At 43.1% G+C, this 286,423-nt stretch overlaps 2 protein-coding genes across 3 annotated transcripts; one reads left to right on the forward strand and one right to left on the reverse strand.

Annotated features, from left to right (window-relative positions):
- Positions 1 to 44,380: 44,380 nt before the first annotated feature.
- LOC124721263 (sialomucin core protein 24) lies at positions 44,381 to 74,498 on the reverse strand. 2 transcript variants are annotated; one of them, XM_047246141.1, is made up of 3 exons: positions 74,321 to 74,498; positions 73,545 to 74,021; positions 44,381 to 48,360 (listed from the first exon to the last, which is right to left on the reverse strand). In XM_047246141.1, the coding sequence occupies exons 1-3, from the start codon at positions 74,457 to 74,459 to the stop codon at positions 48,266 to 48,268; spliced, it is 711 nt and encodes a 236-aa protein (XP_047102097.1). In that variant the 5' UTR covers positions 74,460 to 74,498; the 3' UTR covers positions 44,381 to 48,265. The 2 variants fall into 2 exon arrangements, with proteins under 2 accessions (XP_047102097.1, XP_047102096.1); XM_047246140.1 differs by having other exon boundaries at positions 73,545 to 74,024; positions 74,321 to 74,491.
- Positions 74,499 to 74,844: 346 nt separating this feature from the next.
- LOC124721786 (zinc finger C4H2 domain-containing protein) lies at positions 74,845 to 242,575 on the forward strand. The gene is made up of 5 exons (XM_047246902.1): positions 74,845 to 75,025; positions 106,462 to 106,633; positions 150,660 to 150,838; positions 160,353 to 160,553; positions 241,736 to 242,575. The coding sequence occupies exons 1-5, from the start codon at positions 74,970 to 74,972 to the stop codon at positions 241,863 to 241,865; spliced, it is 738 nt and encodes a 245-aa protein (XP_047102858.1). The 5' UTR covers positions 74,845 to 74,969; the 3' UTR covers positions 241,866 to 242,575.
- Positions 242,576 to 286,423: the final 43,848 nt, after the last annotated feature.

A 286,423-nucleotide genomic window follows, 5' to 3' on the forward strand; every position in this document is an offset into this window, starting at 1 on the left:
TGCAAACTATTCTACAACAAAGGAATTCAAGAATCAAAGCTTCCAAAACAGAACGCAACTTCAAAAACGTTATAAACACTTGTTTTGACAGGGCACAGATAACTGTGTTTGTAAAACTGTTGTGTTCATTTGTTGCACCTTATGTGACAAAGTATTATGTTTTCATAATAGTGATCACCCCCCCCCCCCCCCCCCCCTATGAACCATGGACCTTGCTGTTGGTGGCGAGGCTTGCGTGCCTCAACGATACAGATAGCCATACCGTAGGTGCAACCACAACGGCGGGGTATCTGTTGAGAGGCCAGACAAACGCGTGGTTCCTGAAGAGGGGCAGCAGCCTTTTCAGTAGTTGCAGGCGCAACAGTCTGGATGATTGACTGATCTGGCCTTGTAATATTAACCAAAACGGCCTTGCTGTTGTGGTACTGCGAACGGCTGAAAGCAAGGGGAAACTACAGCCGTTATTTTTCCCGAGGGCATGCAGCTTTACTGTATGGTTAAATGATGATGGCGTCCTCTTGGGTAAAATATTCCAGAGGTAAGATAGTTCCCCATTCGGATCTCCGGGCGGGGACTACTCAGGAGGATGTCGTTATCAGGAGAAAGAAAACTGGTATTCTACGGATCGAAGCGTGGAATGTCAGATCCCTTAATCGGGCAGGTAGGTTAGAAAATTTAAAAAGGGAAATGGATAGGTTAAAGTTAGATATAGTGGGAATTAGTGAAGTTCGGTGGCAGGAGGAACAAGACTTCTGGTCAGGTGAATACAGGGTTATAAATACAAAATCAAATAGGGATAATGCAGGAGTAGGTTTAATAATGAATAAAAAAAATAGGTGTACGGGTAAGCTACTACAAACAGCATAGTGAATGTATTATAGTGGCCAAGATAGATACGAAGCCCATGCCTACTACAGTAGTACAAGTTTATATGCCAACTAGCTCTGCAGATGACGATGAAATTGAAGAAATGTATGATGAGATAAAAGAAATTATTCAGGTAGTGAAGGGAGACGAAAATTTAATAGTCATAGGTGACTGGAATTCAGTAGTAGGAAAAGGGAGAGAAGGAAACATAGCAGGTGAATATGGATTGGGGCTAAGAAATGAAAGAGGAAGCCGTCTGTTAGAATTTTGCAAAGAGCATAACTTAATCATAGCTAACACTTGGTTCAAGAATCATAAAAGAAGGTTGTATACATGGAAGAATCCTGGAGATACTAAAAGGTATCAAATAGATTATATAATGGTAAGACAGAGATTTAGGAACCAGGTTTTAAATTGTAGGACATTTCCAGGGGCAGATGTGGACTCTGACCACAATCTATTGGTTATGAACTGTAGATTAAAACTGAAGAAATTGCAAAAAAGTGGGAATTTAAGGAGATGGGACCTGGATAAACTGACTAAACCAGAGGTTGTACAGAGTTTCAGGGAGAGCATAAGTGAACAATTGACAGGAATGGTGGAAAGAAATACAGTAGAAGAAGAATGGGTAGCTCTGAGGGCTGAAGTAGTGAAGGCAGCAGAGGATCAAGTAGGTAAAAAGACGAGGGCTAGTAGAAATCCTTGGGTAACAAAAGAAATATTGAATATAATTGATGAAAGGAGAAAATATAAAAATACAGTAAATGAAGCAGGCAAAAAGGAATACAAACATCTCAAAAATGAGATGGACAGGAAGTGCAAAATGGCTAAGCAGGCATGGCTAGAGGACAAATGTAAGGATGTAGAGGCTTATCTCACTAGGGGTAAGATAGATACAGCCTACAGGAAAATTAAAAAGACCTTTGGAGGAAAGAGAGCCACTTGCATGAATATCAAGAGCTCAGATGGAAACCCAGTTCTAAGCAAAGAGGGGGAAAGCAGAAAGGTGGATGGAGTATATAGAGGGTCTATACAAGGGCGATGTACTTGAGGACACAATATTATGGAAATGGAAGAGGATGTAGATGAAGATGAAATGGGAGATACGATACTGCGTGAAGAGTTTGACAGAGCACTGAAAGACCTGAGTCGAAACAAGGCCCCGGGAGTAGACAACATTCCATTAGAACTACTGAAGGCCTTGGGAGAGCCAGTCCTGACAAAACTCTACCATCTGGTGAGCAAGATGTACGAGACAGGCGAAATACCCTCAGACTTCAAGAAGAATATAATAATTCCAATCCCAAAGAAAGCAGGTGTTGACAGATGTGAAAATTACCGAACTATCAGTTTAATAAGTCACAGCTGCAAAATACTAATGCGAATTCTTTACAGAAGAATGGAAAAACTAGTAGAAGCTGACCTCAGGGCAGATCAATTTGGATTCCGTAGAAATGTTGGAACACATGAGGCAATACTGACCTTACGACTTATCTTAGACGAAAGATTAAGGAAAGCAAACCTACGTTTCTTGCATTTGTAGACTTAGAGAAAGCTTTTGACAATGTTGACTGGAATACTCTCTTTCAAACTCTAAAGGTGGCAGGGGTAAAATACAGGGAGCGAAAGGCTATTTACTATTTGTACAGAAACCAGATGGCAGTTATAAGAGTCGAGGGGCATGAAAGGGAAGCAGTGGTTGGGAAGGGAGTGATACAGGGTTGTAGCCTCTCCCCGATGTTATTCAATCTGTATATTGAGCAAGCAGTAAAGGAAACAAAAGAAAAATTTGGAGTAGGTATTAAAATCCAGGGAGAAGAAATAAAAACTTTGAGGTTCGCCGATGACATTGTAATTCTGTCAGAGACAGCAAAGGACTTGGAAGAGCAGTTGAGTGGAATGGACAGTGTCTTGAAAGGAGGATATAAGATGAACATCAACAAAAGCAAAACAAGGATAATGGAATGTAGTCGAATTAAGTCGGGTGATGCTGAGGGAATTAGATTAGGAAATGAGACACTTAAAGTAGTAAAGGAGTTTTGCTATTTGGGGAGCAAAATAACTGATGATGGTCGATTTGTTAACATTGAGTATAGATTTAAGTGTCAGGAAGTTGTTGCTGAAAGTATTTGTATGGAGTGTAGCCATGTATGGAAGTGAAACATGGACAGTAAATAGTTTGGACAAGAAGAGAATAGAAGTTTTCGAAATGTGGTGCTACAGAAGAATGCTGAAGATCAGGTGGGTAGATCACGTAACTAATGAGGAGGTATTGAATAGGATTGGGGAGAAGAGAAGTTTGTGGCACAACTTGACTAGAAGAAGGGATCGGTTGGTAGGACATGTCCTGAGGCATCAAGGGATCACAAATTTAGCATTAGAGGGCAGCGTGGAGGGTAAAAATCGTAGAGGGAGACCAAGAGATGAATACACTAAGCAGATTCAGAAGGATGTAGGTTGCAGTAGGTACTGGGAGACGAAGGAGCTTGCACAGGATAGATTAGCATGGAGAGCTGCATCAAACCAGTCTCAGGACTGAAGACAACAACAACAACAATAGTGATCACATTTGCATTCATACAAACAACTAAATTGGGCAAGGAGGCATATTTGACTTACTCACCAGGCATACAAACTATGTGTGTCAATAAGAGATTCCAATCTCTGGCACACATACTGTCACTAATGTTGTGTATGACATGCCAGATGTGTTTTCTAGTGTAGTATTCAGTTGACTTGCCACCTTGTCATCAAATGTTTGCGGTTCCCATTTGAAAGCCACTTCCTTTTGGCTGCTAATAGAGAAGTTGTGATGAATCAACTGCCATTATAGGTCCATGCCTTACACCTCATTGTTGCAAATGGACAATACACCACAACACAAACACAAATTTGAATACAGTGGCAGAAAAAGATGATTGGCACGAGGAAGGTTTGAACATGGTTCCTCCCCTTGGCAGTCCAACACCATGACCACTTAACCATGACACCATGGGAAAGTATCAGATGAATTACATAATGGTAAGAAAGAGATTCCAAAACCTGTTACTGAATTGTAAGGTGCACTAAGAATGACACTGGAGTAGTTAGGAATGATTATGTGTGTTTGAAGTTCTCGGAGTTGCTAGATATTGTGACAATGTATTTTACAGAAGGCAGTTCAGTTGAAGCAGTGATGGAAGTTGGACTGACACATATAAGATCAAGGAAGTACAAATAAACAGAGGATTCCAGAAGAAATACTTCGGTTGATCAGTGAAAGAAGGAAGTACAAAATTGTTCAGAAAAAGACATAATATAGAAATATACGTCACTTAGAAATGAAATCATTCAGAAGGGCATGGAACATAAATTGAAATGGTTGCAGAAAAATGTGAAGCATTCAAAAGATAAATGGTCATCAGGACAGCTTCAGCATATAGAATAGTCAAAACAGCCTTCAGTGAAATTATTAGAAAAGACATAAACATTAAAGGTGTGAAAGAAATCTCATTGCAGAGGAGAGGGCAGGAAGGTGGAAGACTATGCTGAAGGCCTCTGCAAGAGGGAGGAACTGTCTGTTGACATGATAGAAAAGGAAATGGGAGTAGATTTATAAGACATAGGGAATTCAAAATTAGAGCCAGAGTTTCAGAGAGCTTTGAGAAACTTCCAATCAAGTAAGGCAGAAATAACAGATAATACTTCTTTGGAATTTTAAAATCATAGGGAGAAGTAGCAACCAAATGAATATACAAGTTTGTGAATGGAGACAGGGATGCTGTTTCCTCCCCTTCTGCTTAACCTGCACAATGAAGAAGCAATGACAGAAATAAATGAAAATTTCAAGCCAGGGATTAAAATTCAGGATGAAAGGATACCAATGATAATATTCACTGATAATGTTGTTAACCTCAGAGAAAATGAAGTAGAATTACAGAACCTGTTGAATGGAATGGCATTCTAATGAGCACAGATTATCGTTTGAGAGTAAACCAAAGAAGAATGAAAGTAATGAGGATAGCAGAAATGAGATTAGTGATAAATTTCATACCAAAATTGGGAGCCATGAGGGAGATGAAGAGAAGATTTCCTGATTCCTCAGAAGTAAAATAAAGCATTAAAGATTAAGTAAGGATGATATAAGAAGCATAGCTCAGGCAAACAGGTCATTCTTCATGAAAAGGAATCTACTAGTATCAAACATAGACCTTAATTTGAGAATCAAATTTCTGAGAATGTACGTTTGGATGGGAGTGAATCATGAACCACAGGAGAACTCAAAAGAAGAGAATCAAAGGATTTGGGGTGTAGTGTTATAGGAGGATGTAGAAAATTGGGTGGACTCATAAGAAATGAGGAAGTTTTCAGAAAAATATATGAGGAAAGAAATACGTGGAAAACACTGACAAGAAAATAGAATCTCAGAATGACAGGACATGCATTAAGACATAACTTCCATGACAGTGTAGTGAGCTGTGTAATGTGTTGCAACACACAACATAACTTCAGCACCTATTTTTGGAGTTCCATCACAGTTGACCTGATCAAAGCATTGACTGTCATCCATATCATGATGGCCTTGCAATAATACAACATGCAGGACACCAAATCATCACTGGTCACCCTCACTTCGTGTCACCACCACCAGCAACAGCCAAACAGTCACTGGGTTGCTATTTACATGTGCTCATCCAGTTACCCATGTGTGGATCCAGAGGTCATTGTAACCAGACAGTTGCCATGCAGCCCAGGGATCATTCATATTAACTGTCCTGTTAAGCTATTCAGCCATTGTGCAGCTAGATCATCCAACCGTTTAGCACCTTCTAAGCAGACATCATCCATCTGTCAACTATTACTTATTCATCAAGGTCCATAGCTCAGAGCCGCCCACAAATCCCCACTGCTTACCAGCCCTACAGTCTCAGTTTGCAATGCAAATGCCTCTGAGCAGTAAGGCCATGACTGCCAGCAGCTGCCATCACTGAGTCTTTTGTATCCTTCATCGTAAACTGCACACATATGATTGATGAGTGATGATCCCATGTTGAATTTAAGTACACTTTTATTACAGCACCATTACAAAGCCAGGCAATGGCCTTGCTGCAGTGGATACACCGGTTCCCATCAGATCACTGAAATTAAGTGCTGTCGGGTGTGGCCGGCACTTGGATGGGTCACCATCCAGGCTGCCATGTGCTGTTGCCATTTTTCGGGGTGCACTCAGCCTCTTGATGCCAATTGAAGAGCTACGCAACCAAATAGTAGCGACTCCAGTCAAAGAAAACCATCATCACAATAGGGAGAGCGTTGTGCTGACCACATGCCCCTCCTATCCACATCCTCAGCTAAGGATGACACGGCAGTCGTATGGTCCCGACGGGCCACTTGTGGCCAGAAGACGGAGTGCTACTACAAAGCCAAATTCAACATAAAATAGAATAACAACATAAACGAAACTGGCAGATTAAAACTGTGTACTGGACTGAAGTTCAAACTTGGGGCCTTTGCCTTTCACAGGCAAGTGGTTTACCAGTGTGTCGTGCTTGTATAGCTCAGACAGTAGAGCACTTGCCCGCAAAATCAAGTCTTGTTCCAACAACCAGTTTTAATCTGCCAGGAAGTTTCATATCAGCACACACTCCACTGTAGAATGAAAATTTCATTCTGGAAACATCCCCAGGCCGTGACTAAGCCATATCTCCACAATACCCTTTCTTCCAAGAGTGCTAGTTCTGCAAGGTCCGCAGAAGAGTTTCTGTGAAGTTTGGAAGGTAGGAGACAAGGTACTGGCAGAATAAAAGCTGTGAGGATGGGTTGTGATTTGTGCTTGGGTAGCTCAGATGGTAGAGCACTAGCCCCTGAAAGACAAAGGTCCCGAGTTCGAGTCTAGGTCTGGCACACAGTTTTAATCTGCCAGGAAGTTTCATATCAGCACACACTCCACTGCAGATTGAAAATTTCATTCCAACAACTTAAATGATTGTCCTTGATCACATATGAGTAACAAAATCAAAGTCCATAGTGATGTTGGTCAAACAGTCACATGAGATTAAGTACACATTCAACACTTTACAACAGCACTACTGGTAGAGCGGCATGGATCTTAGGAAGGCCAGGGTAGCAGCAAGCAGGAGGCAACAATGAAGACTGGTGGCCATTTGAAGTAGAGTGTCATCCCTGGTAGTTGCTGGAGCAGCACTGTGGTACAGTACAGTGTAGACTTAACTGGATTCTCCAACAGGAGAGTCATGGCACCTGGCTGATGCTTGACTTGGAGCTCAATGAAGAGCTGCCTGCTGAAAAGAAGGAAGGAGGGAAGATTAGGGTTTAATATCACATCAAAATTGCAGTCATTAGAGATGGGGCACAAGTATGGAATGATTCCAGGATGGAGAAGTAAATTTGCCATGTCCTTTCAAACAAACTACCCTAGTACTTGCCTGGAACAATTGAGGGAAATCAGAGAAAACTTAAATTTGGATTGGTGGACACAGATTTGAACCACCATCCTCCTAAATGGAAGTCCAGTATGCTAACCATTGTACCATCACTTAGTCTGTCTGCTGGAGGTTGCACCAGAGCAGGAGGTGGAATATCTGCAGGCAATTGACAGACATGTGACCCACAGATACAAGCTAGTTTCCTCAATTGCAGTGCTGCCATTGCTATTGTAGGCACTGCCTATGAGCAATGATAGTTCCCCTGGTGGTGGCTGCTAGCATTTAGAGTGTCAACAGACTGTATAGTACAGTGCCCACAACACATGATGTACTAGCATTGTGCATAAACAGCCTCTGAAGGAGGAGCGCCTGTGGCCCTGGAGCAGACAACCCTTTGGTCATGGGTGTTGTGCTGGAAACAAGAGTAGTTGATGAATATCCAGAGAGTAGACCACCATTCCCCTTAAGGAAAAGATGGCAATTATGTCTGGACACTAGGCAGAGATCCTGCAAGCCATCCCTCAACTGGAGATGGCAGTGCCAACCAAAGAAGAAGACTGTAGTGCCATTGGGTGTCCACTGGAAGGGGTGCCTCTCCACATCAATGCAGAGGACATCCAAGTGTGACAGGAGCTTTTGATGGCTGTGACCCTGTCCTCCAGAACCCTGGACCCAAGGTTGTAAAGTGATGTTTGCATAGGTGGTTGGCAGCAGGGGCATGACTGCAAAGAAAGAGGTGTCAAGCAATCCTGAAGTGGAAAACACAGCAGAACTGTGATACTGCTGGTGCTGACTGATGTGGGCTGATGGAGTGGTCCCAGAGAGTGACAGCAGAGCCACAGATGACTAGCTGGTAGCCCGCAAAAGCAGACCTGGTGACTGACTGGAGCCAATCAGTGAGGTGCACATACTCTGCCAGAAACAGACAAGGAAAACCACAGGGGGAGTATGTGGAGCAAAGAAACCAAGGAACTGGAATGGCATCAGCAGGTACCAACAGCACCGGGAGACAGGGCATGACAAATGTGGCCACTGGTGTTATGGTGCAACTGAAATGGGATGCCAGCAGCACTGGGAGACTAGGCTCAACCAATGTGGCTGCAGGCATGATGTCTGACAAAATTGCATGGTACTGACAGTACTGGAAGACAAAGTTCAACCAACACGGCTGCTTTGAACACAATGGTGACAACGGGCAGCATGGCACTGATGAATCCAGACAGCACTGGGGACAGAACTTGACCAATGTAGCCACTGGATATGTGGTAGTGTGACAGCTGTGAAGCTTGTGGGGCAGTGGTCACCAGACAAGAAATGCATGAAGACAGTGGACAAACAGGAAAGATTGTGCACAGATGGAATACTGTGAGTTCTGATAACAAGAATAGCCATAAGACCCGAAAATGTCAAAAATGGTACAGAACAACAAGGGTGACAGAGCATGAATGATGCCTAAAGAGCAGACAATATAGCATGCAATAGAGCATCTGAATGGAAAAAAAAACAATAGAGAAAAAAAATTCTGAAGGAAAGTGAAAAAAATCCCACAAAAAAGAAACTCACACAGGGGCACAAGATAAGAAAGAAACCACTACCGTTGACCTGTAGAAATGGAAAAGATGCCATGCACAGGAGAACAAGAATGATTTACACCACAGGAAAAACGCAAAAAATGAGGCCTGTTCAAGAGCACAATAAAGGGCTACATTGCAGAAACAATAAGAAGAAATGGTGAAGCATCAAGGAAGTTGAGAAAACAACACATTGTTGCAAGTTACCCAGAAGAACAGGTGCAAAAGTGTTGTGCCTTGCAAGCAAGGATGATCAACTAGGGGTGCATCTTCTTGAGGGGTTGGGGCAGCACTGGGCTCGACCACACAGCAGTGACTAGGCAGGACATGGGATATGGCTGGCACTTGGCCCAAAACTGAGCAAAGAGCTGCCTACTGTAGGTTGAGCTGCCACTTAAATACACAGCTGGCAGAGTAATATCCATGGGCACTTGATGGACACATCATGCCCCACAGATGCAAGCTAGTGCCCTCAATTGCAGCACTTCCGTTGATGCTGCCCATGCTGGCTATGAGCAGTTATGGTACCCCTGGTGGTGCTTGCTAGCATTTCACCTGGCCACATTGTTTGTAATCAGTATAATGTCCACAGATATGATGTACTAGTGGGGTATGTAAACAGTTTCCAAAGGAAGAGTGCTTGCGGGCCTGGAGCAGACTACCTGCTGGTTGCGGATCTTGTGCTGAAAATGAGAGTGGTCAACAAATGACCAGAAACTAGAAAGTCAGCAGCAGCCAATCAGCATTTGATTGAGCCACTGCCTAGTACTGTTGCTAGGACCAGGTGCTATATTGCAAAATCTGTGATGTGCTGCACTGCTCCACTCCAAATGGTCCAGAGGTAAATGCCAGACTATGCTTGCAGGAGTAGGCCCATACTCATTTCAGACAATGTGCTGTATGCCCCATGTTGGTGTCTTGGTGACTGGTTCCAGAATTCTGAAAAAGGCAGTGAACCATAATGCCCGGGTAGGGGCAGTTTCACCATCTTGAGCAACTGAAGAATGACTCCCCACTCTTCCAGTAGCAGTTGTACAAAACCTGACCTACCACATTTGGTGTCAGAAGTTAAATGGTACAAGTAGATGAAGAGCTTCTAACCTTCTGACTGCTGGTGTTGGTATTGCCAATGTCAGTGCCACCAGGAATGCCATCAAAATGACTGGCAGTGAATGTGTACTGTAACTGCTCGAAGGTTCCTTATATCCTATGTTCCTGGTTTTGTGAAGCTCAGCTGAGTGTAGGCAATTATTATTTCTTTATCTCTCCTTCTTGGTTTCTCTGACAATGTGGGTTAATGATGATTACTTCTGAATGTTTCCTATCATTATCGAATCATTCCCTACATTAAAAGTACATCATTAGCCAAAAAATCTAAATATTAAAGTATACAAACAATGTTCTAGCACCATTAAAAGTACATCTTCAGTCAAAATATTAAATAAAAATATTAAATTAGATGAACAGACATGATTTTTGTAGTTTTCCCAGAGTAATCACTATTCCATCATGTTTCAAGCTTGCAGTTGAATGGCCTTGACATCTTACCATAATATTTTGGCTGACAACCATTCAGCCATCTCGGAGTCAATTTTACACTGGAGATTCCTGGCACATGTCACTGGATTTATACCAAAAATTGGCCATATCAGTGTGGCAAAGCCTACATTGGTCAGACCATATACAAAGTTCATAAAAGGTGCATGGAACATGTTTAACAAACTCACCATTTGTAGTCTAGTAGGCCAGCCATAGCCAACATTGAATCTGCATAGGATCTTCTATGGATAATTCTGCCACAAACATTTTGGCCACGAAGATATTCTTCTGGGATCCAGCTCTTAAGGAATCTGTGGAAATACATTTGGCAAATGAGCTTATTAACTATGATGACAGCTTTCAGTTTGATGAGTCTTGAGACCCAGTGAGTTCTCTGATACCACTAGAAAGAAAAATTTTACACTGAATGACTCACCCAGTGACAATTACTGAATTAATGTCATTATTTTGAGAGAGAGAGAGAGAGAGTGTGTCTCTATATAAAATATTTTCCACATCTCCTCCTAAACCACTGGATTAATTTCAACCAGAATTGATACACAAATCACTCACTGTCTGGAAAGAAACATTGTATGCGTAAGAAGCACGTACCTTTCAAAGGGGTTGGGGCAATAAAAAAGTGTAGCTCATGATGCACAAATAGCCAGACTATATTCATTCAGTGTTTGAGAATAGGAGCACTTAGTGACATGTAGCAAACTTTAAACATAATTCCAAAACTTTACAAGACCTTTCCTTCAGACCTGGGTACATGTTTATTACCATCTTCTATTAGCCCATTTCCTCCTTCCTCCTCTCTGTCCATCTCCTCCTCCCTCTCTCTCCGTATTATGCATTTTAGACAATCCAATCCAAGATAGCTGCTTGTCATCTTCAGGTGTTACTGTGGCTAGCTGTTGTGGCTTGCCACATAATAATAGTTCTTAGTACAAATGAATATAAGCCAAAATAGAAGTTAAATTCCAATACTTTCCAGTTGAATTTGTTGTAAGTCTAAACACTACTGATTCATTATGCACACATACAGTAAGTATAATACTAAGCAAAGTTTGATTAATCCTGATGGTGGCGGAGACCACTCATTTATCAGTCAAAGCACTATGCAACACAAATCTAAACCAGTCCACGCAAACAGCAGCAGCAGTTGCAGTCCACCTGTAAAGGTGAAATTGGATAATAGCAACTGAGAGGGAGTCACACACACTGCAAGTATGTACACTAGCTCATCAAACATGGATGATGTTTCACATATCAATATATTCATATCTTCCATTTGCACATCTGGTGGGGTTACTAAAATGTTCTTAGCACAGAATGATAATCTGTTAAAAGAAGTGGAATAATGAAACAAAGACAGTAGCTATATGCAGAGGAGTGTCTTGGTACTGAGGTAAGTGTTTTTATTTTTTTTCCTTTATTTTTATTTTTTTATTTTTATGGAAAAAGAGTATATAAAGGGTGGCATGTGGAGAGTAATGATGTGATTAAATATTTTGACTTAAAATTGATTAACATATTAGAGGAAGCTTTAGAAGGACTAGCAGCAACAAACCGTGCCACATTAAATGTTATAACTACAGGAGTTGATCGTTACAGCTGGAGACACACTGATTAATATTTACTTGGTGTATAGGGTAGTGTAAATATGTATAATACAGTAAGTAACCCAGTAACAAAATTAATGGTACCAGAGATTTCTGCATGTTGCCTTTGTGCCAGTGGAAGCAATGCTAGTGATTTGTCACTGAAATTTTTTTGAATTCCAAAATCTAATAACCATCCATGATAACAATTCATTAGTGACAAATCCATTAAATGGATAGCAAGAGATAGGCACCCCTGACAAGCTGTCACAATCAATAAAAGCGGAGGCTTTGTTGTCAATAGCTATAGGAAATAAGATTATTGATGATGAAGTCTTAATTATTTCTGGTTTAAATTTGGATATGTCAACTGGAACTGATTTTTATTGAAATTTTATGGTAAAATTGAAACTGCAGCTATAAAAATTACTCAGTTCAACCTGGTTATCACTACAGTTTACCGATTACCACCCAGGAATTTTTAACTTTTCTGAAACAAAATGAATCATTGCTAAATAAAGTAAATAAAATGGATTGTGACTTGATCATCTGTGGTGACTTCCATATTGATTTCCTCATGAATAGTGGAAATAGGGAGACCATTTTGAACCTTGCAACATCCTACAATTTAAAGGCTGAAGTAAAAGCAGCTACTCAAGTAACAGAAACTTGCCAAACAGCTCTTGATCAGTTTCTAGTCAAGAAGAGTTTACACAGCACCTCACTAAAGATTTTCAATGCAGGTTTTAGTGACCATCTTGCTCAAATATTAAGCATAAAAGTACAAGGCAGTATTATTAACAACATGTCTTTCAGAACAGCATATCGAAGTTATAATCAGCATAATGTAAACTACTTCAACAACTTATTACAGAAAGAAAAATGGTCAGGAGTATACAAAATGAACAATATAAATGAAAAATTCAACACTTTCATTGATACAGTAACCCATTTCTTTGAACTTGCATTCCCACTTAAAACATTAACCATACGGGGGAACTCTAGAACAAACAGCTGGATCACAAAGGGAATAAGGGTTTCATGCCAAAAGAAAAGACTACTTCATGAAATACGTAACTCCAAAAATTCCTTACCTGTAGTACGCGCATACTATAAAAAATACTCCAAAATATTAAGAAAAGTAATAAAAGCAGCAAAAATAATGCATAATGAAGAAATCATTTATAATTCAGCTAATAAATCAAAGGCTATGTGGAGTGTTATAAAAAAAGAATGTGAAGAATACAGACAATCTTGCAAAAATATAACACTATCACATAAAAATAAAAAGTAACAAACTCCTTAGAAGTAGCCAACACATTTAACAACTTTTTCACAGGTGTTGCTGATAATATGTTACAATCAAAGTTTAAGAGCACCCAGGCAAATGAATATAAAATAAGTGCATGTAGAGGATCAATGTACATCAGTTCTGCTTCACAAGATAAAGTATCTAAAGCAATAAAAGGACTAAAAAATTCCAAATCGGCAGGTATTGATGGTATACCTGCAACAATGTTAAAGAAGAGCGCATCAAACCTAATTGAAGAATTCACACACTTATTTGACTGCTCACTTCAGGCAGGCACTTTCCCCGATGTGAAACATCAAAAGTTATTCCTGTATATAAAAAAGGGGATAAAGACAATGTAAATAACTACAGACCCATCACAATTTCCTCCTGCATCTCTAAAGTACTGGAAAAAGTTATGTATGAGAAACTTATGAAATTTATAAATAAAAACAGCATCCTATGTAATGAACAACATGGATTCAGAAATAAGAGGTCAATGACAACTGCTGTCTATGAGTGCATCAATTCCATCCTAAACCTGATGGACAAAACACAGGAAACAATAGTCCCTGACTAATCATAAGCAGGCAGTGTGCATCAAGCACACAAATATTGAACTAAAAACTGTATCTAATCACTTATTTGACTATAAAGAAATTAAATGTGGTGTACCCCAAGGATCACTAATGGGACCCCTTCTCTTTCTTCTGTACATAAATGATCTAAGCTTAAATGTTGATGCACACAAAACAATCATATTTGCAGATGACACCACGATTCTACTAAAAGGAGATGACGATGAACAGTTATAGCAGACAGTAAACACGGTCTTGAAACAACTTAGCAGCTGGGCACAAGTAATCAGCTTGTAATAAACAGTAAGAAAACTATTGCTCTAAAATTCCACAATGTTCCTAACAAGGACATGTTTATCCCATCAGTCTCTATCAATGACAAACCAGTTGGTAACAATACTGAAACCAAATTCTTAGGACTTTGGCTGCAGAGTAACATCAGATGGAATAAGCATATTGAATATCTCAATGCAGAACTGAGCAAAACATGTTACCTTCTTTGTTCTTTAAAATCATGCTGTAGTGAGAAAACAGTATTGAATGCATATCGTGCATACTTTCATTCTTGTCTTAGATATGGGGTCACCTTCTGGGGAGACTCTAAAACAGCTAATAGCAATTTTAAACTACAAAAGAGGGCAATTAGAATCATGTTTGGGTGCAAGCCTAGAGACTCTTGTAAACCCCTGTTTAAGAAATTTGGTATTCCTCCATTACCATGTGTATACATTATGGAAACCCTTTTGTTCTTTAAATTAAATGTAATAGGCAAGGACTGGAGACTGCAAAAAAACTGTGATATACATGATCACTTTACCAGACAAAACAGAAACTTACATATGACTCAAATCAGCATAGCACTGTGCCAAAAAGGTACTTTTCACATGGGAGTTAAGCTTTATAACAAACTTCCTGAAAACATAAAAGCTATCACTGAGGTCAATACATTTGGAAAATCTCTAAAGTCATATTTACAGAATCATTGCTTTTACTCCATTGAAGAATATTTAAATTTATGAAATGTGTTATATAAATACTTACGTGTAAAGTGTATTATTGTAACCTTAAATATGTATGCCTTGAAATGACTTTCAGCCTGTATATTTATAACTTGACTTGTCCAATGTCTTATTCATAAGCTGCTATGTAGACAACAGGACCAATAAAAAATACAATACAATACAATACAATACCAGGGTAACTTACTACTGATGCTAAAGGATCGGTAAGCAGTTATGGTACCTTTTATGGCTACACAAGTAACTAATGGAAAAGAGGCATTGGAACTCTCTACATTTGATAAAAAGGAGCAACAATTTGAAATTGAGGAGAGTGGCATTTCAAAACAAACAGAAATAAAAGTGCAAGTGGTAGATCAAATTTCAGAATACCAAAGAGAGGAGGTAAGAACAGCATTAGTTAAACATCAGCAAGTATTTTCAAATAAGCTGGGAGTGGTAAGAAATTATGAATGTCATTTAACAGTGAAAACTGACCAGTATTTATTCAAAAACCCTTATCTGATCCCTGTTACTCATCAAGAGCCCATGAAGGAAGACGTACAATGTATGTTAGATTTAAGGTGAAATAACAAGCACAAAGGGTGTGATGGTAGCAAAATGTGATGGAACCATAACAGTGGTACTGAATGTGCATAGCTGGAATCAAATCGTAGTTGCAGAATGTTACAACCCACAAAATATAGGTTAGTTACTACAGAAATTCCAAGGAACCATTTATCTCACATTTATGGATATAACTTTTGATTACTGGAACTTGCCATTAGGAAAGGAATCATAGAAATACATTGCCTTTTTATATGAAGAAATATGTTATCAGTATTGAATGGTTCCCTTTGCGTTAAATATACCTGTTTGTGCTTTTGTGAGAGCTATGGGCCAGGTATTAGGTAAAGAACCATTTGAACAAGTAACAGTTTATGTATGAGATATTCTATTGGCAAGTCCCACATGGGGAGAACACATTACTTTATTAGATAAATTGTTAAATTTTGTGCAGGAAAGTGATATGAAACTAAAACTGGCCAAAACTGAATGTGTTACAAGCCAATTCAATTTTTTTGGGTCATGTAATCAGTAGAGGTGGTATAATACAAGAACCTTCAAAGCTTTCTGAGATTGGACAATTTTGAGTACTGAGGAATAAAAAAACAGCTTAAATCTATGTTCAGTCTTTCTTGAACTCTACAGACAGCTAATAGGTGACCAATTTGTCATTTAATGCTCCTTGCTTGCATGCCTTATCGAAGCAAGGTACACCATGGTCATGGACAAGAGATTGTCAATTGGCTTTTGAAAGCTGGAAGCAAACTTTCTGAATAGCCAACCATTACATCACCCAGATTTTACTAACCTTTTTTATATGTTTACTGACTCGTGTTTGTGTATGGCCTCAATGCGAAGGAATCTCAGATGGCAAAATAAGGTAATACAGAAATGCATGAATGCAGATCATTACAATCAGCAGAGATAAACCATAGCTTTTCTGAACAAGATACTTCAGCTTTTGTATTTGGATATCAACATTACTTGTTGGAAAAAGTATTTCAGGAAGCCCTCAACATCCTAAAGCAGTAAAGTATTGTTACCTCAATAACAGAATCCTGTACGGAAAAAGGAAATTAAATTCAGCTGAATAAAAAGTATGTTTCCCTTCTCAGCACTTGGATTTGGTAACAGGTTGTAAAACATTTAAGATATGGACATTATGGTGCTAATAAATGTATTGTTAAATTGAGCGAAAGAGTGGTATTAAAAAAGATGTACTATTGAGTGGCAAAATGGTTAACATCTTATGTGTTACATAAGAAGGTGAGATCAGTAAACAGTATCACACTAGGATATATGCATTCTGTTCAACCAAATGAGCCTTTAGAATTCATAGCAAAAGTTCTTTTTGGACCTTTGCCAGTATCCAGAAGAGAATGCACTCATGTGTTTGTCTTAATTGATGCATTCAGTAAATATGTCAGATTATATGCAACAAAAAGAACTAATGTGCAACCTTTGCTGGAGAAACTGGTGAAAGATTCTCACATCCCTACAGAGACATTTAAAAACCTTCTGCCAGATAATGCTCCATGATTTACTTCCAATAAGTTCAAAGAGTGTTTGGATAATGCATGTTTCTGTATATTTCCTCCAAGAAAATATGAGTGAAAGGGTTGTGAGGGAATTAACCAGATTGTATTTAACTTATAGTGCTAGTATACATTCAACCTGGGCAGATAACATTAAATACCTGCTTTGAAGAAATTATTAATAACCTAAAATATGATCCTACAGGACTGTCATCATGCAAATTGTTCTGTCGACAGAATTCACATAACTTAGTTTCTGATCTGAATGATTTGCCTATATTGTTCAGTTTAGCTTTAGATGAAAATAAATCACTAGAATGAAAGAATATAAGAGCTTTAGACATAAAAAATGCATGATGTAAAAGTTCCACCTAGTAATCTTACAATACATGAAATAAACCTAGTAAATCCAAGGACCAGTCCAAAAAAATAACAGCTGAGACTAAGACATTTATGCACATCATCATGGCCCATCTAGATCATAAGAGAGCCTCATGCTAATGCAAATCACCTTGAATATCCTAAAAGTAAAAAAGACTTGGGACTTGGAAATGTAATTCTGACTTGAAGAAATTTGTATATAGGAGTGGATAAAATTTGTAGGAAGCTTGCCACTCCATGGCAGATATAAGGTCTGTCAAACTGTGTGGTGCAAACTAGATAAAACATTATTTTCCTTTTAAAGTTTCATTCTTTCTTCATACTTCTTATCTGTAGTACATAAGTATAATATGTCTTCATGTTCATCTATCTTTTCAGTGTTAAGAACTATTGGACCTGAAAACTATTTTCTGTATTTGATGAGCCTGATTATGACTAACATAATAAAGAGCATTTATATTTGAAATGTTAAAGAGAAAGATACCATCTCAAAAGTAGCAGTAAAATAATGTTGTTTGTGAATGCATAAATAGGATGGACAGATACATGTGTTTATTGCAAGAAGGAAAAATTTAATAATTTTAGTACTGATGAAGGAAAAATATACATAATGTTTGAGTGTGCAAGGAATAATTAGGTGCCATTTGCCCAATTCAGCTACATTAATGCAGCTGCCAGATAAGCAACTAGTGTCATTATATATGTTGGAGAAATGACAAAACTGTGTGACGTACTTGTCAGAATGAATTACAGGGTCATTATATGACCATGTATAAGAGTAATACGCATTAAGGGGTTTAAGGGAGAAAACTGTAAGTGAAAGTAACATGATACTGCAATAGGAATTACAAAAACGGTATAAAAAAACTACGTATACAAAATTTTAGACTGTTTATAGGAGATAAAAAGACACTTTTTTTATCTGATAAAAATGTCACAGGTACACTTTTGTCCTCAAGGGTCCTTGAAGGTTTTGGTGTTAGTGATGTTCAAAGATGGTACTCAAACAGCAGTGTGATGAATGCTGTTTTAGAGATGCTGCTGAAAGTGTTGCCCATTTAAATAATGCACAACTGGCATCTAACTACTAATGATTGACTAGCACACTCAAAACAATCAGGTTTACATTACTGCTACAAGTGTCTACAGCCTAAAGGAAGGACAGCATCAAATCCTTTAGGGATTCCCAGCAGGGAAATGGGACACCTGTGACATTTTTGTCAAATAAAAAATGGGTTTCATTTTTCTTCAATGAAAATTCTAAATTTTTGTTTCTGTGGTTTCCTTTCCTCCCCCCCCCCCCCCCCCCCCCTCACCCCTATATGGGGAGAAAAGAACTTGTAGTCATTTATTTTCTCACCTCTCCTAAAGAATGAGATAAATGCATACTACTGCTGTAGTGCACAAAAGTCAGACAACATATGATAATGATTGGTGACGACAAAAATATGAATTTTTTTAGTAGTAAATACAGAGAAAGTAGACTGAAAATATTTTCCAAAAGTTGACTGACCTTAAAAAATTTGCCAATGACAATTAATAACTGATTAAGAATTCTAATTTTTCAGCAACTAATGCTAGGAAATGAGTACATTTAACTAAATAATAACAATGGGAAAGGATACACTTACAGAAGCTACTCATAAATTGTAAGTTTAAAAAAAAACATATAGATTAAAATTAAAATGCAAACAAGGCATTATTATTATGAATGTGAATTATTTAAAACTTAACATGCTATAAAAAACACTAAGACAGAAGAGCATTATTGTTTGAAGTATGACTATCAACAAAAAATTAGTGATCCACTAATGCAACTTGTATAATGTGTACAATCATTGGTAAATAATGTGATTTTAGTATGAATCAGTGTAAAATATGTAAAGGATAAAGTTTAGAATGAATGGTAGGTTTTCTAGAGAATAATTCACATATTTTTGTTCATTAATTAATGAAAAATAATTTTTCTAAGAAACCTTGAATTGAATAGATAACTTGTGCAAAATCATTGGCTTATTTTGAACATTTGTGGTAGAAAGCAGAGTGTTTAAAAATGATTCATTCTGTTAACTTTTTTAAGTTTGCTTTAGTATTAAGTAGTGAAAGATTGACACTGTAGAAGATGTTAGTTAACAAGCCTGCTACCACATGATACAAATAAAAACTCTAATGGCATTATTTGTTGGCAGGAAGTTGGAGACTATGTACAGGCTGACCAGAACTGTATGTTGAAAAGGTGACACAGAGGAGGACACTCATCACAGTGACTCCTCCCATACCCCATTTTCATACTAAACTTTACAAGTGTGTATGTATCAGTGCCTACCATAGTGACAACCACAAAGCTATGCAAATAAGCGATTGAGTGTTGTGTAAAGGGGTGTTTTGCTTTTCAGCTGTGACTGATTTAAAATGCTTAAAGATGTAACTAATTATAAAACTGTGTCATTGACTGTCCAATACAATGACCATTTAATTTGCTTGAACAGATTTTTTGGGAAAATCCCTGAATATTTGTGGAATGGTTTATTGGTGTATACATTCAATGATTGTATCTTCATGTTATTTGCTAACTAATTACAAATTGAAATAAATATGTAAATTTGATTTTAATTTAAAAGCAAGCCCTTAATTAAATTCGGAAACTTTTTTGAACCTTTTGTGGAAAAGCTCTTGAAAACAGTAAAGTAAGTTCAGTTTACACTTGCTTCTACCGGGTGGTTATAATTAAAGTGCAGTTACTCACAGAGGTCCAGTGTAGGCTGTAATTATCATACAGCAGCAAAACCTGGCAGATATGCTAATGTGTTAATGCAGAGCTGATACATGCTGGAAAACTAATTAGTTCCTTTTGCGACCACCAGGTGCACATCTGGCACTGTACACCGTATGATGGTATGACATCCGTATTGTTATCTGAGAAGCCATAATGTGAGTGAACAGTATGACTATCAAAACCAAAGATTGTGTGCCTTTAGTGGAACTGATGAATGGTAGTAATTACAATGTTGCATTGAGAGAGTATCACTGACTGAAAGGTCTGAGGAGAGGTCCAATGTAATTAAACGTTTTAAAGAAGAAGAAGCAGAAGAAAATAGTGGTGATGATGATGATGATGATGATGATGATGATGACATTTGAAAACATGGGTTACCTTGGAGTGGCATCTGGAAGACAACGGCATCCTATCCCAGTGGAAGTTATTGATGAGTTTGCTGTTGCTGCAACTATCCAAGCTGCATGTACCCAGGTAGTGCTAATGCTCATGCAGTGTTACAAGAATTATCCATCCTGTGGTCAACAGTACGGAAAGTTTTGTGGCCTATTTTGCTCTGGTAGCCATATAGGATCTGGATGCAGCAACTCACTCTGGTAGCCATGTAAAATCCAGATGCAGCAACTGAAACCTCACAATCTGCTGCAACATTCCAAAGTTGCTCTTCATGGATCGAAGTTGATGACATGTGGCTGCACAATACTCTATGGAGTGATGAGGTACATTTTACACAACAGTGTGTAGTGAATACACAGAACTGCCAAAGTTTGGGTACTGTTAAACTGCCTGTTGTGAACGAAGAGCCATTCCACTCATCATATGTGACTATTTGGTGTAGATCCACAAGCACCTTTATTCTCGGTCCATTCTTCTTTGAATAGAGTACACCCATAGGACCTGTCAGATGTTAGTGTACCATCTACATGTTATTGAGACCACCTTGAACAACATGTGATTCCTGCTTTGCAAGAGCACAACTGTGTGGAAACCACTGTTTTCGTGTAAGACAGGGCATCATCTCATGTCTCCTGCCTAGTGAAAGATCTGCTTAGTGCAACCTTCCATGAAAGTGTCATCTCCAGAGATTTTTCCAGATGCATGTCCTGCAAGATCACCTGATCTGGATCCATGTGAATTTGGGCTCTGGGCATATTTAAAAGAGTGCATTTACCAGGAACACATTCGGTCTCTTCCTGATCTGAAAGCCAATATGCAGGAACATGCTGCTCAGATTTCACTGGAACTGCTGCGAACAATTGTCAGTCATTCAGCATTTCGATATCTTCAGTGCTCATATTGAACAAATTATGTAAGCTGCAATTAATTATTATCAACATTATGCTTTTCTCACTTGTTTAATCTTTTCTGAAAAAAAAAAATGGTTCAAATGGCTCTGAGCAATATGGAACTTAACATCTTAGGTCATCAGTCCCCTATAACTTAGAACTACTTAAACCTAACTAACCTAAGGACATCACACACATCCATGCCCGAGGCAGGATTCGAACCTGCAACCGTAGCAGTCCTGCGGTTCCGGACTGCAGCGCCTAGAACCGCACGGCCACTGTGGCCAGCCTAATCTGTAACATATGGAAATATTTCTATACGTCTTTCATACATTAACAGTGACAGACTTGCACCTGGTGGACAAAACTCGAACGAATTTTCTTTTCCCCTCCATTGTAATTCAGTTCCGCATTATAATAGCTACCAAGTGTCACTGCCATGTGATAATTGCAGCCCACACTGGACCTCTGAGAGCAGCTGCAGTTTAACCATAACTACCAGTTACAATTTGGTATTTAATTTTGTTTGAAAATTAAAAAAAATAAAATAAAAATACAGGGTGATGTGGCAAAGCAGTATGATTAATCACCTTGTGTGCTGACAGTAGAGATTCAGTCCTCCCGCTTTATGGAACCTGTATGTGAACATAACTCAAGCTTGCTTGTCAAATATTGCACAATATCACATCATTAAAATTATTGCTCTACACTTGTATAAAAAGTAATGAAGCTGTTTAGAAATGTATTATTTACAAAACTCAAAGCTAGTACAATTAATAATTTACCTGGAAATTAAGGTTTTTGTGTCATTTGAGCTCCACCAAAATATGAAAGCTACAAGGCTGAAATTTTAATAGTATGTGTATTCGAGTAAGGAAACATGCTCCTGAGGACTTTGTTTAATTATTTTCAAAATTTTTCAAGTTATTATAGTTAAGCATGCATCTGTAATAGAAAATCAATAAAATGTTACAGATTACATCAATCTCTTCACTTAACATGTACATCATAAATTTCAGCATCATTTTGATTAAATGATATAACAAAGTTCTACCAGTTTTCATGTTAGTAATTTCAAGGTAAAAAGAGTATTAAATTGGCACTTTCTGACCTGAAAGTTTGCAGCAGTTATTGTTTACATGTTTATAGGATTAGAGGATGCTAATTAACTTTGTCATAACAAGGAAACTGCACTCTACTATGGAAAAATTTGACACTGACTTAAATTGCCAACTGGGAGAGGTGTTTAGATTTTTGTATGACATGATGGTCCATTTATAGCCTCTAGTAGAGTTCTCACTGCAAGAAACTTGGGCATTCCCTCATACACCCGCACCCACTAATGACATTCAAATTGTTCTGGAGTCATTGATCAGTAGATTAGATTAGATTAATACTAGTTCCATGGATCATGAATACGATATTTCGTAATGATGTGGAACGAGTCAAATTTTCCAATACATGACATAATTAAGTTAATTTAACAACATAATTTAGTTAATATAACAACTTTTTTATTTTTCTGTTTTTTTTATTTTTTAATAATTTTTTGTTTGGGTTTTTTTCTTTTTTTTCTTAATTTATATCTAAAAATTCCTCTATAGAGTAGAAGGAGTTGTCATTCAGAAATTCTTTTAATTTCTTCTTAAATACTTGTTGGTTATTTGTCAGACTTTTGATACTATTTGGTAAGTGACCAAAGACTTTAGTGGCAGTATAATTCACCCCTTTCTGTGCAAAAGTTAGATTTAATCTTGAATAGTGAAGATCATCCTTTCTCCTAGTGTTGTAGTTATGCACACTGCTATTACTTTTGAATTGGGTTTGGTTGTTAATAACAAATTTCATAAGAGAGTATACATACTGAGAAGCTACTGTGAATGTCCCTAGATCCTTAAATAAATGTCTGCAGGATGATCTTGGGTGGACTCCAGCTGTTATTCTGATTACACACTTTTGTGCAATAAATACTTTATTCCTCAGTGATGAATTACCCCAAAATATGATGCCATATGCAAGCACTGAGTGAAAATAGGCATAGTAAGCTAATTTACTAAGATGTTTATCACCAAAATTTGCAATGACCCTTATTATCAGACGTTTCAGCAGATCATCAATGTGTTTCTTCCAATTTAATCTAAAAATTTGGAATATTCTACCTTAGCTATATGCTTCTGATTCAGGTCTATATTTATTAATGGCGTCATACCATTTACTGTACGGAACTGTATGTGCTGGGTCTTATCAAAATTCAGTGAGAGTCCGTTTACAAGGAACCACTTAGTAATTTTCTGAAAGACATTATTGACAATTTCATCAGTTAATTCTTGTTTGTCAGGTGTGATTACTATACTTGTTTCATCAGCAAAGAGAACTAACTTTGCCTCTTCATGAATATAAAATGGCAAGTCATTAATATATATTAAGAACAACAAAGGACCCAAGACCGGCCCTTGATATGAGTTCCCCAGTTTGAGGAATGTGCTGATCTTAGCATATTATGAGAACTGCTTATTTCAACTTTCTGCACTCTTCCAGTTAGGTACGAATTAAACCATTTGTGCACTGTCCCACTCATGCCACAATACTTGATCTTGTCTAGCAAAATTTCATGATTTACACAATCAAAAGCCTTTGAGAGATCACAAAAAATCCCAATGGGAGGTATTCGGTTATTCAGATCATTCAAAATTTGATTGGTGAAAGCATATATGGCAGTTTCTGTTGAAAAACCTTTCTGGAAACCAAACTGACATTTTGTTAGTACTTCATTTTTACAGATATGTGAAGCTACTCTTGAATACATTACTTTCTCAAAAAGTTTGGATAAAGCTGTTAGAAGGGACATTGGACGGTAATTGTTGACATCAGATCTGTCCCCTTTTTTATGCAAAGGTATAACAATAGCATATTTCAGTCTATCAGGGAAAATGCCCTGTTCCAGAGAGCTATTACACAGGTGGCTGAGAATCTTACTTATCTGTTGAGAACAAGCTTTTAGTATTTTGCTGGAAATGCCATCAATTCCATGTGAGTTTTTGCTTTTAAGCAAGTTTATTATTTTCCTAATTTCAGAGGGAGAAGTGGGTGAGATTTCAATTGTATCAAATTGCATGGGTATGGCCTCTTCCATTAACAGCCTAGCATCTTCTAATGAACACCTGGATTCTACTATATCCACAACATTTAGAAAATGATTATTCAAAATATTTTTAACTTCTGGCTTTTTGTTTGTAAAGTTTTCATTCAATTTGATGGTAATACTGTCTTCCTGTGCTCTTGGTTGGCCTATTTCTCTTTTAATAACATTCCAAATTGTTTTAATTTTATTATCAGAGTTGCTGATTTCAGACATGATACACATACTTCTGGATTTTTTAATAACTTTTCTTAATATAGCACAGTAGTTTTTATAATGTTTGATAGTTTCTGGGTCACTACTCTTTCTTGCTGTCAGATACATTTCCCTTTTCTGGTTACAAGATATTTTTATACCCTTAGTAAGCCGTGGTTTGTTACATGGTTTCTTACGAGTATATTTAACTATTTTCTTGGGGAAGCAGTTTTCAAATGCATTTACAAAAGTGTCATGAAATAAATTATACTTTAAATTGGCCTCAGGTTCATGGTACACCTCATCCCAGTCTAACTGCTGTAGGCTTTCCCTGAAATTTGCAATTGTTAAATCGTTGACTGAACGTACTACTTTGGAGGACTGTTTAGTACTGCTGAATGGAGCTATGTCATATATCGTAACTAGCTGTGCACCATGATCAGAAAGACCATTCTCAACAGGCTGAGCATTTATCTGGTTGAACTTATCTTGGTCTATAAAGAAGTTATCTATCAGTGAGCTGCTATCCTTTACCACCCGAGTAGGAAAATCAATAACGGGTGTCAAATTGAAAGAACCGAGTAACATTTCAAGGTCGTTTTTCCTATTACCCTCTTTCAGAGAATCTACATTGAAGTCCCCACAAACAATAATTTGCTTCCCCCTGTCTGACAGATAGCACAACAAGGAGTCCAAATTTTTCAGAAATAAATGAAAATTTCTCGATGGTGACCTATATACAGTTACAACTATAAATGTGCCTTTATTTAATTTAAGCTCACAGGCAGATGCTTCTATATGTTTCTCTACACAAAACTTTTTTGTTTCTATACTTTTTGCACAATGATAACTTTTGACATATATGGCAACTCCTCCTTTCTCCATATTTTCTCTAATTACATGTGCAGAGAGCTTATATCCACTTACATTTACCTTATCCATATCAGTAACAATGTGATGCTCAGATAGGCATAGTATATCTATTTCATTCTCAGTTTCTAAATCTTCTAAACAAACCAGAAGCTCATCTACTTTATTCTTTAAACTCCCAATATTTTGATGAAATATACTTACATTATTTTTAATTATACATTTATGAGAACCTTTCCTTATTCTAACATTTGCAGTAATCTCCTGTCTGAGCTTCTCATTGTGCTTAGGCCTAGTTCCTATACCAGTGGTCACATGGTGTTCAGAGAGGCAGATTATGTCAACTGGGTTGGGTGACTAATTCATCAATGCAATTACCTAGGACTGAGATACAACTTGGTGGAGATAAACTTTCTGGTGATTGGTGAAAATTTATAATTGACAGCTGTGATTGGTGATCCAATGTGCTAGAATTGTGCTGTTTAATTTCTTTCCTAAACTGAAGATTTGTTTCAATCCTGACCTCTCGTAGAACTTGACATCTTTCCGTCTTACCTATCCTAAAAAAGGTGCTGCTCCAACACCTGTAACCACTGGTATTTTACCATTCATGGCAGTGCCTCCCCCCCTTAAATTTCCTGCTATTACCCCAGCCAGTTTACCCTTCCTTTTCCTGTTGAGATGTAGGCTGTGCCTGGTATAGTCCAACCTACTGCGAGAATCAACAGGAACCACACCAATATGAACCCCCGCACCCGACCCAAGCAGCCGTTCCAACTCCAAATTAACTCTCCCAACAGAAGAGTTCAAATGAGGCCGGTCATGGCGTCTCAGGACAGATACAAATTCAACATTGGTGTGTCTCGATGCCAACGCAATCTTTACCAGGTCACACTCTATACTGTACCCAGGATCTCTGTCGATACTGTTCCCTGGCCCTCCCACAATAACCACGGTGTCTTCCCTGGTAAATCCTTTACACAGTGAACCTAAATCCTCTGTCACCTGATCCAGATTAGTACTTGGTTTGAAAACATTTGTGACCTGGTATTCTGGACCTAATTCCTCCTGCAGAAGTTGGCCTACACCTCTGGCATGAGAACTGCCTAACAACAAAACTTTCTTCCTTTTCGATGACTTTCCTACATTCTTTTTCAATTTCCTATTGAAAGTTTGTTGTGTCTTGTCTACACCTACCTCTGCTTGAGGCTCATCAGTTTCTAACTGAAGCAACAGGTCAAACTTATTTTTGACATTCATGTCTATCACAAGCAGTCAGTGTAAGAAATGTGTCCTAGTCTGCATGAAGCTGTCATCATAGCAATCATAATTGCATGCCATGGATGCTGTTTTGATTCATGTTGGATTGTGAAAAGGTCAATGCAAACATTTAATCAAAATTAGAAAAATTATGTTTTATAGTGGTATTTTTATAATTAGACAAAGTGACTTGCAAACTGAAGTATCTCAGATCTACAGGTTTTTGTTCACTGCCTGCATAGGTATCCGAGTCGACAACTCCAGTAAAAGAACTTTCCACTCTTCTTCACCTTCTTCTCCCAAATGACCAAACTTTGTCTCTGCAGCCACAGTTTCCTATCTTCAGTAGTTTTCTTCTTCATGTATATAAAACATCCCATCTTACATGTAATGTTTTTTTAAAATAGAATGCTCTCAGTTGTACCCCCATCCCCTCCATATTTTATTCCCTATTATCTTGCCTTTGAAAATATTTTATAGAAAAATATCCTGTCAAATTAGTGTCAAACAAGTTTTGCTTTGTGTTAGCTTACAACTTTCATTAGTTCTTCCTTCTCTCTTATTTCCTTTAGAGCTCTCACTTTTTCTCTCTCTCTCTCTCTCTAGTTGTAGAATGTAATTTATTCATCTCATAATGCACAGTTACGAACAAATTACTTAAAAAATAAGGTTATAATAATTAACATATTTAAGCAGGCATTTCTGAATTTTTAGACATGAACAATTTAACAATAACATATATCGCACTTATGATCATTTTGCAGCTTTCAGTACAATTTATACAATATATTAACAATGTATTTTACAATACATAACATTTATTGTTTGTTTTCTTTTCAAATTGCCAAACGGTCATGCACGGATTCTTCAACTGAATAATAATATTTTTCCACCAGTGTATTAAATAACAATCTTTTTAGTGGGTCAAACTCCATATGTAACAGATTTGTGTTATTTAATTTATTGTAAATTTTTAATCCTGTGTACAGTGGTGTTTGAAGGTAAAATTTTAAATTACGAGAGGGAAGTTTGAAACTATGTCTGTGATAAGCACTGTAATTGTGGTGGAAATGAAAATTGTCAAGTGGGTTTTGATTTTCATATATGAAAATCAAAATTTCATAGATGGGCAGAGAAGCCATGGTTAGCATTTTTAATTTTCTAAATAATGGTCAACATGATGTTCTTTTTGGACTAAACCCATGTTTCTTATGATTCTCTTTTGAAGTGTAAGTGATCTCGAGCTGTTTGTAGAGTTTTCCCAGAAAATTATATCGTATCGAATTATAGTTTCAAAGTAGTAATCAGGAGATCCCGGGATCAAATTCCGATCCGGCACACATATTCACTCATCGCCACTAATGTTGCACACAGTCCTGATGCAGCTGATAACAACATTTCTGTAGCTTCGAGGCAAGTGTTCAGCTTTGATATTGCCCAGGTTTCAAACCCGTATGTCAGGACACTCCACACGAAGTATTCACTTGAAAGTTCTGATTCTCGAAAGCACTCTTGGCCAGTGTTTTTCTTGTTTCGATTTCCTCACGACATCTATTGTTTTCCTCTACCATGTTACTGGGATAATTAAATATGGTTACTTCCTCAAGTTGCTTACTACTTATTTTTATGTCAGACTTACCTCCTCCACCTTTATTGTTTATAATCATGACTTTTGTCTCCTTGGTACTTATTTTTAGTTTTATTATCTCTTGATATAAGCCTTAAACTGTTTATTTAGTTCTTTCTCTGTGTCTGCCACTACTACAATGTCGTCAGCAAGTCTGATACAGTGAATATCAATACCATTATCACACGGGGAAGGGGGAAGGGGCTGTTGATATCAGCTGTATCAGAACTGTGTGCAGCATCAGTGATTGAAAATGTGTGCCAGACCAGGATTTTAACCCAGGATATCTGGCTTACAAGGTAGTTGTGTTAGCCACTGAGCCACCCAGACACAGTGTTTGTTGCAATTGCACAGACTATCTTGGCACATCTGTCAGCCGTCTGACATTCCCACCCAGTCCCAGGTCCCCAGGCCCCCGGGTCCCGGTCCCGGTCCAGGTCCAGGTCCAGGTCCAGGTCCAGGTCCATGTCCATGTCCAGGTCCATGTCCATGTCCATGTCCTTCGTGCACACAACTGTGAAATTCCTGCAGGAGACTGGACATAATTGTGCATCTGCACTGAATGTGGTGGATTCATTGTCCATCAAGGCAAATCAGTTATACGAATGCATGGTGTCTGTTCTTTCAGACATTTGCAGATGCATGTGTACGTCTGGCCTTGTGGGAATCTCAAAGTAGCAAGTATGGAGAACACCGACAGGAACTGCAAATTGGCAGCACTAGGTGGGAATTTGGGTTGGCCAAGAGGTGTGCTGAGATAGTCCACGCAATTGCCATAAACACTGTGTCTGAGTAGCATTGTGGTTAACGTAACTGCCTAGTAATCAGAAGATCCCAGGATCAAATCCTGGTCCGGCACACATTTTCACTCATCGCAGCTGATGTTGCACCCAATCCTGATGCAGCTGATAACAACAGTACAGTACAGTACAGTACAGTACAGTCCACAGTCCAGTGTCCTTTCCTTTCCACTTAATGTATATCACAGCTGTGAATTCGGTGTGGTATCTGTTCTTTCAGACATGGTCTCCAAATGCTGCCAGCCTACCATGGGCCTGCTAAGTGTCAGCGTTGATCAAGAACAACAGAGAGAGAGGCTTGTTTGCCTCACTGGGTCATGATACATCATATATTGGAGTGATAAAATGTCGTGCTTTGTTGCCAACAATGTTTCCACAGGGTCCTCAAGCCCACCACTGACTATTCACAAGAAAGACCTCTTCTTCGTTATCGGTGATTCCTTATTGTTTTCAGTAACCAGTTTTTCCTACTCCAGTATTCTCATCTAAACTTCCATTTTCAGCATAACTGTGCAGGTCTTCAAATCCTCACATCTGTCACTTACATACTCTATGTCAAATAGTAGTTAGCCATTTTTATCTCTTTGTTACTGTCCATGTTAGAATAGTTTAATCTTGTAGTACACGTCATCCTGTTTTTCTGTATTTAAAATCATTTGTTTCTTTACTAATTTTTCCCCATCCACTTTTAAAGGAGTACCTTTTAACCTACATAGTATGTGTTCATTACATTGGGCACCCGTTTCTCTGTTAATACAACAGCTATTCCATTCTTCCTCGAAATCTTGTGAACTAATGTCACCATTTTCAGTCCATCTTGTCCCTCTTAGTCCTACAATATCCACTTGACACTTTATCATAGTCTTTTTGACTGCCTACAGTTTAACAAGATTTCGCAGTGTTCACACATGCCAAGAGCCAATGTTAAATTTATCTTTTCTTCCTTTTTCTGGTCTTCCTGTACCTTTCTGTAAGAATCTTGCAGAATGATGACTTGAAAAGCCTCACCACTTCTCCTGCCAGACCTTGGGCTCAAAAATCCATTATCGGTGAGGATACACACATTAGTAGATTCTGCCATGGTTGCTACACTTGTGATATCCAAATGGATATTTACTGTGCTAAATGTCCATTGACTTCCATATCTACATGCTGTTGGCCTTGGTAGCTCATCCGTCCAATTAAATTGTGGCAGGGAAATGGAATTTTTTTTTTTATCAGGAAAATTAAGACTATGGACTGGGGAAAGGAATGGAAGGGAAGGGAAACCCACCTGGTGGAATTTAGCATGGAGAAAAATTTGATACTTGCAAACACTTGATATAAGAATCATGAAAGATGGTTGTACATGTGAAAGGGACCTGGAGACACCAAAACGTTTCAGATAGAGTATATAATGGTAACAGTGTTTAAAATCAAATTTTAATTGTAAAAAAATTCAAGTCTTAGAATGGAAAGGAGCAATGTGAAATAGCTCCATGTACTATAATACCAGTAATGACAAACCCTTTCTTTCTACCACATGTGCCATGAACAACACACACATACTATGTAGGTATGAAATGCCCAGATTCTCACCCAAGGCATATTTTCAGTGCATAGTTTCCATGCTGTTGAAAATAACAGTGTACCGTATCTTACAGCTAGAAGACGCTGCTGACTATAAGATGTACCTTAATTTTTAAGCAGTTCTTTTAAATAATTTTTTTACCTCTTCTGTTATTAGACTGCAAAGCCAGACTAAAAGAGCAACTTAGTTTATAAAACAAACTGACCTTTAAACTCCCTGAAAATTGTCATCTAGTTTTGGGTCGTTTTGCATTCAGTCGTCTATTTGTACATTTAGTCTTCATTTTTTCCAGTTCTTTACTAGCCCACCAATCACGAACGGTTTCTCTCTGTTGGTGGAGGGCTGAACTGCCACTCAGCTGCTCTGTTTCCAGGTTCTTCTGCATATGCAATTACTTTCAATTTACAACCCATTTCATATGAATACCATTTATTGTTTTACCGTTATGAAACTAGCTACAAACAAAAATATTGTACTTTTACCCATAACACAGCTAACTTTCAGTTCTAGTTCACTGGAACCGTAGACTGCAATGACACATCAAAGGCTAGATGGTGTTCTGGTTTTGTGATGGTGGGATGGGAGGGAGACAGTGTTAGCAAGCTTGTGAATCCCGACAACTCATGTTCATAGCACTGATGCACTGCTCCTGCCAGTTGAATCTGGTGTTGCCAGAGAGATAGGTTTCCCGTGGCATCAAATATATGGCCATTGTTAAGACTGGTGGGAATTTTAAATAAAACACTATATTTTTATGTTAATTTTGAGAAAAAGACACTTGAATTTAGGAGGCAATTTTTCAACAAAATAAGTGTGTCTTATAGTCCATAAAATATGGTAAATCGTTCATGCAGAAGCATTTTCTTTAATGAAATATTCCAAGTTTATAATTAAGTGAAACTAAGTGCATTTCAGAATTTGACCACACTAATAATTGTGTTTTAGGATTGACATGCCTTATTAGAAAATCCTCTTTCTAAAGATCTTTCCTTAAACTGTATTAAAAAGTTATAGTTCTTCAAAATTGGAAGCTTTCAGTGTGTTCAAATCTTAGAATGTTATCCTTTAGAAAATTCAATGTTATTGTCTTGTAACCTAGATTTTTTTCCATTGCAAATATGCATTATTTTCCTGTTATCTTCAGGTGAAAATACCCTCGCAGTGGTGAAAATGACAAATATGCAACAACCCTCAGATGCTAAAGTTCTGTGACGTGGTTGCCATTGTGCAGATCATCACTGAATTCTTACATGAGATGCATACCAGTCAACTCTTCAGTAAACTTATGCACACTGCTGTAAAAACACAAGAGACGGAACTAAGCAGTACTGGCAAGTTTAAGGGTGGAGACTAGTATGGGCATCACTCATCTACAGCAAGTACAGTGAGTGAGTGAGTGAGCAAGTGGAACAACATAGAACACATACCATCAATATTTTCACTGCTATAGAGTTACTGAGACAAATGACATAAGAAATCCAACAAAATGCAATTACTCTATAACATGCCACCAAAGATCTTGTGTTCCAAACACCAGAAGATCCAAAATAACTTTGAACAACTTCCTGAACACTGTTGGAGTTTGGGCTCATACTGAATGTTCCCTTTTGCGGGGCATAAACTTTAAATGTTTGCGCAGGTTAACACTTTGCACAAAAATGAAGCCAAAAGCTTAAAAGCTGCAGAACGAACTTCCCCATCCAGGGCAAAGTGCATGACCACATTATGGGTAAGAAAGACTGCATATTACTAGTCAGTTTGGGCACGTAAACTCAGTGACCATGAAGCCCATATAACCTCTTCACTTCCCACACAGAACTGGTGACTTATTAGCATACAGAACCCATATAACGTCAAAGATACTCTGCTTGTGTTCTGTAATGTGTCATTACCTACTGCAATAAGTTTCAACACGCTTGTCAATTAGATATAATATAAATATTAGATGAACATATTTCTCCATTAGAACTGAAGAAAGATGAAGTGGCAATCCAAACATTTTATGGTTGCGATAACAATGTGTGTCACTGATTTAATCCTATCTTAGCAGCTAGTATGTGTGTTTAGTAGTACAGTGACCAATCTGTTGCAAATTTCTGAAAAGAGTATCGTACCAATGCCTGCTGCAGTAAACCATTTAGGCAAAGATGCAAAATTTTTGGGAAGGACCAGAGATATATATATATATATATATATATATATATATATATATATATATATATATATATATATATATATATATATATATATATATATATATATATATATATATACACAATGTGTGTCACTGATTTAATCCTGTCTTAGCAGCTAGTATGTGTGTTTAGTAGTACAGGTACTAGAATACTGTGGGCAACTGACTTAATGAATGTAACATGTGCATTTTGTGAACTGTCAAAGCAGTCTTTCTTTCATAGCAATATTAATCTGACAGTCACATAACTGTCTATGTGAATGGTAAGGCTAGTGAGGATCATCACTTCTTGGGGCCCATACTGTGTGGAAGAGCAAGGGAAGATGTAGAAGGATGAGGTGGTTTGGTTGGGTGTGGAAGGAAATTAACAGGCAACAAGAGGGAAAGTGGATATAGGCACAAGCACTAGCAAAATAATGGAGGTGATAAAGTCTCACAGGTCCATTAACATTACCTTAAAGTTGGTTCCAGCCATGAGGTTAATGTGTCAACATAATTCATTCCTCCTTTCTGTATACAACCACAGCTATGCATGGAGAAAAAAAGGGTATAACAAATGGGAACTGTCTGTTGATTATGCAGATCAGATTAATTGCTACACTGCTTGCCCGAGACAATAAGCAAATGATGCCAAGAAAAGCCACATATCTATTCATTGCCATGATCATAATGAATATAGTAGATATTTAAAATGAACTTTGAAGTAAAAACCCACCAGTTACACAGTTTAAAGAAAACTTATGTTCTCTGTCACTTCTTTTCATTTCATACGGTGCATGTTTTAAGTATCTAGATCTTTTCACATACAATATTGTTTCAGTATTTTAGATCTGAAGACAATAGCTTGAGCAGTTGAATCCAGTCATTTTATAAATGTGCAATCAAGAAATTTTACATTGCAAATTAAAATCATTTACTCCAAAAACTTGACTATGTAAAATCAAAGTCAGAGTCTAATCAGCAAGAGATCTAACTAGGTCATTAAAGATTAGGCAGGTAATTGCCAAAAGAAAATACTAAAATAATTTTTAGTAAAAAGTGCACTGCATTAGATATCACACCAAGACACTAAAGTTATGATTGCAAACCCACACCCTTCCCCCTCCCTCAAGCACAATCTGAAAGCTACAAGTGATCTAGTATAGTTTAAAATGCAAGTAAAAATAATCATATAATATGAAAGCTTTGCTTAAGAGAAAAGTTTCACAGTTGCAGTGCAAACTATGTAATGAGTTATCACCACTGGAGTAAGTTCATATGCCACAAGTTATTCACAATTTTTTTTAAAAAAAAAAAAAAAAATAAATAAAAAAAAAAAAAAAAAAAAATCGCAAAATATTTTGAAATAATTCACAAAAATACTTTCCAACCAACATAAAAATCATAACTAAGGGAAGTTCTAGAATGTACATCAGGTCAATGACACAGTTAACTTCATGAATATTAAATTAACTAACAATGAACAGGCACTGTTAGTCAAATGACTCCAATGCAATATCAGTTCATAACTAATTAAAAACAAAGGGAGAACAGCAGAAACAAAAGTCGCCACTGACACAGCTATGATGAATAAATTTAATACAACCAACAGCGAAGTAAAAGCTAAAGACATGCTAGTACAACATTTTGAGAAACAAAGTATATTTTAAATAATCTAAATCAAAAACTAGAAAGTGAGAAAGCTGTCATCACTAATGTTGATAAGGTCAACCTGGCTGTATTACTGTGGATATTGACAAACCAGGAAAATTTTTACTGAGAATGGCACAGGTGTTAAAGCCTCAACAAAAATTTCAGTAATGTATGGACGCAAATTAATAGCACAAACTTTGTACTACCAGAATCTGGAAAGTGTATTCTAAAATAATGAACTCTCAGATTCCAGAATTGAGATCACAAAATATATCAAAAGAAATCTATTCACCCTATGGTGAAGAAAATTACACATTTTAACTTCAAAAGCTTTCAAAGAACCAGCTAAGAAGTTTACATACATTTCAGCAATCTTTCAGCATAAAACAGCTACAAATTTGCTCAAGCAGTCTAAAACGTAAGATCCAAACAATGCAATGTTAGTGTCATCAGATCTCAACAACTTATACAGTATTGTGACTTTGAAAGAAACTATTCAAATCATAAAAAGAAATTCATTAACACACAAAAAGATGGGTACCATATAAGTATTTGGGCTAGTAGAGCTTTTAGAACTAGTTTTATCTTTCAATCAATTCACTTTTAACAGTGAAATCCATAACCTCAAGGGTGGTCCTAATAGAGGCAACTTCTTAGCTGGCACATTGGCAAAAACAGTCCTCAACAATCTGGAGAATGAGTTTGAGAATGTGGTAACTTGAAGACACAATACACCTCTTATTATGGGCAATACACGGATGATATGATTCTCACAAAGCAGTAAGACAGATGACTACGCAAAAACTGAGTTCCATGCACCCAAGAATCAGTTGGTCAGTTGGTTGATTTAAAAAAGGGGGGCAGTGGGCGGGGGGAGAGGGACTGAACTGCTAGAACATTGGTCCCTCATTCCAATTAAAATAATTCTATAGGAGTGGAACTAAAATAATCCAGACATACAAAAAACAGCTGGAAGAAAGGAGAAAACCACAAGAATAACAGAAGGGCAACTAACACTAAAATGGACAAAATCAGACAAGGAAGACCACAGATAGATGTAAGACACATGAAGAGATCAAAACAAGAGAAAAGATTGCCAGGGCTGGCTGACCATGAGAATAAATAGGAGAAGCCAGCCACTCTGCAACACATTAAAAACTTCACCCTAAAAGCACTAGGGTGAAGGACACAGAGGGACAAAGGGCATGCAATAAAACTTAGATCAAATGATAAAACCCACCCTCACGAACAAAACTTAAAACTAAAGTTGCTGCTGAGGCATTGTCGCCCAACACCGAAGATAGGGTGCTGGGAAAGTTAAAAGTCCCCCGCAGAGTGGCGGAAAGTGGGCAGTCCAGCACGAGGTGGACGACTGTCATTTGTGTGCCACAGCGACACCGAGGTGGATCCTCGCGACAGAGGTAACCATGCGTTAGCCACGTATGGCCAATGCGGAGCCGGCAGAGAACAACTGATTCCCTGTGAGAAGACCCCATGGAGGACTTCCACACATTCGTGGTCTCCTTAATGACGCACAGTTTGCTGTGTGTACTGTTATGCCATTCCGTCTCCAAAAGCCGAAAAATCCTACGGCATCAGTCAGAATGCAGCTCAGTTTCAGAGATGCCCATCTCCAGAAGCGGTTTCCGCGTAGCCTGTCAGCAAGTTCATTGCCTGGGATTAGGACGTGTCCAGGAGTACACACAAACACCACAGAACGGCGGGACTGTTCCAGGGCATAGATGGACTCCTGAATGGATGCTATCACAGGATAGCCAGAGTAGCACTGGTCGACAGCTTGTAGGCTGCTCAAGGAGTCAGTACACACAGGAAATGACTGGCCAGCGCATGAGCGGATGTGCTAAAGAGCACTAGATATGATTGCCAGCTCTGCAGTGAAAACACAGCAACCATCTGGCAAAGAGTGCTGTTCAATACATCCTCCATGAATATACACAAAGAGTACGTGACCATCAGCCATCAAGCTGTCAGCGTAAATCACTTCATGGCTGCGGTACATGTTGAGAATCGAGAGGAAGTGATAGCGGAGAGCCACAGGGTAAACAGAGTCCTTTGGGCCACGCGAAAGGCGCAGAAGAATCCACGGCCTAGGTGTACACCATGGAGGATTACGTGAATGGACCTCAAGGTGGGGTGGTAAACGGAAGGACTCCAGTTCTCACAGAAGGGATCGGACGTGAACTGCAATCTTAAACCCTGACCTTGGCTGCCAATACGTAAGGTGAACTTCCATAGTTGGAAAACGGAGACGTTAATTCGGATGCGCAGAACTATGAATGTGTGCAATGTAACTGGCGAACAGTTGTGCATGCCCAACCTTCAATGGCAAGACTCCGGCCTCCTAAAGGACACTGGTCACCGGACTCATTCTAAAAGCTCCCGTTGCTAGGCCAACACAACAGTGGTGCACTGGGTGGAGTAAACAGAATGCTGAGAGTGCCGCTGAACCATAATCCAGACTCCCATAGTCAAGGCGGGATTGAACAAGGGATCTGAAGAGCTGCAGCAGCTTAGAACAATCTGCACCTCAGTTGGTGTTGCTCAGGCAGTGAAGGGCACTGAGGTGCTGCCAGCACTTCTGCTTAAGCTGACAAAGGTGACGTAACCAAGTCAATCGGGCATCAAAAACTAGTCCTAAGAATCAATGTCTCCACTACAGTGGGTGGATTGACATTAAGGTAGAGTTTTGTTTCCGGATGAATGGTGTGCCGCCGGCCGAAGTGCACGACACATGACTTCATGGCTGAAAACTGGAACCCATGGGCTAAAGCCTATGACTGCACCTTGTGAATGGCTCTCTGTATGTGCCTCTCAGCAACACCAGTACTGGAGGAGCAGTACAAAATGCAGAAGTAATTTGCATACAGAGAAGGTGAGACTGAAGGCCCTACAGCTGCTGCTAGACTGTTAATAGCCACTAACAATAAAGAGACACTCAATACGGAGCCCTGCAGACAACGATTCTCCTGAATACAGGGCGAGGGGAGAAGTAAGGGGGGGGGGGGGGGGGGGGGGGGGACTATGGGAGGCACCGACTTGGACATAGAGTAAGGAGCCACAGGGGGCTTTGGATAAAAAATTGGGAGAGGGCCCTGGAGACCCCACTCATACAATTTGGCAAAGGATATGATATCACCAGGTCGTCTTCTATGTTTTAGAAAGTCAAAAAAGACGGCAACCAGATGTTGGTGTCTGGTAAAGGCCGTTCAGATGGCAGACTTGAGGGAAACATTATTATCAGAGGCAGAGCGACCCTGGCAGAAGCCAACCCAACTGCCGACACACCATATGTTCCAGCAGCTAACTATGGACCAATAGCTATCCACCACATCAAGGGTTTTTTTACAGAGTTTGAGTACCAGAACGATGGTACTCTCCTGCCACTGCAATGGAAAGTCACCATTCCACCAGATCCAGTGAAGATGACGAGGAGATGGTGCTTGTAGTCAGATGACAGTTGTTTAATCATGTGGCTGTGGATCCGATCTGGCCCAGGAGCTGTGTTGGGGCAATGTGCAACGGCACTGAGGAGCTCCCACACTGTAAATGCTGTGTTATAGGGTTCACTGTGGTGTGTAGTGAATGAGAGGACTTTCCTTTCCATATGCTGTTCGAGGGTGCAAAAGGCTGGGGGGTAGTTCTTCGATGCAGAGGCTCGGCAACAGCGCTCAGCAACAGCGGATAACACGCCATTGATGTTAATGCCAGGGACATCTGTTGGGGTCTGGTACCCAAAAAACTGATCTTTATCCATACTTGGGAAGGTGACATTGTACCCAATGGGCGACACGTACCTCTCCCAACACTCCTGTTTCCATGATTTTATAAGCTGGCATACAAGGGCACGGGGCCACTTAAAGGCTATCAGACACTCTAGAGAAGGGTGCTGCTTATGTAGCTGTAGAGCCTGCCGACGCTCTGTAATTGCCTCAGCGACTTCCGGCAACTACCAAGGGACTGTCTTTCGCCAGGGGCACCCTAAAGAGTAAAGGATCATGTTTTCCACCACAGAAACAATCGTCGCAGTGACCTGCTAAACAACAACATCAATGGCACTCTGTGAGGGAGATTCAGCAGTAACGGAAGAGGTGAAGGCTTCCCAGTCTGCCTTGTTTGAAGCTCATCTGGGTAGGCGTCCATGGGCATGGCACCGGGGGAGTGATAGGGAGATGGGGAAGTGGTTGCTACCACACAGGTAGTCACGTGACCTCCAGTGAATAGATGTGAGGTCAGGACTGCAAACCGAGAGCATTGGCCGAATATGTGCCATACTGAAATGCGTAGGGGACCCCTGTATGTAAGAGGCAGAGGTCGAATTTTGACAAATTTTCTACCTCCCTACCTTGGCCGGTAAGCATGGCACCACCCCATAAAGGGTTATGCCTGTTAATATCTCCCAAAAGTACGGAATATTAAGGGAGTTGATCAATCAGTGCAGCCAATATGTTCAGGGGTACTGCACCATCTGGAGGAAGATAGACATTGCACTCAGTCATTTCCTGTGTTGTCCTTATCCTGACAGCCACAGCTTCAAGAGGGGTTTTAAGGATCACAGGTTCACTACATACTGAGTTCAGCACATAGATGCAAACTCCACCTGACACTGTTATAGTCACTATGATTCCTGTAATGTCCCTTACAGCCATGGAGGGCAGGGGGTCCGGAATGCTGGGAACCAGGTTTACTGGAGGGCAATGCAGAAAGCAGGTGTAAAGCTCACAAGTTGCCGTAGCTCAGCCAGGCAGTAGAAAAAACCACCGCAATACCACTGGACGATTACATGATCATGAGACTGGGAAGGCATGAAACACTCCATGAGGCAGTCCACACCTCAGAGTCACCTGCTGCCACCACATGAGTACCTGGCGATTGACATCCATTGTGTCTGAGGGCCCAATGAGACCTAGGTCCTCAGCGGACGCTGGAATCTCCACCTCATCCTTAGATCTTTTAAGTAGTCATGTGCGTGCCACTGCAGTGCCTTGGTTCTTAGAGGTCTTTTTCCTTTTAGGATTGTCTCGCTGCTCCTTAGGTTTGTCCAGCTGGGACAGCTTCAATGATTCATTCTCTGGGACTGAGGACCGTGAAGCCCTATAACCAGCTACCTGTGTTTTTGCTGCAACCACTGGTGGGTGTCAGCTTTCCCAGTGGTAGGAACGCGGGAAGGGAGTGATCCAAGGGATCCCTTCCTGGCGAGAGGAGCCGAAGAAGACACGCGCTTCTTGGGCTGAGAATTGGGGACTGACATCCCAGATGTTTGGGGTGGGTGTGTTGCTCCTGAAGTAGGTTGTGCAATAGCAACAGGGAGGGAAGTGCGCCCACAATCAATGGGGCAGGTGATATCTGATGGCTCAGAGCCAACTGTAAGCGGCAGAACAGAAGATGGTAGAACCGTTGTCGTAGTGGTGACATCATATGCACAGAATGTAGCCTCTCATTCTCTCTTAACCTCAGTGTATGACAGTCAGTTCAGGGTCTTGTATTCCATTATTCTTCTTTCTTTCTGCAGAATCCTGCAGTCAGGCAAGCAAGGCGAATGGTGCTCTACACAGTTAACACAGATGGGAGGCGGGACACAGGGAGGATGGGGATGTGAAGGACTTCCATGATCCCGACAGGTGACCCTGGAAGTACGATGGGAAGACATATAGTCAAACTTCCAGCACTTAAAGCACCACTTCGGGGGAGGGATGTATGGCTTTTCGTCACAGCGGTAGACCGTCACCTTGACCTTATCGGGTAATGTTTCACCCTCTAAGGCCAAGATGAAGGCACAGGTGGCAACCCGATTATCCCTCTGAGCCTGGTGGACATGCTTGATGAAATGGACACGTCGCTGCTCTAAATTAGTGCACATCTCATCATCAGATTGCAAAAGAAGGTCCATGTAAAATGTGATACCCTGGACCATATTTAAGTTCTTACTGGGCGTGATGGAAACAAACATCCCCCAGCTTGTCACAGACGAGGAGTGCCCGTGACTGGATAGACGATGCTGTTTCGATGAAGACCAACCTTGACCAAATTTTGAAAAAGCCTTCCACCTCCCCAAACTTGTCTTCTAAATGCTCTACAAAAAAAAAACTGAGGTTTCTTTGACACAGAAGATACCCCATGAACTCTTGTACATACGAGGTACCGGGGTGAATAAGCTTCGCTGCCATCCTTAGCCTGGCGTTCCTCCCACGGTGTGGGCGGGGGTGGGGGGTGGGGGTGGACTACGATTTGGGGTCGTATCTCTCAGCATTGAAGTTAGTTAGACCTTGACCACTTAGAGACTGCTGGTGTTTGGCCACTCTTCATGGCGTGTCATCTGCCCTGATGCCACCCACTCCAATCAGGGGCCCTCCCCACGGGCGCCACCCAGCCATAGCAAAGGCCACCTGGCAGGATGGCCATGCCGGGAGTTCGGTGCCCCAGGGTGACAGGCATCTACTCCTTGGCATACGTGTGGAGTTAACAGTGCAGGCATCAGCAAAGCGATCCCTGTGCGGTCAGGGGGCTACAATCAACAGGTACATGGTGGCATCACCGCATCACCACAACTGGCTGGCTACTGTGCTGGATATCAGGCTCAAACGAGCTAAGAAGTCCACTATCATCGAAAGAGCAGAAAGCGATACTGCACAGAGGGTGGAGGAAAACACACCCAGGAGGGTGACCTCGCCCAACAGCTGAGAATGAGCGGAAGCGCAGATCCACGTCAACGTAGGATGCGAGAGGTCTCAGCACGTGATGGACACTATGCACCATGTAGTGCGCCCTTCCTCAATTGGCTCGCTCTTCGGGAGAATTTTGAGAAAGGGAGGTCAAACCCTATAAGGGACCATCATATAAAGGCCTAAATGTGTGAGACTTTTTGGTCACCTCTTACAACAGGCAGGAATACCTCAGGCCTATTCTAACCCCTGGACCCACAGGGGGACCTAAAATCAGCTTAACTCTAATTACAGCACAGTAACTGCATCCACTACTTAGATCTAATTGTAACATGAAAGAAGACAAATGTTTTTCAAAATGTATCGAAAACCAACATTCATGAACATGATAAATACCCATTTATGTCAACCTCAATTTTGTAAGAGACCATTTTCAGCTCCACGGTTCACTGTCTAATACCCATGTCATTACAACCAAGCCAACTAAAGAGCACTATGTACTGAAACTGCCTGTTAACCAACCAATGTAGTTAATACCTGTAGAAAAGTTAAGAAATAAATCAGAATGAGGTAAACCTGTAACAAATAGGGACTTTTAAAAACAAAAAGTATGAAATTGCTATGTAATAATAAATGAATATCACAGAAAATATGCAATGTTTCAAAATCACATGTCACAATAGGTTTTCAAACAATTGTGGTCTCTCATAAAATTGGATCTAAATGTAAGTTCACCTCCAGCATGTATAATATGAACACTGATTGCGATAATTCTTTTGTAAATCAAACAGGATGTTTGCTTGACACACACTTTAAAGGAGTATACATAAAACAGAACACCAAAGTGCTACATACAGCTATCCAGAAAAGACTGCTCAATGTACAAGAAATTTAAATCTTAATGAATGGAAAGTGCTCTCCAAAACAGATTTTGAACAACACGGTCCACATTTAGTCAGAATGAGTTTCCTGACACTTATGCTCCTTTAGTGGTTTGATATTTTTAATGTCATGTGTTAAAATGTGATGCATTAATACATGGCAGTCAGACCAATTGTGACAAAGCCTCATGTGAAACCAAGGCGACAGCAAGATTTCTTCTGCATGATCCATCTGCCCTCTTCCACAGCAGCAACTGAAGAAAACAATTCATGCACATTTTGAAGTATGCCACCACTGCTGACTGCAATAAACTCATCAGTGGTGCAACGTCTCCTCTCTGCCCTTTTATAGCTTTCATTTTGTCAAATTATGAGGGGAATCCCAAAAGTAAGGTCTCCTATATTTTTATAAGTACATTGACCTGTTTATTTCTACAATGGTTTACATCAGTTTACAGCTTGAACATTTAGCTATTTTTCGACAGTCACCATTTTTGTCGATGCATTTTTGTAGACGCTGTGGCAGTTTTTGTGTGCCCATGTCATACCAACTCGCTGCCATGCTGTTCAGAAGGTTATGAACCTCTTCTTTCACCTCGTCGTCAGAGCTGAATCGCTGGGACCACAAATAACACTGACAGGTACTGTGAGACTGAGTAAACTCAAACGGGCAACTCAGAACTGGAGGAGAGAAATGTTGAGCAAGGGCGTACACATTCTCCATGACAACACTCGCCCACACATCACTCGGCAAACCGTTGCTCTCCTGCAACAGTTTCTGTGGAACATAATCACCCACCCTTTAGTCCTGATTTGGCACCAGTGACTTTCACCTGTTCCCTAGGTTAAAAGAACATCTGGCTGGAAAGTGATTCAGCTCCGACGACGAGGTGAAAGAAGAGGTTCATAACTTTCTGAACAGCATGGCGGCGAGCGGATATGACATGGGCATTCAAAAACTGCCAAGGTGTCTACAAAAATGCATCGACAGAAATAGTGACTATGTCGAAAAATAGCTAAATGTTCAAGCTGTAAACTGATGTAAACCATTGTAGAAATAAACAGGTCTATGTACTTAAAAGGAGACCTTACTTTTGGTATTACTCTCATAATTTGAATTTTCTGTTGAATTACTTTACTACCACGAAACTCCTAAAATTCTTTATGTTTATTTTTTTATACATTAAACATAACTACATACTGTTTGTGCATTTTCACAGATTAGTGTGTTTTCTATATTATTATCATATTGGACAATTTCAGTAAGTGCATGAGTGTACTACATGCGACATTACTCACAGCAATGAAATTTTAATGGCTTGTTCTGTCACTGTTTTATTGCAGTAAATATAATAAGGTAGAACTTTCTTCAAACTATTTTTGTCTATTTTAGATTTGAAGGTAATTGCTTGAGCAATCGACCTGTTCCATAAATCTATGATCAAATCAATTTTTACCTCCACATTTAAAGGAAATACTTATAAACCAGTAACAGTTTTCAGTGTCAATGATCTTGACACTAAAGGATTACAGCAGGAAGTAACCCACTGACCTGAACATTTAGGCAGACAGGGAAGACATGTTTTACATAATATGAAGGGATTATCTATTAATCACAAAGCCTATATACCATGAGCGAAACAATGTTCAAATGCCTATCTTGTGATGAATTCTATTGGACTGCTTCTTATTAAGTGCATACACCTGTGAAGTGATTAGAACAATTAAATGTCAAACCAAAGTCTAAAAAAACATTTACATTTAGTGTTTGAAATTTTTGGGTAGAATCTAATGTGTGTTAAAGTTTCTTAAAAAAATGAACTCCAACTGATGAAGTTCAAAAAATTTCAGTTAACTACATTACTTTGTGCCACACACTACTCACAATTTAGCTCCACAACATATTAGCTGCCTAATCTAACTAACTTAGAAATCAAAAATATGACTGTGACAACATTGGAATCTAGTGTGTGTAGTGTACTTGTGAAACCACTGTGGACACTCAGCCCGAGTGGTATGAGCCCCCAGAGATGCTTGCTGACTTGACACTGAAGTTACTACACACAGAAAGCCTTAAAGCAACACTTAATCTTAAATAAACAGAACATCTTGTCAAATTTTTGTAAATATATTTATTTAAAACTTATGAATTTAATATACAAACTGTAGAAAAGCAAAATACATCTATGAAAATGGGAATGATGATTCTATTTATATTTAAAACTCAAGCAGTTTCCAGTAAAGCAAATTTTAACAGCAGATAAGACTGAAGGGATGCCGACTGCTTTCCCTATTACCTCTGTTTTTGATTGACAGGATGCACATACCAAGGTACAAGGTTTAACTACATTCACATACCACATGCAGTGCACTGAACCCAAAAGTACAGAGTTCTTTTGAAACAGTGGAAACAAAATTTTAGCCAGACTTCCACAGTTAAGTGTTATTGCTTAGTTAAGGACCAGTGAAGCTACAGAAAATTATAATCTAAATTTTATCAATTTTTTCAGTAAGCAAATAATAGCTACTACTCAACAACAAATTAGAAACTTTGCTCATACAATGATTCATATCAAAATAGAAATATCAGCATTAGTTTTAAATGATTTATAGAAACTGGTTGCCTTTCTCAAATTCATACAGAATCTAAATAAGATAACACTGAGTAAAATTAACTGTGTTGAATGCTCCTCCAACTCTGATGTGCTCAGTTTGTTTTAGAAGCAATGCACCACTATTTCATCCTGGCCACTTTTTCAACTTATACACCAACACAGAATATCTTAACTACTATTAAGACATTAAAATTCAAGGAAAATTTGAAACAAATGTGATACTTCTCAAGGCACACACAGAACAATGTTTATCAAGAACATGACGTGCTTTATACTACATGACAAATTTTCTGAATAACACACACACACACACACACACACACACACACACACACACACACACACACACACACACAACTATCAATTTGCATATTTAAGAAACTTTAGGAATACACTCAACACACTAACCAAATGTGTGTGCAAGATCATAAACCACTGAAATGACAATTCTGTTTGAAGCCCCTATTAATTTAAAAATACACAGGAAGGCAACAATAGCTTTCAACACTTCTTTAAATGACCATTTCTGTTCCAGAAGTATTCACATTAACACTTAATATGTAAGTGAACTACATTAAGAGCACTTTATTTTTCCAAGCTAATTCCATTGATACCAATTGAATAATCACCAAGTTACTTTAACATTTTATGCTTCTATTGCTAATTTCATATCCCCGAGATGACAGTTTTCCTAATTGACTTTGCATTACAAATGATATACATCTGGACAGATTGGAAACCAGCAAACAATATTTGTGAAATTTTAACTTTTCACATTTTGCTAATGCAACCTAAAACAGTAGACTGCATTTGCCCCATTTTATTAAGTGTCACAAAATAAAACTGTCTGCTAGTGCAAATGAAACATCTTCACTTTACCTATGATACTGAGTATCTTTTCATTGAAGCTTTGATAAATGGTGCTTTTTCCTTCACATTATTTTTTACTGTTCAATTGAAATTATGCATTGAAACTTAAGGCACTGTTATGAAGAACTTCCCACCCAAGTAATTTCATTTTAACAATGCATGTAGTCTCTAGATGTTTAACTCTAGCATTTGTGTGTAATTGCATATGACAGAAAGTAAATGCAAAGATCACTTCATAACCAAGGAAAATTAACCCCAATGCACAAACAATGAGCAAGTAGTACAAGGAAGTCCTTGCCAATGAACTATGAACTGAAATAAGCTTACCTGAAAATGCACCATTTATCCATGTGTCAGAGGGCTTCACAATTCATTATGACAAAATGTTATCAAATATCTTTGCATATGATTTAGATAACAAATTCTGCAGCAAAAATACCAGTTTCTTTTTTGCCCTTCAGTAGAATATGTATAAGAATACTTTAAAACTATGAGAAGACAGAAAAGCCATGAAACAAGCCAAACACTGAAGTTCTGAATCTGTTTGCAGTGCCTAAATGTCTTCAAATGAAGTACCACATAATAGATTACATGTAACAAAGGAACAAAGAATTTCGACCAGAATATATATAATAATCATTAATGACTGGACCTTTCAGAAAGGTAATCATCGAGAAAAGTCTAACCACACTAACTGCAAAGATCTTTCCAGAACAATTTATTATACAATGCTGTCACAACTGACCACTGCACTGCCAAATGAGAATCAAATTTAAGTACTCCAACTGGCCTAAAGGAACTTCTAAGACAAAACAAATCATGATAAGATAATGATGGCTAAACAAAAACAAAAAATCTTTTCAGATCAAATATCCAGCTTTCAAATTTTAACACTCCAAATGGTACATGTGCACTTACGAAAGAGCTTCCACTATATAAAACTGTGCAGAAAAAAGTTATTGAGAGTAACTGCAAATGGTACTCCTGATGATACAGAAGGATTTTCTTCAATTACGGATTTATAGCACACCAAAGCTTTCATTAACATTATTATAATACACTGAATTTGCAAAATAACTACATGTGAGGAACCAACTAATAAAATTTATTTTCTACAAGCCTGCCAAATTGTGCACAGCAATCTTAAGCAACACACATGCCTTCTCTCAGGCCCATTTCATGACAAACACACACACACACTCACACACACTTAACTTCAATATCACAGATTTCAGTCTTCAGAACTTGCTGAACATGGCTGAAAGGAGTTTGAAAGAAATACTTTTGTTCAGGGTTAGGTCTCCAGACATTGCCTCAAGCAAGGCTGCCTCTTGCTGGCTACACAAAAATAAAGTGTGAGTAGTAGTACTCATTAATTCAAAAAATAAGAAACAGTTCAGCTTCGAATTTCAGGACAACTGCCTGACACTGTGATATCTGTAGTTTGAATTCCTTTTAGCTAGCTCAACTGAGCACTGAACCTACCACTAAGGACATAACCAACCTAAACTGTTTACAGAAGAACAACTCGTGCCATGGCTTACATTTCACTGAAATGTCTGGCAGAAAAAAATTTAACAAAAACAAAAAATACCTTACTATTATGGACGCCAGTAACATATGACAATCATTCACACACTCCACTCTTATTATTTATCCCATAACAATCTTAATTAAATATTTTAATGTGATCACAGACTGTATCCTAACTGTACATAAATGTTAAGGAGTTGAGATTGTGATGTAAGCAGATTTTCATGTCTGTAAGCCAGGATATTGCTGAAGTATATGAAATTGGAAGTTGAAAAATATGGACCAAAAATAGTCATTTTTCATGCAGTACATTGTTAATATCCAGGTGGTAGCTTTACTATGCAGACAGTTTTCATCATCACATCACTATAATCTGCATTTACAACTGACCTGTCAAACATTCTCAACAAGCTAAAATGTTGAAAGGGGAAAGAAAAAATATTATGAAAACAAAACTGTGTTACATCTTTTTACAGCAACAATTACAATTTGTGGTTGCACATAGAATATAAAAAATGTGCAGTGAATGCAACTTGTGACTTATTACATACTTTATATGCTCTCAATTTGCCTGGAAAAACATCTATCCACAAATCAGTGTCAACTCTGTACAGTAACCACAAAGCAGACTTGAGCAAAGCATTTTGCAAATACACTGATCAAAAAATATACATTCGTAACTGTACAGGCAGGCATGATGTAAATACATGAGAATTTAATCTCATCACAACCACCACTGACATCTCAAAATGTATGCCAATTAAGCATTTTAACATCTATACCCTAAGTTCCCATAATAACAGACAGTGGTCAGTAATCAAGACAATTTTAACTATTATTTTACGTGTAAGTGAGATTCTATAAATGTACTGGAAATAGGACCTATAAACATTTGTTCCAGAGATTTCTGTATAAAGTAACTTTTACACAAGCAAAATATGACCTCTTGATATTCCAATTCCAAAATAACGACACAGTCAATTAAAGAGTATGATAGTTCCTTTCTGTACGAGCTTTGTAGAACTTGAAAGCCACAAATCCAATTGCCATTGTGCCCAAAGAAAGCACAATTCCACCTGAAATTTAAAACAAAAATATTAGTCTGAAGACTTATTAAAATTACTATCAAATTTCATATTCACATTAAGTTATAATTTACAACAGGCACGCAATATTTGATATTTAATGAAGTTGTTCGTAACTAAAGGAGTACTAATAGAAGTTTTCCACAACCTTACTGCACTGTACAGTGAATTTACATTCCCATAGAAAGTCTATACTGAACCAAAAAATTCAGTCAACTTGCTTACAATGAACGAACTTTCAATGTTCCTACTAATGAGAAAAGTCAACTCACTAAGCACAAATTTCCCTCGCCGTAATAAATCCTGCACAACATATTTCTGATGTAATTTTAATAACTTCACACAACATTACTGTTCTGTACCTCAGTAAAATTAGGTAGGGTTAGAAAGCAAACCATATGTTCTCTTATTCTGACGCCATATCATGTTAGTTTTAGATGGGGACAGGCTGTTTTGAGCTCTAGTTGCTCTAGATGTTGACTGATACACACTTAGTGATAGATGTTTCACCACCAGGTCAAGCTCAGCACCTGGCATTACTGTCTGCTGTGGTCACCAGCAGCCACATAGTATCAGGCTACTTTTATGGCAATGCTAACCATTACTGAATGCCTCAAACATTTTTTATTCAATTTTTTTTGCTTTGCTTTTTGAGTAGCCTGCTGCTCATTCTCTTATTTTAAAATAAGTCTCAGGTCTGTCACACAGTTTGATTACATTGTGACCCGTGAAAAAAAAGGGGTCACTGGTGCTCGTAAAATGATGCACAATGTGCTGCAATGCCCCACGGTGAAAAAAATGAACAGAAAAAATATCTACACACTATCACACAGGCCCATAAAAGAGCAGCCACTTCCACTGGCTAAAGTCTGTGGCACCTACACATTATTAGGAATTTTGCCAGCTCTCATCCTCATGAACTGTCAGACTGCTGGGAAGAACAAGCCAGTTTCAGTTACATCTGTAATCTGTACTGTAAAAGTGTATAGTTGTTTATATTCAACACTGCAGCAATTAGGTTCGAATTACTTTATTTTTATTTGGAGATGGGGTAGTATTTCTAGAAATGACAAGTCTAAGGGATTTGTATGAAGATCCATCTGTTCCCAGAAGATGGCGGCACTGCTCTGGCAGTCACGTTTCCTTGTGCACATTAAGAGTATTAGGGGTGCTTCCAAAGACTTATCTTGACAAGTCATGGGTCAATAGCACCTTAACATGAAGCTGCTGTTAGCAGAAACCTAAAGACTTCACGGACATCACAGTGTGGTGAACTGCCTCCAGAAGAATGATAGTGGGAACGGTTGGATCAAGAAACAGATCTGATGCAAGCAGAGCTAAATCTGAACAAGGAGAATATCTTGAGCAAATGAATTCTGCGAAGTTCAAGGAATGGTTTTCAGAGATGGTGCTTCCAAATCTCCTGCCCAATCCTGTCACTGTTATGAACAATGTTTTCTATTGTAGGCAAACGGACAAAATACCACCAGCGAATTACTCAAGGCTGCCGACTGAATGGTTACGAAAGAGGGGGGTAGAATGCAATGACAACATGGCAAAGGCTGAGATGTATGCCCTAGTGCAAGTACAGAAATCTCATGAAAAGACAACTTTGACAAATTAGCTAAAAGCCTCAGAAGCAGCGTGCTTCACCTTCTGTCAGACAATTGCGACCTGAGTGCAATTTAACGGGCATAAACAAAGATTAACTATAACAGGCAGCGTAATGTGTCTGACTAACATGACCGCACAAAACCTTCAGGAACTCTTATGCTGTCTCTCATTCTGTTACTGCAAATGACTGGTAAAGGCATTGCAGGAAAGTGCAATAGGTGGAGCTTGACTGCAAGAGGCACAATGGTGTTATGGACCTAATGAGGACATGCCAAAGTAATTACTCTGGTAGTGACTCATATTATACAGACATCAGAACATAAGTGGTCATCTTGTAGAGAGTGTGTGTGTGTGTGTGTGTGTGTGTGTGTGTGTGTGTGTGTGTGTGTGTGTGGGGGGGGGGGGGGGGGGGGATAAAACAACAGAAGCACCATGAAAGTGATTAACCTAAGTTGTCAAATATTTTACACAACATCTACGCACATTATAAGTCTTATTTAGTTAATTACATTGGCTGTCAAATATCCGTAATTTGTTTTCTATCAAACGTAATTTGCCTATAATTTTGTATTGTTTCTGATAACTGATACAGATTTTTTCTCAATAGATGATTTAGTATTCTCTTCAGAACACATTTCAGAAGATCATTTAACCAAGTGAGGAAATGGGACCTACAGTTTGACAAATAATCTGAACCACATGTCATTTCATATAAGTTTTCACTCTAGTGACAGGTGAAGTCTTGATTGCAGAAGCAGGGAACAAGGGTGCAGGCTATTTGTCCTTCAAGAGGGAGGCACAGATTGACCCACACACTGATCTGTCCTCGACTGGTCAAGGTCCTCATTTGTTGCTTTCTGAGGTAGCTGCCATGATAGTGTCTTAACTAATCAATGGTACTACACCATCAAACAAAAATATTCTTACACGTCATCCAAAATCAGATCCTAGAATAAAAGCAGTAAAGCTAAGAACATGTTATGGCCATTTATGAACTACAAAATAAGGAACCTATTCACTTACCCGTATCTGAGAAGTGGGTAGAGAAAGGGGAATTTTATTATTGACATTTAAAGAGAGTTTTGTAACTGTGACCAATGAAACTTCACGCCACATTCAATGATTAGAAAAAATAATCCACAGCCCACCAGACTAGCAAAAAGGACAAATTCCTTTCTTTCTAAATGGAAATGTATGTCACAAATACACTGAAGCCATCCAGGGTCAACAATTTTATGAAGTTGAAGGGACGAGTGTGTGTGTTTGTGTGTTTGAGGTTTACGGGCACTAAACAGCGAGGTCATCAGCGCCCAAACGCATAAAAACAGGAACACATGCAGTGAAGGGACTAAGACGAACAGCGAACAAGGGGAACAGCTAAAAGACACAGACCTGATGCAGTTCCAAATCCTCACATACAGAGGCACTAAAAAAGGAAAGGAAACACAAGGAAGGGAGGACAGAAACCAAAGGGAAACAAAAAGGTATTCGTGACTGGCGGACCTCTTACCTAAATCTGTGTGAGCCAGTCATCCAGCAGCACATTAAAACCCCCTCCCTAAAATCCGTGGCAACAAATTGGACAGGACACAAAACCGTAAAACCTTAACCACAGATGATGCGTTGTCGTTCAAAAGAGAGGGCAAATCCGGTGGCAAAGAAACCACCGCCCTCTGGTCAGAGAATAAAAGACAGTCAAGTAAAATGTGGTGGACAGTAATCTGGACGCCACAAGCACTGCAGATTGGGGGATCCTCCCGCCAGAGTAAAAAACCATGTGTGAAGGGACTGTGCCCGATGCGGAGGCGAGTGAGGAGAACCTCATCCCGCCTGCATGACTGGTAGGATGTACGCCATGGCCGCGTGGTGGCCTTGACCAGACGCAGCTTATTTTCACCGACTGCCAGCCACTCCTCTTCCCACTGACGCATAACGCGAAAACGCAGGAGGGAGGTAACAGCATGGAAGGGGACGGTACATTCAACAACGTCATGGAGGGAACATGCATCTTTGGCAGCCACATCCGCCAGCTCGTTTCCCCTAATACCCACGTGCCCCGGCACCCAGCAGAAGGAAACCTCCTTCCCCTGCCGCTGCAGGTGGAGTAGGGCATCATGGATGTTCTGGACGACTGTATCCGCTGGGTACAAGTGTTGCACGGTCTGAAGGGCACTCAGGGAGTCAGAACAGATGAGGAACTGACGACTGGGGACACATCTCATCTGCTCCAATGCCCGCAAGATCGCAAACAATTCGGCATCAAAGATGGTAAACGCCGCAGGAAGCCTTAACTTTACGAGTCGATCAGGGAAAACAACAGCACAACCAACAGAGTCCCCCTGTTTAGAGCCATCCGTAAATACTGGTACATGGTCGGGATGCTGGTTTAAAATATCAGAAAATAAGGAGGTAAAAAATAAACGCAGGAGTGCAGCTCCTCCGGTACTCCGACAAATCTAAAAGGACGCTGGGCCTCTGGAGCAACCAGGGAGGCAGGCGAGTAAAACCTTGTCGTTGGGGGCCCACACGCTCCACACCAAGGGACTCGAGCAAATGCTTGGCACGAATCCCAAATGGTCTCATTGCCCTGAGACGACTGGAAAAAGAGACGTTCCATAGGCGGTCGGGCAACAATAGGGTACGCAGGGGATTTTTTTTTTTTTTGGTTGGGTTTAAGGGCGCTCAACTGCTGAGGTCATTAGCGCCCAGTCACTGTTGTTAGAGCACATGGAATCTGTTACAACTCAAGGGGATGGGGGGACACCAGAAGGACCTGACAAAGATGCAGATAAAATAAGTAAAAAGGTTAAATGTCTTTGGACAAGCCAGTTAAAGTTATAAAACGCAGAATACGAGCAGCTGCTCGAGCGTCATCAGCTAAAACATCCGGTAAAGTAGATGGCAGGGACAGGACAACACGAAATTGACTAAAACGGGGACACGACAATAAAACATGGCGCACTGTTAATGCCTGACCACAAGGGCACTGCGGGGCTGGGTCACCGGAGAGCAGGTAGCGGTGGCTAAACCGGCAATGCCCAATCCGCAACCTGGTCAGAAGGACCTCCTCGCGCCGAGATGGTCGGGAGGATGTTGTCCATACAGTTGGAAGTGGTTTTACTGCCCGGAGCTTGTTTCCTTGGAGGGATGACCAAGCATCCCACCACAACGACACAAGCCTCTTACATACATCCCCACGAACGTCAGATGACGGGACACAATGGGAGGCTGGCCGAGGCAGGAGGACTGCAGCCTTGGCTGCAGCATCCACAGCCTCATTCCCAGGCACTCCTACATGTCCGGGAACCCACAGAAAGCTGACAGGAGAACCATTATCAGCGAAAGAATGGAGGGACTGCTGTATCCGTTGAATCAAGGGATGGACCAGATAGGGAGCTCCAAGGCTCTGATGAGCACTGAGTGAGTCAGAGCAGAGTACGTACGATGAATGGCGGTGGCGGCGGGCATACTGAACGGCCTGATGGAGAGCAAAAAGCTCGGCCGTAAAGCTGGAACATTGGTCGAGGAGCCGGTATTTAAAGGTGGCGGCCCCGACGACAAAGGCACAGCCGACACCATCGTCAGTTTTGGAGCCATCGGTGTAAATAAAGGTGTGACCGGCAAGTCGAGCACGAAGTTCGACAAACCGTGAGCAATACACTGCAGCCGGAGTACCCTCCTTCGGGAGTGAGCTGAGGTCGAGATAAATATGAACCGGAGCCTGGAGCCAAGGTGGTGTCGGGCTCTCACCCTCTCTGAAGGTGGTAGGGAGGGCAAAATCCAATTGTCGAAGCAGGCGACGGAAGCGGACTCCGGGGGGGCAGCAGGGCAGACACATACAACACGTACTGACGGTCGAGAGAATCGGCGAAGAAGGACTGGTAAGAGGGGTGGTCTGGCATAGACAACAGCCGGCAGGCATACCGACACAGCAGTACGTCGCGCCGGTAGGTCAATGGTAACTCTGCAGCTTCAGCATAAAGACTCTCAACAGGACTAGTGTAGAAGGCTCCAGTCGCAAGACGTATCCCCCGATGGTGGATGGAGTTGAGCCGGCGTAAGAGGGATGGCCGAGCGGACGAGTAGACGAAGCTCCCATAATCCAGCTTCGATCGGACTATGGACCGATACAAGCGAAGCAGGACAGTGCGATCCGCTCCCCAAGATGAACCGCTAATAACTCTGAGGACATTAAGGGAACGTGTACAACAGGCCGCCAAATAAGAGACATGGGGAGACCAACACAGTTTCCTGTCCAACGTGAGCCCTAGAAACTTAGTTGTTTCCACGAATGGGAGAACAATGGGACCGAGATGTAAGGATGGCGGAAGGCACGCTTTATATCGCCAAAAGTTGATACAAACCGTCTTCTCTTCAGAGAACCGGAAGCCATTTGCCACGCTCCATGAGTAGAGGCTGTCTAGACAACGCTGAAGGCAGCGCTCCAGGAGGCATGTTCGCTGGGCACTGCAGTAGATCGCGAAGTCATCGACAAAGAGAGTCCGAGACATTAGGTGGAATGCAATCCATAATTGTATTGATCACGATGGCAAAAAGGGCTACGCTCAAGATGGAGCCCTGAGGCACTCCGTTCTCCTGGAGGAAGACGTCGGACAATACGGAACCCACACGTACCCTAAACTTTCGATCCGTTAAAAAGGAATCAATAAAAAGGGGCAGGCGACTGCGTAGGCCCCACCTGTGCATAGTGCGGAGGATACCTCCTCTCCAACAGGTATCATAAGCCTTCTCCAAGTCGAAGAACACGGCCACCGTTTGGCGCCTTCGCAAAAAGTTGTTCATGATGAATGTCGACAAGGTCACAAGGTGGTCAACAGCGGAGCGGCGGCGACGAAAGCCGCATTGGACATTAGTAAGTAGTCGTTGAGATTCAAGAATCCAGACTAACAGAGCATTAACCATGCGCTCCATCACCTTACAGACACAGCTTGTAAGAGAAATGGGGCGGTAACTAGAAGGAAGGTGTCTATCCTTCCCGGGTTTGGGTATAGGAACAACAACGGCGTCACGCCAACGCCTGGGGACTTGACCTTCGGTCCAGACGCGATTGTAGGTACAAAGAAGGAAGCTTTCGCCCGCCGGAGAAAGGTGTGCCAGCATCTGAACGTGAATGGCGTCTGGCCCCGGAGCAGAGGATCTGGACAGCGCAAGCGCGCGTTCGAGTTCCCGCATAGTAAAGGGGGCATTATAAGTTTCCAGATTCAGCGAGTGGAAGGAAGGTCGCCGAGCCTCTTCTGCCTCTTTCCTGGGAAGGAAGGCAGGGTGGTAATGGGCGGAGCTTGAAACCTCCGCGAAAAAACGGCCAAAGGCGTTGGAGACAGCCACAGGATCAACGAGGACCTCATTACCTGAGGTCAGGCCAGGTACCGAGGAGTGGGCCTTAATGCCCGACAGCCGGCGCAGGCTACCCCAAATGACGGAAGAGGGAGTAAAACTGTTAAAGGAGCTGGTGAAAGAGGCCCAACAAGCTTTTTTGCTGTCTTTGATGATTCTACGGCATTGCGCTCGGAGTCGTTTGTATTCAATACAATTCGCCAATGTAGGATGCCGGCGAAAGGTGCGTAAAGCACGTCGTCGAGCACGGATAGCGTCCCTACAAGCCTCGTTCCACCAGGGGACGGAAACGCGACGTGAAGAAGAAGTAGTACGAGGAATGGAACGTTCGGCAGCATTGATAACAGCCGTGAGGTATTCGACCTGACTGTCACAACTGGGAAAATCGTGGTCCGGAAAGGTCGCCAGGGAGGAGTAAAGTCCCCAGTCAGCTTTCAGTATGTTCCAGCTCGAAGGACGTGGGGATGGGGTGTGGTGCAGGAGATGAACGACACAGGGGAAGTGGTCGCTTGAATAGGTGTCAGAAAGGACATACCACTCGAACCGACGGGCAAGAGTGGTAGAACAGATCGAGAGGTACAAGTGGGAGTAGGTATGAGTAGAGTCCGAGAGGAAAGTCGGGGCGCCGGTATTGAGGCAGACAAGATTGAGATGGTTGAAGACATCCGCCAAGAGTGAGCCTCTTTGACAGGATGCAGGAGAGCCCCAAAGGGGATGATGGGCATTGAAGTCGCCAAACAATAAGAACGGCGGGGGAAGCTGAACGATCAGGTGCATCATGTCAGCCCGACTAACAGCAGATGACGGTGGAGTGTAGATGGTACAAACTGAAAAAGTAAAAGCAGAAAGAGTAATGCGGACAGCTATTGCTTGGAGTGGGTTGGTCAATGGGATGGGACGGTAATAGACATCGTCCCGAACGAGCAACATGACCCCACCATGAGCTGGGATACGGTTCACAGGGGTGAGGTCATACCGCTCCGAGGTATAGTGGGTAAAGGCAATACGGTCAGTCGGGCGCAACTTGGTTTCCTGGAGACCAAGGACGAGCGGACAGTGCAGGCGGAGGAGCAGTTGTAATTCCTCCCGATTAGATCGAATACCTCTTATGTTCCAATGAAACAATGCCATCGCTAGTCAAAAAGTTGGGGGAACGAGACGGGGGAAAGCTGGTCACCTCGACGGCCGCGGAGGGCCAGGTTGCGAGGGAACAACGCTACAACCGGTGGGAGGCGGATCTGGTTCCATCGAGTCGTTGCCAGCTGCGGCCGCTGTCCCTGGTTGTGTAGAAGGGGCCGCATCATTTGCCGACGAAAGGCCGGCGGAGCGCCTGGCAGCAGAGCGTCCCGGCGAAACTGAGGACGGCCGGGAGCAGCGACTCACGGATGAAGCGTCAGACGAAACGCACCGGGGTGGAGAGGGGGATAGAGACTTCTTCTTGGAGGCCTTCTTGGAAGGCCGAGGAGGCACAGGGATGGTGGGCTGGACCCGAAGAAGGTCCTCACGCGCAGGGTCCGTTTTGGAACGCCGGACCTCGGAAGCTGGGGTCCGGAACGTTTCCCCGATGGACACCTGAGAAGAGGATCGCTTCTCAGGTGGCGTGGGGGGAGGTGGAGGAGGAAGGGTGGCCCCTGGGGCAGAGGGGGTGGGGGCCACGGGGGAGGAGGATTTGGAAGGGAGGGATTTGGGAGGCGGGGGCAGAGCCCCCTGATGGGCGGAGGAGGCGGAGGAGGCGGAGGGGGGACAGGATAGGGGTGAGGATACCGCGGAAGGAGTGGACACAACTGAGGCAAACGAAGTGGCCAATGGCACGGGATGAAGGCGGTCATACTTCTTCCTGGCCTCAGAATAAGAGAGCCGATCCAAAGTTCTGATTTCTTGTATCTTCTTCTCCTTCTGATAGGCGGGGCAGTCTGAGGATCTAGGCGAGTGGACGCCAGGACAATTAATGCACCGAGGTGGTGGGGTGCATGTATGTTCCTCACGAAGAGGACGTCCACAATCGCCACAAAGGGGCTCAGCCTCACACCGTGACAACACGTGCCCAAAGCGCAAACACCTAAAACAGCGCATAGGAGGCGGGACGTACGGTCGCACGTCACACCGGTAGCACATCACCTTTACCTTCTCCGGGAGAACGTCCCCCTCGAAGGCGAGGATGAAGGCCCCGGTGTCGATGCGACGGTCTTTGGGGCCGCGCTGGACTCGCCGGACGAAATGCACGCCTCGGCGCTCCAGGTTGGCCCTGAGCTCCTCATCAGATTGTAGCAGGAGGTCACGATGAAAAATAACCCCCTGCGTCCTATTTAGTGCCAGATGTGGGACAACGGATACTGGGATGTCCCCTAGGCGGTCGCACGCCTGGAGCACCGCCGACTGTGTGGCGGAGGTGGTCTTGATAAGTACGGACCCTGAACGCATTTTGCTGAGAGCCTCGATTTCCCCGAAGATGTCCTCAATGTGCTGAACAAAGAACATGGGCTTGGAGGTGGCGAATGCTCCCCCATCGGTTCGAGAACAGACCAAATAGCGGGGGAAGTACTTCGCCCCAAGCCGGCGGGCCTGTCCCTCCTCCCATGGAGTGGCCAAGGGGGAAAGGGCAGGAGAACCAGGACCAGAAACGGTACGTTTTCTTTTGAAAGACTCGGCCGCAGAGCAACCTGATACGTGTTGACGTTTCATCTGCGAAACGTCCACCCCGATACCACCCACTCCGACTAGGGGCTCTCCCCACGGGCGCCACCCAGCCGCAGCAAGGGCCACCTGGCAGGATGACCATTGCCGGGAGTCCTGATGCCCCAAGGAGACGGGCATCTACTCCTTGGCCGACGTGGGGAGGGTGCAGCTCAGGTATCGGCAGTACGATCCCTGTGTTGTCAGGGGGCTACAACCTAGAGGGTACATGACGACCCCACCACAACGGGCTGGCTACCGTGCTGGATTTCTGGTGCCATGGAAAGTCCATCATGATCGCTGGGGCAGATGGAGATGCACTATGGGCGTAACTTGGACAACCCATCAGGCGTTTAGGCCCAATTTGAGGAATAGTGGGTATGGTTACAACGCCGGTACAATACTGAGTGCCAAGGTCTTAGTGCACTTAGGACCAGTGGTACACCACGTAAGGTGTCCTTCCCCAAAAGGCTTGTACTTCTGTAGAATTTTGAAAAATGGAGGTCAAACCCCAAGGGGGTTAGTCGCCTCGTACGACAGGCAGGAATACCTCGGGCCTATTCTTACCCCGGACCCGCAGGGGGGGTACGCAGGGGAGGTAGGACAGGCAAGGAATTGACACACCCGTCGCACCATGAGGAGTTTCCGCCGGATGGCGAGCGGCGGTTCCCCTGCCTCAGCACACAGGCTGGGGATGGGACTGGTACGGAAGGCACCAGTGGCCAGCCTGATACCCTCATGGTGTACTGCGTCAAGAATCTTCAGATACGAAGGCCTTGCTGACCCATACACGGTGCAACCATAGTCAAGACGCGATCGGACGAAAGCCCTATAAAACTGCAGCAGACGCGCCCGATCTGCTCCCCAGGACCGATGGCTCAGACACTTCAAAATATTCAGTGCCTTCAGGGCCCGCACCTTGAAGTCTTTAAGGTGAGGCAACCACGACAACTTTGAATCGAAAGTGAGGCCCAGGAATCGCACAGTGTCGCTAAAAGGAAGAATGGTGTCCCTCAGACGCAATTCAGGGGAGGGAAAAAGATGTCGAGAACGATTAAAATGAACACACACACACATTTGTCTGCAGAAAAGGTAAAACTCGTCTTTGCAGTCCATGCCTCTAATCGCTGTATCGTAAACTGCAACTGCCGACTAGCAGTGACAAGACTGGAGGAAGAACAGAAAACAGCAAAATTGTCCACAAACAAGGAGCATTGGGCAGGACTCCAGATAGTGGACGTGATACTGTTAATGGTGACAGCAAAGAGGGTGACACTTAAAATGCTTCCCTGAGGAACACCATTCTCCTGCACATACAAATCAGATAGCACATTACCAACCCTATAGCGAAAGAGGCAGTGGGAAAGAAAGGACCGAATGAAGATGGGGAGACGGCCACGAAAGCCCCACTCATGGAGTTGATTGAGGATATGGCGGCGCCAAATAGTGGTGTCATACGCCTTATGAATGTCAAAGAATACACCTAGACAATGCTGGTTACGCAGGAAGGCCTGCTGGAGGGCCGCCTCAAGCAGGGTCAAGTTGTCTATAGTGGAACGACATCTCCGAAAGCCACACTGAGAGGGGCTAAGGAGCTGCCTGGTCTCAAGCAGCCAAACCAGGCGACGATTGACCATGCGTTCCAACGTCTTCCCGACACAGCTCGTCAAGGCGATACTTCGATAACTACTGGGATGCGTTCGGTCCTTCCCTGGTTTGAGGAGGGGTATCAAAACCGCCTCCCTCCACGAGTCACGGTACATGCCGGATAACCGTATCAGATTAAAACAATTCAGGAGAACTTCCTTGGAAGGCAGTAACAAGTGCTGCAGCATGCTATACCGGATTTGATCATGACCAGGCGCAGTATCATGAGCCACAGACAGCGCCGAATCCAGTTCCCACATTGTGAAGGGGCAGTTGTAGGGTTCAGAATTAAGAGACCGGAAGTCCAAGTGGCCCCTCTCGATGGCAGTGCGGTAGCGGCAGAAATCTGGATCACAGTTAATAGTGGCGGTAGACTGTGAGCCTCCGACCCACAAGAAGGTCAACTGCAACTGCTTGCAAGTCTGTAACGAGAGGGAGCTCAGATGAGGGGTGCATGTCACGGACAAAAACCGCAACACCACCCTTTGCCCTTTCCCCCGTCAGATCATCTTTCCGATAGACGGTATAGCCCCGTAAAGAAGGAGCATCAGTGGCCTGAAAATGTGTCTCTTGGAGACATAAGCACAAAGGGAACTCACGTACAAGGAGTTTTAGTTCGGCCACATGCGTCCTGAACCCATTCAGGTTCCACTGTAAGATGGGAGCCAGTGATCAGGGTGGCTGAACTTTCACCCTGCCTCTGTGTTTTGGAGGAGAGCCCGTACTGGCCGGAGATTTATTCCTGTGGCGAGAAGAGCGCCCCCGGTCGACATCAATGTCCATCAGCTCCGATGACGACCCACGGGAGATGTCAGACAGTACGATGGCCTTGTCATCGGACCGACCCTGATCAGTCTCCGCAGGTGGCAAAATCTTCACCTTCAGCGTCTTTGTCTTAGGGGGCTTAGAATGCAGAGCCTTGTCAGCAGTTGGAGCTTTACTCGCCTGGGCAGAAGGCGCCATAGGGGAAGAGGCAGGAAGTACCCCAATGTCAGCAACCACGGCCTTGTCCGACATTGCGGGGAGAGTTGCAGGTTGCAAAACAACCGCAGCAGCACAAGTACACTGGCAAACGCAGGTATTAGTGCTAACACTAGCAACCTCCGTTTGCGTAGCAACAGTGGCCATTTGTACTGGTTTTTTCAGGGCGGAAGCGAAAGATGTAGTAAACACAGGAGGTTGCATGGCCTTAAAGAGCTTCTTGGCCTCACCATAGGGGATGCGCTTAGATGTTTGATCTCCTGTATCTTCCGTTCCTCGAGATAGATGGGGCAGACCCGGCTCCAGACAGGGTGACTCCCAAAGCAATTCACGCACTTCACAGGCGATGAACAATCAGCTCCTTCATGGGCAGGCTGACCACATTTACCGCAAGTGGCTATCCCATTGCACCCCAATGTAGTATGCCCAAAGCGCTGACATTTAAAGCAGCGCATTGGGTTGGGGAAATATGGCCGTACTGGCAAACGTAAGAACCCCGCTTTAACATGCTCTGGAAGTCTCGGGCAACTGAACGTGAGAATAAACGAGTCTGATTTTACTAGGTCCCCATCGACTCACTTCATAATATTCTGCACGTCAACAATACCTTCGTCAGCCCACTCAGATTTCAACTCGTCTGTAGAGATATCCACCAAGTCCCTACATGTCACAACACCCTTACTATAGTTGAGTGTGGAGTGGAGCTCGGTCTCGATAGCGTACTCTCCGAGACTGGGTGCTTTCCGAAGAGAAGCGACTTGACGGGAACTAGAAGTCTCCACTAAGAGAGTACCATTGCGCAGTCGCTTAACAGATTTCAGTGTACCTGCAATTCCCTCAAGACCCTTGTGGATGTAAAAGGGAGAAACCCTCTCAAAGCTACCCTCCTTCCGTTTAATAATCAAAAACACATTCTGATTTTCAGCATGTGCTCTGTTACGACAGTCTGATAAATCTCTAGCAACACCAGGAGCTGGAGGACTCGCAGCACGAAGTCGCTTGTTCGAAGGGGTGTGTTTGCCTACCAGTGGCCCACCCAATCCACTGGTAGGGGGAAATGTAGAGGTCGAAGGGTCCATTGCGGTCCCATGAGCAGCTAGGGAACTAAAGGTCCGCTCAGACAGAGCCCCGCGTGCCTGAGTAAGCCGTATACAACTGGGGTGCGGCAGGTGCCCCAGAGGTTGCCCGCTAGCGACTGTTCCACCCCAACAGCCATGCATCTTATAGGCGCGCAGCACACCGTAAGATTGAGGGGTTTTTATAGAGGTTTACCTTCCTCGCAATCCAGGCGGCCAAGCCAAGATTACCATTCCCCGCAGCACACAACATTCCACCGCCGCACCATACGGTGGTCGCTGAAGCATGTCGGGGGGTTACGGTGACAGGAGACCGGCGGCGCTGACCAGTCCCCAGCTCAGGACCCCGGGGTCGCCAAGCCCGTACTCAGCAAATGAACGCTCAGCCCCTGGGGGCTTGAAGGGACGAATTCAATTGTGCAGAGCCAATGGAATTAGTTTAGGAACTAGACACTAAAAGCAGTAGACGAGTTCTGCTATCTAGGCAGCAAAATAACTGATGAAGGCCTAAGTAGAGTATATAAAATGTAGAGTTTAAATGGCAATGAAAGTGTTTCTGAATAAGAGAAATTTGTTTATATGCAATACAGATATAAATGTTAGCAACTCTTTTCCAAAGGTGTTTGTATAGAATATAGCCCCACATGGAAGTGAAACGTGATGAAACAGTCTGGACAAGAACAGACTAGTGGGTTTTGAAATGTGTTGCTACAGAAGACTGTAGAAGATTAATGGATAGATTGTGTAACTGATGAGGGGCTACTGAATAGAATTTGTGGGACACGAAATTTGTAGTACAACTTGCATAAAAGAAAGGGGCAGTTATTGGAAACATTCTGAGACATCAAGTCATCACCTATTTAGTACTGGAGGGGAGTGTGGGGGGTAAAAATGGTAGAGGGATATCAAGACATGAATACCGTAAACAGATTCAGAAGGCTGTAGGTTGCAGTAGTTATTCAGAGATTAAGAAGCTTGCTCAAGATGGGGTAGCATGGGGGGCTGTATCAAACCAGCCTTCAGAATGAAGACAACAATGACAAACTGACGACCTGGAGATCTGTGGTACAACAAAATTTACACAACAAACGACAAATAAATTGACATACGAATTCTGCAGTCCTAAATTACTTCTGAACTACATGTGGCTTTGAACACCTATGATAAAACAAGAACAGATCATTTGAGAGGAAGTAAAAATTTTCAGTTACAGATTTATATCGAGGCACACCTGATTAAATTGAGCAACAAGTGCAGTATCTTAGATAAGTATGATTAAATGGACAGATGGAAGGGGCTACCTAACAATGGAACTTACATAAACATTTAAATAATGTTGCTGGTATGAGGAAAGCAAAAGAAAATCTCAAATGAGACAAGGTACCAATTAAAAGATAGGGTGGCAATAGGAACAAAAGAGTATGCTGAATTAAGCTTCATTATTCTTTTAAGTTGTCAACAGTACACGAGAAGATAGTGAATTTTGATTTAAGAAGAACAATCAGAAACAATGAATGTATAAAGGAAATTGAAAATGGTTGGCTTATTTTTCGTGGCACAATGGCCAGGTGCAATTCTTTGAACTTGACAGCACTACAGCAACTTGCATCTGCGTCCCCAATCTGCACTATTTAACCAATTGAGGAAAGGGGACCTACAGTTTGACAAAGAATCTGAACCATGTGTTATTCCAGATAACTTTTCACACTAGTTACAGGTGATGTCTTTATTAAATACAGACTGATAATTTATGTAGTTCTACCAGGATTTTACCCCAAAACCTCCATTTTCAGGCAACCACTTTGCCACTAAACCACTTGGCCTGACACTGATAAACTATACATTTTATGCAGCACAGTAAGCAAGAAGATGAAATCTTAGAAGCATGCCAAAATCTCTTTAAATATTCAAGAAACAAAAAGACTTTAAAATTAAATTACACTTTCTCAATTGAAGTAATGTCAGAAGTACTACAGTACATGTACAGTGTAGTTATTTTTATTTTTCTGAGACGTCATTACAATAGAACATCCTCATTTGTTGGTATCCACAACACAAAAAAATATATTTACAGTCTGATGTTTACTCAAGTACATCATTTATTCTAACTCTGTTAAACTGAATTGGCTGTTTCTCAGCCTCTTTAAATTCAGTTAAAGAAGGTTCTGCAGTAGTTGGTTTGAAAGGGAAAATTTCCTTTGCGCAGAGTCTGCTTACATGGTTGCTTATGGATGGTTGCTTTTGTAATTCTTGGGAGTACAAAGTCATCTTTGGAGAAATACTGGTCTAAAAATGAACAAAAGATTAAGCGAATTTTGGAGAGGGGAAATGTACGATTCTCAGGGGTAAAACTGAAGTGTTTTATGATTACTGGTGCAAAATTAAATAAGTGCATAAGATTTGTATTGCAAATCTATAATGCTGTTACTGGAAAACTAGTTCACCTCCAAGAGTAAAAACAGTTATTACATACACCAAAGAACAATCCAAGTGAATCTTTAAGAAGTGTTAGCATAGTGGAGAGGGTTAATATTACAAGAGAGGACTATGGAAGGAACTAGAATGCAGCATATCTACCCCTGCGAGACTTTTGGTGAATATAATACATAGGACACGATCAGGAATGAGTTTAGCAACTGCAATTTTGGTTGGCTGGATTAAAAGAGGGGGAAAGGGACCTTGTTCTGAATAAAACAAACCAGACTGACAACTCAAAACTGAATGAAAGGAAAAATCACAAGAACGATGAAGGGCAACAAACATGTAAATGGACAAAAAGGGGACAAGGACACCACAGAAACACAAGAAACCGCACGAAGAGATTAAAACGATAACGTAGATTACCATGTCTGGCTGACCATGAGAATAAAAGGGAGAGGCCAGCCACTCCACAACACATTAAAACCTCCACCCTAGAAGCACTAGGCTGTAGGACACAGAGCGACAAAGGACATGCGTTAAAACTTTAATCAGATGATAAAACCCACCCTCACGAATAAAACATAAAACTAAATCAGCCAATGATACACTGTTCGATAAAATTAGCAGCAACGAGTACAGTAACCCAAGATTTCGTCGCTGAGCAGTCAAAGTGGGACAGTGTACCACAATATGGACCACTGTCAACCGGGTGCCGCACCGACACTCAGGAGGGTCTTCACGGTGCAGAAGGCAACTGTGGGTCGTCCAAGCGTGGCCAATGCAGAGCCGGTAGAGGACAACTGATTCCCTGCAAGAGCCCTGCATGGAAGACTTCCACACATTGGTGGTCTCCTTAATGACACACAGTTTGTTGTGTGTACTGTTATGCCATTCCATCTCCCAAAGCCGAAAAATCCTACGGCGTCAGTCAGAATGCAGGTCAGGTTCAGAGATGCCCATTTCCAGAAGCAGTTTCCACTTAGCCTGTTTGGCCAGCCTGTCTGCAAGTTCGTTACCTGGGATGCCAACATGTCCTGGGTCCACACAAACACCACTGAACAATGGGCCCAGTCCAGGACATAGATGGACTCTTGGATGGACGCTACCAAAGGATGGTGAGCGTAGCACTGGTCGATAGCTTGTAGGCTGATCAAGGAGCCAGTACACAGAAGAAACAATTTCCTGGGGAAAAGTGCACAAGAGATGGCCACCAGCTCTGAAGTAACACACTGCAGCCATCGGGCATGGAATGCTGTTCAAAACAGCCTCCGTGGATCTTTGGGTCATGCAAAAGGTCCAGACAAATCTGAGGCCTACGTGTACACCATGGAGGTGTATGTGGATGGACCTGGATGGGAGGTGGTAAAGGAAAGGACTCCAGTTCAGACAGAAGGAATCACAAGCAAATCACAATCGTTAGCCCTGATCTGGGCTGCCGATGAACTGCTACAAGTGGAAAAAGGAGATGAAATTTGGATGCTCAGGAAAACTATGAATGTGTGCAATCTAACTGGTGAGCAGTTGTGCAAGTCGGCTCTGCAATGGAGGGACTCTGGCCTCTGCCAAGACACTGGTCACCGGACTCTTTCTAAAAGCTCCCGTTGCTAGGTCAACGCCACAGTGGTGCACTGGGTCGAGTACACACAAGGCTGAAGGTGCCGCTGAACCATAAACCAGATTCCCATAGTCAAGGCGGGATTGAACAAGGGCTTTGTAGAGCTGCAGCAGTGTAGAGCAATCTGCACCCCAGCCCCAGTTGGTGTTGCTCAGGCAGTGGAGGGCACTGAGGAGCTGCCAGCACTTCCGCATAAGCTGACAAAGGTGAGGTAGCGAAGTCAATCAGGTGTTTAAAACCAGTCCTAAGAATCGATATGTCTCCACTACAGTGAGTGGATTGTCATGAAGGTAAAGTTCTGGTTTCGGATGAATGATATGATGTGGACAGAAGAGCATGCCACAAACTGCATGTCATGGGCGAGCCCCCATGACTGCACCTTGTCAATCGCTACCTGTAGGGGCCACTCGGCAACACCAGTACTGGAGGAGCAGTACAAAATGCCAAAGCAATCCACAAACAGAAAAGGTGAGACTGACAGCCCTACAGCTGCTGCTAGACCGTTAATAGCCACTAAAAATAGAGAGACACTCAAGACAGAGCCCTGCAGACCACCATTCTCCTGAATACAGGAGGAAACTATGGGAAGCACCAACTTTGACAAGGAAAATATGGAGTGACAGGGAGCTTTCGATAAAAACTGGGATAGACACTACTCATACTATGTGGCAGGGATATTCTGTCGCCAGGTTGTGTTGTATGCTTTACGTAAGTCAAAAAAGACGGCATCCAGATGTTTATGTCTGGAAAAGGCTGTTCGGATGGCAGACTCGAGGGACACAAGATTATCAGTGGTAGAGCGACCCTGGCAGAAGCCGCCCTGCCATTGAGCCAGTAGGCCATGTGACTCCAGGACCCAACCCACCTGCCAACACACTATACGTTCCAGCAGCTTACAAAGGAAGTTTGTGAAGCTGATGGGCTGGTAGCTATCCACGTCAAGGGGGTTTTGATCAGGTTTGAGCACCGGAATGATGCTGCTCTCCCGCCATTGCAATGGAAAGATGTCATTGCACCAGATCCGGTTGAAGATGACAAGGATAAGTTGCTTGTAGTCAGACGAGGTATGTTTAATCATCTTAACTGTGGATCCAATCCAGCCCAGGAGCTGTGTCGGGGCAATGAGCAAGAGCACTGAGGAGCTCCCACTCCACAAGTGGTGTGTTATACAGTGCACTGGGGTGTGGGGTGAACAAGAGGACTTTCCTTTCCACCCGCTGTACAAGCGAAGTGCTCAACAGCAGATAACACGCCATTATGTTAATGCCAGGGACACCTGTTGGGGTGTGGTACCCAAAAAGACGTCTGATCTTCGTCCAGACTTGGAAAGGTGATTTATGGCTCCCAATGGTTGACACGTACCTCTCCCAACACTCATGTTTGTCATTTTATAAGCTGGCATGCACAGGCACGGAGCTGCTTAAAGGCTATCAGATGCTCTAGGGAAGGGTGCTGCTCATTCTGCTGTAGAGCTCGATGATGCTCCTTAATTGCTTCAGCAACTTCCGGCAACCACCAAGGGACACTTTCGCCAGGGCATCCTGAAGAACAAGTGATCGCATTTTCTGCTCAGAAACGATTGTGGTACCCACCTGCTCAACCATCACATCGATGTTACCATGTGGGGGAGAGCCAATGGTGACATCAGGTGAAAGTTTCCCAGCCCACCTTGTTTAAAGCCCATCTGAGCAGGCTTCCATGGGCCTGATGCCGGGACAGTGACAGGAAGATGGAGAAGTGGTCACTACCACACAGGTTGTCATGTGCACTCCAGTGGATAGATGGGGAAGTCCTGAGCTGCAAACTAATAAATCAATGGCCAAGTAACTACCTCAAGCCACACTGAAATGTGACGGCCCCAGTTTTTAAGAGGCAGAGGTTGAACTGGGACAGTAAAGTTTCAACATCTCTGCCTCTACCAGTAAGCATGCTGCCACCTCATGGGTGTTAAAATCTCCCTAAAGTGGGAAAGGTTTAGGGAGTTGATCAATTAGTGCAGTTAATACATTCAGGGATACTGCACCATCTGGAGGAAGATATGCATTGCAGACAGTTATTTCCCGTATCATTCTTATCCTGAAACCCACAGCTTCAAGAGGGGTTTGAAGGGGCACAATTTCCACTACAGACTGAGTTTAGGACAAACACTAACTCCACCTGACATGTAGTCACTATTGTTCCTGTAATATCCCTTATAGCCGCTGAGGACATGGGTCCACATTGCCGGGAACCAGGTTTCCTGGAGGGCAATGCAGAAAGCGGGTGTAAAGCTTAACAGTTGCTGTAGCTCAGCCAGGCAGTGGAAAAAACTGCTGCAATTCCACTGGAGGATGACATCATCTTGAGACTGGGAAGGCATGGAACATTCACTGAGGCAGTTTACACCTCAGGATCAACTGCTGCCACCAAGCGTTTTGCTTGAGCTGTCTATATCCATTGTGTCTGAGGGTCCAGAAAGATCCAGGCCCTCAACAGACACAAGAATCTCCACCCCATTTTCAGACACAAAGCTTGTAGGTAGCGGTGGTGTGGGTGCCACCCCAAGTCCCTTGTTCTTTGAGGTCTTATTTTTCTATTTCTCATGTTGTTCCTTGGGTTTCCCTGGCTGGGAGGACTTCACTGAATCAGTCTCCGGGACTGAGTATGAGTGTGAAGCCACACGACCAGCTGCTTTTTGGCTCTTCAGCCACTGGCGGGTGTCATCCTTCCCACTAGCAGGAACATGGGAAGGGAGTGACCTAAGGGGCACCTTCCTAGCAAGAGGGGCCGAAGAAGCCTTATGCTTCTCTGGCTCGAAGTGGGGACTGAAATCCCCAATGGTTACGGGGAGGGTTGCTCCCAAAGTAGGTGGTGCGGGAGCAACAGGGAGGGAAGTGCCCCACTATCAAGGGGGCAGGTGTAGTCTCCCAGTTCTGAGAGGCGACAGGAATTCGAAGAACTGATGGGGCAACAACTGTTCTTGTAGCGGCGGTGTATGAGGTGGTCATAGCCACATGATGTAGGCGCTCAAATTTCCTCTTAGCCTTAGTGTACGTCAGTCAGTCCAAGGTCGTATATTCCACGATTTCCTCTCTTTCTATAAAATCCTGCAGTCTGGCGAGCAAGGTCAATGATGCTCTCCACAGTTGACACAGATGTGAGGTGGGGCACAGAGAGTATTGGGATGTGAAGCACATCCATAATCCCAACAGGTGATGCTGGAAGTACATCGGGAAGACATATGGCCAAACTTCCAGCACTTAAAGCACCACTTTGGGGGAGGGATATATGGCTTTACGTCACAGCGGTAGACCGTCACCTTGACCTTATTGGGTAATGTGTCACCCTCTAAGGCCAAGATGAAGGCACCGGTCACAATCTGATTATCCATGTGGGTGTGCCAGACGAAATAGACACCTCGTCACTCTAAACTGGAATGCAGTTCATCGTCAGACTGAAAAAGAAGGTCCCTGTGAAATGTGATACCCTGGATCATATTTGAGCTATTATGGGGCATGATAGAAACAAACATCTACCAGCTTGTCACAGGCGAGTAGTGCCTGTGACTGGACAGAGGATGCTGTTTTGGTGAAGACTGACCCTGACCGAATTTTGGACAAGCCCTCCAGCTCCCCAAACTTGTCCTCTAAATACTCCACAAAAAACTGAGGTTTCATTTACAAGAAAGATGCCCCATCAACTCTCGTATATTTGAGGTACCGGGTCATCCTTAGCCTTGTGTTCCTCCCATGGTGTGGCCAGGGGGGGGACGACGATTTGGGGTCGTATCTCTTAGCATTGAAGTTAGACCTTGAGATCTTGACCGCTTAGAGACTGCTGGTGTCTGACCACCAGCAAGAGATGATGTACTATATTTTCATGGCGTGTAATCCATCCTGATGCCACCTCCTCCAAGCAGGGGCCCTCCCCACAGGCACCACCCAACCGCAGCAGAGGCCACCTGGCAGGATGGCCATTGCCACGAGTCTCTATGCCGCGGGGCGACAGGCTTCTACTCCTCGGCATACGTGGGGAGTTAATGATGCAGTCACCAGCTGGGCGATCCGTGTGTTGTCAGGGGGCTACAACCAACAGGGTACATGGTGGCCCCCACCACAACAGACTGGCTACCGTGCTGGATATGAGATGCAAGTCCATGGTCATCGTCAGCACAGAATGCGACACTGCATAGTGCATGATGGAAAACACACACAGGAAGGCGCCCTCGTCCAAGAGATGGAGAACGGGTGGGACTGCAATGCAACGACGTGAAAGTGGGCTAAAGATCTCAATGCATGATGGACACGATGCACCATGTAAGTCACCCTTCCCAATTGGCTCACTCTTTGCGGAAAATTTTGAAGAATGGAGGTCAAACTCTACAGGGGACCATCACATGAAGGCCACAACATGTCTCACTCCTTTTGGTCTCCTCTTACAACAGGCAGGAATACCTTGGGCCTATTCTAACCCCTGGACCTGCAGGGGGAATCTGCAAGTTTAATGAATTTTATTAATGGTCACATAATCCAAGATGCTACCAATGTGGTGAACAATTATAAAAGTAATCGTGAAACTAAATATTTCATCAGTTGGAGCCTGCAATAGGGCAAAGCCAAAGGGTCGCCAATAATTAATACTCAAATGGCTAAAAGCAGAACCAAGAGATCAATCTTAAATTAACAATGTCACCCTAAGAGAAACAGATGAAGCACAGTAATAATATAGTGACTGCACTAGAAAAATGTTGGAGGTGCCTTGTTTCATGGTATGATTAACAGTGGAATATGAATTATGAGTATGTATTTTTGAAATTTCCTGGTAGATTACAACCATGTGGCAAACTGACTCCATTACAGGACCTTCACCTTTCACAGCCAAGTGCTCTACCAACTGAGTTACCTTAGCACAACTCACAACCTGTTGTCATTGCTTTACTTTTAGCAGTACCCTAATTCCTACCTTCCAAACTTAATTCTAGAAACCTCCAGACCATGGCTAAGCCATGGATCCACAGTATCCTTCCTTCCAAGCCTACTAGACTTTCACAGAATAGGTCCACAGCATTTAGAATGTAGGAGATGAGGTACTGGTGGAAATAAAGCTTTGAGGATGGATCATGGGTTGTACTTAGGTAGCTCAGTTGGGACCACTTGCCCGCAAAAGTGGAAGGTCACAGGGTATTGTCCTAGTCTGGCTCTCAGTTTTTAATCGGACAGGAAACTTCGCATCAGAGCAAATTACACTGCAGAGTGAAAAATTCATTTTAGTTTTGTCTGTCTTTGCACTAAAATTAATCAAAAAAATGATTTTAGAGACCTAATTTTTTTATGTGAGAGTAGAGAGGACTTTGACAATGCTTAGGAGGAAATCTTTTGAATTTGTCTGATTGTAATCACAGAAGAGTCTATACTGGAGAAATTATGGAACAGCTCAGTTTCCAAACAAAGAAACAAGAAACTAAACTTCTTGAGTGTCAACTATAAAAGGAAACAAGTTTGTTAATTCAGATAATTTTTCCAAGAGAAGAAACTAATGAAGTTTGTTATAAGAAGAAAGAAGAAGAGTTTCATTCAGTTTTATAGGTACATAGAATATTTTGCAATGTTTTGGCTATGTATCTAGGACAGTGCTGCTTTTTCAGACACTTCAGCTCATAATCTTACAGCCAGCTTCAATATTTAAACCAGTTGACAACACTGCGACTGATGCTCTTGTGGCCAACAGTTCTCATGCACACACATTTAGTCCACACTACAGTGTAGCAGCCTTTGAATATCTTCTCTAAAGTGAAGATTTCTTGTACACTGTGCCAACTATTTTACTTTGATGGGCAGATTCTCTCAAGAGTTTTATACAGGTGTATTTCATTCTTTTCTGTGCTGGAGGTAGATTCACTACAGGCTTTTTAATTTGATTGCTTTATCTTTAAATCTGTTACTTTATTATTGGAATAATCACTATGTGGACGATGTAGCCTATTCTACACCATATTTTAAATCTGTGAGACGATTCTATGCTGATTACATTTATATGTTTTGACGATGCCATTATGGCTGTATCACTTTAGGACATGGTGCAAAAAAGATCTGAGGATGGTCGGTCGGTCTCTCTCTCTCTCTCTCTCTCTCTCTCTCTCTCTCTCTCTCTCTCTCTCTCTCTCTCTCTCCCCCCCCCCCCCCCTTCGTGGACATTTCTTACTATTGCTAATCTGTATTTTTATCCTCTACTTCTGCTCTCATATGTTACTTTGCTACCCTAATATCATCATCCTTGTTCGATACTAAATATTCCATCTTAAAATTTCTTGATGAAGATGGTCAATTTAAATGCTCTTCCGAAGTACTTTGCTGTCTCAGAATTACAATGTCATCAGCAATGCTGAAAGGTTTTATTTCTGCACACTAAACTAATTCCTTCCCATATTTCTTCTGCACCATCATATGAACCACAAAGACTGCACATGCACAGACACCTACACATCCTCTCCCCCACCTCTCTAACTGAAATGTTTATGGGGTGTCACACGGCACCCTCAAAGTAATTAATAATATAGGCCCAAAGTTTATTAACATCCCCAAATGCTTTAAGAAGTGCCTACAAAACTCTGAAAATTTATGATAATTATGCATTTGCTGTGTAAGTGTGTAAATTGCAAATTGCCTTGGTACAGTACGTCTTACGTCTAGTCAAAAGTTAAGATTGTAAGATAACATTAAGAATTAATTTGATAACTAGGTTGATTTACCTTAATAATTTGATGTAGTATATTTCTTCAAACATAGATTCTGTTTACTCTGAAAGTTATTATTGAACTTTCAATTTTATGTCGTCAACCCAGAATTTTAGATAGCTACCGAGCAACAAATTGTGTTCCACCAAATGAAGGAAGTAGAGTACCTGAATTCTGTAGCAACATTTGCTACAAATTACAAATTAACTCAGTAACTTTACATCTACTTGTCTTAATGTATGGCACATAAGGTTTATAATTGAAACAGCAACCAGCCCCATGTATGGTTTAACAATTTATTTGGATCAAATCATGACCAGTTTTGGATTTTTTCCACATCCATCTCCAAATTATTTATACACACTCTTGTTTTCTTGCTGGGGCCTTGCTTTGTATCCATTACTGGTTTGCTGCACTGCTGTGTACTTCTAGGTAACTAAATCACTCGATGTTTTTGTTATGAATTTTAAAATAAATGTATTTTTTATGTGCATATCAGAGCTGTTCAGTTATATGAACAATACATCACACCAATCTGATTAATGGCAGCACACAAACATTTACAAAGCATGGCCCAGCTTCAAATAACTAATGTAGTTAACAAAATGAAGACATGTAACAACCACCTGAAGAAGAATCCAAAACAGGTCATGATCTGATCCAAATAAACCATACTTGTGGCCGCTTATTGTTTCAATTATAAACCTTACAGTATTACAGCCACAGTTCTCAGCAAGTCAAAATGGCTCTATATAATGCATATTTTCAATACCACCAAGCAACCTCTTATTGTATCAAGGTTTCATAAGACATTTTACAAGAACTGGACAAAGAACAAAGTGCTGGAAACAAACATTGTTGAAATACATAGCTCTTTCTGAACATACAGAAGACAGGCCACACAAAATATCACCAAAAGGGTTTTAAGTAAATTAGAGCCAGTCTGACAATTCAACTTTGTGCACCACACCCAGGCCTTATAAGAATACATTCTGCAGGTTAGTGTCACACAAATTAAAAGGCATTTAATCTCTAAGTGAGAAAGCATGTAATAATAACTACTGGCGAAAATAAAGCTTACCAATGAAGCTTGGGCCATCAAATCTGCGATCTTTTACTGGAATTGACTGAGTTGACGTTTCTACAAATGGGATTGGCGAAGTAACAATTGGTTTTGATGGTGTTGACGTGGGTAATGAAGTTGGTTCGGTATTCGATGAACTGTTGGTTGTAGTTGTACTAGCAATAGTAGTTGTAATTGGTGATGAGTCAGAACTTGAGCTCTGAGTTGTAGCAGCATTAGTTGCAGTTGTTGTTGAAACATTATGGGTTTGTGCAGAACCATTCACGCTGGTAGGAGCTACAGTAGTTATGTTAATGCTGGATAAAGTGGTACTTGGTGTCGCGCCAGGTGCAAGAGGTGGCACTTCCCCATTTGTAATTACGGTGCCTCCAACAGGTACTAAGGTGGTTGGCACGTCATCACTTCCAGGTTTCCCATTATTCGGCGGTACAGCAGTTTTACTGTCTGAACTTTTATTCTTTGTCGACGCGTCGGCTGCTGTAAAAAAACAATATTGAAATGAGTCTAGCGTTAAAAATTCTGCGCGAATCTCTCTTTGACAGCATGAAACAAACGCATAGACAAGAAATTCAGAAATTAAACCAAAGTGCGCGGTAAATATAAAGTCATTGTATCAACAACATTCCCTTTAGTTCGCATGCGCGAAAACCAGATAATTTTTTAAAGGACAAAGAAAAACTGGATAAAGGGGGCTTCTCACACGTAACTTACGTCATTCTGACACAGAGACCTCTGGAACAATTACAAAACAATCACGACTGCAAGATACTCACAAGCTCCAGCAGGTTTAGCTTCAACATAATGAGAAATGGCTAGAATGGAAAGAAAAACCACTATACGAAAACCCTTCATCTTTACTGACACGATGCTTACGACGCACAACTTCTGACACGCAAGAGCAACTTCACTCATTCACCACTACAGCGAATCCTAAGATTCTAATAACTCTATCACAGATGTTTATTGAGATCATTCAATAATTTGGAACAAAGGGCGAACTGCAATTGAGAGAAATTTAATTACTGTGTCGCCCGCACGTTACCAAACTTTCTGTAAGTCTTTCTAATATTACAACAAAAATAAAATTAATTCAAGGAATGTGTGTGTGTGTGTGTGTGTGTGTGTGTGTGTGTGTGTGTGTGTGTGTGTGTGTGAAATTAGGGTTTTTATTTCAGAAAAGTGCGAATGAGAACAGATATTCTGAAAAGTGTTATTCCTTTTACAGGTATTTCCAAACTACCCGAGTGGTTGTTTTATTATCGTTGACTATCGTTTTTACCAAAGTACACATCTTTGACTTTCTTCTCTTTCGGAAAGATTGTATTACTAACAACAAAGATTTGACGTTTTAGATTGAGAACTCGGTGTTAGGAATCTTTCTTTATGTTGGAGACATTAATATTCTAACACAACTTTATAACTATGGCAACAGATGAAAGGACTACTTTTGTGAAGTTGGAGGCGTTGAAAGAAATCAGGTATTGTTATAAACTGTAGTAATGGTAGGATAATATAAACATTATGTGTGTATTGCAAGTTCAGTGGTACACAATTGCGATCTAGTGTAATACTGTAGCTGTTAATAGTATTTATACTTATTGCATATAAGTATTAACATCTCTTTCATTCATATATTTATGACTGATTATGCGGAAATATGATGTATAGTTATGTCCGGAATTGTTTCTGTTTGTAAGAGGCAGTAGACAGAAGTGGAAAAACGTTATTTAGTAAGGTGTAGTAAAGAATATGAGCAATAATTTCATTTGTGTGTGAGAGGTAGGCAGTGAGACAGTGTGGTGGTTAACGTATTACAAATGTGTCAGAAACTATTTGATTATTAATTCAGTTTGTGTTACGGAATTGTAGTAAGCAAAAGCCTGGATTATAATAAGAGTTGGTAGCCTACCATAGTATGTTAAGAATTTATTATCTATACTTCATGTAATTTACCAGCATGAACTCCGTTCGTAATTGAATTAGTTTTATATGTTCTTTGGATCATATTCCCCATCTGTCGCCATGTTGTTGAACGTCTCAGTAGATTCATAAGTAACATACCTGTTCTCTGCGAAGAAATATTTACATGTTGACCATCGAAGTAAATGGATTTTTTATTTTAATCCTGTTCTACAACAAACTTTGATAATTGTAAACCATACATAGCATCTACTCACGAATTCATCTATGGTGTAGGAATAGCAAAGTACAAAGGATTTGGGATTGTCTTCAACGGAAGCGCCCGATACCACCCGTCTGCTTGACCCCTGACCTAATGGTGTGTGTAACGTCATTATGGCAAGCAATTTTTGAGTTACTTGCGTTTGGAGATGTTGTGTTGTTGTTGATGGTGCCCTCTGGTGGTAGATGTAGACATGCTGAGTTTAACGTGTGGTATCAGGTTCATTTGAGTTTTTGGTTGTCATCATGCTAATGTGGTTTTGAGTTTAGGTAGTTAGTGCGGTTACATGGGTTGTGGAAATGTTTTAAGTGAGTGGTTAAGGTTATATTTTGTTCACGGGGTTGGCGTTTTTGTAAGTTCTGATTAGTTTGATGTTTGTTGTGAGGAAAGAAGACGTACTTATTTATTGCTTTTTCATTAGGTATGGATATGACAGTGAAGTTCATAATTGTCTCATTACTTCTGAGATGGGTGATATGATGTCTGTCATTCAGTTTCTGCAGATGTTCGGTTGTATTGCTGAATATGTTTCACTTTAGTTTGGTGGTGGTTTTTGTGTGTGTGTGTGTGTGTGTGTGTGTGTGTGTGTGTGTGTGTGTAGTGACGTCATTGTCATTTTGTATATGCTGTCAGTAGCCATTCCCGCCATAGACCTATTGATAATGTCATGGGTCAAAGCAGATGGTGGACTTCTGTAATGACAGTTCTTTTATCTTCCAGCTACTTTAATTCACAATAGAAGTGATTACATTCTTTTATGGCTTCATGCTTTGCCCCCCTTTCTGTTCAAGAGTAATGTTGTGTATCATGGAGGGTATATCTCTTCCTGGTGATAATATTTATGAATGGTCTGTCTGCAAGAAGGGTAGCAGAATGATCCATAAAACTACTGTCCAATATCCTTGATATCCATTTGTTGTAGAATCGTGTAGTATACTCTGAGCTTAAACATAATGGGGTATCTCAAACAGGATGACCTCCTCCGTGCCAAACCATTATGGATTTCGAAAACGTAGGCCATGTAAAACCCATCTTGCACTTTTTTCACATGATATCCTGAAAGCCATTTATCAGGGCAGTCTGGTAGATGCAGTATTTGTCAATTTCCGAAAAGCATTTTACCTAGTACCACACCTGCATGAAAAGTGTGATCACATCAATTATCAGATGAAATGTGCAACAGGAGTGAGGCTTACGGGTCAACCGAAGCATCCGATTCCACAGGTCGGCTTTGGGCCGTGACATAAGGCTGTTGTGGTGTGTGATGTCACGACGGCGCGTAGTTTATTTTGTGAGAGTGGCGTGTTCGTATGTATCGTTTTTATGTGATTGTTGGTGCTCTCTGGTGGTGTGTTTATGTGTTGGGTGTTACGTGATGTTTTTGGTCTAGTTTGAGTGTGTGGCATGTTTATAGGTGGCGTATTGTTGCGGTTAGTGGTTCTCTCTGGTGGTGTGTTTATAGATAGCGTGTTACGTGGCGTATGGGATTCATTTGCGTGGTAACATTTCACGTTTGTGGTATCAGTGGTGAATGTGCTTTCAGCAGAATATTTTTCAGTGAGTTAACAATTTTGGTTTTGTTATGTTGACGTTATTGTAGTTTTTTTTCTGTTTGTCATGTGTAAATTTTGGTAAATCGCTTTGTTTATGTCTTTGGTAGACTGTATGGATATGACTGACAGTCAACAGTTTTCGGTTGTCTGCGATGATGGGGGACAGTGCATTGTCTTTTATAAAATTTCTTCAGCTATTCAGCCTGTTGGCTGAAGTCGTGAAGTGTTCAGTGTGTCGTGAAGAAATGATGCTTACTAAAGTTCTGACGTCTCGGATCAGGGACGGCTATATGTGGAGATGACGTAAGGATAACAGGTCAAGGGAGGTGTTAGATTCCAATTTTGATTTTATAGGTGTGTTTTTTGGTTGTAGGATTAAGTGTGGTGGTGGTGGTGAAACTTTTGAGACTTGTAGTGTGGTATCGGTAGTAAAAAGTAGTATACACCGAATATAAAAGTAATGATTCACAGTGGGAATCTGTAAACTCATACATATACTTCGATGTAACACTTTGTAAGGACATTAAATGGAACGATCAAATAAGCTGTCAAGGATAAAGCAGGTAGCAGACTTTCTTTAATTGGCAGAATACTTCAGAAATGGATTCAATCTACAAAGGATAATGCTTACAAATAACTTGTGACATATCCTAGAATACTGCTCATGTGTGAGGTACCTGTACCAAGTAGGACTAGCAGGGGATATTGAATGTCTACAGAGGGGCAGCGTGAATGGTCACTGGTTTGTTTGACCCATGGGTGTCACTGAGATGTTAAAAGAACTGAACTGGCAGACTGTTGAAGATAGATGGAAACCATCCTGAGATAATCTACTTAAAGTTTCAAGAACTGCCTTTAAGTGAGAACTCTAGGAGTATGGTACAACCCCCTACATATCACTCCCATAGGGATTGTGAGGCTAAGATTAGATTAATTACAACACTCACAGAGGCATTTAAACAATCATTTTCCCCCCACTCCATACATGAATGGAATGGGGGAAGCCCTAATAACCAGCCCAGTAGGATGTACCCTCTGCATACATTTAACAGTGGTTTGCAGAGTATAGATGTAGAGGTTTTTATTTTCAAGTAGTTCCCGATTCTTCACAACAAACATTATACAAGAGAAATGTATCTTGAGGCTGTTGTTAGTAAGCATAATTTTTTACAAAGTTGCCTAGATGTCTTTGCAGCACCTTTATGTGCAATGAATACTTGATCTCTATGTATAGAATTGCCTCGGAAAATTATTCCCTTTTGCATCAAAGAATGAATGCTAATTTTATGTTGCTGAACTCATGTTTGAGAAGATCCATAATACATGATTTCCAATTAAACTTCTAATTTCTATACACACCTAGAAATTTTGAACACTCAGCCTAACATGTTTCATTCTGCTGGTTGTGTGGTGTTGATCACATATCTTGCCTTATATAGGACTGAATGAACTGAACTTCCTCTAAGTAAATTATGTGATAAACTATTTACTAAGGACTAGTCAATAATATTTGTGAATATTTAATTTTTTTGTCATTCCTTTTGACTGGATTATGATAGGAATGATCTAGCAAAGCTAAGATGTCTAGTAAACATTGGTTCTAAAATTCATACCTTAAAAGCTATGTGCACTTCTTTAATAGAAGACATGTGTTTCATATTAGCGAAGATTAGCAAGTGCTTACAGCTTTCAAGGTAGGCATTATAGAGCCTTTCTATAGTTTTGAGTCCATACAACCCCCCCACCCCCACCCCCCATGCAATATGGAAAACAAAGAACTTTCAATAGAAGAAGAGATTTGTTTCAGAGTATCGAAGATGAACTGGTGCTCATAGTTCTTAAGGTATGCATTTTAGAGCCCATGTTTTTGCTTTGAATAATTATTTCTGTCATGTTCTTGAATACTGACCATTCCTTGTGGGACATTTTGTATATACCAAAAACAGTAATTGTCCAGGAATCAAACCCTGTGGAACACCTGTAGTAATTTGCCCCCATTGAGAAGATTCATGGGGAGAGCTATCTAAAATGAACCTTTGCTCTCTGTTGGTTAAATATGAAGTGAACCACTTAATCAATATACTTTGATAGCCATTAACTTAGTTTTAAGAATGTTGTGATTTGCACAGTCTAATGCCTACACAGCACAAAACATCTCAGTACTTGAAATCTTGTCATTTGGATCTATTGTAAATGGCATGTCCAGTGGAAAGGTTTTTTCTGATCCATATTCTCATTTACCCATTACCTTGTCCAAACCTTTTGAGAAGGAAGTTAGCAGTGGAATGAGTTGATTCTTACTGTATCCTACCACCGAGATTCTGGGGTTACCAGAAGTTGTGATTCTGTCCGTCTGCTTTGACTCGTGGCATCATCAAGGTAGCACACATCCTTCTCTCAAGCACATACAATCAGCCATGTCAGTCATTACAGCTGCAGACAAATGTAATTAACAAGTGAAATATTTAATACCAGCATAAAATGCAGCTAAAGGGCCAACTGCAGGACATATGGGGGGTTTGGGTCAACACAAACTAAATATATGGCAATAAGAATAGCAACACCATTCCAAAACAAATACTAGCCTAACCCGGCAATAAAATGTGTGAAATTCTCAACATTAAACACAACCAAAAAAATGCAAAAATGAAAACTGTTGGTATTGTAAATTTCTCTTGATGTGTGTAGCTTAAAAAAGCCAAAGGTAACAAGAAACTCGCACACTTACCAGAAACTCAGTATCACAAATTTTGCTTGGCCTATATAGCTCAAACAAAGCCCATGATTCCAACAACTCACTACTGGCAGAACTAGCTGTAATCAAAACCTAACCAGACAAAAATAACAACAAACTCAGTGATACCCACCTCTGTAAACTTTTCAATATGAACTTTAGCTACCAACACAAACTGCAAAATCAGAAACTACTATAACATAAATTTCTATACCCACATCTCAAAGAAAATTACATACATAAACACACTAAACTTAATAAAAACTGTACTTGCCACTAAAAGTTAGTTAAAAATAAATCTAGGTGGCTAAAACATACACACTAAAGCATCAAGATAACCATTACTGAAACCCACTGGAAACACCACCACATTTGCTCACTTCTGATTTGGGAAGTGAAGAGTTTGCTCAATTTCATAAATTCTGTACACTGCTGACCCTTCACACATTCCATCACAAGGCCATGTAACTAGAGAAATGTAATTGTAGAAGCCGTATCACCACTCACAGCTACAACCAATGAACAACTAGTAAATTTCATCATGAGCCATATCTAGCAGTAAACAAAAACAAAAAATTAACGTTCAAACTATTAACAACACGACAAACTAGTGATTTCAAAACTGAAAACAAATTAGTAGGCAGTAACTAATGAAATTAAAGTAGGTCACTGTTGTAATGCACAGCACTAACTCCTATATCACACAAACGTCTTTCCCAAATAGGTAAAAAATACAAACATAATCTCTTAATGTGCTGCCACTTACTCCAACACATCCGCTACAAACACAGTTTAAAGTATTCCACACCACAAAGGCATCACATAACAGAGTTACATCACTGGACAAAGCAGACAGGTGGAATCACAGCTTTTGGTTGACCCGGAATTCTCCGCTTTGTTGTCATATACCTTTGAATTCCAAGAAATGGTCTGTAACTACTCGTTCTTTTTAATATGTTCACTGTAATGTCTTCAGTGAACTTCAATTTTGTGCAGCAGTAGTCAGATATCACTACTTGTTAGTACCCAGTACAATCTTCTACTACCTGAAGATTTCTCTCTGCTGTAATGAAGTTCTGTAGTCATTTGTAACCCACTTGATGTGCTGGATGACACTTCTTAACATTTCAGACCATTTTATTTAGATGATGAACTGTGTTACTGTTCATGAAGCTATCCCAGAATTTGGTATGACTGAATGAGTGAAAGAAACCACAGAAAATCTAAATTAGGAAAGCTTTATGGAGATTCACGTGCTGTTACAGCACTTCATTTTGAGGTAAATGAATGGCATAGGCCTACTGTTAATTTTCCCAGTTATGTTCATCATAAATACATAGTGCTAATCATTTTGTAAGTCCCACACACTATTTTTATTTTGGTAAGTGGAATAATGGTTTGATAGGATATTTGACAGTGACATTTACTGTTTGTGGCATGAGTGCTTTATCATGTACTTATGTTCCCCATTTGTGTGGTGCAGAGTCGAAGTATCAAGGGAACTGCCATAATTCTTCATAGTTTTCAACAGTGATGTACAATATTCATTATTTTCAAAGACATTTCCCGTCTGATGTATAACTTCATCTCTTGTCTGATGAACCCATTTTGATCACAGTAATAACTTTTTTTATACTGCTCAGGATCTTATAAGTATTCAACGTGATTCCAATGATTGTGACTTCCTTGCCACTGCCCGATGGACCTCATACCACTCAGAGTTCAGAAAGCCAACTGGCAGTTGTATTGGATGGTTATAATTAAAGTTTCACTACTTCAGATGGCTCCCATGAAAAATGATCGTATGATAATGAAACCTTGTGGAAACATTTGTAAGGATGTGCAAAGAAATGTAATGACTCAACTATTAAAAGAAACCCATTTTAATTTCCACATGAGGGGATAACATTTGTTAATTGTGAATCATGTTTATATTCCAGGTTACAAATGTTGCTCATTGTGACGACCATCTGCATCCGGGACAGCTTGGAACCACACTAAAGATATCATTTCATAACTGTTCACAGCACTTTTTAAATAGTACACCATTTCATGTTCAGCTGTAGTGACAGCTCACACACTGCGCATTGCCCCCAGCAGTCTCGGCTGTGACGACGATTTGTGGGACCGCTCATCGGTCTTTCCCAGGAGCTATTCCCAAGTTGCCAGTTAAATCAAACTTCAGAATCATGTTCTCCAACCCTGGTGAGGGAGGAGGACCTCTCCATATTCCTTTTAATGTGTTGTTGCAAAGAGCAGCAACACTACTGCTTTATGAGTAAAGCACTGCTCACTTTGTTCAGACCCATGGTGAACTGTTTGCAGCTGCAATGCACACTGATAGTTGGTTTAAACTCTATGTCATGGAGCCAATGCCAGTGCCTAATGGAAAGTCCTGACCCTAACATTTCTAGTAACACAAATCCTATTGAGTCAACAAGATTGTGGGAGATGCCTCAGACGTGATCACCTGTGCTGCTGGAACTGCTGTCACCCTTTTTATGGTCCCATTCCACTACTGCCCAGTGCCATGGTGGGCCAAAGATATAGTATCTGCTATTCAGGATCATTGAAGGGCCTTGCAACACCTGGAACGACATCCTTCGCAGACTACATTCAGTGCTTTTAAATGGCTCTGTGCTAAGCCTCACTATCTAATTAAACACAGCAAGAAGGAATGATGGGAGTGCTATGTTTCCTGCTTATGTCTCTTCATCCCATGTGTTGACCAAGCCCCATAGTCTGCTGGGATGCCAAAGATAAACTACTCTGCTGGGTCTCTTCCTTTAGGGTAGTCTCTGTACCGAAGCAGCAGTTCTTGCTGAATATATTGCAACCCACTTTGCAGCAAGGTGTGTGTTATCCCTGCCTTTGAAATACATAAACAAGAAGATGGGGACATCTGTGATCCTCCTCCTCCCTCCCCCTCCCCCTCCCCCTCCCCCCCTCCCTGTACCTTCTCCAGCATGCTGAATTATATAATGAACCTTTCACTGACTGGGAACTGCTTCAGGCTGGTGCCTCAACATAGGATACAGCTTCAGGCCCTAATTTGATTCATAATCGGGTAAGCCATCATCTGAAGGCCTTACCTACTCAGGGTATTCAACTGTATTTGTCTTGAAGGTGCCTTCCCTCCACAGTAGTGACACATTATCCTTATTCTAATTGTGAAGCTGGGTAGAAACCTGACCTCGACCAACCCATTAGCATTATCAGTGCATTTCATGAACTGCTTGAAGGGGTGGTTGCTCGCTGATTATACTGGGTTCTTGAATCCCGGGACCTTTTGTTCCCCTATCAGTGTGGTTTCTGGGAGTGACTGTCAGCACAGACCACCTGGTTAGGTTGGAAACGGTAATTGGACAGGCTTTTCCTAAATGTCAACACCTCATTCTAGTCTTCTTTAATCTAGGTAAGGCATACAACACTGCTTGGCACCATCACATTTTACTTACCCTCCATGACTGAGGCTTTTAAGTCTCCCTACTGGTTTTTATTAATAATTTTTTACTCCACCAGTTGTTCCATGTTAGAGTTAGTGCATCACCCAGTTTCCCACAAGTCCAAGAGAATGCATCATACATGCTGTATGTGTGTGTACTTCATCACCACCAGTGGGCTATTGAGCTTCATCGCGCCACTGATCATTCTGCAGTGTGTTGACAACTTTTGCATTTCATATAGCTCACACTCAGTCGTCTTTGCTGAACACTAGCTCCAAGGCACTATCCAAAGAACATCCACTTGGATCCTCTCCCACTGTCCCCAGCTCTCTCCTGCAGAAACATGAGCCATTCATTTCTGCAGCATCATCTAAAGACTAGCGCATGCTGAAGCTTAACGCTCTCTGCTTCCTTGCCTGTTTGCCCGTACTTCTTGGGGTGTGGATTACACTACACTCCTTCATGTTCACCAGACCTTCGACTCATCCTGATTGGACTATGGCTTCTAGGTTTATAGGTCAGTGCCACCTTCAGCTTTGAAATTGTTAGAATCAGTTCATCATTGTGGAATAAGACTGCCCACTGGCAACTTCCAGACTAGTCCTGTAGCAAAGTCCCCTTGCCAAAGTGGTGATCTTCCCTCTTCAATTCTGACAGTACCAACTGTTACTCACTTACATGATCGCTATCCAACAATTTCTTACTCATCAAATTTACTATGTTATTTTTGCATATGAAGGGCACTGACACCCATCCTCGAGTGGGATTACCAGTTGGAATGTGTATCGAGGCCTTCTGCTAGAACCTCCACCTGACCTTTGAATGTACGTCCTAAGATTTCTTTCACACTCACCCTGGGTTAGTACCCAGGTACACAGACTGAATTATGACTGATCTGTTCCAAGGTTCTAAAGTTTCAGTTGTCTCCATGACCTTTTGGTGTAATTTTTCTTTCAGTTCTTCAGGAGAGTTAAGGTGCTGCTGTCAATTACATGGACAGCTCTAAAACCATGGATAGGATGGGATATGATTTTATGTCTCCCCTTTGTCATGAATAAAATTTGTTGACGGGAATGTTTAGTGTTTTTGCAGCAAATCAGCAGCCTCCAGGCTACTGATTGGGGTTACTTCTGTCACCCTGTGATATCCATTATTCATGAACTCCTTTTGGACCATAGTCGTACTCCATGCTCAGTTGTCTTTCTCTGGGTCCCAAGTAGACAGTAGTTCATACTCTGATGGAATGCTCCCTCCAGGCTCTCCATGCTAAGCGTGGTCTTCAGAATTCTTTCTCTAATATTGGTAGATAACTCAGTCTGTCTTCTCTGAAAGTGGTTTTTATTCTCGGAGACATTACTTTAAACTGCGTTCAAAATGGGGGCAGGTGATTAGGATTGGGGCATATCCCTCTAGATGCTGTATCAGGGGTGCCTCAGCCCTACATCTTTTGCCAGCTGCCTCTGTCATTCCTCCTTCACTCTGTTTTAATTGCTAGATGCGGTTTACCTGTTTTCTTTTGCCACACCCAGTTTTCTGTTTTAGGTACTGAGGCACTATATTTAATAATGGATGATGGTCCCCTCATTAACCTTTTAGTATAATGGATCAGGTGTGAGGTGGCTGTGGGACCAAGCAAGGTAGAGCAGTGATTAGCACACTGAACTCACATTCAGGATGATGACTGTTAAAACCCACGTCTGGCCATCCTGATTCAGGTTTTCCACGATTTCCCTAAATTGCTTAAGGCAATGCCTTTGAAAGGATACAGATGATTTTCTTCTCCATCCTTTCCTAATTCGGAGCTTGTTCCATCCCTAATAACCTTGATGTCGATGGGACATTAAACCTTAATCTCCTCCTCCTAATCGCGTGCAGTGCACCACAGGACACCCACATGCTGCCTTACTTATTTCTGTCAGCTTGTTTTATTCTTGACGGTTCAGTTGATTTCTGTTACACTTCTAGTGATCTCACTTGTGCTGTTATGAATCTCCTGCCAAAAATGTGTTTTTTATCTGTAGCTGTCTTTGCCTTTATTCAGATTGGCAGGGAATCCGATGTGGGTAGGGTTACTCTCAACACAGTTGATTCCTGGAAGACCCCTCGTCTGCTCTGATCTATGCACTGGGCCTATCCATATCCTTTTGCTTCTAAATAAAATATTTCTCCCCCGCCCCAGCGGGTCCAGGGGTTAGAATAGGCCCGAGGTATTCCTCCCTGTCATAAGAGGCAACTAAAAGGAGCCTCACATGTCGAGTCCTTTATGTGATGGTCCCCTATAGGGTTTGACCTCCATTTTTCAAAATTCTCCCAAAGAGCGAGCCAATAGGGGAAGAGCGCCTTACATGGTGCATAGTGTCCATCATGCACTGAGACCTCTCGCATCATTTGTCGACGTGGATCTGCGCTTCCGCTCATTCTCCAACTGTTGGGCGAGGTCACCAGACCTGGGTGCATTTTCCTCAATCCTCTGTGCAGTATCGCTTTTTGCGCTGTCGACGATAATGGACTCTTAGCTCGTTTGAGCCCAATATCCAGCACGGTAGCCAGTCCGTTGTGGTGGGGGTGCCATGTACCCTGTTGGTTGTAGCCCCCTGACCACACAGGGATCGCTTTGCTGATGCCTGCATCGTTAACTCCCCACATATGCCAAGGAGTAGATGCCCGTCACCCTGGGGCATCGGGACTCCAGGCAATGGCCATTGTGCCAGGTGGCCTTTGCTGCGGCTGGATAGTGCCCGTGGGGAGGCACCCTGGTTGGAGTGGGTGGCATCAGGGTGGATGACACACCCTGAAGCGTAGTACGTCATCTCTTGCTGGTGGTCAAAAAAACACCAGCAGTCTCTAAGTGGTCAAGGTCTAACTTCAATGCTAAGAGATATGACCTCAAATCGTCGTCTCCCCCTGGCCACACCATGGGAGGAATGCCAGGCTGAGGATGGCAGCAAAGCTTACTTAACGCGGTACCTTGAATGTACAAGAGTTGATGGGGCATCTTTTTTGTCAATGAAACCTCAGTTTTTTGTGGAGTATTTAGAGAACAAGTTTGGGGAGGTGGAGGGCATGTGCAAAATTCGGTGAGGGTCGGTCTTGATCAAAACGGCATCCTTTACCCAGTCACAGGCACTACTCGCCAATGACAATGTGGGGGATGTTTGTTTCCATGACGCCCCATAAGAGCTCAAAAATGGTCCAGGGTATTATGTTTCACAGGGATCTTCTTTTTCAGTCTGACTATGAACTGCGTGCCAGTTCATAGCGACGAGGTGTCCATTTCGTCCAGCACGTCCACCAGGGTCAGAGGGATAATCGGGTTGCCGCTAGTGCCTTCAACTTGGCGTTAGAGGGTGACACATTACCCAGTAAGGTCAAGGTGATGGTCTACTACTGTGACATAAAGCCATATATCCCTCCCCCAAAGTGGTGCTTTAATTGCTGGAAGTTCAGCCATATGTCTTCCTGCTGTACTTCCAGCGTCACCTGTTGGGATTATGGACATCCTTCACGTCCCAATACTCTCTGTGTCCCACCTCCCATCTGTGTCAACTGCGTAGAGCACCATTCGCCTTGCTCACCAGACTGCAGGATTCTCCAGAAAGAAAGAAAAATAATGGATACAAGACCCTGAACTGACCAACCTACACTGAGGTTAAGAGAGAATATGAGAGGCTACGTCCTGTGTATATGATGTCAACCTATGCTGCCACTATGACAACGGTTCTACCGTCCTCCATTCTGCTGTGTACAGTTGGCTCTCAGCTGTCAGACTCCACCTGCCCACTTGATAGTGGGGGGCACTTCTCTCCCTGTTGCTCCTGCACAACCTACTTCAGGACCAACACCCCCCCCACTATCGGGGACGTCAGTCCCCACTTCTCAGCCAGAGAAGTGTAAGTCTTCTTCGGTTCCTCTCGCCAAGGAGTGATCCCTTGCATCACTCCCTTGCCATTGGCTGAAGCAACCGCAGGTAGCTGGTCGTAGGGCTTCACGGTCCTCCTCAGTCCCTGAGAATGAATCATTGAAGCCCTTCCAGCTGGACAAGCCTAAGGAGCAGCGAGAGAACCTAAAAAGAAAAACACCCCCAAGAACCAAGGCACTGCGGTGGCATGCACACTACCACTACCTACAAGATCTGTGTCTGAAGATGAGGTGAAGATTCCGGCGTCCATTGAGGACTTAGATCTTGCTGGTCCCTCAGACACAATGGATGTCGATCGCACAGGTACTCATCTTGTGGCAGCAGGTGACCCCGAGGCACCTGCTTTCTGCATTGCCCTCCAGGAAACCTGGTTCCTGGCAATGTGGAACCCTGCCCTCCTTGGCTGTAAGGGATATTACAGGAACCGTAGGAACTATAATAGAGGGTCAGGTGGAGTTTGCGTCTATGTCCTGAACTCAGTATGTAGTGAATCTGTTCCCCTTCAAACCCCTCTTGAAGCTGTGACTGTCAGGATAAGGACGGCACAGGAAATGACTGTCTGCAGTGTTTATCTCCCTCCAGATCTTTCAGTACCCCTGTACATATTGGCTGCACTGATTGATCAACTCTCAAAACCTTTCCTACCTTTAGGTCATTTTAACAAACATAACCCCTTTATGGAGTGGTGCCATGCTTACTGGCCAAGGTAGGGAGGTTGAAAAATTTAGTGTCACAGCTTGACGTCGGCCTCATAAATACACGTGCCCTCACATATTTCAGTGCGGCACATGGCACATATTCGGTTCTCAGTTTGCAGTCCTGGCCTTTTCCCATCTATCCACTGGAGAGCACATGACGACCTGTGTGGTAGTGACCACTTCCCCATCTTCCTGTCTCTGCCCCGGTGTAATGCCCATGGATGCCTACCCAGATGGGCTTTAAACAAGCCAGATTGGGAAGCCTTTACCTCTTCTGTCACCACTGACTGTCCCCCACATGGTGCCATCGATGTTGTCGTCGACCAGGTCACTACAACGATTGTTTCTGCAGTGGAAATGAGATCCCTTGTTCTTCTTTAGGGTGCCCCTGGTGAAAGACAGTCCCTTGGTGGTCGCCGGAAGTCGCTGAGGCAATTACAGAGTGCCGAGCACTTTGCCGAGCACTTTGCCGAGCACTTTGCCGAGCACTTTGCCGAGCACTTTGCCGAGCACTTTGCCGAGCACTTTGCCGAGCACTTTGCCGAGCACTTTGCCGAGCACTTTGCCGAGCACTTTGCCGAGCACTCCGAAGGAGTCTCTGTGTCTGAGAACTACCCCCCCCCCCCCCCCCCCCCCGAGCCTTTCACACCCTCAAACGGCAGATGGAAAGGAAAGTCCTCTTGTTCACTGTATGCCACAGAGAACCTTATAATGCTCCATTTACTGAGTGGGAGCTCCTCAGCGCCCTTGCACATTGCCCTGACACAGCTCATGGGCCAGATCGGATCCACAATCAGGTGATTAAACATATCTCGTCTGGCTACAAGCAACATATCCACGTCATCTTCAACCCGGTTTGGTGCCGTGGCATTTTTCTGTCGCAATGGCGGGAGAGCAGCATCATTCTGGAGCTCAAATATGGTCAAAATCAGCTTGATGTGGATAGTTACTGCCCCATCAGCCTCACCAACTTTCTTTGTAAGCTGCTGCAACATATGGTGTGTCGGTGGTTGGGTTGGGTCCTGTAGTCACATGGCCTACTGGCTCCATGTCAGGGCGGCTTCCGCCATGGTCGCTCTACCACTGATAATCTTGTGTCCCTGGAGTCTGCCATCCAAACATCCTTTTCCAGACACCAACATCTGGTTTCCGTCTTTTTTGACATACGTAAAGCATACAACACGACCTGGCGACGTCATATCCTTGCCACATTGTATGTGTTGGGTCTCCAGGGCCCTATCCCAATTTTTATCCAAAGCTCCCTGTCGTTCCCTACTTTCCGTGTCCAAGTCAGTGCCTCCCATTGTTCCCCCCTTTATTCAGGAGAATGGTGATCTGCAGGGCTCTGTATTGAGTGTCTCTCTATTTTTAGTGGCTATTAATGGTCTAGCAGCAGCTGTAGGGCCGTCAGTCCCACCTTCTCTGTATGCAGATTACTTCTGCATTTCGTACAGCTGTTGCTGAGCAGTGCCTACAGGGAGCCATTCACAAGGTGCAATCATGGGCTCTAGCCCACGGCTTCCAGTTTTCAGCTGGGAAGTCGTATGTCGTGCATTTCTGTCGGCAGCGCACCGTTAATCCAGAACCAGAACTTTACCTTACTTATGAACCACTCTCTGTAGTGGAGACATATCGATTCTTAGAACTGTTTTTCGACACCCAATTGACTTAGCTACCTCACCTTCGTCAGCTTAAGCTGAAGTGCTAGCAGCACCTCAATGCCCTCCGCTGTCTGAGCAACACCAACTGGGGTGCAGATCGCTCTATGCTGCTGCAGCTCTTCAGAGCCCTTGTTCAATCCCATGGGAGTCTGGTTTACAGTTCAGCAGTGCCCTCAGTGTTGCGTTTACTCAACCTAATGCACCACTGTGGTGTTCGACTGGCAACAGGAGCTTTTACCCCTCAGGGGCTCAGCATTCGTTTGCTGAGTACGGGCTTGGCGACCAGTCCTCTGTCACTGTAAGCTCTGGTCATACTTCAACGACCACTGTGCGGTGCAGCGGTGGAATGTTGTGTGTTTCGGAGAATGGAGGTCTTGGCTTCACCGCCTGGTCTGTGAGGAAGGTACCCACCTCTATAAAAAAAATCTTAACCTCAAGGTGTGCTCCGTGCTGAGGAGGTGAATGGCTGTTGAGATGAAACAGTCTTTAGCTGGGAACATCCGGGGCACCTGCCGCACTCCAATTCAATCAGGCTTGCTCACGCGTGTGCAGGGCTCTGCCTGGTTCGACGGTTGTTTCACTAGTGTCTCATGGGATCCTTATGGAACTGTCTCATGAAACTACTACTACTCCTGACGGAATGGGTGTACCACCAGGCAACACCTACACCTACTACTCAAAGAGAGCTCGGTTGGTCAGTCTTCCTGAAAAGAAGTCTCCGAGTAGTAGTAACAGGGCATTAGTGTGCCATAACACTTTCATTGTAATCAAACGAAACAGGGGAAGCTTTGAGACAATATCCCCTTTCTATAGTAACAAGGCATTGGAAGGCATTGCTGGGTCTCTGAAAAGTGTCGAACGAATATGTAATGGAACACTTTTGGTGGAAACTGCTAATTCCACCCAAATATCTAATCTTCTGGGATTTAAGGCCTTAGGTGACTACCCAATCAAGGCTGAATTGCGTAACACCCTTAACTATAGTAAGGGCATGGTTACCTGCTCCAGTATAATGGAGATGGACCTCGCGGAGTTGCGTGAAGAGTGGAAGAATGTGGGCATCAAGGAGGTGCAGAATTATGTGAGGAGAGTCAATGGCAAATTGGAAAAATCGGCAATGTTTATTCTAACGTTTAGTACTCCCGAATTACCGGAATATATCCTTGCCAGCTATATCCGACTTAAGGTTCATCCGTTTGTTCCTAACCCCGTGCGATGCTATAAATGTCAAAGATACGGCCATACCACTATGGGATGTAACGGGAAGGCTACGTGTTGCAATTGTGGAGGCTCCGCTCATGAGTCGGGGACTTCTTGTACACTTCCTCTGAAATGTGTTAACTGTTCTTGAGATCACCCAGTGTGGAGCAGAAAGTGTGGGGTTAACAACGAGGGAAGGAAAATTGAAGAGTTGAAAATACAGACACGCGTACCCTATGGTGAAGCTAAAAAGGCTTACAAAGCCATGCAACCACCGGTTTTTAGCAACTTCTTTTGCATCATCCCTTAAAACACCAATAGCTAAGTGTGATGCCTTCACACAAACTCAGATCACAGATTCAAGTAAGAGCACATGCACTTGTCGCTATACCTGTGGGGGAAATGCTCTACTTGCAAATGATGTCGCTCAGAGGCCATCAGCAGTAGACTTACCACCTAAGCCACATACCACTCCCCAACTTCGGAAGCCACCTAAGCCATCTCAGCAACCCAGGCAGTCTCCTCCTCGTGTCAGTAAAGAAAAACGTCCTTCTAAAAGTAGTTCTAAGTCCAAGAAAGCGGTAGGTAAACCTTCGGATCGACGAGCGCTCTCCCTTTCTGATGGCGACTGTACTCTTGAAGATATGGACTTCCAATTGGAGGAACTAGAGAACCTGGAAGCGGCTAATGTTCCCCCTGGCCTCCCTGGTACATCGCCGCCTCCGAGGGAGAAAGGAAAGAACCACCTGCGCTAACCAATGGCTTCCATAGGGACTTCTGTGTTGCAGTGGAATTTGAATGGATATCGCTCACATTTTGAAGAATTGCAGCTGCTGGTCCAGGATAAACCTTTCTGCATCTGTTTACAAGAAACGCATTTTTAAGTCACACACACACACACACACACACACACACACACACACACACACACACATTACGGGGCTATCATATACACAGGAATGACGATACTACTGTAGGCAGCACTAAAGGTGGAGTGGCTATTTTTCTTGATGACAGATACCACGACCACCCATGCAATTGCTGTGAAAGTTCTCTCACCATTTACTATCACAGTGTGTTCTTTGTACCTGCCCCCCCCCCCCCCCCCCATGACGCTTTGGATGCGAACGCACTGGCAGACCTTTCCCAGGCGCTCCCACGCCCATTCCTTCTTGTGGGGGACTTCAATGCCCACCATGTGATGTGGGGCTCAGCTACTACTTGCTCCAGGGATCGGCTGATCAAGCAACTCATCCATTCTGAGGATATCTGCCTTCTGAACTCGGGTCAGATGACTCACTTTTCCACAGCTACAGGGTCTTTTGTAGCTATTGATCTTTGCTTTTGTTCCTCAGCTATTGCAGATTCAGTTGAGTGGAAAGTGGCTCCAGATTTATATTTTAGTGACCACTTCACAGTGTGGATTCATCTGCCGCCTAGGACAGTGACCAGCAGGAGACCACGCAGATGGATGATACAAAGGGCAAATTGGTTACAGTACATTCGACAGGCTCTTTTTGAACGAAAGGATTGTGCACCAGAGGCGGTGGCCCATATCCCTCATGAGATCCAAAGGGCTGCCGCAGAGTCCACCCCCAGGTCTAGTAACCACCTCGGACAACGGACTGTACCTAGGAGGAATGATGACTGTTGATTGGCAATCAGGGCCAGACGGACAGCTCTTCGGAACTTCAAACAGTGTCCGACTACAGACAATCTTCATGTCTTCAGGTCTGTGAGAGCACATGCAAGGCGAGTGATCAAAGAATGGAAGAGGGCTTCCTGGAGAGAATTCATGACTTCCATTAATCGGTCCACTTCCGGTGCGCACATTTGGGAATCAATAAGATGGATTTCAGGCAAGGGTAGTCCACGCCTCCTTACGGCCTTGTCAAATAATGGGGTCTTGGTGGACACTCCAGAAGAGATGTCTCACATTTTAGCTGAACACTTTTTTGCTGTTACTAAGTCATCCAGACACAGTCCTGCTGTTCAGGTATTCCGTCGGACTGCAGAGATGAGGAAGCTCAATTTTTTCTCGCATAATGAAGTAGCCTACAACCATCCATTCTCCATGTGGGAAATGGAATCAGCTTTATCTGCAGCCAGATACACTGCTCCAGGACCTGATGAGATCCATTATACCATGCTTCGTCATCTGTGCCCTGAAACGAAAGGTCAGCTCCTCTCTTGTTTCAATCAGATTTGGTTTGATGCACAGTACCCTATGACTTGGAGGGAGGCAATCTTAATTCCATTCTGGAAACCAGGTAAGAACCGTACCGCCCCTAACAGTTATCGGAGTGTCGCCCTTACTAGTTGTATGGGCAGGACTCTTGAACGCGTGGTCAACCGCTGCCTCGTCTGGCTGCTAGAGTCCCGAGGTTACCTGAGACGCTCCCAGTGTGGTTTCAGGCGCTACCATTCCACCCTTGACAACTTAATTCTACTGGAGACAGCGATACAGGAGTCCTTCCTACACTGGAACCATTTAGTTTGTGTGGTTTTTAGACCTCGAAAACGCGTATGACACTACTTGGAGGTACAACATCCTTCGCCAACTTCATGAGTGGGAACTACGTGGACGCCTGCAGCTTCTGATTCTATCCTTCCTTTACGACAGGTGTTTTCATTATCGCATTGGCGATGCCATGTCTGATTGCTATGTTCAGGAGAATTGTGTGCCCCAGGGCAGTGTCCTCAGTGTCACATTGTTTGCCATCGCTATCAGTGGCATTTCCTCTGCAGTCAGGAGTCCTGTCAAATAGTCTTTGTTTGTGGATGACTTTGCAATCATCTACTCTTCCTCTGATCTTACGACAACGACGAGGCAGCTACAATTAACCACTAGGAGGCTGAAACCTGGGCCCAAACAACTGGCTTTCGGTTCTCACCTGAGAAGACTGTGTGTGTGTCAATTTTAATTGTGCTCGTCGGAGTTTTAACCAACCAGAGCTTACAATGGGGAATTGTATTTTACTTTTTCAAGACATGGTGTGCTTTGTGGTTTTATTATTTGACTCAAAATTAACATGGCTCCCACACCTGAAAGACCTTTGAACAAAGGGCTTCCGGTTGTTGAACATTTTGAAATACCTTGGCGGAAAAATGTGGGGAGCTGACAGGTCCCGCCTCCTACAGTTTTATAGGGCATTTGTTCGATCACACTTAGACTATGACAGCGTGGTCTATAGATCGGCCCATCCTTCCAACCTCCGGATGTTAGATGCTGTCCACCATGTGGGTATTCAGATATCGACTGGAGCCTTTCAGACCAGCACAGTTCAGAGTCTGTGTGCAGAGGCTGGTGAACCACCTCTCTGGATTCAGCGACATATCCTTTTGTCTTGAGAGGCACTTGCGACCGAACCGCCGAATCTTTCCATCAGTAAAGGGGGTATGTTCTCAACTGACTCAGTTGTTTTAACCCCCTCCACTAACGGAATGACCCGCTTCCTAATTCCGTATGTATAAAACCAATACGGACTTGTAGCTGTCACGCCTTTGCGCTTACTGCTACGTATTTAACCGTAAATAGCTCAGTCCTAATGGTAAGAGGTAGTAGTGAATTCACGTTGTTAATATTTGAATACAGCACAGCTGCCACAAGCTCAGTTCACTTTTACTCCACTCCTACCCTCGCCATTGCACCACATTAACTATGTGCTACATGGACTTTGCTAAATTCACTTGCGTGTACATTTTGACCGTTACTCGCCAGTATTTACCTAATGATTAGCACCCTCCTAACTGGACTATTTCCCAAAGAGCTGTGATGATTGAACGGGTTCGATCCACGGCCTACAGTGCCCTACAGTTCACACGGTAACACTGCCTACCTGACCCACTTAACTTGGTAGTGAGCTTATGTATCCAATCACCACTGCTAGCAGCTGTGGATAATCCTATCAGCACGACGAGAGCAGCAGACTTACCGTCGAATCCTCCTGAAAATACTTATAACTACGGTCGCCAGCTCTGAAGGAGCAAAAGAATAAATCAATTTTTGGCTCGTTTCAAAGTGAAACGGCTTGAGTTGAATTTAAACTTAATTCTGAATATTACTATTTCTGATTATTCGAGGTGATTCTACAAAGCAAATACTCTTTCAATTTCTGTGAGTTGGCTTGGTAATTACTACCAAGACTATTTATGCAACTTGAGTTAACAAAATTCTATCCTTCAACTTTATGTAATGATTTTGGATATTACTCTTTGGACAATTGATATAGAATTACTTAAGTGACTTGACTTGAAGGGTTACTCAGAAAAATTTAAGTAACTATAAATAGGCGTCTCATTCTGGTGTGACCATTGCTCTTTTCAACATTCTTATACGCTAAAGTATTCTACAACAAAAAGAATTGTAATTGAAAGAGGCGATGGTGGCCTCTGTCTGATTTCACTATACTATGTTTGAGGTTACTACACTTTACAATGAACAACATGCATCGTAATTTTACTCATTACTATATTCTGTTCTCTGTACTTGCATAAAAGAAAACTGGTATTCTCCTTTTACATTTATACAAAGTTCGAATTAACAATTGCAAGCAGTCTTGCCTTGGGTAGACGTGTCGGTGCGGATGGTGAGATGCATGTGGCTAACGCAGCTCTTCACGCCTCATGCCCTTAATGGCGGCTGGAACTACGAGCCGTAGCACTGGTATAAGCTACTGCACGTCTGCCATAAAATCTGGGAGCAGGAACTCTTACGATCAGCCCCAGTGGCATAGAGGCGGCTTCGATAACCATTCGTCGCGTTTTACTCCACGAACGGCGACGATATTCGCCTCTTCGCTGTTGCACAATCACTTTTGCGTGAGCACAGTTACACACATCCGATCACGTCAACACTCCCCAGGCCATTCCATTGTTCAGTCCCTGTGTCTCCAGCTACCCCTAGCTACGCTCGTAACACCTTTTCACTGAAATCATTTAGTATTTAAGAAAATTTATATTTATTACCCTGGAGTTCATACCAGTCATAATAATTTACTACTAGCGCTTTACAATATTAAATTATACAGTAATAACTTATAATTACCAAGAAAAAGAATACATTTGACTCCGAGAGCTTAGTGCATTGTCTTACAGGTAGCGCTAATTCCCGGTTTCGCCAATAGATGGCATCAGGGTGCACTCCCTGGCAGTCTCTCACCAGTGCGCCCATTTCCGACGCACGGGCTCCAAATTACTGGCAGCCTACCCTCATTTCAGTTCCGTTACACACCGAAAATCTCAGCATCACCCCAGTCATTGGCTTTTAGCTCAGTGATCCAACCCGCCTTTGAACGACTGTTCAGGAATCGGCCCCAAGCGACCCAGCCATTTGGTATACGTGCTACGGATTGCCTCAAGTATCTGGATCTCTTGGGCATGAAAATACAGACCCAAGGATGGAATGCACTGCTGCCTTGGTGTCTTCGAAGGCCCAAAGTGGTTTTAAGCTTGATGCAGTACCCGAAAAATTGTACTCCAGATATGGTTTTTACAACGTTGTTTTCGTCTATTTTAAGTATGTACCATAGTTTTATCGTTATTTATACAGATGGATCCCAGCAGGGGAAAGCTTTCAGTTGTTCTGTGGTTTTCCCTGAAAGGGTTTTTAAAATGTGTCTTCCAGAACAATTTACAAATTATGATGCAGAGTTATATGGCATCCTAATGGCACTGGAGAAGGTCCGCAGACATCACCGTAAGAGTTTTCTTGTCTGTTCCGACTCTTAGTGCCCTGCAAGTGCTTCACCAAATGTATCCAGCAGACCTGCTGATTCAGCTCATCCATACTGCTTACAGCAGCTCCAATGCTGTGGCAAGGAGGTGATCTTTTGCTGGGTACCTGGCCACACTGGGATACAGGGTAACAACATGGCTGATAAAGCTGCCAAGGAAGCATGTTGGGATGATGTTGTCCATCAATGTCCAATCCCATTGCACACCATTATCTCATTTTCTGACAGATGCATCATGCGTCAGTGGGAGACTGAGTGGTTGCAGGTGTTGGACAACAAACTGAGGTCGCTCAAACCGACCACGAAAGCTTGGCGGGCTTCGTGTCAGCCTCGCCGCTGGAAGGAGATTTTGCTTACCAGACTGCACATCGGGCATAGCCCTTTCACACATGGCTTCCTCTTGCAGGGGGGAGGATCCACCTTTCTGTGAAGTTTGTGGTGTGCTGCTTTCAGTCCAGCATATTGTGGCTGCGTGTGTCTTGTATACTGATTTGAGAGCAGCCCTTGGTCTCACTGGAGATCTGCCCACTGTCCTCGCAGATACTGATACCAGTGTTAAGAGTGGTGAAATTTTGTGAACTATCAGGCCTCATCCCTAAACTGGTGGGGAAGGGCAGCAGACTCTAGTACGTTTTAAACTGCTCTGCATGTGGGCACAGCCTTTGTCCCCAGCCATGAGATTTCATGTTGACTTTTCGTCAGGGCGCTGATGACCGTGATGCCGAGTGTCCACTCAACCCAACTTGTCATTGTCATCATCATCATCATCATCATCATCATCATCATCGGGAGCTCTTAGGATGAGTCTTGTGACCAGTGTCCTAGTGGAGGCCAGAGTCCTTCCATTGGAGGTTAAGCACAGACAACTGCTGGCCAGTTATCTTGCACACATTCGTAGTTCTCCTACTCATCCGAATTACTATCTCCTTTTCCCGACCACGGTGGTTCATCACTCGCATCAGCGGCCCAGGTCAGGGCTTACGATTGCAGTTCACGTCCAGTCCCTTCTGTCAGAAGTGGAGTCCTCACTGTTTCCACCCCTCCTCGAGGTGCATTCATGTACTCATCCATGGTGTACACCTAGACCGCAGATTCTTCTGCATCTTTCGCATGGCCGTAAGGACTCCATTAACCTTGCGGCTCTCCGCTATCACTTCGTCTAGATTCTAGACATGAACCAGGACCATGAAGTGGTTTACACCGGCAGCTTGAGGGCTGATGGTCACGTACTCTTTGTGTATGTTCATGGAGGACATACTGAACAGCACTCCATGCCAGATTGCTGCAGTGTTTTCATGGCAGAGGTGGTGGCCATATCTCATGCTCTTGAGCACATCCGCTCGTGCCATGGTGAGTCATTTCTCCTGTGTACTGACTCCTTGAGCAGCCTACAAGCTATCGACCAGTGCCCACCCTCGCCATCCTTGGGTAGTGTCCATTCAGGAGTTCGTCTATGCCCTGGAATGGTCCTGTCGTTCAGTGGTGTTCGTGTGGACCCCAGGACACGTCGGAATCCCAGGCAATGAACTCGCTGGCAGGCTGGCCACACAGTCAATGCCACAACAGTTTCTGGAGATGGGCATCTCCAAAACTGACCTGCATTCTGTCTTACACCACAGGGTTTTTCAGCTTTGGGAGATGGAATGGCATAACAGTACTCACAACAAACTGTGTGTCATTAAGGAGACTATGAGTGTGTGGATGTTCATTGTGATGTAAGCCGAAGCAGAATACTGTTCACCATTTTAATAACATTTTCGTGAATACAATTCACCAACGTTGCAACTGCGACCAAAATGATGAGGTTCGAGTGGCATAAATATTTTAAATCATTTGACCTGTTCAGTGGACTGATACTGAAAATAATATTGCTCAAATTCTCTATTTCTGTATTAGCAGCTGCTGTATAAATAGTTTATTAATATTGGCACTGTGTGTGTGCGTGTAGTAACTGATACACCGTTTTTCATCAAGATACATATTTTGTTCTGTTCAGTTAAATAATGCCAATGGTAAGGCTGTCGCATCTGGTTTTTTTTTACTGGGGATGTCATTACTGTATGCACATTTTACTAGAAATTTCCTCTATGACACTGCTGCTGCGCATAAAAATGTGCAAGAAAGTGGGAGACCAGGAACTGTGAACAATTTAGTCTATTGGTAACATTCTTATTGGACACACTTAAAAAAATCTCGTTGAAACTCGACATTAAAATATAAAGCAATCAAAACTTCCTCACATGTAGGTTGTCAGTGAAGCTGTCAAGATCACACAATATAAGGTGAAGAAAAGTCTAGATAAGGGCCAGTGGTGTACCCACGTGTTTCATGCAGCTATATTTTCTGTGCATTCCATGAAGTGTGAAAGTGTGGGAAGAGTGTGTGTTGCTAGGTCTATGCAGTCAATGAGATAGTAATGGACAGTCAATGTGTTTCGTAGGAATATTGTCACATTCTCATGTCAGTATATCGCAACTTTTAAAATCATAACACATATGGAAGAAATGTGCAAATAATTTGAAAATGAAAATACTTCATTTTATTAAAGTTGTTGTGAAAGATTCCAACCTAACCACAACCTCATAATTTGTGGAACATTCGGAAGAAAACAAATATGTGGCAATAATAATTGAATTTAATTTTTACAAGTATAATATTCTAAACTAATCTAGGCCATGGGCTAAGCTACAGATCAGTGTGTCACAACCACCAGGTATTTTGGTTTTAACATTAATTTGTATTCACCAACTCTCAACAAAACTGTCACATCCCAGCCTGGCCACAACCACAAAATTTTAATGTAGTTAAACAAATATTTATGACAACAGCAAATACAGAATGGTTTCCATTATAGTGCTTGACATTCATTTTCTCGCCTTCTGTTGGTAACATGAAAGTATCATCTCGGTGGCTTTGCAAAAATTACACATGATCAATCTGTGAATGGTAGAGACTGTCTCTGGCCCTGATCTAGAATTTGGCCCAGGAATTTCTTTCTGATCTGTCACCAGTTAACGATGCACCTAACAAAATAACTAGGTACAAATTATTATAAGAAAGCAATACGTAGTTTTTCCTAATTTACAAGGAAAGTGAAGTGAATATTTAAAAAAAAGAATTGAGATTACATCAAAGGAAAAGATTGGGAATTTGAGCACTTATTTTTTCCATTTTGACTAAATGTGAAATCTAGCATAATTACGATAAATCATAGAGGATTTTCTTGCAATTCATTGTAGTTTTACATACTGAAGAAAGTCAGTACTTTGCCATGATTAGCCCGTTTATTATTCAGAAAGGTGTTGTTGCAATTGCGGCCCTGAGAAATCCTGGTCTTGTTTATACAATGGCACTGCTTTTTGAGACTACTTGCGATTCTCAAGCACAACTTCTAGAGTTTCGCTCCTCCATGGCTATCCCATACATGTCAAGGCCCATGAAACACCGAATACTTAGTGTGGTGGTGTTTACACTAGGCTGCTCAGTGGTCTGACTTGGGCAGAAATCCACTTACCTCTCTGATCAGGTGAAGAAAAAGGTAGATGCATCCATAGAGCCCACATGCACTCTTTTTCTCATGTTTGGTAGAGTAGTGCTTCCATTAAAGATCAAAGCAGGCAGTGAAATCATTACAATGACACTTAAATGTTCTGTCAATACCCGCCCAAATGTGTAACCCGAGGGCGATTGCCTGCCTTCTCCCTGCTGTATCAATTGCAATGGCAATCGTGCAGCCCGCTCCCCAGAATGTACCATGTATCTCAATGAGCGGGCCATCCAGGAGATCCAGATGAAGGAAAAAGTGCCTTACCCTGTTGCTCGCAAGTTGTTGGTTAGTTGGAAACCCAGCATTTTACCATCTGGCACTTACAATACCTTTCTTGCTAAATCTTGCTCCATGAAGGATATGGCGCACAGACTTCTGACCTCAAATTCAGCACTGCGGTTGTAGAATTGCCCAGTGTCACAGTAGCATCTCTGTCTCCTCCTCCTCCTCCTCCTCCTCCTCCTCCAGCTCCGCAACAAGCCACTAAATTTTCACCTCATACAGCAAAATCACCTGCTACACAACCAGCAGGTCAGACAGGACAGAAAGAATACTCCTGCAAAGACACTTTACGTTCCTCCAGGTGGCCAACACCTGAATCTTCATCTGCCGACTGCAAAGGCTCCAAGAAATCAAACAAAGGCAAACAGTCTTCTTCTTTGCCAACTCGCAGATCCTCTTGAACAGAGTCACCATGTGATACCCTCTCCCAGCCGACCTCAGTGTCGTCGGTGCACACACCACCAACCAATTTTCTGCCCTGGACTCTGCAGACACCTCTGTAGAGCTCATTGAGCAGGATCCTCCAGTTGACAGTTGGAGTGCTGGCACATTATCTGAATATCCAGTATATCATATCAACCCGTACCACATCAACAACAGCCTGAAGATGACGCACTGAAGCATTGAAACTGGTTGTAACAAAATAAAATAAAAAATCATAAGGACGGCTGTACGTGTTTTATTTTGTCACTTGAGCCCTGTAGTAGAGTGTCTTCGAAGGCTGGCACTTGGCAGCTGCCAAGGTGATGCCTGTTCATTTTTTTCCCTCCTCCCCTTTCCCCATCATGACACTCCTCCAACGAAATGTTTGCAGTCTTAGATCCAACAAGGAGGAATTACAGCTACCCTTGGAATCACAGAGTACAATTTTTATCTGACTCAAGGAAACAAAATTGCATCCTGACGATGACTTTGACCTCTAGCACTTCTTTCCAGTCTGCTTATCCTCCCTCCTGACAACAGAATTCATTCTTGTGGGGGAGCCGTGCTGCTCATCTGAGATGATGATCATAGTCAAACCATCTCCCTGAACACCTGGCTGCAAGCTGTTGCAGTCCGCATTTTCCTTCCTCGCTTCATCTTTTCTCTTTGTTCCATTTACATCCCTTCGTCACTCAGTGTCACCAGGGCAGACTTTCTCCAGCTTATTGGGCAATTCCCTCGCCCCTTTTTGCTGCTCAGTGACTTAAATGCATACCATCTCCTTTGAGGTTCTCCCAGGACCTGTCGGAGAGCTGCCCTCTTGGCTGAACTTCTCAATGACTCAACCTCACCTGCCTTAACACTGGAGCACCCACATGCCTTTCAGACTCCATGCACACCTATTCCCATTTGGACCTCTTGTTCTGCACTGACCAGCTTGTCTATCATCTCGAGTGGCCCATTCTCTCTGGCTCTAGCCACCATTTCCTATGTGCTATTAATTTGCTGACTCAACCCCACCTATGTGCAAACCCAAATGGCAGCTTCCTAAGGCTGACTGGAGGCTTTACTCCTCCCTGGCGACATTCGACAAACAACTTTTCCTCAGTTGTGATGACCAGGTAGAATACCTTACAAACATTATCCTTACCATTAAAGAACATTCCATTCCTCGCACTTCATGTAAACCATGTCATGTCCCGGTTTCTCCATGGACTGCGGTATCCTGTGACACAGTTCTTACACAAAGTTGTGCTGTTCGTGTTTTGAACAGTCATCCTATAATGGCGAACTGTATCCGTTACAAACAGTTGCATGCACAGTATCTTCGCGTTCTTCGGGATAGCAAAAAAGCTAGTTGGATTTCATTTACTAGTTGTTTTAACAATTACTCTCTGTCTTCCGTCATGTGGCCAACCTTCGATGGCTTTCTGGGACCAAGGTCCATTCCCCAATTTTTGGCCTGACAGTTGCAAATGATGTCGTAGTGGATCCTATTGCTATCTCCAACACCTTGGGCTGCTATTTTGTAGAGATTTCGAGCTCCACCCACCATAACCCTGCCTTTCTCCATCAGAAACAAGTGGAGGAGGCTCGTTCAATACTCTTCTCTTCTTGTGAGTGCTACAATGCTGCGTTTCCTAGGAGTCAGCTTGATCATGCTCTTACTTCATCCCAATCCTCTGCCCCTGGGCCGGATGATATTCACATTCAGATGTTGCAGCACCTTTCTCTTGTGGGCAAGCACTTTCTTCTTCATACACACAGTTGCATCTTGGGAAAGGGCGTGTTTCCCAGATGCTGGTGTGAAGCCACTGTCATACCCACACCTTCCTTCTGGCTACCACCCCACTTCTCTCGCCAGTTGTTTTTGCAAGGTGATGGAATGTGTGATTCATGCTCGGATTATATGGTGGTTAGAGTCTCGCAATTTACTAACCATTGCACAATGTGGATTTCTTGTGTGCCATTCTGCAGTTGACAATCTCGTCACTTTGCCAGCCTGTGTCATGAATGGTTTTTTTGTGAAAATACCAGACTGTGGCCCTATTTTTTGAATTGGAGAACGCCTATGACACCTCTGGAGGACTAGTATCCTCTGTACTCTCTACACGTGGGGCTTCCGAAGCTGCCTGCCCCATTTCCTTCAATGATTTTTAAAAGACAAGAGTTTTCAAAGTACATGTGGGTTCTGCCTTGTCGGACTCCTATATCCAGGAAAACGTTGTGCCTCTGTTTGCTATCGCCATTAACCTAGTTATGGCTTCTCTCCTGCCTGGCGTTTCCGGCTCCTTTTTCGTTGACGATTTTGCGATCTGTTGCACTTCTCCATGGACTTGTCTCCTTGAGTTGCATAGTCAGTGTTGTTTCGATCATCTTTACTCATGGAGCATTGACAATTGCTTTTGCTTTTCCACTGACGAAACCATGTGTATAAATTTCTGGTGGCACAGTTGGTCTTTACATCCTGGGCTTGTCAGTATTCCATTCACTGAAACTAAGAATTTTGTGGGGCTCATGCTCAACAGGAAACTTTCTTTGCCTGCTGTACTTGTCCCTCAATGTCCTACATGTCCTCAGCCATACTTCCTGGGGAGCGGATTGGACCACCCTCTCCGTTTGTACCGATCCCTTTCTGATCAAAACTAGGCTATGGGTTTTTTTTATGTATCTGCACGTCCGTCCATCTTACACTGTCTCAATACAGTCCACCACCGTGGCATCCGTTCAGCCACTGGCACCTTTCACACTAGCCCAGTGGAGTCTGTATGCAGAAGCTGCTGAACTACTGCTGTCATACAGATGTGATGTTCTCCTCAGCGGGTACGCATGCCATTTCTCTGCCATGCCTGACCACCCATCCTATGCCTCCTTGTTTGGTGACTCCTTTCACAGCCAGTATGTAGTGCATCCCTCTTCTGTTACCTCATGGAGTTCGGTTTCGGCTATTGCTCTGGCAACTTAACTTCATGCTATCTGCCACTTTCCTGATGGGCATGAACCCTCCGCTACCTTGGCTTCGTGCGGCGGCACATGTTCACCTTGGATTTAATTCACTTCCTAAGGACACTACTCCAGACTCACTCTATCACTGCAAGTTTCTTTATCTTCGCGATAGTACCATTGAGTACACAGATGGCTCTCAGGCTGACCATGGTGTCAGGTGCATCTTCATCATTGGCACCATCAATTTTCGATATTGAATTCCAAAACAATGCGTGGTATTAACAGCAGAGCTCTTCATCCTGCATCAGGCCGCACAGTACATCTTTTAAATTGTGTCATTTGCTTCAACTCTGTGCCCTTCAGAGCCTCTGTGTGCTGTACACCAGCCAACACTTCGTGCAGCGGGTCCAGGAACTCTTCCACTTGCGCGGCTGCTAGTTCTTCCATTCCCTCTGATCATCTCTGGGTTGCCGTCTGTCAGCAGGTGGTGTCCCTTTGGCATCACCACTGGTCTCCCCTTCATGGGAACAAGCTCCGGGGAATTAAACTTCTCCCAGTGGCTTTGCCAACTTCCTCTTGGCCCTCTAGTCACAAGGAGATTATTTTAGCTAGGTTGCATATTGGCCAGTCATTTTAGCCATCGCCATTGTTAAGTGTTGATACCACTTCGTGCTCATTGTCATCAACCTTGTAAGTTTCACCATATCCTGGCGGAATGCCCTTTCTTTAACCACTTACATTCTAATATATGTTTGCCGTCTGAGTTATCAGCAGTTGTAGCGAACGATGCACAGCCTGTTGACCGAATTTTACTTTTTATCCATTGTGGCAATATGGTCAAGGACAGTTAATCTTTAGTGCAGGACCTTCATTGTGCGTGGCATATTTTATGGACCTTTGTCCAATAGAAAGTTCCTGTTTCAGCTGTCTTTCCTTTTGCCGATTGGGCTTAACATGTAGTCGCTTTTCACTCCCATTTTCATCTTCATGCTGCTTGGTTCTGACATGGACACGTATGGACTTAGTTGTTTTTGCTCCCTAAATCACAACAAAACCAAACATTCTGCCTTCCATATTCAAATAACAGGAAGAAACCATAGTACGTGGTACAATGGGAAGTACCATCTGCCATCCACTTAAGTGGACTGCAGACTGTAGATGTAGATATTCTTCACTAGATTATTTATAGAGCCACAAGTTTATCAGAGTTATCGGCTGGACGTAACTTGAAAAACTCGACAGGAAATAACATTTTGCCAGCTACAGGCAGGCAACTCTAAGTATCAAAATGTTTCCTAGAGAAAAACTATTATTATTACTATTATATTGAAAACTTCCAGTTTTAATAGTTCACAGTATTTACAAAAAGGTCATATTTATGAAAAGATGGCCATTTCAGAAAATATTACTCCTTGTGAATTTTGAAAGTATGGATACTATGCATATTTTAACAGGGAAGGTGGTGTGTGTGTCGGGGGGGGGGGGGGGGGGGGAGAGACACAGAGAGAGAGAGAGAGAGAGAGGAGGGGACTAGCCTCCACTCAAATTGTGCTCATAAGCAGTGTGTAAAATGAATTTGAATAGTTACTTTCTAATATTTGTGTTGAGGGTGCTTCATTAATAACATCCAGAACATCTAATATCTTAACATAAGCTACAATGGTTGGAATTTTAATAGTGGCAACTATTTATTTACAGCTTTTACAAAATAGTTAAGTGTTTCAAAGTTTTACTGACCTTCAAAGTAGTCACCAGCATTGTGTATAACCCGTTGCCAGTGATGTGGAAGTCATAGGATACTCTTAGCAGTGCCAGTTGTGTTGACAGTTCTAGTGGCGCAGTCTATTGCTCGACGAATTTGTAGCAGTTCTGAAGCAAATGCCGTGAAATTTTTCCTTCAGTTTAGAACTCGAGTAGAACTTACAAGGACTTAAGTCAGGGGAGCGCAGTAAATGATGGTCAGGTCCTGCAGAAAGTGTCATCAATTCTGCCTCTAAGCTGGTCGTTGGTTGGGTTCCAAAAATGAACAGCATAAAGAAAGAAGTGATGACACTTTCTGCAGGACCTGACCATCATTTTGCAGAACAATGCTGAAGCACATAAAGTGCAAGCTGTTACTGATTTGTTTGACTGATGGGGCTGCTAAGTGCTCTACCACCTGCTGCACTCCCCTGACTTAAGCCCTCGTAAGTTCTACTCGAGTTCTAAACTGAAGGAAACATTTCACGGCATTCGCTTGAGAACTGCTACAAATTCATCGAGCAATGGACTGCGCCACTCGAACTGTCAACACAACTGGCACTGCTAAGAGTATCCTATGACTTCCACATCACTGGTAAGGGGTTATACACAATGCTGGTGACTACTTTGAAGGTCAGTAAAACTTTGAAAGATGGAACTATTTTGTATGAGCTGTAAATTAATAGTTGCCATTATTAAAGTTCCAACCCTCAGATAATAATAGAACTGTAAATTACAGTGTTGCATGGTGTGGCTGATATAAACTTGCGTATTGCTTGTTATGTGAAAAATCCATTAATAGGGTTCTATTAGCATTGCATTTTCCAATAGTCTTGCGATTATTTCAGAGCAAAAACACTGCAGTTGGAGAAAATGAAAATGAGAATAATTCAAGAGGTTGAAACAACAGAACAAGAAGAAAAATGTTTGTCGGAGTACAAACAAGAAATGGATCTCCTTATGCAAGAGAAAATGGCACACGTTGAAGAGCTGAGACAGATCCATGCTGACATAAATGCGGTGAGAAGAAAACTTGGTTGCTAGTATACAAACAGTACTAATGAATCGTATTTTTAACATAATGCTAAGCTAGATATAACATGATCAGCCTCTTCATCATAACTAATGAACAAAAAATATCCCATTCTGTTGGAAATGTTTAACAGTGTAATGGATGTTGGCTGTTTGTAATGCCACTTTCTCAATCTTTTTTATCTGTAGTTTTGAAACTATCCTATTGGCACCTTTCTAGGCAGTTATGTCGAACACACCAGATATTTGCTTTTGAGAATGTTGTTGAAGTTTTCTCCTCCTCCTCCTCCTCCTCCTCCTCTATTCAAGCATTGCTGCTCCACAGCAACACATTAGTCAGTCATCTAATGCTTTTTGCTCCAGACTGATACTTGAAAGCTACTTTTTGGAGGAAAAAAAGGCAGTGTCTTTTATGTGAAAATTGTCTTATCATAAATGAAGTACCTATAGAACAAATCGTGTTTTAACTTGCAGGTGTCTTATATCATTTGTGACATTGGCTTAGTGAACTTCTGAAGTGAATGCCATTCACTGCATTCAGCTGAAAATTTTCTGTTTGTACTGTTTATTGTTATGTGCACATTTCCTTGAAAGTCTGATTTAAACTGGGGGATAATGCTTGCCGTGTCCATGGTATTTTCATAAAACCACACATGCCCTAGGTCATTCTAAATGGCAAGCATCTGAGAGAGCTCAGCCTTCATTTGGTTTATTTATTTATTTATTTATTTATTTATTTATTGTTCCGTGGGACCACATTTAGGAGAAGTCTCCATGGTCATGGAACGAGTCAATACATGAAATTATAACACGATTGTAGAAACACATAAAATGAAACAAGTCGTTAGTTTAAATAAAGAAAATCAAGAATGTAACACTGGAATTTGCTTAATTTTTTATCTCTTCCAGGAGCTCCTCGACAGAATAGAAGGAGTGAGCCATGAGGAAACTCTTCAGTTTAGACTTAAAAGTGTTTGGGCTACTGCTAAGATTTTTGAGTTCTTGTGGTAGCTTATTGAAAATGGATGCAGCAGAATACTGCACTCCTTTCTGCACAAGAGTCAAGGAAGTGCATTCCACATGCAGATTTGATTTCTGCCTAGTATTAACTGAGTGAAAGCTGCTAACTCTTGGGAATAAGCTAATATTGCTAACAACAAACGACATTAAAGAAAATACATACTGTGAGGGCAATGTCAAAATTCCCAGACTATTGAATAGGGGTCGACAAGAGGTTTTCGAACTTACACCATACATAGCTCGAACAGCCCGTTTTTGAGCCAAAAATACCCTTTTTGAATCAGAAGAATTACCCCAAAAAATAATACCATATGACATAAGCGTATGAAAATATGCGAAGTATACTACTTTTCGTGTTGAAATGTCACTTATTCCAGATACTGTTCTAATGGTAAATAAAGCGGCATTTAGTTTCTGAACAAGATCCTGAACATGGGCTTTCCACAACAGCTTACTATCTATCCGTACGCCTAGGAACTTGAACTGTTCCGTCTCGCTTATAACATGCCCATTCTGTCTGATTAAAATGTCAGTTCTTGTTGAATTGTGGGTTAGAAACTGTAAAAACTGAGTCTTACTGTGATTTAGCATCAAATTATTTTCCACAAGCCACGAACTTACTTCATGAACTACATTATTTGATAATGTTTCAATATTACACACAAGATCCTTCACTACCAAGGTGGTGTCATCAGCAAACAGAAATATTTTTGAATCACCTGTAATACTAGAAGGCATATCATTTACATAAATAAGGAACAGCAGTGGCCCCAGCACCGACCCTTGGGGAACGCCCCATTTAACAGTGCCCCATTGGGACTGAACATCATTACCACTCTCAATATTGCGGAGGATTACCTTCTGCTTTCTGTTCTTAAAGTAGGAGGCGAACCAATTGTAAGCTACTCCCCTTACTCCATAATGTTCCAACTTCTGCAGTAATATTTTGTGGTCAACACAGTCAAAAGCCTTCGTTAAATCAAAGAAAACACCTAACGTTGTCAACCTTTTATTTAATCCGTCCAAAACCTCACAGAGAAAAGAGAATATAGCATTTTCAGTTGTTAAGCCATTTCTAAAACCAAACTGTACATTTGACAGCAAATTATGTGAATTTAAATGCTGCAGTAACCTTGTATATACAAGCCTCTCGATAACTTTAGCAAACACCGATGGCATAGAAATAGGTCTATAATTGTCAACATTATCCCTGTCTCCCTTTTTATAAAGTGGCTTCACTACCGAGTACTTTAATCGGTCAGGAAACCGACCACTGCTAAAGGAAAAGTTACAGATATGGCTAAGTACTGAGCTAATATACGTGGAACAATACTTCAGTATTCTGCTAGATACCCCGTCATATCCATGAGAGTTCTTGGTCTTTAGTGATTTAATTATTAACTCAATCTCCCTCTTGTCAGTATCATGGAGGAGCATTTCAGGTAACAGTCTCGGAACACTTTTTTCTAAGAGCGCTATATGATTCCCTGTTGGGACTAGGTTTCTATTTAGTTCACCTGCTATATTCAGAAAGTGATTATTAAGTACTGTACATATATGCGACTTATCAGCAACACGGACATCCCCACTACGCACTGATTCTATATCCTCGACCTGTCTCTGCAGACCAGCCACTTCCTTTACGACTGACCATATGGTTTTAATTTTATCCTGAGACTTAGCTATTCTATCTGCATACCACATACTTTTTGCCTTCCTAATAACTTTTTTAAGCACCTTACAATACTGTTTGTAATGGGCTGCTGCATTTAGATTTTGACTGTTTCTAACGTTTTGATATAATTGCCACTTTGTTCTACAAGATATTCTTATCCCTTTAGTCAGCCACCCAGGCTGCCTGTTTGTGCTAGTACCCTGTTTTAAACGTTCTAACGGAAAGCAACTTTCAAAGAGCACGAGAAAAGTCTTGAGGAAAGCATTATATTTATCGTCTACTGTATCAGCACTATAAACATCTTGCCAATCTTGTTCCTTGATAAGGTTTACAAAAGTCTGTACAGCAACTGGATCAGCTTTCCTAAAAAGTTGGTAACTATATTTAACATGTGTTGAAGCACAAAAATCTTTTAGACTTAAAATTTGTGCATCATGATCTGAAAGGCCATTCACCTTTTTGCTAACAGAATGCCCTTCTAATAATGACGAATGAACAAAAATATTGTCTATGGTTGTTCTACTGTTCCCTTGCACTCTCGTTGGAAAGAATACGGTTTGCATAAGATTATATGAATTAAGGAGGTCTACCAGCATCCTTTTCCTTGCACAATCACTTATACAATTAATATTGAAGTCACCACATATAACTAACTTTTTGTATTTCCTATAAAGTGAACCAAGAACCTCCTCTAGCTTTAGCAAAAATGTTGTGAAATCGGAGTCTGGGGATCTATAAATAACAACAGTAAGAAGTTTAGCTCCACTAAATTTAACCACACCTGCACAACATTCAAACACCTTTTCAGTGCAGTACTTTGAAACATCAATTGACTCAAATGGGATACCGTTTCTCACATACATGGCTACTCCCCCACACCGCAAAGAGCTCCTAGAAAAGCTGCCAGCCAACCTGTATCCTGGTAAAGGAAGCCTCTGAATTATCTCCTTATTTAAGAAGTGTTCAGATATACCAATAATTTCAGAGTCAACATCTATAAGCAGTTCACTAACTTTATCTCGAATACCTTGTATATTTTGATGAAATATACTAATTCCCTCATTAATCGGATACCCAAGCTTTGTAGAAAGTGGTTTCTTTGTTAGAGAGACTTCCCTTAAGCAGGAATACCTATCAGCTGACTTCAATCTAAAAAAGGTACAGCTCTAACACCCACAACTACCGGAATTTTCCCATGAGTGATCCCACCACCCCCACCTATGCTGTCACCTATAAGTTTTGCCAACCTCCCCTTCCCATACCTGTTGAGGTGCAGGCCATGTCTAGTGAAACCCGTCCTACTGATAGACTCCACCGACACCACTGAAATGTGACTCATGCCTTCTGTCATCAGCGCACCCCCAAGTCTCATGTTATTACGCCTGACGGCTATATTAAGATGAGGCCGATCGTGACGCTGAAACAGTTCCACGAAATGCACATTCGTGTTGCCAGTCTGAGTGGCTATCTTTTCCAGGTCACCATCTATGTCATACTTCCCATCCCTATCAATACTATTACCAGCCCCACCCACAATCACTACCTGATCCTCTTTAGTAAAATCCCTACATAACCCCCCTATGTTAAAAGTCACCTGAGCCAATCCTGCATTAGGCTTCACAATGCTGGTGACCTGGTACTCACTCCCCAAAACTTCCTGCAACTGCTGGCCTACACCTCTACCATGAGAACTACCTAACAGCAGAACCTTCTTCTTTCTCTTAGACTTTGCAACTGTCCTAGCCACCGTAACTGCTGAGGTCTGCTGCATACTTCCTACATCTACAGCTACTAGAGATTCCTCTCCACTAGACTCTGACAGTTGGTCATATCTATTACAAACACCAATAGTAAAACTATCTGAAAATCTCCTTCTCCTAGCAGATCTCTTGCCAACAGCCAGCTCCCATTCCCCAACCCCCTTCTCCCTCCTCATCCTATCTAGCTCCTCCTGTGCGTTTTTCAACTGCACCTGAAGGGCACAGATCTTACGCTCCTGCTCCTCTATCAACTTACTCTTGCTACATAACCTGCAGTTCCAGGAGAGGATCTCACCAGAATGCCCACTGGCTTCCCCACTGCATTCCCCCCAGTGAAAATACTTCGAACAAGTCTCACACCGCAATCCACTACTCACAAACCTACGGCAAAGCCCACACTTCTCACTCATGGTAAAATTTTACAATTATTGAAACAAGAAAACAACTTTATCTAAGTTCCGCTACTACAATAAGAAGATGTTAAAAACTGACTACAATTATCACAAACTTGCTCTACAAGGGAAGTAACTACTATTATTGAAAGTATTAATCAACAACAAATGAGAATATAACAAAATACTAACACAGAAAGAAAATCAAACGTCTAATGACAGTAACGAAACTGAAAGCAGTTCGCAAAAATTTCTTCTGAAGTTATTTCACCGGAAAACACCAAGAACACCGGTTGAAGACCACTAAAGTTCCTAAATAAAATACTATACACAAACAATTAATTAGTACTTAGCTTTCGATGCGCCGCTACAGCTGCAGCTGGTCAGCGCGGAATGTAAACACGGGTAAGAGGTTAAGTTGCTCGATACGAAACACTCACAAATATCAGGCCACAACACACGAAATGCAGAGGTGAATGAAGAAACCACTAATAAGTCACTTATATAGTAAATATTATCACAAAAACAGTTAAAATATATATCTGAAAACTAAAAATAGATGAAAACTTAGAGAGCGATCTCACACGCAGTCACGCGCTTATGACAAGCTAGGTTTCCTGAGCTAGGGATGGGTAAATGCCACTGGTCCTCTGTAACCTTGAGCTCCATCCGTGCTTCAGCAATCGTGATGCAGTGCAGTGGTGAAAATTGTGTCACAGGGATCTTATCTTAACTGCATGGATCATAGGGACAGTATAAACCCATATTAAAGGAACATCAGTCTCAAGATGTACTGTGCACTGATGGAACATATGGCTGTTGAAGTGGAACAGTCATTAGTGGGCAGCCTCTAGTGCATCTGTCACACCTCAGTTGTGTAAGGCATAACCAGGCAAGTGGGGCTCCATTGGGATGGACCCTTATTTACCTAACGGCTTGTGGGACCGAGATGGAACTCTTCAAATTCAGCCAACCATCTCCCTGTGGAATGGGTGAACTGCTGGTGAGTATCAACACTCACTTGCACTAAAGGACTCTTGTAGCCAGTCCTGATTTGGGATTTTTTCCAAATAAATCAGTTTATAATAACTGAATGCTTGTGTTACTAGACAGAATGTGTTTTTAATACTTAAAAGTGTGCCCAATTCAGTTCTAGTAAAACTGATGTCCGGACAACAGAAACCATTTTGTGTTCTATGTATTGCATAGTTAGGGTCAGTAATTGTTCACTGTGACTGTCGTAATGGGTATGGTATGGATCCTCCTACAGCACAGAGCATTAGACGATGGCGTGGAAAATTTCGAGAAACAGGTTGTTTGTGTAAAGGCAATTTGCTGGGTCGCCCTCAAGTGTCTGACACACATTTCGAATGCATCTGCCATAGATTCAAAAAGTGTCTGTAGAAATCCATTTGCTGTGCAGCTCTACAGGTAAACATGCCCCCCATGTCCGTCTGGCGTGTGTTGTGCCAACGTTTTCACATGAAACCATACGAAATTCAGCTACTGCAAGCTCCTCGTGAAGGTGACCAACAGCAATGTGTGGAGTTCTGTAATTTCGTTCTTCGCAAGATGGAGGATAAGTTTTCTTCCACACTTGGTGTTTAGTGACAAGGCAACATTCCATTAAAATGGAAAGATGAACTGTCACAATGTGAGAATATAGGGTACACAACCACCACATGAAATTCTACAAAACAAGAGGGACTCTACAAAATTGAATGTGTGTTGTGCAGTTTCACGGGAAAAGGTGTATGGTCCATTTTTATTTGCCGAGAACAGGATATCCTTGACAACTTTCTTTTCCCATAGTTGGAGACTGATTGTAATGACGTCGTTTACCAACAGGATGGGACACTGCCTCGCTGGTATCTGGAAGTGCAGGAACTTCTAAAACAAAGGATTACTGAATGATGGGTCAGTCACACTGGACCAAATGATTCAGCCTTACATTACTATCCTCAAAGTTCACTGGACCTGACTATTTGTGATTATTTCTTGTGGGGTTTATAAAAGACTGTTGATATGCCTCCATTGCCAACGACAATGGATGAACTGAGACATCACATAACAGCAGCTGTGGAAGCCGTACCTCAAGACATGCTTGCTGCAGTGTGGGAGAAATTTAAATACTGCATTGACATATGCTGTGCATCTCAATGGGGTGCATATTGAACACTTATGAAAAGGCATGAAAAACAAGTTTTTGAGTTTCCCGTTGATCAAAAACACAAGATTCATTGTATATGTTTTACTTTCAGAAATACAGACTTGCCAGATTGGATGATTCTTTTTCGTATAACCTGTATAATGAAAAGTAAGATGACCATATTTTCTAGACTCAAATTGGGGACATTAACATATTTCCTAGGCCCAAATCCGGGACACATTAAAAATTTTGCAAAATAGGCTATATTTATTTATTATATGAGAAGAAGGTTTCAATAAAATGTAATAAATACAAAATATCAATTAAATTTGTTACAAAGAAAAGCACATTTACATTTTATTAATACCTTCCAAGATGAATGAGTGTGATCAGGGCAACTGTATTTATCAGTGTTGTGAATTTTCTTTATCAAGTCTGTATTTTTCAACAACACATGAAAAAACTCGACACAAGTTTCATCATAATTTATTCTACTTACTAACATTGCTTTCATGATTTCTACAGCCAACTGTGTTTTGTCACTTGTCCATATATTGTCCATGTGGAAAAATACCCTTTCAGTAGCAGCATTAGTGCCAGGAAGGCAGAAAAGAAACTCCACTAGCTTGAGTACATTCGAGATTGGCACATGATTCTGGCTGAAATGAGAAATCATCTGAACCCATCTTTGACCTGGAACAGTGTTGTTAGCAGTCCATTCAATGATTTTCTCAGTGGTTACAAACTGTTTGACACTGATATACTCATCACACATTACATTTTCTGTAAACTGAACATATGGCACAGTTTCGCTAACTAGGGAAGAAGTTCTTTCAATGTCATCCCATACAGATATTTGATTCAAGATAACTCAATTGTAGCAGTCCATTCTGGAAACTTTTTTCAGTCCACTTTTTTCAGTCCACTTTTTTAAGTGGGATAGAGCAGTTTCATAGAAAAATAATACAGCATCATGAAAACTCTTTACCTCTGCTGGAAGCAGACCTACCTCTGTTTCAAGAGTTTCAAGAATTGTTTTAACTCTTGAGGGAAGGAAATGGTCTTAAATTTTGGACTGCAATGTAGTTTTCAACTTACTAATACAATCAGCCAGTTCAAATATAGTGACTGTCTGTCCTTCAACTTTAACTGCTTCATGAAATGATGAAGCCTGACTGTGAACAAAATATAGCCATACTTCAGACAAAGGGTTTTGAAAGAAGTTTTGAAGTAACAATGGACACTTTTTTTCAGATTCGAAGTATGATTTTAGTGGTCTAAACATTTTAATGACTTGCTAACCATCTTGTTTGAGCATAACCCAAAATCATTGTAAAATCTGTTTCAACAAAGCTGCAAAAGTCCTTCAGAGTTTCAACTCTCACAGTGTATGATTTGAAATACAGAAATATTTTGGAAACTAGCATTTCTATATCTATAGGCAAAATATCAGTAGCTGCTCGAACAGTATTATGCAGTATATGAGCATCACAACCAATCCCTATCAGTCTATTACCGAGTTCCACTTGTAGTTTAGTAAAAACATTATTCTGACCATTTCTTTCAGCACCTCCAAAATTGTAATTAGTGTTATCAGCACACAATCCAACAACTTTTTCTTCTAGGCTGTTTTTTCTGAGGCAGTCTGTTAAATAGCCACTCAAAATAGTAGATGTTTCCCCAGGCAACGATTTTAATTGTAATAACCTTACTTTACACCAGTTTTGTAATCAAAATATCTGACAAGGATAGGAAAGACCTTAATCTCTTTGTGGTTAGATGCATCAGTCAGAAGTGAAATAAATGTCACTTTTTCTAAATCATGTCACAACATCTAATGCATGAGGAGCTAACACATTCACAATTATTGCCTCTGTTTTTGTACGTGCACAAGCAAATTTAGGCTCTAATGTTGCTTGAAGAAGCTTCGATGTACAGTTCATAGATCTGAAACTATGATTTTGCTGAATTGTATGATACGCAAAAATGCCCTCAGTTGCAACTAACCTCTCCTCCTGACCAAAAAGTTTCTCTGATGTAAAAAATGACTTTAATGTTGCACTAGACGCTGCTGCAGAGACTGCTCTTTTATGTTTGTCACTTTTTAAATGTAGTTGTATATCACCACATCCACTGTGACTTAGTGAGAAACTAGAAGCACATGTTTTGCACCTCACTTTTTCTTTTGAGTCCGAAGAACTAATGTAACTGATGAATGGAAATTCTTTCTACAATTGTTCATTAAAGGAGCATTTGCGCTTCTTTGAACTCATTCTTACGAAGAAGTATTTTTATTGTTATTGACGAGGAAAAACAAATAAACTTATCAAACGTAATATACCATAACACGACGTAACACAAAATTCAATCTGATATAATATGGCACACACAGATGACAAATGGTAGTATTCTAGAGACCTGCATACACTGCGTTGGTGACGACAAAGTCAACGAGAGCGTATATTACTGTTTGTCTGTTCGAGTTACTTTGTATTTCGTCTGCATGTTTGCCTTAAAACCACCTCTGCCCCTTCCATGGCTATCAGAAAGTATGCAGATTTCTTCCTTCTTCTGTTCGAGCTATGGTTAGGACCGTTTCGACCGCACGAATGTGTTCGAGTGCGACTTCTCCCAGTTGCCGTGGTCTGTGACTGCCTATTAGCTGTTCAAGCTGCGGCCAACGTGTGTTTGCACAGTAGAAACAGTTTGATAAGGGTTTCAACAATTTGTCGTACCTTCTTGTCAAACAATTTCCCACCATAACTAAAACTAATAATAAAATATACCAATACAGGTGAAATGAATGTCTAATTCGGGACAAATAGGGTCACAATTGTTAATTTCGGGGCAAACAGGTGTCCTGAATTACCTTTGAAAAAATTCGGGACAGACACACAAAAATCGAAGAAAAAAAAACGGGACAGATGGTCACCTTATGAAAAGGATAGAGCAGGGGCGGGCAAACATTGCACGCGGCTCATGAGCACACAGCGCTGCACGTGTACTGCTCGCGTGCAATCGTCGACAGGGGCAGTGGCGACAGCCGGCAGGTTGCGGCAGTGTAGTAGTACCAGGCTAAGATGCGGACGTTGAAGCGAAGTGACCACTACGTAGTGAACGTTGTATTTCAATAACCGGAAAATGCAGAGTGAATCAAGGAAACGGAGAATTGGAGATTTGCTATCTTTTAAAAAGGAATGGGAGAATCATTTTTTTTCTCTGTGCAAAAACGTGAAAATTGGACATGTATAATATGTGACAGTATTTTGGCTGGTCAGCAGAAGTTTAATATTGAACGCCATTATAATAAATTTCAGTATGTTGCCGTTCTTGGTGCAATAAAAGAGGAATTTCTCAAGCGATTTGGGGATATATCTTACTTATCCCAAGGTTTTGAATAGTTCTCGAGACAATCTGCTGTTTCTGTAGATGATATTCATCCCAGTTTGCAAATGGAATTAATAGATCTACAGCGTAATTCTCGCCTGAGAGACAAGTTCCTTTTGGCAAGACGTGTAATAGATTTTTATCACGACTTTCCACAGCAAGAGTTTCCTCGTCTCCATCGTGAAGCCATGAAGATAATGTCAATGTTTGGCTCGACATACGTTTGTGAGAGATTTTTTTCTGTTATGAAAGTCTCGGTTAAGAGCAAACATCAGTAATAAAAATTTACGTAACTGTTTGCATTTGTCTGTATGTGGAAATTTTGTTGCAGACATTAAACGTATTGTAAATTCTACCTGTGATAATTAAATGAAACGTATCACAGGTAATAGGTACTCTTTCAAACCACGATTACTTTCAAGCACTCCTACTAACCTTATTTCTTCATTCACCGAGCGAGGTGGCGCAGTGGTTAGCACACTGGACTCGCATTCGGGAGGACGACGGTTCAATCCCGTCTCCGGCCATCCTGATTTAGGTTTTCCGTGATTTCCCTAAATCGTTTCAGGCAAATGCTGGGATGGTTCCTTTGAAAGGGCACGGCCGATTTCCTTCCCAATCCTTCCCTAACCCGAGCTTGCGCTCCGTCTCTAATGACCTCGTTGTCGACGGGACGTTAAAACACTAACCACCACCACCTTATTCCTTCATTCAATAAAGCAGGCCAGGAAACAAGACGCATTACAAAGGAAGAAGCGGTGAGACGGTATGGCGGGGAGGGGAGAGAATCGGGTGGCCAGCTTGCCCCTGTGTGCGCGCAGAACACCTGTTAACTGCACACTTGCATGTGCACTGCACACGTGCAGAATTCCTGCCCGCCCCTGGGATAGAGTGTGAACTGGTGATACCAGTTTCTTTCTTCTTACATTCAGTAGCAGTGTCCCATGGTGTATCAAGGTAGATTGTATTCACTTAGGTGTGAGGCCTTATATACTCAGTCCAATATACTGTTTTAAGTGCCAGCACTTTGGGCACACCACTTGAGCATGTAAGGGAGAAGCCACTGGCAGCAAATGTGGTAAGGCCTCATGCAGAGGAATCATTTGATCATCTTCATTGAAGTCTATTAACTGCTCGGGGATCAGAGTATCTACTCTGGAGACTACATTGTCTGTCTTGAAGAAAGGGAGTTACCGTCCCCCCCCCAGGGGGCTCACGTTTCTTTCATGAGTTCGTGCATGACGCACACGGAGCCCTGAGCTATTGTGGTCCATTCTTCATTCCCTGGCTGCATTTCCTTCATCCTGCCCCCTCCTTCCGTATCCTCGCTCCTTCACCGTTTCACCTCCTTCCCCCCTCTCGGTGTTCTGATTTATGTCGCCCTGCTATCCATCTGGTTTCCTCTATTAGTTGCAATTTTGTTCCTTTTACCTGTCCTTTCATTCTCTTTGGCACTTAGGTCCCCACTTGAGGTTTGACCTCCACTACAAAATTTCCTGTTCTTAGTGAGAGCCATACAGGGAATAACTCCATCCCTAGCATCTACGGTGTGGATTACTCTCCCCCTTCCTTCCCCTTTCCCTTCCCCACTGTAGTCCCTTTTCCACCCTGCTAGGTCACCAGCACGTGTAGTCAGTCCGTGTGGTGGGACTGTTATGTACCCATATGGCTGAGCCCCCTGACAGCACAGGGATCACAGTACTGATACCAGAGCTGTTCCCTCCCCATGTATGCAAAGGTGTAGTTGCTTATCTTCTTGGAGCATCAGAATTCCTGGCAATAGCTGCCATGACAGACAGTCGTTGCTGTGGCTGGGTGACGCCCATGGAGAGAGCCCCTGGTTGGAATAGGTGGTATCAGGGCAGGTGCTTGGTGCATGAAGCGTATCGAGCTGCAAAAATCTGACCATTCTCAAACATCTGTATCTTTGAACAGTGAAGGATCTTTGAATGCTGCTTCGTATGACCCGGCAACCTTCCTTTCCCTGGCAGCGCCATGGGAGGAGGGCTTGGCTCGCCGTCTTGGGATGAAACCCTGTCCCCGTCACCTTGTCTGTATTAGGATGGATGGGGACACATTCACCGCCAAAAAGCCATTGTTTTTCATGGAAAATATCGAGGACAAGTTTGGTGAACTGGAGTCCCTCAGTAAGGTGTGGTCTGGCTCCCTGTTGATCAAAACTTCTTCTGCCACCCAATCCGCAACTCTTTGTGCCTGTGATTGTCTTGGCAGTGTCCTGGTGTCTATCACTTCTCAACAATCTCTGAGTATGGTCCAAGGAGTAATTTTTTATAGGGACCTCATCCTGCAAATTGATGAGGAACTCTGAGCTAATCTTGAGTGGACATTCTGTTTTTGAATCTGTTTGACACATGCAGAAGGGTCACAAAGACAACCGCACCGATACTGGCACCTTCATTCAGGCTTCTGAGGGGGATATCCTTCCAGAGAAGGTCAAGGTTATGTGCTACAACTGTGACTTGAAACCGTACACCCCTCCACCTATGTGGTGCTTTCGGTGCTTGGGTTTGGGGCATGTCTTCCCGCTGTACAGCATACCCTTTGTGTGGTGACTGTGGTCACCCACTCCATGAGGGAAGCCCCTGTGTTCTGGCGTCTGTGTCAATTGTGCTGACCGCCACTCCCCTTGCTCACTGGAGCTCGGCTTACAAGAGTGAAAAGAAGATCAAAGAATGAGTCCCTGGATCACCTGTCTTATGCTGAGGTTTGCCAAAAGTATGAGACGCTCCACCCAGTGTCACTATCTTCAACTTTTGCCTCTGTTACTTCCTTTCCTCCTCATCCTCATCCTGATCCTCGCCGCAGCCCCCCCCCCCCTCCCTCCCCTGCATGACCTCCTGTCAGGGAGCTGCTCCCCCACGCTGGCCGAAGACGTGCCCCTCTTCTTCGGCATCTGCCTGTGATCGAGCTCCCTCCCGGGACCCCTCTCCCCGGTTTCTCTCAGGACAGAAGACTGTTATCACCACTCGGCCACGAGTCACACTATCTGTGCGCCCCAAGGCGGCCTGCTCTCTTTCAGTTCCAGATCTTGCAGAAGCCAGTACTTCCCCCTGTGCCCTGCCCTGATGACCTCTGTGACAGTGACCACTTTCCGGTGATTCTATCATTACCTTGCTGCCGCCAGGCACACAGACTCCTTGTCCCACTGTATGGCAGGAAAGCCACTGGCTTGGCCACTTGTGCCGATTCACAGCATTATCAGCACCTCACAGAGTTTGAAAGGGGTCTCAGTGTGGATCTGCATCGTGCAAGAGGCAGATTTGTGGGGCATTTGGATGTCTGAGGCCTGATGATGAAGTGCATGGGAACGTGAAGGCAGGCATACTCTTAGTCAGGTTCCGGTCGACCACGTCTGACCACCACGATGGAGGATCTCTCTACTGTGCACAAAGCATACCGTAACACAGTCGCATGTCTATCTGCCATCCGAGAAGAAGTAATAAACTCCAGCAACGACGTCACGCAAAATGCTGTGTTTGGGAGTGGTGGCGTGAACCAGGAAGCACTGACTGCTGATGATTGGCGTCGCATTGTGTTCAGCGATGAATCGCGGTTCTGCACTATGCCGGATGACCATCGTCGGCGAGTATAGCAGTGATCTGGGCCGCAAGTGATAGTCAACTTTCCAGGGTTTGAACCTCCAAGGCGCTCTGTGGACTGATCCATGTTGAGCCCTATAATGTACCCTTCGCTGAATGGGAATTGGTGCAGGCTCTTAGCTCTTCACAAAATACAGCCCCAGGCTCAGATTCCATCCACAACCAGATGAGCCAACACTTGGACGTACCCCAGAGGCAACAGCTCCTCAATGTCTTCAACCACATTTGGCTCACAGGTGCTTTTTTGTCACAATGGTTAGACAGTATAGTTATCCCTGTCCTTAAGCCCAGGAAAAACCCAACATCTCTCGACAGATACTGCTCAATTAGCCTGACGCATGTACTTTGTAAACTGCTCAAAAGGATGGTCAACTTCACACTATGTTGGGTACTTGAATCTCGGGGCTTTTTGTCCCCGTATCAGTGTGGCTTCCGGGCGGGGCGATCTCCTACTGACCATTCAGTCAGATTGGAATCGGCCATCCGACAGGCTTTTACTCACCGCCGGCACCTTGTCGCGGTCTTCTTTGATCTACATAAGGCATATGACATGGCTTGGTGGCATCACATTTTAGTTGCCCTCCATGACTGGGGCTTCCATGGTCCCCTTCTGTTTATTATCCGCGAGTTTTTATCTTACCGGCTCTTCCGGGTTCAAATTGGCACTTCACTCAGAACCCCTCAGATTCAGGAGAAAGGTATCCCATAGAGTTCTGTTTTAAGTGTCACTCTCTTCCTCATTGCCATCAATGGGCTTGAGACCTCTTTGGGCCTCTGGTTACCATGGCATTTTTGTCATTGACCCACAGTACGTCCCGATCCAGAACTTTATTAAGGCAACTAGCTCCTCAATGTTGTAGCAGTCCCATCCTTGATGTTGTAGCAATCCTGTCTCTTGGGCTATAGTTTTGATAACAAGCTGACATGGCTGCCCCACATTCACCACCTAAAGACTACATGTATGCGGAAGCTTAATGCTCTCCGCCTCCTGGCCCACACATCTTGGGGTGCAGACCATTCCACTCTTCTCCATCTATACCATGCTCTGGTCTTGTCCACTCTGGTAGTCAGGTTTACTGCTCAGCAGCTCCTTGGTCCTGTCCATCATTGTGGGGTGTGTCTGGCTATTGGTGCCTTTTGCACTAGTCTTGTTGATGGTCTCCTCATAGAAGTTGGGATTCCCCCTGTACACATCCGATGGATCCAACTCCTCGTTTCTTACGCAATTGCCTTTCGCCAACTCCCTGACCATCCTCTCTACCCTGTGCTCTTCGCCAATGAGGGATGTCTCCCTCCTAACACCCGCCCATGGGTGGGATTGCCGATTGGCATGCATCTCACGTCCCCCTGTCGGGATCTCCATCTCCACTCACTGGACTGCAGCTGTGTCTTTCCTCCCATACTCCCCCCTTGGATGGTATGTAGACCACAAATTGGGACTGATCTATTCCAGGGTCCTAAGGTCTTTGTCTTTCCTATGGTTTTCCGGCACCTTGTCTGTGCCATCCTTGCAGAGTTGCAGGAGACCACCATCTTTTACACTGATGGTTCTAAGTCTATTGATAAGGTGGGATACACTTTCACATCTCCTACTGGCTTCGAGCATCATTTATTGCTGGGATCATGTAGTGTGTTCACAGCAGAGCATCTAGCCATTCACAGGGCCCTCCTTTTTGTTTCTGAGGCCTCGCTTCACAGTGTTTTAATTTGTTCAAACTCCATGAGCAGCCTGCAGGCCATCAACTGTCACCCTTTGGTCTCTGCTGTCCACGACCTTCTCTGTGCCCTTGAGTGTTGCCTGTTCACTCGTCTTTCTCTGGGCCCTAAGTCATGTGGGCATCTCAGGGAATGAACTGACAGACCATTTGGCTAGAGAAGCAGATATGTATCTCTCTCCCCCCCCCGCCCCCCCACCCCATTTTCTTTCGTGATTCCAGCTGCAGATATGTGGATCTATGTCTGATCTGTCTTTGCCCGAAAGTGGAATGCCATCTAGAGCGTTACTGCTCATAGTAAAAAACTCCCCACAATCAAGGAGTCTACTGCGCTCTTCTTTCTCCTCCTCTTTGAAGGAGTCCACTATTTTATGCTGTTTACGCATTGGTCATACCTGGCTCACCCATTGTTTCCTCCTACATAATGACCCACCCCCACAATGTGGTTGGGGAGCCAGACTGATGGTATCTCATATTGGTGGAATGTCCCCTTCTTTTGGTCCTTCGTATTAAGTATAGCCTTCCCAATTCCTTAAATTTAATATTAGCAGATGATCCACGTATGGTTGAACTGATCCTCTGTTTCCTCCATGAAAGTGGTTTTTGTTTCCAGATAAATAAAGTTCTCATTTAGTCTTGGAGCAGGGGCAGGTTGGTTGTGGTTGGGACTTCTTTTACAGTCTTCTCAGTCTCTGACTCCATGACAGCATCCACCTTTCTTCCAGTTTTTAGATTTGGCCTCACCTTTTATGCCTTTACTGTGTGTGTTTAATGTTTATTATTTTATAATTTGACTCCCTTGACTGGATCCGTACGCTTTTAGCAGACCGACCCTCTTTGTTCAGCAACTCACTTCGGAATCGCAGGACTGTTGACCTTGACATTTGGTCCCATAACCCCTCTCAATTAATTAATCAGTCAATCAAAGGAAGATATTTTGGTTAAAAACAAAAGGCCAAAAATATTTATAAAGCAGTGCAACCTCCCACTTTCACTACTTCATTAGCTTCAGTTATCAAAAAACCTATTCAGAAATGTGATGCCGCTACCCAAATAGTTCATAGTGCTAGCCAGCTATAATACATACATTTGTAAGTACAGTTGCAATGGTGCTGTCAGTACGAAGCCTATAGATCCCCGAGAACATCAGAAGGTTTGCGCTTGCTGACATTGTATATCATCTGGCTCGTCAACAGGCAGACTCTGGTAAACAGGCCAGAGCAGTTACTACCACTGCCACAAACATTCCTCCAAAGTCTCCTCTAGCAAACAAATCGACAGGAAGCATTAGCCACAGAAGAAGACCAGTCAAATTCTCAGACCATGTATATCTCATTTTCAGTCTGGTGTTCTAAGGATTTTAATGTGGAGACAATTGAATATGAAATCTGTTTAAGTCAACCATCTAGCTCCCTGACTAAGCTCGCCACTGACAGGCTTGCCACTCTGCCAGAGACAAGGCGAAAGAAAAAGCTCGTAGATAAAAAGGCTCTCTTACTACAGTGGAACATCAGTGGGTTCAGGACACATGTGAAGAAAGTGAAACTCCTAGTGCAGGACTGTCCCTTGTGCAAATTTTAAACATACTCTCTTATTCTACAAAGCCATACCCTTCACCCCAAGGATGACCTGAATCGGGGGAGACCAAAGGATGGGTGGCTTTGTTTGTAAATAAAATACACCACTCCTCTGCTCTGCTCCTCATTACTGATGTTCAAGCAGATACAATTGAAATTCATTTGGGTCAAAGGAACACCATCTACAATCTGCATTTACCACCACAGTAGATTCTGAGCACCACAAGGAGCTGTAGATTATGAGGATCTTACAGATCTTGAAGAAAACCCTCCCCCCCCCCCTCCCCCGCCCCCTCCCCCTCCCCCAATCTTGACCATTTCTCCTACTGAGAAACTTCAATGCCATAAGGTATTGTGGGCACCAAATCCTACTTGCCCCAGAGGTAGAGCTCTGGAGAGTATTATGGTGTGTCACGAGCTGTGTGGCTTCAACACAGGCAACACTGCTCATTTCAGCATTACTACTGGGTCATTCTTAGCCATAAACCTCTCTTTCCACTCTCCAGTCCTTGTAGTTCTGCTTAGTGGAAAGTTACCAGTGACCCAGTGACTTTCATTCCAGTGACAATTTTTCACCCCAAATCCACCTACCAGATGGAGCAATATTTAAAAGGAAGCTGTCAGGATGGATGCTGCTGTTCAGCCACCTGGCTTTGCTTTGAACACTGAGGCAGCATACAGGAATGTGTGCACCACATTAAACATGTGATCCACCTTGCTGCTCACTTACCCAGAGTCCTCAGGTAGTATTAGAAGGCAGCCTGCACCTTGGTCGACTGATTGCTGCTCGGCAATCTGAGGTGAACATGCAGTTCTGTGATGGTTTAAGTGCCACCCAACACCTTATTGAGCAGCAAAAGCCAAAGCTTGGCACGTAACCCAGGAGAGCAAGAAAAGTTCATGGCAAGCATTCCTGAACTCTGTCAATTGCTCCAATTGTTCCACAAAATCATGGGAAACCATCAGGAGGATTTCTGGTAAATTCTGTCAGTTATCAGTGGTGCTAAGGCAGGGGTGACTCCAAACAATGCCTGAAGACATAGTCCATACAGTAGCAGAGGATTTTGCATTGACTACTGCTGCTGCCAGCCAGAATTCAGCATTCTGCTGCTAATGTGTGACCATGGAGAGGGGTGAGTTGGACTTCAGATCCAACAATTCTTAGTCATACAACTGCCCTTTCCCATGTCGAGCTGGATTCGGCACTGTCTGAATCTCGTGATATTATGCCTAGTCGCAACAAATCAAATACTGCATTCGGTGAAATTTGCAACAATGTCAAAGGAAACCCTCCAAGAATGTGTTAATTAAATATGACAGACAGGACAGTTCCCCATCTCATGAAAGAAGCCAACTTTTGTAGCTCTTCTCAAACCAGGAAAGGACCAAACATGTCCCAGTAGTTACTGGAGCATCACTTTGAGTTGTGTAGGAAAGACAATGGAATGGAGAATGGTCAACCATGATCTTGTCTAATTGTGAGGCCGTGCAGCTCCTTAGCCAGTCTTTAGCCTCAGTTTAGGAGACATTCATTCACTGTTGACAATCTGACTCTGCTAGAGGCGGCTCTCTAGCAAGCTTACCTACTTAAACAACATTGTATAGTGATGTTCTCTGAGATCAGGAAGACATACAGTACAGCTTAGAGGCACAGTACTGTAGGACAGCTTCACCACTGGGGCTTTTATGGCCACCTCCCATCCAATCGTTCTTATCACAACGCCATTTTTGTTATTGAGTTGGTGACATGCTGTCAGATGGTTTTGAGCAGGAGAATGGTGTTCCCCAAGAAAGTGTTTGAAGTGTAGCCCTCTTTGCCATAGCAAAATTCAGTATAACATCTGCAGTAAGGAGTCTTGTGCAATGCTCCTTATTTGTGGACAATTTTGCATTTTTATGTTCCTTCTCCTATACTGTAACTTGAGTAGTCAGTCACATCTTAAAATGAAGACGTTGGAGGAGAGGGCTGCAAAGACAGGTTTCACATTTTCTGCAGATAAGTGTTCGTGATTTTAATTTACCTGTCTTGCATACAAGGGGCACCAGTCTTAATTTTAGAGAATCTGATGTATATGGACCACATTTTTAATCCAAAACAACTTGGGCACTGATTTGCTGGGTACAGGCTTGACAACCCCGGGGTTCTTGAGCTGGGGACTGGTAACGCTGCCAGTCCCCTGTCACCATAAGCTCTGGGCAGGCTTCAGTGACCACTGTGTGGCGGTGGATTGTTGTGTGTCTAAGAGAATGGGAATCTTGGCTTGACTGCCCTGATCGCGAGAATGGGGTAAACCTCTATTAAAAAAACCTCAATCTCAAGGTGTGCTGTGCACTTAGGGGATGCATGGCTGTTAAGGTGTAACAGTTGTTAGCAGGCAACCTCTGGGGAACCTGCCCCACCCCAGTTGTATAAGGCTTATTCAGGCACGCGGGGCTCTGTCTGAGTGGACCCTTATTTCCCTAGCTGCTCTTGGGATGGAGATTGAATCCTGGAATTCTTCTTCTCCTCCCAGCAGGAAGGTTGTACTGCCTGGGAGTATTCACACCCATTCATCGAAAAGAATGAGAGGGGCTAGTCCTCCTGATAGTAAGAATACTTTGGACTGCAGTAACAGGGCTCATGGAGTCATGAATAATAATGTGTTTCTGGTGATAAAGAGGAAGGAGAGAACATTTGAAAGTGTCCCCCTTTTATATCCAGAAGGGTTTGGAAGGCCTTGATGGAACATTAACATCTATGAAACGATTGCGTAATTGCTAATTGTTGGTCGAAACTAACAGGTCAAAGCAGGTAGACCTTCTTAAGAAATCACAGAAACTGGGTGACTGTGATATTGTTGAGATGCACACCTTTCTCAGCTCCAGTAAGAGCATTGTCACATGTCGAAATATCATGAACATGGACATAGGAAAACTGAAGCAAGAATGGATATCCCAGGGAATAGTCGATTGGAGCAACAAACACACAGGAATAACTGAGTAACTGAAAAGACTGCCACTTTCATCATCACATTCAATTCTCCGACACTGCCTGAACATCTTATGGCGGGGATCCTTCAACCTAATGTTCGGCCTTACATTCCAAACCATATGCAGTGCTATAAATGCCAGCATTTCGGCCATACAACCATGAGTTGTGGAGGTGAAGCGATCTGAGGGAACTGCGGAAAAGTAGCTCATGATGCTGGGACTCGCTGCCCATCCCTGGCGATCTGCATCTACTGCTCTGGAAACCACTCAGTATGGAGCTGAGGCTGCCCTTTTTTTTTGGTGAAGAATGCAAAATACAGGAGATAAAAGTGACAAAGTGGATCCCCTATGCTGAAGCCAAAAAAGAATATAATGCAACAAAACCCCATCTTTGCCACCTCATATTCTTCCATGGTGCAGAAACCTATTCCCAAGGCAGACGCTTTGACACAGATGACGCCTAGTGTGCCTGTATCCACCACAAGCACCTGTACTTGTACATGTACATGTCAAGGAAAAAAAGAGTATGGACAAAGCAATCCAGGCAGCTGCACCAGTAAAGACCAACAGTTCCACAGAGAGCATCCAGAAGGTACAAGAACAGCAGAGTGCCTCTCAACGCCACTTTCCCCCCTCATCCTTGAAGGGACAGGGTGCAGGGAAAGGCTCACGATGTTCAGGTCAAAAGCTGTCCTGAGTGCTGTCAGACATTATTCTTTCCCATCTGACTGATGAGGAGGATGTCATGAAGTTAGATGACTTGGATTCAGGCAGCCACTCCACTCCCCATTGCTCTTAAAGTGCTTCGCCTCCTCAGTTCAAAAACTGGGGGGGGGGGGGGGGGGGGGCAGCCTTATGACGTCTCATGAGCTGTGCATCCTCAACATGGGTACTCACTCACATTTCTCTGCTACTGGGTCATTCTCAGCCATCAACCTCTCTTTCTGTTCTCCTGCCCTCACCTACTCTGTTCAGTGGGAGGTCATTGATGACCTTCATTCCAGTGACCACTTCCCAATCCACCTTCACCTACTAAATGGCTCACCATCTGAAGTTAAGCCTCCAAAATGGATAGTCAGCAGGGCTAACTGGACGTGTTTCAGCCAGCTTGCTGTGTTCAAACACTGTGACAGTGTCCAAGGATGAGTGGACCACATAATACTAGTGATCCATCGTGCTGCTAACTTCTCCATCCCATTCCTCAGATCATCTTAGGAGGCGACCAGTACCTTGGTGGACACTTTAGTGCCACTCTGCGATCCAGTAAAGGTGTCCTGCTCTTCAACATTTAAATACCAACTGACAGCAGACAACCTTATGGCCTTTCGAATTGCGAGGGTCAAGGCTCGACGTGTCATTGGGGAGAGTAAGAAAAGGTCATGGCTAGCATTCCTGGACTCCATCAATCGTTCCACTTCTTCTGTAGAAGCATGGGAAGCCATCCAGAGGATTTCTGGTAAACACAGCTGTTTACCGATATCGGCAATGCTGGAATGGGAGTGCCTCCAAACAACACCCAGAGACATTGCTCAGATGCTGGCCGAACATTTTGCACAAACTACTGCCAATACAATCCAGGATCTGGCATTTTGTCACTATCATGCGACTTCAGGTACAACAGTTCTGACACCTACAACTCCCCTTTCTCCATGTGGGGGCTCGAATGGGCACTGACTGAGATTCGTCACACTGCACTTGGTCACAACCAAATCCAGTACTACATGCTTCGATATTTGCCAGTGGTATCAAAGAAAATCCTCCTCGAATATTTTAATCTAATATGGCAGACAGGCAACTTCCCCAACTCGTGGAGGGAGGCAATTCTGATCCTTCTCCTCAAACCAGGAAAGTACTGCCTATGTCCCAGTAGTTACCGGAGTATTGCCTTAACAAGCTGCGTAGGAAAGACCCTGGAGTGAGTGGTTGTCCGTCGTCTGGTCTGGTTGTTAGAGACCAGGCAACTCTTTAGCCGCTCTCAGTGTGGATTCCAAAGAGTTTGATCCACAGTTGACGATCTGACGCTCCTAGAGGTGGCTATTCAGCAGGCTTTCCTCCGTAAGCATCACTGTATTGGCATATTCTTACATATAAGTAAGGCATGCAACACTACTTGGAGACCCTGTATTCTCACACAACTGCATCAATGGGGTTATGGTGGCCACCTCCACAACTTTATATGGTCTTTTCTGCCTCAGCAGTTTTTTAGGACCCAAGTTGGTGACACACTGTCTGATCGATTTGAGCAGGAGAGTGGTGTTCCTCAGGGCAGTGTTCTAAGTGTTACCCTCTTTGCCATGGCCATCAACAGTATCACAGCTATGGTAAGAAGTCCTGTACAGTGCTCCTTATTTGTAGACAATTTTGCTGTTTTCTGTACCACCCCCACTGTTGCAATGGCGAGCAGTCAGTTGCAGTTTACAGTGCGGCGGTTAGAGGAACAGGCTGCAAAGATGGGTTTTCAGCTTTCTGCAGATAGAAGTGTGTGTGTGTGTGTGTGTGTGTGTGTGTGTGTGTGTGTGTGTGTGTGTGTGTGTGTGTGTGGGCGAGCGCACGTGCAGGTGTGAATGCGCATATAAACGTTCTTGTCATCTTTTTAATTTGCCTTCCTTGAGTATTAGTGACACCATCCTACATTTTAGAGACGCAGTGCGGTTTCTGGGCCTCATTTTTGACTCCAGATGGTCGTGGTTACCACACCTGTGAGACCTGAAAGCCAGAACCCTGAAGGCAGTGAACACCATAAAGTGCCTTAGTCATAGGTCTTGGGGAGCGGACAGGGCACGTCTCCTTCAGTTTTATCCAGCTTTTGTGTGTTCGCAGCTGGACTATGGTTGCATGGTGTAAGGGTCAGTGAGGCCCTCTTACATGTGTATCATTGACGCTGGCCATCATGAGGGGGTTTAGCTGGCTACGGGTGTTTATCAGACCAGTCGCATACCTATCAACTGTGTTGAGGCAGGGGAACCGCCACTTACCATGCAGTGCCAGCTCCTCATGGTGCGTCAGGTGTGCAAGTCCACCTCTGGAACGCCTTTTTTCCAACCTTCCACAAGCCACAATGCCATTTGGTATCTGTGTGCAACGTTTGCTGGAGTCACTGTGCGTGGAGCCAGTATGACCCCAAATCCAGGTTTTTAACCACCTGCTACCCTGGTTACTGGAGAGGCCCAGAGTGATTTTAGGTTTTGTACGGTACAGGAGAGAGAGCACTCCTGCTTCCGTTTTTAATGCGATGTTCTCTGATATTTTATCTGAGGACCATGACCATGTAGCTGTTTTTACAGATGGGTCTAAGCAGGGGAACTGTGTTGGTTGCGCTGTCGTTTTCCTGGATCGTGCCCTCAAGGTCAGACTGCCTACAGAATTTACCGTTTTTGATGCAGAATTATATGCGGTCTTGTGATCACTGGAGCAGATGAGACGTTCTCCCGGTGTTAGATTTCTGATCTGCTCAGATATCTCTCTGTGCCATAGCCACAGGTCTTGGTGAGTGGACTGGTTACATCTGCCTCATTTTTATAGGGCTTTCGTAAGATCATGGCTTGACTGAATGCATTTTTTATGGATCAGTGAGACTTTATATAAAGATCATTGACACTATCCACCATGAGGGGATCATGCTGACCACAGAAGCTTATATGACCCAGTCCCATATCCAGTCTGTGTACTAAGGTTGGGGAGCTGCCATTCACCATCTGGCGGCAACTCCTTGTGGAGCATTAAACATGTAGGATATCTGCTGTTCCCATTCCATCAGCGTACCGTACTGGTGCTTGTCCACCTATGGAACACCTTTTCTCAAACAATCCCTGAGCAACATGGTTATTTGGGATCCACATCAGGCATGAGCTTAAGTCACGTGATGCTGGGCCAATGCACACCCAAATCCAGGGTTGGAACTGTCTTCCACCCTGGTTAGTACAGAGACCAAGAGTAATTTTAGAATTATTGTAATAAAAGAGAGGCTGCAGTGCTGTCTCTGGTTTTAACACTGTCTTTGACATTTTAAATGAGAACCACAACTGTTAGCTCTATTCACAGATATGGTTAAACAGGGAGTACCCTTGGCTGTGAGGTGCTGCAGCTGTGAAAATTGCAGTACCTTTGACTCTCTGCAACACTTTTACTCAGCAGATAATGTATTCCAGCATTTCCAGGACTCCCTTCTCCACTTACAAAGGCTGATTGAGGTGGTATCGTACTGCAGGGTATCAGGGCACATTGGTATTAAGGGAAACAAGACGGCAGATGCAGCAGCCAAAGAGGCATGTTCAGATATTCAGATAATTTAGTATTTAGTCCCCTACATGCTATCTCTATCACCTCACTGTTGAGTTAAAGTCGTGTGTGGATGGGAAGAAAGGTGGCTAGTAGTGACAGACAATAAGCTGTGTCTAGTAAAGTCAACAATTTGGCCATTTTACACCTTCTTCCAGCCACACAGACAGGATCTATATCGATGTCTATATCTACATGGCTACTCTGCAAATCACACTTAACTGCCTGGCAGAGGAGTCAGCAAACCACCTTGACAATAATTATAATGTCATTCCACTCTTGAAGAGCGTGCAGAGAAAAACGAACACACACATCTTTCCGTGTGAGTGCCAATTTCCTGTAATTTTTTTATAATCATTTCTCCCAGTGTAGGTCAACATCAACAAAACATTTTTACATTTGAGGAAGAAAGTTGGTGATGGAAATTTCCTGAGAAGATTTTGCCACAGCAAGAAACGCCTTTGTTTTAATTATGTCCACCCCAAATCCTGTATCATGTCTGTGACACGCTCTTCACTATTTCTCAATAATACAAAATGTGCTGCCCTTGTTTGAATTTTCTTGATGTACTCAGTTCTTCGTATCTGGTAATAACCCTGTGCCGTGCAGTAGTTCTCCAGAAGAGGGCAGACAAGTGTAGCATAGGCAGTCTCTTAAGTACATCTGTTGCCTCTTCTAAGTGTTCTGCCAATAAAAGGCAATCTTTGGTTCACCTTCCCCACAACATTTTCTCTGTGTGCTTTCCAATTTAAGTTGCTCGTAATTCTTATTCCTAGGTATGTAGTTGAATTTACGGCCTTTAGGCTTGATTTATTCATCGTGTAACATTTACTTGATTCCTTTTAGCACTCGTCTGGATGATCTCACACTTTTCATTATTTAGGATTAATTGCCAATTTTCGTACCATATGGATATCTTATCTGAATTGTTTTGCAATTGGTTTTGATCTTCTGATGACTACTAGACAGACAACAGCATCATCTGAAAACAGTCTAAGATGGCTGCTCAGATTGTCTCCTAAATCATTTTTACAGATAAGGAACTAATCGCTGACAAGTCACTTTTTAAAGAAGTTTACACCACATTTGCTAATGAGTTATTCCCTCTACAATGACAGCAACCCCAGTAGGGTGAGAGCCTGGAAATGGATTATCATATAATCAAGACTGTATACTACTACTCATTTATCCCACCCCTTGCAAGCAGTCGCTGCATCAGTATATGTGCATCGTAGGGTAACTATGTGTTCAAATGCCCCCTCACAAAACTATAGCCAGAGTAACTCTTGCAGATCTCATCATGCAATTCCACCAAAAATGCTCCTGTGTGATAATTTTGATGCAAATAATCTACTTTGGAGATCATTTCATCACCATATGCATCTCCTGAAATGGGGCAGAACATGTACTTAAGAACTTCTAGAACATTGTTTTTTGCTAATGATCTCACAATGTGCTCTCTAGCCCTTGCACATTCTTCTCAGTGAGAAGTAATCAGCAACTTGCACTTTAGTGACCATGTGTCTATGTCAGACATAGAAATGCCTGAAAACAAGCCACTCAAATGGGTGTTCAGCATGGCTATGGGGATACTATAGGGTCGGCTTCCTCTTTTAGAGCATCATGGTAGCATACAGAGTAGGTGGATCATATGGTGAACATGATCTACCCAGCTTCTGAGGCACTTATCTCTCAGTATTCAGATGAACTACGAAGACAGTCTTCTAGGGGAGTGATGAATCATGCTCTGCAATCAGAAGCAAGCATGTGGCTCAGCTTTAGGATCAAATGCAGATAAACTACAGAGAATCTTGAAGAGTTTTGGGTGGTGAGGGCAAAATGTCACAATGATGAAATATAATGGCTACATTCTCCGCTCAATAAGTTGTTCCACTAAGAGTATAGGTATTTGGTAGACCATTGGTACATTTCAGGAAGAAGCAGAGGTGCACAGATGTTGCTGTAATATAAGACGGAAGTCTCCTATCCAGAGACATAACCCAAACAATAGCAGAACATTTTCAGTGTAATTTTCACTGCCAGTTATCTAGTATCATTGTGTTTGTCAGTGGTGGAAGTGAGAGTTAGCGATGTCTGTCAAATGTCACATGTCAAATTAACCTGGTCGTGAAAGGGTCCATTACAGAATGATGTAGCGCATCGCACAGTGAAGTGAAGAAATTGTCCTCACTCTTTTTTTTGTTAATGTTACAAAGAGAGTTACCTGACTACTGAAGAAATGCTCTTTTAATCTTTCTTCTGAAACCTATACATGACCAAGTAGTTATTGGAGTGTCGCCCTCATCCTAAAAAGTATTTTCTTTGTTGATGGTATTCTTTTGATACTACTTGGAAGATCAATATCTTGGAAATTTCTGTGAATGGTGCATTTGAGCATATTTTACCAGGTTTCTACAGTCCTCCCTATCCCCACATTATTTTAAATATGTAGTTGACTTTGTCCTGTGTGACTTCTTTGAAAGAAAGAACAATATTTCTCAGGATGGAGTTTTAAGTGGTATTGTCTTTACAACAGTTATTAATAGTGTAGTGTAAGAAATCATCTCGAGTGTTTCTTGATAATGTTTCCATGTTTTATTCCACCACTGCCACAATGGTCAGTCAGTTGAAACTGTCAATTAGAAATCTGTGAAATGCATCGTAAAAATAGTTTAATACTCAGCTGAGTATCCTGTTCGTCCATTTTAACTGTTCACATTCATTTTTTAATTTTTGTTCATTGTGAAGGGATACTTGTAGTATTACTGACATGACTTAACTGATACGACAGAAGACATCTTCTCTTGGCATCCAGTTACTAGTTTTTATGAGTAAATTTAAATAACTTTTCACTATACAATTGAACTAGATTCTGAGTATGTACAGTTTGTTTTCATTATCCTTTTTGGGAGTGATCAGGTTTTGGATTCTGAACTTCAAATTTGTAACATACTGATCAGTACTATATTTTTTCATAGTTCCCATTTTAGTCTAGTAGGTGGAGTGCTAGACTCCAGTTCTGGAGGTCCTGCATAAAAGCAGGCATTGTTTCCTCATTGTAGTCACTCCAGGATGGCCCCAAATCCCCTCAGTATACTATCAAATTCAGTCTTGGTCATCTTGCCTGGGGGTAAAAGGCAGCCAGAGCAATGGGCTCGCCACCCTCTCCTCCTCAGTGTCACATTGTACCGAAGGGCACGTCATACTTGCAGTCAGCAAGAGGCAGGAATCATAGTTACATATGTAAAGTATGGGGCTATGTTGTTTATTAATAAATAGGATATTCTTCAAATGGCAAAACTGATAGGTTCTGTTTTATGTAGCAGAATTTTGGGTGCACAGTGCTATCCCTGGGATTCATAGAAGTCTGCCAAGAATTTTCCAGAAACTTAAATCTGCTAATTGTAATATTTTGTTAACTAACATGTTATTCTAGTAAAATTATTCATTTTTTGAAATGGAGAAATCAGGCTGCGATACTGTGGCTTGTGGTTACCGAAAAGATTATATAATAAGAATTGAACATTTGAAAAAGAAAAAAATTAATAAAGAAATCTCTACAGTTTTAAGAAAAGCAAATACTCTTCTTAATTCTTGATTCAGAAAACCCGGGTCTGGGGGTAGAATAGGCAAGAGATATTCCTGCCTGTCGTATGAGGCAGCTAAAAGGAGTTTCACACGTTTCGACCTTTATGTGATGGTCCTCTGTAGGGTTTGACCTCCATTCTTCAAAATTTTCCCAAAGAGAGAGCCAATTGGGGAAGGGCGCCTTATAAGGTGTATCATGTCCATCGTGCATTGAGATCTTTAGCCAACTTTCTCGTTGTCGCATTGCAGTCCTGCTAATTCTCCATCTCTTGGGCGAGGACACCTTCCTGGCTGCATCTTCCACCATGCACTATGCAGTGTCAATTTCTACGTCGATGATTACCATGAACCTCTTCGCACCTGATATCCAGCACGGTAGCCAGTCCGTTGTGGTGGGGCCGTCATGTACCCTGTTGGTTGTAGCCCCCTGACCACATAGGGATCGCTCTGCTGATGCCTGCGCCGTTACCTCCCTATGTATGCCAAGGGGTAGATGCCCATCCCCCTGGGGCATTGGAACTCCCGGCAATGGCCATCCTGCCAGGTGGCCTTTGCTGCGGCTGGGTGTCGCCCGTGGGGAGGGCCCCTGGTCGGAGTGGGTGACATCAGGGCGGATGACATGCGATGAAGCGTAGTCCATCATCTCTTGCTGGTGGTGAAACACCAGCAGTCTCTAAGTGATCATGAGCTCAATTCAATGCACAGAAGTACGACCCCAAATCACTCCCCTCCCTGGCCACACCATGGGAGGAACGTCAGGCTAAGGATGGCAGAGGATCTTATTCGCCCGAGTACTTTGTATGTTCAAAAGCTGATGGGGACTCTTTCATGACGATGAAACCTCAGTTTTTTTTTTTTTTGAGGATAAGTTTGGGGAGGTGAAGGGCTTGTCCAAAATGAGATCTGGGCCAGTCACGGGCACTCCTCACGTGTGAAAAGCTGGGGGATGTTTCTGTTTCCATCACGCCCAATAAGAGCTTAAATATGGTCCAGGGTATCACATTTCGCAGGGGCCTTCTTTTGCAGTCTAACGATGAACTGCGCGCCAATTTAGAGCAATGAGGCATACATTTCGTCCGGCATGTCCACCGGGGTCCGAAGGATAATCAGGTTGCCACCGGTGCCTTCATCTTGGCCTTTGAGGATGATACATTGCCCAAGAAGGTCAAGGTGATGGTCTACCGGTGTGACATAAAGCCCTCTATCCCTCCCCCGATGCGGCGCTTTAAGTGCTTGAAGTTTGGCCATATGTCTTCCCGCAGTACTTCCAGTGTCACATACTGAGATTGCAGAGGCCCCTCACATCCCAATACTCCATGTGCCCCACCTCCCATCTGTGTCAACTGCAGAGAGCACCATTTGCCCTGCTCGCCTGACTGCAGGATTCTCCAGAATGAAAGGAAAATCATAGAATATAAGACCCTGGACAGACTGACCTACACTGAGGCTAAGAGAAAATTTGAATGCCTGCATCCTGTGCATATGACATTGTCGTACGCCGCCGCTACAACAGTTCTGGCACCATCAGCTCCGCCAACCCAGGTCACTTCTCAGAGCAGGAAGACTACACTTGACCCCTTGATGGTGGGGGGGCATTTCCTTCCCTGTTGCTCCTGCACCACCTACTTCAGGAGCAACACCCCCCCAACCATCGGGGACATCCGTCCCCACTTGTAAGCCAGAGAAGCATAAGTCGTCTTCGGCGTCTCTCGCCACAAAGGGGTCTCTTGGGTCACTCCCTTCCCAGGTTTCTTCGAGTGGGAAAGACGACACCCGCCAGTGGCTGAAGAGCCCAAAAGCAGCTGGTCGTAGGGCTTCATACTCATTCTCAGTCCAGGAGACTGAGCCAGTGAAGTCCTCCCAGCCAGGGAAACTCAAGCAGCAGCGAGTGAAGTCCAAAAAGAAAACTGCTAAGATAAAGGAAATTGCAGTGGCACCCACACCACTGCTACCTACAAGCTCTGCTGCTGAGGATGGGGTGGAGATTTTGGCATCTGCTGAGGACCTAGAACTCGCCAGACCCTCAGACACAATAGATATAGACTGCTCGGGCAATAAATCGGTCACAGCAGGTGACTCTGAGGTGTAAACTGCCTCATTGAATGTTCCATGCCTTCCCAGTCTCACAAAGTCATCCTCAAAGTGGAATTGCGGAGGCTTTTTCCACCACCTGGCTGAGTTACAGCAAACTGTTCAGCTTTACACCTGCTATCTGCATTGCCCTCCAGGAAACTTGGTTCCCAGCAATGCAGACCCCTGCTCTCGGTGGCTATAAGGGATATTACAGGAACTGTAGCAACTAATAGAGTGTCAAGTGGGGTTTGCGTTTATGTCCTAAACTCGGTCTGTAGTGAACATGTGCCCCATCAAACCCATCTTGAAGCTGTGGCTGTCAGAATAAGGACGACACACGAAATAACTGTCTGCAATGTATATCTTCCTCTAGATGGTGCAGTACCCCCTGAATGTATTAGCTGCACTGATTGATCAACTCCCTAAACCTTTCCTACTTCTGGGAGATTTTAATGCACATAACTCTTGTGAGATTGTATCATGCTTACTGGCTGAGGCAGAGATGTTGAAACTTAACTGTCGCAATTCGACCTCTGTCTCTTAAATACTGGGGCCACCACATGTCAGTGTGGCTCTTGGTAGTTACTCGGCCATTGATTTATCAATTTGCAGCCCAGGACTTCTCCTAACTATCCACTGCAGAGCACATGATGACCTGTGTGGTAGTGACCACTTCCCCATCTTTCTGTCACTGCCCCAATGTCAGGCGTACGGTCGCCTGCCCAAATGGGCTTTGAACAAGGCAGACTGGGGAACGTTCACCTCTGCTGTCACCGCTGAATCTCCCCCACACAGTGACATCAATTTGATGGTTGAGTGGGTGATTAGCACAATTGTTTCTGCCCCAGAAAACGTGATCCCTCACTCTTTAGGGTGCCCGAGGTGTAAGGCAGTCCCTTGGTGGTCGCCTGAAGTTGCTGAAGCAATTAAGGAGCGTCGGTGAGCTCTACAGCGGCATAAGTGACACACTTCGCTGGAGCATCTCATAGCCTTTAAACGGCTCCGTGCCCCTGTTTTCTACCTTATCAAACAACAGAAGAAGGAATGTTGTGAGAGATAAGTTTTCACCATTGTGTGCCACATGCCACCTTCCCAAGTCTGGGCAAAGATTAAATGTCTTTTCAGGTACCAGGCCCCAACAGCTGTCCCCGATGTTAACATAAATGGCGAGTTATGTACCGACACAAACGCGATTGCCAAGTACTTTGCCGAGCACTTTGCTCGAGCCTCTGCTTCAGAGAATTATCCCCCAGCCTTTTGCACACTCAAACACTGCAGTGAATCCTATAACGCCCCATTTACAGAGTGGGAGCTCCTCAGTGCCCTTTCACATTGCCCCGACACAGCTCCTGGGTCTGATCGCATCCACAGCCAGATGATTAAACATCTATCATCTGACTACAAGCAACATCTCCTTGTCATCCTCTCAACTGGATCTGGTGTGTGGCGTATTTCCATTGCAATGGCGGGAGAGCATCATCATTCCGGTGCTCAAACCCGGTAAAAACCCGCTTGATGTGGATAGCTATCGGCCCATCAGCCTCACCAATGTCCTTTGTAAGCTGCTGGAACGTATGGTATGTCAGCAGTTGGGTTGGGTCCTGGAGTCACGCGGCTTGCTGGCTCCATGTCAGGGCAGCTTCCGCCAGGTTTGCTCTACCACTGATAATCTTGTGCCCATCGAGTCTACCATCCGAACAGCCTTTGCCAGACGGCAACACCTGATTTCCATCTTTTTTGATTTACGTATAGCACACAACATGACTTGGCGACATCATATCTTTGCCACATTGTATGAGTGAGGCCTCCAGAAACCACTCCTGATTTTTATCCAAAACTTTCTGTCGCTCAGTACTTTCCGTGTCCAAGTTGGTGACTCTCATAGTTCCATCCATATGCAGGAGAATGGAGTCCCACAGGGCTCTGTATTGAGTGTGTCTCTATTTTTAGTTGCCATTAACGGTCTAGCAGAAGCAGGCGGGCCCTCCGCCTCACCTTCTCTGTATGCAGACAACTTCTGCATTTCGTAATGCTGCTGCAGTACTGTTGTTGCTGAGCGGTGCCTCCAGGGAGCCATCCACAAGGCGCAGTCATGGGCTCTAGCCCACGGCTTCCAGTTTTCAGCCACAAAGTCATGTGTCTTGCACTTCTGTTGGCGTCGTACGATTCATCCGGAACCCACACTTTACGTTAATGACGGTCCACTCACTGTAGTGGAGACATATAAATTACTAGGACTGGTTTTCGACACTCGATTGATTTGGCTCTCTCATATTTGTCAGCTTAAGCAGAAGTGCTGGCAGCACCTCAATGCTGTCCATTGCCTGAGCAACACCAATTGGGGTGCAGATCGCTGCACGCTGCTGCAGCTCTATATAGCCCTTGCCCAATCTCGAATTGACCATGGGAGTGTGGTTTATGGTTCGGCAGCACTTTCAGCACTGTATTTACTCAACCCTGTGCACCACTGTGGGATTCAGTTGGGGACAGGAGCTTTTAGGACGAGTCCGGTAACCAGCGTAATGGTGGAGGCTGGTGTCCCTCCACTACAGATCAGATGTGCGCAACCGCTCAACAGTTACGCAGCACACATTCATAGTTCCCCTGCGCATCCGAATAACCATCTGCTTTTCCCACCCGCAGCAGTCCGTCTCCCACATCAGTGGCCCAGATTGGGGCTAACGATTGCGGTTCGCATGCAGTCCCTTCTCTCCGAACTGGAGTCCTTCCCTTTACCACCTCTACTTGTGGTCCGTTCACTTATGCCTCCGTGGTGTACGCCTCGGCCGCAGCTTCGTCTGGACCTTTTGCATGGCCCTAAGGACTGTGTTAATCCCGCTGCTCTCCGCTGTCACTTCCTCTCGATTCTTGACATGTTCTGGGCCTCTGAAGTGGTTTACACTGACGGCTCAATGGCTGATGGTCATGTAGGTTTTGCATATGTTCATGGAGGACATATTGAGCGGCAGTCCTTGCCAGTTAGCTGCAGTGTTTTCACTGCAGAGCTGACGGCCATGTCTCGTGCTCTTGAGTATATTCGCTCATGCCCTGGCGAGTCATTTCTCCTGTGTACTGACTCATTGAGCAGCCTACAAGCTATCGACAAGTGCTACCCTCGCCACCCTCTGGTAGCATCCATTCAGGAATCCATCTATGCCGTGGAACAGTCGCACCTCTCCGTGGTGTTTGTGTGGACCCCAGGTCACGTTGGAATCCCCGACAACAAACTTGCCGACAGGCTGGCCAAACAGGTGACGTGGAAACCATTTCTGGAGATAGGCATCTCCGAAGCTGACCTGCATTCTGTCTTACACAGCAGGGTTCTCCAGCTTTGGGAGATGGACTGGCATAACAGCACTCATAACCAACTGCGTGTCATTAAGGAGACTATGAATGTGTGGAAGTCTTCCATGGGGGCCTCTCACAGGGAGTCAGTTGTCCTCTGCCGGCTCCGCATTGGCCATACGTGGCTAACGCATGGATACCTACTCCGTCGCCAGGACCCACCTCAGTGTCACTGTGACTTCCAAATGACAGTCATCCATCTCTTTCTGGACTGCCCACTTTCTGGACTGCTCTGCGGCAGACTTTTAACTTTCCCAGCACCCTGCCTTCGGTGTTGAGCGACAGTGCCTCCACAGCAGCTTTAGTTTTACGTTTTATCTGTGAGAGTGGGTTTTATACTTCTGCGTAGGTTTTAGTGCATGTCCTTTCTCCATCTGTCTCTTCCACCCTAGTGCTTTTAGGGTGGAGGTTTTAATGTGTTACAGAGTGGCTGGCTTTCCCATTTTATTCTCGTGGTTGTACAGCCACTGTAATCTGCTTTCATGTTTTACTCTCTTCTGTTTCTAGCGTCTGTGTTTTCTTGTCCTCTCTTGTTCCTTTTAGTGTTCATTGCCTTCCCTTCATTCGTGTGGCTTTTCCTTTCTTTCCGTTTTGTGTTATATGTTTGGTTCGTCTTATTCTCAAACTTGTGGCACTGTTTTATTAGGAACAAGGTACCAATGACCTTGTAGTTTGGTACCTTCTCCCACCTTTAAACCAACCAACCACTACGTGGGTGCTAGCCAACTTTACAAATGAACAGAGGTTTGCCAAATGGCAAAGTATGCTTAACTTGAAGTTCAAATGAAAGAAAATTTATAACACTGACATACCATGTTTAATCTCGCAGACTAAATTTTTGAGGGTGCAACATTTTTGGTGCTCAAGAAAGATGTGAAATTTGCACGTACATTTGGGACAGCCCCAATTAAATATTTGATAGCTGTGGTAGAAGAAGCAGTTTTGAAACTTCAGAGTCATCTTGCAGAAGAGACCGGGAGGGACACATGCCAAATTTGAACAACGTGAGTGCTGCTGAAAAGTTCAGTAGTAGGAATGCTCTGCAAGACTCAAGAGCAGACAAGCACCTCACCATTTTATCTGCTGACTAGGGGAACCCCAGTGACCTTCTCTCACAAACTGAGTACAACAGCAAAATAGATGATTTGGCCGATGACCCTGTACCTCGAAATAAGAGGGGATCTGACTTGCAGGACTCAGAGGAAAATCTGTAGACCACCTCAAGAAGAGCTTTTTCCAGATAATTTAATCAAGGTCCTGCACCAACAGGCTGCATAACACCAAGACTGCACAGTCTACCAAAGATCAATGAGAGTGGGCCCCTCCTTGCCCCATAGTAAAGTGCACTGGAGTGCCTTCTAAATTGTTAGCCAAACATCTGAAGTTGCAATCAGGACTCCTTGAGAGCAGAAGCAGCCATCTTATTTGAAATTCAGAGAATTTCATAGGATACCTGAAGACATTTAGACTAAAACTGTTGGTTCTTTCAATGAGCTCTGATGATGTTTACTTATTCATGGAAGTATCTCTTAAAGATTTATTGGAAACTATTAGCAGCAAGTTCCAGAAAGACACTGTAACGTTGTTTAAACGTATACTTTCCTCAACCTATTCCTTATTTAGTAACAAGTGTTTCGAACAAGTGGGTGGTTTCACGTGGAGTTTCCCCCCTCCCCAATGGCCAACTATTTTATGGAAGACTTCAAGCCAAAAGCACTGTGATCGGCAACTTGCCAGCCTTCCTGCTTCTGGTGGTATGTTGATAATATAGGAGGGTAAGTCAATTATTATCCACAAAGTAATTATAAAATTTTATTGTAATCAAATAGGAAACTTACAAGAACATCATTTTTCAACATAGTCTCCTTTCATTTCAATGCCCTTGGTCCATCATTGTACAAGCTTCGTGGTGCCCTCATAAAAGAAGGTTCTCAGTTGAGCTGCAAACCAGGAATGCACCACTTCTTTCACTGCTTCGTCCGAGACAAATCAATATCAACAGCCCCTTAATGCCTGTTTGAGTGAGCCAAACAAGTGATGGTCAGAAGCGGCAAGATTGGGAATATGTGGAGAATGATCTGGTACTTCAAATTTGAGTTTCTGAAGTGTTTCAGTAGTGTGGGCTACAGTATGCAGATGGACATTGTCGTGCAACAACATAACACATTTTGACAGCAATCCTCGGCATTTGCTTTGAATTGCAGGCTTTAGCCTGGCAGTAAGTATCTTACTGTAACATACACTGTTAATTGTTGTGCCCCTTTTCCCATAGTGTTCCAGTACTGGACCTTGTGCATCCCAAAAAGCTTAAGCATCAGTTTTCCTGCAGATGGTTGGGTCTTGAACTTTTTCTTGCACATTGAATTTGGATGTTTCCATTCCATACTCTGCTGTTTACTCTCCGGCTTGTAATGATGCATCCATGTTTCGTCACCAGTAATGATCCTGTCTAAGAAGTTGTCCCCTTCATTTCCATTGTGATCCAAATGTTTTTTTTTTTTTGCAGATGTCCAAGTGCGTTTGTTTATGCAACTGTGTGAGTTGTTTAGGGACCCATTTTGCTCAAACTTTATGAAACCCAAGTCTGTTGTGGATGATTTTGTAGGCAGAACTGTGACTAATTTGCAGATGGTGCCACTTCGTCAATAGTTAATTGTGGTGTCACCGCCAGACACCACACTTGCTAGGTGGTAGTTTAAATCGGCCGCGGTCCATTTAGTACATGTCGGACCCGCGTGTCGCCACTGTGTGATCGTAGACCTAGCGCCACCACAAGGCAGGTCTCGTGATACGAACAAGCACTCACCCCAGTTGTACGGACGACCTAGTTAGCGACTAGATGTACGAAGCCTTTCTCTCTCATTAGCCGAGAGACAGAATAGCCTTCAGCTAAGTTAATGGCTACGAACTAGCAAGGCGCCATTAGCCTTACAGTGATTGTAATTAAAGTCTCCTGTGTATCGTCAAGAGCGATGTACCACAATGATTGATTAAAGATAAGTATTAATCCAGCTACGTACTTTTCTTCATAGCATTAATTACGTAGCCTGTTCCAGTACTTCACGCCCGTCTGCGTTAGTCTAGCGTGCATTTTCAGCCATCTCGATCTACAAGGTGTTGGCCCAGCTGCCGACACATCATTAATCATCTAAGAGAATCATTTCACATCAACACTCAATGGTTTCTTCATTTGTGGAGGTAAATGGTAGTCCGGCTCCTTCATCGTGCGTAATACTTGTGTGACCATTTCGGAATTTTTCAATCCATTCATAGACACTCCGTTATGGCAAGACACTTTTCCCATACTGTATCGAAAATCTTTGATGAATTTCGGCCCCTGATATGCCTTTTGACCACAAAAAATGGATCACTTTGGTGCAAATAGACAGTGGAGCAGCACGGCAGTGGTAACGAAACTAACCTAGCAGCTTGAAAATTTCAAAGATATAACAACAAATAAACAAAGCATGTGTCATCAACAGAAAATGACAGTACTACCGAAATAAACAAAAATATAACTACATTGCGGACAATAGACTTACCCTTGCATTTGGCGTGTGGCCCCACAGAATAGAAACATTACGTGTATTTCTCATGCATCTGAACTCTCTCCATTAAAATGTTCAGTTAGTTCACATGGAAATGGAAAAAGATGGCGTCTACCATTTCTTGGTTATTTTTAGAAGGAAAGCCGACAAAACAGTGGAACACAGTGTGTACTATGAGCAGACTCATACAGAGTTATATTCGCAGACCAAAATCTATCATCACATTGTACAGTGTGGGTAGTGTCTTAGTCATGGTACATAGAGCAAGCATGTCAGTCTCAAATACCGACAGCCTGCCAGGTGATTGCAATGCCTAAGAGCAATGTCCCAACAAAACGATTACTCTGAAGGAAAAAAAAAGGTACTTAATGCAGTCTGATCAAAGTGGGTTCATTGTAAGGGTGCAATTGAAGATGCATAGGAAACTACTGCAGTATTTTGGTGGCATGTCTTCAAGATTTGAGAGGATCTGTGAGAAATGAATGTCCGTTGACAAGCTTGGAGAACCTGTTGTGTTTAGTTGTAGATGATATTGGCCTGAGAAAACATGGCATATACAACATCTCATGCCAGTATAAAATGTTTCATATTGAGCAGTCATGTCACACCACGCAAGAATGTTGGGCCTGACGCCATCGACGTACAAGCTTGAGCCAGTTTGACAAATCAGCTGTACCAGAACCCTGGTTGGACCTGAGGCATCGCATGTTCTGTGAAGTTTGAAGTTTCATCCTCAGCACCATCTTTCTGTGATTGTCTTTTTTAAAAAAAGGGGCCATGTAAACCCATGTGGTAGGTAACCTTAGCGATAGGGATGCAGGATTTCAGCTTGACAGTGCCTGGAATCCAGAACTGGCTGTCACTGAATTTAAACAGGAGAAATAAGAACTTCCAATTTCTGACTGGAGCCATCACAATGCAGAGAATCAATTCAGATTTTAACCACAGCAGTGTCTGATAGGACAGTCATTGCACATATAGCACCCGCAGAAAACCTCTTTACATTTTGGCAGAGGCACTAGGAAAGCTATTCTCATCTAACTATGAGTACCTATCCGTGTATGTGTAATTCCTACTCCTGATCCCCAATAAATTTTGGCATCACTACTCTGGTGTCACCAGTTATCTTGCAGCACTGAACACAGCAACCACCACCATCTAAAGGTGTAAAGCAGTTGTTCCCATGAAATGTTGTGGGACTTACACAATGTTCTCCCATCCCAGAAGTGCATTTGCAACAGATCTCTTCAGGAAAGCCTGAAAAGTCACAGTTCAGATGGTCTTTAAAAAGAAGAAAATGTGGGCTTTTAGATAAGGTATGTCAGTCAGAAAACAAATAACTATTAGCTTGGTTGAATTTTCAAGTGAACATGGTTTCATGAATTTTAATTATTGGATATTTTTTAAATGAAGTGTTTATACATTAACTATTTACACTGTTATCAGCAGCCTATGAACTGTACAGCGAGTAACTAGGTTTTGAAGAATATGGCTTGGATAAGAATTTGGATACTTCAAATATATGTGGTACATGTACAGGCATTTAGACATTACCAGGTACATAAGAGAGACTGAAAATTTGAGGTTGCAGATGAATCTTTCCCCGTTACTGTTACAAATGGGACAGATGGCAGAAAAAAAAGTATTTACCACAATATGATGAAAAGGGTAATTGCTACTTGCTGTATAGAGATGTTGAATCATAGACAGGTACAACAAAAAGACTGCTGTACCTTTGAGCTTTCGGCCAAAAGGACCCTAGTCCGGCCTTAGTTACCAGAGACAATGATCATGTGTGTGCGAGTGGTTGTGTGTGTGTGTTGTACTTACGTGAATGTATGTTTTTCTACATTAGAAGGAGACCTTTTGGCGGAAAGCTCACATGTATAGTATTCTGTCTGTTGTGATTGTCTGTGACTCCTCTCTGCTATATGGTGAGTAGCAGTCCACCATTTTAATAATATTGTTATTCCATCCTGGATTTTTCATTGTTTAAAAAAAAGATTTTGTTCTAGGAGTGCCTTTATTGCAAGTGGTGCTATTACACCCAGCTGTGTTACACATTGTTCTAGATTTTAAAGAATGTGAGTTTCCAGTCTGCACATTATCTATTTGCCACAGTTTGTAGACCTAAAGTCACATTCTATAAAAGAAATGAATATTTTAAAATTTTTTTGTCATAATTCATTACGATGAGCAGTCTAAGCCTGCCGGCTAGTTTTGAACTGGGCCCTACTCAGTTATGGGTGCATGGTTTATGGGTCAACTAGACCATCTTATTTTAAATGATGAATGTGTTGTACAAGGAATTATGCTGGCCACCAGGCCCCTCAGTACCAGCACTATTCCCAGCCTCTATACTATAGCTGGTGGGTCTCCAATTAACCAGGCATCGGCTTCTCATGCTGCTTCAGGCTTACTAAATACCATCCACACTACAGTTAGTTACATACCATACAGTCATTAAACCAATTGACTGAACAACTTTTCACTAGTCATCTGGGAGCTTATTCAATTGTTTCATACTTAGTTTTGTGCAGGTGCTTAAGAGGTCATGAATTACCGTAGATTTGAAAATTTTTAAGAAGGAATGTGCTGTAAATTTAACTTTGTCTCTGTTTTATAACTTTTGGATGAGCAACATTTTAATGTAGTATAAACATACTTTTCCAAGTAAGGGAAATCCTTAGCTATTCAGTTGTTTTCCCCAATCATGTCTCAGTTTCTCCTTATAAATGGGTGCACCATATACAGTAAAAAAATCCTTTTTACACTTTTCAGCAGACTAACCCAAAAAGTGTAAAATGCAGGAAAGTTTAATATACAGGAAAGCATTAGGAGACACAAGTGAAAAGAAATAAATTACTCTTATTGTCATGCTCTTTATATTGTTCAAAATATGAAATTAAAACAATTTAAATTTTCCCAATTTAAAAAAATCTAAAATAATTACTTGCTTTTGTTTCTTTCTAACAGCAATTAGATCTGCTTCTCTCTCTGTACTATACAAAGCATCAATCACAAAGGCAGTGGCTGAGCACTGACACACACAAACGTGAGGGGGATCCTCCCTCTTCATTACAATTGTGGCCAATGGTATAAATAAAACACGGAAGCAAAAGTCTTTCATGAAACCACATTAAAAAATTATTGCTGTTCTATTGTGAGACACATTAGTAATCATTATAAAATTATGGTAAATAAAACTTGTAACACAATATTGGTTAAAACACTTAAGTTTGCACGAAATCTATAGCTTGTTGCATATCAGGAGGTTACTCAGTTCAGGGACATTCTGGATGAGAAAGTGGGTGGAAATTGTTGCCATGTTATGTAGAATCCTAAGGAGGAAAGTTTACATTTGCATTAAGTTAAACCAATGTAAGTCTGCGCACCAAATATGGATTAGCAATATGTCACTCAGAAGTAACATTGATTTGTGAAAGCCCATTGTAGAGACAGCTGTCTTCAAAAGTGGTGTTTATTTCTATAAATGACTCTGGAATTAATTAAAGCTGTTGTAATACAACACAGTGGGCGGGAGGGGGTTGCTACTAAAGTCACTATTGTCAGATTGTGATTATCATTAATGCAGTGACTCGGCATACCTTCCCACCCTTCCAAATTCTGCAAACCTATAACACAGGTGGCCATGACCCAACATGCCGACAATGAAATTCTTGCTTACTGTGCTAATACTACATTGCGGGATCAATAACTTATAATCTGTTTTTTTCTGCTTTGTTTCAAGGTTGACTTTGAGCAGGAATATGATGTACTTTTTGCAGAAACCCATCTGAGAATCCATGTTAAAGGTCGTGATAACATCAGAGAAAATGTAAAATGCAGGAAATGTTGTTACACGGAATTGTTAACAATGAGAAGTCACTGTATTGAGAGAATAGGACTTCTGTTGGGACAGCAAAAATGAATGTGAAAAGCAGGAAAATGTAAAATGTTTTTACTGTACATTGCATAATTGCATCTGATTCTGAAATCACTGGGGCAAGTGAAGTATCAATATAGAGAAATGTGAACTAATGCAAAATATACTTGACAGCCTCACCCAGTAGGGAAAACATCTATCATCCAGCTGTGTACTAAGTCACGGGGATATCTGAGGAAACTAACAAACCAACTTGGCAGCCAAGAATTGGTGGAGGTAACATAATGCAAAGTAACATGCAATTCGTTGCAGACTGTCATCTCACAGCTAAGTATGTGCAAAAATGGTGGTGAGGGACAGTAATCTGTTGACAATAAAACCAACGTTTTGTCTGTACCTTTCCTCCTACTGGTCTCTCTGACAGGATGTCATCAGGGAATATTATGTTTTAATCCATGTTGCTTATTGAAATTGGTATTGTACGAGGGCCGTTCAGAAAGTAACCTCCGGTTGATTTAAAAAAATACACCAAGTTAAATAAAAATATTTTAATATATACATCTTACAACTACATCTTTGCAATATTTTTCTACATAGTCTCCATAGCGATTGAGGCACTTATCGTATCTCTTCACACGCTTTGAAATTCCTTCTGCATAAAAATCACCCGCTTGTGCCTGGAGCCAGCCTGTGACCGCATCTTTGAGCTCTTCGTCGTCATCAAACCGCTGTGACCCGAGCCATTTCTTCAAATGCATGAAGAGGTGATAATCACTTGGCGCCAGGTCTGGGCTGTAAGGTGGATGGTTGATAACGTCCCACTTGAAGGACTCAAGAAGGGCCGTTGTTCTGCGAGCAGAGTGAGGACGGGCGTTATCGTGCAAAAAAACTATACCGGAAGTCAGCATACCACGGCGTTTGTTCTGTATAGCCCGTCGTAACTTTTTTATTGTTTCACAGTACACGTCTTGATTAATGGTCGTACCACGTTCCATGAATTCAACCAACAACACCCCTTTGGCATCCCAAAACACCGTTGCCATCAGTTTTCTGGCAGAAAAATCTTGCGAGGCTTTTCTTGGTTTGGTAGGCGAATTTGAATGTGCCCACATCTTTGATTGTTCTTTTGTCTCAGGGTTCACGTACTTAATCCAGGTTTCGTCACCGGTCACGATTCTGTTTAACAATGGTTCTCCTTCGTCCTCATAACGTGACAGAAAGTCTAATGCAGAGGCCATTCTTTGAGTTTTGTGGTGGTCGGTAAGAATTTTGGGCACCCATCGTGCACAGAACTTACGGTAACCCAATCTTGCTGTCACTATCTCGTACAAGAGAGTCTTAGATATCTGTGGAAAACCAGTAGACAACTCCGACATTGAGAAACGTCGATTTTCACGAACTTTTGCATCAACTGTCTGAACGAGTTCGTCAGTCGCCAATGATGGTCTACCACTCCTCTCTTCATCATGAACGTTTTCTCGTCCACTTTTAAATAAACGTACCCATTCACGGACAACTCCTTCACTCATAACTCTTGGTCCGTACACGGCACAAAGCTCACGATGAATAGCTGCTTCAGAATATCCTTTGGCTGTAAAAAACCTTATGACAGCACGCACTTCACATTTGGCGGGGTTTTCTATTGCAGCACACATTTCAAACTGCCACAAAAACTAAACTAGCGCAGGTACGATGTTCACTCGACCACGGCTTGATGCCGACTGACCTGTTGAGTGCGTGAACGCACAGATGGCGTCGCTACTCCCCCCACAACCCGCACTGTGACCAATCGGAGGTTACTTTCTGAACCGCCCTCGTATTATCACTTTTAACTACACTAGCTTCTCGTGACTAATATATCAGCATTGTCATGTGCCCAAATTACATGATTTTTTTTTATTGGAAAGTAACTTCAGAAACTTTTTCCAGATTACTAGACTGTGCATTGAAGTTATTGTCTGTATTGAGGATTATATGATTTTTGGTTAGCCCTAATTTGCAGTGTTTGTACTGGCCTTTGCATGGAATCTGTGACTAAAATTAATTTTCATCAAATCACTTTACTGAAGTGTAGATTGTGAGGTATTGCATTATTGTTGTTAATAGTAATTAATGTCAATAAACATGCAAAGGAAGCCAGTCAATAGTTGGTTCAACTTTTTGATTTTGTTTTATGTTTGTTGAGTTCTTGCACTTGAGGATTTAGTGTCCATATACACACTTGGAGCAATGCTTTGGTTCTCACTGTACACCTGTTCCATGTATTTGAAGTAAACCAAAACACCTTAAATTTGTGCATGTATTAGTATAGTTTAAGTTTATTTGTTTGTTACAAATAATATTTTTCATGCAAAACTGACTCCACTCTGTTAGTCATCACACTTCACTTAGAACTGTGGAATGATGATGATGATGATGATGATGATGATCAGGTATGTCTTCTGACTTAGATTCAGTGATTATCCAGTTTGACAGCACAAGTCATCTTTAGTTTACTGATACTAATGGTATTGCTTCCACTGCCAGGAAGACGATTCTTCTGACTTCTCTGCAGTTGAGCTCTGTATTGTCATCTGCCTTTGTGGAGTTGATAGAAAAGTACAGCCTTTAAACATTGATACAGCTGGCTTTTGCTGTTACTACAGATTGTGACTGCAGGTGAAGATCAACAGCTTCAGTTTAGCATGGGTTTTAACCTGCAGAATCTGCCCTATCATACTGGATGAAGGTTGGTAGGGTCAGTTCTATAGATGTTGGAATTGTTGTACACTATTGGGCAGTTAAAAAGTATATTTGTTGAAGCAGTTTCCATACTGAATGCTGTGGTCATTGAAAGAATGAAGAAAAGACCGAAGACATAGTACTAAAGGTACCTTTATTTTCACGAGATATGTTTACAATAAAAGAGGATGACCACATCTGCTTTCTGAAAATAGCAACCCATTAAAAAATGTCAGCCATATGAGTCACATAAATAAGTTCCAGGATCACATTCATTTAAAATTATCATGACACTAATACTCTGTTTCAGATGGAAAATGTCATAAAACAATCTGAAGAGTGCCGCAATCGTGCTCTTGACACTGCAAAGCGAATTCACGAAGAATATAGACCTCTAAAACTAGAAATTGACCGTATGAGGCGTGAATATTTGGGCCTAGAAAGGCTACCAGAACTGCATGAAGAGGAAGGGGATTTAATTACTCCTGAGTAAGTTACACTTGCCTAATTCTGTTAAGTAATTATGTTTCTCTTAAGTGATAGTATCTGTTCTTGATGGTGGCAAGAATCCTGAGCATTGTGTGTGTGTGTGTGTGTGTGTGTGTGTGTGTGTGTGTGTGTGTGTGTGTGTGTGTGTTTTCCATCATTCTATAAATGAGAGGTTGTATAGGGTGAAACGTTGGCTTTATGATTGCTAGGAAGTGGCCTCAGACTGCACTGCGACTATCTACCTTTGGGTTTTATGATTTTTTTGTGTGCTTGTGCATGTCACCAAATAATACAACATTCACATTTAGAGTCTGTCACTACTACAACCACCTCACAATGGCTGTATCTCACTGTGTACCAAATTACAGGAGATATATTTCTGAGGGTTTAACCTAAATTGTTTCTTTTATCCTTTGGCTTCTGGCAGACAGTTACAATCCCACAAGCTTTCAGCTGAATACTCCTCAGCCATTATTGAGTTGCTGCCATGCCGTTGATGACTTTGTCCTTATACATCCATGCTGCCCGGTCTGATGTTGTTGGTGCTTAGTTCAGTGGAAGATATATCAAAATGCAACATTTAATTTCTGGATTCACTGTGCCTGCTTCAGCTTTGCAGTGCTTGGATACTGTGCTGTATAAAGTTTCAGGTCATTGTCTTTATTGGGGGTGTTCAGTTCCTTCTTTTTATTGTGCTGTCCCAAAGGTTGTCATGATTGTGACAAAAGATTTGTTGAATGCAGTTCAGTGTTCCATGTTCTAAAACATTTTCTGCCTTACTTGATTTCATAGGATAGCATAGGTATAAGCACCTCTTGGGTCCTGTCCATAGGGACGTGAAAATGTAGCATCTATTTTCGGCAAAATTAGCATGTATTTTTGCTGAAATTCCCACATTTTTTTTGTAAATCAGTAGGCATACAAATTTAAAAAATTGCCACACTATATGCCTGATGATCAAAATACCCATAAGAAATGATTGGAGATAAAGTAATAATAAAAGAGAATAAATCGTTCTTTTTCTCTCTAATAAGTGGAATGTTTGCTTCTGCAAAAACTTCAACCATTTTTTTCCCAAAATGGTCTTCGCTATTCTTATTCTTTTGTCTACTCATCTTTTATTGGTCTTCTTGAAAAGCAGCATTTATTTCCTTGGCCTGGTTGAAACACATTGGCTAGGTTTATTTTCCAGGTGGTGCAAGAGTGGACACTGTAGTGTAGTAGTCGACCACAAATGTAAACAAACAATTTTGACTGTGCGTGTGGTTCAGGGGATCAAACCCTGCCACCTTCTCACAGGCCAGCCAGCCTACACCACTCCTCTGTTTCTCTGCAGAAACAGAACTAACATGTGGTCATAGAGATAGCTGATCCATACAGTGTTGAGAGACCTGTAATTGAAGATAAGAGTAATAATGAGCAATGCACAACCCAAGACAAAATGGAGTGCACAAAGCATTTGTGCTATTGCTTGTCAGAATGAGTATCCTCACACATAAGCTCCTTTAGAGGTTTGATATTTTTAATGTCATGTGTTAAAATGTGATGCATTAATACATGGCAGTCAGACCAATTGTGACAAAGCCTCATGTGAAACCAAGGATACAGCAAGATCGCTTCTGCATGATCCATCTGCCCTCTTCCACATTAGCAGCAACTGAAGAAAACAATTAGTTCATGCACATTTTGAAGTATGCCACCACTGCTGACTGCAATAAACTCATCAGTGGTGCAACGTCTCCTCTCTGCCCTTTTATAGCTTTCATTTTGTCAAATTATGAGGGGAATCCCAAAAGTAAGGTCTCCTATATTTTTATAAGTACATTGACCTGTTTATTTCTACAATGGTTTACATCAGTTTACAGCTTGAACATTTAGCTATTTTTCGACAGTCACCATTTTTGTCGATGCATTTTTGTAGACGCTGTGGCAGTTTTTGTGTGCCCATGTCATACCAGCTCTCTGCCATGCTGTTCTGAAGGTTATGAACCTCTTCTTTCATCTCGTCATCAGAGCTGAATCGCTGGGGCCACAAATAACGCTGACAGGTACTGTGAGACTGAGTAAACTCAAACGGGCAATAAACATTCTCCATGACAACACTCGCCCACACATCGCTCGGCAAACCGTTGCTCTCCTGCAACAGTTTCTGTGGAACATAATCACCCACCCACCGTATAGTCGTGACTTGGCACCAGTGAGTTTCACCTGTTCCGTAGGTTAAAGGAACATTTGGCCGGAAAGCAATTCAGCTCCGACAATGAGGTGAAAAAAGAGGTTCATAACTTTCTGAACAGCATGGTGGCGAGCTGACATGACATGGGCATTCAAAAACTGCCAAGGCATCTACAAAAATGCATCGACAGAAATGGTGACTATGTCGAAAAATAGCTAAATGTTCAAGCTGTAAACTGATGTAAACCATTGTAGAAATAAACAGGTCTATGTACTTAAAAGGAGACCTTACTTTTGGGATTACCCTCGTAGAACCGTGCCCAAGGTGACATCCTCAAATTTCTTCATAAAACATTTTAGTATGGATGAAGCCAACGAACTTTTCATTGAAACACTTTCCATTTGCTCAAAGTACTGTCAGTCATAAAAAAAAATCCAGATCTTTGTAACCAATCAGACAGTTGTGGTATCAAAGAAATCTCAGAGAATATCCTTATTGCTTTTAATAGGAACACTCAATAATAATGAGACCTCATCATAGCTGACGTATCACTTCCAATTCAGCTGCTGAAGTCATCCATATTCTTGATATGACGTGATATGGTATGCACAATTAGCTCTCTGCAGAATAGGAACAATGAACAGATTTTTTGCCAATGTAATGTTGTTGACCCAGTGATATTCAATGGGCTGAAAGCTAATTCCTTCTATGATATTTTGGGCAGATGATGTGTACGTTGACTAGGCCCCGAGGGTGGAGATTAACATCATTATCTTCCAGTAATAGCTGCATTAGAAGCTGTGACATCTTCATTATTATCCTTGGCATTGGGTCCTGCAGAGATTGCTGATAGGTATTCTCTTCAAGCATCAGTCAGGTTTGTGCTTCACAGTCAGCTTGTTCCAAAATTACAGTGCACTGCCAATGTCAAATGGCAGAACCACAATGAGGGAGTCATTTTGTAATCTGCAAAGTACATTGTGTTCAACCCTATGCACATTAGGTGCCAGTAGTACGATTTCAAATGATTGTGCTCCTTCGCAACAAACATAGTCCACATTCTCACTGGGCAAGTCACGCACTGTATGTTCAACATCAATTTTCATTTTATTGGGAAACTCTGCGTTACTGGGGCAAAGTTAATTTCATTCCTAAGTGCTGAGATGACGTCAGTGTTGAGATCTGTCATGTTTATAATTGTTTTATTAATTTACACACCACACCACTTTAAACCCAACTGAATTACACTCCGTATTTTTTATGGTACTCCTCTGTGATGACATATCTTTGCACAGTGGTGATGGGCTAGATTCAGTACAATCCAATTATTAGAGTGACTCCATCAATTGCTGGTGGTCTGCAGCTCATGGCTGTTTAATCCAACTGCGTGCTAGTGAAATGTATTGTCTCAAAGACCTCAGTGGTGTCTTGATGTGATGCCATGCTACAGCAAGTTGTAGAATAATCTCATCATGGCAGTTTAGCAGGAAGGCTTTAGAGCTTAACAGATTAGCCTACTTCACACAAAACTTGCCGAAGAATTTGATGATATGCCGTGTTTCCTCCTTGTAGGGGTACGTAAGGTATAGGTGGTTGATCTTGTGATTGAATTAAAATCTTGGAAGATGCGCTCAATAAATAAGGCAGCATGTCTTAGTAGAGCATGGGATTATGCCATTGTGAGAAAGTATGCTGTAGTCGAATTAAGTCGGGTGATGCTGAGGGAATTAGATTAGGAAATGAAACACTTAAAATAGTAAAGGAGTTTTGCTATTTGGGGAGCAAAATAATTGATGATGGTCGAAGTAGAGAGGATATAACATGTAGGCTGGCAATGGCAAGGAAAGCGTTTCTGAGGAAGAAAAATTTGTTAACATGGAGTATAGATTTAAATGTCAGGAAGTCGTTTCTGAAAATATTTGTATGGAGTGTAGCCATGTATGGAAGTGAAACGTGGACGATAAATAGTTTAGATAAGAAGAGAATAGAAGCTTTCAAAATGTGGTGCTACAGAAGAATGCTGAAGATTAGATGGGTAGATCACATAACTAATTAGGAGGTACTGAATAGAATTGGGGAGAAGAGGAGCTTGTGGCACAACTTGACTAGAAGAAGGGATCGGTTGGTAGGACATGGTCTGAGACATCGAGGGATCACCAATGTAGTATTGGAGGGCAGCATGGAGGGTAAAAATCGTAGAGGGAGACCAAGAGATGAATACACTAAGCAGATTCAGAAGGATGTAGGTTGCAGTAGGTACTGGGAGATGAAGAAGCTTGCACAGGATAGAGTAGCATGGAGAGCTGCATCAAGACAGTCTCAGGACTGAAGACCACAACAACAACAACAACAACAACAACAACAAAAACAACATGCTGATCATAAATATTGCCATCATTGGTGATGGAATGAGCATGAGCTATATCTTGGTCGGCAGCATGAGGTTGAAGACATAAATGTGATGTAGTCAGTTACCACTTAAGTGATTGAGGAGTAATTGCCCAAAAGCTCATGGAATTTTAACCAGCTGATGCAGCGCAAAGCCTGGGAAGATCTTATTAACCCTTCTATTGCTACAGACAAGCTCTTTGTATTCTATGTTTAGGCTGCCTTTCTTATGTATGTACTACCGACCAGATACGGTTACCTGTTCTGAAAGACGGCGTTCCAGCTGATATGAAATACTTATCTGACTTCTGAAAACTATTAGGTGAAAAAAATTTTATTTTTGCACATCTTAGTCTTCACTTGATAAAGTATTTAATTTCTTTTCATTATATGCCATATTTACTGTACTGTATCAGATTAATTAAAATATTATACAAAAGTTTAAAGTTTCTGCAGTGGTATAAAATCAATGTGTAAATTTTGCATACAGTTGATTTTAGCTCATATATTGCAGCGAACAAAATGTAGGTAAGGTAAGAAAACTTTATTTAAAATTTAGAGCAGAAAGATATTTCATTTCGTTCTAGAGTTATTGGGTTTTAATATCTGAAGGACAGCCTCACACATCGCGCCCATTTATGTCTTTGCGCATTGCAAATCATGTGGTTGTAAAGGATTCAAAATATTGAAACACAGTTTTCTGCAAATGTTTGCATGCAATGAGCCATGTGTATTGTGTGATAAATACTCTAAATGTTTTTATTCGCCGAGGTATGCATGTAACTCGCCTGCAGCAGGGAGAGTTCGATGCCTCTGGACGCATTCAGACATCTATAACACCGTAAGAAAATCCAAGCAACACATATATAAACATACACAACACGTGGGGAATGGCATAGCAGTACATGCATACATTCCCACAATAGTGAATGGGTTAATTGTGATACTTGTAGTCCAATTGGTTAGACTGGCTGGCAGCATTGGAGAAAGGATTTAGTTGGCTCTATTGCTATTTATGTAATCACACTATCTAAGGTCATGATATATTTTAAATATTTAACAGCACATTGTCAGTCTATATGAAGAATAAACCTAGTTTCTGTAAATCTGTATTGTGTTCAGTGCTTTCTGGCTTTCTGACATGGCTCACAAATTTTCTTTAGAGCCAGATGATGAATATAAAGTAGAAAACAAAATCATTTGAATGATATATCAGCATATTAGAAAGTTGACTGAAGTCTAAAAATTTTTTAAAAAAGCCAATTCTTTATAGAAAAGGATGTTATATCTTCCTTGATTATCTGTATACACAGAGGTATAGTTTCAGAAATGCGAAGCTACAGTATGCAAAATACTTCTCTTCTACACAGCTCGTAATAAGTTAAGAAACTGTTCCACACATCATAATTTAAGGGGAAACGGTGGCAGAAATAATGAAAAAATTACAAATTATTTTTATTTGCTTATTTGATAGTAAATATAACTGAGATTATTATCCCAAATTTTTTCCTTGAAATTCGAACTACAAATGGCATAAAAATATTAAAACCCTAAGCAGTGTAATGCGTCAATCCCGCTTTTCAGTGTACCAAATGGAGGAAAAATTTTATTGCAGAATTTGGCCTGTGAACCTAGAAAATATAGCTTTATAAGGCTGTGATTTTTTTGTATACGTAACATCAGTGCTGTAAAGAAGGCTGTGGAGCCAATTTCTGGTTCAATCAGTGTGGTATAGAAGGCTGTGGAGTTTTGTGCTGTTCAGTGGGATTTGAGTGACGCTTGATTTATTGTGCCATTCTTTGTGCAAGGTTGAATCTGTTGATCCCTTTTTACAATGCCTAGGCCTGGTAAAGTATTTAAAAAATATAGTAAGTCCCATATTTCCAATATAAATAGAAAAACTGACATAGAGGTTAGGGTTGGGCCTGCAGATGCAAACATTAGCTTGTCTCTAAGTGCATCTAAAATAAAACTTGGGACAGAGATTGTGTCAGAAGAAACAAATCATGACAGGAAACAGGTTTCAGAATTGTGGATCTGGAAATGGTGGCAGAAGCACTTAGAAAAACCTGCAAGTGCTCTGTTTGTGGAGGAAATGTGGATTTGGTTGATGATGGAAAGAGAGAAGGTTTGGTTTGCACATTGCACATTTTGTGTCAAAACTGTGACGCTGACAGACCATTCAAGACATCAAAGGTTGGTAATAGAATCTATGAAGCCAATATGAGATTTGCTTATGGACTAAGATGTATAGGAATTGGAAGAGATGGTGGAAACCTTTTATGTGGTATTATGAACATACCTGGTCCTCCCCTAAAATTTTCTGCAGTGAATACTGATCTCAATGCAGTTGCAGAAGTAAGTGAAGAGAGCATGAAAATGGCAGTCCTGGGGGCAATTCAAGAAAATTGTGAAGCAACTAATAGCAACGATATAGCAGTTTCCTGTGACAGTTCCTGGATGAAGACACTTGATGTCTAAATATTGTTCTGCATGTCCCTTGCACAAGAAATATATTGATGCAGGTAAAGAAACAGAATGGCAAGAAGCCCATAAAGCTGTTTGTAGCAGAAATTATGCAGGCTCCAGTGGTGGGATGGAAGCTGCAGGTAGGAAATTCATTTTCCATAGATCTTTGCAAAAGTATGGGATAAGATACGTACAGTATTTAGGAGATGGAGACTCTAGTGCTTTCAAGAATGAGGTTGAAAGTCAGCCCCATGGAAAAGATTGCACTATTGGGAAACTGGAGTGCTTAGGCCATATTCAGAAGAGGATGGGTGGACAACTCCGAAGACTTGTTGTAGACAATAAAGGCAAGCTACTAGAGGATGGGAAGCCACTGGGAGGTAAAAACAGTCTAACAAGGAAGAGAATTGACAGCCTACAAGTCTATTATGGTGCTGCAATTAGAAGTAACCTCACAAGCTTGGACAGTATGAGGAAAGCAGTATGTGCCATTTGGTTTCATTACTTGTCGACAGACACTACACCTCAGCATGGCCTCTGTTCTAATGAATGGTGCAAATTTTTGAAAAGTAAGGAAAGTGGGGAAGCTTATACCCATAAAAATAACCTTCCTTATGAGGTTTCAATGGCCACTAAACCAACTTTTAGAGCACTGGCTTCACCAGAACTGCTAGAAAAATGTCTGCATGGGAAAACGCAGAACCCAAATGAAAGTTTCAATGCTCTTATTTGGAAAAGATGTCCAAAGACTGTGTTTGTTTCCAATTTGGTGGTGAAGATTTCTGCTTTGGAAGCTGCAGCAGTGTTTAATGATGGGAATGTGGCAAGACTTCACATCCTCAGCAAGTTGGGCTTTACACCCGGAGTCTTCACTGAGCAGATACTGCAGATCATCGATAAGCGAAGAATCGCAAAGGCGGAGACTTCAGTCCACAACATACAAGCAATTGCTGGGCAAAGGAGCAGAGAAGCTAAAAGAGCTGTAGAGGATGATGAGGAAGAAATGGAATATGGATATGGGCAGTTTTAGCTAAGGTATGATAGATTTTTTTTTTTTTTTTTTTTACATTTCATCCAAACTTTAAAATGATTTTTCTGCAACTTAAGGTTTTCTGCTTTCAGGAACACACAAATCTGAAACTGCTGGAAAGATTGCAATGAAATTTGAAATTTGGCACACCTATTCTTTTACTTTGAGGCAATATTTAAGTGGAACAAAATTTTAATCGAGATATTATACTCAGTTTTGTGGTTGATAATATATTGAAAAGTTTGCTTGTAAAAAATCTTCAAATCCAAAATATCACAGAAAATAATAGCATTAATAGTAATAGTTACTGCGCTTAATTGTACACCTATTAGTGTAGATAACTTTACCATTGCATTTCAATATATTGGTCAATTTTATGAAGTTTTTATGGCCAGTAATGTCACCTGGGAAAATAATTTCTTGTGTAAGAGTAAGAAGGTGATTGAGATTTCTTCCTGACATTTTTCAAATGTGCACAGATCCTTAATAAGAGCCCTGAGTGTCTTCCAGTAGGCATGCTAATTCAAAATGATTGAAGAACTATTCAAAATGATTAAAGAACTTCAGTATTGGCCCCAATAGTGGTATTAGTTGGCTCTGTTTGTATGAATGACAATTATTACCGAGAAATTGGAAACTGTGTAAAGGCTGCTACTCTAGCACATGGTAAGGCCTCTCCTGTGGCTCAGGTCCACTAACTTTGTTGCATAATTGATGAGTGCATGGTAGATACAGATCAGTAGCAACTGAGGCTACGTTGTGATGCATTTATGTTCTGTACAATGGAAGAACTTCTGAAATAAGTTAAGACTACTTTCAAGACATATGAGGTTGGACAAAACCTCAAATGTGTGTGAAGGAAATTACGGTGTAGGAATTTGGTTTATTCTGTAAGCGTATAATAATGGTGATTCACAGGAAGATAAATCTTTTAGACTAGAAGTCACTACATTCCTTAAAGTCGTGAAGAATCTAAGCAGGTGTAAAGCATTAGAACTTTGTTTCAATTTCAGCATAATTTGGGCTTTTTGTCAGTTTAGTTTTTCCCTCATGATATGACAAGCATACAAAATACCATATGCCCAGTTGTTACATATTTTGCGTATCACCAAATGAATATTGTGGAATTTTGATTAAAGTAGCCGTTCTGGGCAAGGACCACAGGCTGCCTGCTAACAAGTTGCAAGTGAACTTCACTAGATCATATAAAAAGCTGTAATATCAACTGTGTTGTTTGTGATTGAACCCTAGCTGAGCACAGCAGTTTCTTGTAACCTAAGAGCCATTGTCATACTACATCAAAATTAGTGCTTCTGGAAGTATGTTTTTGTTAACCTACAAATTATTTTATGTAATGTGTAAAAAATTGGTCATTGTTCTGGTGAATATTGTGCTAGTTTAAAGATACTGCATGAATTCTCTGTGACACTCATTTTGTGCTTACATTACAGTTATTTTGAGAAACATTTCAAAACTGACTGGCGACCAGAAATGAGGGAAGAGCCTACTTTGTCTGGTTTAGCACTGGCTCACCAGAGTGCTGCTTCTGCTTTTCTTGCACCATCACAGCCACCTATGCAACTGGTACAGAGTAGTAATAAACCAGAGCAACGCCCCATGCCACCTGCTCCAGGTCCAGCACCAACTTTTAGGTAAATTCATTTGGCTGTTTGCTCCGTTTTTGATGCTAAAGTTTCTGTAAAAAAATCGAATATGTTGTGTGTTTATTTATTGCATAGGTAATGATTAGTGTTATGTTATGATGAAATTATTTGTAAACTTCTAAGGGAGTGTGTTGTTATGCTGAGAAATTTGTGGCCACAACCTACCTATTCCATCCACATAGTTATGTTAACAGTATGTATTCCCTAGTCACTTGTACCATGTACTATGCTTTGTTCTTGATCCAGCATCACCCGGTTATTTCAAGGTCCCCACCCACCCACACACACACACACACACACACACACACACACACACACACACACACACACAGTAATGCTGTCAGTTAAACAGCGTTTGCTTGCTAGAGAAAGGTAGGTTAGATTAATCATTGTTGCAAGTGTTTCCTCCAAAGTACTCGTCAAATTAGGGAAGAAAATTCAGTGCAGAATGTGCCACTTGTATAACAACAGTGCGGGAACATAAAAATTCTTTTGCATACATTTACGTCAAAAATGTTATAAGCAGGGTGAGCCATATTTTTTTGTGTAAATGTTTTTCATTGACTTGATAATAAATGTACCTGATGTTAATGTATCACTTGTTGGGTAGTAAGCATGGTACACAACTAATTGGTTACAGAACTGCATAGCTGAAGAAACCTAGTTAACTCACTTCTTCTCACCCTCTAATTAAATTAAATATTTACATTTTTAATGTTGATAGAGTATCATCTAAAACATACCCATAAAAATAATTTTGGTTGGACTGTATGAGAGGCAGTTGTCATTCTCATGATATGCTCAGTTAGTCATAGAATGACAGCTCCATTAAGTCCATACAAAAAGCTTTGTACTGAAAACAAATCATAGACAGTAGTATATAGCAGACTCTTAAAATGTACACAAAAATTCTTGTGTCAGCATTAATGGGATAGTGTAATTTCTGTAGCACGTACATACTGATATCTGCCAAGTACATCAGTGTTCCATATGGAAATATTGTATATTGCAAATTAGAGGATTAGCTAGAGGATCATGTTTCAACTTGATGTTGTTGTGATAGGCAGCCTTCTGCAGTTGCGATGTTTAGTGAAGTATGTATGATCAGAAATCATTTAAAGTGCTTTGTGAACACTATTATGGGTCCAGCACTAAAAGCCCTGTTATTAGGTCATAAAGCATACAGTTTCTTATCTTGGTGATTCACACACATTTTGGTTTCCTCAATTAACAAATTGAGAAATATTAGTGTTTTTATATCTCCAAAAAGAGAAAAATGTAATTTGAGTGAGGAAATCTAAGGACATAACAATGCTACAAAGCTTGTATTGCAGTTATAAGAAGCATTCTTCTAAATTTTGCAATGTATCCTCTTTTGAAGATTTCTCCAAAGTCAATATGTTGCACTCAAGACTTAGCTGCATTTCCAAATTTCTATAGGGAAGTGGCCATTCTGGATAATTAAATGTTGTAATACTCATCTTGCACAGTCACATTAAAAGAGAACCTCATCACAAGTTGGTACTTTTTAGTTGTCTACAGCACTGTTGGCACTAGTAATTTTATTTTGCTTATCCATATAAGATTTTGTATTTTTAAACTTCCTTTGCAGCTTTAACCACTTTACAAGAACATAAAGTTTCCAGAATTTTATATTGACACCAACCACATGGGAATAATACTTTGGTTAATCGCTACAATTTACTGGATGTAGTACTTGTACTACTTAATTTTTTTTGTGTGAACACACGTCAGTAAACAACCACTTACCTGTTTTGTGATAATTCCTCATTCCAAACCTCAGTATAGGCACTTTTTAAAATTGTGCGTTTGCAACAGAACCTACATCAGTAGGACAAGCTGGTGTCTTAGGGTTTCAGTGTTAGTATTGGTGGACAATTATTCAGTTAAATAGTTCTTTGGTGCTGTTACAGTGACCTACAAGCAAATTGTTGCAGATGACAGTAGGCCTGCCTAATTCGACAGCATGCATAAATAAATGTAAAATATGACCAGGCATCAGGAGAATTTATCAGACAGTAAGAAAAATGTAAGATATCCGAACATCTTCAGTTGGTCCTCGGAAACCTTCCATCACCATTCTCTCTGTCCTGATCAGGGCTTAGGAGTAACTTCCCTTTTCCATCTACCATGTGCTCAACATCTTTCTGTATATAATAATGTTCTCTGATGTCGCAAGTGCATTAAGTTTCGTAAATTAAATTCCAGAAATTGGTAAGTAGGTAATCCTTTTGTTTGATATACTGTTAAGTTTAATTTCTGTATTTCATAGTAATAAGTTTGCAGACAATGTTTCATTACTGTTTCCATTTAGGTTACATGTACTTTCTTAAAATTGCTGTTCAGTTTCTGAGTGTTAGTGTTAAGTATGTAGTATTAGCTCAGCATCTTCATGTGCATCACTGGTAGAGTCGTGACGCTGTTGGCAATTGGAAACTTAACAGCAAAAATATAATCCAGTAGCAATAAATTGTGCATATTGCTGGTTCAGATGAAGAGTTAGCTCCGTACATAATCCCTGTTTCAGACACCCAGCAGAGGAAATATTACGTAAATTTAAAATGGAAATTGCCCTGCTCTCTCTCTCTCTCTCTCTCTCTCTCTCTCTCTCTCTCTCTCTCTCTCTCTCTCAACAAATGAACTGAACTTTGAATATACATATTTGAGGATACTAACAAAGTTTACAAAACCTAGAAACCGAAAAAAAGGTGCTGTTCTTAACTTCAAAATTGTTTGTGGATAAAGTTTCTTAATAAGCATGCAATTCATTTCCCCTTATGGCATAAAACTTGCTTTATGATGACTAGAGAAAATACACATTTTCAGAATTTTGCAGGGTAATGTGACACCTAATATGTCAAGTTTGCTCCATGGTGTAATATCAACATGTTCCATGTGAAAAACTAAAAAGCAATGTGTTCCCCATGCTTCCACCTTACATGTAATTATGCACATTATCTTCCCAAGTTGGGTTTCACCACAGTATGTGCAATACTAGTAACCAAAAACTTGTTCCATTTTTGCTACTTGTATGCAGATAATAATCAAAGTCAGTTTGATAAAGTTCACCTAGATAACATTTTCTATGAAATAGCATGTATTAGGTAAGTCAGAGTTTTTGCATTTTGAGGCAGAATTTGCAACTTTATTCACATTCATCATAAAATGCAAATTTTCAGGTCCCTATTCATGGAATATCTTGCATGAGGTGTTGTCATATCGCTAATTGTAACTATACCAAGATTTTCGAAGGTCTTAGCAACCTGTTCTCTCTTATTCGTCTACTATAGGCAACTTCAAGAACAGGCAGTTCTGAATAGACAGACATAAATACCTCTTATATTACCTTCAGTTCCTTAAATTCTTTGTAAAACCTGTTCATGAATTATTGAAGTCACTGGTAAATTTGTTACCACCAAACAGGCATTGTGTGGCAGTCGCGTGGTTTGTAAGATGCATCTTTGCTGGAAAGTTATGCTATAATAACTAAGTACTTTATGTGAAAATAATGGTCAGCACATGACTATTGCCTTCTCCTTGGAGGGAATTCCTCAAGAGGCCTGGACAAAGCGTATTCGAAGGCAGGCAGGCAGCTAAGAATTTGGACTGTGAAAATATGCTTGGATGTACCTTTGGTATAACCCCATTTTATTGACTCTCTGGGCACCAAAATATTTTTTCTTAAATAGGAGTTTAGCTATAGTGTGTTACCAAGATCCCTCCACAAATGGGTAGAATGTCCCTCATAAATGGGAGGCATTCTAGCTAGTATTCTTCTCACCCCTCCTAAAGTGGTGCTCCATTGCCCGCGCAATCTACACAATGTCCTAATCCATCCCTCTACCACTACCACTCCACTCCCAACGACTTGCCACAGTGCTACAAGGATGGCAGACTAAGGTGCAAGACCTACCCAATCCACACACCCAGCACCTCGTACTCCAGTCCAGTCACAGGCTTATCCTACCCCATCAGAGGCTGGGCCTCTTGTGAAAGCAGCCATGTCATATCCCAGTTCTGCTCCAAACACTGCACAGCCTTTTATGTTGGTATGTCTACCAAACAGCTGTCCACCTGGATGAATGGCCTCACGAAATTATTGTAAAGAACAAAGTTGACCACATGGTGGAACAACATGCAGCCGAGCATGACATGTGCAATTTCAATGGCTGCTTCACAATCCAAGTCTTTTGGATACTTCTCTCCACCACCACCTTCTCTAACCTATGCAGATGGGAATTACCCTTACAACACATCCTTCTCTCCCATAATCATCCTGGCCTTAATCTCAGGTAACCCACTGACCCCGCATCCTCCACCCAACAGTTTTCCCCTTCGTCCATCATGTCACCCGCTCTCAATTCACATTTCCATGTCACCTTCAGCACGTTGCTGCTTCCCACTGGCCACTAGAATTGTGCCAGCCCATATATCTGAGAAATTGTTTATATTCAAAAGTTGTTTAATTCAGCTAATGGTATACCAGGGTGGCGACTCTTGTGGAAAATCTGAAATTTTTAGTAAATTAAAATTTACCTGAAAAAATCAGGGAAATCTCAGGGGATTTCAGGAATTTCATATAGGCTTGGGAAATTGTTTTTAACCTAGCATTGAAATGGAATTTTATTGAGTTTTATAAATAACAAATTTTAAAATACTTAATATCTCAGAGTGCATTCATCACATGGATATTATTTTATATAAATTATCAGTGTTTAAAAGTGTAATTAAACTACTGCCTGTGGCTGGTATATAGCTCAGCTGAGAGGAAAGAAGAGTCATTGTTGTGGTATGTTGCCCCCCTCCCCCTCCACACCTCCCCCACCATTAACTTATCGGGAACTTCTTGACACTATCTTACTCCTCACATTTGAAATTCTGAGTGATTACCCCCCCCCCCCCCCCCCCCCCCCCAAGTTTGAGTATACACCCTCTAGAAATAATATAACAGGGAAAGGAAAAATTTTCAAGTGTTGTCCTTTTTCTTGAAACAAAACAATGGTTTAGAAGCATAGTTTGGCTTTCCTGCCAGCATATCGTACTGACAACTACTTCTTCAGTAATGGAAACTAATCCACAGTCAGCAGGGTTCAACATAGTCAGTTGTGACATTCCAAGCAGCAAAAACATGGACATACCTTGTAAATTTTTTGTTCTCATTACTTCCTTCTGAGGAATCAAATTTACCACTACAACAAAACCATTCTCTATTCAGTTTTCCCAGGGTGAATTATTTAAAAAGTCAGGAAGTTGCGGGTAGCTTACACTTCAGCAGGAAATTATAATAGTGGCGGCAGCTTTTCAGTGCCATTACTGTTAACACACAGCAGGCCCATCATTCTTTCACTCCTTTTTTTTGCCCTTGTGACATTTTACCTTGAATTGAATAGGACTATATTTTTGATTTAAATAAATTGTAGGAAAAACCCTCCAGTCCACCTGAACATGGAAAATGTTTCTGGGCTCATATCCACTATAAGTTGTGGTAAAATATCCATCTTCTGAAGTTCAGTGCTTCAAAGTCACTTTATCCAGTTGAATTTTGGCAAGAGATTATGGGAGTCGTTTGACTCTATTGATAAGAGGATGGTTTCTATGTCCTTAAGGGGCCAACACACCTCGAGTTTAATTGTGCATCTTATTACATGTAATGTCATGTCTGAGCGTTTACTGTACAGTTACCTGATCTATGCATATTTCAGACAGGTCATCCATCTGTGCAAGATACTGGTCCATAAGTGATCATAAACTTCACCCTCCCTTCAAGTAATTAAAGTTCGCACAGTCTTACCATTACCTGTTACCAGAACCTCATCTCGTTTCTGTCATTACCTCCATGGGAAGAAAAGGTACATTTGGATTTGATTGATGGCTTCTCAAAACTTCATAAACATTGAATGTAGAATGTGTTTCATATTCTAATTTTAATGTACCAACTGACACAACTTGCAGTGCAGTGAAGGTAATAAACAATTTTTCAAACTGCTTTTTGGAAAGAATGAAAGAAGCAACACAGCTGAGACCAGACAACAAACTTCAGTTCTCCTTTTTCTGTTCCCCGTGTACATGATATCATCACAAACATTGAATGTAATGCCAGAATTGAGAGAACTGAGGGCAAAAGCTGAGTTTATACACACCTGTAGTTCAGATAACCACACAGTTTTGACTTGAATGGATAACTGCACAGTTATCTTGAAGTTATGTAGTCCCTTGTAAGTGATAAAGTACAAATGTTCTCCTTTTTTAATGCAGAAGGCCATGAGTTCAAGCCTTCAAGAATACCTGCTTGTTTTTCAATATATACTGTTTAGAGATGATTCTGTCAAATCACATTTGTTTGACACATCTAAGACTTTAATATTCTGATTGTTCCAGACGTTCTGAATAGTCGTCAGTTACTGCTCCTACACAAAAATTCCACAGTTTAAAATTCTTCACTCTGTAAACAGCACAAAACTAGGAATTGATGGCAATATTTTATGTGAAATCAGATCGTGTGACCTACATGTAGACATCTGCAGTTGTTCAAAATTATTGACCAAAATCTATGACATATCTATTGGCAGTAAGAATTGATTTAATTATAGACTTTTTTCCTAACAATAATTTCACACAACTCATTCCAAAATGTTAGGAATTTTGTGATATCTGTATTTTAGTTAACAAACTGTTTCAATATTTATTTGTTAAAAGTGGACTTCCTGAAATTAGGTTCCTTAAAATTGAATATCTGTAACATTCTTCTTACGGCAATTTCACTGGGACCATAAAAAAAATTGTTAAAAGAGGGAAATCCTTAAAAGTATCCTTGTTAGTAATGGGCTTTATGGTACTATTTCTAGTAACAGAAAGTAAAATAATTTGATTGCAGTTTGACTCCACATAAATTTTTAGAATACAAATGAAACATGGGATTCAAACACTTTAGTCCATGCCCTTTACATTAAACCATTGGAACTTACAAAAGCAGATAACTTCTTCTAAAAACTATCAGATCAAGTGCTTTTTGTTTGTGCAAATTGCTGGACAGATAGAAAGCTGGTATGTCATGTTTATTGTTGTATTAGTGATTGATTTGAACTTCGTAGCTGCAGTTTCTGGTAGGGGAGTATCCATAACTATGTTTTGCTGTTGTAGAGGAAATAAGTTTGGTGGCTTGAGAAGTTAGGGACAGTCTGGAATTCCTGAGCATAATGTAGTCTAATAAATTCATATTTTTCACAGTGTCTGGTACTCGTATGCCTGGCACAAGCTGCCTGTTTCGACCCTAAATATATTAATCTTCTAACTATGACTATTGATGTGCTTGGATATATTCCTGTGTATTTTCAATGCTTCACAAAATAACTGTTTGGATTCATACTACTCATTGATTTCTAGCAAGAGGCATTCCTGAAATGTGTGTATTAACAATGAATAAAAGGTGGTTTACAGATCAGAAAGAAGTGGGTGGTGATAAGTGACCTCTTCCCACTTGAGGCTTCGTGTGGGCCAGATAAAACAAATGCAGCAATAAAACTAGCCTATCCCGTGCCTAGCAACTGAGGTGTCTTTTTGAATAGCACTCCTATTTTCCTGGGAGAAGATAGTGTAACATGGCCAGTTTGTTGTCAGTCCCAATGACATACTCTCAAACAGGCTGCAGTTGCTCATTGAGGTCATCAGACCTTCTGACAAGAAATTAAGTGATGTAGTAACCAGTTGCCTTGCCCTTTAGAGAACCCAATATATTTTATTAATAATTGTGATACCTTTGCTGATCTAAAATTTCATATTTTCTAAAGATAAAACTCATTAATTCAGTAACACACACATCCCTTAAAGTGGGACCCAACCAAGCTCATGTCACAACACATTATCAGTCCAGTCTGCCAACTAAACCACCTAGATAGCAAGAGATTATATTGCTTATACAACCATTCAGATATTCCTTGACATTGTCCTATTATTATCAGCTCATCAGAAGGTAAAGTGCCTTTTCAGATCTGTAATACTAGAAATTAAACATTTTTTTGTATATTTAGTGGGTATGTTCTTTGTACTGATTGTCAAAATGATTATACTGTTTTTGTCCCACAATTATTAAGATTGTCTCTTTTTGTGACAAATACTGTTCAGCTAATCTATAATTTGCTCATGCCTAAAATGATGGACAGCTTAAATTTAGCTCTTGCCATTTCTTGTGCCATCTCTTCCAGTTTGGAGGTATAAGCCACAAATAAATGTAAACACATTGCTTGGATTCCAGAGCAGAGTCAGTTTTTACCAGGAGGAAAATATACTAATTGGGCAAGGAAAAGGGAAGTTTCCATGTCGAGGGACCAGTGTGTTAGGGCATCTCTTACCTCTAGGTAAAAATACAACATTGGAACAAGGAGTGAGGCAGACATCTTAAAATGATATGATAGCTCACACTCATAGTGACACTGATTTATAGGAAACCATCATATATACTTCCTCATTGTCAGTAGTATCCAGTGTAACACTAAAGAATTATTTCGCTCTGTGGAATTCAAACGTGTATATTTTTGCCAGGGATTGTCAAAGGACTATTGATATTGATACTGATACTTCTCTGCTGCTATCAATGTGCAGTGATATTATTTTTTTTTCCCCTCCCCTCTCTCTGCTTTGAAAGTCTTGCAGTGTGATTTTATGAATTTCTAATCAATTTTCACGTGGCTGCATTGTTTCGTGCTTGTTTGTGGCCTATTATCTCACACGATGCCTAGGATTCGTTGCTTCAACCATTAACGAAGTTACCAGGCAACAGATACACCTTAAAGCAGATACACCTCAAGCAGAAGACTGCAACCTCTGTGCAGGTAAATGAACCACTACTGAGTGCTTCAAGAAGGAAACTTGTTTTTACACTAATCAACTTGGAGACAGTGGATGTGAGGGTTTGTGCAATATTATTGTTGACATTAATTTACTGTCGCAGTTAATATTGGACAATGTTATGTGCAAGCATTGCTTGTTGTGCAGTGTGTTTCTGTGGTGGAAGATGACAGTGCCAGGAAAGGCCTTGCTACAAACTTATCAGGACTCTGCAGCAAATGCAACCTTGGCGCATCTTGCACATCATCTACAATCATAAACAAAGGATATGATGTGAATGTGAGGGTTCCATATGGCATGTGCTGTATTAGTTTGGGACAGAAGGCAGCAAGAACATTTTGTGCTGTGATAAAACTTTCATCTCCTCCAGCAAAATTAGAGATACACTATGTGATCAAAAGTATCCAGACACCCCCAAAAACATATATTTTTCATATTAGGTGCATTGTACTGCCACCTACTGCCAGGTACTCCATATCAGCGACCTCAGTAGTTGTTAGACACCGTGAGAGAACAGAATGGGGCACTCCGCAGAACTCACGGACCTCGAACGTGGTCAGGGGATTGGGTGTCATTTGTCGTATGTCTGTATGCGAGATTTCCACTCTTCTAAACATTCCTAGGTCCACTGTTTCCGAAGTGATAGTGAAACGGAAATGTGAAGGGACACATACAGTAAAAAGTGTACAGGCCGATCTCCTCTGTTGACTGACAGAGACCGCCGGCAGTTGAAAATAGTCATAACGTGTAATAGGCAGACATCTATCCAGACCATCACACAGGAATTCCAAACTGCGTCAAGATCCACTGCAAGTATTATGACATTTAGGCGGGAGGTGAGAAAACTTTGATTTCATGGCAGAGCAGTTGCTCATAAGCCACATATTATTCTGGTAAATGCTAAATGACGCCTTGCTTGGTGTAATGAGCATAAACATTGGACAATTGAACAGTGGAAAAACGTTGTGTGGAGTGACAAATCACGTTACACAATGTGGCAATCCAATGGCAGGGTGTGGGTATGGCGAATGCCCTACGAACGTCATCTGCCAGCGTGTGTAGAGCCAACAGTAAAATTCCGAGGTGGTGTTATGGTGTGATCATGTTTCACGTGGCACTATCACAGCACAGGCCGATATTGATGTTTTAAGCATCTTCTTGTTTCCCACTGTTGAAGAGCAATTTGTGAATGGCAATTGCATCTTTCAACACAATGGAGCACCTGTTCATAATTCACGGCCTGTGGCGGAGTGGTTACATGACAGTAACATCCCTGTAATGGACTGGCCTGCACAGAGTCCTGACCTGAATCCTATAGAACACCTTTGAGATGCCAGGCCTCACCAACCGACATCGATACCTCTCCTCAGCGCAGCAGTGTGTGAAGAACGGGCTGCCATTCCCCAAGAAACCTTCCAGCACCTGATAGAACATATGCCTGTGAGAGTGGAAGTTGTCATCAAGGCTAAGGGTGGGCCAACACCATATTGAATTCCAGCTTTACTGATGGAGGGAGCCATGAACTTATAAGTCTATTTCAGCCAAATGTCTGGATACTTTTGTATGGCTTACTGCTTAGTGGAGTAAAAAAAGTTACAGAATCATCAATGAAAAGTGCTGCTGAGGGATCCGTTGCTGAAAATAATGGTGACAGGGACATAATGACCACTTTTTGATGGTATCTTGTAAAAAGAAAGAGCACAGTTCATTGAACGGAGTTGTTAAGCAACATTTGTCCACATTGGCAAAGTACTAGATGTTAAAGTTTTGAGCAAATTTTGTTATAGGTGTCTGAAAGGGATCCTAAGTCTTGAATGTAATGTGAACTATATAGGCTGAAGTGGAGGTATGGAAGTGCAGGGAGTTGTCAGCTTGTTTACCAGATCAGTTGCTCCCACAAGCTGCGATACGTGAAGTATCTTGGCAGTGGTAGCTGTAAAGCTTTCCTTCATGTTCAAAAATGTGTTCCATCTGGAACTGGTGCTATTTTGCAGAAGTTAGTGTGTGGGGCATGTACATAGAAGACTTGGCATTATAATTAAAAAGCTAAGGCAAGATTTGTTGGGATAAAAATTATTTGATGGAAAGGGAATAAAAGGGAGAGGGCAGCTGACTGATGCAGAACTGCAGACACATTATGACTTGGCAGTAAGAAGGAATACAAGAGACTTGAAAAACTCAAAGCAAGAAGTTTGGGCCTTATACTTCCACAAAATATCCAGAGACAACAACCCTATCCACAACTAGTGACCAAAGAGAAGTGAATCATGGTGTGGTTACCAAAGGTCAATTGCTGGTGGTGAAGATCATCACAGGAATTTTCTACCAATTGCTGTAATGGAATCCATCAAACCTATATTCAGAGACCTTCCAAATGAAAACTTATTGAAGAAATGTCTTCTTGACAGTATCCAAAACCCAAATGAGTGTTTTAACCAATGTGTATGGGAAATATTGTCAAAAACCACTTCTGTGTGAAGAAATACATTTGCTGTTGGTGTTTATGATGCAGTTTCACATTTTAATGATGGTGTGCAAAGCAGGAAATATTTTAGAGGAAATAGGAACTAAGCCCAGAGTGGACTGTATGAAAGCATTTTATATGATAGACAGAGCATGTAGTGACATCAGATAAATAATTTTTGGAGGTGACAGAATCAAGAAGAGTGCATAATAGGAATGTGAAAAAGAAGTAAACTGATATAGAAAGTGAAAAAGAACATACTTATGGTGCTGTACAGTTCTAAAAGAATGCCAAATAGAAACAAGCAATAATGGGCATTTTCTGCAGAACACAAATTTGTGTATGTAGGTACATATAACACACACAGTAAAAGTGCTATTACTTTGAACCTTTGGTATGATTAGAAAACACCAACTCCTTAATGCAAAATTCTAGAATTTCTGAAATCTGTTAAAAATTTGGTAGGAATTGAAAAAATCAACTACAAATTTTGAGTTTTTCCTAAACATGAAGCTTAAAATGTAAGTGCTAATTCATTTTTCCGTCAGTTAAATAAATTCTTGGGTTTCAAACAGCTGCAAGTATGCTATGCAAAAATCTTCAAAGAATATATCTTCCTTATGAGGAAAAGTGTCCCTACATAAACAGGTGCATCCAATAGTTAGTGAAAAAAAATAGATATTTGACGCGCATAAAAAATTTCTGTTGGGTTTTTTAACTTTCACTATTATGAGTGTGAAACCTGAATCTTTCCTGCTCATGCTGAAAAAGTTTTATTAATTTATTTGGGAAAGTACTGGCAGAGGAAATTAAGTGATCTGTGGTGCCTCTCCTGCTCCCAATTGGCCAGTTTGACATCCTACCCCTCATAACTGGACAATCCCGTGTAGTTTTTCTGATTAGATTATGTGCGGGAAGAAGATTAGGCACAGGACCTCTAATAGGACCTAATCTGGTAAAATGCTGTTGTTAAAACTAAAATCGTGGTTGATGACCTCTTCAAGATTTGCAAAAATGTCATGAAGACCAGGTCACATTTTAGCAGCCCTATGTGGATGTGCATTGTCCTGCTGAAAAAGCACGCACTGTTCCTGTTGAAGAAATAGGAAGTAGCAGAGGGATAACAGCATGTGCGATATAGTAGGCACTGGTTATTTCATCGTGCAGAAACATCAAATGTGGCTGTGAGTTGTAAGTCGTGTCTCTCTCTCTCTCTCTCTCTCTCTCTCTCTCTCTCTCTCTCTCTCTCTCTCAAACCTGGAGGACGGGACCTGTGTCTCTTGGGTGAATGCATTCCGGAATGATGAGCCCACTGCCTGCATTACAGTCACAAAATGTGGTGAGTGTTGACCAATTTTTCTTTTTGAGTGTTGGACATTTTCTTTATTTGCTTTGTCGGGGTAAGTGTTAGTGTGTTTGGAGCAGTAAGATTTTTATATTTTTTTTGTGCCATTTACTTACTTTTGTATTGGGTTGAGAATGATGTTTTATTTATCTCCTCCTATTATGTCATCACATAAAACGTAAGATGAGATACTGAACTGCAGGAAGTCAGTTCCTTTTTTTAGTAAAATGTTTTGTTTCTGTGGGGTTTTATAGGTTGAAATATGACTAACTGGGAACGAAAGCAACACAGTGGCAGAGTCAGGGACGCAAGGTGTGTAGGAACCAGAAGCGGTATTGATTTTATTGGAAAAGGTAGCACAATTGACAGCGGACATTACGCAGTTGAGAAGTGAATTAACATCTAGGAGTGATCGGGGAAACTGCATCTGATCAGTCGTTATTGCCCAGGGTGCCACGGCAGGAGATTGATCCAGCTACAGTGAGTTTGATTATTCTGTTTTCTGGTAAGGCATCTGAGGATGTGCCTCCGTTTGTGGAGGTCGTGGAAACTTCAGCTATGATAAATGGTTGGTCTGATGAACAGTTGTTACATGTAGCCAAAATTAGATTAACAGGTGAAGTGAAGACATATGTAAGGTGTTCTCAGGCCTTAAGGAAGGCAGGACAGTTTAAGCAGTTGAAGGAGGGGCTTGGTACTTTAGGGAGAGGTTGAGTACACTGACAAAGAGACAGGGAGAGATGGTAGAGAAATTTGCGGACAGAATAAGAGAAATTAACGAGTATACTTAAGAGCTGGATCATAGCAATGAAGCGAATGGAATTCTGTTGCAAGAGGCCGAACAAAGGGCACTTGATGTATTTTTGAAGGGGTTACCGGCACACATGTCGCGGAAAGTGCATGAAGGGGCTCCGAAAGATTTGTGTTCGGCCATTCAGCTGGCAATCCAATGTGAGGAAATAGACGTGGCAACAGGGTTATGTGATAGACAAACAGTGTTTACAGCGGGTATAAAATGTTATGAGTGTGGTCGTACAGGACATGTGCGGAGGCAATGTACCCAGTCACCGAGGAATAGAGGAAGGGGTGGAAATCAGCAGCATGGAGGATGGAGAAGTGGAGTTACTAGAGGTGGACAGTTATTAAACGGCAGAGGGGCTCAAGACCCACATAAGGGGGCTCCCGTTTATTTTCAGTGCTACAAATATGTATGCAGAGGTGGAATGTTCAGTGGTAGGATCCATAGGAACTAAAAAGTTAAAGATTTTGTTGGACAAAGGGGTAAAAGTGTCTGCGGCTACTAAGAGTTTAATGGGATGAAGGCAGTTTGACCCACCCCGTTATAGGTTGCATGGAGTGGGGGATAAGGTCACACCTTTGGGGTCAGTGACCGTTAACTTTCGCATAGGGAAAGTCCAGTTTGATACATGCATGGAGGTAGTACCATCGGTAACCGAGGGCTACGACATGATCCCAGGAGTAGATTTCCTGCATCAACATCATGCCTAAATTGACCTTGGACAACGAACTGTGGAACTTGGTGGAATGTTTTTTCAGCTAGGGGAAACTGTTGTCAATGCAGAGCTGTCGCGAGGGACATTCAACATAATGAACAAACCAATTGGGCCGTGTACATTAGCATTAAGGCTTAATTCGCATGAATGTGTGTCTAGTGGCACCGGGAAGTCGCTTTGGGTAAGTGTAGAGTCAAATCTACCTGTGGGTATGGTATGTCTTGTTGAACCATTGGAGGATAATGAAGTTTAGGATCCATTAGGTTGTTTTGTGAAACGTAGTATGGTATGTGTACAAGAGGGAAAAGGCGGGCAAGTAGTCCTTGTGAACGTGGATAATTTTAGCACTGTAAACGCGAATTTGGGAAAAAGAGTTTTAGTAGCGAATTTCAATGTACTGGATAACTGGTGTTAGAGAGGTAGGCATAGCGATCAACCACTAACTGCCGATAGAACTGCAGAATGTAACAAAGTTAAGCATTTGAAAGGAGGATAAGAAGATCATATGGAAGAATTGTTGTGGGAATTTATGGCTTTGTTTTTTCCGCGAGGACCACTACCAGCAACTCCATTAGTTCAACAAAGGATACCAACAGGGAACGAAGCACCTGTTTACCATAAACCATACAGAATACTAAGGTATTAGCAACCAATTGTGGAGGATTTCATAGATCAGCAGCTTTCAAACGGTATTATAGAGCATAGTAATAGTTGCTGGGGAGCGGACATTGTCATTGTGCCTAAAAAATCTGTGGAGGGAACTAAGAAATACAGGTTATGTTGCGCCTACCGATACTTCAATAATAAGACAGTAACAGATGCATACCCCATTCCAGACATATCAGAGACTTCGGATCACTTAAGACAGTGCCAGTACTTTTCTGCAATGGATTTGATAAGTGGTTATCATCAGTTAGAGGTGGCTCCAGAGGATCGTCCAAAACCTGCTTTCTCTACTCCTGGAGACCATTACCAGTACATTAGAAGTCCATTCAGTTTGCTGTGACAACGTTTCAGAGGTAGCTAGACAGTGTGTTAAGGGGTTTGAAGCCATGGCAGTGTCTTGTCTATTTGGATGACATTATAGTGTTTTCAAGTAGTATGGAGCAGCATAGACAACAGTTAAGGGAAGTCTTTATGAGGTTAAGATCAGCTCATTTGATGTTGAGTCTGGAGAAGTGTCATTTTGCATTGGAAGAAGTGAAATATTTAGGTCATCTCATCAGTAAGGACGGAGTGTGAACAGATCAGAGCTTGGTACAGCACTCTCCATCTTCAGGCCACGAGTGGCCTACCGGGACCATCCGACCGCCATGTCATCCTCAGAGGAGGATGCAGATAGGAGGGGCGTGGGGTCAGCACACCGCTCTCCCGGTCATTATGATTGTATTCTTGACCGAAGCCGCTACTGTTCGTTTGAGTAGCTCCTCAATTGGCATCACGAGGCTGAGTGCACCCCGAAAAATGGCAACAGCGCATGGTGGCTGGATGGTAACCCATCCAAGTGCCGGCCATGCCCAACAGCACTTAGCTTCGGTGATCTCACGGGAACCAGCGTATCCACTGCGGCAAGGCCGTTTCCTGAGCTTGGTACAGGCTGTAAGGGATTTTCGGGAGCCGAAAACAGTTAAGGAAGGACAATCGTTTGTTGGAATTTGCAATTTCTATCGAAAGTTTGTGAAGGGTTTTGCAGATTTAGCACAGCCATTTATGCGATTGTTATGGAAGGGTGTGAAATTTGAGTGGACAGAAGAGTGTCGGAAAGCATTTGACAAACCGAATGAAGTGTTAACATCAAGTCTGGTTCTTGTGTTTCCAGATTTTGAAAAGGAATTTATTCTAGCATGTGATGCATCAAATCAAGCATTAGGGTGTGTTCTTAGTCAGGAAATTGATGGGAAAGAACATCCTGTAGCCTATGCATCTAGGCAGTTGAACGCAGCAGAGAGGGATTACTCAACAACAGAGGGGGAGATGCTTAGCATAATCTATGGGACCACATATTTTAAATGTTATTTATATGGGAGAAGATTTCGGGTAGTGACAGATCATGCTGCGTTGAAGTGGTTGTTGGGGTTGAAGGATCCGTCCACTAGCCTCGCTAGGTGGGCTGTGAGTCTTAGTGAATTCGACTACAAGGTGGTGCATAAGCCTGGGAAGAAGCACGGTTATGTGGATGCGCTGAGTAGAAAGGTGGCAAAAGTAGAAGTCATAGGTTATGACCTAACAGTATGGCAGGACACTGACAACGATTGTAAATTGTGTCTGACACAGCCACAATCTAATATGTACGATGGTCTTCAGTGCAGGGAAACGAAGTTAGGGCCGAGGGTAGTAGTGCCAGCGAAACTGAGAGGTGAGGTTGTAAAGTAAGCACGTGATCACACGTTATCTGGTCATTGCGGGTGTAGAGCAACGAATATGAGAGTGTCGGAGAGGTATTGGTGGAGGTGTAGGAAAGGAGATGTGGATCAGTATGTCAAGAATTGTATACCATGTACGCAGAGAGCAGATTTGACTCAGAAACGGATACAGCTACAACGATTGCCGGAAGCGACATGTCCATTTTCTATGTTGGGAATTGATGTCTTAGGACCTTTCAGTCAAACACCATTGGGGAACAGATTCGTTCAGACAATAATTGACCATTTTTCAAGGTATGTGGAGATGGTGGCTATGCCAAATCAGCAGGCAGCAATGGTCATGCAAGTGTTAGTATACAACTGGATTTTGAAGTTTGGTGTACCAGAGACAATAATTACTGACCAAGGGACCATTTTCATGTCAGATTTAATGAAGGAGCTGCATAAATTGTTGAACGTAAAGAAGTTGAGGATGAGTGCATTGCATCCATAGGCAAACGGAAGGACAGAAGGGGTACACAGAACAATCGGGAAGATGGTGAGTTTTTATGTGGATTCTCATCACCGTCACTGGGACGAGTATTTGAAGCATATTGAATGCGCATGCAATGCAAAAGACCATACCAATACTGGTTTGCCTCCATTTGAGGTCGTGTAAGAGTGAAAAATGGCATCACCGTTTGATTTTGTAAGCTACAGAAAGGAAGGACTGCTGAATCTATATGTCAATTCCCGGGGACAATTCGGGATGTTTGGAAATGGGTGCAAAAGGCGAATACGAAGGCTTTGGAAAGACAAGAAGATGCAGTGAAGCGGAAAGGAAGTTTACTGCAGTATAGAGCAGGGCAATGGATAATGCTATCCAGCCCCTATATGTCAAAAGGGAAAATGAAGAAGTTCGGTCACAAGGTATCAAGGGCCATACCAAGTTGTTGAAACCACATCCCCCGTTAATGTTAAGCTTCAGCTGCCAACTAGAACCATGATAGTACACATTGGGCAATTGCGGCCATTTGAGTGTTGTCCAGATGTGATTCCAGGTGTGTCACAGGAAGGTAAGAGGGGGGGGGGGGGGGGGGGGAGAGTGGAGAGAGAGAGAGAGAGAGAGAGAGAGAGAGAGAGAGAGAGAGGTGTTAAATACAGGGAAAACCAGGAAGATAAGAGTACAGCATGATGTACCATATGCTTTGCGATCCAGAAAGAAGTAGAGTATTTGTAGTTTTTTGTTTTCTTGTTATGTATCATTGGGTTTGCATAGATTAATTAGGTATTGCATTTCCATATGTTTTATGTGTTTTCGAGTAGTGTGAGCCTGCTGGGGACAGCAGTCTTTTTGAAGAGGGAGGAAGGGTGATGGTGATCACTGTTTGCAGGTCACTGAAAAGGGGAGCATTGAGCAAGTTGGTAGAATCAAAAAACTGAGGAGGTATTGGAGTTTTTGCCAAGGCAGAATCTGACCTTGTTAAATCAAACTCTGGAATCAGGTCTGTTGAGGTCTGTAAACCAGTTCATTTCAGAGCAAGAGGGGTGCATATCAGCCAAACAGCTTGTGCAACATGTCGCTCGGTATAAGGACACCTCTGTGCCAAGTGCCATTGCAGCCTTAACTTTGTTGTGTGTTGTTTCCATTCTGATCAGGCAGAGAGTCAGTTGCAAGAGGGAACCGATGGTAGTCCAAATCCCAGTAGATTGGCTCCCGAGGATGGGGAACAGGTAGGTAAGGGGTTGATCGAGCATTAAGTGGAGTGGTCATCCGGTATGGAATTTTTACATTTTGTCTCATGTCGTGTTTTAAGAGGACTAGACCGCATCTAAGTTTTCTAATAGTAGTAGTAAATATGTCATAAGTACATGTCGACCCAAACAAGTTTAAGAGTAGTTAGAGGTCTTTCTGAAGGGGGGAATAATGAAGTGGCACCACCATTTGAGATAGGAAAGTTAGATTAGGTGCAATATTGCGGAGCCCACAAGTTACAGTCAGGTGTGGCCCTGTTGTCAGTGAGTTACACTGACCAGCGGTTGTGAAGTAGAATGGAGGCCACAGGGCCATCGAACTGCTGAAAAGAGTAAACGCAGCAGTTTGCGTGGCGCAAGTTACATGCAGAAGGGGCCCACTGGCACAACATAGGTGTTATGGGTACGTGACTTGGAGCAGTGCGTAAACAAAACAGAAGTGCACAGCTGTGTATAAATAGGTGCCAGTTTTCTAACAAGGGACATTAAAGTGTGGCAGCTCTCCTGGATGGCGGGGCACGTCATACCACTGGCTACACACAGCAGCAGATGGGGTGCCAGTGTTCCAGTACACGGCGGGTCGCTGGTTCGACCCTCTGAGGCCAACACAGGGTCTGTAGCCAGCCAGTGGCGGGCCACTCGATGGCTTGCTACTGCGGGCAGTCTTGTTGGCTCCCAACACATGCCAGAGGCATCCCAAGGCGAGGGCCGCAGATTTGCCTGCCGTATCACAGATGCTTGTTGTCGCCGACGATCTTAACCACAACGGCAAAGAAGCATGCAGCGGGCCGCCCTGTGGCTCCCCGCAAGCGGCGGTGGGGCAACGGGGACGGAGGCTGCTAAATGGGCTGCCGGCGCATCCTGACACCGCAGTACATTACACGGGTCACTGAGGGAGCCCTTCCACGCCAAGCTTTCGCAGACAGCGAAGTGGCGTCCTTGGCATTGCGGGACCTTGTGACGTAGACAGAGAGGCACTGTAGAATAATAAAACACTTGAGGACCACGGCCGAGTTTTAATACGGCACTGTTGACAGTTTCCATCCACATCCTACATTCCTCAACCACACGCCAGCATCTACATTTGGCAGTGACTGCTACAAAACAAAAACTTCAAGGGTTTCTTGCCTGCCGGTGTATCATATTCCATCTCCTTATTACTGAAACAATGTTTTGAACCTTGCATGTTAAACTTGTTCCATCACTGCTTAACAACAGCATACTTCCTGCATGACGGAAACTACTATGAACAAGTTGATGAGGTTCAGATTGTCTCATCTCTTGTCTCCAGTCATGATGAACTTTTATGGGAAGAATGTGGAGAGATTGCACTAAAGACAGCACCACTGCCATCTAGCAACTTCTATGGCTATTTTGAAGACCCATTTGTGGTATGGCAATATGGGAGGGATGCTCTAAATGACTCCCTCAACCACTTCAACAAGATGCACGAAAACATTAAATTTGTTATGGAGGTAGAGAAGAACAGCTGCCTCCAATTTCTGGATGTCCACATGCAGAAGAAATCTGATGGAACTCTTTAAGATATGAAACATACAGCAAACCCACACACATGAACCTGTATCTTCCAATAACTAGCTACCACCAGTGGCACTGGTGCACAAAGTGAAAATCATATGTAATGATAGCAACTTACCGATGAAGCTGGATGCCTGAAAGAGACGTTTGCTTCCAATAATTACAGAAGTAATGAAATTAAAAATGTGCTGGGGGTACAGAGGTGCAACAAGACCAGAGGAGGAGAAAATAATGAGGAGGAACAAAAGAATGTTCCTGACATAATGTTGGTGCAGCTTCCACAAGAATTTGCAGAGATGTCTAAGAGAAGTCTCGAGCCATTGTTTTAACAGCTGCAAAAATAAGAAAACTTCTGAGCAGCATGGAAGATAACCTCGAACTTCATGCACTTGAAGTCCATCACATTCCCTGCGAATGTGGAAAGTGTTACGCATTTGGCACTGTCTGCCTGTGTTGTACTGTACATATATGCAACATATGACTCGACCAGGCTTTTATATGCCCTGACCAACACTGTGTTTTGTAAAAGTACATGTTAGCTTTCAAAGAGATACCTTCATCTGCTCACCTAACGATTTCTGGGACAGCATTATTATGGAGTAATCGAGATAAGTATGTCGATGAATCTTGTTAATTGAGATACGGGTTTTCTCCTCAGTGCAGCTCGGCTACCGGCCTTAAAAGCAGTAAGACAGCAGTGGAAAGTGGACAGTGGACATAAGTTGCCAGCTGCCTAAACAATCAACTGGTGTGATGTTAAGTTGTTATGGAGCAGCTGAGGTGAGGTTTAAATACCCACTGCTGATACTTATATCAGGAGACTGAATGTGATACACCAGCTCTTTGTCAGAAGATAGTGAGTACCCTTTCTGAAACGTCTTGATCACTGTATGATCTTCTGTGACAAAAAAAACATGAAGCTTTTGTTGGCATAAATAATGTTTTGTATAAAATTGGTGAAAAAGACTCTGTAAAGTGTATTTAAAAAGTACTCAGTGCAAGGCTTGTGATAATGAGAATAGTAGTGTGTTCACAGGATTTAACTTTATGCTTAGTGAATGTGAAAAAATTAAACAAATTATGTGGCGAACTTTTAAGTTTGCAATGTGTGTCTACCTGTACAACAACTTCATTGGACTTTACAAGCTTCTGTAAATTTTCTGCGGAAAATTTTACAAAATCTCTCTTAGTAATTCCAACAGAATGTTGTGATTTGTGGAACATAATAAGAATGTTATAGGCTATGTTACTTTAAAATGTGACTATTGTCACTGTGTATGTTCTTAAACTACGCCCACCTGTGGGTCCGGGGACTAGAACAGGCCCGAGGTATTATTGCGTGTCGTACGAGGGGACAAAGGAGTTTCACACGTTTTGGCCTTTATGTAATGATCCCCTGTAGGGTTTGACCTCCAGTCCTCAAAATTTTCCCAAAGAGCGAGCCAATTGCGGAAGGGCGCCTTACAAGGTGCATCATGTCCATCGTGCATGGACATCTTTAGCCCACTTTCTCATCATCACATTGCAGTCCTGCCCATTCTCCATCTCTTGGACGAGGACACCTTCCTGAGTGCATTTTCCACCGTGCACTATGCAGTGTCACTCTCTGCGTCTTTGATGACCATGGACCTCTTCGCACCTAATATCCAGCCCGGTAGCCAGTCCGTTGTGGTGGGGCTGCCATTTACCCTGTTGGTTGTAGCCCCCTGACCACATAGGGATCACTCTGATGATGCCTGTGCCGTTAACTCCCCATGTATGCCAAGGGGTAGATGCCCATCCCCCTGGGGCATCGGGACTCCCGGCAATGGCCATCCTGCCAGGTGGCCTTTGCTGCGGCTGGGTAGCATCAGGGCGGAGACATCTAAGCCGGAGAAGCGTAAGTGTTCTTCGGCTTCTCTCGCTAGGAAGTGGTCCCTTGGATCACCCCCTGCCCGGGTTTCTTCTAGTGGGAAAGACGACACCCGCCAGTGGCTGAAGAGCCCAAAAGCAGCTGGTCATAGGGTTTCACACTCATTCTCAGTCCCGTAGACTGAGCCAGTGAAGTCCTCTCAGCCAGGGAAACTCAATGAGCAGTGTGAAATCCAAAAAGAAAACCCCCTAAGACCAAGGAAATTGCGGTGGCACCCACACCACTCCTACCTGCAAGCTCTGCAGCTAAGAATGGGGTGGAGATTTTGACGTCTGCTGAGGACGTAGAACTTGCCAGATCCGCGGACACAATGGATATAGACTGCTCGGGCAATAAATCGGTCGCAGCAGGTGACTCTGAGGTGTAAACTGCCTCATTGAATGTTCCATGCCTTCCCAGTCTCACAATGTCATCCTCCAGTGGAATTGCGGAGGCTTTTTCCACCGCCTGGCTGAGCTACGGCAACTCTTAAGCTTTACACCTGCTATATGCATTGCCCTCCAGAAAACCTGGTTCCCAGCAACCTTTCCTACTTCTGGGAGATTTTAATGCCCATAACACCTTGTGAGGTTGTACCATGCTTACTGGCTGAGGCAGAGATGTTGAAACTTAACTGTCACAATTCAACCTCTGTCTCTTAAATACTGGGGCTGCCACACATTTCAGTGTGGCTCATGGTAGTTTCTTGGCCATTGATTTATCAATTTGCAGCCCAGGACTTCTCCTAACCATCCACTGCAGAACACATGTCGACCTTTGTGGTAGTGACCACTTCCCCAACTTTCTGTCACTCCCCCAGCATCAGGCACATGGACACCTGCCCAGATGGGCTTTGAACAAGGCAGACTGGGGAACTTTAACCTTTGCTATCACAACTGAATCTCTCCCACATGGTAACATCAATGTGGTGGTTGAGCAGGTGACCAGCACAATTGTGTCTGTGGCAGAAAACACGATCCCTCCCTCACTCTCTAGGGTGCCCGAGGCGTAAGGCAGTCCCTTGGTGGTCGCTGGAAGTTGCTGAAGCAATTAAGGAGCACTAGCGAGCTCTACAGCGACACAAGCGGCACTCTTCTCTGGAGTACCTCATAGCCTTTAAATAGCTCCATTCCCGTGTTCGCTACCTTATCAAACAACGGAAGAAGGAGTGTTGAGAGAGATACGTGTTCACCAATGGGTGTCACATGCCACCTTCCCAACTCTGGGCAAAGATCAAACGTCTTTCGGGTACTAGGCCCCAACAGCTGTCCCTGGTGTTAACATAAATGGCGAGTTATGTACCAACGCAAACGTGATTGCCGGGCACTTTGCTGGATACTTTGCTCGAGCCTCTGCATCTTAGAAATATCCCTCAGCCATTCACATACTCAAACGGTGACTGGAAGGGAACGTCCTCTCATTCCCTACACGCTGCATTGAATCCTATAACGCCCCATTTACAGAGTGGGAGCTCCTCAGTGGCCACGCACATTGTCCCGACACAGCTCCTGGGCCTGATCGCATCCACAGCCAGATGATTATCGCATCCACAGCCAGATGATTAAACATCTGTCATCTGACTACAAGCAACATCTCCTTGTCATCTTCAACTGGATCTGGTGTGTGGCGTATTTCCATTGCAATGGCGGGAGAGCGTCGTCATTCCGGTGCTCAAACCCGGCAAAAACCCGCTTGATGTGGATAGCTATCGGCCCATTAGCCTCACCAATGTCCTTTGTAAGCTGCTGGAATGTATGGTATGTCAGCGGTTGGGTTGGGTCCTGGAGTCACGTGGCTTGCTGGCTCCATATCAGGGCGGCTTCTGCCAGGTTCGCTCTAACACTGATAATCTTGTGTCCATCGAGTCTGCTATCTGAACAGCATTTTCCAGACAGCAACACCAGATTGCCATCTTTTTTGACTTACGTAAAGCATACGATATGACTTTGCAACTTCATATCCTTCCCACAGTGTATGAGTGGGGTCTCAGGGGACGACTCCCAATTTTTATCCAAAACTTTCTGTCGCTCAGTACTTTCCATGTCCAAGTTGGTGACTCCCATAGTTCCATCCATATCCAGGAGAGTGGAGTCCTGCAAGGCTCTGTATTGAGTGTCTTTCTATTTTTAGTGGCCATTAATGGTTTAGCAGCAACTTTCAGGCCCTCCATGTCACCTTCTCTGTATGCAGACGACTTCTGCGTTTTGTACTGCTGCTCCAGTACTTTTGTTGCTGAGCAGCGCCTCCAGGGACCCATCCACAAGGTACATTCATGGGCTCTAGCCCACTGCTTCCAGTTTTCGTCCGCAAAGTCGTGAGTCATGCACTTCTGTCGGCGTCGTACCGTTCATCTGCAACCTGCAGTTTACCTTAATGATGATCCACTCGCTGTAGTGGAGACATATAAATTCCTAGGACTGGTTTTCGACACTCAGTGGACTTGGCTCCCTCATCTTCATCAGCTTAAGCAGAAGTGCTGGCAGCACCTCAATGCCCTCCATTGCCGGAGCAACACCAATTGGGGTGCAGTTCGCTGCACGCTGCTGCAGCTCTATAGAGCCCTTGCCCAATGCCGAATTGACCATGGGAGTGTGGTTTATGGGTCAGCAGCGCCTTCAGCATTGCATTTACTCGCCCTGTGCACCACTGTGGGGTTCAATTACCGACAGGAGCTTTTAGGATGAGTCCGGTGACCAGCATACTGTTGGAGGCTGATGTCCCTCCACTGCTGATCAGACGTGTGCAACTGCTCACCAGTTATGCAGCACACATTCATAGTTCTCCTGAGCATTCGAATTACCATCTCCTTTTCCCGCCCACGGCAGTCCATCTCCCACATTGGCGGCCCAGGTCAGGGCTAAAGATTGGGGTTCGCGTGTGGTCCCTTCTCTCCGAACTGGAGTCCTTCCCGTTACCACCTCTACTTGTGGGCCATTCACGTACGCCTCAGCCGCAACTTCGTCTGGACCTTTTGCATGGCCCTAATTACTTCATTAACTCCGCTGCTCTCCGCTGTGACTTCCTCTCGATTTGTGATGTGTTACAGGGCTCTAAAATGGTTTACACTGACGGCCCAGTGGCTGATGGTCACATAGGCTTCGCATATGTTCATGGAGGACAGCAGTCCTTGCCAGTTGGCTGCAATGTTTTCACTGCAGAGCTGGCGGCCGTATCTCGTGCTCTTGAGTACATCTGCTCGTGCCCTGGCTAGTCATTTCTCCTGTCTACTGACTCATTGAGCAGCCCACAAGCTATTTATGAGTGCTACCCTCGCCACCCTCTGGTAGCGTCCATTCAGGAGTCCATCTATGCCCTGGAACACTCCCACCATTCTGTGGTTTTTGTGTGGACCACAGAACACGTCAGAATCCCAGGCAATGAATTTGCCGACAGGCTGGCCAAACAGGCGACACGGAAACCGCTTCTGGAGACAGGCATCTCCGAAGCTGACCTGCATTCTGTCTTAAACCGCAGGGTTTTCCAGCTTTGGGAGACAGAATGGCATAACAGCAAAAACCATAAACTGCGTATCGTTAAGGAGACTATGAATGTGTTGAAGTCTTCCACGCAGGCATCTCAGAGGGAATCAGTTGCCCTCTGCCGGTTCCGCATTGGCCATACGTGGCTAACGCATGGATACCTACTCCATCGCAAAGACCCACCTCAGTGTTGCTGTGGCTCCCAAATGACAGTCGTCCACCTCTTGGTGGACTGCCCACTTTTAGCCACTCTGCGGCAGACTTTTAACTTTCCCAGCGCCCTGCCTTCGGTGTTGGGTGACAATGCCTCCACAGCAGCTTTAGTCTTATGTTTTATCCGTGAGAGTGGGTTTTATACTTCTGCGTAGGTTTTAGTGCATGTCCTTTCTCCATCTGTGTCTTCCACCCTAGTGCTTTTAGGGTGGAGGTTTTAATGTGTTGCAGAGTGGCTTGCTTTCCCTTTTTATTCTCGTGGGTGGCCTGCCACTGTAATCTGCTTTCATGTTTTACTCTCTTCTGTTTCTAGTGTCTCTCTGTTGTTTTCTTGTCCTCTTTTGTTCCTTTCAGTGTTCATTGCCTTCCTTCATTCGTGTGGCTTTTCCTTTCTTTCTGTTTTGTGTTATATGTTTCGTCCATTTTATTCTCACACTTGTGGCACTGTTTTATTAGGAACAAGGGACCGATGACCTCGTAGTTTGGTCCTTTCTTCCGCCTTTAAACCAACCAACCAACCAACCTTACACTACAAAATTTAAATTATGAAGCCAGTCCATAAAATGTTCAAAAGCAGCGACAAAATTTGTTCACAGCAAAAGGCATTAAACATAAAGAAGTTATAAAAATGTTTTGTGTTGCTCTTAGATTCAGAATGGAATGAAATTAAGTTTGGTATTCCTGACACAGAAATATAGTGAACTGTTAACTCACAGCAATGCTTCAAAACTGAGTGCATGCTTAAGCAGACTAAGATTCATGGGTGGCACAAGCCTGTTTTGAGAGATGTGATGTACTAAATGGATTTAACAGCTTTAGAAAACTTTTATATCTGTGAATGTGGATAAGAGAGTTTTGGGTGTGAAAAACACTTTCATATATGTGGCTAACATTTCTCTGATCCATGCAAAACTCTGGCTAGTGTGTGATTAAAATAACTTGAGTTGAAATTTACCTTGAAGGTGAGTGGGTGACACTGTTGATGCAGTGGCACCAGTGGTGAGCCAATTTCACTCAGGTAAGAGTTATGTTTCTATAGTACACCCTGTTGCAACACTCAGTAAATAGTAGAATGTCGGGTCTAGCATCAAGGGCTTGATTGTTTAATGCTCAGCCCTAACAACAACAACAACAACAGAATCTTCCATTCAATCTTCGATGAACTGTCTGTAGTTATAATTTATTTTAATCACTTTCAGAAGCGTCTTTTAGATATCATCAATTCATCCACCTTTCAACACAGTAAATCTGAGTCCATTGCATTGTGTAAACTACATTCTGATACATTTAGAGAAGACTGACAGCAATGGCATGTTTAAAGCCACTCTTATAGTCATACCTGATTATTTGGATCTGTGTGCATTGCCTTGCTTCACAAGACAGCAGCTAGAATGTTATTTGATCTGGTGTCATACATCTATGAAACTTGAGGTTAACCACAAGATTTCAGTAAAAGTGTTGGTAGCACTACAAAAGAAGGTGTGAACAGTTAAATGAGAGAGTCATCAGACAAGTTCTTTGACAACTTATGCTTACAGGCTGCTGACTAGAATAATATAGAGAAGAAACATTGAAGATGTACTGGGACAATTAATTTTGGATTCAGAAAAAATTGTGCCTACCTTATAAGAAATTCTGGTGTTAAACATATTAACGACTGGAAAAATAAAGTTTAGTGAGGAATCTATATTATTAAAAGGCAGTCTTGAAATTTGTTACCAGTTGCAGTATAAGCATAACAAAACTTCAATTTTTAATATTTCACATAATTATTAACTGAATTTGATAATTTAAAATGCTGTGCTAATCTACTCATTGATGTATAATCTTATGTTAATGGTTTAACACAACAAGCCAAGTATTACACTCAGAACTGTGTGTTTGTCATGAGGCAGTGTAACTAACAGTGTACGAATACGTGGACTTTGTTCATTCATTCATTCGTTGTTTGAGAATGAAAGCGTTTAGCAACTTCCAACAAAGATTAACACAATTTCAAACCTTTACACAACTTTCTCTCACTGACACACCCCAAAATAGTGAAAGGAAAAAAAGTTTATCGCTTACTACATTTTCGCTGTCCATGTGGTCAAACTTCAGTATTGAGCATGACGTTTTAATTACTACTTTACTAGTAAAAGTATTCACAACACACTTTTCAGGCAATATCTACATAGGCCATATAATGTAGCTGCAAAATCATATCAATGCACATCACACAGTTCAGGAAATATAATGCCAGAAATGTTGAGAAGGGTGAAAAACTAACTTCTGCTTAAAATGGATTGCAAATTACCCAGTTCGTATTCACCCAGTGTTTCATGAGTGCACTTAGTGACTTTCAACAAACTTAAAGCATAATTTCAATCCTTTCGTACACTTTTTCTCACTTATGTGCTCCAAGGCAAATATGTAAAACACACACACACACACACACACACACACACACACACACATCCGTAATCAAACATTTGAAGTGGATTTATACATGGGAGGTCGATTCTTTAAAGAATGTGGGTTTATTGGTAATAGTAGAACGAACATTAAAATTGGGGGAGATAGGGTGATAGGTGTGAAAAAATTCTCCTGTCTAGGATATAAGACTATAAATGATGATAAAGATAAGGTAGGTAGTAATTTGCAAGAAGCAAAGGTGGTTTGCTTTAAAAGGGGTCCTCCTCTGGTGTCAACTATTAACACATAACTGAGGAAGAATTTTGAGTGTGTGCATCAAAAGCATAGTACTCTATCAAAGTGAAGCATTAATTGTTGGAAAGTAACAACATGAAAGGCTTTCTGGTATGATGAAACTTTGGTATGTGGCAAAGTGCTACATGTAGAAGTGCATGAAAAAAAAGACACCATGAAGTAAGGTGAGCCACTTTTTGAAATTTTGACTCCCTTTATTTTATTTCCTGTCATCCTCGCAAAACTATTACTTTAAAGTTATCCTTAGCCCTGATAAATTTTAATGATCGCCTTATGTCACTCCAGTTCATATGAATTATTTCATACTTTAATCAGTATGTCGAAATTATTGTGGATCTTCCAGAATGAGATTTTCACTCTGCAGCGGAGTGTGCACTGATATGAAACTTCCTGGCAGATTAAAACTGTGTGCCCGACCGAGACTCGAACTCGGGACCTTTGCCTTTCGCGGGCAAGTGCTCTACCATCTGAGCTACCAAAGCACGACTCATGTCCGGTACTCACAGCTTTACTTCTGCCAGTATCCGTCTCCTACCTTCCAAACTTTACAGAACCTCTCCTGCGAACCTTGCAGAACTAGCACTCCTGAAAGAGAGGATACTGTGGAGACATGGCTTAGCCACAGCCTGGAGGATGTTTCCAGAATGAGATTTTCACTCTGCAGCGGAGTGTGCGCTGATATGAAACTTCCTGGCAGATTAAAACTGTGTGCCGGACCGAGATTCGAACTCGGGACCTTTGCCTTTCGCATTCACAACTGGGGAGCTGGATTGTTGTCAGATGTCATCAAAATAATGAGTCTGTTGTCAGACAGTCTTTCTGTAAGTGTGTGGAGCTAAATACCTCAGGGAGTATGCCATCAAATAAGAGCTACACATCACCTTGAACTGTGGAAAAGGTGTAGTGTTGTGTGCAGAGATAATGTAGGTATTGCCAAAAAAGAACAGAAAGATGAGTGGACACAAGATGTGACTGATGTGCAAAATATTTTGAAAGTAGATGATGAAATTGCAATCCTTATTACTAAGTAGCCCAGATCCTTTCAGGCGTGTTTCGTAAGTGTGGCATTTCATCTGAGAATCACTTTGTAGAAACTGCAGTGTCTACCTTGAAATCTAAAAACAATTAATTGTATCCCATATGAAGAGGACAAAAAGGTCTATAAAGCCATCAGCCTCCCATTTTCAATACCTCATTTGTTTCTACTCTCAAAACCTGTGTTCAGAAAACCAGTGCCTCTACGTAAAGAAAGGTTCATAGTGCTAACAGTAATACACGTGTTCGTAAGTGCAATTGCAGTGGTGCTGTTATTATGAAGCCTATGGCTGCCCCCCCCCCCCCATCCCCCGAAACACAGAAAAAGCTACAGTTGCTGACATTGTATAACTTTTGGCACCTCAGTGAGCAAACTCCAGAAAACAGGCCAGCACTGCTGTGCAGAACAAACTAAATGAGAAGTGCTGAACACAGAAGAAGACAGGTTGTAAACCATCAGTTCATGTAGATCTCATGTTATCCGACAGTTCCAGTGATCGAGCAAGGTGGTGTAGGAGTTAGCACGCTGGACTCACATTCGGGAGGACAACTGTTCAAACCCATGTCCGACCATCCTGATTTAAGTTTTCTGTGATTCCCCTAAATTGCTTCAGGGAAATGCTGAGATTATTGTTTTGAAAGGGCATTGCCGACTTCCTTCCCCACCCTTCCCTAGTACAATAGGACCGATGACCTCACTGTTTGGTCCCTTCCCCCAAATCAACCAACCAACCATTCCAATGACTCAGCTCTGGAGACAGTGGAATATGTAGTTTCCCTGGGGGATCCATCTAGCCTCAAGACTAAACCTCCATCTGTTATAGGATCCCCAACCTGGTAGAGAGAGAGGCTGGAAGACAAGCCTCACTGATAAAAAGCTTCTGTACTACAGTGGAACATCAGTGCTGAAGCATGGATTTCTCCAAAAAATAGACACATTGCCCAAACAATGGCAGAACATTTGGGACCAGTACTACTAGTGCACAACTATTGAGAGGGGTGAGATAGACTTAAATCTAACTATTCTGAGGTACACAACTGCCCTTTCTCCACAAGTTAGCTGGGTTTCTCCATTTCGGACCCCTCAGGGACTCTGTATTTGTTCGCCGAGTACAGGCTTAGCGACCCTGGTGTTCCTCAGCTGGGGACTGGTAAGAGCCACCAGCCCTCTGTTACCGTAAGCTGTGGGCATGCGTCAGCGAACACCGTGCGGTGCAGCGGTGGACTGTTGTGTGTTTCGGAGAATGGGGTCTTGACTTCACCACCTGGACCACGAGGCAGATACACAGCTCGATAAAAAATCCCTCAACCTCAAGGTGTGCTATGTGCTGATGAGGTGAATGGCTAAACAGTCTCTAGTGGGCAACCTCTGGGGCACCTGCCATCCCACAGTTGTAAAAGGCTTGCTCAGGCATGCAGGGCTTTGTCTGGGTAGACATCTGTTTGACCTAGCGTCTCGTGGGATCCTTACGGAACGGTCTCATCTAACTACTACTCCCGATAGGGATGGTGTACTGTCAGGTAGTACCTACACCCTCTCAACGACGAGAGCTCAGTTGATCAGTCCTCCCAAAAAGAAGTCTTCGAATTATAGTGACAGGGCATTAGTGTGCCACAATGCTTTCATTGTAATCAAGTGAACAGGGGGAACCTTTTGAGGTCTCCCCTTTCCATATTCACGAGCCAGTGGAAGGTATTCTGGTTTCTAAAAAGTGTCAAACAACTTTGTAATGGAACACTTCTAGTTGAAACTGCTGATTCAAACCTGTGGGAGAAATGCTCCACTTGAAACTGAAGCCATTTAGAAGCTGCCAGCAGTGGGCTTACCTCCTAAGCCACATCCCACTACCCACCATCGGAAACCAACTAAGCCTGCCATGCAACTCAAGCAACCACCTCCTAGTTATACCTTCGGATCAACAAGCTCTCTCCCTCTGATGAGGACTATGCTCTTGAGGGTGTGGACTTCCAATTGGAGGAACCAGAGAGCTGGGAACTGGCTAACGTTCCCCATGACATCCCCAGTAAATCACCACCTCCAAGGGAGAAAGAAAAGACCAACCATCGCTAAACAATGGCTTCCACAGGGACTTCTGTGTTGCAGTGGAATTGAAATGGATATCACTCACGTTTGGAAGAACTGCAACTCTTGGTCCAGGAGAAAACACATCTTAGTCACTGACACACCTGCATTACAGGGTTATCACCTGTACAGGAAGGATGAAACTACTGGAGACAGGGCTAAAGGAGTAGTAGCTGTTTTTATTGATGCCAGATGCCACTACTCTCCTCTCTCTCTAACCATGACCATACAAGCAATTGCTGTAAAAGTTCTACCACCCTTAAATCTCACAGTGTGTTCTTTGTACCTCCCACCTAATGATGCTTTTGATGTAGACACACTGGCAGAACTCATCCGGGCCTTCCCACACCCATTCCTCCTTGTGGGGGACTTAAGTGCACACAATGTGGGGCTCTGCTACTACTTGCTCCAGGGGTCGGATGATAGTGACTTGTCCATTCTGAGAATATTTGCCTTCTGAATGCAGGTCAAGTGAGACACGTTTCAACAGCTACAGGGTATTCTTCAGTCATTGACCTTTTTTTTTTCTTTACTGGACTCCATTCAGTAAGAAGTAGCTACAGATTTACATTCTAGTGACTATTTCCCAGTGTGAATCCGTCTGCCAACGAGGAACATGGCTGACAGGAGACCACGCAGTTGGTTGATACAAAGGGCAAATTGGTTCTAGTACAATCAACAGGCTATTTTTGAACAAAAGGATTGTGCACAGGAGATGGTGGCCCATATCACTTGTGAGATCCAACGCACTGCCGCAGAGTCCAACCCCCAGTCTAGTAACCACCTCAGACGATGGACTGTACCTAGGTGAAATGACGACTGTCAATTGACAATCAGGGTCTGACAAACAGCTCTGTGGAACTTCTGTCCAGCTACAGAAAACCTTCATGCATTCGGATCTGCTAAAGCACATGTGAGGCGAGTGATAAAAGAATGGAAGAGGCCTTCCTGGAGGGAATTCCCCTTCCACTGAGCAAGTTTCGGAATCAATAAGGCAGATTTCCGGCAAGGCTAGTTCACATCCCATACAGCTTTGTCGAGTAATGGGGTCGTGGTGGACACGCCAGAAGACATGGCTCAGGTTTTGGCTTGAACACTTCTTTACTGTCACTGCATCATCCAGACAAGCTCCTACTTTTCCATAGGACTGCGGAGATGAGGAAGGCCAAGCTGTTCTTGCATAATAAGGAAGTCTACAACCTTCTGTTCTCCATGTGGGAACTGGAATCAGCTTTGTCTGCAGCCAGACACAGTGCTCCAGGACCTGATAAGATCAATTATGCCATGCTTCGTCATGTGTACCCTGAAGCGAAAGGACAGCACCTATCTTGTTTGTCAGATGTGGTTTGATGGACGGCACCCCACGACTTGGAAGGAGGCTGTATTAATGCCATTCTGGGAACCAGGCAAGGACCTTAGTGCCCCTATCAGTTATCGGAGTATAGCCCTTACCAGTTGTATGGGTAAGACCCTTGAACATCTGGTCAACTGCCACCTCGTCTGGGTTCTCCAATCCTGAGGTCACCTGAGCTGCTCCCAGTGCGGATTCAGGCACTACCGTTCCACCCTTGACAACTTAATTCTACTGGAGACAGTGATACAGAATTCCTCCATATGCTGAAACCATTTTTTTTTCTCCTCAAAAATAGCATACACACCACTTGGAGGTACATCACCCTTCACCAACTTCATGAATGAGATCTACGTGGATGCCTGCCACTTCTTATCCAATCCTTTCTCAAGGACCAGTGTTTTAGATATCACATCGGCGGTGCCTTGTCTGACTGCTATGCCCGCAATTTGTGGTCTCACAGTTGCGTTCTCGCTTCCTGAGCACCGGCTCCCTGGTTCGATTCCCAGCGGGGTCAGGGATTTTCACCTGGCTCGAGGTGACTGGGTGTTTGTGTTGTCCTCATCATTTCATCATCATTCCTGAAAGTGGTGAGATTGGACTGAGCAAAGGTTGGGAATTTGTATGGGCACTGATAACCGTGCAGTAGAGTGACCCACAAACCAATCATCATCATCATCATCTGACTGCTATGTTCAAGAGAATGGGGTCCCTCAAGGCAGTGTCCTTAGTGCCACATTGTTAGCAATAGCTATCAATGGCATTTCCTCTGCAGTCAGGAGCCCTGTCAGATGCTATTTGTTTGTGGACGACTTTGGAATCTTCTACTCTTCCTCTGATCTTAAGATGACGACGAAGACGAAGACTACAACGACAACGATGACAGGGCAGCTACAGCTGACCATTAGGAGGCTGGAAACCTGGGCCAGGACACAGGACAACTGGTTTTCAGTTCTCACCACAGAAGATTATATGTGTCAATTTTAACCTTGCTTGTTGAATTTTTAACTAATCAGTTCTCACAAGGGCGACAATATTTTAAGTTTTCAAGAAACTGTGTGCTTCTTGGGTTTATTATTTGACTCAAAATTAACTTGGCACCAACACCTGAAAGACCTACAAACAAAGGACTTGGAATATTTTGAAAGGCCTTAGTGGAAAAACATGGAAAAACAGGTCCCACCTCATGCAGTTTTATAGGGCATTTGTTTGATCATGTTTAGATTAGGGCAGTGAGGTCTACGCATCAGCCCGTCCTTCCTACCTCAAGATGTTAGATGCTGTCCACCATGAGGGCATTCAGAAATCAACTGCAGCCTTTCGGACCAGGCCAGTTCGAAGTCTGTGTACAAAGAAAGGCTGGTGAACCACCACTCTCGATTCAGCGACATATCCTTTTGGCTCAACAGGTGCTGAATATCTCAGTGTCACCTCAGTTAATAATATTTAGTTCAGTGGCCCAACCCACCTTTGAATGGCTCTTCAGGAATTGGCCCCATGAAACCAAGCCATTTGGGATATGTGCTACAGACTGTCTCAAGGATCTGGACCTATTAGGCATCAAAATTCAAAGCCAGGGACTTAACACATTGCCACCTTGGTGTCTTCAGAGGCCAAAAGTGATTTTAAGCTTGACACAGTACAAGAAAACTTGTACTCCAGATTATGTTTTTACTACTTTGTTTTCATCCATTTTAAGTACATGCCACATTTTTATCGTTGTTTTTACAGATGGATCCCAGCAAGAGAATGTCCTCAGCTGTTATGCTGTTTTCCCTGATAGGGTTTTTAAAGTGTGTTTTCTGGAACAATTTACAAATTATGATGCGGAATTATATGGCATTCTGATGGCACTGGAGAGGGTTGACAGATATCACTGTACAAGGTTTCTTATCTGTTCAGACTTGCTTAGTGCCCTGCAAGCACTTCACCAAATGTATCCAGTAGACCAGCTGATTCAAACCTCTTTACAGTGGCTCCAACACCTTGGCAAGGTGGTGGTCTTTTGCTGGTTACCTGGCCACATCGGGATACAGGGAAACATGGCTGACTAAGCCGCCAAGGAAGCATGTCGGGATGGTGCTGTACATAAATGTCCCATACTGTTGCATGCAGTCATCTCATTGGAAGACAGAATGGTTGAAGGTGACAGAAACCATACTGCAGTCACTCAAATCGACCACAAGGGCATGGCAGACTTCATGTCAGCCTCACTGCAGGAAGGAGGTTTTGCTTACCAGACTGCACATCGGACACAGCCCTTTAACACATGGCTTCCTGCTCCGGCGGATCATTTTTTCTGCATATTTTGGCAATGTGTTTCCTATGTACTTATATTAGGGCAGCTCTGTCTTGGTGGAGATCTGCCCACCATCCTTGCAGATACTGATTCTAGTGTTAAGAGTCATGAAATTTTGTGAACTGCCCTGAATTGGTGGGGAAGGGAGGCAGACTTAAATGTATTATAAACTGCTCAGCATGTGGGGACAGACTTCATCCCCACCCTTGAGATTTGCATGCTGACTTTTCGTCAGGGCACTGATGGCCGTGATGCCGAGTGCCCCTCAGCTCAAAACATCATCATCATCATCCATTTGGGAGGTGGATTTAGCTCAGTTTAAGGCTTGTGGTACTGTGTGTGGTCACAACAAATCTGATGCAATGTGCTGAAAAACTTGAAAATAATGTCAAATCGTCTTAGAATGTTTTTCATGTAATATAGGAGACAGATTATTATCCCAATTCACCAAGGGAGGCAACTTTGATACCTCTCCTCAAACCAGGAAATGGCCAAAAAGTCCTGATAGTAATCGGAGCATCGCCTTAACGAGCTATGTAGGAAAGACCATGGAGCGAATGGTCATTTCCTCTGAATGTTGGAAATCAGGAAGCTCTCCATCACTCTCGGTATGGACTCAGGAGGTACTGATTACCTGTTGACGTTCTGACTTTACAGGAGGCAGTTTTCCAGCTGGGTCCCCTATGTAAACAGCATTTTGTAGGTATAAATTTTACATCAGTAAGACATACAAAACACTGATGCACAGTACTCTCGTACAACTCTACCAATGAGGCTTTCATGGACTCCTCCCCATATTCATTTGGTGGTTCTTGCTACAATACTGTTTTTGTTGCTGAGGTGGTGACATGTTGTCAGATAGTTTTGAGCAGGAGAATAGTGTTCCCCAGAGAAATGTTTTGTCACCCCTCTTCACTATAGCCATTAACAGCATTCATATCTAGGGTTAGGGGTCCTGTACAGTTCTCTATATTTGTGGATTTTAAAGTTTTCTGTTCTTCCTCCAACATTGCAATAGCAATTCATCAGTTAAAACTTACAGTAAAGAGATTTGAGAAGTGGACTGCTATATTTTTTAATTTACCTGACTTGCAGATGAGGGACATGTTTTAAAGACTCCATGAAGTTATTGGCCCACATTTTTTATTCAAATCTTTTGTGGTTACCACACCTGACTGCCCTGAAAGCAAGGACCTAGAAAACACTTAAACCTGATCATGCCATAGCCACAGGTCTTGGCGATCGTACTGTCAAGTGTGCCCCATTCTTTGTAGGGCTTTCATGAGATTGCATCTGAACTATATGCACAGTGTACAGATGAGCAAGACCATCCTACTGGAAGATTATTGACGCTCTCCATCACAGTAGTTTACCCAGTCTCTGCGCTGAGGCCATGGAATTGCATCTCACCATCCGGAGGTAACTCCTCATGGTGCATCAAGCATATTAGTTCATTGCTGCTCCCAAATCACCAGCATGTAGTCCGCATTGCTCATCCAGCTATGGAAACCTTTCTCTCTAGTTGTCCACAAGCAAAAGGCCCATTTGAGATTTGCAATTCGTATGGCACACATAGAAACAAAATACATGGTTTTTACCAGCTACCACCCTGGTAACTGCAGAGACCTAGAGCACTTTGTATTTAATGCAATACAGGAGAGATTGTACACCTACATTTGTTTTTAATACAACGTTTTGTGATATTTTAAATGAGTGGCACATACGGGTAGCTGTGAGTCTAAAAATGGTGATTCCATTTCTTGGTCAATTGTTTCCCATAATAATATCAGCAAGATCAGATTGCCTCGAGATCTCACTGTGTTAGATACAGAAATAAACCCATTTTGCATGGACTGGAGAAATATATTTCGACAGCTCCCACCCTACACCATCCACTTTGACCCCTCCTCCCACCCCACCCCAAACCACCTGCTGTGCACCCTCCTCCCACCCCATCCCAAACCACCTGCTGTGCACCCTCCCCCCACCCCACCCCAAACCACCTGCTGTGCACCCCCCTCCCACCCCACCCCACCCCACCCCACCCCAAACCACCTGCTGTGAACCCTCCTCCCACCCCACCCCGAACCACCTGCTGTGCAACCTCCTCCCACCACACCCCGAACCACCTGCTGTGCCCCCCTCCTCCCACCACACCCCGAACCACCTGCTGTGCCCCCCTCCTCCCACCACACCCCGAACCACCTGCTGTGCCCCCCTCCTCCCACCACACCCCGAACCACCTGCTGTGCCCCCCTCCTCCCACCACACCCCGAACCACCTGCTGTGCCCCCCTCCTCCCACCACACCCCGAACCACCTGCTGTGCCCCCCTCCTCCCACCACACCCCGAACCACCTGCTGTGCCCCCCTCCTCCCACCACACCCCGAACCACCTGCTGTGCCCCCCTCCTCCCACCACACCCCGAACCACCTGCTGTGCCCCCTCCTCCCACCACACCCCGAACCACACCTGTGCCCCCCCACCCCGAACCACACCTGTGCCCCCCCACCCCGAACCACACCTGTGCCCCCCCACCCCGAACCACACCTGTGCCCCCCCACCCCGAACCACACCTGTGCCCCCCCACCCCGAACCACACCTGTGCCCCCCCACCCCGAACCACACCTGTGCCCCCCCCCAGCCCGAACCACACCTGTGCCCCCCCCCAGCCCGAACCACACCTGTGCCCCCCCCAGCCCGAACCACACCTGTGCCCCCCCCAGCCCGAACCACACCTGTGCCCCCCCCCAGCCCGAACCACACCTGTGCCCCCCCCCAGCCCGAACCACACCTGTGCCCCCCCCCAGCCCGAACCACACCTGTGCCCCCCCCCCAGCCCGAACCACACCTGTGCCCCCCCCCAGCCCGAACCACACCTGTGCCCCCCCCCCAGCCCAAACCACACCTGTGCCCCCCCCCAGCCCGAACCACACCTGTGCCCCCCCCCCAGCCCGAACCACACCTGTGCCCCCCCCCAGCCCGAACCACACCTGTGCCCCCCCCCAGCCCGAACCACACCTGTGCCCCCCCCCCAGCCCGAACCACACCTGTGCCGCCCCCCCAGCCCGAACCACACCTGTGCCGCCCCCCCAGCCCGAACCACGCCTGTGGCCCCCCCAGCCCGAACCACGCCTGTGGCCCCCCCAGCCCGAACCACGCCTGTGGCCCCCCCAGCCCGAACCACGCCTGTGGCCCCCCCAGCCCGAACCACGCCTGTGGCCCCCCCAGCCCGAACCACGCCTGTGGCCCCCCCAGCCCGAACCACGCCTGTGGCCCCCCCAGCCCGAACCACGCCTGTGGCCCCCCCAGCCCGAACCACGCCTGTGGCCCCCCCAGCCCGAACCACGCCTGTGGCCCCCCCAGCCCGAACCACGCCTGTGGCCCCCCCAGCCCGAACCACGCCTGTGGCCCCCCCAGCCCGAACCACGCCTGTGGCCCCCCCAGCCCGAACCACGCCTGTGGCCCCCCCAGCCCGAACCACGCCTGTGGCCCCCCCAGCCCGAACCACGCCTGTGGCCCCCCCAGCCCGAACCACGCCTGTGGCCCCCCCAGCCCGAACCACGCCTGTGGCCCCCCCAGCCCGAACCACGCCTGTGGCCCCCCCAGCCCGAACCACGCCTGTGGCCCCCCCAGCCCGAACCACGCCTGTGGCCCCCCCAGCCCGAACCACGCCTGTGGCCCCCCCAGCCCGAACCACGCCTGTGGCCCCCCCAGCCCGAACCACGCCTGTGGCCCCCCCAGCCCGAACCACGCCTGTGGCCCCCCCAGCCCGAACCACGCCTGTGGCCCCCCCAGCCCGAACCACGCCTGTGGCCCCCCCAGCCCGAACCACGCCTGTGGCCCCCCCAGCCCGAACCACGCCTGTGGCCCCCCCAGCCCGAACCACGCCTGTGGCCCCCCCAGCCCGAACCACGCCTGTGGCCCCCCCAGCCCGAACCACGCCTGTGGCCCCCCCAGCCCGAACCACGCCTGTGGCCCCCCCAGCCCGAACCACGCCTGTGGCCCCCCCAGCCCGAACCACGCCTGTGGCCCCCCCAGCCCGAACCACGCCTGTGGCCCCCCCAGCCCGAACCACGCCTGTGCCCCCCCAGCCCGAACCACGCCTGTGCCCCCCCAGCCCGAACCACGCCTGTGCCCCCCCAGCCCGAACCACGCCTGTGCCCCCCCAGCCCGAACCACGCCTGTGCCCCCCCAGCCCGAACCACGCCTGTGCCCCCCCCCCAGCCCGAACCACGCCTGTGCCCCCCCCCCAGCCCGAACCACGCCTGTGCCCCCCCCCCCCAGCCCGAACCACGCCTGTGCCCCCCCCCAGCCCGAACCACGCCTGTGCCCCCCCCCCCCCAGCCCGAACCACGCCTGTGCCCCCCCCCCCAGCCCGAACCACGCCTGTGGGCCCCCCCCCAGCCCGAACCACGCCTGTGCCCCCCCCCAGCCCGAACCACGCCTGTGGCCCCCCCCAGCCCGAACCACGCCTGTGCCCCCCCCCCCAGCCCGAACCACGCCTGTGCCCCCCCCCCCCAGCCCGAACCACGCCTGTGCCCCCTCCCCCCCCAGCCCGAACCACGCCTGTGCCCCCCCCCTCACCGCCCCTGATTACTGATATTCATTCTGCCTTTCAGTTGTAACACATCTGTCAGTGGTTCAAATGCATGTGCCTGACACATCAACATGCTGTCCAAATGATCCAATTTATGGTTAACCTTTACATGGGAATAGTCTGTGTGAAAAATCACAGATTTTTATTAACTGTGAGTTAGAGTGTGCTCACCACTCACAGACTTACCATGTCTTCAAAAATAGAAAATTTTGATCAGCTTACATACTTTCTGACTCTGAGAGAGAATATAGTTTGAGGAATGTTGTTAACTACCAAAGTAAAGCTGGGAAGGTACCAGCTAGACTAAAGTAACCATCATGTCTGGTGGGTAGAGGGGTTTCAGGATTGGTGAAGGTAGATGGAATTACTTTCGAACCAACAAGCCTTTTAGAACATTTAGAACAGGATAGCTTGGATACAGCGATCCTTGAGTGGATAGCCACTGGACAATAGATTTACAAAACATTTATTAACATAACTTAAGGAGCAGAGATTGCTACTTCCAGCACTCGACAGCCTTACTCACATCATGCTTCAAAATGTCTTGTTTTAATCAAATAAAAAAGTTAACATTACTGAGTGACAGCACTGAGCCACTTAGGTTTTTGACAAAACTAGCAAGGTTTCTTTAATTACTTTGAAGCACTAGCCATACACATTTTAAAAGAAACGAGGTAATTAAACATTTAATGACACCTAGACCATTTAACCACTTAAGTTTGAGCGATATCTGCTTGTCATCCAAGAGAATAATCCACAACTTTACTCTTGGAAATGAGGAAACAAGAATGCATGGTCACGTACAGTACCTTGAGCTGACAGCCACCTTTTCAGCACTCAGAATCAAAATCATACTACCCATTCCACTGCATGCGGTTTACCAGTGCATTTTACTGTCAGCATAGAAACAGGCTGTTGGTAAGCACACACCATCAGCTGATGATGATACGAAGCATCACACTCGGGACATTTTCTTGCTTACATATAAACTGTCCTGCTTGTACAACAGAGAACAGAAAAAAAACGTTAATCCACATTGGAGCACGAGAGACAGCAAACGCCACACTTCTCAAAACACAAGCAAAAAAAAAAAAAATTCGATGTGCAGTTAATTTGGTGAATTGAAGTAGAACACAGTAATGACTCAAACTATCGTAGTGACCTCCCAGTCAATGGCATCTCACTGGCCCACTTTCGCTGCTCCCTGGTACATCAAAACAACTGTCAAATATGGACTGCTAAGGTGCAATTGCATCTACCGCAGGTGATTCTGTCAAACTACCTTAGAGAGAACCTCTCCCATTGATGGTTCACAGCTCACTATTCAAGCGCATGGACAGAGGGCCTTTTTTCTGTTCGGAACAAGTACGATCTCTGACTTTGGCCGCATCAATACTACTATGTTGCTGATTGATCGGTTCAATCGATACACACGTATCAACCTCCACTACCCCACCCAAAAAAAAAAGACAATATTGGTGGGGGGGGGGAGGACTTCGGACTTATATGAGCTCTAATCTGCCAGTGTCTGCAGGACCTCAACCAAGAAATTGACCTGAGAGAGAACTCTGACAGTGGTACATGGACCTACACACCGTGGCAGTAATTTTTCCATCACCCCCTGTTCCTTTCTGCTCTTTCCCCATACATTCCTCCCCATGCGGGTCCGGGGTAAGAATAGGCCCGAGGTATTCCTGCCTGTCGTAAGAGGCGACTAAAAGGAGTTTCAACCGTTTCAGCCTTCCATGTGATGGTCCCCCTTGGGGTTTGACCTCCATTTTTCAAAATTCTACAGAAGTACGAGCCTTTTGGGGAAGGACACCTTACGTGGTGTACCACTGGTCCTAAGTGCACTAAGACCTTGGCACTCAGCATTGTACCGGCGTTGTAACCATACCCACTATTCCTCAAATTGGGCCTAAACGCCTGATGGGTTGTCCAAGTTACGCCCATAGTGCATCTCCATCTGCCCCAGCGATCATGATGGACTTTCCATGGCACCAGAAATCCAGCACGGTAGCCAGCCCGTTGTGGTGGGGTCGTCATGTACCCTCTAGGTTGTAGCCCCCTGACAACACAGGGATCGTACTGCCGATACCTGAGCTGCACCCTCCCCATGTCGGCCAAGGAGTAGATGCCCGTCTCCTTGGGGCATCAGGACTCCCGGCAACGGTCATCCTGCCAGGTGGCCCTTGCTGAGGCTGGGTGGCGCCCGTGGGGAGAGCCCCTGGCCGGAGTGGGTGGTATTGGGGCGGACGTTTCGCAGATGAAACGTCAACACGTATCAGGTCGCTCTGCGGCAGAGTCTTTCAAAAGAAAACGTACCGTTTCTAGTTCTGGTTCTCCTGCCCTTTCCCCCTTGGCCACTCCCTGGGAGGAGGGACAGGCCCGCCGGCTTGGGGCGAAGTACTTCCCCCACTATTTGGTCTGTTCTCGAACCGATGGGGGGACGTTCGCCACCTCCAAGCCCATGTTCTTTGTTCAGCACATTGAGGACATCTTCGGGGAAATCGAGGCTCTCAGCAAGATGCGTTCAGTGTCCGTTCTTATCAAGACCACCTCCGCCACACAGTCGGCGGCGCTCCAGGCGTGCAACCGCCTCGGGGACATCCCAGTGTCCATTGTCCAGCATCTGGCACTAAATAGGACGCAGGGGGTTATTTTTCATCGTGACCTCCTGCTACAATCTGATGAGGAGCTCAGTGCCAACCTGGAGCGCCGAGGCGTGCATTTCGTCCGGCGAGTCCAGCGCGGCCCCAAAGACCGTCGCATCGACACCGGGGCCTTTATCCTCGCCTTCGAGGGGGACGTTCTCCCGGAGAAGGTAAAGGTGATGTGCTACCGGTGCGACGTGCGACCTTACGTCCCGCCTCCTATGCACTGTTTTCGGTGTTTGCGCTTTGGGCACATGTCGTCACGGTGTGAGGCTGAGCCCCTTTGTGGCGATTGTGGATGTCCTCTTCGTGAGGAACATACATGCACCCCACCACCTCGGTGCATTAATTGTCCTGACATCCACTCGCCTAGATCCTCAGACTGCCCCGCATATCAGAAGGAGAAGAAGATACAAGAACTCAAAACTTTGGATCGGCTCTCTTATACTGAGGCCAGGAAGAAGTATGACCGCCTCCATCCTGTGCCGTTGACCACTTCGTTTGCCTCAGTTGTGTCCACTCCTTCCGCGGTATCCTCACCCCTCTCCTGTCCCCCCTCCGCCTCCTCCGCCCATCAGGGGGCTCTGCCTCCGCCTCCCAAATCCCTCCCTTCCAAATCCTCCTCCCCCGTGGCCCCCGCTCCTTCTGCCCCAGGGGCCACCCTTCCTCCTCCTCCTCCTCTCCCCCCGCCACCTGAGAAGCGATCCTCTTCTCAGGTGTCCATCGGGGAAACGTTCCGGACCCCAGCTTCCGAGGTCCGGCGTTCCAAAACGGACCCCGCGCGTGAGGACCTTCTTCGGGTCCAGCCTACCATCCCTGTGCCTCCTCAGCCTTCCAAGAAGGCCTCCAAGAAGTAGTCTCTATCCCCCTCTCCACCCCGGCGCGTTCCGTCTGACGCTCCATCCGTGAGTCGCTGCTCCCGGCCGTCCTCAGTTTCCCTGGGACGCTCTGCTGCCAGGTGCTCAGCTGGCCTCTCGTCGGCAAATGATGCTGCCCCTCCTACACAACCAGGGACAGCGGCCGCAGCTGGCAACGACTCGATGGAACCGGATCCACCTCCCGCCGGTTGTAGCGTTGTTCCCTCGCAACCTGGCCCTCCGCGGCCGTCGAGGTGACCAGCTCTTCCCCCGTCTCATTCCCCCAACTTTTTGACTAGCGATGGCCTTGTTACATTGGAACATAAGAGGTATTCGATCTAATCGGGAGGAATTACAACTGCTCCTCCGCCTGCACTGTCCGTTCCTCCTTGGTGTCCAGGAAACCAAGTTGCGCCCGACTGACCGTATTGCCTTTACCCACTATACCTCGGAGCGGTATGACCTCACCCCTGTGGACGGTATCCCAGCTCATGGTGGGGTCATGTTGCTCGTTCGGGACGATGTCTATTACCGTCCCATCCCATTGACCAACCCACTCCAAGCAATAGCTGTCCGCATTACTCTTTCTGCTTTTACTTTTTCAGTTTGTACCATCTACACTCCACCGTCATCTGCTGTTAGTCGGGCTGACATGATGCACCTGATCGTTCAGCTACCCCGCCGTTCTTATTGTTTGGCGACTTCAATGCCCATCATCCCCTTTGGGGCTCTCCTGCATCCTGTCAAAGAGGCTCACTCTTGGCGGATGTCTTCAACCATCTCAATCTTGTCTGCCTCAATACCGGCGCCCCGACTTTCCTCTCGGACTCTACTCATACCTACTCCCACTTGTACCTCTCGATCTGTTCTACCACTCTTGCCCGTCGGTTCGAGTGGTATGTCCTTTCTGACACCTATTCGAGCGACCACTTCCCCTGTGTCGTTCATCTCCTGCACCACACCCCATCCCCACGTCCTTCGAGCTGGAACATACTGAAAGCTGACTGGGGACTTTACTCCTCCCTGGCGACCTTACCGGACCACGATTTTCTCAGTTGTGACAGTCAGGTCGAATACCTCACGGCTGTTATCATCAATGCTGCCGAATGCTCCATTCCTCGTACTACCTCTTCTTCAAGTCGCGTTTCCGTCCCCTGGTGGAACGAGGCTTGCAGGGACGCTATCCGTGCTCGACGACGTGCTTTACGCACCTTTCGCCGCCATCCTACGTTGGCGAATTGTATTGAATACGAACGACTCTAAGCGCAATGCCGTAGAGTCGTCAAAGACAGCAAAAAAGCTTGTTGGGCCTCTTTCACCAGCTCCTTTAACAGTTTTACTCCCTCTTCCGTCGTTTGGGGTGGCTTGCGCCGGCTGTCGGGCATTAAGGCCCACTCCTCGGTACCTGGCCTGACCTCAGGTAATGAGGTCCTTGTTGATCCTGTGGCTGTCTCCAACGCCTTTGGCCGCTTTTTGCCTTTGGCCGCTTTTTTGCGGAGGTTTCAAGCTCCGCCCATTACCACCCTGCCGTCCTTCCCAGGAAAGAGGCAGAAGAAGCTCGGCGACCTTCTTTCCACTCGCTGAATCTGGAAACTTATAATGCCCCCTTTACTATGCGGGAACTCGAACGTGCGCTTGCACTGTCCCGGTCCTCTGCTCCGGGGCCAGATGCCATTCATGTTCAGATGCTGGCACACCTTTCTCCGGCGGGCAAAAGCTTCCTTCTTCGTACCTACAATCGCGTCTGGACCGAAGGTCAGGTCCCCATGCGTTGGCGTGACGCCGTCGTTGTTCCTATACCCAAACCCGGGAAGGATAGACACCTTCCTTCTAGTTACCGCCCCATTTCTCTTACAAGCTGTGTCTGTAAGGTGATGGAGCGCATGGTTAATGCTCGGTTAGTCTGGATTCTAGAATCTCGACGGCTACTTACTAATGTCCAATGCGGCTTTCGTTGCCGCCACTCCGCTGTTGACCACCTTGTGACCTTGTCGACATTCATCATGAACAACTTTTTGCGAAGGTGCCAAACGGTAGCCATGTTCTTCGACTTGGAGAAGAGGTATCCTCCGCACTATGCACAGGTGGGGCCTACGCGGTCGCCTGCCCCTTTTTATTGATTCCTTTTTAACGGATCGAAAGTTTAGGGTACGTGTGGGTTCCGTATTGTCCGACGTCTTCCTCCAGGAGAACGGAGTGCCTCAGGGCTCCGTCTTGAGCGTAGCCCTTTTTGCCATTGCGATCAATCCAATTATGGATTGCATTACACCTAATGTCTCAGGCTCTCTCTTTGTCGATGACTTCGCGATCTACTGCAGTGCCCAGAGAACATGCCTCCTGGAGCGCTGCCTTCAGCGTTGTCTAGACAGCCTCTACTCATGGAGCGTGGCAAATGGCTTCCGGTTCTCTGAAGAGAAGATGGTTTGTATCAACTTTTGGCGATATAAAGCGTTCCTTCCGCCATCCTTACATCTCGGTCCCATTGTTCTCCCATTCGTGGAAACAACTAAGTTTCTAGGGCTCACGTTGGACAGGAAACTGTGTTGGTCTCGACATGTCTCTTATTTGGTGGCCCGTTGTACACGTTCCCTTAATGTCCTCAGAGTTCTTAGTGGTTCATCTTGGGGAGCGGATAGCACTGTCCTGCTTCGCTTGTATCGGTCCATAGTCCGATCGAAGCTGGATTATGGGAGCTTCATCGACTCGTCCGCTCGGCCATCCCTCTTACGCCGGCTCAACTCCATCCACCATCGGGGGATACCCTTTGGGGCTCTCCAGCTTCCTGCCCGAGGGGCTCCTTGTTAGCAGACCTTTTCAACCAGCTCAATCTTGTCTGCCTCAATACTGGCGCCCCTACTTTTCTTTCGGACTCATCTCACACCTATTCCCATTTAGACCTCTCTATATGTACTCCCCAACTTGCACGCCGGTTTGAGTGGTATGCACTTTCTGATACATATTCGAGCGACCACTTCCCGTGTGTTATCCATCTCCTGCAGCATACCCCCTCTCCGTGCTTCTCTAATTGGACCATCTCCAAGGCAGACTGGGGGCTCTTCTCTTCCAGGGTGACCTTTCAGGATCAAACCTTCACAAGCTGCGATCGTCAGGTCGCACACCTCACGGAAGTCATTCTCGCTGCTGCTGAATATTCCATCCCTCACCCTCCTTCTTCTCCACGTCGCGTACCGGTCCCCTGGTGGACCACAGCATGTAGAGACGCTTTACGTGCTCGTCGACGTGCTTTACGCACATTTAAACGCCACCCTACAGTGGCGAATTGTATCAATTATAAACGATTACGTGCTCAGTGTCGTCGTATTATCAAAGACAGCAAGAAAGCCAGCTGGGCTGCTTTCACAAGCACCTTCAACAGTTTTACTCCTTCTTCTGTTGTCTGGGGTAGCCTGCGCCGGCTATCTGGCACTAAGGTCCACTCACCAGTTTCTGGCTTGAAGGTCGCGAATGACGTCCTTGTGGCCCCTGAGGCTGTCTCCAATGCCTTCGGCCGCTTTTTCGCAGAGGTTTCGAGCTCCGCTCATTACCACCCTGCCTTCCTCCCCCGCAAACAGGCAGAGGAGGCTAGGCCACCTAACTTCCGCTCCTCGAATTGTGAAAGTTATAATGCCCCATTCACCATGCGGGAACTCGAAAACGCACTTGGCCGATCACGGTCCTCCACTCCAGGGCCTGATTCTATTCATATTCAGATGCTGAAGAACCTTTCTCCTGCGGGTAAAGGTTTTCTTCTTCGTACATACAATCGCATCTGGATTGAGGGACATGTTCCCGCATGCTGGCGCGAGTCTATTGTTGTCCCGATTCCTAAGCCGGGGAAGGACAAGCACTTGCCTTCCAGTTATCGACCTATCTCGCTTACCAGCTGTGTCTGTAAAGTGATGGAGCGAATGGTTAACTCTCGATTGGTTTGGCTGCTAGAGTCTCGACGCCTACTTACCAATGTACAATGTGGATTTCGTAGGCGCCGCTCTGCTGTTGACCATCTGGTTACCTTGTCGACCTTCATTATGAATAACTTCTTGCGGAAGCGCCCGACCGCGGCTGTGTTCTTTGATTTGGAGAAGGCTTACGACACCTGTTGGAGGGCGGGCATTCTCCGCACCATGACTACATGGGGCCTTCGCGGTCGCCTCCCTCTTTTTATTCGTTTCTTTTTAATGGATCGACAGTTCAGGGTACGTGTGGGTTCTGTCCTGTCCGACACCTTTCGCCAGGAGAATGGGGTGCCACAGGGCTCAGTTTTGAGCGTCGCTCTCTTCGCCATCGCGATCAATCCAATAATGGATTGCCTCCCAGCTGATGTATCAGGCTCCCTTTTCGTGGACGATTTTACCATCTATTGCAGCGCGCAGTGTACACGTGTCCTGGAGCGCTGTCTTCAGCATTCTCTTGACCGTCTTTCCTCCTGGAGTGTCGCCAATGGCTTCCGTTTTTCTGCCGAGAAGACGGTCTGTATTAACTTCTGGCGCTACAAAGAGTTTCTCCCACCGTCCTTACGACTCGGTCCCGTTGCTCTCCCAATCGTGGAGACAACCAAATTTTTAGGCCTTACCTTTGACAGGAAACTTAGCTGGTCTCCACATGTGTCATATTTGGCCGCCCGTTGTACCCGTTCTTTAAATGTCCTCCGTGTTCTCAGTGGTATGTCGTGGGGAGCGGATCGAACTGTCCTACTTCGTCTATATCGGTCGATCGTCCGCTCCAAGCTGGATTATGGGAGCTTCGTATACTCCTCTGCACGGCCATCCATCTTATGCCGCCTCAACTCCATACAACATCGGGGTTTACGACTTGCGATCGGAGCATTTTATACCAGTCCCGTAGAGAGTCTTCATGCTGACGCTGGCGAATTGCCACTCACCTACCGGCGCGATATACTGCTTTGTCGGTATGCCTGTCGGCTACTGTCAATGCCCGACCATCCGTCTTATCGTTCCTTTTTTGACGACTCTCTTGACCATCAATACGGGTTGTATGTCTCTGCCCTGCTACCCCCTGGAGTTCACTTTCGTCGCCTCCTTCAACACCTTAATTTTTCACTCCCTGCAACCTTTCGAGTGGGCGAGAGCCGCACGCCACCTTGGCTCCAGGCTCAGGTCTGCGTTCACCTTGACCTCAGCTCGCTCCCAAAAGGGGTCACCCCCGGTTCGGTCTACCACTCCCGTTTTTTGGAACTTCGTTCGAAGTTCATCAACATGACTTTCATTTATACAGATGGCTCTAAGACCAATGACGGGGTCGGGTGTTCCTTTATTGTCGGGGCACAAAGTTTCAAATACCGGCTCCATGGCCATTGTTCGGTCTTCACAGCTGAGCTCTTTGCCCTCTACCAGGCTGTTCTTTACATCTGCCGCCACCGACATTCTGCTTATGTCATCTGCTCAGATTCCCTGAGCGCCATCCAGAGCCTCAGTGATCCGTACCCGGTTCACCCTTTCGTACACCGGATCCAACGCTCTCTTCAGCAGCTGGTGGACGTCGGTTCTCCGTTTAGCTTTATGTGGGTTCCTGGCCATGTCGGTATCCCTGGGAACGAAGCTGCAGATGCCGCAGCCAAGGCTGCGGTCCTCCAGCCTCGGACAGCTTCTTGTTGTGTCCCTTCGTCCGATTTTAGCAGGGTCATTTGTCGGCGCATTTTATCGCTGTGGCATGCCGATTGGGCTGCACTTACCGACAACAAGCTTCAGGCCTTAAAACCTCTTCCCGTGGCTTGGACGTCCTCCTCACGCCCTTCTCGGCGGGAGGAGGTCGTTTTAGCCCGGTTAAGAATTGGACACTGCCGGTTCAGCCATCGCCATCTGCTGACGGCTGCGCCGGCGCCGTTCTGCCCATGTGGGCACTTGCTGACGGTTAGACACATTTTAATGTCCTGTCCAGATCTTAACACACTGCGCCTCGATCTTAACCTGCCAAATACTTTCGATGCCATTTTAGCGGATGACCCATGAGCAGCTGCTCGTGTTCTTCGTTTTATCAATTTGACAAACCTCGCTAAGGACATTTGATGATGCTGTTTTTTTAATCCTATGCCTGTCAGTCTGTCTTTTATCGTGTTTTCCCTTTTAGTTGTTGTTGTCAACTTGTGCCTCGCGGTGCATTCTTAGAGTAGTCAGGGCGCTAATGACCATTGAAGTTGTGCGCCCTAAAAAAAAAAATCGGGGGATACGTCTTGCGACCGGAGCCTTCTACACTAGTCCTGTCGAGAGTCTTTATGCTGAAGCTGCCGAATTACCATTGACCTACCGGCGCGACGTACTGCTGTGTCGGTATGCCTGCCGGCTGTTGTCTGTGCCAGACCACCCCTCTTACCAGTCCTTCTTCGCCGATTCTCTCGACCGTCAGTACGGGTTGTATGTGTCTGCCCTTCTGCCCCCCGGAGTCCGCTTCCGTCGCCTGCTTCGACAATTGGATTTTGCCCTCCCTACCACCTTCAGAGAGGGTGAGAGCCCGACACCACCTTGGCTCCAGGCTCCGGTTCATATTTATCTCGACCTCAGCTCACTCCCAAATGGAGGGTACTCCGGCTGCAGTGTATTGCTCACGGTTTGTCGAACTTCGTGCTCGACTTGCCGGTCACACCTTTATTTACACCGATGGCTCCAAAACTGACGATGGTGTCAGCTGTGCCTTTGTCGTCGGGGCCGCCACCTTTAAATACCGGCTCCTCGACCAATGTTCCAGCTTTATGGCCGAGCTTTTTGCTCTCCATCAGCCCGTTCAGTATGCCCGCCGCCACCGCCATTCATCGTATGTACTCTGCTCTGACTCACTCAGTGCTCTTCAGAGCCTTGGAGCTCCCTATCCGGTCCATCCCTTGATTCAACGGATACAGCAGTCCCTCCATTCTTTCGCTGATAATGGTTCTCCTGTCAGCTTTCTGTGGGTTCCCGGACATGTAGGAGTGCCTGGGAATGAGGCTGTGGATGCTGCAGCCAAGGCTGCAGTCCTCCTGCCTCGGCCAGCCTCCCATTGTGTCCCGTCATCTGACGTTCGTGGGGATATATGTAAGAGGCTTGTGTTGTTGTGGTGGGATGCTTGGTCATCCCTCCAAGGAAACAAGCTCCGGGCAGTAAAACCGCTCCCAACAGCTTGGACAACCTCCTCGCGACCATCTCGGCGAGAAGAGGTCCTTCTGACCAGATTGCGGATTGGGCATTGCCGGTTTAGCCACCGCCACCTGCTCTCCGGTGACCCAGCCCCGCAGTGCCCTTGTGGTCAGGCATTAACAGTGCGCCATGTTTTATTGTCGTGTCCCCATTTTAGTCAATTTCGTGTTGTCCTGTCCCTGCCATCTACTTTACCAGATGTTTTAGCTGATGACGCTCGAGCAGCTGCGCGTATTCTGCGTTTTATAACTTTGACTGGCTTGTCCAAAGACATCTAACTTTTTTACTTATTTTATCTGCATCTTTGTCAGGTCCTTCTGGTGTCCCCCCATCCCCTTGAGTTTTACTAGATTCCATGTGCTCTAACAACAGTGACTGGGCGCTAATGACCTCTGTAGTTGAGCGCCCTTAAACCCCACCAAAAAAAAAAAAAAAAAAAAAAAAAAAAAAAAAACCCAACAACATACATTCCGGACATACACTGTCTCAGGTGGAATGCTATGCTGCCTATGGAAGCATGCAGGGATGTGTTGGAGACAGAATAGGGCTGCTAGGGGAAGTATTGGGAGGTTGTGTTGTGGCGGGGGGGGGGGGGGGGGGGGGCTGCTAGGGGAATTATTGGGAGGTGATGAGGGGGAGGGGGGGAATAGACAGTGGGAGAAGCCTTGTAGAAATTTTGGTGGAATAGAAGGAAATGTTCCCACCTGTGCAGCTCAGAAAAGCTGGTGTTGGTGGGAAGAATTCAGATGGTGCCATATCCTTCATTCCCGTAATCGCTCTGTCCTCAATCTCCACCAGTTACTGATGTGGGCTACCAACGCAAGTACAAGGATAGCATACCAATAGGGACAAGAAAGGAGGCATGAAGGGCGCCAAAAACAGAAATAAGAATCATTCATTTATAGCACCATTACACACGCACATCATGATATATGAGACATTATAATTGCCATACTCAAATACAGGGTGTTACAAAAAGGTACGGCCAAACTTTCAGGAAACATTCCTCACACACAAAGAAAGAAAATATGTTATGTGGACATGTGCCCGGAAACGCTTACTTTCCATGTTAGAGCTCATTTTATTACTTCTCTTCAAATCACATTAATCATGGAATGGAAACAACACAGCAACAGAACGTACCAGCGTGACTTCAAACACTTTGTTACAGGAAATGTTCAAAATGTCCTCCGTTAGCGAGGATACATGCATCCACCCTCCGTCGCATGGAATCCCTGATGTGCTGATGCAGCCCTGGAGAATGGCGTATTGTATCACAGCCGTCCACAACACGAGCACGAAGAGTATCTACATGTGGTACCGGGGTTGCGTAGACAAGAGCTTTCAAATACCCCCATAAATGAAAGTCAAGAGGGATGAGGTCAGGAGAGCATGGAGGCCATGGAATTGGTCCGCCTCTACCAATCCATCAGTCACCGAATCTGTTGTTGAGAAGCGTACGAACACTTCGACTGAAATGTGCAGGAGCTCCATCGTGCATGAACCACATGTTGTGTCGTACTTGTAAAGGCACATGTTCTAGCAGCACAGGTAGAGTATCCCGTATGAAATCATGATAACATGCTCCATCGAGCGTAGGTGGAAGAAACTAAAATGAGCTCTAACATGGAAATTAAGCGTTTCCGGACACATGTCCACATAACATATTTTCTTTATTTGTGTGTGAGGAATGTTTCCTGAAAGTTTGGCCGTACCTTTTTGTAACACCCTGTATATTATGATAAACAATATGTATCACGAAGGACACACAATGGAGTTTAAGAAATTACAATGGCACATCAATTCTGCTATGACAAACAGTGTGCATAATGAAGGCCGCACAATTTTACCAATGTAAGAAATTAAAAAATTACTAGCATAAAATTAAAAAATTACTAGCATAAAATTAACTAAAATTCCTTGAAGGAAACGTTTATGAGAACAACACGACGGGGCCGCAAGGGAGGAGGCAACACAATACTTAACTCAGGTGCACCACAACAAACAATGGACACCAGGCCGCACCAACAACGGTTCGTACTTGAAACAGTACACCAGTGATCAGCAAATAAAAAAAAGACATAAAAATATAATAATTTAAGAAAATCACATCATATGACTATGAGCTTAAGGTCTTTCGGTAATTAACAGATTATAAAACAGGTAAAGGGGCATGTGCCACTATTAAATCTTCCGTAATTACACTGTTAAATTTCTCAGTAACCAAGTTGCAATTAACGCAACAAGAATTAAATCATTTAATTGATAACACACAGCCCCATACAAAATGCAACACAACCACAATGACCTGGCGTACTACCAGAACCACCAGGCAGTAAACCAAAATCTTACTAAGCCAAAACAAGGACCGACTTTTAAAATAACGAGACCTAGCCCGGGCCGGACAACAGACCAAATGCCGGGAAATCCATAAGAAACCTCAGCCAACTTAATACCAAAACAACAATTTATGAACAATATGCAAAACACAAGACCTCTCAGCCCATAGGCTTCTGTTCAGTCACAAAGGTGGCTCCAACCTGCCTGCTGAGGTGCCAAGCGTCGTATGGAGTGCCGAATCAAGCTTAACCTTCGTTAATGGAAAGCGGAAGCACCACAAGACAAAATAAACTCCAATCTAACTGCGCAAGGCAATCTCTAAGGAGTGCCACTCGAAGACTACGCACTTGAAGATCAAACAGAAAGCACCCAGACTAACGTGCTGCTGAACGATGCACTTCCATCACCAGCATCTAGTAGAGTACGGAGAGCAGCGTACCTAATCGATAAACATCCATGGGACGGTAAACGAGGATAGCAACCCCAGTGACGGAGAGACAGGAGGACGAAATGACATCCCGCCACACATAGAAGGTATTTGAAACTCAGGCTCGACAAACTACAACAGGCAAGATTTTGCTCCCCTTGCAAATCAAGTTAAACGGCACACCACGCCGCTGTCCAAACTATTAACCGTAAAATCACAGTCCGGTCTTCCCATCGGGCCCCACTCGGCGTCCAGACGCAAACAACCCCAGCCGAGCCGAACTGTCTTCACGCCCAGGCAGCCACCTCTTACCTCCTCACACGCCTCCAGCTAAGCTCCAGCCAGCGATCTCACAGAAACAACTGCCTAACGCCAAAGTGCCGTCTGAGTGAAAATTCAGCACTAAGATCGATACGGACTTGGAAATAAGCGAGCACCGTAAGAGTTACCAGCCACCTATCCCTCTCCCTACTCTTGTTCCAGTGTTACAAGCATCTTTTGTCACACCAATGCCCCTACTTGTATTTCCCCCTTCCTGTCCCCCCCCCCCCCTCTATCACCGCCTTTCCCTCACTTCCTCTCCCCCCCCCCCCCCCCCCTCAAAAACAGTACAGCCTCCTGACACTGAACCTAGCAGGTCTGTCTTGACCCCACCATACCCCTGCGCACTTAGAGGTAGCACATCATCTTCACCCATCAGTACCATGATACCCCTCCCCACCCCATTTCGCCCCCTCGCCCCAACACCCATCCCAGAAGATTGCTGCATGCATCAGATTCAGCTGCAGGTGGGCTCCAGTGACTGTGTGCGTTCGTGTGCATGCGCGCAAGTGTGTGTGTTTTTTATTTCAGAAGAACTTTGTCCAAAACTTCAATATTTTATCATTCTTTCTCATTTCGCCTGTCTGAGACTCGGTGCCTGCTTGCCTTTCTGTGTGGTGATTACCGTGTTATCCTTTCCATATTATTTTCAGATACCTTTGTGCAATCTTTGTGAATGTGGGTGCTTAACATACACTGCTTGCCAGTTGCTACAGAATAGCTGAACAATGGTAGTAAACGGAAATGTAGAAGACGGGACATGTTAACTACAGCAAAGCTTGTGCACAAACACATTGTATTCATTCGACAATTTGTTGAGTACGTTGTTTGATGGAGGTTGTTGTGGAACTGATTAGTGCGACATTCCATGCGGTATGGTAACATGTTTGCGAAACATCATTTGAATGCTTGAGATTGTGGACAAGCAGTTGGGCAGCTAGAAGCTGGTCAGTGTCACTACTGTGGCCACAATAACATCAGTTAACAAATTTAAACTTTTTTCTGCATCTGGTTTGTAAATGAGTGGATTTACCTAATTTTGGGGTGCTGAATAAACTGGTAAAATCAGTTTTTCTCTATGATGTCACATTTCCTAGATATATACCAGAATAAAAAATGGCAATAGCGAAAATTGACACAATTAAGTAAAACAAAAATACACATTCAGAATGTTTGAAATCAATACTATTTTGTATGTATATATGGCCATGATGCCAATAAAAGGTCCAAATTAGTTCAGAAAATATTTTCACCTTCAATCTTCTTTGGTTTTTGGAAAATGCGATGGAGCTCTTCTTTTGTTTGCTATTCCATCACTATCCGTAACAAGGCCCCAGCAGTAGTAGTTCCCCATCATATAAGGGCTCCATTGGCCTTGGTAACAGGGTTTTTAACATTTTTTAAATGTTAAGGATAATAAGTTGCCGTCTCATCATCTATGAATAGCTGATGAATGCAGCTAGCCGCTAACTTTGTGTAATGTCTTGTCTGTATAGATGTGTATCTGTTGCCTTTAAGATCCCTTCACCTTCACACATAAATCTATACAGTAAAGTAAGGGCCTCCCATTTCTTGGCTGATCCGTGATAAGACAGGCAAAAAGTTAGACTAATGGAGGATTATTAGTATTATCTCTATTTTCATTCGCTCTCTCTCTCTCTCTCTCTCTCTCTCTCTCTCCTTTATCTATGTACAGTTTTTAATATAATATTTCATTACTTGAAATCAGCCAAATAGAATCTTTGGTGGAGTCCTTCGTCTTGGTAATCAGCGGCTGGCTTGCTGTAAGAGATCTTTACATTTATTATTACTGTTAAACATTGCATTCAGTTGGGAGAATCAATCGTGTGGACAATTTGTTCCTTTTACGAAAGATTGCGAATTCCAGATGTGTACGAAGCCTTTTTGGACGATTTAACACAGACTCAGTGATTGCCGGCTCTCTTCGACACAGCTGAAACTTCCCCACTAATTACAGGGCCAACATGATCATCAAATGATTCAGAAAAAACCCATTCGTTCATTCACTCCAGAATAAAAAAGTCACAGGCCTTATTTATGAAGGAAATTGTGTATTCAATCCATCTCCATTACATGTCCAGATCTCCGGTGATTCCACGTGTTAATTATTTTCCGTTTACAGTCTCTTTCTCTTCAAACAAACCGCTAGCGGCACAAATGTTAATTGGCTCGCTTTAGCGAGAAGAAAAGCAAAATATGTATCTCTCAGAAACACGTCAATCCCTCAACAGATACTCCAGAAGCTGTCCTAGTTACCACTCCAACAACCATGGAGAATGCATATATGCATCTCTGTTATTTCAAAGAACAAACACGCTAGAAAATACTTTGGCGTCGTTGAGCTGTCGCCGCATATGTTACGAGAAAATCAGATCAGATACTTTTCCAAAGTGAATGAATGTGGATGGTTTGATTGACAATGATTAATTGGTGCGTGGTAGAGGGTATTTTCTGTGGGGACATTACAGGTTCCATGGTAAGAATGTCTTGGCGAAAGCGTTCACCATACTCATCGCTTACATCTCCCAAATTTTATGGGAAGAAATCAAGGTTAGAATGTAAAAAGTTAATTTTAAGTGACATTCTACACCCCATGTTCTTATAGTTATCCAACAGATCATTCACAATGGTAACATAGTTTTTGTCTTTTCTGTTACCCAAAAAGCCCTTCACAGTTGCTTTAAAAGAAGAACAAGCAGCTAATTGGATATCTGTGAGTTTGGTATCAAAGGTTGGATCTTTCAGCACTTTCCTTATTTGTGGTGCAAGAAATATACCCTCTTTCAGCTTTGCCTCACTTAATTTGAGAAACTTTACTTTCAAGTGATTGAAGGCCTCACCTTCTTTATCCAGAGCTTTTACAAAGTTCTTTATAAGGCCCAACTTGTTATGAAGAGGAGGCAAAATGATTTTATTGGGCTCAACCAGTGGGGTATTTTTCACATTCACATTTACATTTCCAGGAACGTGTGACTTCCTTACAGGCCATTCCTTGACTGTATAGTGGTTCTTGGTGTCACGGCTGTCCCAAAGGCACAAAAAGCAGCAGTATTTCGTGAATCCAGCCTGTAAACCTGTAAGGAGTGCAACAACTTTTAAAGCACAGCAAAGCTGCCATTCATGATCTTTACATTTGATTGCTTCTAGCAGCAAAGCCATGGTTTCATAAGTTTCTTTCATGTCTACTGTGTAAGCCAAAGGTACCAATGGAAAAGCATTGCCATTATGCAGTAGTACTGCTCTCAAGCTAGTTGTACTGGAGTCAATAAATAGTAGCCACTCCTGTAGCTTATATTGTACACCTAGCTGCATCATCAGACCATTGACATCTCTACATACACACATTGAATTCAGCATATTGAAATATTGAGCAAAGGGAGCACCTCTTGATCTGAAACAGAAAATTTTTGTCCCTGGCGCTAGAAGGTTCTGTTGTTGCACTCTCTACCGCAAGAGTTCAGCTTGCTGTTTCGAAAGTTTTAGATCGCAAACCAAATCGTTCAATTCCTTTTGATTAAAGAGCTAAGGTGAAATGTCATGATATTGACAGCAGTATTCTTCTATATGTTCAATACTTTCTGATTCACTTGACATGGCATCTGGTTTTGCGTCTTTCAGGTTGCTGGCAGCAACAGGCAACCCCTCATCATGGTGCACAGGCAGATGCACTGAAGATACATTGGGATACTTTGTTTTATGTTTAATTTTGCTTGAATGTCCCGAAATATTTGTAAGACAGAGGTAACAGTCTGAATAATAGCCATTAGGCTCACACCACACCATCGGAACAGCAAATGGCATGGCTCAGTGTTTTCCTTTCAACCAATCAGTTGAGGTTGTAGCACAGGTTATGCAGGCAATATGAGATGCAAAATTTTTATCTTGGTCACCAACAGGACAATCAAAATACAACTTATAAGCTTTCTTAACTAAATCAGTGATTGGTTTTCTTTGGGCTTTTGGAGTGAATTTCCCACAAACATAACAAAAGTTGTTGGGGTGGCAACAGCTACCAGATTTACTAGTTGCCATTTTTCTTAGTGTAAGTTTTAAACACAAAAAGTTTGCACTATCTTTCACGGGAAACAACTCACTGAGGTTCTCTTTCACACCACTGGATTACCACACTAACAATTTAATGATGATTTGTAGATCTTCCAGCTCTCCTCTGCAAATCAAAAACAAACAATTAAACATCAAAACAGAAGAACAGCAGAAAGCAAAATACTGAATACGAAAGATAAAAAAACCTTTAAAAACTCAAAAATGGTACATGCTAGAACATTTTGAAGGATATAGTCAGATCATACATACCTAAATACATACTAGTTGATGTATCACATCCCAGATGCAAGATGGTTGTTGACTAGTGTAATGAGTGTGCCCAAAGTGTCATCTCACAATTGAAAAAGACTGCTGAAGGTGGAAACGCTAAGCAAAAGCATTCCAGCAGTCGTAGAGAGACCACCGCAAGGAAAGGGGATCAATATGTAGCCCTAGCGACGAAAGGAATACACACTTCACTCCTAGGCAGATCGCTGCAGACATTGCATCTGCTACCACTATATGTGTGTCTGTGGTAATTAAATCAGGCTGGTTTGTTTGCTCAGAAGTGTGTTTAATGCATCCCATTTCAACTATGCCATCATCAAGTTAGTTTGCTGGTGTAGGGAGCATGTTGGCTGGTTTCAGCAACTGTGGTCCAAAGTGATGCTCTCCGATGAATCCTGCCTCATTGATTCTGGCCACCAGTTAGTGTGGAGAGAGAGGGGAACACTTCACACAGCACAGAATGTTCATGAACATCATCAATATGGCCTAGATGCTACAGTGTAGGTAGACATTATGCACAATAGCTGAACACCGCTGCATATCTTTGCGCGAAGTACCGTTACAGCACAGCGATATTGCAGGGAGATGATTCCGGATCATGTCCGTCTGTTTAAGGGTAAGGTAGGTCCCAACTTTCTGTTTATGGATGACAGTTCCTGACCACATAGGACTACTGAGTTGTCAGACAGGACAGTGATGATATTGAGTGTATGGAATGGCCTACATGCTCCCCAGACCTAACCCCTCTCCGATGAATCCTGCCTCATTGATTCTGGCCACCAGTTAGTGTGGCATGCCTGGGTTGCTCTTAGCTGTCGTGTTTCGCAGCTAACATCCCTTCCCTAAACCGTGCAAGAACTGAAAACTGCCTTGAGGAATGTGACAGTATCCCCAAGGACTACTCAACAGTTTGCTAGCCAGCACGAATAACAGGTGCAAAGTGTGTATTGGTGACAGAGGAGGGCATTTCCTTACTATGTGTCTGATATTGACCTTCATGTTGGGAGTCGGACCTGTTTGAAACATGATTATTTATGTCTCTTATCCTGCTTTCCCATGTGGTAAAATCTATACCATTTTTCTGTATAAATATACTGCTCTACCACTATTATGTACGTACTGTGTTTCATGTCGTCCATCATTGCCTTTGATTATTCCTGCCCAGTGGTGTCTGTTCTGTAGCAGTTCCCCCCTGCGGGTTCGGGGGTAAGAACAGGCCCGTGGTATTCCTGCCTGTCGCAAGAAGTGACTAAAAGGAGTCTCAAACTTTTCGACCTTATGTGATGGTCCCCTGTTGGGTCTGACCTCCATCTCTCAAAATTTTTCCGAAGAGTGAGCCGATTGGGGAAGGGCGCCTTACTTGGTGCATTGTGTCCATCTTGCGTTGAGATCTTTCGCCAGCTTATTCGTTGTTGCATTGCAGTCCTGCCTACTCTCCATCTCTTGGGCGTGGATACGTTTCTGCATGCAGCTTCCGCCATGCAATGTGCAGTGCCACTTTCTGCAATGATGGCGACAATGGACTACATCTCACCTAACATCTAGCACGGTAGCGAGTCCGTTGTGGTGGGGCCACCATGTACCCTGTTGGTTGTAGCCCCCTGACAACACAGGGATCGCTCTACTGATGCCTGCACCGTTAACTCCCCATAGATGCCCATCTCCCTGGGGCATCAGGACTCCCGGCAATGGCAATCCTGTCAGGTGGCTATTGCTGCAGCTGGGTGGCGCCCGTGGGGAGGGCCCTTGGTCGGAGTAGGTGGCATCAGGGCAGATGACCCGCAATGAAGCGTGGTACATCATCTCTCGCTGGCGGCCAGCCGCCAGCAGTCTCTAAGCATTCCAAAGCTCACTTTAAGGCTAATGTGTATGACCCCAAATCGTTTCCCTCCCTGGCCACACCATGGGAGGAACGAAAGGCTATGAATGACAGCGAAAGGTATTCGCCTCGGTATCTCGTCTGTACCAGAGCTGACGGGGAATCGTTTGTGTCTGTGAATCCTCAGTTCTTTGTAGAACATTTAGAGGACAAGTTCGGGGAGGTGGAGGGCTTGTCCAAATTGCGGTCAGGGTCAGTCTTAATGCAAACGGCATCCTCTGCCCAGTCACGAGCCTTGCTCACTTGTACGAAGCTGGGGGATGTTTCTGTTACTATCACCCCACATAAAAGCTTAAATATGGTCCAGGGCATTATTTTTCACAGAGATCTGCTTTTACAGTCCGATGACGAGCTGCGCGCCAACTTAGAGCGACGAGGTGTCCATTTTGTCAGGCGCGTCCACCGAGGTCTGAGGGATCATCAAGTTGCCACCGGGGCCTTCATCTTCGCCTTCGAGGCTGTCACATTACCTGAGAAGGTCAAGGTGATGGTCTACCGTTGTGATGTTAAACCCTATATCCCTCCTCCCATGCAGTGCTTCAAGTGTTGGAAGTTCGGCCATATGTCTTCACGCTGTGCTTCCAGCCTCGTATGTCGCGATTGTGGTCGACCATCCCATCCTGATACTCCCTGTGCCCTGCCTCCCATCTGTGTCAACTGCGGAGAGCACCATCTGCCTTGCTCGCCGGACTGTCCGATTCTGCAGAAGGAAAGGAAAATAATGGAAATCAAGACCCTGGACTGACTGACGTACACTGAGGCTAAGCGGAAATATGATCGGCTTCATCCAGTGTGTATGACATCTTCTTATGCTGCAACTGTCACTCCTGCTACAGTTCCATCAGCTACAGTAGTTCCAGTCAGCTCTCAGAGTCGTAGGACCACACCTGCCCCTTGATGTTGGGGGGCCACTAAACTCTCTGTTGCTCCTGCTCCGTCTACTTCAGGAGCAACGCCCCCCCCCCCCAACCATTGGGGACATCAGTTCCCCCTTCCCAGCCCGAGAAGTGTAAGACTTCTTTGGCTCCTCTCACCAGGAAGGGGTCCCTTGGGGACCTCCCTTCTCAAGTTCCGACTGGTACACAAGCGGACACCCGCAAGTGGCTCAAACAACCACCGGTCCCTGGTCGTAGGGCCTCATGGTCGTCGTCCGTCCCTGAGACTGACCCAGTGAAGCCCTCCCGGCCTGAGCCACCGAAGGCACAGAGAGATAAGCCGAAAAAGAAAAAGGTACCCAAGAATCCCGACATTGCGGTGGCACCCGTCCCACCGCTTCCTACAAGCTCAGCGTCTGAGGATGAGGTCGAGATTCTGGCGTCTGCTGAAGACCTGGATCTCGCTGGTCCCTCAGATGCCATGGATGTCACTCGCGCGGGTACTGAATCGGTGGCAGGGAGTGAACAAGCGGCGTAAATTGCCTTCCAAGTCCCTTCATGCCTTTCTCAGCCATGTACTACATCATCCTCTAGTGGAACTGCAGCAGTTTCTTCCACCATCTAGCTGAGCTCTGACAACTTATCAGCCTTCACCCTTTCTTCTGCATTGCTCTTCAGGAAACTTGGTTTCCCGCAATGCGAACCCCCGCCCTCCATGGCTATCGGGGTTGTTATAAGAACCGGGCAGCTTATGAAAGGGTGTCTGGTGGCGTCTGCATCTGTGTCCTTAACTCTCTTCACAGTGAGTATGTCCCTCTACAAACAGCTTTAGAGACTGTCGCTGTTCGGGTGTGGAAGCAACAGGCTGTTACCGTCTGCAGTCTTTACCTTCCACCGGATGGTGATGCGCAGCATGACCTGGCTGCGCTGCTAGCCCAATTGCCGCCACCTTTCTTGTTACTCGTCGACTTCAACGCCCATAACCCTCTGTGGGGTGGGTCAGTGGCAACAGATCGAGGCACCACCATTGAGCGTTTATTGGCACAGCTCGATCTTTCCATTTTAAATGATGGTGCAGTCCCTCACTTCAGCATGGCGCATGGCATGTACTCCGCCATCGACCTTTCGATCTGCAGCCCTAGCCTATTACCTTCTGTCCAATGGAGAGTGCATGACGACCTGTGTGGTAGTGTCCACTTTCCGATCTTTCTGTAACTGCCACAGCGTCACTCTTCTGGGCGCCCTAGCAGATGGGCTATGAATAAGGCTGATTGGAACTTGTTCTCCTCCATTGCCGCTATTGAGCCTCTCTCTAAGGCCGCCATTGATGCGGTGGTTCACTCCGTCACCACCGTCATCGTTACTGCCGTAGAATCTTCCATTCCCCATTCTTCTGGGTCCCCTCGGAGGAGGAATGTGCCTGCTTTGAACACCTCATTACCTTCAAACGGCTGCGTGCATGGGCCCGCCGCCTTATCTGCCAAAGCAAGAAGGAGTGCTGGGAGCGGTACGTGTCTACCATTGGCCTCCATGTGTCTCCATCGCAGGTCTGGGCCAAGATCAGACACCTCTATGGCTATCAGACCCCTGTCAGCGTCCCTGCGCTCTCACTGAATGGAGCAGTTTGTACAGACTCCGACAAAATTGCAAACCGCTTGGCAGAGCATTTTGCTCTGAGTTCTGCTTCTTCCAAATGCCCACTGGCCTTCTGCTCCATTAAAGAGCAGGTGGAACGCCGGAGCCTTCCTTTTCGCACCCACCATCCTAAATCCTACGATGTTCCATTCAGTGAGTGGGAATTTCACAGTGCCCTCGCCGCTTGTCCTGATATCGCTCCTGGGCTAGATAGCATCCACTGTCAGATGCTGAAACACCTTTCAGTGGACTGCCAGCGACGGCTCCTCGACCTTTACAACAGTATTTGGGTCGAGGGTGAGTTTCCGTCACAATGGCGGGAAAGTATTGTTATCCCCATTCTGAAACCAGGCAAGAACCCTTTGGAGGTGGACAGCTACCGTCCCATTAGCCTCATCAACGTTCTTTGCAAGTTGCTTGAACAGATGGTGAGCCGGCGGTTGAACTGGGTACTGGAGTCTTGGGGCCTTCTGGCTCCATCTCAGGGTGGGTTCCGTAAAGGTCGCTCCGCCGCCGACAATCTGGTGAGTCTGGAGTCGGCCATCCGTACTGCCTTTGCCCGCCGTCAGCAGCTGGTCGCTGTCTTTTTCGACATGCGGAAGGTTTACGATACGACATGGTGTCATCACATCCTTCATGGATGGGGTCTTCGGGGCCCTCTGCTGATCTTTATCCGCAATTTTCTGTCGTATCGTACCTTCCACGTGCAAGTCGCGGCCTCCCGTAGTTCCTCCCGAGTCCAGGAGAACGCGGTACCACAGGGATCTGTCCTCAGTGTCTGCTTGTTTTCAATTGCAATAAACAGGCTTACTGCAGCGGTGGGAAATTCTGTCTCTGCTTCCCTGTATGCTGACGACTTCTGCCTTTACTACAGCTCTATTAGCATTGCAGCTGCTGAACATCAGCTACAGGGCGCTATCCGTAAGGCGCAGTCTTGGGCTGTAGCTCATGGGTTCCAGTTTTCAGCGGCCAAGACCTGCATTATGCATTTCTGCCGGCGACACACTGTTCACCCGGAGCCGCAGCTTTATCTTGATGGCGAACTTATTGCTGTGGTGGAGTCACATAGGTTTTTGGGTGTGGTTTTTGATGCCCGGCTGACTTGGCTGCCTCATATTCGGCAGCTTAAACAGATGTGTTGGCGGCATCTAAATGCTCTGCGATGCTTGAGCCACACCCGCTGGGGTGCCGACCGATCTACCCTGTTACGGCTCTACCAAGCGTTAATCCAGTCCCGCCTGGATTATGGGACCTGGCTTATGGCTCAGCATCCCCATCTGCGTTGCGGGTGCTGGACCCTATCCTCCACAGTGGGATACGCCTTGCCACTGGTGTCTTCCGGACCAGCCCTGTGGACAGCATACTTGTGGAGGCAGGTGTCCCTCCACTGCGGTTACGGCACAAACGTTTGCTGGCCGCTTATGCTGCCCATGTTTTCAGCTTGCCCGGGCATCCTAACTATCGGCTACTATTCCCACAGTCGCACGTTTATCTTCCAGAACGTCGTCCCAGGGCTGGATGTACGATCGCGGTCCGCGTCCGAGAGCTTCTCTACGGGCTTGGGGCTTTACCTCTTCCACCTCCTTTCCGGGCACTTCCGCGTACACCCCCGTGGTGTGTGCCTCACCTTCGCCTTCAGCTGGAATTGACACAGGGCCCGAAGGACTCAGTCCCTCCGGAGGCCTTTCGCCGCCCCTTTCTTTCCATCCTCACAACGTATCAGGGCTCTGGCATTGTTTACACTGATGGCTCGATGGTTGCTGGTCGTGTTGGTTATGCGCTAACTCTAGGGGACCATTCCGAACAACGTTCATTGCCGGCTGGCTGCAGCGTTTACACTGCTGAGCTGGCCACCATCTTTCGTACCCTAGAGTATATCCGCTCCTGCTCAGGTGAGTCCTTCATGATCTGTAGCGATTCCCTGAGCGGTTTACGAGCTCTCGACCAATGTTTCCCTCGTTCTCGTCTGGTGAGGGCTATCCAGGAGTCCCTGCATACCCTTGCCCATTGTGGCCACTCTGTGGTCTTTGTTTGGATCCCGGGCCATGTTGGGATACCCGGCAATGAAAATGTTGACCGCCTGGCGAAAGAGGCCACCAGTACACCATCTCTGGACATTGGCCTCCCGGAGACTGATTTGAGGGCAGTCTTATGCCGCAAAGTTATCTTGCTTTGGGACGCTGAATGGCGCGGTCTGGCAATCCCTAACAAACTCCGTGCCGTCAAGGAGACGACGACTGTGTGGCACTCCTCCTTTCAAGTCTCTCGCAAGGAGTCTGTTGTCCTCTGCCGACTGCACATTGGGCACACACGGATGACCCATGGCCACTTATTGCGCCGTGAGGACCCCCCTCTATGTCGCTGCGGCTCGGCATTGACAGTGGTCCACATTTTGTTGGACTGTCCACTTTTAGCTGTGCTCAGGCAGACGTTTGCACTGCCTGACACGCTCTCTGCCCTTTTAATAGATGACTCTGCCATGGTGGACTTAGTTTTGCGTTTTATTCGGGCAGGGGGTTTTTATTGTTTAATCTGAGTGTTTATGTTTTTTAGTGTAGATTCCGGCTTTTAGCCTCTGGTTTTAAACTGAGTTTTTAATGTGTTCTTGGTGGTTGGCTTTTCCTTTTTTTTTTCTCTCTCTATGGTCGGCCACCCACCGACACACTGTGTGTGTTTTAATTTGTTTTATCTGATCTCTGTCGGAGTATTTCTTGTCCTGTTTCGTCTGCCGTCTTTCCTGTTGTTCGTTTTTATTCTCTTTGGGTGGTTTTAGTTTTTTGGAAAAAGGGACCGATGACTGTAGCAGTCTGGTCCCTTTAATCCCACAAACCAACCAATCTGTAGCAGTTGTCAAGCAGTGCATTACGCATCTCATGTGTGATAATGAAACTGTTAGTGATACACTAGAGTTTGAAAAATATTAATAATCACTTCTTGTCAATTATTGGTATGTTAAATAATAAGTTCAGTGGTACAAGTAAATGCAAAAGTCTTGAAAGCTGATGTCTCAGAGAGAACTACATATTCAGCTACAGGAAACAAGCAAACATAAAACTAAATCCATTATAAAGTTATTAAAGGTTAAAGACTCTCATGACTATGATGAAATTTGAGGAGGATTATGAAGATCAATGCCCCATACATTAGTTCTGTACTCACTCAACTGTGCATTCTGTTTTTCACATGTGGTCAGTTTCATGTCAGACTGAAATACTAGTTACTAAAACTTGTTTATGAAAAGGATGGAAGAGAGAACACAGACAGTTATCAGCCAATTTCATTGTTGTCAGTGTTCAAAGAAGATTTTGAAAAAGCAACGTAGAGGAGAATAATGCCACATCTCAGTGCAAATAGTTTGCTGTCAGGCTTGATTTAGATTCAGGAAAAGATTATCCACAGACACACTGGCAGGGCTAAAAGATTATTTGAGGACAGCAGACATTTTCGTTCATTTAACAAAAGCATCTGATTCTGTGGACTGTGGAATACTTTTGCATAATTTGGAATGGTATGGGACTAGGGAAAAATCCAAACAACGGTTCACTTCATATCTGGAAAATAGGAAGCAGGAGGTTGTCTTCCAGTATTGACAAACAGGAAACAGGTTTGATCAGTCTGGGATACTGTAAAGTGAAGGGTGCAATCAGGCTCTGTTCTGGGTTGACAGCTTTCCTTGAAATATATTGGTAATATGCCACCAAACATGACAGATGACTCAAAAAAAAATTTCTGTTTCTAGATGACACAAGTAATGTGAAAAATGTTGAATGTGATGCAGTTAATAGGTTAGTCAGTGACATCAGCATGTAGTTTTTAAAGAGTGGATTAATGCTTAACTACACCAATATGCAATGCATGATGTTTCTGACACTTAATTCTTGTAAAAGGAGAATTTCATTGTCCCAAGGTGGCCAAACAGTCAGTGAAATTGAACATTTCAAATTTGTAGAACTGAGATTAGATGGAAAGCTTTCTCGGAAGTATCTCATAGGAGATTGTGTGCAGAAAATGAAAGCTGCTATTGCCACTATAAGTATTGTCTCTACTGTATCTGACACTGGAATGTGAAGACTTGTTGTACAGAAAGATGTGCAGTAGTCGGCAGGTTTCAGTTATGGTAAGCTGAAAGCAGAACTGAAAAAAATTGAGTATAAACCCTAAGTATTTAAATCCAAGTAGAAAGACATTTTGTTGTTCTGTTTATGCAGACTGTGCCTCACAATTTGTCGATTTTTCTTTACCAAATTGACAGGTTCACTTGTAGCACACTACTTCTTTTCCAAACAGGAGTTTCTTGCAGTAGTTCAGAGCTTGTCATGTATACTTTCAGTATTTTTTTGTGTTTTATTAATTCATTCATTTCTTTGTTTATAACTTTCCTGGTCTGGTGACTCATTCCATTCATTGGCTTGCACGGTCCCATGGAACCTAATAGACAGATCTGTAAGTAATAGACTTTATGTATCACTTGAGAGTGGCACACATCTGAAAATCGTGATTGTGAAATAAATACATACATTGACAATTGAGACAAAATAGGCCCTTTCTGAAATACTGTAGTTGCCAAGTAAACAGGAAATAACAATATTTTTTCATGTAATTATAGTGAAGTTTATTTCCAGTACTAGTTCTTATGAATGGTCATGCATAAAAAATTTAAAATGCTTGAAAGAATTACTCCCACTGAAAACTTGAAAGCTACATGATTGATGAATCACATCACATGAGTCAGATTTAACTGAAGTTTTACACATTTTGTTTGTGTAGTTCATTATTATCAGTGGCAGCTTTTAAAAAGATGGAAAATAAAGGTCACTCTAAAGTTTCTTCATACTTGCATAGTTTTGTTTTGAAACAGTTGTTTCCTATGTACTTTCTGTGGCATTTGAGAGCTTCCTTATCTCTATCCCCACTGCACCACTAAAGACCATTAAGGACCTATGTGTAAGAAATGGAGAATGGCCACTTTCAAAACAATGAGTGTAACCTTCATCGTCCAATGTTTGACTTTTTAACATACTGCATATTTTGGTAGCTAGATGTCATCTCTCTTCAATGGTCTGTTCTTAAAGTACAAGAAGTGGATAATAGCTGGAAGTACCTAGAGAACAGCTGGCAATATCTAATGCTAGGAAAGTATTGAGCAAAATTCTATCAATTTTAAATCATTGCATAGAAAACAACGTATCAAATGATGGTAATATCCTCCCCCCATGCCTTCGCAGAAAACTGTGGAAGTCAGATTTAAAATATTTTGATGGTTCAGTGGTTGAGTATACTTGCTACATCAGGTAAATTTATTACTATTTTCTTCTCTTGGCCACACATTTATGCCATATGATCATATGTTTGCCCAAACTGAGAAGTTCAAAAGAAAGGTGTCAACTTCCAGTAAATTCGTTTTGCTGAACGTGCAGCAGGGTATGATTTTGATTTCAAATCACATCTGGCACCATTTTTCAAGAACAGCGTCGAATGATTTACAATAAGTATATATCTCAAACTCGTCTGCAAAGGGAGGTAGGTGATGAACTTGGCTACCAAGAATACTTTCCTGGTACCCGCATTTTAAAAGCACTGCCTCACAATAGCAAGGAATATCCAGATTAACACATTCGCTGCGGTCACCAGTGCGGGCCTCTTAACACTCTAAGCGCATGTGAGCTGAGACCTGAAATCACATCTCTGCAAAACGTGTAAGTTCATGTTGTGCACGTATGTAATACTGACAGTGAATATAACGTCTGCACAAGAGGTTGTGCTAGATATAGAAGTATGCTTTAGCTGCATGCTGATCATGCTGCATGCTGTCTGACACTTACAAGCGTCATATGCATTTATTGCAAACAATTCCAACAACGTCTCTGATTTATTGATTTTATTGCAAATTGGAAAGAAAATGCAGTTCAAACAAGCGATAAATCCGCTCCGATGAGAAAGAATTAGCCTGAAAACACCAATAGATTTATCAACTCGAGAAAAAGAAAAAGGACTCATCTGCAATGTGGTGCTATGGAAACCCAGTCCCATATAACAAATTTGTTTGCAAGGTGTAAAGGTGATGTTTTTATGGCAAACCACATATAAGTCCACATACTGTACAGAAACCTCATGTTCTGAGCATTCAGTGTAACAACATTTTACTTGGCTATCAAATAAAACAAACACAAACAGTATACAAATCAAACACGAACAGATCTTCCTCTGAAGGTACGACATCTCATTAATTGTGCAGCAATTCAAACAGATTGTTTGGACACGTTATGCACACGTGTGGTGTGTATCTGTAGGCTCGCCCATTCCGCACATGTTTTACATCGCTTCCTCATAACTTGCTTCTTTCCTTCAGTTGTGCCCCACTTTTGCACAACTTGTATGTCTTTACGATATTTGTTATGCACACCTTTTGTAACGTCCATTGGTGGAAGTACTCCCTTAATTATTTGTATTCTATAATCATACGACGTCATTTTATCCCCCCAGGGGGCTCGCCACTCTTTGGCGGGTTCGTGTTTGGCTACCACAGGGCCCCAGCCTTTGCAGCATTTTTCCCTTCCATGCTGCATGTCTATCATCTTGCTATTCATTTTCCCCTCCTTGGGGAACATGTCTGGGGTATCATTGGGAATGTTCTGCATTCTGTCTCTGACGTGCAAAAAGTCTCAACTTTTGTTTTTCACTCCCTTTTCCTTTCTTCATTTCCCTTCTCCATTCATTCCTCTACTTCGGTGTTTGAGGATCCTCCTTTTTTTGTTTTCCCCCTTCTTCCTACCTGTGCGCTCCTGAAGGCCGGCCCACGTGTCTGATGTGTAACAGGTGACTGGGTAACGTGTAATTCACAGCCCCGGGTCAACAGGTAGGGTTTGCACATACCCCTGGTACAAGCCAGGCCCAGGGAGGTGTGATTGTCTGAGCTGCAACTTGCCCAAGTTGCTGATTGGTCCCTCTGTCAGATGTTCGGGGGGTGTGACCTGAGGTGTGGACAACCACCTAAGGCGAGTGTGCCCCCTTGTGAAGGAAGCCCCCAGTTGGAAGGAGTGCGCCAATGGAGACGCTGGCAATCGTGGGAGATTTTCTCGCAATAAGTCAATCATCTCCCTATTTATCCCCCCAGGGGGCGCCACTCTTTGGTGGGTTCGTGCTTGGCTACCACGGGGCCCCAGCCGTACAGCATTTTGCATCTTATCGACACCCAGCCCAATGAGGCTATTGATTCAAAGACCCTTCCTGCAGCACCACGGTTCCTTGTGGTCTCACGTGCTAAAGATGGTCAGTCCTTTGCCGAGGTCAATCCATTTATTATTCAGAAAGGTGTTGATGCAATTGCTGGCCTGGCCCTGTGAAATCCTGCTCTTGGTTACAGACTGACACTTTGCTTTTGGAGACGGCGTCTGAGTCTCAAACACAACAACTGCTTGCTGCCTCGCTTCTCCACGGCTACCCTGTTCGTGTCGAGCCCCACAGAACTTTGAATTCTTCCAATGGTGTAATTTACATCATGCTGCTTGATGGTCTAACAGAGGCCAATATACAATCTTACCCCTCTGATCAGGATGTCATTGCTGTCCATCGTGTAATGAAAAAGTTAGATTCCTCCTTAGTGGCCACCTGCACTATTTTCCTCACCTTTGATAGGGTGGTGCTGCCGTCCAAGCTCAAAGCAGGTGATGAAATTATCAGAGTCTGGCCATACATTCCGAACCCAATGGGCTGCTACCAGTGTCATCATTTTAACCACACTAGAACATCTTGTCGACACCCAGCCAAATGTGTAACCTGTGGCAGGGATGCACATTAGGGCAATTGTCTGCCTCCTCCTCCCCACTGTATCAACTGCTATGGTGGCCATGTCGCCTCCTACCCCGGCATTTGGGTAAAGGAAAAAGTGCCTTACCCAGTAGCTCGCAAGTTACGGGCTAGTCGTAAACCCTGTGCTCTCCCGTCTGGCACCTACAGTTCTGTTCTTGTTACTACTCACTCCATGAAGGATATGGCCACACAGACATGTGACCTCAAATTCGGCTCGGAGGTTGTGAAATCACCTAGTGTCAAGGTATCACCACCCCCCCCCCCCCCTCCCAACCCACTGTGCAACAAACTGTCAAACTCTTGTATCAATGGGCGAAGCCATTGACTACACAACCCATAGGTAGGAAAAAACAGGAGTAGTACTCCCATGAAAACTTCCTCCAGCCAGTCTTCCTCTAACTGCAAAGGCTCGAAGAAGTCCGCTAAAGGCAAACGGTCTTCTCCTTCACCAACTCAGCGATCCTGTTCGACGATGTCTCCACGTGGTACCTTAGCCCGGCCGGTCTCTGTCTCACCGGTGCACACCACCAATCATTTTCCAGCGTTGGACTCCACGGACCGACTGTACAAGCAAGCCGATGCTTCTGTGGACCCTATGGAGCCGGATCCTCCTGCTCCTATGCCCTGTAGTAGCGACTCTACACCGGCCGTCACTCGTCAGCTGCCGAGTTGACACCCGTCCATCTCTTCCTCCTCATGTCTGTCCTCCAATGGAATGTTCGTGGCCTTCGGTCCCACAAAGAGGATTTACGGCTGCTTTTAGCATCACAGCATCTCCTTGTACTCTGCTTTCAGGAAATGAAATTGCGCCCTCATGACCACATTGAGTTTTCACTTTACTCACTGTTTCGTTTTGACCTTCCCCCTGAGGTCAGAATTCCGTTTCGTGGGGACGTCATGCTGCTCATACGGGATGACCTTCTTAGTCAACTAATATCCCTGACTACCCGCTTTCAAGCTGCTGCAGTTCGCCTTTTCCTTCCCCGCCTAACTTTCTCCCTCTGTACCATTTATGTACCTCTGTCCTTCAGGCTGATGGTTGTTCGAAATGTTTAGCAAAGAGGGTATAAGAGAGCAGATTTTGTTGATGGGCATGAGAATAAGTGATGTAGCGTTAAGTAAGGAGCGTATTTTACGTTTTCAAGACACTGTGCGTTTTTTGGGTTTAATATTTGACTTGAAATCCCCGCACCTGAAAGACCTATGAGCAAAGGGCTTCCGGTTGTTGAACATTTTGAAATGAAATGCCTTGGCGAAAAAACATGGGGAGCTGACAGGTCCCAGCTCCTGCAGTTTTATAGGGCATTTGTTCGATCGCGCTTAGACTATGGCAGCGTGGTCTACAGATTGGCCTGTCCTTCCTACGTCCGGATGTTAGATGCTGTACACCATGAGGGCATTCGGATATCAACTGGAGCTTTTCGGACCAGGCCAGCTCGGAGTCTGTGTGCAGAGGTTGGTGAGCCACCACTCCGGATTCAGCAATGTATCCTTTTGGCTCGACAGGCACTGAAAATATCAGTGTCACCTCAGTCTTTGGCATTTAGTTCAGTGATCCAACACCCAAGCAACCCGGTCATATGGTATACACGCTACGGACTGTCTCAAGGATCTGGATCTCTCGGGCATGAAAATACACACCCAGGGATGGAACGCATTGTCGCCTTGGTGTCTTCAGAGGCTCAAAGTGATTTTAAGCTTGACACAGTACCTGAAAAATTGTACTCCGGATATGATTTTTACAACTTTGTTTTCGTCTATTTTTTAAGTATGTACCGTAGTTTTATCATTACTTATACAGGCGGATCCCAGCAGGAGAATGCTCTCGGTTGTTCTGTGGTTTTCCCTGATTGGTTTTTTAAGGTGCATCTTCCAGAACAATTTACAAATTATGATGTGGAGTTATATGGCATTCTGATGGCACTAGAGAGGGTTCACAGACATCACCATAAGAGTTTCCTTGTCTGTTCAGACTCTTAGTGCACTGCAAGCACTTCACCAAATGTATCAGGTAGATACACTGATTCAGCTCATCCGTGACTCCTTACAGCGGCCCCAACGCTGTGTCAAGGAGCTGGTTACCTGGCCATGTTGGGATACAGGGTAACAACATAGCTGACAAAGCTGCCGAGAAAGCATGTTGGGATGGTGGTGCCCATCAGTGTCCCATCCACGGGATGGGATGCACTCCATTATCTTATTTTCTGACAGATGCATCATGTGTCAGTGGGAGACTGAATGGTTGCAAGTGTCAGACAACAAACTGCGGTTGCTCAAATCGACCACAAAGGCATGGCGGACTTTGTGTCAGCCTCGCCGCTGTAAGGAGTTTTGCTTACCAGACCGCACATCAGGCATAGCCCTCTCACACATGGCTTCCTCCTCTGGCAGGAGGATCTACCATTGTGTAAAGATTGTGTTGTGCTGCTTTCAGTTCAGCATATTGTGGCTATGTGTGTCCGGTATATTGATATTAGGGCAGCCCTTGGTCTCACTGGAGATCTGCCCACCATCCTTGCAGATACCAATACCAGTGTTAATGGAGTGGTGAAATTTTGTGCACTGTCAGGCCTCATCCCTAAACTGGTGGGGAAGGGCGGCAGACTTTAGTACATTATAAACTGCTCCGCATGTGGAGACAGCCTTTGTCCCCAGCCATGAGATTTCATGTTGACTTTTCATCAGGGCACTGATGACCATGATGTCGAGCGCCCCCCTCAACCCAAATCATCATCATCATCATCATCATCCGTCCTTCGGTGTCACCAGGGCAGACTTCCTACAGCTTATTGGACAGCTACCTCCCCCGTTTTTGCTACTCGTTGACTTTAATGTGCATCATCCCCTCTGTGGTTCTCCCAGGACCTGTCAGAGAGGTGCCCTCTTGGTTGACCTTCTTAACCAACTTTACTTCTTCTATCTTAACACTGGAGCACCCACTCTCCTTTCCAACTCCTCCCACACCTATTCCCATTTGGACCTCTTCTTTTGCACTGCCCAGCTTGCCCATCGTCTTTAGTGGTCCGTTCTTTCTCACACCTACTTGAGCGACCATTTCCCGTGTGCTCTCCATTTTCTGACTACTACCCTGTCTGCATGCACGCCCAGCCCAAATTGCAGCTTACTAAGGCTGACTGGCAGCTTTACTCCTCCCTGGCGACCTTCGCAGAACAAGATTCCCCAGTCGTGAAGACCAGGTGGACTATCTCACCAATGTTATCGTTACTGCTGCAGAACATTCCATTCCTTGCACTTCCTCTTTACCATGTAGTGGACTGAGGCATGCCACGATGCAATTCATGCACGGAAATGTGGTATCCACATTTTTACCATCATCCTATGATGGCAAACTGCATCCATTATAAATGGATGCATGCAAAGTGTCATCGCGTCCTTTGGGATAGCAAACGAGCCAGCTGGCTTTCATTCACGAGTTCTTTTAACAGTTCCACCCCTTCCTCTGTCATATGGGCCAACCTCCAATGGCTCTCTGGAACCAAGATCCATTCCCTAATTTCCGGCCTGACAGTAGCAGATGATGTTATCGTGGACCCTATTGCTATCTCCCAAAACCTTTGGCCACCATTTTGCAGAAGTTTCAAGCTCTTTGCACTATCACCCTGCCTTCCTCCATCGGAGGAGGCTTGGGCGATACCCTTCTCTTACTCTGAATCATAAGTGCTACAATGCCGCTGTTACTATGAGGGAGCTCAGTCATGCTCTCAGTTCATACTGATCCTCCACCCCAGGGCCAGACACCATCCACATTCAGATGTTGCAGCACCTTTCTCTTGTGGGCAAGCACTTTCTGTTTAACACATACAGCTGCTTCTGGGCAGAGGGCATATTTTCTGGACACTGGCGTGAAGCCACCTTTGTACCCATACCTAAGCCAAGCAAGGACAAAAACTTTCCTTCTAGATACCGCCCCATCTCTCTAACCAGTTGTGTTTGCAAGGTGATGGAATGTATGCTTCATGCCCAGCTGGTATGGTGGCTAGAGTCTCGCAATTTATTGATGAATGCGCAGTGTGGATATAGAGCATGGTGTTCTGCAGTTGACCATGCCATTACTTTGTCCACCCACGTCATGAATGGCTTTTTGCAGAAATCTCAGACTGTGGCCGTGTTTTTTGATTTGGAGAAGGCCTATGACACCTGCTGGAGAACTGGTATCCACCGTAATCTTTACACATGGGGCTTCTGTGGCCACCTGCCCTGTTTCCTTCTGGCATTTTTACAAGATTGACTTTCCAAGGTGCGTGTGGATTCTGCCTTGTCGGACACCTTTGTCCCGGAAAACAGTGTGCCTCAGGGTTCTGTCCAGAGTGTCGTCCGCTTTGCTATCGCCATTAACCCTATCATGGCCTGTCTCCCACTGGGCATCTCTGGCTCCCTTTTTGTTGACGATTTTGCCATCTATTGCAGTTCTCCATGGACCTCTCTGAGCGGTGTCTTCAGTGCTGTCTTGATCATCTGTACTCCGGGAGCATCGACAGTGGCTTTTGCTTTTCCTCTGACAAAACCATCTGTATGAATTTCTGCCAGCACAAATGCTTTCTCCCACCATCTCTACATCTTGGGCCTCTTGCCCTTCAATTCGTTGAAACTACTAAATTCCTGGGGCTCATGCTTGATAGGAAACTCTATTGGTTCTCCCATGTGTCTTACCTGGCAGCCTGCTGTATGCGGCCCCTCAATGTCCTTCGTGTCCTCAATGATACTTCCTGGGGTGCTGATCGAACTGCCCTCCTCTGTTCGTACCGGTCCCTTGTCCAAAATTAAACTTTGGGTGCTTTGTTTGTGTGTCTGCACGCCCATCCCTCTTATGCCGTCTCAACAGTATCCACCATCTCAGCATCTGTTCGGTCACGGGTGCCTTTTGCACCAGCCCAGTTGAGAGTCTGTATGCTGAAGCTGCTGAACTACTACTGTCCTACCGCCGTTACTTCCTGCTCTGCAGGTATGCATGCCATTAGTCTACCATGCGTGGCCACCTCTCCTATGCCTCCTTCATTGATGATTCCATTGACCGTCAGGAAGGGGCTCATTCCACTTCTCTGTTACCTCCTGGAGTCCGCTTTCACCACTTGCTACGGCAGCTTAACTTCACACTACCTGCAACTTTCCCAGTGGGTGTGACCCTTTACCACCTTGACTTCATGACGCGGTCCATGTTAACCTAGGCCTGCATTTGTTTCCTAAGGACGCTACTCCAGCCTCAGTGTATTGCCTCAAATTTCACGACCTTCGCATGGAACTTGGCGATAGTACCTTTGTCTACACTGATGGCTCTCAGACTGACAGCGGGGTCGGGTGTGCCTTCGTCATTGGCACCCGTGTCTTTCGATATCAGCTTCCGGCACACGCCTCAGTATTTACAGCCGAGCTCTTCGCCTTGCATCAGGCCACGGAGTACATCCGGCGACACAGCCTTTCCAATTGTTCTCTGCTCAGACTCACTCAGTGCCCTCCAAAGTCTATGTACACTGCTCCCCCCTTAGTGCAGCAGGTCCAGGAAAACTGTCACTCACTCACGCTTCATGAAGCCAGTGTCACATTTCTGTGGGGTCCCTGGTCATGTTGGTCTGCCAGGAAACGAGACTGCTGCCAAGGCTGCAGTCCTCGTACCTCAGCCTCCGATGATCTCTGCATTGCCGTCTGTCAGGAGGTGGTTCCCTTTGGCATCACCAATGATCCTCCCTTCATGGGAATAAGCTTCGGCTTATTAAGCCTCTCCCAGCACCTTGGACGACCTCCTCTCGGCCCTCCTGCCGGGAGGAGATTATTTTGACTCTTCTGTGTATTGGGCACTGCCTTTTTAGCCATTGTCATTTGCTAAGTGGTGCTACCCCACCACTTTGTACACACTGCGCCTAAATTTTAACTGTCCACCAATTCCTGCTGGAATGTCCTTTTTTTTTTTAACAATCTATGTTCCAGCTTGGGTTTGCCATCTGATTTGTCAGCTGTTTTAACGAATGATGTGTGGGCTGGTGACCGTGTTTTGCTTTTTATCCACCGAAGCAATATGGCAAAGGCCATTTAATTTTTAGTTTTGGACCTTCATTTCTGTATGGTGTTTTTTCAGCCAATTTTTCCATGTGCTTGTTTTTAGCTGTCTCCTACTCTCTCAATACGGACTGACATATTGTTGTTTAACTCCTCTCTATCATTTTATGCCCTGAGTATTTATTATATAGGTAATGTGAATTCAACATTAGGATGTCAACTACATTGAAGAATAGTTTCTCTGACCAGTGAATAGTCTTTCATTCACATAAATAATACGAAAACATCTGGTCCTGCCCATCGGTCCCAGACATACAACTATTATTTGATGATTGGCAGTGGTTTCGAGACTATTTGCTGGCATGCATTTGGCACATGTCCCATTGTATTAGGATATTCTGTGGAAATATAGGAGACCTCTCGTCTATCATTCCATTTGCCAATCATTACACTGTCCGAATATTGTGCAATAGTGTCTTCTTTCCCCAGTTTTGCGCATACCACATCTTTAGGGGTATTTCTCCTATTTACCCTTAGTGTCCCGGTGCAATGTGTCTTTGCTTTCAACAGGGTTTTAGCTAAAGCAAAGCTGGTTGTAAAAATTGTCCATGTGAACCTGATGGCCAACATGCAGCTTCTCTTCCAACAAATGTAATACTATATTTTCAGCATGCCCTTTCCCCCCCATATCACCACACATCCCTGTGTACACAGCGCATTTATTTACAAAACCATCGGGATTATTTAGCATGTACAATTTGATGCCATATTTATTCCTTTTGTTCTTTATATATTGTCTAAATTACAATCGTCCCCTCCAAAGAATCATTGATTTATCTAAAGATAGGTCCCTAATTGGATAATAAACCTGACACATTCTGTTGTTGAAATAATTCTATATAAGGTGTACCTTGTATAGTAGATCATCTGGTTTCAGGTCTCCTGATTCTGAATTTTTTGCAAAATGCAGTGAGCGTAAGATGAGCAAATATCTGTCTCTGCCCATGCTCATCGCTGTTCCTCTGTTTTCGAACAGCGGGTCTTTCTCCCAGTAGTCTTGTAATCGGACTTACTTGACATTACCCATATGTAATTAAATACCCAGGAAGACTAGTCTTTCTCATATACTTACAGGTTTCCAATTACTAATCCTAGAGCCCTCTTTCATATTTTTGCTTGCAAATACATTGCATGCATTACCATTCGTTTCATCAACTACGAGCTGCAGTATGTCATCTGTAACCAGTTGCCTGAAGAAACCTATTGGCATATTGCCAGCAGGATTTATCTGCAAACATTCTGCTTTCGTAAACAGATGATACTGCATCCCATGTAGTTCTTCATGCTAAGTCACACTCGGTTTGCTTACTTCTGCGAGTGCAGGTTCTTTATCATCAGTAATTTCCTCATCATCGTCATCTGTATCATCCAGTTCCAAACTGTCGTAAAACATATTCGACAGTTTTGCTTCCACACTGTCATCGCTATGGTATGTTTCTGCAGTCTTCAAATCCCAGCCACCCTCCTATGGTTCATCCCCTCTGAACTCAACATCACTCTCTTCCAACACACTCAGTAACTCATGGTCAGAATGTTGTTCACTCTTCCTACTCTCTTTTGTGTTAGAAGGCCCCGGTGTTGGTTGATTCGCCACCATTGGAAATGATGCACAACACAGATGACTAAATACGAAAACACACAACTGCAGGCAGGAAAACGTTATGTGATATTTCGTTGGTTGCTTGTACTAACATGAGTGCACAGCCGAACAAACTAAACTGAGTACTCAGCTAGTGAACGCGCCGCTTATAAGCATTACCCGCACTGGCTTGTTGATCGCAGAAACACTTATAAGCGTCAGCCAAACTGCCGTGTTGATCGTGTAAACGCTTACAATCGTCAGCTGCAGCGAACGTGTTAATTAAAGTTGCAGAAATGTTTATCCCTTCTACACATAAGAAGTGGTACATGGACTTCAAATGTGGAGATGAGGATGTAAGATCTGACAGTGATGGCTCACTCAGTAAATTATGAACAATTATGTGTGAATAATGAACAATTATGCGACATGGTACATTTTGGAAGCCTTGATATACATCCAGATTTAGGCTGCTTCTGTACTAATTCATTTTAAATTTCATTTTGCTTTGTAGTGATGTACAGTTTCACTAATATATTGAAAAGACAAAATTAAATAAATTAGAAACAGATTTCCAGGAACATTCTCCTATTACTTATTAATTTCTATATTAGTTTTAATTGATTGAAGTCTTGACTTGTAACTTCCAAAACATCTTCCGCTTATTTTTATATTCATAAATCTTTAAATACACTGAAGTGCCTAAGAAATTGGTATAGGCAGTCATAGTCAAATACAGATATATGTAAGCAGGCAGAATACAGCACTGCAGTCGGCAATGCCTATATAAGACAACAAGCATCTGGCGCAGTTGTTAGATCAATTACTGCTGCTACAATGGCAGGTTATCATGATTTAAGTGAGTTTGATCACGGTGTTATAGTTGGCGCACGAGCGATGGGACACAGCATCTCCAAGGTAGCGATGAAGTTGCGATTTTCCTGTATGACAATTTCACAAGTGTACTGTGTGTATCAGGAATCTGGTAAAACATCAAATCTCGGACATCACTGCAGCCGGAAAAAGATCCTGCAAGAATGTGACTGATGACAACAAATCATTCAACGTGACAGAAGTGCTACCCTTCCCTCAAACTGCTGCAGATTTCAGCGGTGGACTATCAGCAAGGGTCAGTGCGTGAACCATTCAACAAAACATTATCGATATGGGTTATCAGAGCCAAAGGCCCACTTTGTGTGCCCTTGATGACTGCACGACACAAAGCCTTATGCCTCGCCTGGACCCGTCAACGCCAACATTGGACTGTTGATAACTGGGAACATGTTGCCTGGTCAGACAAGTCTGACAGTTTTAATCTGCCAGGAGGTTTCATATCAGTGCACACTCCTCTGGAGAGTGAAAATCTCATTCTGGAAACATCCCCCAGGCTGTGGCTAAGCCATGTCCCCGCAATATCCTTTCTTTCAGGAGTGCTAGTTCTGCAAGGTTCGCGGGAGAGCTTCTGTAAAGTTTGGAAGGTAGGAGACGAGGTACTGGCAGAAGGAAAGCTGTGGGGACGGGGCGTGAGTCGTGCTTGGGTAGTTCAGATGGTAGAGCACTTGTCCACGAAAGGCAAAGGTCCCGAGTTCAAGTCTCGGTCCGGCACACAGTTTTAATCTGCCAGGATGTTTCATATCAGCACACACTCCGCTGCAGAGTGGAAATCTCATTCTGCAGACAAGTCTCGTTTAAAATTGTATCAAGCAGATGGGTGTGGACGTGGACATGTATGGGTATGGATACAATGTCATGTATCCATGGGCCCTGCATGTCAGCAGGGGACTGTTCAAGCTGGTGGAGGCTCTTTAATGGTGTGGGGCATGTGCAGTTGGAGTGATATGGGACCCCTGATACATCTAGGTACGACTCTCACTGGTGACACATACTTAGCACCCTGTCTGATCACCTGCATCCTTTCCTGTCCATTGTGTATTCAGATGTACTTGGGCAATTCCAGCAGGAAAATGCGACACCCCACACGTCCAGAAACGCTGCAGAATGGCTCCAGGAACACTCTTCTGAGTTTAAGCACTTCCGCTCGCCACCAAACTTCCCGGACATGAACATTCTGCTTTCATAAGATCCTGTGATACAGTTTCCCGTTTGAGTAAGGTGTTGCAGTGGTTAAGCCACTGGATTCACATCTGATACAATGGTGTTCCAAACTCATTCAGCCATTCATATTAAGGTTTTATGTGGTTTCTCTAAATCGTGTAAGGCAAATGCCAATAAAATCAATTTTGGTGCAAGAGTGAGCTGTCATGAGAGATTAGTTCATCACACACTCTACATTTCTTGTTAGTTGTGCAATGGTAGCAAAGAAATGACTGTCTCAGTGAACCATTACTGGGAAACTGTTTACAAAAGCACTGTTTTTTTGAAAAGCCATTCGCATAAATATATGCACATTTGAAACTGGCTTCTGTAGCCAATTCTGATACTCCAAAACATAGCACTCAGCTTCATTTTCCATTTAAATTGAAAGTGATTTGTGTGTCATTGTATAATAAAAATGAGATCAAAGACTAAATACATTTTACTTTCACAGCCCCAGCTTACAATGTCAAATGTGCAGATTGCATCTTTCTATTCTACATTGTTGAAAGCTTTATGCAAACAAAATTCTAAAAATTATAGCTACAGCAAAACACTGTGTTCAGGATCTAGCAAAGTTGCCTGTGGATAAATAATAAGCCCATGGTATCTGGATATTGGGCATTTATCTCATGGTGAGGAGTGTACTCATTTTTACTGTGATCCATTATAACAAAGTGTTTTATTTGTTAAAATACAGTAGTCAATTTATGGGTGATGAGCTATTTTAAATGACAGTGGTTTGGATATGATATTTATGGAAGCTTCTTAATGTGATGAAACTGATATTTTACCGTATTGCACATTAACTGTTCCATGAGTGCTATGAGAGTGAATTTCAATAAATACGTTATGTTAATTTTACATTCATATGTTGATAGTGTATATGCCTCTTGATCTGAAGTTCTTTCTACCATTTGTGCCACATTTTTAGACATTTTCTTGTTTGCTGTTAGATCTTCAGTGCCAAATACTTGGAGGATTTTGTTCTACATTGATTTCCACCATTTCCAGAGTCTAATTCCTTGCATCTTTCTGTTTGTCATTTGTGTTTAGATATTAATATTTTGCATCTGAGTTGCTGTGCTCTGAATGCTATATTATACTAAGACATTTTGAAGTTAATAAACATGTAAGAAGACAGTACCTGTCAGCCAGATGAGAAAGTTTTATTAGTTGGAAAAAGTCAAAGAGAGGTCACAGTAATTTTAACATAACATAGTATGCTGCAGAACTACTACTTGTTGGTCAAAGTGTCAAATGGCTATACATCAAGACTTAGTGTGAGAATAACATTTTTTGGAGGTCATCAGTTACCAATATGCTACAGAACTTCACTACAGTAGATTACCAGTACTTACTTGTGTTTTAGGTGTGTCTTACTGTTCGCATTCACAAATACAGTTGGTAAATTCAACTTCCATACTTTATAGAATTTAACTACATAGTAATTGAGAAATTTCGTTTGCATTGATATACTCATGTTCAAAGGAATACTTGAATGCAGTGATAAACATAGAAGTGATGTGTTAACAGCTGATGATTTAATATAAAATAACATTGCATAGATGTCGTGCTTACTATAAGGCAGTTTTATTATTATTATTATTATTATTATTATTATTATTATCATTATCATAGCCATAATCAAAACTGTATTTCAGGCAACAGCCTCCTCCTATGAAGTCATGCCTATCCTGTCACCAACAGATTCATCGAAATGCACCCATCTGTCCACTGTGCAAAGCTAAATCACGAAGTCGGAATCCAAAGAAACCAAAGAAGAAAGACTGAATAATTTTTATGAATTTTTACCTTCAGTGCTGTTAAAGTGTATGCCAGTATATAAGTAGTGGGCACGCTTTGAATTCACTTTGCTGCTCATTAGAGCAAATAGTGTGTCCAGTAATTAAAGTTCTGTATGTGTTACAGAGGTTCAGGAATTTCTGTGAAGAAGATCTGATGACAAATAACTGTGTGGAATAAGTATCAGTATGAATTGTAATGTTTTGTACTTAGTGTTAGAATTACTTTGAAATGTAAGTTATCACCTTATAAAAGTTCTCTTACCTGAACACATTTGAAATAATATACTTTTCTTGTGTGTAATGTACTGTGGTAAAAGTGGGAGGAGGATTTTATTAATGATTTTATGATAATGTATGTTGGAAAAGTGTGTGTTTCATACTATGGAGGTGCAACATGGTTTATATACTTGCCATATTTTAACACATTATTGGAAAGAGTAGGAAAGATTGAGTGTAGTAGTCAGTGTTTTACTGGTAAGACTTTAATCTTCAAACTAAGAATACTTAAAATTACTTTCAGAATGAATATGTTTGAAGGACAAAATACAGAAAGAAGAGAAGAATAGTGATGAATATTTTACTCAAGATTTTGCCTTCTTTCATGAAGAAGTGTTTTTTCTTTTAATTTTTGAGACTGCTTTATATATAAATGTTGTTTGATCTAGATGATTCAGTGTGATTAAAATTTGAATTGAAGAGTGTGTCCGGCAGAAACATTTATTTTAAGGGTGGAGAGATCATTAGCCACTATTTCTGAACTCGCCATTTTATTGTGCAGTGACACTAGTCCAAAATTAGTATCTTTATTAGTTCCTCTTATGTACTCATTACATAAATATTGCAACAATATTCCTCCATAGTGTTATAAGAACAGAGTGAAACTTAGAGAAAGCACAATGCAGTATAAAACATGCACAATTCTTATAAATGCATCTGGGCCACCTAGGACCCCTGCTTGGTCATGCAAGCAGTGCAGAAAGTGCTATTGAAAAGTCTTACAAAAACTTTCACACACAGCAAACAAGTATGTTCACTGAGGGAGATGTTGCAGTGGTCAAAACCTTGCACTTCCATTAAGGAGAAGTAGAGTGCCAATCCTCATCCAGCAGTGAGATTTTGTGTTTGTATTGGTTCCCTTCTGCTTACCTAGACTCAAAATTTGATGCTCACACAGTTTTATTCCAATGATTGATCCTCATCCACCAAAGATTTCTTGACAGAGCTATCTTTATAATCTGTTTGAAATTGGATGTCACCGAGCGAGGTGGCGCAGTGGTTAGACACTGGACTCGCATTCGGGAGGACGACGGTTCAATCCCGCGTCCAGAAATCCTGATTTAGGTTTTCCGTGATTTCCCTAAATCACTCCAGGCAAATGCTGGGATGGTTCCTCTGAAAGGGCATGGCCGACTTCCTTCCCCATCCTTCCCTAATCCGATGAGACCGATGACTGCGCTGTCTGGTCTCCTTCCCCAAACAACCCAACCCAAATTGGATGTCCACAAGAAAATCAATGTGGGATTACAATCATGCCTCACCGTTGGCTGGAATAAACAGCAGACTAAAACTAAACTGTAGAGTCCTGCAGAAAACAATGAAACACAGGTTATTAACCATTGCAGTTTGTAACTGTCTTCTGGAGGCTTACCTGAATCCAGATCTGTAGTTTGTGTCCTATTAACAGTAGGGTAGTGAATGTAAGAAACATTGTGAAGGAGACCAGACAGAGTGAAGTGGTGAGGTGTTTTCATTGTTTTATGTTGAACATGGTAACACACACATCTGGAGGAAGAATACATGAAGAAACTACCTCATGTATATGTGAAAAAGTCAAAGTACCAGTGGACTGATAGCATGGGCAAGAATTAGAATTGGTGTGTATGAGGATCCCATCCAAAATCGTTTTTCAGCGGTTTGAATATCTAGGGGCATTATGGCATATGTTTCTATGTATGATACGAGAGTTAATTTAATTAATTAATTTAATATTTCAAATTTGAAAACATTTGTTCCTGTAATGGTTTTGACAACTGCAAATCCATTCTTTCAAGCTTATACACATACGTAAAATCTGATTTCAAAAGGACGCTATTAACCTGTGCAGACTGGAGTGTTTAATTTTATTGTTAGCAATGACCAGTTTTGTAATTAGTGAAAAACTATGAAATAACATGAGAGTAGCAACTTGGGTGGTTTGCCACAGACTAAAACGAATGACTTTGCCAGATATTGCATCAAAATTACCCATGCTGAAGTGAACACGCACCGGAAGACTTCAGAATTACCCCCTATAAATTCCATGTCTATACAAAGTGTTAAAAAAACATGAATCCTTGAAGGCGGCATAATACCTTGAGTGATGGCCCATAAACTTGAGAGTTCCTTGTTTTGCTCTTTTAGAAGTACTTGTATATGAGGTTTTCCATTTCTAAGGTGATGTTAACATGTTGACTGCCATGTGGCTGCTGCTGGCCACAGCAGGTGATTCTGCTGCAGTGGCCTCATTGCAGTCAACATGTTAACCAATGTGAATTTGAATATTGAAATGAGTATTACCAGTCTTAGAAGGGGAAATACCGAAGTCAGTCTCTCTCTCTCTCTCTCTCTCTCTCTCTCTCTCTCTCTCTCTCTCTCACACACACACACACACACACACACACACACACACACACACACCCACACACACAAAGCTCCCTTTCTAATTCTAGTGTTGAGACAAATTTTCATTGTCAGAATTTTGGAAAGCAATTGGAAGAGAGTTGGTGGCATTACACATCCTTTCTGTGCACCTTGCGTCCTGTCAATTCAGTCTGCATTGTCTCCTGGAGTTGAAGACATGTGACATTGTTGATAGTGATTTGGTGACCATCAGACACAGATGTTAAATTTGGCAAACCTGTTGATAGTATTTAAGAGGTTTGGATTTTTCTTTCTATCCTACACTTCTCTATATCAGCAATAAAACAGTACAGGGATATTACAAATGATTGAAGCAATTTCATAAATTCACTGTAGCTCCATTCAGTGACATATGGTCACGACACACTACAGATGCGTAGAAAAACTCATAAAGTTTTGTTCGGCTGAAGCCGCACTTCAGGTTTCTGCCGCCAGAGCGCTCGAGAGCGCAGTGAGACAAAATGGCGACAGGAGCCGAGAAAGCGTATGTCGTGCTTGAAATGCACTCATATCAGTCAGTCATAACCATGCAACGACACTTCAGAACGAAGTTCAACAAAGATCCACCAACTGCTAACTCCATTCAGCGATGGTATGCGCAGTTTAAAGCTTCTGGGTGCCTCTGTAAGGGGAAATCAACGGGTCGGCCTGCAGTGAGCGAAGAAACAGTTGAACGCGTGCGGGCAAGTTTCATGCGCAGCCCGCGGAAGTCGACGAATAAAGCAAGCGGGGAGCTAAACGTACCACAGCCGACGGTTTGGAAAATCTTATGTAAAAGGCTAAAGCAGAAGCCTTACCGTTTACAATTGCTACAAGCCCTGACACCCGATGACAAAGTCAAACGCTTTGAATTTTCGGCGCGGTTGCAACAGATCATGGAAGAGGATGCGTTCAGTGCGAAACTTGTTTTCAGTGATGAAGCAACATTTTTTCTTAATGGTGAAGTGAACAGACACAATGTGCGAATCTGGGCGGTAGAGAATCCTCATGCATTCGTGCAGCAAATTCGCAATTCACCAAAAGTTAATGTGTTTTGTGCAATCTCGCAGTTTAAAGTTTACGGCCCCTTTTTCTTCTGCGAAAAAAACGTGTATCTGGACATGCTGGAAAATTGGCTCATGCCACAACTGGAGACCAACAGCACCGACTTCATCTTTCAACAGGATGGTGCTCCACCGCACTTCCATCATGATGTTCGGCATTTCTTAAACAGGAGGTTGGAAAACTGATGGATTGGTCGTGGTGGAGATCATGATCAGCAATCCACGCTCTCCCGTCTTAACCCCATGCGATTTCTTTCTGTGGGGTTATGTGAAAGATTCAGTGTTTAAACCTCCTCTACCAAGAAACGTGCCAGAACTGCGAGCTCACATCAACGATGCTTTCGAACTCATTGATGGAGACATGCTGCGCTGAGTGTGGGAGGAACTTGATTATCGGCTTGATGTCTGCCGAATCACTAAAGGGGCACATATCGAACATTTGTGAATGCCTAAAAAAACTTTTTGAGTTTTTGTATGTGTGTGCAAAGCATTGTGAAAATATCTCGAATAATAAAGTTATTGTAGAGCTGTGAAATCACTTCAATCATTTGTAATAACCCTGTACTCAGTGATCCACACAATATCAGTAAATGTGAGACAGTTCATGGACAGATCAGAACAAGCAAACTGCCTCCACTAAGACCTTGCAAAGATAAGAAATGTGGGACCCTTGTACCGCTAAAACACTGGATTGGGGAGGGTACCAAACAATTAAAAATCCAGTTTCTTACTGAAGGTGGCACCTATTACATCCTCAGTAGCCTCATTCTGCAAAAACAGGAGATGAGATTTTAATGTTATCCATTCAAGGAGATGTGATTTTTCAGGTTGCTATACATTAAACATAATATTGATAAAGAATACCATATAACAAAAATAATTGCTAACAAAATTTGTCTTCGTTTAAGGTATCCTTACGCTAGATGCTCTCCCATCAGTACTGCATGTCTGTAGATCAATGCCTATATTGTGTAAAAATTAAATGTTGCCCAGCTCTTGTGTCTAACAATACTCCTTGGACACTACCACTTTTCCAGCATTTACTTGTGCATATCGGCTAAATAAACCACTGGCTTCTTCGATTCTTATGCCTCATTTTCATAAAAATCCATTGCTTTTTATTATTGAACTCCTCATTTGTACGTCACTCATTTATTCTCGCACAGTTTAAAAGCAAATTTTGTAAAGAGAACTACTTTTCATGCAAGTGGAGGAAGGAAGCTGGGGATGGGTATCGGAGAATGTACTGCCAGTACAGCTGCTCACACTAGTAAGCAATGTGCAGTAATCAAATCGGATCAGTTTATATACCATCCATTTAAGTAATGCCCACATTAAGAATGGCGAGATAGCAGAGTGTATGTAGCAGCAGCAGCAGCCATCCAACATTTTTTGCTCAAGAGCCAGTACTGTCATTGTGGGATGGCGACTCAGGCCACATATGTACCGATCAAATTGATAAATTATATATAAAAACAAAGATGAGGTGACTTACCGAACGAAAGCGCTGGCAGGTCGATAGACACACAAACAAACACAAACATACACACAAAATTCAAGCTTTCGCAACAAACTGTTGCCTCATCAGGAAAGAGGGAAGGAGAGGGGAAGACGAAAGGAAGTGGGTTTTAAGGGAGAGGGTAAGGAGTCATTCCAATCTCGGGAGTGGAAAGACTTACCTTAGGGGGAAAAAAGGACAGGTATACACTCGCACACACGCACATATCCATCCACACATACAGACACAAGCAGACATATTTGGTCTTTAAATATGTCTGCTTGTGTCTGTATGTGTGGATGGATATGTGCGTGTGTGCGAGTGTATACCTGTCCTTTTTTCCCCCTAAGGTAAGTCTTTCCACTCCCGAGATTGGAATGACTCCTTACCCTCTCCCTTAAAACCCACTTCCTTTCGTCTTCCCCTCTCCTTCCCTCTTTCCTGATGAGGCAACAGTTTGTTGCGAAAGCTTGAATTTTGTGTGTATGTTTGTGTTTGTTTGTGTGTCTATCGACCTGCCAGCGCTTTCGTTCGGTAAGTCACCTCATCTTTGTTTTTATGTATAATTTTTCCCACGTGGAATGTTTCCTTCTATTATAATGAGATCAAATTGATAACCTACACGAAGTAGTATGTTATGAGCCCACAATACACTACCTGTAATAGTTGGCCCTTAAGTACTGATAAGTTGGCAACGTTCAGAACACTTCATGTCAACTATTTCAAATTGCATCCCCCCCTTGATGACCCCAAAACTGAGCACATCATTAACCCCTGCAATGGACGTGCTTCATAGCCAGCTTTACGGAGCTCACAGACAGTTTCACCGTCGATTACAACTAAGCCTTTCTTAAAATGCACTGGCACACAGAAGGGAAGAATAAAAAACAAATTGAGAGGGTATAGCATGTTATGTTAGTTCAGTTATGATAAAATCTAGTCAAATTTACAAAGAATTTGGCAATATGAGCCCACTTCTCAGTATGGTGTCACTCTCCCTATGGCCTGGAAGCAAGTAATGGCACATTCAGAAAGTGTGCCCTAACGCTGTTGTATCCTATCCTGAGGCAACCTCTTCAGCAACTGTTGCAACTGGCCCTTGATATACTGGCATTAGGGTGCAGTTGATGTTCGAGCTGGTCCAGCATATGTTCTATCGGGGACAGATCTGGCGATCTTGATGGCCACCGGAGTAGTTTAACATGATGCAGACAGTTAAGACATATACGGATCAGCGTGAACATTATGACCACCTACCTAATAGCTGGTATATCCACCTTTGGCACTGGTAACAGTGGTGACACATCGTGGCCTTGGTAGGTAACTGGCAAGAGTGGGCACCACACAAGTAACCTAATTTCTATGAATTCCAGGAAGGGGGCAATGAGCTGTGGCACCAAGATCAATCACATCCCAAATGTGTTTGATCGGGTTCAGATCTAGTGAGTATGGGGAGCCGGCATGCCAATTGGAACACGCCACTGTGTTCCTTGCAAAACTCTGCCACTGTGCCAACATCCAGTGCGGATGGTCATGTGCCCATTTCAGTTGTAGTTGGCAATGTGATGTTAACGTTGGCACATGCGTGGCTCATCGGCTGTGAAGGCCCATTGTTATGGTAAAACCTGCCTAAAAACCCTGTTAGTAGGACACAAATAATAGATTTAAAATGTCTAGTAAACAGTTCATCTCGGGACAATGTCTTTGGACAAGTAGACACTGGACAGTGCACACGGATTAGACATGACTTATGTAAACATTATGCACAGTAGACTGAGAGAATTCATTACACAGGCTGCCTGTTCCACCACCTCACCCAGAATAGCTGCACTTACAGAAGCAATCGGTTTGTGTTATTTACCACTGCACTTATTGACGTCATGAGCTGAGTCGCAAGCACATGGGCACCAAGGGCCCGTGTGGCCGAGTCCTTGTAAGATGATGATTGTTACCTGTGCAGATGTTATTGCAACTCTGTTAAACATTAGGATGGAAGGGAGATTTACTATCACTGAATTGTGTGATACCCATTTAATTTATGGAAAGGCAAAAGATGTTGCGAGGGCAGCTGTATGAGTTTATCGAGAACGTGTCCCACAACAAAGACTTCCTACATGAACGACATTTGTTGCTGTTCACCAAAGGTTTGTATCATCATAATTCTCTACTTTTACTGGATTGTTTTGCAGTTCATTCATGAGGAAGTACAGTAATTATCTTTATCTTTTTAATTTAGTTCTGTATGCAAAATGTATTGTCTTTTCTGATATGATTTCATTTTATTATTAAATGATCATGACAGAATACATCTTAGGAGTACATATTTAATTTGCATTGGTTGAGAGATACTGACTCTTTACTACCCCACACAGAATGCAGAGTCCCACAACGCGAAGAATGTATGTTGGAAGCTGAGGAACAAATTCTGGATTGCATCCATGAAGCTCCTACTCAGTGTACTAGAGGCATCACCCGCAAAATGGTTGTATTGCACACATTCATTCATCACACTCTGAAAGAGGAGCATTTGTGGTCTTACAGCATTCGACATATACAAGTGTTTGAAGAGCAAGGTTCCCCTCTGTGATGAGAGTTCTCAGAGTGATTTTTGTTACAAAGTATGCAGCATGATTTTGGAAACAAAATACTCGTCACAGATGAAGCATGGTTAACCCCCAATGGAATAACTAATTTCTGTAACATGCACTTGTGGAGTGTACACAATCAGCATCAAGTAGGAGCAACTCATTTTCAGCGCCACTTTTCCATAAATGTATAGATGGGTATGATCTATTATTATGTTATGCGGCCTTGTTTCACCTGTGATAACAATTACTGAACCTTTCTAGAGAAAAATTTGCTACCAATTGTATTAGAACATATTCCGTTAGCCGTACATCATGACATGTGGTTGCCGACATTGGTCACAGAGTATGAAGATTTTTGAATAGATAATTTCCAGAATGATGGATTGGACAGTTTGGTCCCATCGTCGGCCAGCATGCAGTTCTGATTTATATCAGCTGGATTATTACTTTTGGGACCATATGAAGTAACTTACATATGCTCAGCAAGTAAATAATGGGGACGAACTTATACAGGGGATTTTCAATGCTGCCAGTACCATAAAGGCAAATGTGAATGTGTGTGAAAAAGTACGACGGAACTAATTAAGCATGTGTCGAATCGAATAGTGGACATTTTGAACACTTATTGTAGTATTCGTGTAAGAGAAAATTAAGTAATGTGGGTTTCATTTTCGGTACGGTTCTGTTGAATTAAAGCAAAATAATCTGAGTTTAATTTTTTTATGGTATTGTAAAAAGAGGAAACAGGTGATTGTAATTAATGTACAATGAATTAAGCAGTAATTGGTTGATTTTGTACTAAGGGGAATACATTTTATTTGATGTTAGCTTTTCTTTAATACCGCAACATTTGTTATGGAAATGTTGTAGAAGAGAAAAGTCTGGTTGTACTAAATTCATTGTTTATGTGAAATGAATTACGTGTTTGTGACAACCCAATGACTGTTTACAATGCTTGTTTTGGTGGCATCTGACTGCCATGTCGTTGTACATAGCCAGTGTTTACATTGCTCTGGTTTCTTCTCTGGCTACTGCATCAATGTCGGTAATACTCGAGCAAGGTAGTTTGCTGTCAGTTGACAATGTAAACAGAAATGCATCTATCAGTCTTACAAATGGCTATCGTTTAGGAATACAGAAAATAAAGAACATGGTACAACGATATTTCATTAAACCTCTTTGTCAATCTCTCTGAGATGTACCGCCTGTATAATTTTGGCAACTTAATCGATTTATACCCTATATGACCGAAAAGAGAAGGATAATAAGACTGAATTTAAGTTATTCAGCAGTTTAGGTTTGTAAAATTAATATGTGAAAAACCATTATTGCAGAATATTAATCACATAAATTTCCATTTAAAATTAAATGCTGCTTTGTCGTCTTTCATATAGTGTTAACTCCATTGCATCGTACTGTGTCATGTTGCTTCTTTATCGATCTGTTTATTCTGAATTGTTTTTGACTGACCGCTTAATGGAAATTATTTTTCACCAGTGTAAAATTTGTTTTTAAAGGGACATTGAAATAGCATAGGACTACCTGCTGTATGCACTTTTACACCACAATACATCACAAGATTCATTGAGCTCATTGCAAGACAAGGTTAATCATATTGCATTTTGAAAAGAAAAAGAGAGAGACAGAGCCAGTAAATATTTTTATCCACTCTTGTGTGGTTCTGTGTCTTGAAGTAATGGTTATACTTTTTACACCACACTTTTAATGCAAGAATAATTTTTCATCGTATTGCTAGTGAAAAAACTGTGTTCTTCTGCAGCTACTCTAAGAAGTGTTCTTGGTATGCCACCAGCCTTATTGCATTCAGTAATATCTCCAAAACAAGTATCAAAACCGTTTACAGATATGATTAGAATACAGGAATTCACATAAGTGAATGGATTGTGACAATTAAGTTGTAGACCAGGTGTTCCCAAACTTTACCATTGAGGAAGCACTTTGAGATGCTTGGTACTTTGATGGAACATGTTCCTTTTGAAGTTTCAGAAAATTTTTAAAAATAAGAAAATCTTGGTCTATTCAGTGACTACTTCAAATTTAATCATAACTAATAACAAAGAAATGGTAAATAAATTTTAAAAACTAAAAAAAATTGTTTATTTCAGGTGTATTTAGTGATATATTTCTCCTTAATATATAACAACAAAGTGGAGCAAGTTTTTGGTGATTTTGGGTCCTTAAACTACAAGTCATCTTGATATCAGTTACAATGCAGTGTAATAAAATCCTGCTTCATATAAATATGTAGTAGTGAATGGAAGTAAAATTACAATAACTTGTTGTATAAAATCAAATATTCTTCTGCCCAGAAATTACATAAAGGCTGATCTTGGTACTTTGACTTTAAATCAGTGTCACTTATTAAGTACAGTAATTTTTCGTAGTCTTTTGCACATAAGCCTGCTGGCTTGGCTGTTTAAAAAAATGGATTTTGGACTCGGGAATTATCTTCACTAATCTTCAGAAAATTTTGCACAAGAGATTTTTCCAAGTCATGTAAGTGCTCTATAAATAGTATAGAAATGTCATCTATTTTGAAATTGTTTTCGGTCAAACATTCATGTAAAACTGGAAAGCAATAAAATATTTCCCTTAAACTGAAGAAATACAAAACTTCAATTTTCTCTCAAAAGATGCAGTTTTTTCTGTTGTATTAAAAATTGTAACTCTTTCTTTCCAATTACAAGTTAATTTCATTGCACTCTGTAAAAAATGTGTGCCAGATATGCTAGTTTTGTCAACCATACAGAATTTCTTAAAAGCTCAATGACATTTTCTGATGACTTAATTAGGGCAATAACTTACAGGGACTACACTCAGGAAGCACTCTGAATAATGGAATGGTACTCAGTTCATTGATTCACTTGTTTTATTAATCACTTTTATACACTAATTACACACAAATCAACAGTGTATAATAAACACGGAAGCCACCAGACAACAGAACAGAAGACAAAGATAAAATATAATACACTTCAATAAAGGACAAGAGAGTTACTAATTTAAGAACTATACGCTCCTATGGGAAGACAGGCACCTCACCCCCCCCCCCACCCCCAACCACCACCATCACCACCACCACCACCACCACCACCACCACCACCACCACAAACTGCAGAACACCATGTTGGAGGTGTAGGTATCTGCACTAGTCAAGAGAGTAGTGGTCGAGACTATGTCGTAGTTGGTGGGTGTGCTCATTATGGGATAGTGGGGGTTGTCCTATGGAGGGGATGGCACAGCCAGTGGTGGAGTAGGAGAAGCAGGTGGTGGTGGCTCTGGTGGTGTTGCTGAATGATGATGTGTGTTTCAGTGTTTCTGTGCATTGGCAGATGCGAGAGTGCTGTGTGGGTCCTACGCATCAGCAGTCTCATGTAGGAACCCGACAGGTTTAAGTAACTGTATTGAAACAGTTGTAGGTTTGTCATGAAGGAGGACATCAAAGATGTTGCCACATCCCCTTAGGCCTTTGCAGGTGATTTGAGAGCCGTCTGTACCTGTTCCTCATGCAGCATTACAAACTTGCAGTTGTGAGGGCCTTATGAATGAATATCTTGGGAGTATTGTGGTGTTGAGGAGGCCATGTTCTGTGCGAGGTGTACTGTTTCACATGGATGACTAGAGTTAGCAACTTAATGGTGTTCTTTAGGCTCAAGGAAGTCTATCGGTGGGTTCAAACGTTCTCCATATAAAATCACTGCCAACAACCCACTAGTCTTCCTTTATAGCTGAACGAACCTCTAGCAGTAGCCAAGGTAACGCTTCTGCCCATTCGCCTCTGTGTCACATTAAAACTGCCGTTGAGGTTCAGTGCCACCACTGTACCAGCCAGTTGCTCTGAGACAGTAGGCTGTGGTGCAGTAGCATTCCACAGTTTGGATATTTCTGGGAACAGGATTGACTCAAGCTGGCAGTCCTGGTACATAGTTATTGCCACTGACCACCTGAAGTGTGAGATCCAAAGTTGTATGAAGACTTTCGTTGGGGTTTCTGCATTAATATCTGTTATGGGCACTGCCTTTACCCACCGCATAATGCAATCTGTTGTGGAGAGGATGTATTTATATCCTGTGGACTATGAGAATGAGCTGACTAGGTCCAGGTGAATCTGCTGCAGTCTTGCTGTTGGAACATTGTATTCTCCAAGCGCTGTATTTACGTGGCACCTTTTATTGTGTCATGTCAGTCTTTGAAAGCCTATGTACACAATTTGCAGTCGCATTTCACATTTGGTCACATCAAGTGGTCTGTGACTGTGAAGGTTGAATTTCAAAATTGGAAATTTGTGGTAAGGTTCTATGGGACCAAACTGCTGAGGTCATCAGTCCTTAGGCTTACACACTAATTAATGTAACTTAAACTAAATTATGCTAAGGACAAAAAACACACACGCAAATGCGCGTGCACACATGGGAGGACTTGAACGTCCGACAGGGGGAGCTGCGCGAACCGTGACAAGACGCCCCTGACCACATGGCTTGAATTTAAAGGTTTGACAAACAGTGAAGACTGAAAGCTGTGATGTCACAATGAAACTGGAACCAGTTGGTGAGCTCTTCCTTGTGACAAGGCACACCATATCTTTCTCAGATCCTGAAAGAGAATAGCATTCAGAATCAAACCAGTCAACTGATCCTGCAGTAGCATGTGGAGTTGCAGGTCATGTTAGTGACTCAAAGTAAGGTCATAACAGTTTATATTTGGAGACAAGGTCTCAATACAAGACAAGAAGTCCAACACTAAGTTTTCAGCACCTTTGATGTGTTGAACATCAGTGGAGAATTGACTGACATGGTGATAGTGTCGAGGAGAGCGTCGTTACTCAGATTTCTTATGGCAGCAGCGAGTGGGCGGTGGTCCGTATAAATTGTGAATGGCTGCCCTCCATGTCGCTGTGTAGTGCCGCACACTCTGTAAATTGCCAGGAGATCCCGGTCAAATGCACAATATTTGTATTGTGCAGGGGCTATTTTTTTGTGAAAAAAATTGTAATGGCTGCTGTTGTCCATTTACTAATTGTTGCAGGACCACCGCAAATTCTGTTTCACTGGCATCAGCTGGAATAGATAAAGAAGCGTTCTCAGTAGTGGGAGACGAATTAACAGTTTGTTGCCGACAGTCTGATATTGTTGAATGGTGTTTGCATCTCTTTTGTCCATGTAAGAGCTTTCTTGTTGTGCTTATTGTTTCCTAATAGTGCATCCATAAGTGGGACTTGTATCGCCACAGCTTGGGGTAAATGTCTTCTATAAAAGTTATCAGCTCCAAGGAACCTTCTTAATTTCTGATAGTTGATTGGATGCTGGAGTGAGCATAACAGTTCGACCCTTTTTGCTATAGGGCAAATTCTGGCCTGATTGATGGAGTAACGAAGGAACGTAACCTCTTTCTGTCAGAGCTGATATTTGTCATTATTTATCGCAATGTGATGCTTTTCTGGAGTTTTAAAATACAGTTGAGATGTATCCCGTCTTCTTGGGGCATTGACAAGAAGACCAAGATGTTTACAAGATATGAAAAGCAGAAAGGAAATTATTGTAGAATCTTGTCTATAAAAGCTGCCATGTTTGGCCACCATATTTTAAACTGTATGGCATGAAAAGAAATTCATATAATTTTAACAATGTTACTATGGCAGTTTTGGGTGTATCTTCACTTGCCATGAGAATCTGTAAAGACGCCTATTTGCAGCCTAATACGCGAAAGGTGGTAATGCTGGCCGAAGCATGTGAAAAACCCTGTATGTCTGGAAGTGTGTAACAAATGGGTATTGTATGTGTGTTCAGCGAATGAAAGTCACTGCACAGTCTATAAGAAACATCTTTCTTTGTCACCAAGTGGATGGGTGAAGATCATGAACACTCTAATGGCATGACAATATCTGCCTGTAGCATTTCATCTTTTATGTTTTAGCAGCATGTAGCATATCAGGCACTGCACTTGTAATGCACTGGCAGTCCGGGCATGATACTGATTCTGTGAAAAGTATTGTAAATCACTCCATGTTGATTAGTGTGCTCAGACAGTGAGTGAGAGGTAGGAGTATCATTGGCAGGGTGGGGTAGCATGCACACTGTGAGTGTTGTATACTGCACTGAAATAGGTATTCGGTGATGTGTGTGTCACCTTTCTTAGATTCTGTTGCTGTGAAGTCAGTTATTGGTGCTTCTGCCGTTGTTGATGCTGCAATTGCTCAGAAACTGATTCTGGTATAGATGATTCTGATGAAGGTAGTGCTGTTGTATCTGTTGGGGTGGTGGAAACTATATGAAGTGAGGTCATTTGTTGTTGAAGTCTGTCTCCAACAGACATAACTTTTCTCTCAATACAGAATTTTTGGTGAGCTTAGAAACACTCTTTTTTTAGTTTCCTTGTATTTCATAATCATATTCTGGAGGTCATGGTCCAGCACACGTTGTGTGTTACAAAGGGTAGTAATCATTCCGCCTGCCAGTGGGAAACCAATGCGGCCTCACAGATTCTGTGCTAATTGTCTGGTGAAGGAACCCCTTGGCCAAGTTAAAGGAAAAGTGGAAATTTCATAGGAAGTCTACCCCCGGTATCGGGTTGCATACATTGGCTGTAATGAACTGCCAAGTAAATGTCTCATATAACCTAATGTACACTGTCTGTTCTGCAGTTTTGAAATGTGTGATGGGATTATTGTTGGCAGTGCATAGCTGTGCTTCCGAAATTTCATTCATTGATTTAAATAAACGAACAGGTATAGTGCTCATCATGGAGCTGGTGTCAATCAGAAAGAGTCTGTTAGAGGCATAATCTTGCATGAAAAGCCTTGTATCCACTCCTTTAGGCTTAGTCAAACTGGTTTGACCCCTTCTCCCTGTCTGTCGTGATTCAGGGTGCTTAAAATTGGCCACTTCGGAAGTTTGGGGAAGTCACATTATTGTGAGCAGTTGCGTGTTCTCTTGCCGTAATGGACATGGAACCGACGCCATTGTTGTCATGCCGCCTCATCAGTAAGTGTTGTCACCCACTGAGTGTGTGGTCCCCCAGCTGATTGCAGATCAGTTTACCGTAGTCGGGTGCTGTCAACAGTTTTCGTCAGCATTCGAGGTCCTTAATCCGTGCATGTCTTTTGAGAACCCTGTATGGCTGGTAAGTTTGTGCAGGGAATGGTATAGTTCCTTTTGTCTGCTCCATGTTGCTGTTGTGGATAGCATAAAGTATCAGTTAAGTGCACATAAATGCCCCTCAAAACATGCTTCTTCAAGATCAATGCACATGGAATTAGAAAAAGGTAGTTTGTGTAACTAGAACTATCAAAGAGAGTTGCCCCACATGATACTTGGAGACAGCCCCTCATAGTCGCCCCCACAGTTGCAAGAGTGTTTTGTTATCACATTGAAGTAGCACCAGTTTTGTGGTGCTGAATTTGATGACATCACTGATAACATGAGCTAGTGGTGGCAGGAAGGGCATCCGGCCACCCCTTAAATATTAACCTTTCCCGATCTGATTAACTGTGCCGATCCTGCATCATTGCGGGAGAAAGGCACAAGCAAAAGAAAAAAAAAGAACTGATAACACGAGCTAATTTGCTATATTACTTAATAAGGCCACAGATTTGGGTGTGTCTTCGTGATGCTGTGGCTTTGTAAAATAATTTCAGGAATTTTAAACCACGGTGCAGCATGCTCAGGTTGAAAGCTGGTAATTTAGGAATGGCATCAGGTCTTAGCAGAACAGCTTTGAAGTCCAGATTATACTGTGATGGCATGCTCAGTTTGAGCTTGTGGCACATTCATGGTGTGGAATCAAAATTTGAATAAATCTCGGAAAGTACAGCTGGCTGAACCATGTAGTGTGTAATGAACGGATTTGTCAGGGGCAGGACTGACACGGAAGACCTGGAAACATCCTTATGTGCTCATTGCATTGGCCTGCACTTGTCATCTGAGCTGAATGTTGTTAAGTGGCACAAAGTTCTTCAGAAGTGACTTCACCAAGTAGGTCTGTTTGATGCGAATGTTGGTCATGTCTTTGTCTGTCATGTCTTTGTCTGTCATTTGCATTGTCAACAGCCAGCATAATACTTCAGCACAGCACTTTCATGTTTCATTTCTATTGTGTATTCTTCATGGGGCATGAAAATGTTTTTCACTGTGGAAAGGGGATGCCTTGAAACATTTGCCTGAAGAATGGATGTTCTTGCAGATTCTCCACGGTTAGTGTAGTCACTGTAGCTGCAGAGTACACTTCGAAGATGGAGTCTAAATTTGTTCACTTTCTGCGGTCACCATTTTAGTAATCAATAAAACAAGCACATCAATGAATAGAGCACACCACCATTATTCAGAGTACTTCCTGAGTGGAGTCACTACTGTGGAGACTCCAGTCAGGAAGTACTCTGAATAATGCTATGGTACTTCTTTCACTGATGCACTTATTTTATTGATCACTTTAATTACATTGAAATTAATGTGTGTATAGCAAACTTGAAAGCAACTAGACAATGGAACCAAAGACAAGGATAAAAGATAATTAACATCACCAAAGAACAAGGGTATTACTAATTTAATAATGATAATCTCTGATGGGAATAGTTCTCACAGATACATATTAGCAGAAGTCAATGAAAATTTTGGTGCCACCATTAAATTCAAGAGTACAAAGAAACAGATGGGAACAAAAATAACATAGAATATGATAAATATACTTGCAATGAATTTAAATTGGGCAGTTCATACATGGGTACATAAGCAGGAACAGATACACATTAGTCCACAGAATACCAAGCAATAAAACCAGCTTCTGTTTTGTATGAAATAGAAACAAATACGGAATTAGGAATTATTTACCCCAGCCAACAATATGGATGAGACTCTACAAGAACATCTGTTCCTCCCACAAATACATCAAGGCAACCTCTTCCACAGTGAAAAGACAAACATTTTCATGCTCCTTAAACAACACAAAGTAGAAATAAAACGTGAAAGTATTGTGCCAAAAAATCATTCTGTGGACAATGCAAATGGCAGACAAAGACGTGATCGACATACGCATCAGACAGACTTACTCAGAAAGGTCACATACAAAGAACTTTGTGCCAATTGTCGACACATTCACTTCAGATGTCAAGTGCAGGACAGTTCAAAAAACACCTGTGGACGTTTCCCAGTTCTTGCACATCTGTTCTGCTCCTTTCTAATCCGTTCACAATATGCAAATCCAGTCGGCTGGGCCTCACAAGATATGTCCAAATTTCATTTTCACACTGCAAATGTCATGAGCTCGAACTGAACATGTCAGTTCAGTGTAATCTGGACTTCAATGCTGTTCTGTGCTCCGCTAAGACCTGGCACAATTTTTAAATAACCAGCTTTCCAACTTTAGCACGCTGCTTCGTGGTTTCAAATTGCTGAACTTCTTTTATAAAGCCATGGCATCATAGAAGACAGATGCAAAGTTATGGCCTCATTGAGTAATATTGCAAATTATGCTCATATTATCAATGATGTCATCAATGCCTCACTGTCTATAACAAAATTTAACACTTCAAAATCGGCAGTACTCCAATGCTTGGTAAGACTATGAAACAATATCTGTATCAGGTTATTTACAAGGAAAGAATTGGTAGCAAAACACCCTTGCGACTATGGCACTAACTACAAGAGGCTGTCACTCCAGGCGTCCAGCAGAACAGCACTCGTCTGGTTATTCAAACTATCTAAACTAATTCAATGTGCACTGATCTGGAAGGAACATGATTTGAAGAACATTGATTTGTGTTTAGCCTGTGGACCTAATGCTATCCCACGATGACAAGGAGCAGACAAATGGAACTACAACAAACCTCACACAAATTTACTGGCTTCGCAGGGCTCTCAACAGATGAAATTTCCACTTTTCCCCTGACTTGGCAGAGGGGTTCCTTCACCAGACAGTTTGCAGAAAATCTGTGCGAGGCCACATCAGCTTCCCACCAACAACTGAAACAATTACTACCCTTCGCTACACACAACAAATGCTGGAACACAACCTCCAGAATATGGTTGGTGACAAAGAAAGATGGTTCTTACAGAATTTTCAGTGACCTATCATTCACTGAACACACGTACAATACCCTTTCAGTACACAGTTCCAAACGTACAGAAATTTTTGCCATCACTACCACCTCTGGTGTATTAGGCTGCAAAGTGGTGTATTTACAGATTCTTATGGCAAATGAAGATGTACACAAAACTGCCATAATAACACCATTCAGGTTTTATGAATTTCTTTTCATGGCGTATGGTTTAAAAAATCCTATCCAAACATGGCAGCATTTTATAGACAAGGTACGACTACAATTTCCTTTCTGTTTTTCATATCCTGATGACATCTTGGTCTTCTCATCATCTCCCTAAGAACATGAGATATATCTCAACTATATTTTCAACATTCTAAGAAAGCACCATGTTGTGATAAATAAAACCAAATGCCAGCTCTGTCAGAAAGAGGTTACATTCCTTGGTTACTCCATCAAACTGAAGTTGCGGTTGAGCTAGCCCCTCTTCTAATTATAATCTAACATAGATCTCTTGAACAAAAAACCGTGCCCAGTTCTTGGAAAAATGTACAGTTCACACCCGTCTACAAGAAGGGTAGTAGAAGTCATTCACAAAACTACCGTCCAGTGTCCTTGACATTGATATGTTGTAGAATCTTAGAGCACATTCTGAACTCAAACATAACAAGGTATCTGGATCAGAATGACCTCCTCCTCTATGCCAACCAGCATGGATTTCAAAAACATCAGTCACGTGAAACCCAACTCACACTTTTCTCCCATGACATACTGAATGGTTAGGATCAAGGCAACCAGGTAGGTGCAGTGTTTCTTGATTTCTGAAAAGTATTTAACTCAGTACCGCATCTACACTTATTGTCAAAAGTACAATCATGTGGGGTATCAAGTGAAATTTGTGACTAGATTGAGGACTTTTTTTTTTATTGAGAACACAACATGTTAACTTCGATGGAGGGCCTTTGTCAGATGTAGAAGTAACTTTTGGTGTGCCCCAGGGAAGTGTGTTGGGACCCTTGCTGTTCATGTTGTATATTAATGGCTTTGCAGACAATATTAATAGTAAAATCAGGCTTTTTCAGATGATGGAGTTATCTTTAATGAATTATTATCTGAGAGAAGCTGCATAAGTATTCAGTCAGACCTAGATAAGATTTCAACATGATGCAGAGATTGGCAAGTCGCTCTAAATGTTCAGAAATGTAAAATTTTGGACTTCACAAAACAAAAAAACATAGTATTCTGTGACTATAATATCAGTGAGTCATTTTTTTTTAATCGGTCAACTCATGCAGACATTGGGTGTAACACTTTTTAGGGATATGAAGTGGAATGATCATACAGGTTCAGTCATGGGTAAAGCATATGGTAGACTTTTGTTTATTGGTAGCATACTGGGGAAGTGCAGTCAGTCCACAAAAGAAATTGCTTACAAATCACTCATGCGACCAGTTCTTGAATTTTGCTCAAGTATGTGGGACCCATACCGGATGGGACTAACGGGGGATACTGAACATATACAAAGAATGGCAGTACGAATGTTCACATGTTTATTTAATCCATGGGCGAGTGTCACAGAGGTACCAAAGAAAATGAACTGGCAGACACTTGAAGACAGACGTAAACTATCCAGAGAAAGTCTATTAACAAAGCTTCAAGAAGTGGCTTTAATGATTACGCTAGAGATATACTACAATCCCCTACATGTCACTCGCATAGGGATCGTGAGGATAAGATTAGAATAATTAATGGATGCACAAAGCCATTCAATCGGTTATACTTCCCACACTCTGTACATGAATAGAAGAGGAAGAAACTCTAATAACTAGTATGATGGGATGTGCCCTCTGCCATGCACCTCATGGCATTTTGCAGAGTATAGATGTAGATATAGAAACAGGCCAGAATTTGCCCCACAGCAGAAAGGATTGAACTATTCCAGCACCCAAGCAACTATCAGGAATTAAGATTCCTTGGAGGTATTAACTTCTACAAAACATGTCTGCCCCAAGCTGTGGCAATACAAATTCTACTTTCAGATGCACTAGCAGGAAAAAGCAAGTGTAGCACGAAAGCTCTTACATGGACAAAATACGTAGGTATAAACAGCATTCGACAAGATCAGACTCTGTCTGCAACAAGCTGTCACTTTGGCTCACAATATCGAGAATACTCCTTTATATATTACGGCTGATGCCAACAAAACAGAAGTTGGGATGGTCCTGCAGCAATTAGTAAATGGACAACAGCAGCCATTACAATTTTTTTCTGCACAAACTTGCTCCACACTACGCAAATTTTCTGCATTTGACCAGGAGCTCCTGCAGGTTTACGAGACCGTGCGGCACTTCAAAGTGGAGGTGGAGGACAGGCTGTTTACAATTTATATGGACCACCATCAACTTACAGTTGCCATAATAAATCCAAGTAATGACTGCCCTCCTAGACGCTATCACCACCTTGACTATGTCAGCTAAATCTCCACCTATGTTCAGCACGTCAAGAGTGCTGAAAGCTTAGTGGCAGACTACTTATCTTGTATTGATGCCTTGTCTACAAATACACTCCTGGAAATTGAAATAAGAACACCGTGAATTCATTGTCCCAGGAAGGGGAAACTTTATTGACACATTCCTGGGGTCAGATACATCACATGATCACACTGACAGAACCACAGGCACATAGACACAGGCAACAGAGCATGCACAATGTCGGCACTAGTACAGTGTATATCCACCTTTCGCAGCAATGCAGGCTGCTATTCTCCCATGGAGACGATCGTAGAGATGCTGGATGTAGTCCTGTGGAAAGGCTTGCCATGCCATTTCCACCTGGCGCCTCAGTTGGACCAGCGTTCGTGCTGGACGTGCAGACCGCGTGAGACGACGCTTCATCCAGTCCCAAACATGCTCAATGGGGGACAGATCCGGAGATCTTGGTGGCCAGGGTAGTTGACTTACACCTTCTAGAGCACGTTGGGTGGCACGGGATACATGCGGACGTGCATTGTCCTGTTGGAACAGCAAGTTCCCTTGCCGGTCTAGGAATGGTAGAACGATGGGTTCGATGACGGTTTGGATTTACCGTGCACTATTCAGTGTCCCCTCGACGATCACCAGTGGTGTACGGCCAGTGTCTGAGATCGCTCCCCACACTATGATGCCGGGTGTTGGCCCTGTGTGCCTCGGTCGTATGCAGTCCTGATTGTGGTGCTCACCTGCACGGCGCCAAACACGCATACGACCATCATTGGCACCAAGGCAGAAGCGACTCTCATCGCTGAAGACGACACGTCTCCATTCGTCCCTCCATTCACGCCTGTCGCGACACCACTGGAGGCGGGCTGCACGATGTTGGGGCGTGAGCGGAAGACGGCCTAGCGGTGTGCGGGACCGTAGCCCAGCTTCATGGAGACGGTTGCGAATGGTCCTCGCCGATACCCCAGGAGCAACAGTGTCCCTAATTTGCCGGGAAGTGGTGGTGCGGTCCCCTACGGCACTGCGTAGGATCCTACGGTCTTGGCGTGCATCCGTGCGTCGCTGCGGTCCGGTCCCAGGTCGACGGGCACGTGCACCTTCCGCCGACCACTGGCGACAACATCGATGTACTGTGGAGACCTCACGCCCCACGTGTTGAGCAATTCAGCGGTACGTCCACCCGGCCTCCCGCATGCCCACTATACGCCCTCGCTCAAAGTCCGTCAGCTGCACATACGGTTCACGTCCACGCTGTCGCGGTATGCTACCAGTGTTAAAGACTGCGATAGAGCTCCGTATGCCACGGCAAACTGGCTGACAATGACGGCGGCGGTGCACAAATGCTGCGCAGCTAGCGCCATTCGACGGCCAACACCGCGGTTCCTGGTGTGTCCGCTGTGCCGTGCGTGTGATCATTGCTTGTACAGCCCTCTCGCAGTGTCCGGAGCCAGTATGGTGGGTCTGACACACCGGTGTCAATGTGTTCTTTTTTCCATTTCCAGGAGTGTATAAACTATGATCACCTTGCTTCAGCTCAAGAATATGACCTGCAAATCCACACACAAATGCAGGATCTATCGACTGGTTTGATTTTGAATGTCGTTCTCTTCCAGGATCTGAGAAACAGATCTGGCATGACATGTCACAAGGAAGAGCTCGCCCACAGGTTCCAGTTTCAATGAGACATCACAGTTTCCACTGTTTGTCACATCTCGGAATTCAGTCTTCAACCAAACTAATTACAGACCATTTCGTGTGATCAAACGTGATACGTAACAGCAAACTGTGGACACAGGCTTGTGAAGACTGCCAGTTATACAAAACAGGGTGCCATGCAAATCTGGCACTTGGAGAATACACTCCTGGAAATTGAAATAAGAACACCGTGAATTCATTGTCCCAGGAAGGGGAAACTTTATTGACACGTTCCTGGGGTCAGATACATCACATGATCACACTGACAGAACCACAGGCACATAGACACAGGCAACAGAGCATGCACAATGTCGGCACTAGTACAGTGTATATCCACCTTTCGCAGCAATGCAGGCTGCTATTCTCCCATGGAGACGATCGTAGAGATGCTGGATGTAGTCCTGTGGAACGGCTTGCCATGCCATTTCCACCTGGCGCCTCAGTTGGACCAGCGTTCATGCTGGACGTGCAGACCGCGTGAGACGACGCTTCATCCAGTCCCAAACATGCTCAATGGGGGACAGATCCGGAGATCTTGCTGGCCAGGGTAGTTGACTTACACCTTCTAGAGCACGTTGGGTGGCACGGGATACATGCGGACGTGCATTGTCCTGTTGGAACAGCAAGTTCCCTTGCCGGTCTAGGAATGGTAGAACGATGGGTTCGATGACGGTTTGGATGTACCGTGCACTATTCAGTGTCCCCTCGACGATCACCAGTGGTGTACGGCCAGTGTAGGAGATCGCTCCCCACACCATGAAGCCGGGTGTTGGCCCTGTGTGCCTCGGTCGTATGCAGTCCTGATTGTGGCGCTCACCTGCACAGCGCCAAACACGCGTACGACCATCATTGGTACCAAGGCAGAAGCGACTCTCATCGCTGAAGACGACTTGTCTCCATTCGTCCCTCCATTCACGCCTGTCGCGACACCACTGGAGGCGGGCTGCACGATGTTGGGGCGTGAGCGGAAGACGGCCTAACAGTGTGCGGGACCGTAGCCCAGCTTCATGGAGACGGTTGCGAATGGTCCTCGCCGATACCCCAGGAGCAACAGTGTCCCTAATTTGCTGGGAAGTGGCGGTGCGGTCCCCTACGGCACTGCGTAGGATCCTACGGTCTTGGCGTGCATCCGTGCGTCGCTGCGGTCCGGTCCCAGGTCGACGGGCACGTGCACCTTCCGCCGACCACTGGCGACAACATCGATGTACTGTGGAGACCTCACGCCCCACGTGTTGAGCAATTCGGCGGTACGTCCACACGGCCTCCCGCATGCCCACTATACGCCCTCGCTCAAAGTCCGTCAACTGCACATACGGTTCACGTCCACGCTGTCGCGGCATGCTACCAGTGTTAAAGACTGCGATGGAGCTCCGTATGCCACGGCAAACTGGCTGACACTGACGGCGGAGGTGCACAAATGCTGCGCAGCTAGCGCCATTCGACGGCCAACACCACGGTTCCTGGTGTGTCCGCTGTGCCGTGCGTGTGATCATTGCTTGTACAGCCATCTCGCAGTGTCCGGAGCAAGTATGGTGGGTCTGACACACCGGTGTCAATGTGTTCTTTTTTCCATTTCCAGGAGTGTATGATGTTCCAACAACAAGACTGCAGCACATTCACCTGAACCTAGTCAGCTCATTCTCATAGTCCATGGCATATAAATACATAGTCTCCACAATCAACCGCATTATGTGTTAGGTAGAGGCAGTGCCCATAACTGCTGTTATGACAGAAACCACAGGTAATTAATTCATACAACTTTGGATCTTGTGCTTTAGATGTCTGGCTGCAATAACCATTGGCTAGGACTGCCAGTTGGTAACTGTCCTGTTCTCAGAAATATCAGAACTGTGTGAAGTGAAATGTTAACACACCATCGCCTACCACCTGCAGAGCAATTGGTTGGTGGAGCGGTGCCACAGTACTTTAAAGGTAGTTCCAATGTGCCATGGTAGTGAGGAGACAGGAGTGTTACCTTGGATACTGCTAGGGATTTGTTCAGCCTTTAAGAAAGACTTGCAAGCGTTGCTGGTGGAGATTTTATATGGAGAACCTTCAAACCTATCCATGGACTTTCTCAAGCCTAAAGAACTTATGAACGCCAAACAGTTAGTGACCCTAGTCATCCATATGAAGCAGCACATCTCACATAGAACATGACCACCTCAACATCACAGAACTCCCAAGATATTCATTCATAAAGCCCTCACAAGCGCATTTTTGTAATGCTGTGTGACGACACGGTACGGGCCACTCTCCAATGCTCACAAAGTCCTAAGTAGCAGCACCTTTGATGTCCACCTCCATGACAAATCTACAACCATCTCAGTACATCAGCTTAAACCTACTGGGCTCCTACATGACACTGCCAAGGCATAGGACCCACACAGCATTCTCGAGAGTGCACAGCAACATCTCGTTGTTCAGCAACACCATTAGAGCCACCGTCACCTGCTCCACCGCTCTCTGTGCCATCCCCTCCACAGGACAACCCTCACAATCTTCCCATGAGCACACCCACAAACTACCGCATTGCCTCGACCACTACATTCTTGACTAGTTCAGGTACCTACACCTCTGCCACGGTACTGTGCAATATGTGAGGCAGTGGGGAGAGGGGTGGCGGGGTCTGTGTGGAAACTCTTTCTATCAGAGATTATAGTTCTTAAATTAATAACACTCTTGTCCTTTGTTGAAGTATATTATCTTTTATCTTTTTCTATTGCTTGCTAGCTTCCATGTTTGCTATATGAATTTTAATTCAAATGTAATTAAGGTGTTCAATTAAAAAAGTCTATCAATGACCATAGTACCACAACGCTATTTAGAGTACTTCATAGCTGGAGTCCCTACATACTGTTTGTAGTACCTGTTAATGAGGTGTGTAAACATCTGCATTACTACTGTTGCATTTTCAACATTTGCAAGTAAGAATACTCTAGTCACCAAGACTACAAAGCATATTAATCTATATCTGCATCCACATCCATACTCTGCAAACCACTGTGAACGCATGGCTCTTGGTGGCAAGAAGCAACAGCATTCGAAGCAGATTTACATACTCATTCCATGACAAGATGTAATAAAATTGAATACCAATAATGTCAAAACCTAACATGGAGTTCTCCTTTCAAAGCAAGAAAATACAGAAAGTGGATGCAAACAAAAATAAAGTAGAATAAAAGCAATATACTTAAAATGCATTTAAACTGAGCAGTTCATGCACAAATTTGTAAGCAGTAACAAATACTTAAAAGTTCATAGAACACCATGTGACAAAACCAGCTCCTGTTTTGTTTAAAACAAAACCAAATTTGGAATCATTTGCCTCATTCAGTATTATGGATGCAGGCAGAAATCAATCTGAATAAGAGCAATATATTTACAATGCAGTTCAAAGAGTTAATACACATGAGAAGACATAATCAGATGCACAATGTGGTGAAAGGAGCTTCTGTTAACTGCAAAACAAAAGCAAACATGGCAGACTAAAAATCAGTCAATAAGAAAGCAAGATTATGGGCTGCTAAACATGCACCACTCCAAGTGGCCTGTCAGAGAACCGAGATCATGTTACTGTAAGTCCCTATTTGAGTTTCACCCGCATGGTGGAGTCATCCATTTGTAGTGTGTAGTCATTGCAAAGCCAAAATCAATAAATTAACTCCTCTGTGGCAGCAGAAAAATCTTTGATATGTCATGAAACAGTGTTATTAGATAATTGGACCACATATTGTTTTTGGCAGTCTGTTCATTAATAGCACACGACACTATTTCTTTCACATATGGCTTGATAAGTTTTTTTACCAACTGAATGAGCTTCACCATTAAGCTCAATACAGTAACTTACACATAAGACGCTTTGGTTATATTTTCAGTTTTTGTAGAAGTAATTACTTGATGTTTAAACTTTGCTATTGAGCCACATGTCTTTTAACATTGTAGATATCTTTTCCTTTGCAATCAGCATGAATTGCTGAACTGTTTGCAAATTCTGTTTGATATCAAACACACTGCAATAGGAGCATCTGACTCACCAGTACACCTGAATCCAAATTTTAAATATCTTTCATCGTATACCCATTTAGATCTATTTTTATGGGACACATGTTCTTTAATATAAGCTTTTGAAGCTATACTGATTTGTGTACCCATTTCTTCTTCAGTAGTAGATATATCAGTTGAATTACCACAACTTCCTTCCCTCCAAGTTCCTCTCTTTAACCAAGAATCCATGGATACTTTTAGCAATATATAAATTGTATAAAAAGAAAAACAGTTTTGTTGAAATGACTTCCTTATGCTTTAAATAATGTATTTAAAAAAGTATATAGGCCTTTGACTTATCAATGCTACTTTCGGGTTTGGCCTCAAGGGAGTGCAGGAAGTGGAGGAAGAACATGGCCGCTGCATGGTGTCCAGACATGAGGGGAATGTTCTCATGTTTGTTTTTCAGTGGTGACCATTCATGCATGTATCTGCCTCACCAGCTGCGGTATAAATTACAAATGGAAGTTACAAATTTCATGAAAGCTCATCACGGGGATGTTAATGTTCAAAGGCACCTATTGTGTTATTTATTTCTCAATTGACACACACAACATCACTTTGTCATGATAGTGCCATGTCTGTTAGATCATGATGTTGGCAGCAGTTGGGAACATAAGCAGTGGATGAAAAATGTACTGACATGTGCTACATTCATTCATAATGTCTCATGCTGCTGATAGCTTTCTCAGTGTGAAAACCTGATCATTTGCATGAGCAAGCTAGTGATGAAAACCCAGTTGCAGGATATGAAACTTTATCACGTATTATTGTGTATGTGGTAAGTTTAATAGTAAATCCAGACCTCAGGCAAATGCTTAATTTAATTAAGGAAGAAAATAGGAACCAATCTTTTATTCAGCTAGAGTTTATACATATATATTTAAAAAATTGCTCAGTGTAAACCATGCCAGTGGGAAATAAAAATGTGAATCAGCTAACCCATTTTTTCATTCTCTGCTAACTTGGTTCATCTTGAAGAATTTTTTCAGCTAGGTTCACCATCAGAAGCTCAGCAATGGACAATGATAAAATACTATACATGAATGTGGTGTTTACTTGTCATACTCTAAATGGTCAACTGTTCAGCAGGTTTCACATGGAATTTCAATAACATATCTGGTGCTTTATTGTTTTCTGGATTTCAATTAACCACAATTTGTTTTTGTTTCCAAAATTCATGAGTTTCAGTCTATGGGTGTAAATTTTAGTCCCAATTGTCCCAACTACATTATTTTCAAAAAGTCAGAAAGCCATTTTAAAGCAATGAATATTGTACCGAGTCCAATTGTAGGTGGGTTATAATTCAAGGTACCAAATCTGATTCTAACATATTGGCATGTATTCTGCTGACTTCTGCAGTACAATTACAAGCAAACACACATTAAGTTATACTGGAGAATGTAAGATGTTCTGTTTTGTCTTTCTGCATTGACTGACTTTCTAACAGTTAATTTTCACTATTTCATACTGTTGATTCAGAGTGATATGGTCATGGAGTGCCATATTGTAACTGTATAGGTTGCCAAATATAGTGAGTGAAGCAAAGTCTCCCATACCCAGTCATCATCTCATGTCATTCTTATAGCAGGCACAATCAAAAAAACAGGAATTATCTCCTAATGTCACATACAAATTAAAGCAAAAATGTATATAGTGAATATATATGTCTGCTGCCCATCCTACTTCATGTATAAAAGAGAAATAAAATTATTAGTGCCACCCTAGTGTTAATTTATTTTAGTTCAGATGAGTTTATGAGTCAACTCTTTTCACATGTACCAATCACAAGCATCAAAACTCAACTTAGCAACGTGAATAAGGGGATTTGATTAATTTTAATTGATAAAAACAACACATTCTTTCTTGCGAATTACATATTATTTCTGCAGATTAGTTTCCTCCAGAATTTAGACATCCATATGCTGAATGCTTGATAAGCGTTTTACCAATGTATTTTAATCAGATTTATGAAGTATGTATCAGCAATATTGTCAACAGTATTGTGCTGCCACGATAATTAGCCCTTTGCTGTGCAGAATGCTAGTCACGGGAGAAAGAGAACCAAAATGATTGCAATTGTTGAGTGGGTTGTAGGTGCAGTGAAATGATTTTCAGACATCTTCATTCTGTGCCAACAAAACAATTGTGCCATACAGATCAGCTGGGTTTCATGAAAGTGCATTACAAAGAGATTCTTGTTGAAATGTGGTGCTTATTAGTAGTAATGATTATGAAATGAGTTAAATGGGGGGTGTTATAGCTCAATTACTAAATAGTAGAAGAGAGAAGACATTTTGAACATCTGTTTAACGTCAGACTGTTTGATCGGATAGGTTGGCAGTTGTTCCAAAGATGACAAATTCCAACTTCTACCGACTGTTGTTAATAAGAGGAAGATACCAAACTAATGGTGGGAGGACATCACAAGCTATTTTAAAAAAGAATATAACCTGCAAGAAATACCTAATGTTGTTGATAATGATGCGCACATGACATTTTATGGTGCCAACAATGGTCATTTATGAAATTTACATCCATTAAATTAGTACAGTTTTTCATGGAGCACTTATTCACTTCCTGCAGAACACCAGTGTTGTGTAGAACACAGTTGGGGAAACCCTGCTTTAGATGGATGTATTGGATTCAATAACCACACTAACTGATTTTGACTGCTGCTCTTTATTCAAAAATGGCTATTGATACTATCATTTGGGCTATCTGCAGTTACAGAAATATCAAACAAACCCATGACTATTAGTTATGATGTAGCTATAAGAGAAACAGAAGTTGAATTTTTCACTTCCTGACAAATTAAAACTGTGTACCAGACAGGGACTTGAACCCTGGGCCTTCACTCTTCACACGCATTTTCTGGGTACCAGACAGGGACTTGAACCTTGGGCCTTCACTCTTCACACGCATTTTCTGGTCCACCACACAGTTTTAATCTGCCGGGAAATTTCAGTCTGCTATAGAGTGAAAAATTCATCCTGGAAACAATCCCCCAGGCTGCAGCCAAGCTATGTGTCTGCAGTATCCTTTCTTCCAGGGGTGGTAATCCTGCAAGCCATGTAGGAGAACTTCTGTGAAGTTTCGAAGGTAGAATATGAGATACTGTTGGAAGTAAAGCTGTGAGGATGGGTTGTGAGTCGTGCTCAGGTAGGTCATTTGGTAGGGCACTTGCCTGCAAAAGCCAAAGGTCCTGGGTTCGAATCCTGTCTGGCATAGTTTTAATATCATCACCCACTCAGCTGCAAAGTGAAAAAATTATTCTAATTGAAATTGTCTCCACAGTCTGTCCACATTTCCACCAGCAGTATGAATCTGCAAATTTGCCTTATCAGTATGCTGTAGCAAGGTACTTATGGGTCAATATAGAAACATTTATGGCTAATTGTACTAACAGTGTAAAGAACACAAATTATTTTTCCTGTCAGAAGTGCAAGAAAAATATATACTACTAATGTGTAGTTTAAGTTATATTTTCATCTGCAGTTTAAACTTTGGAAAAAAACAGTTTTCTTCGCAGTTCAGTATGTATGCACAAGATGATAAACTGTGACACAAACAACTACACTCCCTCTCAAAAAAAAAGTTAAGCACCCAGAGGGGAAGGAGGAAATGAAATGAAAGGAAACTTCATGGGTTGAGAGGGTATATGATGTTTTTTCAATGATTATAAAATCGAATCAGATTTACAAAGAACTCGGCATGATGAGCCCACTTACCAGTTAGACATTGCATCCCCCTGGTGTCTGGAGGTATGTAAGGATTCAGTTGGGCAGGGTGTCAAATTGTTGTATCCTCTTCTGAGGCAAGCTGGCCCACAGTTGCAACTGGTCCGTGACACCCTGGATACTGGCACTGGCCAAAGCTAGCTCCACACTAATTATATGTGAGACAGATCTGTCTCACCACTGGAGTACCTCCACATCACGCAGACAGGCCATTGAGAAGTGTGCCATGTGTGCATGAGCATTGTCCTATTGAAACATGGCACCACAATACTGTCGCATTAGAGGTAATACATTAGCACACGGGATGTCTGTGACACACCAATGGATAAGAGTTCCCTCAATCGCTACCAGCTGTCACCTGAAGCCATACCTGATGGGTCCCCACACCTTGATGCCAGGAGAACACTACAGTGTGTCTCCAAAGCTTTGGAAGGATGCCACCACAATTGCCAAAAATGGTCATTTGTGGTAGTGCAGAACATTGACACAGCTCTGAAGACAATGCAACTCCATTCATCAGCGGTCCATATATCCTGGTCACAGCACTATTCAAAAAGCAGCTGTTTATAGTGTGGTGTAAATGGTAGCCTATGCACGGGACGGTAATTTGATAGTCTGGCTCCTTATAGTCTCTGACCAGTGGGGTAGACTGACACAGAATGTAGCAGGAAGTCCATTCATTACTTGTTCTTAGGCGCCAGGCAAGGGGTGAAGGGGTCATGCTGTGCTCCGTGCACATTACGCCAGTCCTGCCTTGTGACGGTCAGACGTGTTTGACTGGGACCTTGACGAGTATACCTACCCTCACGTCCCCACGCAGTACGACATTGAGCCACTGTCACATCCAAATGCCCCACAAATCTGAATATTGCACAAATTGACCACAGACCAAATGGGGACCCACAGTGAAGCCACTTTCAAGCTCTGTCAGGTGCTGATAACAATTTCTCACATAGTTATGCAGCATCTCTTTGTGCTTCACAGTGATCACTCGTCATCTGATGCTGTTTGTAAGGAGTACTGTTATCTTTGATGTCACAGCATATCAGTATTGTACTCTTTGCTTATCGTAGGCTCCTGGAACTTTTGAACCTGAGAGCACCTATTCTCTGAGGGAGCATTGTCTTGCTGCATAATGGCAACAGTGCCCCAGCAGTAGTGGTCATGCTCCATCTCAGTGTGTGCAGTCGAGACATTGTTGGGCTTCAGTGCAAAGTGGTCACGTGCAGCTGCATCACAGATAAATCAGTATGAAGAAGCTGCTAGAAAGTGTTACGTCAGTTTGTAGGAAGAAAGTATTTTTAATAACTCAGTTATTTCATGGAGAGACTTGTGGAATTAGTTATGACATTTAGTATGTAATTTGAAGGTGGAGGTGGAAGAAAGGAAAGTAAAGGGAAGTAACTGATATCAGCCACATTAGGACTTTATGCAGAATCGGTGGTGACAAACGAAAATGTGTGTGGAATCGGGAGTTGAATCTGGGATCTCGTGCTTACTATGCAAGTGCATTAACCACTGCACCATCGGGAAACAATGTTTATCAGAAATGCACAGATTATCTCGGCATGCTCCCCAGGCAACTCACATTCCAACAATCTGCAGTCCCCATCCATGTCCTCTGCGCTTGCTAATTTTAGATTTCTGCTGAAGGTCAAATGGTATTGTGCATCTGCACTGAAGTTTGTGGATTTATTACCCATTGCATTAAATAAATTACATGAATGCATGTTCAGACACGTCCAAAAGAACAAACAACATGCATTCATGTAACTGATCTACCTTGATGGGCAATGAATCCACAATCTTCACTGCAGATGCACAATACCGTTCGACCTCCAGCAGAAACCTAAAATTAGTGATCATGGAGGACATGGACAGGGACTGTGGATAGGTGCTGCTAGGTGTGAATGTGGGTTGCTTGGGGAGTGTGCTGAGATAGTCTGTGCATTTGCAATAAACACTGTGCCTAGGTGGCTCAGTGTTTTACACAACTGGTTAGTAAGTAGGAGATCCCTGCTTCGAGTCACAGTCTGGCTCACATTTTCACTTGTCACCGTCGAATCTGCATAAAGCCCCAATGCAGCTGATATCATCAGTTCCTTCCCTTTCCTTACTGCCCACCTCCAGCTTCATTTACATAATATTTATCACAGCTGCGGATTCTGTGTGGTGTCTTCTTTTGCACATGTCTGAAAGAGCAGACAGCATACTTTCATATAATGTGACATTTATGTTTGAAACAGTGACATGTTTGTGGATCATTAACTTTTGTGGAGGAACACATTGATAGTAGAACATAAAAATAAAAGGCTTCTGTGAGCAGTGATTACCTGTTTAATTAACATGGTAATGAAACATAGCAATGTTAACTTCAGTATGAATGTGAAGCAAACTTAACTGTTAAAACAAGAGTGGATGAGTGTAGGCATTGTTAGGGAAGTATGTTATGTGCTAAGTGGACAATAAAGAAAAGTAATTTGCATTGCACTATTATTATTTCGGGGTGACATATCCCATTTTTTGACTGGATAGCTTTAATATTTTACAAGTACATGGGTCACGTGTTTGTATTAGATATGTGGTCAGGTTTATTTAATAACAAAGCATGTTGTCTCAGTAAAGCCACCAAGATCTAGTCCGATAGCTGCGGAAAAAAAAGTTGAGAAACTAAAGAGACAGGGACAGACATGTGTCCACTATATACCCTACAAGACGTGGCATGGTAATAACACTAACGCAGTCTACTTGTCAGAGATGGTTGCAACTCCAATCTTTTGAGTACCAGCTGATGTGTGTGTGTATGAAGTTACTTTGACATCCAACCATGTCTTTTGGATGCTTCACTGTTTTGTCAGTCAGTGTAAATAAATGCACAATTACAATGCTTCTCCTGAAAACACGAGATTCCAAAACAATAGAAAAGTCCATATTAGATACCCATTTCACTTATTGCCTACACTGAACAAATGAAGGCAATGTGGTGACAGATGGAAAACTACAGGATAGAACATTATAGCTGGAAAGTGTCACACACAAGAGTAAATCGGATCTCTATCTTTGGTGGAGAAAGAGAATAATGCTACTACAATATATTTAGTATTACAAAGCTTTTGTGGACAGGAAGCACAAGGAGTATTGAGTACAAGGAAATGATTTTCAGGTTAGAGGTTAAGCTGCCCATGGCCTCAAGTGAACTAAAATAATACCAAAGCAGTAGCTTTTTCTTGTTTGGTATTGCCAAGAGTGGTCAAGAGCATACACAGTTTATTTGTCATGATCACATGTGATGGAAAATGACAGAAATCTATCAGTAGGATGCAGGCTACCTTATGTCATAAAACCTAGGTCCATATTTTACAGAGAGTACTCTCTACCATTGGCCCTCCTTTTTTTAATTGCACAACTAATAGTCTCAAATCAGTAGAAAGAAGTGTAGATTTCTCATGTATATAAGAAAAGCAACAGAATGGATATACAAAATTATACTTAATGTTGGTCTGCTGCAAGCACCTCGAGCATATTCTAAGTTCAAATATAATGAGCAGAGAGAGAAAAACTTCTGTCCATAAAATCAGCATGGATTTAGAAAGTACTGATCATGTAAAACCCAGCTTGTTCTTTCCACAGATCCTGCAGGCCAAGGAAGCAGGCAGATTATGTGTTCCAAGTTTTTCAGAAAGTGTTCAGCATTGTACCACAATTTAGATTGTTAGAAAAGGTCTCAGTATAGAAAATGGGTTCTCAAATATGTGCCTGGCTTAAGGATGTTTTGAGTAATAGGCCCCAGGATGTTGTTGTGGATGGCAAGTGTTTGTCAGTGACAAAGATAACATCAGGAGTGCACAAGAGAAGTGTTATAGGACATCCTTTGTTTTTGTGCATAAAAATTTGGAGGTTTATTAATGATCTCTGTCTACCCTAGTGAGTGGGTTATATCCATTTCCTCACTATTTTCTAACTTCCTATGAACAGTTAATTTCTATTTATTTTCATGTATCCCTACTGGATGTGTTCTATAATTATAGTATTTCCCTTGAATCCTTTAATCAATTTCATTTAAGACCTTCCCCTTTCTTAATCTGTGTTTAGGATGGGTACAGCCACCCAGAACAGCATCTATTAATGCAGTTCTGTTGACAACTTCATCTGCTCAGTGGTCATTTCTCTTTCCTAAGGTTTATCTTAGCCAGTCACCCAGTCCACCAAAGCCTATAAAGGACTGTTAGCCAACTACCTGGTTGAGTACATATTCAGCGAATCCTTAACCCTAGAACGGTCGGGCGAAAAATAATGTCAAGAACGTTCAGGCTGGGTCTGTGGGACCCAATAAATAAATCACTTGTAACAAATGACAAACAGTATGTTTAGATGAAATGTCGAATTTTTAGTTTGATTAGGTACTACTAAATACTATAGTGACATTAGTTCAGCTTCCTGCATCATACAACAATTACTGTAAAAAAAAAAACCTGAAACATCTACATCTTTGTAGTGCTAAATGTCAGTAAACTGAAAATACAAGTAAATTTGACTGAAATAAGAATATAAATGAGAGTAAGTTGTAGAAATAAGAAGCAAAAATGATGAACTTTCATTGTATAAACGGAAATCATGAATTTTAAGAATAGTTCATGAAATATCTTTCTCTAAAGTTATCACTTTTCCAAACAGTCAGCGCAAACCATTTCTGCATGCGCCAAGCATAACCACAATTTGAACACTTTGCAAAAGTATTTAGTTTTGTTGTCCTTGCATTTGTAGCATCTTCCCCCTTTCCCTGGTTGTCGATCTTTCTACTATTCTGTGTTCTTTGGTACTGGAGAGGTTAGAGGCAAACCTGCGAATATCGCACGGGAGGTTTGGTTGGGTTGCGCGCATTGTCAAATATGGTGTTATGAGAGACTTTCCTAGTGTTCTGAGGTATCCTCATCTAACATACATTTTTGTTGGGTTTGAACACAGTGTAGCCATTGAGAGCTGCAATGTTCAACAACTGAAAAAAGAGACACATAGGCCACTGTCTTCTCCCTCTAGCAACAGTGTATTCACCACACATAGCATCAACGACATCTACGCCGCCCTTGGTTTTGTTGTAGTACGTTATTATACTTGGTTTTTTTCTTCCACCGCTGTCACTGTCAATTTCATCGTCATGGTGCATTGACGACAAAAGGAGTGCTGATTTGTTGTGTTTTGGAACATATGAAGGTAATGTGACATCTTCCTGAAATCCAAACATACTTGAGTACTCTTCTTTAGACTTTTTGGGTAAAAAGTCAAACGGAATTTCAGGCTTTTTTTTTTAACGAACAAACAACAGTAATATTCTTTTCTTGTAATAGTTTTTTGACAATTGGGTAAGAAGTAAACCAACTGTGTATCATCAGATTTTTTCCAGACCCTTTTACTGGGTCTACAAGATGGAAAACAATATAATCTGTCTTATTACTGACTTTGTACAGTCCTTGGGGTTGTGCTCCTGCATAAACTTCCAAATGTTTTACGTAGTACGTTTTAGAACAAGCCAGGGTGAAGACCTTGATCCCATACTTGGCAGGTTTATTCGGGATATACATCCTGAACCTGAACCTGTCTCTGTGTGGAACAGGCATTTCATCCAAAGTAACGTTTTCTGACGGAGCAAAATATGCTTTGCAGTTGGAGACAAACATATCAAGAATGATTCTTATGGCAGCAAGATTATGGTGTGCGTTTCTTTCTTCCCTTGTATGGATGTTGTCAAACCTGATACAACGAGTCAAAAATCTGAACCTCTTCAGTGACATACTTGCATGAAAGATTTTTATTCCTGTCCCATCTGTATTCCAGAAGTCTTCAATATTCATTTTACCGCCATGAAATGTTCCAGCTAAGTAAAATAGGCCAAAATATACTTCCAGTTCATCAAAACTGGTAGGCTTAGCCATTTTCGGGTCTCTTGCATAATTGTTTCGAATTGAATCAATATAGATATTGGTTGATTCAAGATCTGTATCAATAAATGCATTGCTAGAAAATAACTACCATGATTCTAGTGGTGAATGTACATCCATCGCAGCTCGAATACTTCCAGGCAAATACATTGTAATTATATTGTGACATCTTGTTCTAACGCTTTGTGGGAAACACGTTTTTCCCCATTTAGTTGCTTCATTCCTTCCTTTGTAATAGTGTATAGGTGACGTACCTGAGTCAGTTAGAGGAACTGTACTTGAATCAGCAATAGCAGGTGCATCGGTGTCGGCAGATGACTGAACATCTTCCTCTTCATCACCACTTATTTCACTATTGCTGTCAAGATAACTGTTTATTTCGAAGTCTGGGTCTGCATCAGCATCGTCTGCTTTAGTCTGATCATCATACAAAATTCTGCAAATTTCACTGTAAGAAAGACTTTCTCTTGCCGTATTATACTGCAGACTACTGACAATGATAATTCGGTGTTAGGACATCACATATAGTTCACAAAATAACTAGTTACTCAATGATAAACCAAAATAAAAATGGGGTTGCACTGGCAGAAATTAGTTACGTAAACGGTCGGGCTGGGTCTGACAGACCCGGGCGCTTTTGAAAGACTGCCAAACAATGACTAAACAAAGAAAAACCTTATTCATGACAATAATGCTTTCTCTCAGATGTTTCAGGAAGGTAGCAGGGCACTCGAATCAAATCAGCAACTATAAGAATATAAATTCAGTGAAACAAAAACCAGTGGGTCTCACAGACCCAGCCCAACTCTTCTAGGGTTAAGTGAGGACACACTTTTGAACTGCTTGTCACTCATGCACTGTTGGTTAGTTAGTTACCTGTTCCATAGAACATTGGAATGATTCTTTTATCAACATTATATGGAACGAGTCAGTTTACAAGATATATGTATACATGATTAGTGTTAACATTAATGAGCACATTTTTTTTTTTTTTTTTTTTTTTTTTTATTCATTCAACTATACTTAACTTTTTTTAACTAGCTACGATATTTTAAGTAGAAATTCATGAGTGGAGTAGAAAGATCTGTCCAGGAGAAATGATTTTAAATCAGATTTAAAACTTGCTTCAATATCTGCCTGACATTTTATGTTATTGGGCAAATGATCAAAAATTCTTATTGCTCATATGGAACTCCTCTCTGAGCCACTGACAGCTTTAACAATGGGTAATAAAGGTCAGTTTTGCCTCTAGTGTTGTAGGTATGTACATCACTGTTCTTCTCAAATTGTTGTGCATTATTTATGGCAAATTTCATTAGTGAAAATACTTTTTTCTGTACAACATACAAAGAGCAAAAGTGTTTGAGAATCCCAGTAATATGCTTCTTCCAGTTCAAGTTTTCAACAGTATGCACACCAAAAAATTTGGAGCATTCTACTCTACTTACTGATGCCTGCTCATGTGCTATGTCAATTATTCGTGTGATTCTATTTGTTGTACAGAGCTGAATGTATTGTGTTTTTTTCAAAATTTAGGAAGAGTCCATTTTGAGAGAACCACTTAACAGTTCTTTGGAAAATATCATTTACTAATTCTTCTGTTGCTTTCTCTCTAACAAGATTTATTATAGGACTAGTATTGTCTGCCAAAAGTACCAATTTTGCTTGCTGAATGTTAATTGGAAGGTCATTCACATATATAAGGAATAAGAATGGGCCCAAAATTGAACCCTGTGGGACTCCATTTGTGGTTTGACCCCTGTCTCTACAATTTTCTATCTTTCTGACATTGAATTATTCAGCACAACCTTTTACACTCTGTTTGATAACTGCACATTATGACACATTACACAATTCATTCTGTCAGCCAAAGTTCCAAGTAATCATGTTGGATACATGACTCAAAATATATTTCTTTATGCTATTTCTCTCTCAGCTTACATGCTTCTAAAGGCTGATCGCATAACTCATCATATGTGCATGGCGACTCGATCTCCACTCTGATTTAAAACTGAAGACATTGAGTCTGTTTTATGCTATTGGTCAAAGAGAAACAGAGCTTTCTTTTTGTAAAATAAATGTATGGAATAAGCAGTATTTAAACAAATAATCCTTGTTCTCACTTGTGTTACAATTCTAGCATGTTGTAATTCTTAGAGACAGGAAGATAGACCTACAGTTATATTCTCTATCTGCTGTAAACAGTGCGGCCGCATGGTGTAGCTGTACTCTCTGACGCACCGTGTCATGTTCCGCGCGACTCTCCCCCCTTGGAGGTTTGAGTCCTCCCTTGGGCATGGGTGTGAATGTTGTCCTTAGCATAATTTAGTTCAAATTAGATTAAGTAGTGCATAAGCTTAGGGACCGATGACCTCAGCAGTTTGGTCCCATAAGACCTTACCATAAATGTTTGTAAACAGTGTGGGCATGCTCTAGTGGAGGATGGTGGGTCAGGGTGAGTTGGTAGCCATTTGAAGGCAGTATAATGCCTTTACTACTTCAATAATTCATATAACGAGCTCAAGCACAGTATTCTGATGACACTGGAAGGTGGACAGTGTCCTGCAGCAAAGTATTGTGGTAGGACACCAACAGCTGACATACAAATGAGGCATGGCACAACCTTGCATATTCAACATCCCCAGTTGGCAACTGAGATAGATCTGAGCTGATGCAGAAAGCTGACATGGCCTACCAAGTACGGTTCACAGTTGCTGGTGCTGGGAAGCATCCCAGTGGTTCAATAATTAGTAGGATCTTAGTACAATCCTTGGCCCATCAGGTAGGTGATGGTGGAGCAATGCCGCCTCTAAGCGGAAGCCAATACTGTGATGGACACTGACTCGACATGCAGATTTGATGATCTGGCAGGCTGGACATGCAATTTTTGTACACACCAAAATGGGTTTATTGTGGTGTTTCTGCTGCAAATGACATGCATGCTATGTGCCAAAGTGTCCCTGGTTTCAGTAACTAGCTGGGCACTGAACAAGAGGTGGGCAGTGGTGCTCAGTGAGCACAATGCTGTGCCCGTGTATTGCTGCTAGTGGCCTTATTTACAGCATTGAGCCCTCTTGCCTAGGCCTGTGCCATTATATACCTCTCCTCATCCAACCATTTGGTCCTCCAAATTGTCCTTGTTGTTGTACCTGGAGCTAGCTAATTCCTTATAGTTCCTTTCGGACACATGCAGGTAGTCTTTGGCTCATAACTTCTATAGGAGTCATCCATGATAGTTCAACAGCTAATCATCTTCCTAACGGGTGCCAATGGTATTTTTATAAGCCTGTAGGTAGAAGGTTTGTAGGAGTGGTATGTGTACTATTCTGTGCCTGAGATAGTAGTAGACAGTGCTTATCACTAGTAAAATCATGAATGTGGCTACTGTGGAGGTTCCCAAAGTTATGAGTCTGTTCTGGTGCTCCGTATGACACTATTGTATATGCCCAAACAGTTGCCCCATTGAAATTCTGGACAGCTAGCATTTGGTCTACTGAGGCAAGAAGGGTTGTATTCATGGTAGTGTTCAGATAAGCTAGGTTTTCTCTAGGTAGAATTTTGAATTGAAGGTCAGGTAGGTACAGTAAGTAATGTGCGATGTTTAACACTGTGGCTCCAGTAATTGTGGTGGGTAGCAAGGAAGGTCCAGAGATTTCACAATGTGTACCATTAATTATCAGGCCCTGCTCATGCATTTCTAACTATTGTCTGTTATTTAACTGATGCTGGTCATAGCAGGCACAGATGACAACTACTGAGTCTGCCACTGAAAAGAGCCAATGTTCACCCTCCCTTTTAAAATATCCATTCCACCTATAAATACTTTGGGACAACACACACTCATGGGTTTCTCCATGTGGAATAGTTTGAGCTTGCATGATTCTAGAACTATATGTACCAGCTTTGTGAGGAATGCTGTGACTCCCTCTCTGTGTGGTGTGGAGTTCAATAGTCTCTGATTACCCTCCATGTTGATCCACACCTGTTACAGAATGAAGTTTACCTTTTCCAGGTCTTCTGCATCAGCACTACCAAAGGCTGTCTTGAAAATCCAGCCCCACTGTGTCTCTCTCCACCCTTTTTTTCTGTCACTGCCTAACCTGCAGTACGAGTTCTGCAGTCTGGCGAAGTTGCTCCTAGAGGTGCTCAACAGTGGATCATAGTAGTTGATGTTTCCCTTCTGTGACATTTAGCACTGACTTGTCCTGTGTCATGAACCACAATTTCTTAAATGTGTCCTCCAATCTATCTATTTCATTTTTTACTGCCCATGCATTAAAGTCCATCCTTAATGTCCATTGATGGTCAGAAAGTGTCACATATGATCACTGACTGAAAAGTAAGCCACTACCTAGGGGATCTACCTTAAGGGCTAACATCATCCCATAGCTGCTCAACAGGCCTCAGGCTGTCACCATGTTGATGTCTCTCACTCTCCCAATTTCCCTTGTCCAATATTTGGCGGCCTGAAGCGGTGCTGTTATCTGCTGTCTCCCAGTGATTCATCCGGTATTGTATCTGGACCATGCCCTAGATTGAGAGGAAACTGTTGACTAGTTCATATGGATAATCTGGAATAACTGTGGGATGCTCCCACTCCTTTTGTTAGGTCTTACTCTTCTTCAGGGATTGTATCTGGACCATGACCTAGATTGAGAGGAAGCAGTTGACTAGTTCATATGGATAATCTGGAATAACTGCTGGGTGCTCCCACTCCTTTTGTTGGGTCTTACTCTTCTTCAGTCCCATTTCCCTCACCCCTTTGGAGGAGGCCCCTGGTAACTGAAGAAGGGCTTCTAACACTCCTAAATGGTTGTTGTGCCACGTGTACCACACTGGTATGAGTTTGGAGCTGGAAATTTATGTTGACCTGAGAAGTCATTCCAATTACCTCATAAAGCACCTAATATCTTGTATAAGTTTATAAATTTCTTTGTGTTTCCCTTTATGACACAGGTGGTGGTGAACATTACCCAGCATCTGGCATGGTAGGCAGTTTAGCCTTCTCTTTTAGCATCCCTTACCCCCTCCCCTTGTTGGTCCCGAAAAATCAGCTTCCCGTAGTACCTTACATACACCCTAGCATCCCCTATCAATTTTAACAAAATCATACTTAGTAACTGCTCATCATTCCATTCCCCCAATTATGCAGCTCTCAGTAAATTATATGTAAAAATTAAAATATCTTTCCTTGGCCTACCTGAGAAAGGAGTCACCAACACTGTAAACTCATAAGCTGCGTACATAATTCTGAATTGTCATCTCACATTTGAGCAACCTGATCAGATGACAGTCTTTTATTATTAAAACCACAATGTAATAATGCTATCAGGTTCAAAAGAAGGAGAAGGAAATAACCATACAGGCTCATACAAAACTTGAGGCAAGTGCTTATATGTTTTTTCCCATTGTTGCTGCCATGTTACGAATGTCAAATCACCTTTACAGTCTCTGCCAGTATTTTGGACAACACTTGTAGAGGGAGTGGGTGTGTTCTGGTGGAAAATGGTGCCTTAGGGTGAGTCAGAAGCCATTTGAAGACAGTAAAACTGCTTTATTACTCCAATAGCTCATAGAACATGCTGAAGCCCACACCTGACATTGCTGGAAGGTGAGCCTTGACCCATGGAACTGGCAGCAAAGCATCATAGTAAGACACCTGCAGCTGTTATACTCAATGTGGCCCAGGCACTGTGCGACATTGTGTAGTCAACATCACAGGCCAATGAACACGATATGTCAGGGCTGATGCAGCAGGTGGTCATGGCCCACCAATTACGAGATGGCTTGCTATCGGCAGCTGTTGCTGGCAGGTTCACCAGTGGCTCAGTGGCAAGGAGAGCCTTGGTTTGACCCTAAGTCTGTCACATGTTGGCTTCACCGTCTGCAGATGGTCCTGGCAAGATGTCTGTGGAGCAGACTGGCATCCCAGTGGAGCCAACGCTGTCAGATGCTGACTTAACACCCCAGGTCGACAATATGCCTGGCCGGACAACCAGTACTTATGCACACCAAAGCAGGTTTATTCTGGCTTCATTGTTGCAAATGTTACATACACTGTAGCTGAAGTGCCCTCAGTTTGGGTAACTAGCCAGGCACTGAGCGACACACGGGTGGCGGCACATTGTATGTGCTGCTGCAAGTGGCCCTCTCTACACCATCAATCCCTCTTGTCTATTCCCATTCCATTACACTGGAGAGAATTTAAGGAGATTGTTTCACATGCATATAATAGGAAAAAATGGTACATACAGAATGATTTGAGTCACTCATACTTCTGTTCATAGCCTTACTGCCTATCATATGATATTGTTAACGTAGTCTGTAAACCATTAGAAAAAGGTTGAGGTTAATAGATTACTGAAACCTAAACCAGTTCAACTATGATGCCATAGTAAACCACTATTAAAACAACTAGTGGCACAGCATAGGTAATGAGCCATCACCAGGTGTTGAAGTGTGGAGAAACATGCTCTTGAGTGTTCAGTGCTCTATGGCTGACTACAGAGTTAAACCAGATAGTGAATATGAGCCTCTGCTCGTAGATGATGCTAGTAAAATCCAACAGATGATCCTTATTAACAATACATAAAATTTATAACAGAATGAACCATAGACTGTGCAGTTTGAATCTCACGCATATCTGTTGTATTGTATGTAAAGGGTTAAATTCCATAGCCCTGTGGATAAAACTTTCCCATCTCAACATTGGAAAGGCAAAGGCTGGTACTCTATTTCAGGCCTCAATAGATGAATTATGTGAGTTTATCTTTATACCACTCAGCTCTCAAGCTGCGAAAATTTTTCACTTATCACTACCACAAGATAGGACTTTTGTGAAAATGTGTTTCTATAATTACAATATTTAAGCCATCTTGATGGAGTAGTACAGGCAGACAAATATCAGAGAGGCTTCCAAACACATCATGGTGCAATTACTGCAAGAACTGAAATAACTGATCCAAGGAAAGCTATGGGCAGACATGAATTGACCATTATATAACTGCTTCACTTCATTTCAGCATTGGGTTTGATAACTATTGACTTTGATACATTACTTCATAAAATGAAACAGTTGAATTTCTCAACCAATAGGCAACCAGCTAGGAAACAGATACGAGTTAGTCAACTGTAGAATTGAGTACTCGTGGAAAAATGTGCTCACAGGAGTCCCACAAGATTCAGTCCATGGTCCATTGGTTTTCTACCTCTTTATTAATGTGATCATATGTTTACTACATTCTTATTACTACCATTTACATACTGACTAGCCTTTTCCTCATGGCTTGACAACCAAGGGAGGTGCCACAGTGGTTAGCACACTCGACTTGCATTTGGTAGGACGATGGTTCATACCCATGTCCAGACATCCAGATTTAGATTTCCTGTGATTTCCCTAAGTCGCTCCAGGCAAATGCCAGGATGGTTCCTTTGAAAGGGCATGGCCAATTTCCTTCCCCACCCTTGACGCAGTTCGAGCTTGGGTTCTGTCTCTAATGACCTCGCTGTCGACAGAACATGAAACCCAAGGTTCCGTCTTTCTTCCTTTCCATGGCTTTGCTTGCACACTTGTTTGATACATACAGGATGATTCAGGAGGAATGTCACATAATTTGTGAGATGATTCTACTTGTGAAAATAAACTGAAAAAAGTCCTATGAACATGTGTCTGATTTTTGATCGTTACAGAACTGGAGCATGTTGAAGACTACACACTTCCATGAATGTATATGAAGACAAGTGTGATTATTACTTAATGAAAGGCTGTGCAGTTGCTGTGATGGACAGAATAATTGTGTGACAGATGACTGAGCCATCCTACAAGAGGTGTTCAAAAAGTCCACCACCCAGCTAAATGCACTTGTCAAAGTGTTGAAGGGTGTGTTGTATCACACATTGAACATCATCTCAGTGGGCTTTAATGCTGTCAACAGTATTGGTGATGCGAGTGACAAATTCTTTACAGGTATCCACCTCCATAGCGTACACATCCCCCTTTAACCAGCCCCATAAACAGATGTCTAATGGGGTTAGATCAGGTCATCTGGCAGGCCAGTTAATTGGTCCACCAAGGACAATCCACTGTTGAGAAAATGTGTTATTCAGATACTGGGATACTTTTCTGCTACAGTGAATTGATGATCCATCATGTTGAAAGTACATTTGCTTCCCTTGCTCTTATGTCAGGTCTTTCAAAAGTGCAGGTAGGTCTTCTATCAGAACATGTGTGTATGCTGCAGCTGTTACACAATTTTGCAGGAACAAAGGTGCTGTCACCAGGCCATCAAACATACCACACCAGATGTTCACTGAGAACCTTACTTAGAATCTTGTTTCCATAGTGTCATGTGGATTCTCTATTGCCCATGTATGAGAACTGTGGGTTTTCATGCTACCATTGTGTGTACATGTAGCCCCATTTGTAAATAAAGTGTATTGGATGATGTCTCTGTGTACAAGCAACCATTCACAAAATTATTGTGTGCTTACTAAATCACCTAGATGCAGATGTTACGCAGGCTGCACATGGAATGGATACAAGCCCTTGGAATGTAATGTGCGCCCCACTCAGTTTGTGGAATATCGAGCTGACACCTGATGCAGTTTATTTTCACATCTAGAATAACCTCACAAATCCTGTGACATTCCTCCTGAATCATCCTGTACATTGCACACATCTCCTCCTCCCCCTCCATCTGTGTCCACTTCTTCCTCACCCCTTTCTCTCTATCCATCTTCCATCTCACTGTGTCGCTACCGATATCCTGCTCCTCCCATCTCTGTCCACCT

Source organism: Schistocerca piceifrons, chromosome X, assembly GCF_021461385.2.
Source record: "Schistocerca piceifrons isolate TAMUIC-IGC-003096 chromosome X, iqSchPice1.1, whole genome shotgun sequence".
In the NCBI taxonomy this organism is placed as follows: Eukaryota; Metazoa; Arthropoda; class Insecta; order Orthoptera; family Acrididae; genus Schistocerca; species Schistocerca piceifrons.

What these genes read in the sequence shown, in the direction of transcription:
- LOC124721786 (XM_047246902.1), top strand. Translation starts at nt 74,970, where the DNA reads ATGGCAACAGATGAAAGGACTACTTTTGTGAAGTTGGAGGCGTTGAAA. An exon ending in GAGGCGTTGAAAGAAATCAG is followed by an intron (nt 75,026 to 106,461) that starts GTATTGTTATAA and finishes CGATTATTTCAG; the next exon opens with AGCAAAAACACTGCAGTTGG. An exon ending in GGTCCAGCACCAACTTTTAG is followed by an intron (nt 160,554 to 241,735) that starts GTAAATTCATTT and finishes ACTGTATTTCAG; the next exon opens with GCAACAGCCTCCTCCTATGA.
- LOC124721263 (XM_047246140.1), bottom strand. Translation starts at nt 74,459, where the DNA reads ATGAGTGAAGTTGCTCTTGCGTGTCAGAAGTTGTGCGTCGTAAGCATC. An exon ending in AGCTAAACCTGCTGGAGCTT is followed by an intron (nt 74,025 to 74,320) that starts GTGAGTATCTTG and finishes GTTTTTTTACAG; the next exon opens with CAGCCGACGCGTCGACAAAG. An exon ending in TGATGGCCCAAGCTTCATTG is followed by an intron (nt 48,361 to 73,544) that starts GTAAGCTTTATT and finishes TTTAAATTTCAG; the next exon opens with GTGGAATTGTGCTTTCTTTG.